Here is a 208219-nt window from a genome sequence, read left to right as displayed (position 1 = left end):
GTAGCAACAAGCTTAAGGGTATAGATGAGATCAAAACTTGGTAGACTGCAGTCCAGTGGTTCTCAAAAAGAATCCTGGGGCTCTCTGGAACCCTTTTGGAGGATCTACAAATTCAAAATTAGTTTTTATTTCTAATATGATAAATATAAGTATAACCTATTAAACAAAAACTCTTTGGACAGATCCTCAATAATTTTTTATAGTATAAAATAATACTGAGAACAAAAGTTTGAGAATTACTGGACTATGCTACCCATGGTGAGAGCTAAAATAGTCCACAACTGGTTTTTTTTTTTTTTCTGTCTGCTTACTCAATGCTATGTTAGAAAAATTCCCCCAAATGGTTCAAATTTCAGTCTCTTTCTCTTCCATTTTCCTCATATCAACTGGAACAAGTATAAGGAGGAAAGGAAAAATGCAACTCTTGGATATGACAAAATATTTTAAAACAATTTTAATTACTGTTCACATTTTTTGGCTGATTGATATTGTTAATAAATAATATGTCCATTAACAGTGAGTTGTTGAGTCCTGTGAGTTTGGGGGACATTTGTCATTGAGGGAGGAAGATAACCTATGGACTGGAGGTTTAATGAGCTAATTGAAAGTAGGATTGTTTCATTCTTTATATTTGTATCTTAAACCATAGCACCTGGCATAGTAGGTGCTGGAAAAAAAAACAAACCTATTGATTGATTGAGCCCTTATATTTTGGTAATTTTTTTGAGCATTTTATAGGTCCTTAACATTGAATTGGGAAGTAGCGTGGGGAGGGGCAGTGTAACTGGAACAACATCGGTAGTTCTTTCTCCTTGGCTGCTTGCTTTCTTGCTGGAAGAGCAGAACAAGGAAACAACAAAAAGTGCAGCAGTCACTAAGTATATGTTTTTGCATGGTATAGAGCATCTCTCTCTCTCTCTTTCTTTCTCTCTCTCTCTCTCTCTCTCTCTCTCTCTCTCTCTCTCTCTCTCTCTCTCTCAACAAACACACACACTCCAATTTCAATTCTCAGAACCTGGAGGTAGAAGACCATAAAGACTAGAACTAAGAGCTCCCGCTCCATCTTGGGCCAGAGCCTATTCCCAAAATGAATTGCTTTTCTTCTACTTGTCCATGCAACTGAGGGAAACATCTAAATATGAAAAACAGATATATGGAGAAGTCATGGGGTCCAGGAGAAAAAAGAAAATGAGGAGAATGTTCTCCATCCTTCAAATATGTTGGGCCCAAGGATCCTTGTAGATCTGCCATCACGTGAACATGTCCTGCTGTGTGAAACTCATCTAATTATTTGACAGTCATGGAAGAGTTGAAAAAAAAAATGTCTCCTCTATGCAGATATGGACCTCTACAGGTATGGAATATATCTCATATATGTATTAATGGGTTATCTAAATTGTTTTTCTATCTCTTTGGTAAAAGAAATTGCTCATTTGAGAGTAGAGGAAGGAGAGACAGAAATTAACCTGATATAAAATCAAAATATGTCAATAAAAGCCAGCTTTCACCAGGTTTCTGTCACCTTTTTCATGTGCCTAAACAGTTTGGCAAGTTCCGAGCAGAAAACATTTGAAAGCCTTTTTGATCAGTTCACACTGTTGTTACTAATAAGCCACTGAGACACACTTTGGAATAGCATTGGCAGATGCCTATGAAGCAAATTGGACTCAGGCCTTCCCTTGGCCTTGGTTCATAATTGAAATAACAAATGTTCAAATATTTCTTCCTTCCTCACAACCCCCTCCATCCTTTTTCACTTAGAAAGTTAATAGGAAAATTAAGAAGGTAAAAGGAAACCTTAAAATTAGACCACATTGGGCAGCTGGGTGGCACAGTGGATAGAGTGCTGGGCTTGGAGTAAGTAAGACTCATTCAGTGAGTTTAAATCTGACTTGAGACTAGCTGTACGCTCCTTGGCAAATCACTTAATCCTGTTTGCCTTCCTTTCCTTTATATATAAAAATGAGCTGGAGAAAGAAATGACAAACCACAGTATCTTTGCCAAGAAAATCCCAAATGGGGTCACAGAATGTCGAATGTGATTGAAATGACAACAACAAAATTCAAAATTAAGACATTTCCTCTGAATCATTTTTTTTTTCTTTTTCACAAAAGGAGAAGCCCTATGATTTGTACTGCTAATGGAGAACAGACCTGGTCTGGGAGTCAGAAAGACCTAAGTCTCACCTTTAGCACTCATTAACTTTGTAATCCTATGAAAATCATTTAAACCTAAGAAAGTCCCTAAGACTCTTAAATTACAAAGCTGGTACTGATGTATATTGGTAGAGGAGCTTCTTTATACCAATGAAATCATTGGTCTAATCTAAAGGTAGTGTGGACCAAGCCTAATTCAGGCCAGTCGTGGTTTAAGATCAGGATGGAGAAAAGAGACATACAGAGACCATCTAACGTTAGCAAAAAGGATGTAAAATAAAAAGGATATTTAGCAAAAAATATCGCATTGATCCAGTAGACACATTCCCCCTTATCTCCATGTAGAAGCCCATTTGATTGGAAGGGTGTATGTTGAGTTATATTGCATCTGTTGAAATCCCACTAATCTGGAATCAAGTCTTGGGGACAGCTTCCCTGACTTCTATGGGAAAATTAGTCCAGTAGGAATCTTATTAGAAATTACTCCACACTAGTAGTTGGGGAGAAGAAAAAAGGGGGAGACTCATGGGACGAGTGCCATTTAAATTTTAACAGCTAGTTGTTGTATCTGCAAAAACTGTGTCTATTTAATGTGGAAATATTTTTGGCTCAAAACTTTTAAGTTGATCCAGAAATCTGTTATCTTGGAGAGGGTTCTTATTCTCACTCATACTCGCCCTTGCAAGAGGGTAGCTATATCATCTCCTCAGTGTTGTAGTATTCCTAGAGAACTGTGTCTTTTTAATATTACCATCTCAAATATTTATTCTGATTTGTTTCCCTTCTCACCTCTTCACCTCCCCCTTCCCCCCTCAATAATTATCTCCATTAAACAGCAAGAAGTTTCGTTAGCCCAAGTGTATGTATTATAAGAAATAATTCATAATTAGGCTATAAAGATAGTCACATTGTGAATGGTTTTAAATGCAAAATGGAGGAATTGTTATTTGATCTTTGAGAGGAGTGAGATAAATTACTTGTAATGTTTCCAGGGATACTGAAAATTTTGAGGTTCATAATCAATGCTATAATTGACTAAAAGAGCTTAGGAAGAGGAAGCAGTGTTGCTCCAAATATTTCTTTTCAGACCTTGGCCACAGTCATGGATAGCAGCCACCTTCAGAAGTTGGAACAACTATGTCCTTTGTCACAAGCCCGTGAGTGTTAGGCCATTCTAGTTAGGGATCAAAAATGTCCCAAAACAGCCTGCAGTGGGATAAAGCAATAAACTTTAGTGTCTACTATCTCAGAAGTTTCTAAAGTTACACCGTGACAGTTGCCCATAATCAGAAAGAGGAAGCAGAGACTTTCAGCCGACATATAAGAGTCAGGAAGCTTATGAACATCCTGCAAGATGCTCCTTTAAAGATAAGATTAGTTCCTGGACATGTGATTTTGTTAGAGGAATCTAGAGGGAAAAAAATGTCCTCAAACAATTCAGGTCATCCTTTTTCTTAGTAGAGAGATTTCTAACACACTAAAAGATGAAATTCCAGAGCCAGCATATGTCAGGAGGCGTGACTTGATCACATCATTCTTACTCTTGAGAGAGAGGCTCTAGCCACTATTTGATGCAAAAAAGCACTTTTTTCATACCCACTAAGGTGGTAGTAAATTAAAGAATTGTTCTAGAGTTCCACCTGCACTCTGCTATTCCGTTTCAAACTTGCCTCCGTGGATCCTTACAAGAAGGCCCTTTTGGTACAGGGAAGAGGAGTAAGTGGTAAGGAATGCTAGGGAAAGTTTTAATTTGACTGTACTGGGGATAAAAATCTGGGTTTTAATAGATTTTGTTTTAGTAATTTTTTATTTAGAAATATGATCTAAGTCAAATTCATCTCTTACACTACACATGTAATTATCTACACTAAGACATTTTGTGACTTTGATGATGTGATCTTAATAGGGTCTGAATAAGTAGCCTTGTCCTAGATGGTTGTTAGTCTATTGACACCACATTGAGGAGTGTTGATTAATTGAATCATAACTGAAATAGAGCTGAGCCTCACCCTTGGATTTGACCTTTATATGGAAATAATCAAATAAGTAAAAGACAGAGTTCAAAGCTGAACTCATAGACTAGAATACACAGAGAATGGGCTTGAGAATGACCTCAAAGACAGGATGCAGAGAGGAAACCCAAGGATTATAGGTTTCCCAGAAGGACAGGACAAAAAAAATTTAATGTATGTAACAATTTAGGAAATAATAGAAGAAAACTGCTCAGAACTTCTGAATATAGAAAATGAAATACAGATGAAAGAACACACAAATCATCTCCAGAAAAGCAAACAAATAGACTACAAATTCTGAGACACATGATCATTAAATTCAATGACTCTGAAAAAAATTAGTTTTATAAGTAATCAGGAAAAAGAAATGCAAATATAAAAATTCAAAGAATACAAGACTATTCTGTACCCACCAGAAAATGTAGGAGGGAATAAAGTAATGTTTAGAGCAATGGAGCTGTCCAGAGTGATCTATTTTCAAATTTGAGTTTAGTCATTCAAAAATAAGGTACATTTTTGGAAACACTTTTAGAGGGAAAATCAGAACTGAAGAGATTGCTTCTTGAACACTCCAAATAACAGAAAATGGAAGGAATAAATGCAGTTACTAAAGAGAAGCAGTAGCAACAGAATGACAGGAGAGACCAGTAAGAGAATTCATTCTAAATATATACAAGGAGAAAGAGGTGAAGGTAGAAATCTGGTAAGAGGTAACAGTGAAGAGGTAGGAATGGACTACTGTGACCATAATTTGCTGACATCTTGCCTACAGGTTTTTACTTCACCTTATCTAGGATTCCAGTTGGATTTGTGCACAAGCTGTTTTCTCTGTTTTTGTCACTGTCTTCTCTTTGTCTCTAAAGAAATTTATTAATTTAAGCCTTTTCCCTTAAAATTTTGACTAAATATCTCTTGTCCTCCCACTCCTTCTTTAGCCACTGAGAAGGCAAGCAAATTGATATAATTAAACTTATTAAATTATGCAAAATATTTCCAAATTAACCATATCAAAAAAATGTCCTCAAAATTGTGAGAAAAGTATATTTTAATTTGCACTCACAGATCACTGGTTCTCTCTATGGAGGTAGATACCATTTTTTTTTTTCAATCATGAGTCCTTGGAATTGCCTTGGACCATTATATTGATCAGAATATCCGATGGTTGATCATCATTGACTTTGCTGTTACTTTGCATGATGATCTCCCAGTTTTTCTCATTTCATTTATTGTCAGTTCACATAGGTCTTCCCACATTTTTTCTGAAACTCCCACTTGCCATTTTTTTCTCATAGCACAATAATACTCCATCCCAATCATATGCCACAGCTTGTTCAGCCATTTCTCAAATGATGACTATTTTCCTAATTTTCAGTTCTTTCCTACCACAAAAGAGCTGCTATAAATATTTTTCTTTGCTCTCTTGGGAGTACAGGCCTAGTAGTGGATCCAAGTAGTTGGATCAAAGGTATGCCCTTTGGACCTAGTTCCAAAAATGGAGCTAATTCAAACTCCACCAATAGTTAATGTACCTATTTTCCCTCATCCCTGGAGCATTTGCCATTTTTTGTAGTTGTGAAAAAAAACCTTAGGGTTTTTTTTTTTTTTTTAAATAATGATTGAGCATTTTTCATATCACTATTGATAGCTTTTTTTTTCTTTTGCTTCCTGTCCATAGCCTTTGATTATCAATTAGGAAATGGCTCTAATTTTTATAAATTTGACTCAGTTCTCTATGTATTTGAAAATGAAGCCTTGATTTATCAAAGAAATTTCCTGTAAAATTTTTGATATTGCTTTGCTATATCATTTAATAAAATGTAATTTCCCTCAATGTCTTTTAATTAGATGTATTTTTACTTTTGTTTTGTCTACTAATTACTACCCCCCCTTTTTTTTTTTTTACTTCAGCTAAAGATAATAGTCTGCTCTAGCCTTTTATTTTAACCTTGTATGTCTTTCTGCTTCAAGTATGTCTTTTGTAAACAACATATTGTTGGATTCTAGCTTCTAATTTATTCTGCTATCTACTTTTATTTGTGCTCATCCCATTCACATGCATAGTTATGATGACTGTGTATTTTTCTCCATCCTATCTTATTTTTATCCTTTTTTAATTTTATCTGTCTTCAAAAATTTGTTTTGCTTTTTACAATTTCTTCCCTTAACTTGCCCTCCCTTTTAAATCATTCCCCCATTCTGGCCTGTTTCTCTTCTGTTTTCCTATTTCCTATTCCAATCATGTATTCCTATTTCCTTATCCTATTTTTTCCTATTATTCCTAGTGAAATATTCCTATTGTCTATAGAAATCCAAATAGATTTCTATACCAAATTGTATATATTTTAATATTCTTCCCTCTTTGAATCAATTCTGATGTGAGATTCAGTCATTGCCCAACTTTCCCCTTGTTGAGGTTGGGAAAGGAACCCCCAAACTTTGGGATTATAGACTGGTATTGTGAGGTGTCTCAAAAGAATTTGCAGGTTTGAACCCATTTCTTGGTCAAAGAGCAAAGTTTATTGTAGTTGTAATGCCATTACAAGCAAACTAAATTACAAGAGAATTTAGCAAAGAAATGGGAGCAAGGAGACACATTTATCTAGTTCATGTTATAGATATGCTAATTTTATCGCTCAGAGTTACTAAGACCAAGAATGGTTGGTCTCTGCAATTTGATTCTTACTGATCAACAGATTATCACTATTGTCTCAGGAGTTTGGTCCTTAGGACTATCCTGAGGCCAGAAGCAATCTGACAGTCAGCAAAGAACTGATTAGTATCTATTTAGAATCAGTCAGATTATTATTCTTAGATTGGGTGCGGGAATTCCTTGAGGCAGACTCCAAAGCCCAGAAGATTTAGAATCACTGACATTGTTAGAACAGAAGTCCCTTAATGTCAGGGGACCTCAGAATCATTGCTATCTCCCCTAGAAACTATAACACCCTCTGTTACAAAAATTCTTCCTTACATGTCACTTTTATGAGAGAAAAATTTAAATTTTTAAGTAAAACTTAACTTACTTTACTTATTGTCTCTTTTCTTCCAGCGTATCCAGCTTTCTACTTGTTTTTGGAGATTATTCCAACAAAATTGATTCACATTTATACCCTCTGTCTATTGTAGAACCTTCTAACTGCTCCAATAATGATATTGTTCTTAGAAGTTTCAATCACTTTCACTTTATTGAGAATCTTACATTTAATCTTTCATGTTTAACTTTTTATGCTTCTCGAGTCTTTATTTGAATGTCAAATTTTCTATTCAGCTCTGGTCTTTTCCTCAAGAATGCTTATAATTTTAAATGCTTGAAATTCTTCTATTTCATTAAATATCCACTTTTCCTCCTGAAGGATTATACTCTGTTTGGTTAGGTAGGTGATTCTTGGTTATAATTCTTGTTCTTTGCGCTGCAGTAAATCATATTCCTTTAATGTAGATGGGAATCTCTTTTCCTTTAATGTAGAAATTGCTAAATTTTGTGTTAATCTGTCTGTGGCTCCATGATATATGGATTGTTTTTCTCTTATTTTCTTTTTGATCTTGAAGTACTGGAATTTGACTAAAATATTCCTGGGAGTTTTTATTTTGGGATAGCTTTCAAAAGGAGATCAGTGCATTCAGTTTCTATTTTATCCTCTAGTTCTAAGATATTGGGCAGTTAGTTTTCTTTGGTGATTTCTTGAGATATGTTGAGGGTTTTTTCCTTGATCACAACTTTCAGGTAATCCACTTTTTCTTAAATGAACTCTTCTCAATCTATTTATTCTCCAGGTGACATGTTTTTTTCAATGAAATATTTCCTAGGGAGGATTCTGGGAAGATGGAGTAATGAATTCCAGTAAATTTCAATTTCCTTCACAAACAGAACAAATTTATCCCTCAGGATGGACACAGACTAGGGGGAAATCAAGAAGACTTGAGGCAGAACAGGGGTTCTCCTGGTACAAACCAAGAAAATCTGAAGAAAGACTCCAGGCTGGGATTAACCCATGTAAAGTGTCAGGCTAGCTCTGCAGAAACAACAAGGAGTTTCAGGTCAGAGGTGAAACTAGAGAAACCACCAGTTATTAGAGGTGCTAACATAAATACTTCTCATTAAAAAAAAATTAACCTTCAAAGAAGAACCCAACCATAGAAATTTACTATGGGAATAGAGAAGATTAGGTTCATCTTCAGAGGAGGACAATGAAGCAAAAAAGGCTTCTTCTACCCTAAGAGTAACATTAAATTACTCCCTTCCCAGAGAACTCAAAAAAAGAATTTAAAAAGCAAAGGATATAGAAAAAACCCTAAAAAACAAAAACCAAAACTGTCCAAGAAAAATGAGATTATGAAAAAAAAGTCATCTAACTAGAAAAGGATATAGAGTCATAAAAATGAAAATAACTCCTTGAAAATTAGCATTGGGCAAGGGGAAACCATGAGAGACCAAAAAATAACAAAACAGAATATAAAAAATGAAAAACTAGGACAGAATGTAAAGCATCATATAAGAAAAACAACTGATCTGGATTGCAGATCAAGAAAATAAAATGTAAGAATAATTGAATATTGTACTATTCCTGAAAGCTATGATGAAAAAAATAACCTTGACACAATAATGTGAAAAAAAAATAATCCAAGAAAACTGTCCTGGAGAAAGTAGAAATAGAAAAAAAAAAATCCACCAATTACCACTTCAAAGAGATCCTTTGTGGAAAACACATAGGAGTATTATTACTAAATTGTGAAACCCCCAGATCAAGGAGAAAATTTTGCAAGAAAAAAGAAAATGAATAATTCAAATATGCTGGAGCTACAGTTAGAATTGTACAGGACTTAGCAGCAGCCACAATTAAGATCATAGATGGTCCTGTAATCATTAAATACCAGTAATCAAAAGAACTAGGCCTGTAACCAAAAATATCATTTCCAGAAAAATTATCCATAATATTGAATGAAAAAAAGGACATTTAATAACCTTACAGATTTTCAGACTTTCAACTAAACCTGAAATCAATAGAAACTTTACCATATAAAAGCCAATATCAAGATTTGGTTGGACAAATTGTTTTTTACATGGAAATGTATACTATATATTTAAGACTGACATCAGTAATTGGGTAGCTCAAAAAAAAAAAGACATACAAATGAGGTGCAGAGGAATAATATATATAGAGGCATCAGAGGGCAGGGAGGGCTCATAGTTCTGAAAACCTACTCACATTGGGAATGGGTTAAATAGGTAACACTATATACATACACACACACACACACACACACATATATATATATATATATAATGAAGGGTATAGCACTCTCCAAAAGCTATAAAGAAATAAAGAGGAGAGGGATGGGCAGAGGAGGAAGCAAAGGGTGAAAGGAAAAGATAAGGGAGGGAGATCCATGGCTGGGAGTGGTTACGTAATAGCAAGGAGAAGAATTAAAACAGTTAGTAGGGATAGGAAAAAAGAGATATACACAAACACTACAGCAAAGAGCAAGAGTGAATATAGATTTTTGTATATATGTGTGGGCTTGTGGATAGTATGAATGTATATGTGTGTGTGTATATCTATGAAAAATATCTATGCTTAACTAACATGCTTGGGGTAAGTGGAGTGATGAAAAGGAAAAAAAAGAATAAAGTAAAAAAAGGGTGCAGCAGAAAACAAAAGAACAATCTACAAGAAGATGGACACCCATGAATATACTTTCTTCTACTTATATCCTTTTTTGAACTGGAAATTTATTGTTATATATTTTGAATCCTCCCCGATGTTCTGCTGGGCACATGGCAATGTTCTGTTTTGTATTGTTTTATTTTCCTTTTCTTCCTTTTTCCTTTTCTATTTTTTTAATAAACAGAAAATCAAAATAAAAAACAAAAAAAGAAATTAAATATCTTCTATTTTTAAAAATTGTTTTAACTTTGTTTTATTGTTTCTTGATGTCTCAGAGTCATTAGACTTCACTTGCCGAATTCTAATTTCTAAGCAATTTTTTTTCAATGAGTTTTTCAACAGTTCTTTTACATTTGAACTATTATTTTTTTTTAAATTTAATAGCCTTTTATTTACAGGATATATACATGGGTAACTTTACAGCATTAACAATTGCCAAACCTCTTGTTCCAATTTTTCACCTCTTACCCCCCCCTCCCCTAAATGGCAGGATGACCAGTAGATGTTAAATATATTAAAATATAACTTAGATACACAATAAGTATACATGACCAAAACATTATTTTGCTGTACAAAAAGAATCAGACTCTGAATTATTATACAATTAGCTTGTGAAGGAAATCAAAAATGCATGTGTGCATAAATATAGGGATTGGGAATTCAATGTAATGGTTTTTAGTCATCTCCCAGAGTTCTTTTTCTGGGTATAGCTAGTTCAGTTCATTACTGCTCCATTAGAAATGATTTGGTTGATCTCGTTGCTGAGGATGACCTGATCCATCAGAACTGGTCATCATCTAGTATTGTTGTTGAAGTATATAATGATCTCCTGGTCCTGCTCATTTCACTCAGCATCAGTTCGTGTAAGTCTCTCCAGGCCTTTCTGAAATCATCCTGTTGGTCATTTCTTACAGAACAGTAATATTCCATAATTTTCATATACCACAATTTATTCAGCCATTCTCCAACTGATGGACTGAACTATTATTTTTAAGGAGTTTTCTTCAGTGAATTTTTGTGCCTTTTTTTTTTTTTTTTTTTAACCATTGGGTCAATTCTGTATTTAAAGGTTATCCTCTTCAGAATTTTTGTATGTTTCTTTTACCAAGGTGTTAATTCCCTTTTCATAATTTTCTTGCATTACTCTCATTTGTTTTCCCAATGTTTCCTCTACCATTCTTATCTCTTTCTTGAACTCTTCTGGGCATTCTTATTAGATCCAGTTTTTTTTTTTTTTTTTTTGGTTTTGTTTTTGAGGTTTTGCTTTGTAGTAGTTTTGGTTTTCCTTCCTTCTGAGTTGTTTTTTAATGTTCAAATTTAATGTTCAAATTCTTTTTTTTTTCCTTTTTTGTTATTTGCTTATTTTCCCAATTTATTTCTTGACTCTGAATGTTATGTTAAAGTTAGGTTTTGCTGATCTGCGGGTGAGAAGACATTTTTTCATTGCTGCCATTTCCAGAGTTAGTTCTGGGGATCTTAAGTTTTTGGTGCTTACAAGGTTGTGTAATGCAAGGAGAAGTGTGGCTACTGTTCTCCTAGTCTGTGCTGTGGTCTTTATCCAGAATAAAGATCCTGATCCACTGCAGCTACAAACACTAATTCTCTCCTTGGCCCCGGAGCCATGATCAGGGTTTGTGTTCTGCCCTCACAGGTGTTACTGCCCCTTCTTACCTTGCAAATTTAACTAAGACCACTATTCCTTTGTGATTGATCACAAGTGCTACTCTCTGCCTGGGACCTGCTACCTAGAACTGCTTGTGGAGAACAAGGTTACCAATGGCTGTCAGCTGCACCCAGTGCCAGCAAAGAGTTACCTGTAATATCTTTCTGACCAGTTTTCTGATCTCTTTACCATCTCTGGGCCAAGATCCCCAAACTGTTGTTGCTGCTGCTGTTACCTCTAAGGTTTCCTGCCAGTGCTGCTGCCCTGTGCTTGTGCTCCAGACAGGCCTCTATGATCATGTCACAGACCTCTTCTGCCCACATCCTAAGTGGTCTTAGGCTAGAAAATTGTCTCACTCTGAACTTTTGTTGGCTCTGCCATTCTAGAATTTGATTGGAGGCTTTATTTTAAAGTTGTTTGGAGGGGAATGTTTAGGGGGTTCAATTGGGTTTCATGTCCTTTGTCATCTTGACTCCACCTTCCTATGTTTTTCTTTGAAGGTTTTCTTATAGATGTTTTTTTTCTTTTCAGTTTGTGTCTTGATTGTTCCTTGGTACCACAATAGTTCTTTATGAAGAAATATTTTTCTTTCTTTTTTTCTTTTTCTTTTTTTGGTGGGGAGAGGGATTGAGGTTTTTTTTTTTTTTTTTTTTTTTTTTTTAAACTTCAGCTGCTTTCTTGAGCATAGTGAGCATTGTACTATTCCAGAATTCTAGAGACAGTTCAGGTGGAGATCCTACAGGCCCTCAATGCTCCCTCTGCGCTATGATCTAGGACAAAGTTTCATGGTTAAACTCCTGATACGAGATTTACAATTTTCTGACCTGGATTTGGTGAGAGAATAGGATTAAGAGAAATAATAATAAAAGTGTTAATGTGAATGGGATGAACTCACTCATAAAATGGAAAAAAGATAGCATAATGGATTAGAAACCCAAATTCAGCATATGTTCTTTACAAGAAACAAACCTGAAACTGGAAGACAAAGAGTTAAAATAAGAGTCTAGAGCAGTCTCTATTATGCTTCAACGGAAGCAAAAAAGGGAAGGGTAGTGATCATAATTTCAGACAAAATAAAACATGAATGAACTTAATTAAAAGAAACAATTAGGTAAGTTGCATTTTGCTAAAGGCAACCACAGACAATGAGTATCAAAACTGAACAAATAGCATAGTATTCATATTGTTAAGGGAAAAATTAGATTAATTATGAAGGAATAATCAGTAAAACTGTAATAATGGAGATCTAAATTAGTGTTACCAAACATAGATAAATTTAACCATAAAATAGATAAGAAAGAAATTAAGGAAATGCACTGAATTTTAAAAAGTTAGGTATGATAGAATTCTGGAGAATACTGATTGAAAATAGAATCAGTAGACCTTTTCTTAGCTATATATAGTACCTTCACAAAAAAAGATCATGTCATAGTATAAAAACTTCAAAAACAAATGCAAAAGTGTACACTTTTCAGATCATAATGCAATAAAAATATAATCAGTAAAGGACCTTTGAATCATAGATTAAAAATTAACTGGATAGTAAATAATCTAATCCTAAAGAATGAGTAGGTCAAAGAACAAGTCATAGAAACAATAATTTCATTAAAGATAATGACAAAAATGAGGCAACATGCATGAAGAAAAACTGTACAAATTTACTATGTGGCCTGTACAGTATGAAAAATTTCCAAAAGTTCTCTATTTTTAAATCTGGGGAGAGAGAACGAGGGAGGAAGAAGAGGAGGAGGGAGGGACGAAGGGAAGGAGGGAAGAGAGAGAAAGGAAGAGGAGAAGGAGAAGGAGGAAGAGAAGGAGGAGGAGAAAGAAAAAGAAAGAGAGAAGAAAGAGGAAGAAAGGAGGAAGAAAGAAGGAGGAGAAGAAGGGAGAGGAGGGGAGGATAGAGAAGAGGAGAGGAAAGGAAAGGGAGAGAAAGAGTGGGAGGAAGAGAGGGGGATAAAGAGAGAGCAGGGGAGAGAGGGGGCAGGGGGGAGGAGAGAAAAAAAAGGAGAGAGGAGAGTGAGAGGAGGGTGAAAGAGAGGAAAAAAAAGAGGAGAGAGGAGAGTGAGAGAAAGAAAGAGGGAGGGAGGGAGGAATTATTTTATCCTGGAACTAGTAGCATTTGAGGTGACTCAGATCCATGGCATTAGCAAGGGCTTGAAGGAAATTTCTCTTTGCGTAAAAATTAAAATGTTTTTCACCATCACACAACCCAGTCTCTGATAATTTGGAGACTAACAGTCCTTCTTACCCACCCTTCTCTTGTCATCTACTCTTAAAAAGGGAAGGGGGGTTGGGTCCACAGATAAAGGAAACCTGGAATACAATCACTGTCCTTGAATAATACTGTTCCTCTATGTATTACTTAAAACCAAGTATAAAAAAGTCAATTGTCATTAGACTCTTCAGAGAACTATGACAATAAGTGGCAGCATTTAATACCTGTCCTAGGAGTTCCCAGAAATATGAATATAGCATAAAAATAGTTCTTGATTTTGATGGGCTTACCTTCTATTTGCAAACATTTTACATAGATCTCAGGTATAAGCCACAAGTTGTGGCTGCTAGGTATAAGGAAACAGCATCACTTCCTCAAATATCGTTGATACCATCCAATTTCCAGATGCTCACAGAGGTAAAAATATTCTCTTTAATTTTGTATAAAATACAATCATGTACAAAAATGCACATATCTTTCATTCAGTTTACATTTAAGAAGTACACATGGCAATTTCAAATTTCACGTCATACAAAACAGTGCTGTCCACATTTCCTAAAATTTTATCCTTTGTTCAGTTCATTATTTGCATGATCACATAGTTGTTTTCAGATAGAGAATGAAGTGTGTCAAACTGATTTTACAAATCGGTGCATCTAAAAGTAATTAACTGGCCTTTGAATTCTGGGGAGAAACATGAATATTTATATATACCAATAGCATCTCCACAGAAAATGGAGATCTCAATCTCTCTCTCTCTCTCCCTCTTTGTCTGTCTGTCTCTCTCTCTCTCTCTCTCTCTCTCTATATATATATATATATATATATATATATATGTGTGTGTGTGTGTGTATATACATACATATACATATATGTGTATATGTATTTTATACTCATGCTTATATAGATTAGCTTGTTCTCTATAAATTCTCATAGACCATACTTATAAAGTATGTCTTCTAAGTGCATACAGATGACCACAAAGAGGCACAATAAGTACTTTGGAAGTGAGGAAGTGTAGGGGGCTTTCCATAGGGGGCTATATAACATTACATAGCATTTATTATTCTACCAATGTCTTAAAAAGCTATCATTAGAAGAAATATGGGTATGCTGTGAATGATAAAGTTCTCTCTTTTAGGAAGCTTTTGTCCAAACCTTTGCTCTTAAAAACGTGTAGTCTGAGGTCTAAAGAAAAAAATAAGGGGCAACTAGGTGGCTCAGTGGATAGAGTACCAGCCCTGAAGTCAGAAGGACCTGAGTTCAAATCTGGTTTCTGACACTTAACACTTCCTAGCTGTGTGACCCCACTTAAGTCACTTAATCCCAATTGCCTCAGCAACAACAACAACAAAGAAAAATTGGACTTTAAAAAGCAAACTGGAGAAAGGATGCTCTGATAAATTCAAGATTTTACATAAAACTTTTGCAACAAGATAGAGTTGTTTCTTTTCCACTGAGCTTGATGGCTTGACAATTTTTTCTTTTTTAAAAGCATCTAGAAAATACTCTTCTTCTTTAGGCCAAACAACAAAACCAAGATGTGGTATATAAGGAAAAAGAACTTTTACTGACATTAATAAAATTATTTTTTGACTGTAAAACAGATTTTATCAGATTGACATTTCACTAAATAAACATTCTGAGGTACTTTTGGAAATAGTTCTGAAATAGTTAACTCCAGTTGATGAAATATTAAATAACCTAAACCTAGCTTCACCTCTCAATCAGCAAGTCAATACAATAAATAGTTTTTATGTAAGAAAAATGGCATCTCCAATATTAAAGGTATTCCATGTAATTACACTGTATTCTAAACTTAGAAGTGATGACAACATTCTCATTCTTTCTTCACACTCATATATTTGTTATAATCTATGGATACTTTTATTTATAAAATAGCCATTGGATAAGCAATCATACAGAAATCCCCTGAGACATGAATTTTAATTTTCTTTTTGTAACACAATTTAGCAAGGCACATCGGAAGCACTACAATTTCATCCTCATTAGAAAATTTTTAATTTCTCCAAGGTTCAAATATTATATGCTGCATAAGATGTTCAAATACCTAAGCAACATATGCAACTTGTACCTGTCATATATGGGCCCTTCTCTTAAGTGCTCATGTACTTACTATGTGGACAGCATTCTGAATCCCAGCAATTACCAACATTTTTCAAATGTTTAAAAAGCACTAGGACAAAAGAAAGAAATGCAGAGAGATTACAGACCAGGCCATTTCTAACCCATGAGAAACTACAACGACCTTTCTCCCTTGTCAAAGAAGCATCTAGAAGTAAACCAATTTCACACAATCTGTCCACAATCCAATGTTTCAAAGGCAAACCAACAAATCTTTTCATTTTGTTTTTCAAGTCTGGCCTGAGTTGGTGTACTTCTGTGTAAGCCTTCTTTGAACCTGAAGCTAACACGTGTACATAAAAATGGCAAGCTTTTCCTTTATAGACAGAAAAGTGTTTTCTTATATCTTCATGTATTTTCAAAAAGCCCTTATTAAAATCTTTCATACGTTTGTTTCTTGCAAAAATTATAAGCCTTTGCCATCTTGAATTCTCATAATCAATCATTTTTATTTTGTTTTTCTTTTATTTTTCATCTTGAAGATTTTTATTATGTTGGCATCTGTTAATAAACATGCACAATTTCAAAAAGAGCAAAAAAAAAATAACTCACCCCACATTGCTCTTGTCCATGCAAAGTCAAATAAAATAATTAATGCCGTGATATAATTCTTTGCAAACTTTGTTGCAATAGAAACAAGTTTGTGTCATAATTATTTTATTTACATACCAGTACAGCATGTAATATGTCTACAAATCAGTTTTGAGCTATTTTTTTTAAATTTAAAAGTTGGGTTCTACAGGCTTAAGTATTTGAATGACTAGAAATTAAAGAGGGGATCAGAACTGCAAATGAGGATTTATTTTACTAAATTGTTTTGGCCTAATGAAAATTTGTTAATTTATAATGTTATTAACTTAGATATGTTAATAACATTCGTTTTCTCAACTTTTGTTGGGAGTTTTATAATTTAGGTATATAAGGTTTTTTCCTATAATTTTTTTCATAAAATTTTTTTCAAAGATATTCTCATATATAAGTTAAACAGTAATATGCTCCACTTAATATTCCCTCATATTTAAAGATTTTTTAAAGAAAACTTTTTTCTTTAAAAATACATTTTTTGATAATGTAGAAGTCATTATTAATCACATTCAATTTCAAAAAATAGAAACTATCATTAAAATACATTACATCTCTTAATCTGTAGCTCTTTGGAGTTATAACAATCTGTTATATAAACAGTGAAGCAAAATATCCAAGACATACTTATGTTTAATCTCATTTTTGAATTTAGAAATTCACAACCTCTTGGCTATGTACTATCATTATGTAAAGAATTAAAATAGGAAAATTATTAGCATAGAGTCATGCTTACAGAATTTAAAAAGGGGAACTTCTTCTCTGCCTTAACATTCATTCTTCTCCATCTTTTAGCAATTCTTCAACTAACTAACAGAAATGGAGAAAAGCCACTTTGAAGTTATAGTGCCATTGATTGAAAGTAATTTGGCAAAGTTAACATCAGAAATCCACCTCTGATACTTTGAATCAATTAGCTTTAAAAACTATTGTGTCAATTCAAAGGCCAGACCTCCAAAAGAGAGGCATGTTTATCTATCAAGTACCCTCTTTAGAAGAAAAAACTGTAAGAAATCTGATCATGCACCAGAAATCTATTCTAGTTCTTCCAAAGCACATTTCCTAGATTTGGGAGAAGTATGAACCATAAAGTGATCTTTGTCACTTTGGAGAATAATAAGATAAGTTGATAAATCACAGGGTGAATTGCCATACTTAAAATTTCTACTTTTAAAATGAATGATTTGGAGTCTTCTAATTGTCTGGTGCTAACAAGTTATCCATTTGTAGATATTTTTATCAAATATTCTCCAATAAAGATAATAACCAGCTAATAAAAATGAATCAGCAAGAGATTTTTTTTCTACTTACATATTTTCACTGAAAATGATGTGAATAATATTCTGCCTTGAGATCATCTTTGAAGAAATAAGTTCTCCAGTTTCTGGCTTATTATTATGAGCCCACTTTTGCCATTAACTCAGGAAAACAGAAGTACATCTCATCATACCCAGTTACTGAAAATAAGAATCCAGCATGTTTGTCTAACTTATTTTTTTAATCAAAAGAAAATAGCAGACATAAACTGTAGTTGCTATAAGTATTTGAGTGGCCTGATTCAATGTTAAATGAGGACTTTTAACTTTTTTCACCCTAACATAGAAAAAGAAATCACTTTTCAGATAACATTCTAGTTACTTGAAGTCGGTACAACTACTGTCATTACCTCCATTGTCTTTCCATTATCCTGTGGAGCCGGATGCTGCCCAGTCACAGCCAACGTGTGAAATCTATTGCTCAGTTTAAGAAATATGAAAGAAAAATACTCTCAGAAGAGTATTGTGTTTTTCATTCTGCTCCGAGCTGCCATCTACCTGAGCTTAAGTAAAAGCTGAGCCATGCACAAAGATGGCAGATGGCACAGTGCCATTTAAAATGTCACTATGAAAGCCAAGGCAGCATATCGAGCTCACGGCATATCGAGCTCTCTAATTCACAGAAACATTTAACCACACTAGTTCCAAAGTCTACAGCATGCAGATTGTAAGTGAATTAAAGTCCTGAGCTCATTTTTATAGCAGTGAAATGGAATGGTTCTTTGTGTTTCTCAGAACACTGAATGACTGGAGGTCATGTGTAGGATTAGGCTATCTAAATTTAATGATGGAATAGCTAATATTAGTAAAGTTTGCACCACAGTGAAATGTATGTGTATGTGCATAAATGTCGACTTGGCCACAATATTCCTAACAAAGGTTTCCTTCTCAGTAGACAATAAGTAAGAGAATAATTGGCGCACAGTAAAATAGCCTGACTGGAGCTATCCTTAGTACTCTACACAGCTGGACTTCTTAGTTTCATAGAGGTGTTGATTGCCTTGTGAAGGGATTGTCCGTTCAATCCAAGTGAGTCTTTTCTGAAGGGATGGTTTGTTTCTTTTTTTTTTTTTTTTTTCTTACATGATCTTTAAATCAATGTCTCTCTTGCTGATAAGCACTTCCAAAAGCCTTATTTTTGCCTTCACATGTTTGTATTCATTGTACTCGTCGGCCATTGGAGTACGATCTTCCTTCTGGACATTTCTGGTGGAAATACAAAGAGATAATATTAGTCTTTCTTCCCCCTACAAAATAATTTATTACATAGGGATTGTATTTTATTTTATATGTCTTTCCAATAATTAATGAAAATCAGGAACATTTAATATTAACCCAAGTCTTTAAGAAGATTTTGGTGTTCTTTAAAAAGAACACTGTTTATATTTGTACTTAGATATTTGGTTTACATTTTCCTTAGATAAATTCTTCCCTTGAACATTAAATTATATGCAGAATATGAACTCTAAAAATGCATATCTTTAAAAATGATAAAAATAGAATATGAACTTTAAAATGTAGATTTAAAAAATGAAAAATATGTACTCCAAAATGTATATATATATTTAAAAATATAGCATGATTAATAAATTACAAACAAAAAATGAATGTACTTGTATACTTTTATTTTTATAACTTTTATTTTCTATGTACATGTAATTTCTTTAGACCTAAGGCTTCTCATCTATTAAAAAGGATATGAAAATGGATAATATTCAAGGTCTCTTCTATCTCAAAAATTCTATAGGAATTTTTTTTTGCAGTCCAACTTTTATTTTTTCAATAGTAAAAATAGTTTTCAATATTCATTTTTGTAACCTTTGCAATCTAAATTTTTCTCTCTCCATTCCTTAGCTCCCCCCTCCCTAAGAAAGCAAGCAATATGATATCGTCTAAATATGTGCAATCTATAGCAATATTTTCAAGAATGTCTTCCCAAACTTTTTATTATTTTGACAGGGTGAGTTTTTTAAATCCCTGAATTTAGGGTGATTATAATGTTTAGACTGATGAAGGGCTGAGTTTTGTTGGCCAAAACTTAACTGGAAAGAAAAAAAAAAAAAACAGGCACCTTACTGAATTTTGACTCTGACTAATTATGTGACCTTAAGCACATATGAATGCCAAGTGAAATCTATTTTTAAAATATCTCATAAAAATTGCACAAGAATGAAATGGAATAACACCTGTCAACAAAAGAGAATAAAGTTCTCTTTCCTTTTATTGTAGATAAGTACTTTGCTTAAACCACAAGTTACATGACTTGGGCCCAGCATGTGAACTCGTTAATATGTGTGTAGTCAGAGACAATACAATGGAATGGGAAGAGCACTGACAAGTTCAAATCCCACCTAATACTTACTACCTGTATGACTTGGGAAAATAATTGAACCTCCCCAAGGTTCAGTCCTATAAAAGGTGGGCCAGATGGCCTGTGAGATCCCTTTTTGCTTTAGATCTAAAGATAACTTTTCTTCAAAAGCCAACTTCAATTATTTTAAATCAATTAAATACAATTTTATGGAGCTACTTTCTATTTTTCACCATACTTTACCTTCCCCCAATCATAGTTTCTTGAAAATTAACTCAAATATAGTTATTCTGATACTTATAGATTAGCACTTAATATTTTGCTTCTTTCTTGGACCCTTATTCTTGAAAGATCATTTAGTGAAAGAGCAAAAGATGGGCTACTGAGAATGGGAAGTCTTGAAAGACAGACTCAGGGAAAGTAACACAGTGAAGCTTCAAGGTGTTTCTTTCTCCATAGACAAGAACAAAATGTCTTAGAAAGAAAAGGGGAGGGGGGAATGTAGTACCTTGAATTTTGTCTGAAAAAATTATCCTCAAAATCACGAAGTTTTTTTCGAATTCTTTTCTTCTCTTCTTTCACTTCTTGAAGTTGTTCTAAGAGCTCATGTCTAAGGAGGTTAAACAAATGAAAGAAAATCAAAATTAAACAAAAAACCAAACAAACCCTACCACAGTAATGCAGTAAAAATGAAAAGCAATGGGGACAGTTTTGGGGTTATTATGAAAATAAAACTTGGAGGTCAGCAGAAGTGGATGTTATAGGTCCCCTTGAGGGGGAAGATTTGTGTATGTATGTATGTATGTATGTGTGTGTGTGTATATATATATATATATATATATATATATATATATATATATATACACACACACACACACACACACACATACACACACACATATATTATATATTACTATTTTAAGTGTCCTTAGGGCTTATGAAGTCCCATATTGACCCTTGCCATATATTTCATTACAAAATAAGAGATGGAAAGTTTGTGCTTGGGAAGTATCAACTTGTGAAAGTCAGATTCATGTAGAACCATTTATAAACATATTACTCATTGAAGCAGGAATTAATAAGCAGGAAATTTTCTGAACTAATGAATTAAAAAACTCCTTTTATTCTGTACCAGTCAGAGGATCATACATGGAGATCTGTAAGGCCCCTCAGATACCATCTACTATAACTCCCTCATTAGGAAACTGAGGCCCATGGAAATCACACAATTAATAATCATCAAAGATGATATTTGAACCTAGATCTTTGACTGGAGGATCAGTATTCCATGCAAATATTTCCTGAATAAGTCATATCATTTTGGTCTATACATTTATCTTTATTTATTTATTTATTTATTTTTTGCAGAGACAATTGGGGTTAAGTGACTTGCCAAGGATCACATAGCTAGGAAGTGTTAAGTATCTGAGGTCAAATTTGAACTCAGGTCCTCATGATTTCAGGGCTATCTACTGCACCACCTGGCTGTCCCTATACATTTATCTTAATAAAAAAGTAGAATTTATGAAAGTAAAAAAGTATTTAAAGTGTGACATACACAGATGCAGCATGAAGATTAGAAAGTCTCATATCGTGACTGCCTTTTGGAGGTAACTTATCATCCAAAGGGGAAGCAAAATGATCAGTATGCACTTCAAACTGGTCCAGAAAGCAGAAGTCAGTTTCTATGGGCATTGTGAAGTCTGTCTTTGTGCTGCTATCAACTTCTGAACCATCGTCTTCTTCCTAGAGAGACACATATCACAACCCTTTTCTTAAACTGGTTACTCTCAGTATCATAAGCATATTGAATATCTATTCAATTATTGATAAGATACTTGAGAAAGTATTGTAAACATGTAGAAATAGAAATTCATACTGCTATATGCACAAGGATATAATACAGTGAAATATTACTTTATAGACCTCTATTTACACATCTACACACTCTCCTATACACAGAATCGAAGGAAGATATGCACCAATGCATTAAACAGTAAGGTAACTTAAGTTCTTAAAGATTTAAAGATGAATAAAGGCAGCAAGAAGACAACTCATAGCTAGTAAAACTTTCTATAAGCACACTGGAGAGTAGGAGGTTGGTTAAAAATTCCCAGGGGAATTTGCAAAAATACACTGATGAAAACCAGAACCACTATTATATGGACATCCATATCTTGGAGTGTTTTGTGGCTTTTGAATTTGAGGGAAATAATATTCCTAAATAAGTTATAAGCAATTTCAGAAAAAGAACTGTACTTTAGAAACCTGAGAATTGCAGTTTAATAAATAATAATAATAAATGAGGCTGTGAAACATTTCTTGGTTGCTTGAGGGCGGCAATAAAGATGGTTAGTTAGAAAACATTTGAGGAGACAACAAAAACATGGCAAAAAAAAAAAAAAATGGCAGTTTAAGAAGACATGAAAGTCCTGAGTATTCATGAACTTCAAAGAATTCTCAAAACTAAGACTACAAAGATGATTGCCCTCCATATTTCTCATTATAAAAACTAAATCTACAAGGAGGTAATAGGTTAAACAGCTAACCAAAAGATTTAGCAATCCATGCTAGGAATGCCAGACATTCTATCAAACAGAGGCAAGAGAAAAAATTTTATAGAAATTTCTTCAAAATGGTGCTTTCTTAGAATGACTTAACAATTATATGAACTCATGACACCAAAACAAACTGATCTATATGAAACCTATTGTACAAGGCTCATTGAGGGTATATTATAAGAGGATATGACTTCATAGGTCATAACAAAAGCAGAATTTAGTGAGAAAAGGGAATCTGGATTCTACACACACACACACACACACACACACACACACACACACGCACACAATTTCGTACTCATTTAAAAAAAGGAATTGTTTGAGGAAAATATGAATTTAGAAGATGCAAACTGCTTTTGTAAATCTATCTCTTAAAAAACAAACTACCCTACTATCTTATTTGCTTGTCAATAGACTAGGATATAGATTTTTTAAAAAGACAAAATCTATTTTTTATTTTTCTTTCCAAGATATTCAGAATGGGAAGAAAAGAGGGAAAGACAGAAAAATACAATCAAGTTCTCTATTTTTTTCAAATCTAAACCAAAGACCTCAAATAATTTATGGAGTCTTTGCTATAGGCAACTTACTGATATTTGGCAAAATAACTAGTTTTCCTGAGCTCTAATAAGTAGCTAGAATCAGAGTTTAAAATATAATTTTATGCTAAAATTTGTTCATTAAAATTTAAATACAGTTTTTAAATATTTATTAGATTTCATTAAATTAAACCTCATTTTTAAAAGGCCCTGAATTTAGATGTTTTTTCTTTTTCTGCAATTGAGTACATTTCATTTATCAATTAAAATGGGCCAATTACTACATTAGAAAACCTTAATCCAGTATAGTTAAGTGTATATATACTTAAAAAAAAAAAAAAAACCATTTAAAATAATGGGAGTTAAAGGTGAAAGGAACCACCTGATTTTAATCATCTGCTTTTACAAATTAGAAAAGTATTCATGACTTGACCATGATCCCTAAATGTCTCCTAATTGCCAAATCCAAAAGCACTTCTTTAGCATGAACCTCTTAGCAGTCTTTCATGTGGATCCCCCTCTTTTCGTTGCCATACTCTTCTCTTTGGGGAATTTTTTTTTTTTGATTATATGCTGGCTCTCTCACTCTTGCTTCTGCTCTCTTATCATATATCTGATCAGTCCTCCTCAGGCTTCTTTTCTGGATCTCCATCCTATAAACTGTGGCTTTTCCTAAAAGGCTCTGATGGGCCTTCTTCTCTTCTCCCTCTTTTCTATTTCACTTGGTGATCTCATTAGCTCCCTTAGATTTAATTTTTCTCTCTATGCAGATTCTCAGATCTATTGATCCAGTCCAAATCTCTCTCCCTGCTTTCAGTTTAGCATCTTACAGTGACACTAGCAACCTTGCTATTCCTTGAACATGACTCTCTTCTGGACATTATACATTTTCCCAAGCCTGAAAATTTTCCCTCTTCATCTTCACTTTCTGCCTTGCCCTTCAGCTAAAATCCTACCTTCTGCAAGAAGCCTTTCCCAATACCCTTTAAAGCTAATTAATTTCTTATCTACATTTTAACATATATGTATCTTGTTTGTACAAAGCTGTTTGCATGTTTTCTGTACTATTACACTGGCAACTTCTTGAGAGTTGGATGTATTTCCCCCCCCTCTTTTTTTACATCTCCAGTCATTAGCCCATAGTGTGGGTCACAGAACTCTGACAGTACAGTCATTGACTAAAAAAGGGAAAGCATTTGAAGAAATCAAAAAATGACAGGGATAAATATCTGATGAACTCATATTTATAAGAAACATGTAATAAGAGGGACTTCAGAAGCAAGTTCTTTCACATAGGCCAAGGATAACAGGTGTAGGAATAGCACTAAGTAAAAGTGTAGAATAAGCTCCAACTTGTTAACAGTTGCTAAAGAAGGAAAATAACAATGGCCTCTTAAAACTGGAGGACAGATGATGAAATGAAAAGGGAAAGATCTCTCATCAGATGAGGTGGGTTATATAATATTAACAAGTAAGAAAGAGAAAGCAGAGTTCACAAAAGCTTCTCTGTCAAGAATTATCGACCCTTTCCAGTTTGAAGAATATTTTTAAAAAGGAAAGAGACACTCAAGAAAGATAGGAGGATATAATGATACAGTATCATCTAGTCTTTAGAAATGAAGTCAAGTCTTCAGATTTGGACAAATTACTTCCCAAAGTGTTAAAAGCTTGTCATGACAAACAACCACTGTGATTATTAAACAAACAAAAGTCAGTAGCAGACTGGAAACAGGAAGCATCCCAATTTTCCAAGAGGGACTGGAAAATATAAACAAAATTCAAGAACTGCTTTAGGATCACTTTTATCAATCGGTAGTCAACAGAGTGGTGCCAATTACCCAACTAATTTCATTTGCCTTTTTTGATATTATTAATAGACAGACTAGGAGAATCTGCATTTCATCAAGGCCTCTGGCAATGTCTCTCAAAATATCCTTGTGATACAGAGCTAGTCTTCAAGTCAGTAAGACCTAAGTTCTGATAGTAGCACTGTGATCATGGGCAAATCATCTCTCTGAAACTCAGTTTGCTCATTTGTAAAATGAGAATATTATTTATAGTGTTGTTATGAAACTCAAATGAGTTAATGAATATAAAGCATTTTTGCAAACTTTAAAGTACCATATAAATGTCAGTTATTTTGATAAGCCAGAAAAATGTGGCCTAGATTCACTATGTGGAATTCACAGTGGATTGTATAACTAATAAATTAATACCATCCTACACTGGTATCATATGCTTCTGTCTTTATAGGTCTATTTTATCCACGTTTTTTGCCAATAATTTAGATCAAAGGTGTCAAACTCAAATAGAAATAGATCCCTGCTCTCTGTATATTGACTTATAAAACCACCAATTAACATTATTTATGTTATAATGTATTTTTGTTTATTCTGTCAAACATTTTTTAATTGCATTTTAATCTGGTAGATATTGCCAAATACATTGGGCCTTCAAATCTGACACTTGATTTAGAAGAAAGCATGCTTCTTAAACCTATGAACCCATGAATTTTGGTTGATAAAACATTTAATGTGATCTAAGACAATATTAACATATATATGATGTCCACATCAAGGAAGCCAATAGACTCACTATACGCTACACTTATTAAAAATGTCATGCTTCGAATGTCAAGTCAAATTACTTGTTCAGAGAGCTGCAATTAAAATAATGAAATGGGTATGAAATATATCATATAGAATGGTTAATAAAACTATAGATGTTTGACCTAGAGAATAGAAGACTTGGGGCTAAACTAGCTTTCTTTATGTATTTGAAGACTGCTAAGTGGAATAAAATTTGACTTTGTGGTGCTCTAGAAGGCAAAGCTAGGACCAATGCAAAACTAGGATCTATGGTTAGAAGAAGCAGCATATAGAAGAGAAATATGTAAAAATATAAACATATATATATATATATATATATATATGTGCATACAATTAGAAATCTCTAGAAATGGAATGGATTTCCTACCTATAACACTGACAAAGAGGCTAAGAAAATGATTGTAATTATAGGATAAGAATTTTTAAGGATTTCTTTTTAAGGACAAATTGGAAGCATGTCTATAATTCATGTAGTAGGACAAGCACTATTAAACTAAATGTTATCAAGAACAAGTTTTCTTATGTAGAAATAGCTCTATCACATGCATATATAAGAATAATGTTCTAATTTTCATGCACAAGTATCCAAATTCCTAAAAAAATCATGGTATATGAAATAGGCAACAACTTGATCAGAGTTAAAATACAATATCATCCAGCTCTGGATTATCTTTGCAAAAGATAAATGAAAATATCTGAGAATCTGAAATCTTACTAGTTTCTTGGTCAGCCATGTGCCTTTTTCAAGAGTTGCTGTGCAAATCACGTATTGTACTGAGGGTAGCTCAGAATTAAGATCTTCAAATATGAAAAGTATTGCAAAAATAGTGCTTTTTTCAAAAAATCTAGTTAGGATGACATAGAGCAGGAGAAAAATCCTAGCATAGGTAGAAAAGTATGATCTCATTTGCTAACTGAATTGTCACTATGTGGAAGTTAGATTTCAAATGAAGAAAATTCATTTCAGAAGCTTGTGTTATTTATGAAATCAAACACCAAGATACACCAAAGCTCTTTCTGGCAAAGTCGTTGTTGTTTTTTTAAGAAATGAAGCAATGGGAATAAGCTCATCTATGATAAAAAGATAAAAAACTAAAAGTTCACATAGTTAATGATTTTCTGGAGACAGTACAGAAAAATAATACTGGAGAAACACATATCGATACAGTTTTCATTAACTACTTAATAATTATTAGCTATTATAGTTTGATGTCTTCACCTTGAAGAAGGAAGCTGTTTCACCTTCGATAATTGGCTGTAGCAAAGGACTTCGCCGCTTGTTGGAGGGAGAACCCTGTGACAAGCATGAACAAATACATTATATTGTGAATCACTTTCTCTTCCTCCTCTCTCTCCCAGCCCTCTGCCTTTCTTTTATTTCAGCCAACAGTTATATTTTAACTTTTTTTTAGAGAAAAATAAGAATCAAAAATATGATCCACTTATTTATTTGTTTAATTTAATTTTTACAATATCCAGCTAGGAAAGAATCTTGCTGAGATGTATTTAAGATGGCTGGTTAGAGCTGATGTCTCCCCAACTAACTATTCTATTCTAATGAATAGCCTCTCTATTAAAAAAAGCCCCAAGGGAGAAAGGTAATCACAAGAATAGCATAGGAGTTTCGGGGTCAGAAAAAAAACAAGTTCAATTTAACACCATAAGTGAATTTCAGTGATCACATAAAGTGACAAGATGTATATCTAGAGATGTTTTCAAGGTGTGTCATGAATATATTAGTAGGATGATTGGTCTTAATAATAATAGCATTATTAACAATAGTAGCATTGAAACTGAGTTGTCATCAGGAATTCTCTAGCAGAAAAGAGACAATACCGTGTTAAGAAAAGGCAGCAAGTAGCTATATTAATGTATGTGTGTATGTATGCCCTTCTCAAAACCAATGTACCCCCTGTGAATGCAGAACAGAATGCTACCTTCTAAAACATTATCAACAAGAAGTAGAATGTATGATAGGAAATAGTCCAATAAATTGAAGCCATTCCCCATCACTGTGGGGAAAAGCACTAATTTTTAACATAAATCAACCCAAATACAGAGGGGTCAAAGAAGAGAGAGCTTACCAGAAATAATCAAGTATTGTGGACAATAGGATCATTTCACAACCCTTTTAAAATTACCTTCCTCCTTTTCCTTTCCATAATCCCTTTTAACCCCTTAAAGTCTCTTACCATAAACGGGAATTTGTCTTTCTGAAGCCAGGATCCCAAGATCTTTCTTTGGGTAAAAGTTTCAAGAGAGGCTAGGATAGGATTATAAACCCACTTCACAGGGAAGGGGAGGCCTGGGATTGCTACTGTTTTAACTTTGACTTTGCTTATAGGGGAGCACTGAGTGCTATTGGCGTTCTCACACAAGTCTGCATAGATAAAAAATTGAGAGCATGTTGTTTGAGGTTGCATGAGAGCAGGCTTAGAGGGATGTCAATAGATTATATGTATGGGCAAAATATATTGCCCAAAGGGGCAGGAAAAATCATAATTTAGAAGACAAAATGAATAACTAAAGCTGATGATTAAAAGATTGTATATTTTAAAGGGGGAATATGATAAGCTTTATTTGATCAATTTTGCCTATTTGTGGCAAGTATAGCCATAGATGTTTGTAATAAATTCTTCATTCTTTCAATTAGCTGGCTAAAATTTCTTAGGCTTCATATGAAGAGAGATTATATTTACATTCAAAGAAAGAAATGATAAATATTAATATGTAAGAATAATTTTATATGCAAATATATGCGTGTGTACTATATATATTTGTGGTGGTACACAAACATATACAAATCTATTTGTAGCTAACAATAGATCTCTCTCAGATAAGGGGAAGGAGACAAAAAAAGAAAAAAAAAGAAATTTATGTGACAACTGTTGTGTATTTAGAGGTAATAGCAAGTTGTATTTTGTAGATTTGCAGTCTCATGTGCAATCGTCTTTTTATTATACTGTTATGGAAATGCTTATTTTATTCCCTGAATTTTAAGTAAAATAAATAAAAAATAAATGTTAGGCTGTTAAAACATAATAATGAGAATTTGGAAAGTCACCTTTATAATGAAAGCAAGGAAAGTATTCTACTCACAATGCTGGGAATGGGGGTGGCCCGTGACAGAATCTGTTTGACCAGTCTATATCTGTCATATAATGGCTTCATAACCTGACGTTCATGCTTTGTTACCTGAAAATAAGAACAGTACAATTAGTTCACCTTTCTGCTGGGTTTGTGATGCCAATTATCTTAGTAAGCAGAGCTGCAAGGTTAAAGGATCACTGCTAAGGAGGAGAATTATTCAATCCAGGCCATAAATTTTTGAGTTAAGAACCATCTATGTAAATAATACCATTTAGTCAATAAATCGTATCAACATATTTAAGATAATATTAGTAAATTATGTCAGACTTTTAATAGCATCGTTTTCAAACATAGGTAATGATACATGTGACATATATATCATACATGTGACTTAAATATCTAATTCAAATATTTAACATGTCATAATCTAATGTTATAATCTTCATAATCTGGATCCAACTGATTCTTCTAATTGCTCTTCTCTTATTCCCCATCCCATACTGGTTCTTCTGGTCACTGTGACCTGCTTGATCCTCCCCTCACATTCCACTCCAGCTGCTGCCTTTGGGTCACTTCTATCCCTCCAGTAGATCCTTGTAGATCCAATAGAAAAACATTTCTAGCTGGGTCTGTCTGTACCAGAAATTCTTTTTATTTTATTCAGCAACAAGACTGTCAGAAAGGGTAAAGATTCCTATCTATAGCAACCTGCTGGCTGATTAGTTGTAGATTATGGAATAATGGGAAAAACTTGAAGATGATTGTGGCTAAGCATTGAACTAATCAATATCAATATCAATCAACCAGAGAAGCATTTATTGAATACCTATTATGTTCGAGCTACTAGGAATAAAGTATAGGGACTGTATTCATAATTTCAATGGTTTAGGGAACTCCTAGATGAGGAAATTTTCTTTTCCAATGCAGATCAATATGGATATAAATATAATTCATGCCAGAGGTGGAGTTTGACCCTAGGTTTTCTTAATTCTGAGGCCATCCCTCTATTTATTACTCCATCCTGGTTATCTGGGCATAAAGGCCAAAACTGAAACAGTCTGATTTCAAGAAGTTTACATTTTATTGAGAAAGAAACTTAAGTCTACACTTAAAAGTGCTTAAGTACACTTAAGGTCTAGTTCCTATACCTAGTTCTCTTAATAAAAGATACTTCAGGTAGCAGGGGAATTTAGGAAATGGTATTGAGCATTGGAGGAGACTATGAACTCTGTGAAGCAAAAGTGAAGAGGAAAAGGATGACATACATAAAGGACAGGCAAATTAAAGGCATGTTGAGAAAATGTGTGTAATCTACATGAAAAAGTCAGTCTAACTGGATCAAAAAATATATCCAGGGGATTGATGTGGATTGGAATGAAATGTAATAAGAGCATGTCCAAGTTTTTATATGTCAGAGATTGCATCATAGACAATGTGTTTTTCAGAATGCAATTCAAAAATATCATAGCTTTGAAATTTCTACTGTTATTCATGTCTCTTCTTCCATTCTAATGGGTGACTGTAATTGCTTGGCTCTCTTGTGCCAAAATGATTTTTTTTCTTAATTCATATTTGTAAGTTGACCATTGATACAAACAAATCACACTGAGATATTTATTTAGGATTTGGAGTAGTTGTTTCTTCTTAGATTAACTTCTTTAGTAATGATCTGTCCTCAAAGTCTATATACCTAACTGAACTGTTGATGAATTTGGTAATCCTGAAAGTTACTAAAGTACCTAATTCAAATGTTTGACTTTAGTCTGGATCCGATTGATTCTTCTAGTTGCTCTTATCCTACTCCCCATCCTACACTGGTTCTTCTGGTTACTGTGACCTTCTGAATCTTTCCCTCACATTCCACTCCAGCTGCTGCCTTTGGATCACTTCTATTCCTCTAGCCTTTCTCCTCACATTCATTTCTGGGAACCCATAGCTCTATTCAAAGATGGGCCAAATGTCACTGCTGATATAAGGCCTTTCTCTATTTTCATCCATAATTAAGGCTCTCTCTCCTCAAAATGACTGTGTCCACTGTATGCTTACTTAAAATCGGCTGTCTTTTAAACCTAATATCTACCACATAGTAAAGTTACAAATAGGAACTAGACCTGTGATTTCATTGGTACTGGGAAATCCTAAATGGAGAAACTCACTCTACCACTGTAGGTTTGCACCTTCACTGCACTGCACTGCAATTTTGCAGTCTAGATCAGAGATGTGACCTGAACCTGAGTTTTGCTGGGTTTGAAGTCAGCTGTCTAACCATTAAAAGTTTGTGGAGTTGAAGTACTGGTATTGTTTGATTTGCTTGGCAGAAAATTAGAACATACTTTTACTTAAGAATCAATGAAATATAGAAATAAAGTGCCAAGAAATCAAGCCTAAATCTTTAATTTTCTATTCTGAGCTTATATTCCTGTAATATACCCAATTAGATAAACATTACAAAGTTTAGGAAGGATGTCCTAATCAATTATCTACTATTTATTAATAGAAAAGATGTTACAAAGATAGAATTTGAAAGCTGTTCATCTTTTGTGATTGATTTATCTTTACCAAATATACTAAGTTCCTCCTAAATCCTGAAACAATACTTACTCTTTAAAGGATTTTGTGGTTTTTGTTCAGTCTTGTCTGATTCTTTGTGACCCCATTTAGGATTTTCTTGGCAAAGATACTAGAGTGGTTTGCCATTTCTGTCTCCAGCTCATTTTTACAGATGAAGAAACCGAGGCAAACAAAGTTAAGTGACTTGCCCAGGATCATACAGTTAGTGAGTGTTTGAGGTCACATTTAAACTTAAAAAGATGAGTCTTCTGACTCCAAACCTGGCACTCTATCAACTGTATGACCTAACTGCTCAATTTAAGTGAGATTAGTTTAAAATTTATGTTTATAAAGGAAATAAAGTACTGATATTTAAAATTATTAGTTTATATTATAGAATTATTATGTTATAGAACATAAAATACTGATTTTTTTCATTTTGCTTATAAGAGACCAAATCTTCCGTGTGGTGAATATAATAAAGACCTGACTTGTCATATAGACTTGCTGCACATTTACACTTGTGCTGGCCATCTTCTTTTGTTTTAAATAATAAAAGCACTCAATTAGTTTTAGAGATAGAAATGAAAATTGCCTATTAATGAATCTAACTTTTGCCATAATGCTGATAAGACAACCCACATCATCTAATATATATTAGAAAATAAAGTAGAAATCAGGTATTTCTGATACTAGGGATTTTCTGAGTCAAAGAAATGATCCATTAGAGTTTTTTTTTTTTTATGACTTACATACAATGCCATGGAAATGACTGAGTTTTGGAAGAAGTTAAAATCTTACACTAAGCAGAGTCCCAAATCTGGGAGGTCCTAACAAGCTGGGAAAGGCTCAAACACACTATATACCTGTTGTCTGAGAATATAGCAGCAGGGTGATGAATTTTTCAGCCATTATAATTCTTAAAGGTCAGAAGTTCCAGGTTATTGAACTACCAGATTATAAAGGGATTGCAAGGAATAAAATAGCCTCCTCAGCTCTCTAGAACTCTAAGGAAGTTCAGAAACTGATTAAGACCTGTAGTCTTTTTCTTCCATGAAAGATTTTAAAAATCAATTGACGGCCAGTTCTCCAGGTATATTCCCCAGGATGAATCAACTCTGGTCTCCATCCCAAGGCCTGAATTTCCTACTCCCTGGTGCAAATTGTCTAGTTTCACCCAGATAAGAAGTTTATAAATTCTATAAATAATCCTGTTTCACCTTTTTCTGGCACCTAATCTCTCCAGACTTGCTCCTTTACTTTAAGAACACTTCCTCACTCAATACAGCTTGCTTGCTTTACTTTTTCTCTGTCTATTTTCATCTTTTGTTGCCTTCATACAGTGGGGCTCCATCTCTCAGCCATACCAGTTCTCTCCTTAGAAACATGAGCCATAATTAAGGGCCGACAGTAATGACCACAATTGTCACACCTATATCCCAGACTTAGGGAAGGTGGACTGCAAAGGCTGGATTTGGAATTTTGTGCTCCAGTGCTGGGGTGCTCTCCCCAATCCCAGGGCTAGGACTAGGGCCACTACCCCACTCTCTGCGTCTCTCAGGCTTTTTCTCTGGGAAAACGTAGTTGCAGATAAGGCAAATTGTTTCCTTTTCTCGTACTCCACTTGAGATTCTTAACTTTTCTAAGTCTGTAATATGAAAGGAGTACCTTGCAATCTACTTTGTTTTGTGAAAGGAGAATCCCCTACATGGATCTGTTAAATACTTATGTACAGGCAGTTACATGATATAGAGGATAGAGTACTGTTCCTAATTTCAGAAAGACCTTTAAGTCTGCCTCGGACATTTACATTTAGTAGTCCTTTGATACTGGGAAAGCCACTTAATCTCTCTCAGCCTCAATCTTTCCTTATCTGTAAAGTAGGAATGGGCAGCCAACTAGTGCAGTGGTTAGACTCATCTTCCCGAGTTCAAATCTGACCTTAGACATTAACTATGGGATCCTGGGCAAATCATTTTGCCTATTTGCCTCAGTTTCTTTATCTGTAAAATAATCTAGAGAAGGAAATGGCAAACTATTCCAATATCTTTTCCAAGAAAACCCCAAATGAAGTCACAAAGAGTAAGGTACAACTGAACAACAAAAGTGGGAATAACTGAACCTATTTCACATGTTGTTGTGAGGGTTAAATAAGATAACATATGCCAAGTGTTACAATATGAAGGATTGGCCCAGATCATCAGAGTAGAAAATTCCTAGTCAGGAACTCCCTATACTAATGTAAATCATCAACTGTTTTGAAATTTATAGTCAAAGTAGAGATTCTTGATCTGGGAGTCTGGGAACCTGACATTTTTGGATAACTGAATTTGAATATAATTAACTATTTTGTAATCCTATGGATTTAATTTTATGCATTTAAAAAGTTATTCTGAAAAGGGATCCATAGGCTTCTGCAGGCTACCAAGAGTTTCCTGGAACATAGAAAGGTTTAGAGTTTTGCTTAGGGTCATACAGCTTTGTGTCAGAGATGGGACATTAATTCTATAGGCAGTTCTTTTTCCATAAGTAAAAATATTAACATAATCATTTTTAAGAAGTAGAGCTCATGACTTTTACATAATCTTTGTCACCCAGGCTTCAGATTTTTTTTTAAGAATATAGTCTTATAGAAAATTGAAAACCAATTGACTTAACTTCTTGAGCTTTTGTGCTAACATTCACTACATAACCATTTGGTCTTTTTAGAAGATGAAACTATAGGGGAAATTAGACAGTGGTATATATGAAGGAAATTAGATTTAGACTGACATCTCACATCTTATACAAGAGACAAACAGATTAGAGAAGTATTAGGGAAAATTTCTTATTAAATCTATGGAGAGAAGAAAAATTCATGACAAACAAGGAATGTAGATCCCAGGAATAAAATAGGTAATTCTGATTACATAAAATCTAAACATTTTTGCACAAAATATCTAATAAAGGCAGGATTAAAAATGAAACAATTAACTGAATGAAAAATCTTTGTAGTAAGTATGATTCAAATTTATTGATAAATGGTCTAAGAGTATGAGGAGACAGTTCTCAAGAGAAGCAGCCCAGGCTATCTATAGTTGTATGAAAAAAATACTCTAAATCACAACCAATTAGAGAAATTTAAAGTGATTTTGAGATTTAACCTCATACTCATTAGAACGATCAACATGACAAAGTAGAAAATGTCAAATGTTGGAGAGGTTGTGAGAAAATAGGCACACTAATACATTGTTGATGGACTCATAACTGGGTTTAATCATCTGGAAAGCAATTTGGAATTATGCCTATGGACTTACTGGATAAAGTATGTCCTTTGATCCAGTTATATTACTGTTAGGCCTAAATCCACAAGAGATCAAAGAAAAATGAAAAGATCCTTTATGTACAAAAATATTTACAGAAGCTCCTTTTGTAGTGGCATAAAACTGGAAACTAATGGAATGTACTTCATTTGAGGAATGGCTGAATAAATTGTGGCAAATGAATAGGATGGACTACTATTGGGCCTAACAAATAAGAAAATTTCAACTGATACAGGGTGAAGTACAAAGAACCAGAAGAACAATTTATACTTTAACACCATGTTGAAGAATGAAATGAACATGACTGGGATAAAAATTTATACAATAGCAACATTAAAAGCTGTAAGAACTATGATTAATTCAATAACCATTCATGATTCCAGAAGCCTAATAACGAAACATGCTAGAGAGATGACCGATTTATAGTGCAGAATGAGTCAAATCTTTATATCTATATCTGTATATAGTCCATTGAGGGAATTTGCTTTTGCTTGAGTATACATTTTTGTTATAAGAAAGTTGTGAGATTTTTTAATAGAAATAAGGTTAAGGTCAAGGGAGAGAAAATAAGTTTCTGCTAATTTTTTTTTCCATAAATTGAGAGGGGGCTGCTACAAAGGTGAAAAGTGTGCACTTTCAGATGAGGTCAATGTACTATTAGTTTTATTTAATTGTTTTACTTATTATAAGAAGAATCTTAATAAGCGGAAATAGTCTGTATATGCAATTTTTAAAAAAAGAATAAAAACAATGGATAGAAGTGATTGGGATTAGAAGACAAGTTTAATTTACTTCTATGGTGAAAGAAGTCTCTCTTTTCAAATTTAATTTTTATTTATTTTGTTAAATACAAAAAGACAAAAAACCCTGAAACATCTCCCTGTACACAACATAAAGAGATTCAATATAAAACTATGAAATTTCATTTTACAGTGCTTACTTTTTTAAAAAAACTAAGCAGTAGAAACACTACATAACATTTTCAATACTACCCTGCTTTTCTGTGCTTCCTTTAAAGTTTTCTTTTGTTCTCTGCTTTGGACTTTTAATGTTTTTTTCTAATTTCCTTCCCTACCTCAGGAGATGATCAGACACAAATATGTATGTATACATAGATACGTATGTATGCATGTATATGTATGTTTATATATGTAAAATCATACTATATATATACTTCTATTTATTAGTTCTTTTTCTGGAGATAGAATTTTCCTTCATAGGTTCTTTGTAATTGATTTGAGTATTTTCAATATTCAAATTGACAATCATTGAAAATGGTTTTTAGAACAATATTGTTGTTATGTGTATAACGTTCTCTTGTTTCTGCTAATTTAACTTTTTATTATTTCATGCAAGTCATTCCTTTTCTTATAGCACAGCAGTATTCCATCATAATTCTATATCACAACTTGTTTAGCTATTCCCCAATTTATGGGTATCACTGAAATCTAGTTTTTTGTCACAACAAGTGAGCTGCTATAATTTTTTTGGAATATGTAAGTCTTTTTTTTTCCCCCAAATCACCTTGGGAAACAGACCTAATAGTGGTATTGCTGGGTGTTAAAGGATACACACAGCTTTGTAACTCCTTGGGCTTAATTTCAGAATGCTCTCCAAAATGGCTGGGTCACTTCATAGTTCTATCAATAGTAAATTAATGTGCTAATTTGGGAAGTAAGTCCCAAATGTGGTGACAAAACCAATTTAAAATATATGTACTGATTTAATGGAAAGGAATAAAAAAAAACCTGTAGGGAAACACAAACCTAAAAAACATTACCTAAAATTTGGATGGATTAAACAATCTAATAAAACAAGAAATAAAATCTAAAAATAATGTCAAAAGAGATAAATCAGAGTACTACAATGAAATAATATCAGCATTATGGATTTTTCCCCCCTCTCTTTACTTCTCTGTAATATCTTTTAAAAATAATGGAGACTATTTTAATGACGACTTATTGAATGTTATGTGTTGAGGTCCTGAATGGTGTGTTGAACAGAGAAAAATTAAAAAACTGATCCCCAAGGCAGGCAGGGTTTTAGTTTCATGGTCCCACCCTCTCGGGAGGTTGCTCAGATTGAAATCCAAGTTATGGCAAACTCTTGAGACCACCTTCTATAGGGGTCTCGAGCAGTCTCACCTTGCCACATCTTGTTAGAAATCCCACTCATGTCCTTGAGCTAAATTTTTCCTATAAATAAAGCTATTCAAAGGCTGTTGCCTTCCTTTGGGTCAACCCCCCACACACTCTGCACACTCTGCCTTGTGTTGTCTTTCTCCTTCCCCTTCCCCCATGCCATGTGGTATTTCCCCTAAATCTCCTGCTTATAGCTAATTAACTCTTTTAGAGTGCTAAAGCCTTTTCGGGATTTAGCCTGCCAGATTAGGACATGTCCCAACCTCATGGAGTGCTTGCTCCCTTTAAATAACAATAACAACAATTGTGAGTTCCACTGAGAAACTTGTCTTTCATATACTCTCCCAATTCTATTTCATATTTATCACTTCTGGTATCTATGTATTCCTTCATTTTGTAACCTATTTCCCCAAATAAATCTATCTTTTGCCAAAGAGAACAGCCAATGCAAATTCTTACCATGAGTGAACCCCAACTTGTGGTGCCTACCACCATCTGGTGTCTACATTATCCACATGAGTATATATGGGTATGTATTAAAAAATATCTTAAACCAGATATTTTGGAGTTCAGGAACAAAAGTTTTTCTCCTGCTGTCTGCTTGTTAAAAGTCAGTTCTGTTTCATGAAGTTAGAGTCTTTATCCACATACATATTTGCCAGGAGGATTGTCAAATAATCTTTTGTTCAGAGCTCTGGAGAATTAGGGTTATTTTTTGTCCCATGCAGGTTGCAATACTTATGAGCATGTGCAGCCTGAACTAGATTAATTGGGAACTATTTTAACAAGATAATTATGCAATGGAATAAAGATGATGTTTATAAGTAGTATTCTAAGTCAATATACAGCCCACAGAGATACATATATATATATATATATATATATATATATATATATATATATATATAGTTTAGTGGCCCCTTCCATTTCTATTTGAGTTTGGCATTACTAGTGTACACTATCATCATTAATTGAATGTAGCAATTCTGTCAAAAGCAAATCAATTACTTTTCTGGGGAAAAAACACAGATAGTTCTTTTAAGAGGAAGTAATATTTAAATTTTCTGTTTAAAATTCAGGGTTCAACCTCACTTTATATATCTGAAATGTAAGATTTTCTTTGATTTCTAGACTGATTAGTTGTCAAAAAAAAAAAACAAAAACTAACTTGTGGGATGAATTTAGTGCTCAATGTTGTATACTCATCAGATCCAGGAGAACAAACTACTTATATCACCCATTTGTTTTTTTGATTATAAAAGGTTAAAATTTTGAGTTATATTCTCCCTTAACTGGTAGCATGATTCTTTTGATATAAGGCAAGGGAGAATGAGTAAAAAGTAAAAATAATAAAAAGGTTTTGATAAAAAACTGAAGGCAATCCAATTCATTCATGAAAAGGATATAAAAAAAAGGTTCTTGGTAGCCAAGAGGGATGAATAGGGTAGATGAATAGATTCTATTTCAATTTAGGCACATTATATATATATATATATATATATATATATATATATATATATATATATATATAAAATTTGAACACTAGTACTAAATTTTTTGCAAGCAAGGTTGATGTAATAATAATATTAATAGCTTTTATATTATTTATTTATATGTTATCTCATTTGATCAACACAAAAACTTTGTGGCTTATTATTATCCCCATTTTATACATATAGGTAGGAGTGGGTTGAATCTCTGTGATTGTTGGCTTTCCCTAGTGAGCTTCAGCTTATTTGAGTAGCCACAGGCCTATCATGCCAATAGCAGCCAATTCTGCCAAGTGCCTCTTTTCCCTCAATTTCTTCCAACTCTATTTCTAAGAACAGTTATCAAATCAATATTTCTATTGTCCTCTGACTCCAATCACCATTCTTTGTGTCTTCTCTGTTCAAAACACTCCTCTTGCAATCATTCTCCTATATATCTTGTCTCTTTCAATTAGAATAAACTCTTTAAGGATTGGAACTGTCTTGGGGATATTTGTACTCCGATCACTTAGCATAGTGCCTGGATTATAACAAGCACTTAATACATGCTTTTTTCCTTCATTTATTCATTTGGATATATCTATTAAATATGAAGTAAACATACTGGTAAGCAAATGACAATAAAATCAAGTAAGGAATTGGGTTGAAGGGCTCAAAAGATTAAAAGCAGAGTCCAGAAAAAAAATAAACATATATATCAATATAAAGCAATTTCATTTGCTACTATGGAGTTCTGAATTCTGAAGTTTGTAGACAGCATAGTTCATGATTGAAAATGTCATTATCTGTTAAAAATTTTAAATTTTTTTTAATGGTTCAAATAAGGAATCCCTTCCTACCTATGCAGATCTATGAAGGTTTTATAATTTACAGTCTTTTTTTAAAGAGAAATTTAACCTTTTTTATTTATTTTATTCTGAACTTAAGAAACAAAACAAGCATTTCTTTTCTTTCTTTCTTTTTCTTTCTTTCTTTCTTTTTTTGCTGAGGCAATTGGGATTAAGTGACTTGGCCAGGGTCACACAACTAATAAGTGTTAAGAAGTATCTGAGGCCAGATTTGAACTCAAATCCTCCTGACTTTAAGGCTGGTGCTCTATCTACTGCTGCCACCTGCCCCTAGGCCATCTAGCTGCCCCAAGCATTTCCATTACATACCAGAATAGGGAGAAAATGTGATGGTACATAAACTACAAATCTATTGTATATAGCTTGCTATTGCTTCTAAATACATAATTTACAGTCTTAAAGAGGCACCTGAGGCACTGAGGAGGTTAAATGACTTTTTTTTCTTTTTGCTGAGGCAATTGGAGTTAAGTGACTTGCCCAGGGTCACACAGCTAGGACATGTTAACTGTCTGAGGCCAAATTTGAACTCAGATCCTCCTGACTTCAGGGCTGGTGCTCTTTCTACTATGTTACCCAGCTGCCCCTGATTGTTTAAGGTCAAAGAACCACTAAGTATCAAAGGCAGAACTAGAACTCAGGTTTTCCTGATTCTAATGCCAACTTTCTATCTATGCTATCATACTGTCTTTTAATAAAATTAACTCCAGAGGAAAAAAATGAACTATTATTTAAATGCAGGACTATTTACTTTCAGTGGGGTGAAACCAAAAGCTTATTTCTTTTAAAACCATGTAACATTCTCAAACTCTCATTCATATCCATTCCTTACCCAAGTTATCTCAACTGAACTCATATTTTTAAAAGAATATTTATAATAAATTCTATGTTCAAAACAGAACCTGATTTGTCTTTGTTTTCTAGTTACATGACACTCAGTTGTAAAACTCGTTGTTATTTAATGAAGTTAGCCTTGGAAATTCTGGATTGTTTATCTGGCAACACTACAGATTATGGGAGTGTGGGACTGGGAACGGAGAAATCATGATTTCAGGCAAAGTAGGAAAAGCATTTTTTCTTTATGTCTTAGAATACCTAGGGAAATACTGAGAATAAAACTGACAGTTAATAAATGAAACAAATTAAACTTGTTACTTTGGAGAAAAAAATGTCTCCTGTTATAAAAATGAAAAAGGAAATCCCTGCTTAAAATCTTTCAGAAATTAATGAATTAAACTTTAGTTAAGAATTTTTAAAGTTCATACTATATGTAGAACAACACGTGTGGTAATGGGGAAGAGAGCATGTTGATAAGGTATGGCTCTTGCCCTGACACACCTGATAATAACCTAATAGGAGAATATGATTCATACAGAGTAACTAATAAAAAAATAATGATGTCTCAGTGCTTTGGAGAATGAAAGGTTCAAGTGGGGGAAAAGATCATTACTACCAAGAAGGATCAAGGAAGTCTTCCTAGAGATTATAGCACTTGAGTTGGGCTTTAAAGGATGGGTGGGATTTCAATAGACAGGTAAGAGGGAAAGGGCATCCTAGGTCTAAAGAACAATCTGAACAAAGGCAGAAGAAAGAAAAGTAAAGGATTTAATAAAGGTTATTTTCAGTTCTCCAGATTTAGCCAAAACTCAGCTTCAGGAAGCACATGGGAATGGGATAGAGGAAATAATGGTAATAAGAAATAAGACAGGAAAGATAGTAAGAATGATGTCAAATTGTATGAAGATCTTGAATGCCAAGAGTTTGATTTTCTCAATAGGCAAAAATAAGTTAGAAAGTGTTTTTGGCAGAGAATAATATGACCACGTATATGGAAGTTCAAACTAATAATGATGTGAAGAATGGATCATTATCTCAAAAAAGGCAATTGTAGCTACTGTATCAATTTAAAGCTTCATTAACTAGACCTCATTGGCAGGAACCATGGATCATCTGGCCTAATCCTTTTATTTTACAAGTAATAATAAAGAAAATGAGATAGTTGAATCGACCAAGCTAGTTTCAGACTGCCAGTGCCTAGAGTTTCCCAGCCGATCCCACTGCTTTTTGAGTTTCATTAAGGGAGAGCAAATCATCCTATTACCAAATTTTATTTGAAAAGTGATTTTTCTTTGGAATCTTTGGGATGACCTTTATTAGGCTGTGAAAATCCCTCCTAGATTAAAAGTTTGGTTAATTCCAATGAAGACACACCTTTTTTTAAAAATTTTCTGTTCTAGGGATTTATTTTTTGGAGGAGGAATCACCTTTTATCAATGCAAGTCAACAACTCCTTTACCAAGAGATGAACTGATTTCCCCAGAGTCATATAAGTGATATAAACCAGAAGTAGAATGAACCTTTCTTGAAATTAGGACAAAGCAATTTTATTTTTCAAACTAAGAAGTTTCTGCCAAGCCGAAAAGATAGAGCAGCTAACCTACCGGTCTTCCATGGATGCTCTCATAATACAACAAAGATTTCTGCAGAGCCACTTTCTCAATAGCAATCTGCTCTCTGGTCATATCCTATATAATGGAGAAAGAAAAGAAAAAATATTTTATTTAAATGACTTCCTCAAATAAAAACTTGAAATGCTTATTATGCCATTGGTTCCCTTACCCTACAGCTAATTCTGGAATTGGCTACTAGGGAATCTTTGAACAAATACTGTCAGAATACATTATCATTACATTATCACCATCAATAATAAATAGCTATTGAGCTCTGAGGGCAACTAGGTGGCAATTATATAGAGCACTGGAGTTGGAAGCAGGAAAAATGGAGTCATGAAGATTAGGACATGATTGAAGTAACTAATTGACCACTGAAAGTATCTCCACATTATATTGAAGAATGAAGTATCTGTGACAAGCCATTCTTGCCTTAAGGTAATATTTGATTTCTAAACAGGAATGATTCTGCTTAGGTCTAAGAGTTTTGATTGCACTTATTTTATCACAGAGAATCATCAGTTGAGTGGTAATACAAATACAAAATTGAATAAATTAACCTAGACTTGAAAGGGATGATCTAGATCAGCCTTCTCATTTTACAGATGAGGAAAATTAAATTTATGGAGTGACTTGCTCAAATTCAGACAGGTTGTTTCAGAGGTCGAATTCTGGTCTATGTACTCTAACTTCAAAAGGAGAAATCTTTTGACTACAACATGCTGCTTCACTTAACCCAATGAATTCCTTTGTATAAAATCTAGAACACAAATTACTGATTTTGCTTTTTCTCTAATAATCATTAAAATCAACTACTATCAATAATGATTATGCTAAGTATTAGGGATATAAAGAAAAATAAAAAGATAAGTCTGCTCTCAAATCACAGTCCATTTTGTGGAGAATTAGGCTATATAATAGCTTGTATAGAACACTTATATGATATATGAATAATCATTCTCTACTTAGTAGCATTTCTGTTATATCTACCACATTTTTAAGGGCCCAGAATTTAAGGCTCTGCTTCATAGGGTACTGCAGAACTCCAATGGTAAGGCTATATAATAGAGGCTCTATGCACATTTTTGAATAAAAGTATGATATTTTTTTTTTTTTTTACTCTGTCACTCCCATACCTTAATGTCCTCAGGATGGTTGGTCTCTCTCCGCTTCTCTTTTAGTTTCTTCTGAATAGATTCCAGGGTAGCTTCAATAGTAGGTGTCATTGCTTTTTCTATCTCTCGTTTCTTATCTTCCTTTTCCAACTGAGAACCAAAACTCTTGGGGAGTGTGTTGCTCCGCTGCCGCATCTGGGGAACTAGCTCTTCTTCAGATAACTTTAACTTTGACTCTACTTAGAAAAAAGCAGTGAGAAGCAGAGTGAAGATGTCAGAGTAATAGGAAGAAGTACAACAAGAAAGATCATATATCGTATTTCAAGAAATTATAAAAGAAAACTCTACAGATCTTTTAGAAGCAGTGAGTAAATAGAAAGAATTCAATGGGGAGTTCCTAAAGGAACTCCCCAAATGAAACTCCCAGCAATATTATATACAAAATCCAAAGTTTTCAATTCAAAGAAAAAATTCCGCTACCAACCAGAAAGAAAGAATTCAAGTACTCAAATAGTCATGATCAGAACCATACAAGCCACTACTATCAAAGGAGCAAAGAGCTCAGTGTAAAATTCTAGAAGGCAAAAGATCTAGGTTTAAAGACAAAAATGATTTACCCATAAAAAATAAATATAATCCTACAGGTGAAAAAAAATTTTTATGAGATTTTTAATGAGAAGATTTCCAAGCTTTCCTGACAAAAAGACAATAGCGGCATAGAAAATTTGAAATGCAAACACAGAAATTAAGAAAAGAATAAAAAGCTAAACATGAATGAGCCATCATAAAAGATCAAAGATAAGTTCTTTATATTTTTAATAGTATTTCTCCCAATAACATGTCAAGATAATTTTTAGCATTCATATTAACAAGATTTTGACTTTCAAATTTTTCTTTCTCCATCCTTTCCTCTCCTCTTCCTAAAATGGTGGGCAATGTGATATAGGTTACGCATGTGCCATATGTGAAACATATTTCTATATTAGTCACAGCTGTGAAAGAAGAAATAGACCAAAAGGAAAAAGCCACAAAAAGAATAAAGTGAAAAAAGTATGGTTTGATCTGCACTTAAAGAGCCCACCACTTCTTTCTCTGGATATGGATAGCATTTTCTTTTCTAAAGCCTTTGTATTTGTCATGGATCACTAGAAGAGTTGACTCATTCAGAGTTACAACACAAATGTTGCTGAAACCATCTACAATGTTTTCTTGGTTCGCTCATTTCACTTTGTATCAGTTCATAAAAGTCTTCCCAGGTTTTTCAGAAACCTGCCTATTTATCATTTCTTTTTGCACAATAGTATTATATTATATTCATATAGCCCGGCTTATTCAATCATTTCCCAACTGATGGGCAAATCCTCAACTTTCAATATTTTGCCATCATGAAAAGGGCTTCTGTAAATATTTTTACACATGTGAGAGTCCTTTTTCATTTTTTGTGATCCCTTTGGAATAAAGACCTAGTCGTAGTATTGTTGGATCAAAGGGTTGCCCTTTAGGCATAGTTCCAAATAGCTCTTCAGAATGGCTGGATCTGTTCACAATTCCACCAACAGTGTATCAGTATCCTAATTATCCCACATTCTTTCCCACCTTTATCTTTGCCTTTTTTTTTTTTTTTTTTTTGTCATATTAGCCAATGTGATAGGTGTGAAGTGGCATTTCTCCAGTCAAAAGTGATTTAGAGCACTTCTTCATATGCTTACAGATAATTTTGATTTCTTCATCTGAAAACTGCCTGTTCATATCCTTTGACCATTTATTTATCAATTGGGGAATGGCTTATAGTCTTATAAATTTGGCTCACTTCTCTATATATTTCAGAAATAAGTCTCTTATCAGAGATATTTGCTATAAAAATAGTTTCCCAGCTATCTGCTTTCTTTCTAATTTTAGTTGCACTAGCTTTGTTTGTGCAAAAGCCTTTACGCTAAATATAATCACAATTGTTTATTTTACATTTTCATAATCATTTCTGTCTCTTGTTTGGTTATGAATCTGTAACTCACTTAACTTCTTTAAGAATTTAGATGTTATTTAACGTGTATTGGTCAACCTGTCACTGGGGAGAAGAGAGGAGGGAAGGAGGGGAAAAACTGGAATAAAAGGTTTGGCAATTGTCAATGCTGTAAAATTATCCATGCATATAACTTGTAAATAAAAAGCTATAATAAAAAACAGAATTTAGATGTTATTGCACTTGGTATATATATTTAGTATTATATTAATTCATTTTATTATGTCTTTTAGCAAAATGTCATTTCCTTCCTTATCTTTTAAAATTAGGTTTGTTTTTGCTTTTCCTTTGTCTAAGATGCCCTGCCTTTTTTTTTTTTTTTTTAATTCAGCTGAAGCTCAATAGATTCTGCTCCAGCCCCTTTAATTCTGTGTGCATCTTTCTGCTTCAAGTGTGTTTCCTGTCAATAACATATGATAGGATTTTTTATGGGAGAATTCATCCCATCCACATTCAGAGTTATGATCACTGTGTTTCCCTCTATCCTATTTCCCCCCCCCACTTTCCTTTCAATATCTCCTTCCTTACCACTGATTTACTTCTGTCTAGTAACTTCCCTGGTCTGCCTCCTCTTTTGTCAGTTCTCTCTACCCCACCCTACTCCACCTTTACTTAATCTCTTCCTTTCCTATATTCCTGTCTGGTAAAATAGATTTCTGTATTCAACTGATTGTGTTTATCATTCTCTCTGAGCCAATACTAATGAGAGTAAGATTCAAGTCATGCCCATTGCCCATCCTATCTTGTCCTCTTCTATAATAGGTCTTTCATACCTCTTTATGTGAAATAATTCATCTCAGTCTACCTCTCTCTTCCTTCTGCACCCAATGGTACTCTTTTTTTCTAAGCCCTTTATTACTGTTTGTGTCATTTTCTCACATTTGCCTTGTACCCAATACCCTCTATGTATATTCATTCTAGAATTACAAGTATCATCTTCCCATGTAGAGATGCAAACAGTTCAGCTCTATTGAATTTCTAGTGGTTTCTTTTCCTTTTTAAGGCTGTCTTTGGGTCTTAATTTTTTTTTTCCCCCTATTCTGGTCTTCTTATGAAAGCTTGATATTCTATTTCAATGAATGAACATTTCCCTCCCCCACCACCTTAGAAAATATTCTAATATTTTAAGCATAATAATGCTTAATTTCATTGGGTAGATGATTCTTGGTTGTAGTCCTAGCTCCTTTACCTTCCAGAATATGTTCCATTATTATCTCAAATCTTTTAATATTGCAATTACTAAGTCCTGTGCAATCCTGATTGTAGTTCCCCAGTATTTCCAGCCACTTGTGATATTTTTTCCTTGTTCTGTAATTTGATTATAATGCTTCTTGGAGTTTGTCTTTTAGCATCTCTTCCCAGAAGTGATTGGTAGTATTTTCCTTTGTAATTTCTTGAAAGATGACATGCATAGCTTTCAGGTAGTCCAATGATTATGGCATTCTCTTATGAATCTTTTTTCTAGGTCAGTTGTTTTTCCATTGAAGTGTTTTACATTTTATTCTATTTTTGCTTTTTGAATTTTATTTTTAATGTCTTAAGTGACATTAGCTTCTGTTTGCCTAGTTTTATCTTTTAAAGAGTTTGTTCAGTGGATTTTTGAATCTCCTTTTCCATTTGGCCAATTCTAACTTTTTAAGCAGTTGTTTTCTTTTTCCAAGTTGTTAACTCTTTAACTTCATAAATTTTTTTGCATTACTCTTATTTTTTCCTCAGTTTTTCTTTTACCTCTCATGATTTTTAAAACCTTTTTTGAGTTCTTTCTGGGTTTGAGACCATTTACCATTTTTCTTTGCCATGGGAGTTTTGACATGGTTGTTCTTTTTTCTAAGATCTTCCTTGTTGTCTTAACTTTTCATGATCAGATTTTGTTGTTATTTTTTGCCTTTTTTTTTTTTTTTTTAATCTGAGTTCTGCTCTCAGAGTGGAAGGGGCATTGTTTCAGGCTTCTTGTGCCATTGGTTGCAGGCTCCATTTGTTTACTGATGTTGCCCTGAGGCCCATGTGGGACTCTAATATGTTGCTGTACAGAGAGGGTAGGGGGTTAGAACTGCTGGAGACCACAGGGGTTTGGCAGCTTACTCAGTGCTGAGCTGTGTGGGGGAAATCTTAGTAGTTGTGGCTGGCATGTGCTGAAGCTCGGGGGTGTTTCTGCATTTCTCCATGGCTACGCTGAAGCACATGGCAATCTTGCTTCTGGACATTTCCTGTTTGTCTGGAGTTATGTTGAAACACAGGGTGGTTTTTGGAGCTAGTCTGCCAGTTCTCTATGCTATGCTGAAGTATATGGGGGAGGGAGGGTCCTGGTTTTGGTATTTGTCTACTCCACAATACTGGGGGGCACAGAATCTCTGGCTGGTTTGCTGAAGTGGGGCTTGCTGATGGCTTGACAGAATACTTCCTGTCCTGGACTGCACTCCCTCTTTACTTGTGACAGACTTTCTTGCTGATCTTTCAAGTTTCTTAGGCTAACAGATTGTTTCATCTTGTCTTTTAACTAGTTTTTGCTGTTCCAGGATATATGGTTGTTTGGAGGTGAATATGGTAGAATTACAATGATTTACTATTTATTTCACCATCTTGGCTCCCAGAAGTCTTGTTTATATTTTTACATGGGGATACACATGTGTCCTCATTTTTACATGGGAATATACATGTGTTCAAGAGAATATTTTTTATATCCTATCAGAACTTAGTCATCAAGAAGAATTGCAGATGCAGTCTAACTAGACAGAAAGCCTGGGAATGGTTGTGTTGTGTTTTAATGATCTTAAAAGAAGAATGGAAAGGGAAGGAAAAAGGAATGAACCTCTTTTTTTTTTTAAAGGGGGAAATGAGGAAAAAAAAAATGAGCGGAAATGATTTCACATAGAGGGAGAGAGAAGCAAAAGTATGTGAAGCAAAGAGTGGGGAGGAGAAGCAAGAGATACTTGCACTTCACTCACTGGAATTGGCCAAAGGGGGGAAGAATACACAAACACATCCACATACAGAGTTGACTACAGAAACATATTTCACCAAACAGAATAATGGAAAAGGAGAAAACAAAAACAAGGGTAGATTAAGGAAGAGAATAGTTAGAAGTAAAGTAAACTTTTAAAGGAGACAGAAAATGAAAGAAGGTAAAGTATGAGAACAACAAGGTGGGAAATATGTAATTAACAATCAACTATCAATATGAAAGGGTTGGATTCATCTATGAAACAGAAGAGGATGTCAGGATGGATTATAAATCAGAATCCAACAATATTTATTTATAAGAAACACACTTGAAACAGAGATGCATGCAGAATTTTAATAAAGGCCTGGAGTAGAATCTATTATCCCTTCAGCTGAAGGATATTAATTATGATTTCAGAACAAAACAATAGCAAATAAGAGATTTAAATTAAAGAGACAAATAGGGAAATTACATTTGTTGAAAGGGTACCATATTCAATGAATTAATAGCAGTATTAAACATATATGCATTAAATGGCAGAGAATCTGAATTCTTAAAGGAAAATTTAAATGAGTTAGTTGTAAGGAGAACTAGGTAGTAAAACCTTAATAGTGGCAGCCTCAATTTACACCTCTCAAAAAAACTACATAAATCTAACCACAAATAAATTAAAAAAGCAAAGAAAAGACCTGAATAAAATCTTAGGAAAGTCAGATATGGCAGAAGTCTGGAGATTACAGATTGGGAACAGAAAGAAGTATGTAATCTCAGCTATGCTCAGCACTTTCACAAAAATAGATGACGTATTAAGGTATAAAAATGTCACAAATGCAGAAAAAGAGAAAAAAGATAGACAATGAAAAAACTAATTTTTATAGACATAAATTACTAATTTTGTCACGTAGCAGTTGTCTTCACTCTATTTCTCCTTCTCAGGCAAAAGCTAATTGTAGGATTGGGTTGAAAGGTTAGGTTGAATAACCCAGATATGTGAACTCTTGATAATGAGGGAAAAAAATCTCTTGGATTATTTAGGAATTTGCATTGACATGAATTTCTGAGGTAGCTTTGGTTAGCTCAACCTTTTTTTCTTTTTTTTTTTCCCCAATAGAACTTCATTTTATTTATTTATGAGGCAACTGGGATTAAATGACTTGTCCAGGGTCACACAGCTAAAAGTATTATGAATCTGAGGCTGAATTTGAACTCAGGTCCTTCTGATTTCAGGGTCAATGCTCTATCCACTGTACCATCTAGCTGCTCCTGAGTTAAATATCTTATTATTATTTCAATATTTTGTTGATTACTCCCTCTATTGACACAAAATGTCTTTGAATATAGCTGTAGCTTAAAAAAAAAAAAAAAAATCCCCCAGTGACCACCCCAGCAATGAGTGCTTTCAGACTAAACAATGCTTGTCTTTAGATATCAAATAGATAATATCCAAGACATCACTTAAATTTTTTCTAATTTGATGGGACCTTCTAGAGCTTTAATAACAGTAGCACAACCTTTGAGAAACCAGAATAATCAAGAAAAGACGTAGAAATAGGGTACCAAAAGAAGTGCCTAACAAAGATTTAAGTAAATGATATGCCATCTTTGGAATTTATCAATCTTAGCAGACTGACATTTTCCTGTGACTGAGCTTGCTTAGGAAAATGGGGGAGAAGAATGCATGTTAGAAACGTCAGCAATATCTCTCAGGTATTCTGATTCTCTGGTACATCTTTATTTTTTCCCCCTAAGATTGAGTGAAAGCATGATTTCACAGTAAGGGTAGCTACATGTTTTGAACTTTTACCTTTCAGTTGCTTCCGGAATTTTGCAAGGTCATTTGTCCATTTCAGTACCTCTGGATTGGCTGCTTTGTCACTATGGGAAGGCTAAAATAAGAAAGTCTAGATTTAATATTTCAAGATTGGGGAAAGAAAATTGTTTGTTTCATCCACTGCATTTTAAAAAGGAAAAGGAAGCTGAAGTACATTTATAATGTAGGAAATTATATGTGACTAAATCTAAGGCGACAAGAGATTCTTCTGGTATCTTAATGAGCTATGATTCACCTAGTTTCCCTTAACATAATTATTTTATGATCCTTTTTATCTACTCATTCTATATGACTATCTTCCCTTTGTAAATCATTTTTAGCCTTATGCTTCTAAGTGTTTTGGTCTATTTAAAGGAGTAGCAGAATATAGATCAAAATCCCATGACAGTCACATTCCCGTGTTTATCCTAATGATTACTAAAAAATCTATTTAAAATTTTTTTGAGAGTATACTCTATAAATCTCAAATTGTTTTAACCAAATATGATCTTTTATTCAGTTATATTTTCACTACTTTCTCCGTTTTGGCTTCTTATTAACAAGGAATAAAGCTTGTAGCTCATTACACCATTTGTGATACTTTCAGGAAAACTTCCTAGGAAATGCTGATGCATTATATATTGTGTAATATATTGTATATTGTGTAAATTGTATAAAAATATGAGAGTTGATTAACTCAATCAAGCAGATCATCCCATCCCATTTAAAGTAACTTACAAGAAAAAACACTTTGATATCCTTGTCAGATGACAGCACACATCAAACGAATTGAACTTATTTCAAATTTCTGATTAATCAAGGCATTTCAAATGGGTAAGTCAGAAGTCTACTAGGATTTGTTTAGGATGGGGTAAGAGGGACTTGCCTATACCCCATGGAGCTTATATAAAACCAAGAATCTGTTTTGAATTTAGAGATGTTAGTGTCTAGGACCTTAGTGGTGGAAATCTCTAGTAAAACCTTATTATTTATTGTTACTTATTTATTTCCCCCCCCGAGGCAATTGGGGTTAAAGGACTTGCCCAAGTCACACAGGTAGGAAGTGTTAAGCGTCTGAAACTAGATTTGAACTCAAGAACTCAGCCCTGACTTCAGGACTGGTGCTGTATCCACTATACCAATTAGCTGTTCCACAAAACCTTATTATTAAAGAAGGAATTTCTTAGTGGCAAAGAATAACCTTGGCCTCTACATCATTTTAGGTGGAAGAAGCCTTGGTGAACTCTGGATGATCAAAGAATTTGGACTTTCATTGGTCACTGTGAGACAGAAATGGTAAGGGACAATGTTTTTTAGCACCTCATTACAGATTGGATATGATCAGTAAAGGCATATTAAGGAGTAAAGAAGAAAATCTGCATCATTCCCAAGGAGAACATATTGAGCCATGTCTAAGTTTTAATCCATTTTCCCTTGTTTCTGTATTTATTAATGGATAAATATATCAGACATTTGGGTAGATGTTTTACATGACTTATTCTTACAATACTGCCTTAGTAGATACTGCTTTCTAAAAATTACTTAGTCTAACTGATGAGTTATGGAAGGGAAGTACATTAGGGAGGACTCATAAACTATGACTGATGAAAACTGATCCCTAATCTTTCAAGACTACCTCTAGAACTCTAAAGGGAAAAGTAGCAACTACCTTTTAGGGAGGGGCCAAACCAACCCAGTCTAAGTGGCAGTTGAAAGAACAGCTAGATACTATACATTTTAAAATCGATTTTCTATTATAGAATTCACTACAAATTTCCATTAATATTGTGATATTCTATCTTACCATTTTTGTTATTGCTATATCTTACTGATGTCAACAATGAATTGGAGGTAGAGAAAAGAGAGAATGTAGAATCTTACTTTGTATTTTCTTTCTTCTTCAAATCTGTCTTCGAACCGTCTGATTTTCTTCTTAAGGCTTTGAATCCGTCGAGTTAGCTGTGCAGGTGTTAAGTCTTCTTGGTCATCATCATAAGATCCCAAAGAAGAGCTCCTTCTCCTATTAGGAACATGAAAAAGGGTAACATTTGGGGTATCGTAATTTAGGGATAGTACATGCCATGTGCCACTCATTTCAAAGTTCTACTTTTCTCTGTTCCCTTGAAAGAAATGAAATTAATTATTAACTGTGCGGCCTTAGGTACCATATTTCCTACTATTAAATGGAGATGATTGCCATTTTCATGACTTTTTTCCCTGTCTCAGAGAGGACATGATGGTTATTTCTCATTTTGGCTTGGATGCCCTTTTCGGGAATAGAGTTTTTTAAATCAAGCTATGATGATTACTGTTGGCCACATTCCAAACTGGTTCTAAAGAATTATGACTCTAATAAAACCTATGTTCTCATGGGGGAAAGGAGGTCAATCTCATGGTGTGTGAGAGAGAGACCTTGTAATGGGATTCATTTAGGGAAAGGGAAACAATAGGAGAACACTTTTTCCATATAAGGAAATGAAGATTTCCATGTTTGATACTAACAAGTTACATTTGAAAAAACCTGCATCCCCATCCTAATACTGGGAAGATGATACATGTGATCATTGGTAAACCAAAGTATACCTCATGAAAGGATGTGAATTGGGAGGGGAAGGAGGCACTTCCGTGTCATCCAGGTACTGCTGGCTCTGCCCATAAGCATAGAATCGAGGGGACAGCATAGGATCACTGTCTTCATCTAGAAGCTGGCGAATCAGGCGCCCAGCCTGTGGGGAAAGGCGGGCTTCGTCTGAATCAATGCTGTCACACTGCCATGAGGACAAAGTAGGAATGGGCTCTGAAAATAAACAGGGGTACTGAGTTACATTTTATTTTAAGAGTATTTCATTTTCCAAGTTACGCCTACCTTGTCTGCCTAAAACAAGTGCCTATTCAAACAACTTATTCAATTTAGGAGATGGTATACAGTAAATACTAACCTGATTTACTGTTAAGATTTCACTCACCTTTCCTTGTTTTCAGAAAAAGATTTTAAAAATGTATTTCATAAACCAAACTAATTTATCCCACATTATCTCAAATCCAAAATTCTCATAGAAGCCCTTTTTATTATAGCAAAGAATTAGAAACAAAGTAGATGAGGGAATGATTAAATAAATTGTGTTTATATGAATGTAATGGGACAGTTTTATACTATGATGAGTAATTAATATGAACAATTCAAAGAAGCTTGTGATGACATATGAACTGATTCAGAATAAAGTAAGCAGAATCAAAAAATAATATATACAATGACTAACACTTTACAAGTATAAAAAAACAAAGCAAATTCATTCAATAGGTTCTGGTTTTGCAATGATATTGTCCCTTTGAATTAACTCATGCTATGCTTCCATTTAGAGAGCAGAACTCTTTTAAAAGACAAGATTAGTCCTTTTGAATAGAGGACAACTATAGTTCATGAGTGACAAGTTAAAAATGGCAAAAGTAAGCATAAGATGTGAGCAGCAGTGCAACTGTGGAAGCCAGTGATCAAGATAGCTACATTTCCCTCCCCACCCCAAACTCCTAGAGTTAATCTCTGCATGACCAAGCAGAGAGGAACATAACTGTGGAGGAATATTGAGGGAAAACAAGACAGGAGGAAAGGGTAGTCTCTATTCTGTGCCACCTTACTTTTACTTTATTGTGTGTGTTTTTACAATATTGTTGGAAGATGACATTTACCAGACTTTTAATATTAATTTCATAAACATCTGTGACTGATCTTGACTAAGTTGTTGGGTGTCCTTTGTTTATGACTTGAGAGTGTGGGGGAGTAATTAGAGCAGTGCAGGAGAGAGGGATCTTTCTTAGTAGAAGGGCTGGAAGCTAAAACTCATGATTAAAAAGTTCTGTTCTCTAAATGGGAGCATACATAGCATGAGAATTCATAGAGGCAAAATCACTACAAGTCTCATTTCAAATTTCTTACAAGGTTTCTCTGGTTTCTTATAAGGGATGGTTTTGCTATAAAGCAATGATTCAAAGAGGTTAATGAACAAAATATCAATAAAACATTACAAAAATAAATTATAATAATAAATGATAGATATCATGACTCCAGGTAAATCTTAATAAAAAAAAGTCTTAATAAAAACAGTTTTCATTAAAAGGTAATCAAATATATTTCCACTTGCTAGGATAACAGAATATGTATCAAAAAGGAAAAAAAAAATGTAGGAAAGAAAGATATGGTCCTAAGGGTCACACAAAACAAAAGTGTAATGATCTTAATCTTGTGAAAGTCAATTTTCTTTGAAGAGCCCTGATGATTTTCTAGCTCTAGGTTCTTAATTTATTGATTTTGTCTGTTTTTGCTTAGTCCTACCAGGACTACTGTTAGAATTATAAACTTTTAATTTGTAATTTTTAAGGAAGTTACAGTTAGGCTAAAGACAAAACAGAAATTACTTGTAAGGAGTTTGGAGATGCTCATTAAAAAGTCTTATTGTTTTGGTGAAATTACAGGGTATGATCTTTTATTTAAGGACATATGAGAAGTAATTTCAGTTTGTAAGTATGCCTATTGCAAAACTGCTGAGAGGACTCTGGCCTCCTGATTAGTTTCTACTGATTAGGGTTGTATCCAAGATGGGTCATTGGATCACAAGACCATAGAAAGAAGGGACTTTGTTTTAAAGATGAGGAAACTGCTTGCTCAAAATAAAACAGGCAGCAAATGTTAGAGGCAGAATTTGTGCCCAGGTCCCCTAAATCCAGAGCCACTCTATCATATGTTCATTTCATTAGTTATTTGATGGCCATGCAAATCCCATATGTCTCTGTTTGAAAAGAGACACTTTTAGTTCTTATTGGGTAAGGATTATGTAAGAATGTAGTCTTTCCTATCCCCAGGATTTAGAAAACTTTGACCAACATTTATGAACAAGGGAAGGAAAAAAGGAAGTCCAAAAGAGACAAAACTAGTCTTAAAGTTTGCCTTTGTAGATTACAAAATGGGGCAACTCTTTTGACAAGGATTCATCTTTCTCAATCCTAGATATTCAATTGTTTTGGAGACAGTCATAATCTCTGGGAGCCAATTAGGTGTTTTGTGTCTTTGAAGTAAGCTACCCTCCCCCTTCAGATGCTTCTAAAGAAAGGCTCATTCCCTATAATTTTATCAAGTTGATTGAAGACTTCCTGAAATTGAATAAGACTTCCCTAGATCTACCACTCCCTCCAGTTAAATAAAAAAGATCTCAAAGAGCCTCATTATGAGAAAGGACAATTTTGTATAATTTGTCTTGAGAATTTCAAACTTCCTTAACATAGATTCTTTTCTTTGACCCATATTTTAATTTTATATATACATATCTACATACTATAAAAGTGATCATCAAGGACCATCTTTTCAAAGAAACCATATGATGTCCTAGTTTTAATGACTGATAACCTATTAAAATATCTGAGACTAGGTTTTACAATAATTACTTCATAAATCTGTAATGTTTTATGTGCATCTATGAATGTGACCACAAAGACTATTTATTTTTTGACCTTAAATTTCAAATTGTTTTTTAATTCCCAGAAACACTTGCGTTTTGGGCTACTTTGACGCTAGCAGATTCTGCACAAAAGCTTTACCTAATGAGAATATGTTATTATAACTTGTTTGGAAAAAATAAGTGGTTTGATAAGTATAGACTCCTATCTGTTTCATAAGAAAAGACTAACATAGAATGTAGTATTATTGGATATAGTTTGTTTTCTATAATACTCACAAACCTGTGACTAATAAAGCATGGTGTATATAAGACTTAGTTCTGTTGTAGACTTTGGCCTACAATGTAATATAATGCTCAAAAGTATTACAGACCAAAGTGTAAACAGGTCAAAACTGGGCAAGCTGGTTTTTCATTCTTGATGAGTGAGGTATTTTTTAAGTTTCCTTCTTGAAAACAAGGATGACACAAAAATTTTAAATCACTAGTTTGTAAATTATGGATGAATTTGTATTCGTCTCCCCCTCCCACCCCAGAGCCTAGTATAATGATTTGCCATAAAAGCGTCCAATAAAATATTAGATCATTTGAAGAAAGTAGAAAAGAAGGAAGAAGAAAGGCTAGAAGGAAAAAAGCACTATCAAAATTGGTCAAGGTTATTCTATAGATGTATCTAAAAATCCTTGTATTCAATAATAAAGCACTTTGTTTTGAGAATGCAATACAGAGAATGTCTAATCAGGAGAAAGAAAAGATTAAATAGTAATATGGTAATTACTTAATTCCTGGGCAGTGCTGGAGCAAAACAACCTAGGGGGAAGGGAGGAAAGAAATTTATCAGGGACAGAGGGCACTGGCAGAGGAGAGCTGGGTGTTTGTATTGGCATGTGGACATGCCAGTTGGTTTAAAATTTCCACTTACATAGCCTAAGGATCTTAAATCCTTTAGTTTGCTGTTGAATCCAGCAAAAGAAAGAGGGAGATACATAAAGAGAGGAGTTAGAAGGAAAGGAGCAGATTCTATCATGTCAAATATGTGATTATCTTAAGCTATCAAGAAAACAGTTTCAGCAAAAGATCAGACTAGTTTATATGCTGTTTGTATAACTAAAAAAATTGCTAAGGCTAACTTGGGACTACTTATTTACCATTAATTAGATTTATTCACAAAAACTCATTCCATTTACTACAAACAAAAATTTGACTTTATGCTGCTTACTGTTGCTATAAATAGGTTTGAGATAAGATAAACCAGAAATCCATTCAGACACATGGATACATTGTTCATAAGGCATGTCATATTGGAAAGATATCATAAATGAAACTATCTTTTAAAAAATAACATTACTAAACTGTTATGTGTTTCAGTTATAAGAAACAAGAACAACTGTTTTATCATTAATCAGCTTTGTAGACCAAGCATGAAAAATCCATCTGCTATGCAGCACGTGATAACACTGAAAAACTGTAAATCAGGACACAAACACAAAAATGTGTAAGTATATTCCTTCTCTTTTAAATCTAGATATAATTTAATAAAGACCCAAATATTAGTTCTTATTTAAGGAGAATTTTCCATACCCCAACTTCAATAAATCAATTATGAGGACATGATGAAATTTTAAATGTGTAAACAAGAAAGGCTATACACAATGATCTCTTTACAAGGTTCAAACTTCTTTGATTAGATCAAGAAAAACATAGCTCATAAGGTAACATAATGGGCAGGCTACACCCCTTGGAGGCTTAATATAACTAGAGGTTTGTTGTTTATTCTTTTTAAAGAGGACTAATGGCATCATGGAATGCAATGGATTTCAATGAGACAGAGTTGCACAAAAGTTGTGGACCTCACTCTCCCAGAGTCATTCAAAACCAGTAGCAAGACAAAAGTCAAGAGGTTTGGCCATGATCCAGATTGCAGTGGATGACCCTGTTGTCTTCAATGTCTGACCAAGCTCTAAGAGTTCCGCAGAGCTATTTCAGCATCTGCCCGTGCCCCAGGAGAAGCCTTCTCAGGCTTTGGGATAGACATCCACCTCCCTCTCTAATGGGCAAAAGCCCTCACACCAGAGCTGCTAGTCCTTCCTGAACACCTTACACACCCTACAACTAGAAATGTTTTAGTAGTGAAATAGCTTTAGAAAACTCAATTTCAGAAGTAAAGATTCATAGTGGAGCTTAAAAGGGAGGAGAGAATTAAGTGTCATGTCAATGGAGAGACTCCATCAGTAAGAAAGTGAATCCGCCAGAGAGTGGAGAATAAATACGGACAGAGATAGATACCAAAAAATTAATTCACCTGAAAGAGATATAAGCTTTAGGAAATATGATCCCTCACATCATCAAAGAATGTCAGGACTAGTGAATTACTACTTTGCCACATGTATTCTATACAAGGGCATCACCACCACAGTACCCTAAATTTGAAGCCACTTTTCCTAATATCGGCATAACTGTGGAAGTTTATATCCTTGACTGTGGGAGAGGATGGCGAAGATGTTTTCTAACAATTGTTTTGACTATGCCACATTAATAAATATGCTTTATAAAAGTTACTTTAGTCTGGTCCACTAATTTTATTGTATTGGCTCAGGCTTATAAATCATAGTACTAGAAATCTAGTCCTTCAGGGTTATCCTTAGAAATCCAAGAAGAAGGATAGTTATACATCATTTGGGTACTGGTCTGCCAAATTGAGGGAGACTGTGACATCCAGTCTTATACACAGAATAAATGGAAGAATCAGAATCCAACTTTGATTGTAGGAATATAGATTTAGAACTAGAGGGAAGGAAAAAGAAAATTTGCATAATAATTTTATCATATACTTAAAAAGAATAGCAAATTGTATACAGCAGATTTGTGTATTGTGTAACCATCTTTTTTATTATATAATATTAAGGAATTGCTTGTCTTACCCCATAATTTAAAAAATAAATTTAAAAATAAAAATAAAGAACTAGAAGGGATTTGAGGTTATCTAATCCTCTCATAGTTTACATAATGAAGAAATTAAAGCCCATAAACTTACCCAAAGTTAGACAGGTAGTAAACTGTAGATTTAGGATCAAACTATAGCCTTCTGACTTCAAATTCAGTGTTCTTGGGTGCTACATTGCTTCTGTGAGCTTTTTGGGATTCATTCACCATTAAGTCTTTTAAGATTTCTGATAAGGGCAAGATCCTGTTTTATATCGGATATGCTTGTAATAATGAGCACAAGGGTATTCCAGGAAAGTTATTTCAAAGTAGAATAAAAAGATTTTTAGTATCAAAATGAGTTTTTGTCTTATTTCAGTAAAAACAAGAAGCTCAAATTTGTTTTACTATTTAGATCACAATTCCTAAGGACATAAACACCTCATATTAAGAATTTATGTTTTCCATTTAACCTGGATTACTTGCTCTCTAGAAGAGGAGGGAGGTGGGAAAGAAAGGAGAAAAATATGGAACACGGTTTTGAAAGAGTGAATGTTGAAAACTATCTTTGCATGTATTTTGAAAAAAAAAAAGCTGTCATAAAAAAAAGAATTTATGTTTTCGTTGGGCATCTGGTTACATCAAAATTAAGGTGTAGGCTATGTTTTTTTCCACACTTAAAATTTGTACCCCTGAATAATGTTTCTTCACACTTAAAATTCATTCCCCCGATAATATCAACAGTAGATCAAAAGGAACAGAGGAAAAAAACTGATGAGGGCAGCTGGGGGAGCTGCAATTTGTCCATCAACTACAAGAGTTCTAGATTTGGAATCAAAGGATTATAGTTCAAATCCTAGATACTTGTGTTATTATGACCCTTGGCTGGTCACAAAACCCTTGGGATTTGTAGTTCTTTGGGAATTTGGGAAGAGAGATCAAGAAGATAAGATGGGATAAAGGTCTGTTCTTGCAGAGAGATGGGAGACTCTAAAAAAAGGAGAAGGGATAAATGGTAATGATCCCAAGGCCGTGGCACAAGCAAAGCAACTGGTGTCAGCCATATCTGCAGTTCCTTTCTGTAAGATCATAAAATATGCTTTCTATCCAAATGGACAAATTGGTAAATATACATGACCATATGTTATATTAAGGGCATTCATTCCTGTAACAGGATCACTGAAAGAAATAAAGCTCAATGAGAAAAAATAGCAAACCTTACCCTGCCCCTGCCTTATGTTTATGATTTTCTTAAATATACATTGATAAGGAAAACACTTGCCAGAGTTAATATTATTTCTCATAAACACCTATGGTCATCTTTTCCTCATATAGCTAGGTATCCCTTTGTTTGCAGTATGAGGGCACAATAGGACCCATATTGAAGGTCTAGATCTGAGAGCTCCCCTTTTCAGTCAACTGTTAAAGAATGTTGCTCTCTAACTGGGGGCATGAGCACAAACTTTCACAAATATCCTTCTTGGTGCAAATTATGATGAATTCTCATTTATTTTATGAATCTATTCCATAGACAAGAGTCATGAACACAGCTGACTTTATATATAACTCTTCTAAGGTCTCATTTTACCCAAGTCAGAATAGAATAAAGGAAGTTGAAATCATTTGTGTTTTGAATAAATGGAATAAACAAAGGTTAACATTTACAATATTATAATATTTACTGGTGTATAAATTTTCACTTAGAATAATTGTTACATTAATCCTACTGAAGCAGGCCCTACAGTCAGTTAGTTAGTTAATGAATAAGTATTTTTAAGTCCCTATTATCTGTTAGGAACTAGGCTAAGCACTATAGATACAAAGAAAAACAACAAACAAAAAATCCCAGGTTTAAAGGAGCTCAGAATCTATTGGGGAAGGCAACCAGTAAATAACTAGGTACAAATAAGCTATATATAAGATAAATTAGAGATAATAAAATTTGGCTTTATCCACTTGATCTCTCAAGCATATCGTGTCAGTGTAGCTTATATCAGTGTACACAGAGCCAGTTCAGCACATCCAAGTATGCTCTGCCTCTCAATAACTCTGTCCAAAGCATCTCATTCCCTAACCTCATTGCCACTTCTAGCACTCCACATCCATCAAAGCCTTATGCCCCCCCCCCACCCATTATGAACTCAGCATGGTGGTTTGATACTGAATTTGGTAGGTTATACCCATTATGAGCTTCAAATAACCAATTCATTTGATAGGAACTCAGGGAAGGTCACATGTCAGTTTTATAACCCAAACTCCTCTGATATCATCCTGTTAAATAAGTTAGTGAGATGATTAAGGAAGATAAGGAAAGACGATTAAGAGAGATCATGTAGAAGGGATATTAGTTGAGACTTGAAGGAAACTAGAGTAGCTGGGAGATAGAGATGAAGAGGTCAAAATAATTCCAGGCATGGGAACAGCAACCAAGAATTTCTGGAGTCAGGAGACAGTCTTATATGATGTGGCAAAAAATTGTTGATGATATGATGTTCTATTTAGATTTTCTTAGGAAATCAGCAAAGATATTAAATGAGACAATAGCTCCAGACTTATAAAATATATGGAAATGTACAGCATTTCTATAGAGTAATAATAAAATCAAAGAGGCAATAATAAAAAAAAGCAAATCCAATTCCAACAATTACAAAATGCATGTATTTGGGGAGAGGAGTAATCTACTAAAGCAAATTTAATACTAGATTAGAATAACAATTTTTCTAAAAGAAATTAAAAAAATAAGTCTAATACTTGAAGGAATATTCAATACTTATAGATGGGCCAGGCCAATATAATCAAGATGGAAATACCACCAGAGTTGATTTACAGTTTTAATGTGTTATCAAACTACCAAAAGGATATTTTACAGGCCTTGAAAAAAATTCATTTGGAAAAACAAAAGATCTAGAATATTTTATGGGAAATAATGAAGAAAGGTAAGGATTAAAAGGGAATAGCACTCAAACTTTTATGAAACAGCTGTCATCAAAACTATTAGGTATTGGTTAAAAAATAGAAAAGAAGGCTAACAGAATCAGAAACAAGAACCACAATAATTCAATGTTTAATAAATCTGAAAACATAAGGAATTCTTTCCCAAGTATTTTAACAGGTACTTCTAGGAAAACTAAAAAGTAGTCTGGAAGATATTAGGCTTAGACTAAAATCTCATGTCATATGCCTCAAATTCAAAACAGATATATGACTGATTAGTAAAGATGATAAAAAAATTAGAAGAGAAATCATCTTTTTTTCCATAGATGCTGATGACATTAATTCTTAACCAAATAGAGGACAAAAACCAAAAACTCCAACAGGAATAATTAGTTACAACTGAAAAGCAATTGCACAAACAACAAAAAAAAAAGGCATCCAATATAAAAAGGGAACAAGTTGAAAGAGAAAAAAATCTTCATATTAAATTTCTCGGGTAGTTTAGTAACTAAGATATATAGACAACTTAAAGAAATATATAAGACCAAAAGACAATGATCTCAATAGATCAGTAGACAAAGAATATAAACAAAGAGTTGTCAAGAGTTGTAAACTATTAATAATCATATGAAGAATGCTTGAAATCACTAATAATAATGGAAATACAAATCAAAACAATCTTGAGATTTAAGTTCATACCTAGAAAAATATGTCAAATATGATAAAAAAAAATGGTACTAACCATTGTTGGAAGGATTGTAAAAAGGCAGGTAAACGTGCATTGTTTACAGAGCTGTGTGTAATCATTCTGTAAAACAATTTGGACTTATGCAAATAAAACAGCTAATATGTTCATAACCTTTGACTCAGAAATTACACAACTGGAAATATATCCCAAGGAGGTCATAGACAAAAAAAAGAAAAGAAAAAAAAAAAAAGGCTCCATATATACCTAAACAGGCAGTTAGCTGGTATAGTGCTGGACCTGGAAGAGGAAATCCAGAGTTCAAATGCAGCCTCTAGTACTTACTAATTGTATGAGCCTGGAAAATTACTTGACCTCCCTAAGCCTCAATTTCCTCAACTCTAAGGGTTGTTGTGAAGATGAAATGAAATAATATATGTAAAGAACCTTGTAAATATAAATGATAGCTATTATTATTTGGTAATAATAATGAATATTTAGAGTACTGGCATATTTTGTAGTAAAACATTTTTAGAAACAAACTAGATGCCAAGTGATTTAAGAATGGTTAAACAAACTGTGGCACATGAATATAATGGAATATTGCTGTACTTTATAAGATAAGGAATGTAATGAATACAGAGGACCAGGGAAAGAAAGATTTACATCAGCTTATGCAATGTAAACTATCATAGTCAAAAAAAAATGCACTTACTATTATAATGAAAATGGGAAGAACTACTAAATTTTTTAAAAGAATATTGCACCATTATGAAGAACAAATTTGTCCAAAAGCACAGGTATAAGAAGATACTTTCTCTAATTCCTTAACAAAATTGGGAGAAGAATATTTCTACAGGTGTGGAATACATACATTCAGATTTTTTTGATGTATTAATTGGTTTTGCTGAATTTTTTCCTTTTTTCTTTATTAAAAACTATTTACTATAAGAATGGTTTGGGGGGGGAGCAAAGAGGAGAAATAAATACAAGAAAAAATTTAGGTGATATAAAAAGTATTTTAAAAATGAAATAAAAGCAAAACTATATAAATAATTGGGATGCAAAAAAAGAGAGAATGGTTCTGGAGTCAGAGGAACTGGGTTCAAGAATCTTTGATTCTTACTACCCGTGTTGTGTTAATTTGGGAAAGTCAACCACTTTGAGCTTTAGTTTCCTCATCTGTCAAGTGACAAAATTATTCTAGGTAGAATCTGTGGTCTTTCTAGCTCTGGAGCTAGATTAGTGATCTTATGATCCCCTATGATGCAATCATCTTATACTCTTTGCATAAGGTGATAACCATAACTTATTGAATAAAATTTCATATTCTCCTCATGTTGGAAGATAGCACAAGTGTATGCTTAAGATAAGAGCAAGGTAAATTGCATCCAGTTTAGGAGGTGGGAAAAGAAAACACAACCTCCTCTCTTCAGAGTGAATTATTAAACCACTGGTTGATGTTTGGAACTCAGACAAAAAAAATCCCATGACACAGAAAAACTTTCCTTCCTTCCTCCCCCCCCCCCATTCTAATGAAACAGGTAGATTATCATATTTTGAAACTCCAAAACAAGACTTATTCAATATTTTTTTAAAGTTTTCATTTTTAGGGCATATTAGTACTTTTACAGAAGAAAGGTACAGCTGCTGGACTTTTTCTTTTTCCATTTCAGACAAATAAATGGCAAATAACATATCTGATTATTTCTAAACAAAATGCAATTTTACCTGGATTAGAGAATTCAGATACTGAGTTGACAAATGGGAAAAAAAAAAAAAAAGCCTGCAGTTTTTGTTTTATCTTCAAGGTATCAGAAGTTGACAAAATCATGCCTCAGATTTGAATACTGTTTAAGAGGGAATGCGTTACATTTCTGAAAAGGAGAGGTAGAGTAAGAAGTGTATTTTTGTTTTGTTTTTTTCCTTTCCCACTCCCAACTTCAGTGAAGTTATGGGTGTGTATGGTGCTGCTTTTCTGTCTGGCCTGGATCTTTCTTTCTTTTCTATTTTCTAGGATATACATGAAGAGTTGGATAAGGAAGAAGGAAATTGGGGAAATCACAAAACTGAAAAGTGCTGTTTTAAATAATTTTGATTTTTAACTTCTCTGTCATCCATATCATAACATATCACTATGTTAGATCATTCTTCTGAATGATACTAGAATAATCCTCCTTTCTTTTTCCTATTAAATATATAACTTTTAAGTAATTTTGATTTGTGACCTGTCATTCATGCCGTAACATATAGTGATATGCTAGGTCATTCTTCTGAATGACACTAGAATAAACCTCTTCTTCCTTCTTTTTCCTATTAAATATTAACTTATAAATACATAAATTAAATACATACCTGAATAATCTCATTCATTCTGTCTGTCTTACACATAAATGCACATGTACAGGAATACATATCAATGACACAATGAAATATGGTGATACACAAATTCCCCAACAGTTTATGCATAATTAAGGAGCTAACTGACCTCTAATCTCTTAATGTTATCATTAATAATCACTTGCAATCTAAGTTTAAAAATTGCACTAATAACGAAATGAAGAATTTCAAACTCAGAATTGTATTTGATGAGTAAAAGTCTGTTTATAAAATTCAAAGGAAAAATAAAATTCTGTGCATTAAACCTTGAAGCAAAGAAGATAAATACTTTTTTTGATTGAATTTTAGATTCCTACATTCTCAAATGATAGTCATGGGGGTAAAGAACTGGGATATGTTTTTTGAAAGAAGGAAGAAGTCCCTTCCTCAGGAAAGTCCCACATTAAATATACTTTTTACTCTATCTTGTAGTGTTGTTAAAATGTGGAATTCTCATGGATGCACAAGGCGGGTGATTGGGGAATTACAATATTGGGTTAGGATCTGCTTTTCTTCAGTTTGAGTTAGAATTTTATTTAAATTTGATTTGTCAAAAAAAAAAACCCAACTTTTTTTTGGTACTGGGAGTGAGGGGTCTAATGAGGATGAGGAAACAGTTTACTGGAATGTGGGGAGGAAAAAAAGACCTTACTATAAAAGGAATAAATAAATGCAGGCTGCCTCCTCGGTATCTTGAGCTGCAATACGGTACATGCAAAAGAACATTTTTCAGAAATAAAACAGAATATGCAGATGATTCTATACTGGGAAATATCATCAGTGACACATTTTTACATTCAGACCAAAATAGATTTTCTATCATTTTAGGTAATTTAACATAATTGCAGTTATTCTTATGCAGTCACATCTTTTCTCCCCAGTGGTATGCACAAGCTATTTCAAAAACAATCAAGAAAACATTGCACCACTGTACCTTCCCAGCTGTTCTCATTACACAAAGTGGTCAAGTCCAACTGAGGCATTTCAGTGACAAAGCTATCTTCCTGGACATCCGTGTCTTGGTTTCTCTGGAGTTTAGTTTCGGGGAGGCTTGGATGTTCCTGAATCTTCATGGTGAAGATCTGCAATAACACCCACGCAAAATTGTAATGCACAAGAAAAACCAAAAGATGCCTACAAGGTCTTTTCTCTTAGGTTGAAAGCTTTCAAATAGTAGTTGCATGGAGGACAAACACAAAAATCAGAATTCTTGCTTGACGAGCCCCTAGATGCTGCTTAGAGTCACTTCCCCTTGAATACCATATACCCATATTCTTTTCCTTGAACTTTTGCTTCCTCCTAATGCTACGTAAAGCTTCTAAAGCGAAAGGCAGCTCATATTGATAGCTGAACGCAGCTGACAGTCATGAATATTGATTGTGGGGAAGGGAGGAGGGAAGGGAGTTGCTAGTTTCTTAAAGGAGGATGCCTCCCCTAGATTGTAAACAAACAAAAAAAGAAACTGCTTTCACTGTTGCTAAGGCTGCAGTAGCAACACGGCTTCTTTTCAAAGACGTCTTGCTTGCCCCAAAGGTAAACAGTCCGGGACAGCTAAGATCTTAGGCTGTGAACAAGAAAGCTTTTACGCAGGCCAGGCTGGTTTAGCTCAATTAGTGCTGGCGAAACTGCAGGCTGCCCATTCTCTGATTTCCTTTGCTTGTTTTCTAGCTGGGCGTGGGGGAGAACAGGACTATTTATGGAGGAGCTCTGGGTTAAAGCAATGTTGCGCAAATTTAAATGGTAGTGGGGTTTGGCGTATCAGCTGGAAGCAGTGCACAATCTGGTCAAGAGCCAGATCTGCAGAGAGGCTGTCTTTCTCTTTTTCTCTCTCTCTCTTTAACCCCTTCTAATAAAAGTAAGGAGTTGTCAGACCGGTGATTAATGATTTATATTTTGCAACATGAAATTGCCATTTATTTCCTCTATCCATTGAATATTCCATCTACATTACTTTTATCGTAACGAAAAACATTTGTACACGAACTGAAATACATTAGGTTTCTTAAGGTAGTTTCTTTTTTTAAAAAAAAAATCATAACCAAATCAAATTCTAAAAAAACCAAAAAAATTGGAAAACAAAAACTCGTGATAATAAAACATGACTTCTCTTGACAAACTATATTAAATAATCTAATTCACGTTAACATTACTTGTGGAATAAAGGCTCTTATTACGTTTTTTAGGAAATGATTCCCGAGAAGTATTATTTTTCTTTAGTGAACTAGACTGTCACCAGTTCATATATGTGTGAGAGGAGAGAGATCTCTGAGGATGAGCTGGAGAAGGAAATACAGAGAGGAATAGTGATACAGAGTAGAGGGAGAGAGACACAGAATCAGGGACCGAGACCCAAATAATCAGATGGGACTGTCAAACAAAAAAAGTAGAAGACACTAACTACTTTGCAGCTTTAAGAGACCTCTTCCACTCAGTACAATGAAAAATAAACTCCCCCAAAATATTCTTATTCACAGTACAAATTATTTATTCTATGAGATGATTTCAAAATGATCACTAGACCAACTCAAAAATTAGCAGAAAACCAGAATTAATATCCTACCTTATAAAACTATTAATAATTAGTTTGAGGATGTATAAAACATATGAGGGTTTTCTCAATAAAGGAAAAATACCTTTTACATTAGGATACGTTCATTAAAATGAAAACAAGAAGTATATTTCAGTTGTGTTTTTTTTTCAAAGTACAGTATCTTGTTTATGTGAAAAATTTTTTGCAGTCAAAACACTATTATCCAAACTAATACTGAAGAATTTCAATTTGTTTTTGGAATATGCTGCATGCTGTGGGAGTCAGAGGGAGCAGACACTGTGAAGCCACAACAATTTAAAGAAAATAGTGAAGTTGAATGAGGAAAGGCTGTCTCTGTAATTCCTGGAGCTCTTTATTTGCCATTTCTTTCCTTTTTATCTACTTTTAACTGTACATAGAGAAGCAGTTGAGGCATGCTGGAAAGTGAACTGTCCTTCAAGTCAGAATCCTTGGTTCTAATGCCAATGATGAGCTGTTTGTAGCCAAACTACATCACTTTCCTGAGTTTTTGGCTCCTTATCTGTAAAATGGGCATAACAATACTTGATGTGCTCATAGTGTTATTGTTAGGCTTAAATGTGAGAATGTATGTTTTGTAACTAGAGGATCCCAACTTTATAGCTGGAAGGGATCTTAGAAACCATCTGGTGGAACCTCATCATTTTATAGATGAGCCTCGAGCAGGTTAGCAATTTAAAGTCACAATATAGCAAGTAGAATTTGAATCCAGGTCATTTCCTCCTAAGACAGTTTTCTTTCTCAAGTGCCACAAATCACTACATAAACTATGATTAGTCGTAATATATTGGAAACTGAACTAAATGAAGTCATGTCCACCTTCTCCCACAGCTCCAGCTTGACCTATATCTCTATTCTTATTGCTCCTCACTCTCGGTCCTCCATACTCCTTCTCTATGGCAGAACTTATCTCCAGGCCAGGAATGTACCTCTTTCTCCCTCTACCTCTTAAAATCTCTGGCTTCCTTTAAGACTCAGATCACAAACCACCTGTGTCTACAATGAGTTCTTTCCTATTTATCCTTCTCTACCTCTCATCATTTTTTATCTATTTTATACACTCATATATGTTTATGGCCTCTCTCTTTGAAAGACTGCAAATCAGGACTTTCATTTTTGTTTTTTGATAACATCAGCACTTGGCAAATACTGAATGCTTGTTAATTGATCCGACAACTTTGAAGTCCTTTATAGTTCCATGAGTCCAATTTGAAATTGGAACTTGGAGAGTTCCAATTGGAGGATGCCAATGAGATGGATAACTATATGAATTATAGATTATTTTAAGGGAAATTCAATTTTATTACTTTCAAGTATGGAACATAAAATAGGAAAACAGTATTAACAAACTGAAATAACTAAAACAATAGATCTTTTGAAAGAGAATAGTTTGACATAAACATAAAAGTTCTTTAAGATAACAAAGCATGATATTAACTCTCTCTTGGTCTTACTGTTATTTATCTGCTTCTCTCTCTCTCTCTCTCTCTCTCTCTCTCTCTCTCCACTTTTCCCCATGAGGCTAATTAGTATCTCTGAACCTTATAACCAACCTTCATTTTTTGTCTCCTGAGCACCTATCGTGCATTAGCAACTACTTGCTGGTTATCCCCACCTGAACAGCATCTCAAAGTCAGCATGTCTCAAATGAACTTCATTATCTTTCTCTCTAAATCTATCCCGTTTTCTTAACTTCCCTACTACTGTATAAAGTACCATCATTTTTCTAGTTACCCAGTTTTTCAAACTAAACTATTTCTACTTCATTTTATCCAATTACTCATCAAGACTTGTCGATTCTGTTTTCCCAACATCTTTCCTATTTGTCCTTTTCTTTCCACTCATTCGGCCAGCAACTGAGCTCAGGCCCTTATCGTCTCTCAATAGCTTTATTGTAATAGGTTCCTAATTGGCTTTCATGCCTCTAGATCTCTCTTCACCATAAACTATCCTCCAAATCCAATCCACTGACAAAGTGATATTCTAAAAGTACAGATTGAACTATGCTACATTCTTGTTCAAGATGTTCCAGTGGTTCTCTGTTGACTCTGAAATACAAACTTCTTGGTTTAACATTTAAAGACTTTGGAAAAGTGTTAAATTTGAAGTGAAAAGACCTGAATTCAGATCCTTAATGCTACTTATTAACTGGGCAACTCATTAATGCTCAAAACTTCTATAAAGAGTTCTTGCTCTGCCCTCCAGCTTTCCAATCAGAGGGAAGAGACAACTGAGGGAGGACCTCACAGAATGTGAGTGTTGGAGAGTATTTAAAGTACAATTCATCAAACAGGAAAATGCAATCAGATCTAACATTTAACATAATGCAACTTGCAAAGAAAATAACAATTCATCAAAAACAGAAGAGTCAAATATTACACTGGGGGAAGGAGAAACACTTAAGCTTGCAAAACATAAAACTTTGGAAAAAATGTGAAAGTTAAGGTTTCAGAATCCTTTTGAGATTGACTTGGAAATGGATCCAGATAAGGTAGTTTATCTTTTTCAAATGCAATTGCTTAATCATCTAGCATTTTTAGTATGAAAAACTAATAGGTTTTGAAATAATGGAGTCTTTCACTCAAATATTTGTTGATGAGTTTAATATACTATTGGGTATCAATTGTTTGACACATATGATGTCCTAATTGATATTTTTTCTTAATCTTAATTGAAAACTCCTGCCTTTCTTACTTAATATCTAGACCCTTCCCCCTTCAAGGAATAGTAAGGAAAAGAAAATAAGAAAGTATTTTTCTTATTATGAATGACTTAATTGTTATCAAAAGTATATTTATAAGCTCCTCTAAGCAATAGGCTTATAAAGGACAAGGAATGCAAAATTATTTTTTGAAGGAATTTAACATTTTCTTAACCTAGTCATTCCTATATAATCTGATCTCTTGGTTAAGGCAATAATTTTCTATGCGGTTCCTAATTTGTATTGAATTTATATTTTGTTATAAAAACTTAATTTAAAAAGAATTTTAAAAAACAAAGCCCAGCATCAACGAAGAAATTGTGATTCAGTCACATTCAACTCTTTGTGACCCCATTTTAGATTTTCTCCACTAAGATAATGGAGTAGTTTGCCATTTCCTTTTGCAGCACAAATGAGGAAACTGAGGCAAGCAGAATTAAGTAATTTGTCTAGATTCACAAAGCTAGCTGTCTGAATCCAGATTTGAACTCAGAGCCTCCTGACCTGAAGGCCATCCACTGTACTACATAGCTATCCCATTCGAAGAATCACTAGAAACAAAACTTCAAGAAGGATTAGAAATATAATCTTTCTATTTCCAGGTAGTATAACATTGTCTTTTGAATTATTGATTTTTTTTATAAATGCCTTTAAAAAGCATTTTTTTCTACTTTTCCTGTAGGATCACAGATTTAGAGCTTGAAGGTAGTTTAAAATCCACTGAATTCAATACCCTCATTTTTATAGAAGGTAGGTGGCTTAGGTAATTGTGAGGATCACTTATATTGAAAATGGGAAGCAGGATTTGAAAATCAGGCCTTTTGGAAGCACTCTAACCACTGAACTCCAAGATCAGGGATTCAGAGAAGGAAGGGACCATCTCATGTAACAGATGAGGAAACTAAGACAGAGAAGTTAAGTGACTTTCCGAGTCACATAGCTAGTAAGTAGAATATAACTTCAGTTCTCCAAGTCCACTGCTTTATTGACTGAGTATACCACCTAGGAGCATCTTTTTTTTTTTTTTTTTTTTTTTTTTTTTAAGTGATAGGAGTATAGAAAAGGGAGAATTGGAAAACTAAAATTGGAAAATTAGAAAAAAAAACTTCAAATGACATGTTTCAAAATATGAGCTTAAAAGAAAAAAATATGGTGGGATTTTTGCTTTTTATTTTTAAATCACAGATTGGAATTCCCTATTATTTTAGGATCACCTGTCAAATTATATTATGTTTATAGGGTCTAAGTGCCTTATAAAAACTATGACAAAATTAGACAGCTATCCTTAACCTGCTAGAGTGTGTACTTCTGAGTGTATCAGATTGTTCAACAGATCCTTTGTACTTGTGTTTATCTTCTTATTTAAATTGTTATGATGATGGTGATTACCAAATAATCTTTATACAAATCAACATTGTGCTTTGTGCTGCTGTTTAATATCTATATTAAAGGATAGTGAATTTATTTATTAAAGGGAACCACGTTAAATTCTATTTTTACTTATGTGTTACTTCACTGAAAGTTGTCCAAAGAATTCAGTCTCTGGTTGTCTTTAGAATTTGTGAGTTAACATGATAAAATAATCGCTAAAATTTCTTCTTTATAGCTTTGTATCTTACAAAGTATGACAAGAATAAAAGGAAAGAACTGAGATGAGCTCCATCCAGGTAAGAAAACCCAACAAATTTTTTCCCCAAGAAATTCTCAGTGACATGAGTATATGCTTTTGTGAGGGAAAAGGGACACATAAAGAAATGAAAACAGAAAATAAAATAATACCATGCCAAAGTGGAGATTTTGCCCTTTAAGAGGCAAAGAATAAATAAATATGCTAACTGGGCCCCAGGAGAGAAGGAGGAAGAAATAGATGGCAAAAACTTGGAATACAAGTTGAAAGTCCTTTCTTTCCATCTCAAAAATCTATTAACTTCTCATTCTTAGTTTTATGAAGCCAGTTTGGTACTCTCAGGCAGGGATAATGAAAAACAACTGCATCTCAAAACAACTGTACAAGGAGAATTTTCAATCTCACTCTTTCTATCTGGTCCCTTCTGTACTCCCTACAAATATACTTGAATTTAAAAACAAACAACAAAAAAAATCTCTCTTCATTTGATTCTACCATTTTCTGCAATTACTACTCTAGATCTCTTTTTCATAACCAAATACTTAAAAAAAACTGTTCAGATTTGTTGTCTTTCTACCTTCTCGCTTATTCACTTCTCAGTCCTTTGCAATCTGGTTTCTGATTTCATCACACAATTGAATAAATCTAACTAATTAACTAAACTAAATTAACTAAATAACCAATCTAATCCAACTAATCTCTCCAAGAATACCAATAATTTCCTAATTTCTTTCTATATACTATAATTATGTATTTAATATTTCATTTTCTCCAATTAAATGTGAAGATTTATTAATTTCCAACAGATTTTTCTCTCTGAAATACCAATAATTTGTTAATTTTCAATGGATTCCTCTCAATCCTTTTCCTTTTTGACTTTTTCATAGCATCTGACAATGTTCATTTCCTTGAAAATCCTCTGCTTGGAAAGGAGGGAAAGGGACCCACAAGTGCAAAAATGTTTGTGGCAGCCCTTTTCATAGTGGCTAGAAACTGTAGATGGCCATCAATTGGAGAATGGCTGAATAAATTATATTATATGAATGTTATGGAATATTATTGTTCTGTAAGAAATAACCAGCAGGATGATTTCAGAAAGGTCGGTAGAGACTTACATGAAGCAAAGTGAAAATGTGAAAGTGAAATGAACAGAACCAGGAGATCATTATACACAGCAACAAGAAGACTATGTGATGATCAATCCTGATGGACGTGGCTCTCTTCAACAATGAGCTGATTCAAACCAGTTCCAATTGTCCAGTAATGAAGAGAGCCATTCACACCCAGAGATAGGACTATGGGAACTGAGTGTGGACCACAATAGAGTATTTTCACTCTTTCTGTTATTATTTGCTTGCATTTTTGTTTTCTTTCTCAGGTTTTTTCTTTTTTTTTAGATCCGATTTTTCTTGTACAGCAAGATAACTGTATAGATATGTATACATGTATTGGATTTAACATATAATTTAACATATTTAACATGTATTGGACTACTTGCCATCTAGGGGAGGGGGTGGGGGAAGGATGGGAACATTTGGAACAGAAGGTTTTGCAAGGGTCAATGTTGAAAAAAAATTATCCATACATATGTTTTATAAATAAAAAGATATAATAATAATAAAAAAGATAGAGAGAGAAAAAAAAAAAAAGAAAATCCTCCTCTTCTCCGGAGCACCACTGTCCTGGTTACTCTGGTTCCCAGCTTTAGAATTTCTTTTTTCTTCCTTTTCTTACCTCCACATCAAAAGTACTTGTCAGTTCTACCTTACCCTCTGCTATTGTCTGTTGCCTGAATTAAATGATTGCCTAATCTCCACTCATTCTTCTTCTTAATCTATTTTCCACATAGTTTTTGACATTTTATCATTAAACAACAAGTTTGACATGATTCCTTTTCTTTCTTTTTTTTTTTTTTAACATTTTACTCTCCTCAATTACTTGTTTGTTTGGTTTTTTTTTTTAGGTTGATCCTCAATTGTAAAAATAGTTTTTAATATTCATTTTCCTATGCCAAAAGGACTACAAAACTGTGTATACCCTTGAATCCATAGTGTTACTACTGGGTCTCTATCCCAAAAAGATCATAAATGAGGGAAGAGGACCCAGAAATACAAAAATGTTTGTAGCAGCTCTTTGTAGTGGCAAGGAACTGGAAATTGAGTGGATGTCCATCAATTGGGAAATGGATGAATAAGATATGGTATATGCATTGGTGGTGGAGTTGTGAATACATCCAACCATTCTGGAGAGCTTGGAATTATGCTCAAAAAGCTATCAAACTGTACATACCCTTTGACCCAGCAGTGTTACTACTGGGCTTATATCCCAAAGAGATTTTAAAGAAGGGAAAGGAGCCTGTATGTGCAAGAATGTTTGTGGCAGCCCTCTTTGTAGTGGCCAGAAACTGGAAACTGAGTGGATGCCCATCAGTTGGAGAATTCTTTTTGTACAGCAAAATAACTGTTTGGACATGTATACTTATTTCGTATTTAATGTATCCTTTAACATATTTAACATGTATTGGTCAACCTGCCATCTGGGGGAGGGGATGGGGGAAGGAGGGGAAACATTGGAACAAAAGGTTTGGTGATTGTCAATGCTGAAAAATTACCCATGCATATATTTTGTAAATAAAAAGCTATAATAATAATAAGAAAAAAAGATATGGTATATGAATTTAATAGAATATTATTAATCTATAAGAAGTAATGAGCAGGTTGATTTCAGAAAAGTCTAGAAAGACTTACATGAACTGATGCTGAGTGAAGTGAACACAACCAAAATGACATAGTAAAAAGTTATAGCAACATTATGCTATGATCTTCTGTAATAGATTTAGCCCTTCTCAGCAATGTGGTTATTCATGACAATTCCAATAGACTTGGAATGGAAAATACTATCCACATCCAAATGCCACAAAACTATGGAGACTAAAATGCAGATCAAGGCCTACTATTTTCACTTTTTTTGTTTGCTTTTTTCTTTCTCATGTTTCTCTCCCTTTTGTTTTGAATTATTCACATCATGACAAATATGGAAATATCTTTTAAAGTATTATGTACATATCAGATAGCTTGTTGTTTTGGTGATGAGGGAGGTAAAAGAAGGAAGAAAAGTTTGGAATTCAAAATCTTACAGAAATTAATGTTGAACAATATCTTTACATGTAATTGGAAAAATAAAATTCTATTAAGTAAAAAAAAACTTTTGAGTTCCAAATTCTTTTCTTCCCTTTCCTCCCTCAAGCAATCTGATATAGGATGTACTCCATACTCTTTTCCAGGAAGCATCAGTGTTCTATTAATTCTAAGATAAAATGTAAAGCCCTGTGGCTGTGAATGATCTTCATGACCTATCTTCAATATGCTTTTATAGTCCTATCGTACATTTGTCCTTTATGCACTTGTCATTTCAGCCAAACCAACCTGCTTGTGGTCCCTATACATGATACTATACATACATTTTGGAGCCTTTGCACAAGCTATTCCTTATGCTTGGAAAGCATGCTTGTTCACCTTTTGCCTCTTAGAATCCCCAGCTTCCTTAAAATTTCAGTTAAAGGTCTATTTCCTTTAGAAAACCAACTCTGATTCCAAAGTTGCCACTGCTTTTTCCTCAAAAATTATTTTGGACACAATTTGTATTTAATTTTCTACTCAAACATTCCCCCAAGCAATAGAATGTAAGCTCTTTGAGGACTGTTTTTGTTTTTTTTTTAATTTTCACATTCTTTCTGTTTATGCTAGGAACATAGTAGGTACTTAATAAATGATTGTTGAATAAAGTGAAAAAATAGGAAATTTTTCTTTTCTAAGGGAAAAATTCTGAGTAATCAAGAGCTCAAGGTTTGAAATTGAAAGTATAAATACTAAAAATATATTATCGGTATATTCTATCACTGTGATCATCATTCTTTCTCTCACTCTCTGTCTCTCTCTTTGACTCTGTCTCCCTTTCTCTTCTGTGTCTCTCTGTGACCATCTGTCTATATAATTGTATCTTTCCATCCATTTATCCACCTGTCTGTCTGTCTGACTGTTTCACCTATGTCCACCTGTTTATCTCTCTATGTGACTACTTTCTTTCTTTCTTTTTATCTCTTTCTCTCTTTCTTTCTTCCTTTTTCTTTCTCTCTCTCTCTCTTTCTTTCTGTTTGTCTCTCTATATCTATTTATCTAGACCTATGATATTGATATAGAAAACTCCCTCACCAATTCAGATCAATGACTTTATGGTTTTAGATTATTGAATAGGCCCACTTTCACACATCCAGATTATATTAGAGAAAAGACTTTAAATTATATCTTTATGACTCTGAGACAGGCCTTCTATCCACTATGTATATGATTTCTTATTAATATATTGCCTTATAGTTTACAAAACACTTTATATATATCTTGCTTCATCTGAAATAATAGATTCTGTAAGATAAGTAGAGAAAATAGTATTGTTCTCATTTTTATATATAATGAATCTGAAGCTCATAAAGGGTGAATCTCTTACCTAATTTATGAAGTGGGAGGGCCAGGACTCAAAATTCACTACACAATACTCTTAAATCTTTTTCAATACAGAGAAATTGGGAGACTAGTGAATTTTGCTATCATCTTTGTTTTGAACCCAGAAGCCCGCTAATAAAAAAAATTTCTTGAAACTAGGGGATCTAAACTATTGATATTTTTTGAATTGGTGTTCCCCGCTTAATAGAACTTGTGTTTCAGGAAAATTTGCAATAAAATGAATTTTTTAAATGATTTGCTTTCAAATCAAAATTAAAAATGAAATTTTTGGAAAAAAATCTGGTTTCCCAGTATAAGTGAAAACATAATGAAAATGTAGCATATCTTTAAAAGTCACTTAATTAGAGAAAAACTAGTTATTTTTGATAAAATAAATAGAAGTTATCCAGTCTAGCTAGTATCAGTCTTCCTAAGCATTATCAATATGCCTCCTTTCCTATCAATTATTAGCTGTCTTTAAATCTTCTTTATTTCAGAAAAATTATTTTATTCCTCTGAGACCTAGTTTTCTCATTTGTAAAATAAGATGAGTACTTGCACACCCTTACTAATGCTGTTAAGGAGGAAAGCACTTTGAAAGACCTGCAGTGTTATGTAGATAAATGTTGCTATCATTGTATTGAGGATGCCTGTATTAATGTGGAGATCAGAAATGTGACTTCAAGAAAATATTTAAGGAATTGCATGTCTATTCTGTTTGCCCTGAAGATTAACATGTGTTCTACTAACTACCATTTTTGTGGACTTAGGAAAAATACCTTCAATTTTAAAAGTCAACTTTTCTTTCAAGAAACAGGTTGAAAAGAGGAATTAGAAAGATATAGGAAATATAACCCAGTTCAGTACGCAGTATGAAAGTCAATAAGAAATCTTCCTATTGCTCAAAAAAATTTCTACTAAAAACATTCATTAACTCATATTTGTAAAGTAGTATGGAACCTCCAAGATCCTCTAAAATAACCTTCTCATTTTCAGGGGAGGATACTGAAATCCAAACTCACATCAATGGTAAGTGGGATTTAAGGGAAAGTCCTATGACTCTCAAACTCAGTATTAAGTCCTTTGTACTTCATTCACTTACTTCTTCAATGAAAATTTATTATGTTTCTGCTAAATAAAAGTATTTTGAATGTTTCTTAAGGAGTATTCTTAAAGTAAACCTGTCTTAGCGCTGATCTTCTAGTCAACCATTGCCCAACTACTATCTTTCATACTGAAACATAATATATAAAATAATAGGATACTGACCTGAGAATGCTGAGTGTACTTCCCATCACTATTATTTTCTTTGCTAAAACAAATAAACAAACAAAATAACCAAATACACATTGCATAAAGCCAAAGCAATTTGTTTTAGTACAACACTTCTCATGTTTTTGTAACTATGATTTTTTTCCAAGACTTCTGGTACACTTACATTTCCATGTGGTGGTAAAAGTGAATAGATTGAAAAAGAGAAAAAAATATAATTTGAACTATTATTTCTGGGAAAGGGCAGTTTCTTCATCTGAACACAAACATTAGCCTGGCCACAAAAAATAACAATAAGAAACAAATGGAGTCCAAATCTATTTCTTTATTTAAAACAACCAATTAACTGTATTAAAAAAAAAAAAAAAGTTTTACCAAGTCTGTTGAAGATATCTGACAACATATGCAACATTATACTTAAGGTTTGTATCAGCTCTGTGTTTCATTATTTTGCTGTTGTATAGGACCATTATTGGTTTTTTAATTACTCAGGTTTTGATTTCTTTTTAGTGGTCTTTTCATTTAAATTGTTGTAGTCATTATTTACATTATTCTTCTGGTTTTGCTAAAACTATTTCTTAACCTCATTTGGATTCTTTTATGTCAGAAAATAAATAAATATTATATATTATAGTTTATTATATAAAATATGTAAATACATACTATATGTAGTGGAGGGGTTAAATTATTAAAGCCTTTAAAAACTTATTCACAGTCTCATGAACTTTTCAATTTACCTTTCATCAGACATCAGTTCTAGGATATCATCACATCCAAGTCTCTCTTGAGATCTTGTAGAATTAATACTTTCCATAGTCTGTAAAGCAATATGCCATTATTAAACAGAGTACTGCATGTAAGACATAGATGTTACATATTAACAGAAACAATCTAATATTAATTTTTGCCATATTTAAACTATTATATGAGAAACTCTTTACAACAAAATATATTTTTTGTACTTACATGCATAAGAATTCAGAAGTATTTTGGAAATAATATTAATTGTATCCTTATTAGGATCCTTATTAAGTGTTTTCTGAATTTGATATATGAATATAATGAAATACAAAATTTATAGACAATAAAAATAAGTAATAAATAAATAAATAAATAATAAAAAGGGTGATTTTTCAATATTTAGAAAGGGAAGCAGTGACTACTAAGAGATAGTACAGCTTCATCAAAAACAAGTCATTCCCAACAAACTTTTAATTTTTTTGACAAAGTTGACAAAAGATCAAGAGCATGCTGGAGACCTAGTTTATTTAGATTTTTAGATCTAAGTAAAACTCAGATTTGGGAGCAATATGGAGTAATGTTGGGTAGATGACATTAATACAATTAAATCAATTCATAACTGTTTGATTAACTCTAACCAAAGAGAAGTTATTAATAGATTAATGTAAACTCAGAGAGAAATGTCTACTGGAGTGCCCTGAGGATCTAGTCCTGTGTTATTTAACATTATCAATGACTTGGGAAATACAATTATCAGATTATCAGATAAAGAAAGCTTGAAGGGATCGCTAAGGCAGTAGATATAGGAATCAGAATCCAAAATAAACTTCAAAGTTTAGAAAAATATGCTGAAATATGAAATCTAATAGAGATAAATGTAAATGTAAATGTAAAGTCCCACAATTTGATTTACAAAAAATCAACTTCAAAAGTTTATATGAAAAAGATCTGAAGAATTTAGTAGAATATAAACTCAAAAAAAGTTTTTGAAGGATGGATCAGTTGTTCAACCTGAGAGAACCTTAAGGAGATAGATCAACTTGTGTCTATTGAAATAACTTACAATTCAGTAGGACCAGTATTACTGTTTATCAGCAATGCTAATTTTTATTATTGTTTTTTCCTGAGGGGGGAAAGTGTTTTACCTATGGTAAATGGTTTTGCCTATTGACTAGCTGACTTCAATTCCAAAGTCAAGTATAGGTGACTGTCTTATTAAATGCAAACCCAATGACTTTTGTGAAAGCACATGGTGTCCTTGCAGACCATTTTATGTAACCAAGTTATGAATATTCAACGTGCTAACATGGACCTGTAAGACAATGTCACCATTAGGACAATTTTAATGTTTAAATCAGGAATATCAAATGTATAAAGAAATCAAACTCTAAAAGCTAAGGTCATGCCCCACCTTCCCTTATTTTTTCAATCCAAAATCACAGAGATTTTTGAATTTTAATTTGGAAAAATAATCTCAAGTTTAATAAAGTTAAGGCTTTTTATGGTATTAACTCTTAGGTTTGGAAATTATTTCTAATTTTTTTCCCCTTTGTTCTCTGAGTCTTGTCATTGAAAGCTAAATATGAGATAATTTGACCACACTCAAGGCAAAAATCATTTAAAACAATGTCAAAGAATCTTTATTTTTTAGAGGTCATGGCAAAGTGGTTTTTCTTCTTACACAAAACAAGTCAACCCCAGCACTGCAAGAAACTTTGTTAGTCAGAACTGGTTTGCTATTCTAACCTCATATAACTAGAGGAAAATGAGCTTCATAGCCAATAAATTCTCATTAATACAAACCAAGAGCAGAGTTAGTCTTTTTACATATTTCATTCCATATGCTAATGCAGTACCTATGATACTGTTAGGCTGGGGAACTCCTGGAATAGAAACCCTTTCCAGCAAAGGAAGCACATATTCCATTACCTGTGTTGAATTGATCATTTGCCCAGATTCATGTAGGAGAGGTAGGGATCTCTTTGATCTTGAGTCTAACACTCATAGATAAAATGCTTCCTCTCTTTCATACCATAATTTTTGCAAATGTATTATTATTAAAGCAATCAAAAAAGGACCAGAATTACTCATCTCTGAGTTTTAATCTCAAAGCTTATTTTCTCTCAGTCTTTCCTTACCCTTATAAAGAATCCCCTTTGTTTATTTTCTCTCCTTGCATTTTTGTGTCATTTTATGTTATTTGAGGCTAAAAAAAAAAAAAAAAAAAAAGCAAAAAAAACCAAGTCCAGATATTAAAGAACTCACAGCCTAAAGCTGGAGAAAATATGAAAACAACTATATACAAACAAATTATATTCAGAAAAAAATAGGAAATAATTAACAAAGATTTGGTACCTGAATTAAGAGGGCTCAGGAAAGGAAAAGGGATTTTAACTGGGATTTTAAGGAAACTAGAAAAGCCAGAAGATCTGGCAGCCAAGTATTTTGTTTGAGGAACAGCAAGGTGGTCAGAGTCACCGTATCATTAAGAACACGGAGTGGTGTAGGATATAAGGAGATTGTAAATGTATGTGCTTAGAAAGTATGTATAATGTCAAACAAAAGATTTTATATTTTATTCTGGAAGTAATAGGGAGCCACTGAAGTTTACTGAGTAATTTTTTTATTTGTTTATTTTGTATTAGAGGACATGTTGGTAAACTTTAAAATTTTTTTTTAGTCTGTCTATCTATCTATCTATTTATCTATCTATCTATCTATCTATCTGGTTGGAGTTAAGTGACTTGCTCAGGTCACAAAACTAGCAAGTGTTTGAGGCTGTATTTGAACTCAAGCTTTCCTGACTCTAGAGCTTGTGTTCTAACTACTACACCACTCAGATGTCCCATTTGTTTAAAAAAATGGCACAGTTAGACCTATATTTTAGGAAGATCATCTTGACAGCTGAGTAGAGGATGGACTGAAGGGGGGAGAGGGTATTGCCAGGCATGAGGCACTGAAGGCCTACACCAGGGTTATTATGTTGGTGAAGAGGGAGTGTATATGAGAGAAGATAGAAAAGTAAAATTGAAAGGCTTTGCAATAGATTGGAAGTGGGGCGGTGGTGAGAGAAAGTAAGGGATGAAGGATGACACATAAGCTGTATATCTGAGTGACTGGAAGGATCATAGTGTCCTTGACATTAACAGGAACTTGGAAAGGGAGAGGGTTTTGAGGGAAACATAAGGAGTTCAATTTTGAGCACGTTGAGTTTAAGATGCTATAAGACATGTATTTAGACATGTCTCATAGGTAGGTAGAGAAGCCAGATGAGTATGTTTGAGAATCAACTCAAAGTAGAGTTTGAGATTTGAGAGATGATTTAAATCTAAGGGAGCTGATGAAATTACCAAGTGAAACAGAATAAAGGGAGAAGATAAAAGGACCCAGAATGGAATCCTGTGAGATATCTACAATTAGTTTGTTCTGGAAAGATGCAGGAAAGGAGTCCGGTAGGAATATATCAAGACTATCTTTCAAGATAAAATAACCAGATTACAATGCACATTTCTCCTCATTCAATTAATCTATACTCTAGCCATCGAGGTCTTCTTGCTAGAAATCAAAACACCCCATGTCCTGTCTTTATGCATCTACTTCTTAAAATCTCTAGTTTTCCTCAAAGCTCAATTCAAATGCTACCTTCTAGATGAGACTTTTCTTTCTAGCAATAGCAACAGGATCCTGCCCTGACCTGAAATTACCCTTTATTTACTTTGTATGTATTTTGTATAGACATATATGTGCATGTTGTTTCCTTAGAACATAAGCATCAGGAAGGCAGAGATTTTTGTCATTGTGGTCCTCCTGCTTAGAATGTTCCTGGAACAGGACAGACTAAATGCTTGATGACAATTCTAAAATGGCATAGAGTAAAAATGGTGGGCTTGTTGTTAAGCATAGTAATATGAATTTTTAAAATTGGAAAAGTGTTCAAATTTTTTTATTTTTTATTTTTTTTTAGATTTAAGATGTTTGCTCAAAAGAACCCAATGGTTTTTGTGGTATTTTAGTAAATGACTGGTTTCTTTATGTTGAAATTGCTTAAAAGAAATATCTACTTGTCAATTTAAATGTAAAATATCTACCAGCGGTACAACTTCATATGAACATTGTTTTCAACTTAATTCTGAGGACTGTGTTTTTCTCTAAAAGTCATTGGATTTTATTCTCTAAATAATGAACAATAAAGCAATTGAAAGGGTTATGAAATAATTCATGTAATGACATTTGCTATAGTATAGATGAATATAAAAGGTATGATCACATGGAAACTAAAAGATCTGTTTAAAACAATGGGATTAAGGATAAAACTGAAAAAACATAAAATAATATTTAAAAGATGCTGATATGACAAATATAGAAATGTTTAGAAGAATGGCACGTTTAACCTATACCTTTCTTCATTTTAAAAATAGTTTTAAGTATGATTTTATTTTGTTTTCATTGAGATGGATATTAAATTTGTAACAAATTATTTTAAAAATAATAATTTGACTGTATTAAAATGGTGTTCTATCAAGAGCTTTTCCAAAAAGGGAAGAATTTGGACAGCAGCCTGAGGGATGAACTCTAGAGGTCTGGAAGGTAGGAGGCTGTAAGAGGAGCTAAAACAGAGAGCAGGAAGTGTTCCCTCCCACCCCTCCTTTTTAGGACACTGTAGCTCATGGTCAGGTTGGACAGTCGTAAGAATGACCCATGTACTGGTCACTTCCTTGTCTTCATTTATTTTAAAAAATTTAAACTAGAAGACAGAACTCAAAGGATGGTGTAAAAATGAAAAAAAGATGTCAGCTTTTCTTGATTAAAATCTAGTCTTTTTTCAAAAACATTCCAAAGGTTAAAAACCCAGTGCTGATTTTAATTGCAATGATATCTTGGCAAAAATTTAATCTTTTTTCTATCTCTGATTCTCTAATAGTAAAAAAAAAAAAGTGTTAGGTTGCAAGATTTTAATGGACAGTTCCATCTCTGAAATTCTATGATTCTATGAAATTGCACCCAAAATGAGTTTTCATATTCTGCAATGTTTAGTAGAAAGAAATTATCTTCCTAAATATGCTGCATTTCACTATCTTATAGGGAGAATTCACTTACCACATGATTATCTTGGATGTCATTAATCTCAGAAAGTCTGGTACTGGACTTCTGTCGTTTAGGTTTACTGTTTTCTTCAATATATACACAGTTGTTTTCCTGGTATTTTTCTGCTTCCTGAGCAGTCAAAATACATTCCTCGAGGCTGCTGAACTCAGAAGGAATATTTTCTTTGTAGATAAGTATCCTTTAATTTAAAAAACAAGCATAATTTTTATGCCTAATTTTACAGATGAGAAAGGACCCATGATCATAATCACAGCTCACTGAAGAAAAATGTATTACCAGGGATTCCCAGGTTTCATCCTAAGATTAAAGGTAAAAGCACTACAACTTTCTGAAAAACAGCCTGTGCAAATCTGTATGCTAAATAAGTTACTTATTTTGTAAGGCAAATTATTCTTGGACAGAAATTTGCAAGAGCCACTATTCTATGAAGTACAACTTTTTAAACTGTAGTAAAAATAATTTATGTATTTTTTTAATAGGGAGAAGAATTGAAAATTCAAAAGAGGCTCTTGGAATATTGCTTTAGAGGAATTTATTTTGGTCATAAAGAGAATAGAATTCATTGGAAAGGAAATTAAATGCACTATTTAAAAAAATGATAGATTCATCACTCATATAGAAACCATTAAAAAAAATCAGACAATAACATTTTTCTCTTCTCCAAAGCATCCCCCAAATTTTCTAAATGTTATATTAATGCATTGTACAAAGTGAAACCTTAATAAAATCAGTTAATTAAAGGGCAAAGTTTCAATTAGGTAAAAGTCTAATATTTTAAAATATAATTGTTGTTGTTGTTTTTTAAATCACAGCTCCCATCCCTTCCCTTTTCTCTCTTAATGAACATGCCAGCATAATGGTCAAACAAAAACATTTGACAACTGATTGACTGATTACATGATTGAGAACATATGCTACATTCCACTGCAGTTTACCAAAAAAGGGAGAGATGCATTGCACCATCTGTTTTCAAATGGTCACTCAGAATATGGTGACTGCAGTGATATTATATACTGTTCTCATTTTATTCTATGTTAGTTCATACAGGTCTTCTCATATTTCTCTTATCATTTGACACAATAATATTTCATTACATTCATATACAACTATTTGTTTATTCATTCCCCCCCATCAAAGCACCCACTTGGTTTCCATTTTTGACATCTCTAAATAAAAGGCTATAAATACATTAGTGATTTTTCTCACATAAATTCAGATTATTTTCCAAAATAGTTGAACTATTTCAGTATTCCACCAAAAGTGTACTTTTAGGCAGGAGCTTCTAGTTAGCGCAGTGGATAGAACACCAGATTTGGCATCTTAAAGACCTGAATTCAAATGTGGCTCTGATCATTTACTTGCTGGGTGACCCTGTAAAGTCTCCTATTTGCCATTTGCCTTTATTTGCAAAACAGATACTAAGGGCACCTATTTCCAGGATTATTGTAAAGATCAAATAAGATAATGATAAAGTGCTTAGTATAGTTCTTGGAACAAAATACATGCTATATTAATTAGCTATTATGATATTCTTGAATGATCTTTAACAGAACAATCTTTGTTGATTTTCTGACTCTGAGATATAGCCTTAATGTTTTAATTTTTCCCTATCATTAGTAATTTATAGAAATCTTTAATATAGTTGCTGATAGTTTGAAATTCTGCCTTTGAAAATTACTCTTATCTTTTGACCACTTAGCTACTGAAAGGAACCTTATAGATCATCTAATTTTTGGATTCTAGTGCAATCCCTTTGTTTTACAAATGAGGAAATGCAGACCTAGAAATGGTCAGTGGGCAAGATCACCCTAGTTGCAAAAGGTAGAGCCAGGATTTGCAAATTTAGCATTCTTTTCACTATATCTTATTGTAGGTTTTGAAAATGTTGAAAACGTGTTTTTTTTTAATTATTTCACATTTTTTGTGCCTCTAAAGGAACCCAATAGAATAAAACCTATTAAAATGTCCCCATTAATCAATTCTGATGGACCTGGCCATCTTCAGCAATGAGATGAACCAAATCAGTTCCAATGGAGCAGTAATGAACTGAACCAGTTACACCCTGTGAAAGAACTCTGGGAGATGACTAAGAACCATTACATAGAATTTCCAATTCCTCTATTTTTGCTCTCCTGCATTTTTCATTTCCTTTGCAGGCTAATTTCACACTATTTCAGAGTCCGATTCTTTTTGTACAGCAAAATAACGGTTTGGACATGTATAGTTATTTAGTATTTAATTTATACTTTAATATATTTAACATATATTGGTCATCCTGCCATCTAGGGGAGGGGATGGGAGGAAGGAGGGGAAAAATTGGAACAAAAGGTTTGGCGATTGTCAATGCTGTAAAATTACCCATGCATATAACTTGTAAACAAAAAGCTATTTAAAAAAGAAAAGAAAAAAATGTCACCATTAAGCAGGAATTTTGTTTTTCTTTGCAGAAAATATATTTCTTGTGAAGAAGTTGCTAGTGTAAACAAATACTTTTTAGTCATGATGGCTTCAGTGCATATACAAATAGAGTAGCTTGTATGAATTGTCTTAAAGTTCTGTGATAGGTTTGGTGTGAATTATGGTTGGACAGATGAGCACTGATATATTTTTTTTCCTTCATTTTGTTTGGCTACAGGTCTCATCATCAGTTTTTTTTTTTTCAACATTCATCTTTGCAAAATCCTATATTCCAATTTTTTCCCTCCCTCCTTATCTCCCCTTCTCTCTCCCCTACACAGCAAGCAATCACTATAGGTGAAATATATGCATGAATTCAGGTCTCTTAATGCCAATATCAATACTCTTTCTACAACACCAAGATTACTTTTTTACATTTCCTCAAATATTTTGGAGGAACCCACTCATTCATGAACTAGTCCAAGAATCAAAGAGATTAGGTTTCACAACCAAAAACCACACTGTTGATAGAAATTTTATGAATACCATGTCACAAATCTGTTTTCTATCCAAATGGTTTTCCATTGCTCAAAATAAGTTGTTAATGGAGAAAACATGACTTCCAACTAAAGTCTGAACAAATTTCTACATGAACAGTGAAAATTTTTATCAAAAGATGTTCTAAATACATGAAATTTATTTATTTTTGGCTATACAAATATAACCAATAAACATAGCTGCAGCACAGTGCTATATTGGAAATACATATAGATTTGTAGATGTAATTCCGTATTTGCATAAACACAAAAGGTCCATTTCCTAGCTTACCTTTCTCTGTTATGTCTGATTTCATTCTGATCTTTGTTATGCCATCGTTTCTGCCTGGTAACTACTATGGAAGAAGGGGATGATGCTCCACACTCTGAATCTTCTGAGCTTTGACTGCCAGAATCTTGAACATCAAAAAGATGCTGTTCCACTGTTGATCGAATTGTTCTTTCTAAGAACCTAGTAAATAAAAAACCAAAAAAAGTATATGGCCAATTACAAGTTTTAACATTTACAAAATAACATGCTTTGTGGCTGGTATGATACATATACTAAGATCACAAGTTCATTATTACATAGTGGGAAAAAAATTAAGAATATGAAGAAATGTTTCAATGGCAATTATTTTAAAGTTATATATCTATAATTATATGTTTGTGTATATATACATAGAAACAGACAACACATAAGCACAAATATATACAATGTACATATGTTTACATGTGATATATATACATATATATTTATAGATATGCTTCTGTATTGTATCATCACATGTATTTATAGTGCAATAAATGTATTCATATATGTGGGTATATATAACATTTATATATGTAGGTATGTGTATGTGTGTGTATATATATGTATGTATGTATAGAAACTGGAACAGTTGTTTTATTCAGCTGGGAAACTCCTAATGGGGGAATTTCTTCTACCAAAGGAGGTGAGCAGCTCCTCATGTGTATTTTACAATGTTTGAGACTTGTCTCAGGGCAAGGAGAGGCTGAATCATTTATCCAGTTTCATATAGCATGTGTCAGAAGGGGACATTTGAACCCTGGCCTTGCTAAATTAAAATGAGTTTTTTATCCTTTACCCCATGTCACCTGATATAAATATAACAAATGTGCAAATGTACTTATTATATGGTGTAATTAAGCAAAAATAAAATCATTATAGGAAATATATCTTAGAATCAGGAGATCTCAATTTAAACTTTGTTGCCACACCGGCTATGGGCCAAGTTTCTTTACCTTTCAGTTTCATTTTCTTCATCTTTAAAAATAGGTTAATAATATTTACACTTATTTCACAATGTTTTATGAGGAAAATGCCTTGTAAACATTAAAGGTAGTACATAAATGTAAATTACTGCCATTATTTCAAGTTATATGTGTATATATCTGTATTATATCAATCACACACTTACATATATGCATTAGCTATTGGACTCTATGCAAGTCATTAATCTAATGCTTTAGGCATCCAAGTTTGTAAGAACAAAGCAGAAACGGAGGTGATTTGCATTGGAAGAGAAAGTTTCCAATCAAGTGACTGCACTATAGCTATAGAATTATGGCTCCAGTCCCTATCCATGAATTCAGATTTTTGTCTTTTAATGAGATTGCTTTTCTTGTTGGTTTTTCACAGTGAGAGAATTAGAATGAATAGATATGAATTACTTACTCTCCAGTTGTTGGAACATTATTTATTTGGTTCACAGGAGCACTGTATATATATAAAAAAAAACAGAACAAAAGAAAAATTGGTAATGAAATATCTAAATAAGAATCAAAGGGACATCAAGAAGTCTTCTCTATTCACTATATCCTTAGATCACTATATAATTTGTTTTCATTTATATTAAGGACAGCTTCATTCTGGATAGATGAATGATCTCTCTGACTTTTAAAGATCTCTATATCTATAGATATAACTATAGATTTAAAGAGGTCTATATAGTGCTAGTTACATCCAAAGCTGCTCCCAAATACTTATTAGCCATGTGATCCTAGGTAAGTCATTTCACCTGTTTTGCCTCAGTTTTTACTGAGGGATAATAATAGGGTTGTATGAAGATTAAATGAGATAATATTTCTTAAAAAACACTATACCACATTGGCACATAGTTGGTGGTTAAAATGCTTATTATATGTAATGTAACACACATATATGCCATATACACACATACAGAGTATAAATTCTTTAATAACATTTAAACTATTATGGCATAAATTTAGCCCCTAATGAGATGGTGTTTACTACAATGTTTAAACACTGTTATAACTACTACTTTTTTTATACCTAATAAAATATTTTCATGTTACAATGGTAAATGTTTCATCATGTTAATGTAGTAAAGGAAGATGATACAAGATCAGTATTCTTTTCAAAATCAGTTCATATCAAATTATATATTTGATTTATATATATCTGCATATATATATATATATTTCATTTTCCTGCTGTTCATTTCTGAAGATTTTCTCATTTCTATGTCTAAGAGCTTGAATAATCCAAGAAATGCACCAAACCTCAAATTTGGAAAATAAAATTATATCTATGGATTTTTACCCTTCAGACTTTTACCTTTATCATTGTACATTTTTATGTATTTGTTTTATTCTAAAGCAGTGTTGTCAAACTCAAATTGAAAAGGATCCTTGGGAATCATATACTGATTTTAAAACTGCAAATAAAAATTATATTGCATTGTATTTTTTATTTATACTGTAAGGTATTTTATAATTATATTTTAACAGTTCAGCACTGGAGAGTTTTGGGGGACATTTTGTGGCTTGTTGCAGCTTAATGGTCTCTTAATTTGACACCTTAGTAATTATTCTATTGTTTAGCATTCTTTTTGGTCTTTCACATGAGTGTGCTTTTTGAAAGTGTTTATATTTTAAGTTACATATTAAGTTTTGAAAGTTTTTACATTTTAAGTTACATATTAAGTTTATATATTTAAGAAAATATCAAGTTTTGCTTTTTGAACTTTTCAAGACATGACAAAACATGGTTCTTTTTGTAATATTTTTTTCTTGACTTTCAGATATTTGATTTATTTCTCTTTCCTTGAATGTCCATCTGTATCTTTTTACCTATCACTTTGACTCAAAGATCACTGCAGTGAAGGACTAAAGGGTCTAGTGTGCTTTGGTCCATGAGTGTCATAAAGAGTTGGACACAACTGAACAGCAATAATAATAACAACTGACTTAATACTTGAGAGCAAACTATTATAACCGGGATCTCCTTTTCTAGAATCCTTGTGAAACTACTTTGCTGGAATCCTTTAAGTATAAACATTTTAGCAGCTCAGGTTTCTCTTTCCCAACCCATTTGGACCGTATGTTGACTCTTAACAATGAAAAGATAATTGACTATTTGTAGCTATTATTCATATTTTTGGTAACGAAAGGCCCCAGCCTTTCATTTATTAAATTTTGTTTTGTTGCTGTAATCATATTGCCACCATGCTGACAGGTAACATCTGATGGATATGCTCCAAAGAGCTATAATTGCTCAACAGACATTAAAAGCATTATAATAGGACAACTAGGTAGTGCAGTGGATAGAGCCTAGCTCTCAAGTCAGGAAGAACTGAGTTGAAATCCAGCCTCGGACAGTTACTAGCTATGTGATGCTGGATAAGTCAATTAATTGCTTCAAAGCAAAAAAAGTGTAATGCAAAAAGAAAGCACTGGTAATCAGGATACAGGCTCTTGTCATAGGTTCTGTGATCTTGAGCAATACATTTGACCTTTCTGTACCTGTTACTTATACTAATGAAAATAGGAAGTTGGACAAGACTTCTAAAAGGAAAGAGAATCACAGAATCTTAGAATTAAAAGCGGTCTCAGAGACCAAGTCCAAGTCCTATTCCCTTTATATCATTGCCAGTAGGTAGACATTCAGCCTCCACTTGAAAACTTGACTTAGCAGTCAGAGGCCCTAGGTTCCAATCTTACCTCTGACATTATCTGTATGACCTTGGAAAAATCACTTAGCCACTCTCAAACTCAATATCCTCATTTGTAAAATGAGAGAATTAGATCAGATGTTTTCTAACCTTGTCAAAAAAATCATATGAAAATGATTATTTCTCTCTGGTATTAATAGCTAATTATTATATTAAGACCAAGAATTTTTTCCCCTTTTCTATTTATTTACTCATCCAGAAACCAACCTGTATGGGAAATTTCTCTCGAAGATATATCCATGCAAAGATCTAATCAAAGGGAGTAAAACAAATTCTAAGTTTGGGCTAATGAGTGCATTCCTGCTCATTATGTTTGCTCAGTCAGGTCTAGGAAAATGTGGATTCTTTCTTTTGTCAAACAGATGTTATAGAACTTGATAAGTCTCTTTGACAAAGATTTGGGTGATCCAAGGCATGTACCCCAAGACCCTCATTGTAATATAACCCACCCTCTCATTGTAATATTCATTCTCTCATTATTTGTTAACCAATCAGAATTGATTGCCACCTTCAGGAACAATTATTCTTTGAAAAGCATATAAACTAAGCCCACTTTCATGAAGGTCTTTGATCTAAAAGAGACAACCAAATAACCATTCCTTTATTAATAAACATGCTGGCCTCATTAATAAAATGATTAAATTACACAGAAACTGAGCTTTTAAAAGTGTCACACAAATTCTATTTTTAAAATATCAGTACTCAATAGTTTTGATTGACATTCTTTCATAATGTTATTTGAGATCTGGTACTGCTAAACCTGTTCCCTTCCAACTTTTAAACAAATGATTTATTTTCTTTGTGTGATAGAACAAAGCTACCCTTGTAACCCCATTAGTTTAAGCTTCCCAGATGCAGCTTCCCAGTCATTCAGAGGCAAAAAAAAAAAAAAAAAAAAAAAAAAATTCAGTGCCTCCAACTATGCAAGTTGCCGTGAGAAGCTAAGTAAGTATATTCTTGTATATTCTTCCTGTGTTTGGGCAAAGTAATCTCCCTTTATTAAAAGTGCAATGAATTTACAATTGCCTCACTTCTTCCCAAAGCCAAACTTGACCTAAGAGAGGGCAAGTGTAACAACCATATCACTGCTATTTATTGGATATTTATTGGATATAGGATGGGACAAGATGAGATGTTCTTATGGTTGAATGCAAATACAGATGAGAGTGAGGTGATGGGATAGTAGGACTGCATGGATCCTTGTTCTAAAACCTTCCTGATTCTGTTTGGGGACTCCTCTCTGTGGGATAGAGAGCAAGATCCATCATCAGTGGGTGCTGAAAGATTACTTCAGAGGGGAAAAAGCACCATTCTCTGGATGTTGTTCATTGTACTACAGAAGTTGGATTGTCAGCATGATAAGACTGAGAATAAATGGGACCAGAGCATTTAGAACTGGAGTCAAAGCTCTGGGCTTGTAGGAATCATGCAAAAAAAAAAAAAAAAAGTCAGAAAACTGGGTTGGTGACTGACCTCTTTGTTTAGAAGATGGGATTTTAGTTAGGAATCAAAGGAAACCAGGAAAGCCAGTAGGTAAGTAAGAGGTGAAAAAACATTGGGAGGCAGCCAGAGAAAAAGCCTGGAGCTGACAGAATTGGAGGATCCAGGTCCTGGAAGAGCCAAGTAGTCAAGTATCTCTGGATTAAAGAATATGTGGTAGAAATAAGGTGTAAGAAGACTGGAAAGGTAGGAGATATCTAGGTTATGACACCTTTCCTCCTTACCTCTAGCAGAATTCCTCTCTTAAGTAATGTCTTCTACATGAAACCTTCCCTGACTCCCCCTCATCAACTGCTAGTACCTTCCTTCCTTCCTTTCTTCCTTCTTTCTTTCTTTTTTTTCTTTTTTCTTTATACTCACATTTCTGTTTCTTTCTTTTTGTTCCTTCCTTCCTACCTGCCTATTTTCTTTCCTTCCTTCCTTCCATTTCACATATTACTTTTTATACATTTATATTTATTTATTTCATTTATGTTATGTTCCAGAGGTATCAAGCACCTGCAAAACTCCTGAGATGGAATCAGATTAAAATGTAACTGAGAAATATTTAACATATAACATAGATAATGTTAGTTTGTGATTTTCTAAATCAATCTGCTACTTTCAAGGATCTATGACTATTTTAGTTTGATACCACTACAATATATTTTTTATACTTCTTGCCTCATTCAATAGAATGTAATCTCTTTGTGAGATTTATGTGATTATTTGCACTTTTATCCCTGGCTCCTAGTGCCTGTATTTAACAAATATTTGTTGACTGATTGATTTATTAGATGATTATTTTGGGGAGTTTTTGCATCTATTTGTTTTCCATGTGTTTCTCTGCTTTTGATGCAAATACTTCTTTAGCAATGAACTATTAGCTACTCCAGGGACAACAATGTTGCAGGCTTCCCAGGATGTTTGGGTGTTCTTGAAATGACAAAGTTGCCTTCCTGAACTCTTCTGTCTTAGAATAAACCACTTGCCTGAGGTTAGGAAAGAACAAATACAAAAAAAACAGAGTTGCCAAGGAGAGCAGGTGTAAGGAAACCCAGATAATTCCTCCACTTCTTGGGACCAGTAATAGTTCTCACAACCTGAAAGCAAGAATATTCCAACTATAGCTTTTATTTTTTATATTCCAAGTCATCAGGTCTTCTAGATTAGAAGTCAACTAGGGACTTTTTCTTGTCATACAGTATAGACCCTGACATGGCCAGAGTAGATTTTCCTTAAGTTTCCACATGGTTGATGTAGTAATAGGCAGAGAACATCTATAAATGTTCATATTATATTTGAAAATGCTTATCTTGAGTATTAGAATATCAGATAATCAACTGTACTGTTAAAAATGTTTATTGTTTCCTTTGGATAGACAATTAAAACCAAGTACAGATGAATTTGACAAGTATTAATTAGCAAACAGACCAAGGAATAAATGAATCCCTTTTATATTCATTTCTGTAAAATGAGAAGAAAAACAGTTTGAATGTAAGAGTGTATGTAAAGAATGTAATAAGAATGTAATAAAAACCTAGACATTACCTGACCTGATCTAATGAAAATTAAAATTCAGCTTTACCTTTAAACCCTCAGTACTGGGACTTTGCCTGGGACTGTGCCATTGGGGAAAAAAGTAGAAGTCAGATTTTCTATTGGGGAATGAGTACAATTATGGCAGAAATCTCACATCAAGGGGGAATGCAAGAACAGTAGGATTCTGAAATTTAGAACAAGAACAAATGAGTATATCGTAGGAAAATATGCTTACTTGGTCATCGATATCAAATTTTTGACTGGTGGCCTGACATGTTTGCACTTTGGCTAGTTGAAGTAATAGGAACTAACATGTCCCCATTTCAGCTTAAACTAGACCAGTAATTCTCAGGAAAGTAGTTCCCAACAAGAGACATATGACTGGACTGAAGAGGTGGTTTTCTATTTAATAACAGTAGAACTTTATTGAAAATTGAAAAGGGATACTACTTTCACTGATTTTCAGATCCAACATTTTAAAAGAAATAAAGTTATTTAGGAGACAAGCTGAAGAACTGGGTCCTCTAATGAGTAACCTGACTAAAATTAGAAGGATAGACAGGACATAAAATGGAGAGATTCTTTGAAGATCACTTCTGATTGCTTTCTCTCCTTCAGGTTAGGCAGGAGGATAGACCCAGGAAGGCTCATGTTCATATCTTTACTAATAGACAATGGGACATAAAATTCCTTTTCTGATAGACAGAAAGAGATTTTTTTGTGTCACTTCAAGAAGTTGGGAAGTTCATTTCCCCTTATGATTAGATAGATCCAATCAAGTCCAGTAGAGCTAATACATTGCCATCTTCCTTTCAGAAAGTGATTCTTTGATAATTAGGGTTCATAGACATCATAAAGTTGGATGAAATTTCAGAGATCATATAGCTTGATTTTCTTAACAAATGAGTAAACAGGTTCAAACAAGGCAAGTGACCTCGTCCAAGGTCATGTAGGTAGTTGAGTATAAAGAAGGATTTTAACACAGGTCATTTGTCTCCAGAGCTATTATTCTACCCACTCTAATCCCCTGATTCTCTATTAAACAGTATAAACCTATCTGTGTAAAAATTTCCACTAATAGTTCTTGTGTTTGATGTATCTCAATAAATCTCTCTCTCTCTCTCTCTCCTCTTTCTTTCTTTCTCTTTTTCTCTCTCTCCCTCTTCCCTTCCCAAGCCCCCATCTCAAAATTGCATGTTTAGTTTTACAGTGGTTCAGTCTATTGGGAAATCTTTTGAGAACTTCTAAAAAAAAAAAAAAAAAAAGATCTCCAGCTCAAATGGTTATTAGTTTTTTTTTTTTTTTTTTTTTTAATAGCAGATTTGGATATTGTCTAACCATTTCTTGTAGGGAAAACTAGGCAATCTTATTAACAAATATTCCTTTATTAGAGGTCCAATTGGACAAGCTAAATTTGATTTCCCAGGTTATGTAAAATGTTTTGGTAACTTTCCTTTGTTTTTTGTACCTTCTCTCCCCCCCCCCCAGTATATTATTCTTTCCCTATTCTTTTCATAAGATCATCAAGATATAACAGAACCATTACCAGGCCTTATCTAAATGAATTCCTTTTGTGACCTCTGATTAATGATGAGTTCATTTTGTACCCTATTGAAATGTAAGCAAGTTATTTTTGTTTAGTTCCTTATGACAATTTATTGTTTTAACTGTTTTATGTTTCTCTTAACTCTTGTATTTGAACTTCAGTTTCTATGCAGCTCTGGTCTTTTCATTAAAAGGGCTTGGAAATCCTTTATTTCTTAAAAATTAATTTCCTCCCCCTCTCTCCTATGAATATAGGTTATATTTAGTTTCCTAGTTAAGTTATTCTTGCCTGTAAGCCTTGATTTTTTGTCTTCTGGAATATCATATTCTAAGCTCTTTATTCCCTGATACTGGTATCTGCTAAATCTTGTACAGTCTTGACTGTGTCTCCTTGGTTCTTGAATTCTTTGTTTCTGGTTACTTGCAGCTTTTGGCTTTTAGCTGTGCTATTCATAGGAGTTTTCATTTTGAGATTTCTTTCAGTATTCTTTTGCCTTCTGGTTCTCAGAAATCTAAGCAGTTTTTTTTTTTTTTTAAGATTTCTTGAAATGGGATGTCTAAGTTCTTTTTAAATTATTGCATTCAGGTATTTCAGTGATTCTTAATTGTTTTTCTTACTAATCAGTTTTCCAGATCAATTGTTCTTGCCCTAAGATGCCATGCATTTTCTTCTATTTTTTTCAGTCTTTTGACTGTCTCATGGGATTACTGATTTCTATTTGGTCTATTCTAATTTTCAGAAAATTTGTTGTTTGGGTAAGATTTTGTATCTCTTTTTAATTTACTTTCCAAAATTTTCTTCTATAACTTTCATTTCTATTTTATTCCTTAAATGCCTTCATTTGAACAAAAAACACTTTAAACTCTTAAAAAATGTCCTGCTTGTTCTATTCTACAAAATTTGATTTATTCCTAAACTGTGTTTTTTTCTTTGAAGCTTTGCTCATAGATGCTCAATAGTCATTCATTTCTGGGTTTATGTACTGAGCATTCTTCCTACCATAATAGCTCTTTGTGATGGAACATTTTTTTTGGTTCACCCATCTTTCCAGTCTACTTCTTGACTTCAAATTTGATGTTAGAGTCTAGCTTTGAGCTCTTTGAGAAAAGCTAGGTTTGGTCCTGCAGCTATTTTGTTTTGCTTTTGCTTTTTTTTTTTTTTTTTTTTAATGTTGAATATCCTATTGAATATCCTATTATTCTAGGATCTTGGGGTCAGACTGAAAACCTGAAAGATTTTAGTGTTCCCAAATGATCTGATTGATGGAAAAATCTAATCACTGCTTTCCTGGTCTGAACTCTGCAAATGCATAACTCAACCAATCAGCCAACTGGGAAGCTCTGCTAGTTCAGAGTGATGAAAATGCAGGTTTCCTTTGATTTGGGATTGCTGTTCTAGTTAGTTTTCTGTACTCTTCAGAGTGAACTATACATTGGAATTGAGATCCTACTCTTCTCCTGGAGTAAAAAACTATGCAGTTGTTTCTTGCTTCTGAACTCATTTCAAATGTCACCCCTAAGTTCAGGTCCCAAGATAGTGCACTATAGATCTATGGACTGGGTAGTACACCTAGGAGTGGGTAGTGGGTGAAGAAATTATGAATTGGAATTCTTCTTCTTTTTTTCTACATGAAGGATCCCAGTAGGATTTTGAAACTTTCTTGCACTGTTACACATTCTCTCCCTATGCTAAAATGGTACAAGTTGCTGGATAGACCTATCTCCACCGTTCAAAGTCCTCTCTGTCTTCCTGGGATGACAAAATGATTCATTGTAACCTTTTCTTGTATTTATCTCTCAGTTTGGTGCATTTAGGTGGGTAGGGGAATTTTGTTGCATTTTTTTGCTATTCCATCATCTTGGCTTTACCTTTCCCATTCTCTCTAATCTTTAATCTATCCATACCTATTGTTCTCTTCCTTATTGCCTACAAATTTAAGAATTTCCCAATCTTAAACAAAAACCAAAGCCTGCACATGTTTATCATTCCTGCTAGCTTTCATCTTTTATCTCTTAACCACTCCTTGGCCTTGAGAAAGCTTTCAAGATTTGGTATCTTTGAATATTCTCTACCAATTTTCTTCTACAATTTCTGCAAACTGGTTTCTGACTTTATTATTCAACTAACACTTTTTTTCTTCAAAGTTATCAATAATCTCTTAATTGTTAGGTCTACTAGCCTTTTATCAGTATTTCTTTATCAAATCCTTCTTGACTTTTCTGGAGTGTCTGACACTCTTATCCACATCCTTCTCAATATTCTCTTTTCTCTTAGTTTTTATGCTATTGATTTCTTTTGGTTCTCTCTCTACTTGCCTGATTCCAGCTTCACAGTCTCGATTGCTGGATAGAAATGTTTTATTCACTAATTCTGGGCTCTGTCTTGGGCCTTCTTCTAATCTTTATTCTCTCTACTGACTTATTAGTAATTTCGTTAGTTCTTATTAGATTAATTTATTACATCTATGTAGATGATTCAAGATTTATATCTGTAGCTCTATTTTCTCTCCATACTGAGCTCTATATTTACATTAACAATTACAAATTGGACATCTAGAACTGGTTGTCCTCTTGGCAACTCAAACATAGCATGTCCAAAACAGAGTTTATCTTCTTTATATTCTCCCTAATTTTTTTTTTTTATTTTCAAGAGAACAACCAACCTTCCAGTCATCAAGTTTGTCAAATTCTGTAATCTCTTTTATCTACAATATCTCTTGTGTAATCTTTTTTTCTCTAGTCCCATTCTCCACCCTAGTTCTTTCTCACTACTGCTTAGACAGTTTCAATAGCCTTCTAATTGAACTCTTTGACTCCCTCTCTAAGTCTCTCACTACTCCAATACATCCTCCACACCACTATCAAAGTGATTTTTCTAAAGTATAATTCTGACTATGTCATTCTTTACTCAATAACTCCAATGGCTCTCCATTACACTATAATACCTTTGCTCTGCATTTAAAGCCCTTAACAATTTGCCCCCTTCCTAACTTTCTAGACTTTCTAAATACAATTTTCTTTGTATACTTTTGTTCATCTGAACTGTTCCTCACATAATATCTGTACTTCAAGCACTGTACTTGTACTGCCTGAACCCTGCTTGGGGAGATACTCTTCCTGCTATCCTCAATTTCTTAGAATGCTTGGATTTCTTCAAGACAAGTTGAGACAAGTGCTCTAGGAGGCCCTTCCTAGTTTTTGGCTTCTAGTTCTTTTCTCTCTCTAAGGCTACCCTCCATTCACTCTTGATTTATTTTGTAAATATACAAATTTATGTGAATGTTCTTATCCATTAAAATGTAAGCTCCTTGAGGTGAGATTGTTTTTGCTTTTTCTTTGTAAATGCAGTGCTTATAATCAGCTAATAACCATATTTTTTTTCCTGCTTTATCACTATTTGCTGCAATCAGTAACCTAAGCAAAATGTCTCTCTCTAGTCATACAAATAAGTTACATTTGACATATATACACATTTTATCAATCCACTCTGCACCTATAGTTATAATGTTAGTAAAATAAATTGGACTAGCTTTCAAAATTTTTCCTGCTCATCCTTTGAATAAACAGGAGAGAGAATATTTTTGAGAGCCTTATATATCTGTTCAGAAATTTTTAAAAATTGTTTTAAAAAGTCATATTATTTAACAAATTATAGTTTAAAATGTTTTCATTTGAGATTAATTATTGTAGTTTTAAATTTTTGAAACAGAATAAAAAATAGTTATAGATCAGTAATGGCAAATGTCTAGAAAGAGAAGTGATTATAAGAATCAGAATGACTTAAAAAACAGATCATACCAGATTAACCTCATTTCTTTTTTTTTGATAGGAATACTAAAGTTTTAGATCTGGGGAATGCTATAGACTTTTCCTAAAGTGGAATTAGTGGATTAGAGAAGTAGTGGGTTCTCTTCTTTGGAGATCTTCAAGCCAGATATCTATTTTTCACAAATATTATAATGTAGATTCCTTTTGTATATGGGTGACCAAATGATCACTGAGATCTCTTCCACCTCTAAATTCACTGTTTCTGTTTGAAACTTTAAGGCTATATGTATAAAGGTTTTTTCTCCTTATGTTTACAGTACTTTCAATTATTCTTATTCTTATTCTACTTTCATTATTCCTCAAAGTTCTGCCTTCAGTCCTCTTTTCTTCTTTACTCTCTTCCCTAATAATCTCATTTACTTCCATAATTAATTAAATAATTCTTAGATCTCTAATTCAACTCTGGCCTTTTTTTCTGAAATCTATATTAATATTCCAGCTAACTTCAAAACATTTTCATTGACAATTTAAACTCAACTTGTCAAAATTAAGGCCATTATTTTTTCTCCATCCTTTTAACTTCATAATTTCTATCAGTAATACCACTATACCTTCCTTGTCTCTAATGCTCAGAATCTTGGGGTTCCATTTGATTCTTTTTCTAACTAATGAGTTAATCAAATTCTGTCCACTGGTAGTATAAAGTTATGGCTCTTTAAGAATTTGGTCATTTTGTTGATCAAAAGGGACAAAGACAAATACAAATATGATATGTATATGTTAAAAAAAAAACTTAAAAGAACACTCTACAGGAATAAGGCACTAATTTTAGGTAAAGATTACTTCAATGCTTTGTTTTCTAGCTATTCATTTACATAAGACTCACCAGACAGCTTTTAAAATGATCATTAGGCAATTGTCCATTGACTTATTATGACCTAATCTAAAAGTATGAGGATTTGGTAAATATACTCTAATAGAAGTTAGAGTAAGTTCTCTCATGAGGAGAGTCAAACATAAAATAGAAAATTCATTTAAAAAAGAGAAACTTTAGAATTTGTTAGAAATCAAGAGACATAATTCTATAAACTGCTTCCAGTTGGTTTTGAGAGCTGGTTGGTAAAAAACTATCTACTGCCTGGATGAATTGGTTGAGTTAATGAATTAGGCTATGCTTCTCTATAATGTCCTGTAATTTACTAAACTCTTCTAAAGCCCTGACCAGGGAACTGGAAAAACTTCTTCAAGTTTCTTTCTTTCTGAAAGAGCACTACCCAAGCAGGGAAGCAGTCCGGTTCAAGAGAAGAGAGCTCTCTATACCATCTGTGGAGCATCTTAGGCTCCACCCATCCAAAATAGATACCAGACTTATTCATGTACTTTGTGAGGACTGTCTCCAATAAAGAGAAGATAAAGAGAATAAAGAGAAAATAAAGAGAACAGACATTAAAGAGAAAATAAATCAAGACAATAAAGAGAAAAGACATTAAAGCAAGGTCTACAATTCTGTAAACTTGTATTGTTTTGAACACAAGTTCCTTATATATATATGCCCTCATACCAAGTTAATTTAGTTTAAAGCTCTCTATGAGCACTATGTACATTTAGGGTAAAATACACTCTGGTTTATGGAGAAGAATGTTATAAAATTATCCCTTTTTTTGAGTATATGCCTTTATTAAAAGCTAATTGAGTCAGTGGCTGATTTGTTGGTGGAAAATATACTGGTGGGGGCTCAGCAGTAAGAGTAGCTAATCATAAGTTTACCCTTAGTATCTGGAGAATTATATCAGCTACTCTTCTGAGGCTCAAATTTGCTAATGATGGTACAAAATGAGGGGATGAATCAGGTAGTAAGTTTATGATAATAGGATTATATAATCAAAAAGCAGGAGCTAGAAGGTCATCTAGTCTATCCACAAATATGAAATCATGCAGAGACATTAAATGACTTATCCTCCCACCTAACCTCTCTCTTTTCCTTTCCTTCCTTCTTTTCTCCCTCCCTCTCTCCCTATTTCCCTTTGTTTTCTATTGAAAAATGTTGCCTCAATATTAATCTATTCATTCCTTCTTATTCCCACTGTCACCAAAATAATACTATGAATTTGATCCACTTTTCTGGGTCTCATTTTGCTCTTTCATAAAATGAGAGAGTCTGAGCCAGATGATTTCTAAGATCCCTTCCATCTCTACTTATAATTCTACTGAGACCAAAAGTACTGGTTCCTATTAGCTACCAGTGCTAAAATATGCTGGAATCTTTACCAAATTTCTAATGGTCATCAGTATAAAATTACTATGCTGTATTGCAGAATAAATATCAATCTATATATACATATATATACCCAAATATACCCTTATATGTTCTCTAGTTATATGACTGCTAAAGTTAGACGTAGCTCCTGATGATGAGGAGGCTACGTGGCAGAAAATCAATCCTATATCAATTGGCCCACAAAAGTGTCTCAAAAAACAACCTCAAACATTATAAAGTGATCACCCTGCCACAAAATAATACAATTGGCTGCAAGTTGCTGAAGGGCAATTTACATCTAAAAATAAGGCATTGTACTCTCAGGTACTCTTTAACAGAATTCTGAATGGTCAATGGATGACCCAACTGAATGTTGAAACCGGCTTTTTGATAAGCTTAGATGATGAAAATATAACTGCATATCACATACAAAATGGAAACAAAAAACAAGTACTTCCCTGAGTATAGGGAAGCAAGGGGAGAAACTTTCAGCAAATACTTATATTACAGCTAATATATCGCCTTAAAATCATTTACATGGAAAAAATAAAATGAGAAAATTCAGTCATGTCTTTTATTTCCCTATATCATTCTCATGTATATTTTAAAACATTTTTAAGGTATGGCTCTAAAGAAAAAAAAATCTTGAGTTTAGTTAGTCTCTGTGATAAGCCTGTTGATACAAAATAAGGCAAAAACAGTCCCTGCTCTCAATGAGCTCATATTCTAATTGGTGTGTGTGTGTGTGTGGGGGGGGGTCATAGTTAAATATGCACAAAGCTAAAAGGCCATATTGGTAAGAGAAGTGAATCTAAAGGAAGACTGATATAAAATCAGACAATGTTGTCATTCTTTACTCAATTCAGGGAAAAGACCTGGAAAACATGATTTCCACTAGTTTGAGCTATGCAATACTGATAATGTAGGCTTCTGAAAATTTATTCTATGAGTGATTATTACGGTTTATTCAATTGTTGCATGTTTATTCATTTTCTAAGTTATTCTTCAAAGAAGAAGACTCTTCTATACACACACATGGGCCTGATAATGAAGTTAGAAGCTTGCTCCTGGCTATTCTGTATGTGACATTGGACAGGTAATAGTACCTCTCTCAGTTTCCTCCAATGCAAAATCTTCCAGCTATTAATCTAAGACTCTAAATATAGTTTATAATGTATATTTGCTATAAGCATGCAAATACAAGCTTATATAAAATATGTGCATATATTCTCTAATACTTTAAAAGATTATGACTTTGACAGTATGGGTTATCTACCACTGTAGATAATGGCAACATGCTCCATAGTAACCAATTTGCCTCTATGCTTTAGGGGAAATCTTTATGAGCTGCTATACTCACTTCCGCCCCCATTCATTCTCTGATGACCAATCTTTTGATGATCAGATATGCATATATTCATATAGTTGTAATACAAGGTTTTCTTGGGGAAAGGGGAAGAAGACAAACTTGTGATTTTATTAGTAAAGGGAATATGACATGAGAAAATTCCCTTCATCAATGCATATCTATAGCTGATTTGCATCTGTCACCTTGCCTGAGCCTGCTAGGTAAGAAGGGAAGCGGGGAGCTTCCTAGCATCCTAGTCTTTCTGGGTAAGCCATTCCATTGTACTCTTTCCCAGCATTTGCTGTGACTTCACCTCTACCTGGTCTGAGCCTGCTCTAATCCTTTCCCTGATTGAAATCTTGGGAGGATTCTACCCTGAGTTCAATCCCCTCGGGATGATAATAACCTCCCCATACACTTTTTACAATTCACAAATTTCTAATCCATTGTATTCTCCCCATCCCAGTGATTCTGAAGCCAGGTTCAAAAATTGTTCTCCAGCCCCCATTATCAATTCCTTTATTTCCATCCCCTCCAACCCAATGTGTCCCATAACCCCTTGACCAATTCACCACTTCCCTTATACTCTTTAGAATGCCTCTTAACATTTTTCTTTTTAAACCTTTTCCTTTCCCCTTCTATTTTCTAACACTCACTCGCTTAAATCTTGATCCCTCCTTATGTCACAACTTGGTTGCACTTTTCATTCATATTAATGGTTGAGATGTGGGTGGGATGGTATTTGAAATATTCTTGAGTCCTTTTGTCCCTTTATCCTATCACTGATCTTGATTATGCCAAGCCTCAGCTTGGAATACTTCTTACACTCTCTGCCTATTATATTTTATATTTGAGCTAGGTTCTCACGATAGTAGGGCAAGCCTTTCACACTTCTCTAATTGATTCATTATTCCATTCATCATAGTGACTTTTCCTAACTTTTTCATTTCTCTTCAAATCTCACATAGCTTCCCCTCTCCTATTTATCTGAGAACCTTGTCTCAAATTCCCTGAAAAAAATTGAGGTCATTCATTGAAAGCTCCCTCTTTCCCCTCCTTATCTCACATGACTCAGATGTCTTTCACCACCATCTCTTCCTGTACCACTGTCTCAAATGAAGAGGCAGTCTTCTTCTTTGTCAACACAAAGCCTTTTCCATGTACAAGTTATCGCATTCCATGCAGTGTTGTCCAGCAGATTGCCCCTATATCATTTTTCTTTCACTAATCTTTGATCTCTGCCTCTCCATTGCCTAAAAACATCCCCACAGCTTCCTGATTCTTAACAAATGTTCATTTTAGCCATCTATCTGTTCTAATCATTTTCATATATATCTCCTCCATTTTGTGGCTGAACCCCTCCTTATTCTTTGCTTAACTGTAGTCTGGCTTCTCACCTCATCACTCAGATAAAACTCTTCTCCAAAGTTACTAATAATCTTTTAATTGCTAAATCTAATGATGTTTTCTTAAGCTCCATTGTTCTTGGCCTTTTTTCAGACTTTGACGATAGAATTTACCTTCTTCTCCTTGATACTTCTAGGTAAATTTTTAATGCAGTATTTTTCCTCCTGGTTCTCTCCTCCTACCTATATGACTTCTTTTTCTTGCTCTACTTACCTTTATTTTCATCCATCTCATGCCCATTTATAGTGGGTATCCCTCAAAGTTCTGTCCTGATCTCTCTTTTCTTCTCCTTCTATACTAAACTCATTTGTTGATCTCATCAGCTCACCTGTATTAAATGATCATTTCCAACCCCTAACCTCTCTCCTAATTTCTAATCTTGCATCTCTAACTATCTACTGGATATCTTGAACTGAATGTGCCATAGATATCTTAAGCTCAACATGTCCAAAACCAAATTCAGTTATTTTTCTCCTAAACCTCCCTGTCTTCTAAACTTACCTATTATTCTGAAGATGAAATTTTCCTACTCACCCAGGCTCACAACCTAAGTACATCGTCAATTCTTCATTCTTTCCCATTCTTCTTATTTCATCACTTGCCAAGCCCACTAATTTTATGTTTACAACATCTTTTATATATTCTGTCTTCCTTCTGTAAGATTGCCCACACCCTGGTCCGGGCTCTCAAAGCCTCATGTTTGGATTACTGCAACAGTCTTCTGGCTGGTCTCTATCATCTCACTCCAAACTACCCTACACTCAGCTGTCAAAATTTTTTTCTGAAACATAGATCTAGCCATGGCACACCCCTATTCAATTAATAACTCTATTAAATCTCATGGATCAAATATACAATCCTCTGCTTAGCTTTTAAAGTGCTTCCCAAGTTGGCCTCTTCCTCCCCTTTCAGTTTCCTTACATCTTAATACTAATACTCTCCATGTATTCTCTAGTTTAGTGACATTGGCCTTTTTGCTTTCCTCATATAAGACAGTGCATTATCTTCTAACTCTGAGCATTTTCACTGGCTGTTCCCCATTCTTAGAATTCTTTTCTTTCTCATCTACAGCTTGGTTTCTCTGGCTCCCTTTAATCCCAGTTAAAATTCTACCTTTTGCAATAAGCCTTTTCTGACCCCTACCCTCCATCAACCCTATACTAGTCTTTTCCTCCTGAAATTATCTCCAATTTATCTTGTTTGTACATAGTTGTTTGCCAGCTGTTTCTGTCATTAGAATGTGAGGTCTTTGGGGATAGAAAATCCACATCCACATGGATAGAATATCCATATCCAAAGAGAGAATTATAGAGATTGAATGTGGATCAAAGCATAATTTTTTCACTTTTTGAGTTTGTTTACTTTTTTTCTTGTTTTTTTTTTCCCTTTTGGTGTGATTTTTCTTGCATAACATGACAAATATGGAAATATGCTTAAAAGGATTGCACATGTTTAACCTATATCAGATTGCTTGTCATCTTGGGAATGAGGGGAGGCAAAAGAGGGACGGAGGGAGAAAAATTTGGAATACAGAATCTTACAAAAATGAATGTTGAAAACTATTCTTACATGTATTTGGAAAAATAAAATACTATTGAGAAAAAAAATAATGTGAGGTCTTTGAGAGCAGAGATTGTTTGCCTTTCTTTGCATCCCCAGAGTTTAGCACAGTGCCTGTCCCTTAATAAATCCATACTGGCTGCAAGCTTAGTGTTATCCAATTGAGGTTACCACACATACTGATCAAAGTCTTTTAAAGACTTTAGACATTTCAAGTCTTGTCAACTTTACTGACTTAACTCTGGAACATATAGCATTATAGAATATAGACAAAATGTGACAAAAAAAATTAAGTGATTTGCCCAGCCACACAGCTAATATCTGTCACAAGTAAGAATTAAATTCAGGTTTTCCTCACTCAACTCACTATACCTTACTAATAGCTGAATGGACTAGAATAGAATGAGTTGAATACAGAAGAGTAGAATTATTAGGGAATTTTCAAGTTAAAATTGTCTGCAAACTGTATTTTAACTTGTAGCCTTTTCAATTTTTTGTTGGAAAATTTTCAAATTCCCTGTCAGAAAATAACAAGAGGCTTATGGTTATGTCTTAATGTAACCTGAGTTTCAGAATACATCATAAAGTACATGAGTAAATACATTAAAAGAACCGTTAAGTTCCTCTGCTCCCCAAATAAATAAAAAATACCTTAAATAAAAAGGTGACATGGGTCTTTCTTCTTCTTGAGAACTAGAAGGAAAATACATTTGACATTAGTATGTTTTTCAGTTATTTGCTTAAACAAGTTAATTTGTAGCAGACAATCTGCTTTTGTGAAACTAAAATTTAAGTATGGTATGAATAGAACAGGATTCATTTCAGTACACTGATGTTAACCTTAGTATAGATTATGCTAAATTTAATATATTTCCAATTGGAAATGATCAGTCAGATAAGGCATTACCTCTTTCAGAGCAACTGAGGCAGAACTTCACTTCAACCAAGATCATATTGTTAAAGGGAAGCATTTAACTATCTTATTCCAGTAAAAAACTATAATATTTTAATTTGTTAGAATTTTTACAGTGTTTACACTGAATTATTCAAATAAAATGAACTGTAACTCATTATCATGAAGACAAAACTGATTTTCAGCCAATAAACCATCAGTGTGCACACAGAACACTATGGGGACAATTCTTTTAGCAATTGCAAAACACACTGATAAATATGTAACTAGGCACTTTGCTTTTTTCTAAGTTTTTCTAATAAGTTTCAGCTTACATTTATGAAATTTAAAGGTTCTATCCAGGCATAATTAAGACAAATATTAAATTAAATTAAGATAGAATCACAATAAAATTCAGTTTTAGCAATATTTTAGTGATAAAGTATTAAAAGATCTTAAGCTAAAATCTTTTGTATTAAAATTGAGACTTCTTAGAAACAAAAGTATTTAATTTTCCTTCACTTATTAAAAATTGGTAATTTTAAAAAATATTTGAGTAGAAAGTACTAATTACTCCTTGTCCTAAAATACCACAGGACTTAATATTCAATACTGCTCATAATACATCAAGTTGTGTTTTAACGTATTTTTTCATCTTATTTCTGATTACATTGTAAATTCCTCAGCAAAAAGAATTATTATTGAATTCTTCTTGGTGCAATTAGTACATATTGCATCCTGCAGATACATATGTATTTGTTGATTGATCCTACCTAGAATATTAAATTCTCAAGCTATGACAAAAAAAAAAATCAACAGATAAGAGACATAGAGCTAAAAAGAACACTAAAAAGAACAATCTAGAACTGATCCACTCTCTTGTCTTCAGACTAGAAAGTCACTTTGCCTCCTCCCCCATTATACTGAGAGGACAAGAGATTTTTTTCTTAAATAAAAAATTAGTTACATTTATCATTAACTTGTTACTTTTGAAAAGTCTTAGCAACATATATCTCTATGTATAAGCACACACATACACACACATATATATCAAAAGAAATATGGGAAACATGATTGGTAGTAAAATCTGTAATTTTTATTTATCAAATACATCTCTTATTTACCCAATAAATCAAGTCAATTGGGTCAGCAATGAGACATGGTGGCCAAAAAACCAAATACAATCTTGTGATATATACTTATGCATAAATATTGTATTCACAACAAAGGAGAAAATAGTCTTATTCTAATATACACTAGTCATAATATCTTGAGTGCTATGATTATTTTAAAAGACACTTTGTCCCTTTTAACTTCTAGAGAAAGATATATATCTAGTGGAGGGTAACTAGAATGATGAGAAATCCAGAGCTATGTTATAAGTGTAGAATGACTACATTTTACATTTTACTTTACAATTTAAATTTTACATTTACAATTTAGTTGTCTGGGACCATAAGTCTATTTCTGAGAAAAAACAATTGCTGAGTTTTGGCTGCCTTGATAGTTCACTTATCTGAGTTATAATTTTGCCTTAGAGTTCTAAAAGAAGCAGTGATTGAATTAAGTTTGACTCAAAGTTTCATTGTAAAACAGGAATTGTTCATTTTGTATATGAGAAGCTCTAGGGCAGTGAATAAGAGAAAAGATGAATAATAGATTTTTGAACTGTGTCAGAGCTGATAACTTCCTTTCTGCATTGTGTTACATTACCAGGTAGATAGATTGATTGGTCAGTGAGAGGCTGTTCTCTACTGCCATCTCTTCCTAAGAACAAGAACGAGAATGAATAGAGCTTTATTTTGACTGGCTCCTGAAATGAACAAAAGGGAATAGAATAATGTATTCAATTCCAATTATGATTTATTTCTGAAAAGAGAAGATATATCTCTTCATTGTTCACAATATTGCTAAGAGGAAAGCAATCCTGCAATAAATCAGAAATGAAGATATTTCTTGCTAACTTACCCTATATGTTTCTCTTTTCCTAAAAGAGGCTAACATTACTTTAGCTGAAGACATGAACTTAGCCTGGAGCTTGACAAGTTATATACTACAGTTGTTAAGTAGAAATCCTAGCTGGACTAGGAAAAACTTAGAAGTCCAGATGATCTGAGGAAAAGCTTGGAAGCAGAAAAGCAAAGACACAACTACACAATGTCTAGTGTAGTTATAAAGCATGGTGTGGATTAGCTTAGGTTAGCAGTAGAAACATCTATTTAACATTCATCATGCTATGCTATGTTCATCAAGGAATTTTTATGGATATTTCCCAAAAGAGAAATAAGAAAATAAAGTTATGCTGTATCAGGGCTGTGAGTGGCTTTGGCCACATGTGTTCCCTACCTGAGAACTTTTAGAAGTGCATACCTGGGAGTAGCTAGGTGGTGCAGTGGATGGAGTACCAGCCCTGAAGTCAGGAGGACCAGAGTTCAAATCTATTCTCAGACACTTAACACTTCCTAGCTGTATGACCCTGGACAAGTCATTTAAAAGTACATGCCTATTTTCCCTAACAACACTGTCTCCATTGTAGGGAGAGTATAATTGAGAATGAGAGTTAAATATCATTTAACTACTGAGTGTTTGTGTTGTATTTTTAGTAAATGTTTTGATTAAGATTGGATTAACTGATATGAGTAGCTAATTTGTAAATGGATGATATACTGGTGGAAATCCATTAATTGTGGTTTTGGTAGGAATAGTCCTCCTAAAGGGTTACTTCTAGGAATTTGAAAATTACATTAGTAGCTTCTATTCTTGGCAAGTATCCCTACCTGCTAAAATGGTGTGAGGAGATATATTCAGCATACAAAAAACAAGAGTGAGAATCTGGTAAGAGCTGGGGGTCAATACCATGCTCGAGTGAAATAAAGGTAGGCTGACAGAATTAGAGTTGTTAGAAGACAACAAAAATAGTATTCTCTTCAAAAACTGGGAGAAATGAGAGCTGCCTTCTAATATGAGAATAACTTTTATTAGGAAGAAGAATGTGCAATCAACAATATTGTGTCTTAAGGAGCATCTTTCCCTATTTTATTCATGTATAGATGTAGTCATTTTATTTTTCCCCTAAAAAATGCTTTAACTGCATCTCAGAAATCATTGTATATTGTTTTAACACCATAATTTTCTTTCATATAATTACTATTTTTTTTAGAATTTGCTCTTTGAATCACCCATTATTTAATATTTGATGGTTAAGTTTAAATTTGGGTCTATACATCTTGTTTGGCCTTCCTGAACAGATTTAACATTTTTTATTGCACAATGGCATTTAAAGCATGAGTTTATTTTCTGCATTTTCAATTTTATTTGCAATATCTCTGTGCCCTAATACATGATAAATGTTGAAAAAGTTCCATGTGGTGATTAAAGTATACATATTCCTTACTATTGCTTACCAAAAAGGCAAGTCATAAATCTTTTCTAACAGAAAAACTAATTTTTCTAGTGATTTGTCCAATATTTTCCATTTTGTTTATTGTTCTTTTAGATTTACCTACAAGTGAGAGGGAAGTAAAATCTCTTCCCAACATGTCTTCTTGTAATAATTACTTCTTCCTTTATTGATTTAAATGTGAAAGCTTTTGGAGTATATAAATAAAATACTGATATTGGTTTAGCCATGATTCTTTTTGGCATAATGTAGTTTCCTTTATTCCTTTAAGTGCTGTGAATGTTTTTGCTTCTTCTAATAGTGTAATTATGGCTCCTGCTTTTTGAAATTACCTGATTATGTGATTTTTTTCCAGGACCTCATTCTTATTCTGTATGTCTTTCTTTTTAAATGTATGGGTTTTTTGTTTGTTTTTGGTAAACAACAATGTCAGGTTTTCTGTTCTTAGGAAATCTGTTAATCTTCTTATTTTATTGAATTTTAAATTCATTCACACAATATTATGAGAACGAGGTTTACATTTTCTCTCATTTATTTCTCTCTCTCTCTTTCTTGGTCCAGGTCATCATTTCCCCTCGCTTCCTCTGTAAACAAAATAACTTTTATCTCTTAGGTTGTTTTAGCTTAATCTACTTTATAGCAATCTTATTCCTCTCAGCTCTCTAACTCTTATGACCAAGTCCACCCCTTCTGTAATCTTTTCTGTAGTTTTGAAGTTTTGCTTAACTTTTTTTCTTTTTCTTCTTTTTAGCTATTTAATATTTTCCCCTCTTCATTTTCCTCTCAATTAAGTAGTTAAGCAAAATCTCTCTTCTTTTGTTTCTTTTAAATTTATTTCATTTGTTAGTTTTAATTTTCTCTACCTTTTCTAAGATGATTTTTTTCCCATCCCCTTCATTATTTATATTCCCTTTTGGTCTATCCTAGATTTTTATTCTTTGATTCATGTCTCTTATAGCTTGTCTTTTTCTATTCTTTCTAACCCTTATAGATCTAATATAATTATAATCTTATAATCTTCTAAGGAACCTACTATGGGTTCCCTCCTTTATACAGAGTTTATGTTATTTTCTTATAGATCGTGCTTTTGGAAAACTTTTTCTGTTTTGCCATTTCCTCTGAATGGATGCCGATCAGTTGGAGAATGGCTAAATGAATTATGGTATATGAATGTAGTAGAATATTGTTATATAAGAAATGATCAGTAGGATGATTTCAGAAAGGCTTGGAGAGACATGAACCGATGCTAAGCGAAATGACTAGAACCAAAAGAACATTGTACACAGCTACAACAAGATTACATGGTCAACTGTGATGGACTTGGTTCTTTTCATTAAAGAGGTGATTCAGGCCAATTCCCATAGACTTGTCATGGAGAGAACCATCCATCTAGAGAGAGGACTATGGGGACTGAATGTAAATCTAACAGTATTTTCACCTTGGCTTGCAAACAACATTTTTTTCCCTTTTTAATCTGATTTTTCTTGTGCAGCATGAAAAATGTAAAAATATGTTTAGAAGAATTGTACAATGCTTAACCTCTATTGGATTCCTTTCCATCTGGGGGAAAATTGAGCAGTGAGGAGGGAGAGGGAAAAATATAGACATAAAGTTTTACAAAAATGAATGTTGAAAACTATATGTGTATTTTGAAAAAGAAAAAGCTATTATATTTTTAAAAAGAAATTCCAGTTCCTGCAGGTGATAAGAGTATTGCCTCATGGTGAGATTTTTTCCTGTGTCCATGGTTCATCCTTCATTTTTGTCCTACCTATGGTTATTTCTCCCCATTTACCTTGAAATATTCTTCCCTGTGCTCTTCTGACTGTCTGTTGGTCATGGAAAAGTCTGACTTCTCTTTTCCTGAAGTGCCTTCTTTTAGCACCAAAATCCATTGTAAATTCCCCACTTCATTTGTAGAATACCTTTCTTCCCTCACAAGAGTATTCTTCAGTGGTATTCCCTCCCCACCACAGAAATAAGATTTCTTTCTTTCTTTCCTCTTAATTCCATTTCTTTTCCTCCTTATTCATCCTCCTCTAGGATTCCTTCTTCTTGAGAACTAGGAGTTATTTTTCCTTTGACTTGATTAGGGTACATCATATCTTTCATCTTCATCCTTCATCATCTCTATTTATTTTTCTATCCCATTTTGTAAAAAACACAACCCCATGCAAAATCACACATATTGATTCACCTATAGATGGAGTGTTATGAGTTTTAGTCCATGATATTTGGAACCTATTTCTCCACCATAACTTCTATTTGATTTGTTTTTTCACCCTTGTCTTTTTGTATATTTTAAGAAATATTTTAATGGCTTTTCTGTTCTTATTTTCTTGTTTTTGATTACTGAATTTGTTCATTTTCTTGAATATTTGTTGTCTAGGCTTTCTGAAAAATAATTTAATCATTTATGTTTTTCTTTCTAAGATTGCTTCATATGCCTCTTTTTATTGTATGCCCATCCTTTTAAAAAAAATTAAGTTAATTTCAAATGTGCAGGGTAGGTTGCCTTGGATTACAACTTGAGCTCCTTTGCTCTTTGAAACACATTCTATTTCATTCTTTGATTTCTGTTGAGTTCAGAACACTCAAGTTATTTTAATTTGCTTTCCTTTATTTCTGAAGATTTTTTTTGGTTGCTTGAAGAATTTCTTGTTCATAATGGGCTTGTTAAATTCAATCACTTTATGTCTTAAGACTTTGAAGTATAGTTTTTGTCTTTTTTCTATTTTGGGTTTTTTTGAGGAGATAATTGAATTCTTTAGGTTAGCACTTTATTTTCTTTGTTCAGAAGTTCTGGCTAGTTTTATATTTTTTCAAAATTATAGTGTTTAAGTTTTTTTCTTTTTTTACTTGTCACATTCTTTTGGGAGACCTATAATCCTGAAATTGTCTTTACATATATCCTATCATTGAAATCAATGTTTTGCTTTTATGGAGATCATGTTTTCTTTTAATGCTAGTGTTCTTTGCTTTGAACTTTCTCTTTTTCCTCCTCTTCTTCTTCTTTCTCAATCATTTATTCTTTTTGGGGGAGTGTTTCTTTGATGTCATGTCATCATGGGTTGAGTGGTTTCTATTCTGTCAATTATTTCTGCTATTCAGACCATAAGCTATGCTTTTGTAAATTTTATTTCTCTTTGAAACTATTCAGGAACATCCTACTGTTATTCTATGATCTCTTTGGAATTTTCATGGTACTCTGCTTCATCAAATGCTGATTAATTTTCCTTTGTCTGGCAAAATTTGTCTATAGATATCTATACTCTTTTAGTAGAATTGAAGGTGATAGTGCTTTCTGTTACTATTACATTCTGTTTGTTTTTAACTGAGTTTTAAACTCTTCTGAGATCTTTGGTAATTTCAGCCTTTTATCCCTCTCCTCTTGTTCTCTTTTTGACTCTTTCCCATTTAATTTTTTTTCCTTCCTGGAAGTTGCACTTCAAAACAATTCACATTTCACCTTCAGTGAATTCTGGGGGAAATGAATTGGCCATAATTGGAAAATAGGTTCTTTTGTTCAGGCTTGGAGAGTGCCATAATATGTTCTATCCCAGTTCCCTCTGTTCCTAAGTTCTCTGGTTAAGTTCTGTTGTAGCATAGAGCACTGTCATACTATTGTTCCAGTCTGAGCAAGCATCTACTTTTTAGTTTTTTTGTTGAGTTCTGTTTAATTTAGTTGAGTTCTGTTGCAAACCATTGGACTGACTTCTGTAGCCCTGTTGCTGTAGAAACATGATGAGAGGTGGGAAAAAATGGTGGGAAAATTCTTAGGAATTAGGGAATAGCTTTCTCTATTGTTAGTTCATTGGATTATTATTAAGTGTCTTAGACAAAACTTGAATAGAAATGGGTACAATCACTTAAACATATGTAAGCATACTTGCTAGTCATATACTGTTTTAGAAACCAACATACTGATATTCTGTTTTATTGTATTTCCTTTACTTTGTTAAATATTTCCCAATTATAATTTAATCTGGTCCAGGCTTCATTTAGGAGTGGGCTACACCTGTAGGCTACATGAGCCCACAAGTTATATGTGTGAAGACTATGGAAATAGTTAGAATTGCTTTATCTTTGGAGAGGTTTGAAAAGTGTCTGAATCACGCGACCTCAAATTTATCATGATCTTTTAATTGACAAATCTAATGGATTTTTCTTAATCCTTCTCCTTTTTCCGATTTCTATAACCTCTGAATACTTATCCCTTCCCCCCACTCCCTACCTTGATACTTTGTTCTCTTTAGGTTTTCTGGACACAGATTTATTCTGATTCTCTTCCTCTCTTTCTCATCTCTCAATCTCCTTTTCTAGATCTATGATCAATCATTTCCACTTACTATGAGTTTACCACAAGTCTCTGTCCTGGATCTTCTTGTGTTATCTCACTTGGGAAACTCATTAGTTCCCATGGATTCAATGACTCTCTCTCTGAGCAGATGATAACTTAGATCTACTAGTTTAGTGCTTAACTTTCTCCTCACATTAACAGTTAAGTCTCACATCTCCAATGCCTAAAAGGATATCTCCAACTGAAGATCCTACAAACATTTTAAACTCAATGAGTCTAAAACTGAGCTTATTAAAAAAAAAATAAAACTGAGCTTATTGTCTTTCCCTTCAAACCTTCCTTTCTATTTACCTTCCTTATTAGTGTTAGGTACCACCACCCTCCCAGTTATTTCAGGCTTGTTAGCCTGTGTGTAATCTTCAACACTTATGCAATCTGTTGTCAAATTCTGCTGATTTTACTTTATAACATTTCTCATATGTGTCTTCTCTTTCTGACACTGCAACCATCCTGATATAGAAATTCATCATTTAATGGCTGGATTAAACTCTGCCTCAAATTCCTCCCCACTTTATTCCATCTTCAATTTAGTTGCCACTAAAGCACAGGTCTGAGTATGTCATACCTTTATTCAATTAAATTCATTGGCTGTCAGGGTCAAATATAAAATGCCATATTATGTGTCAGATATGGAGGGCATCAGTGATACAGAAATGAAACAGTCTCTGATTTCAATGAACTTATATCTGGGAAAGATAATATGTGGGATCTCAAGGAACTTATATTATATCTGGGGAAAGATAAATGTACACAGAATATATAGTAAATAAACAAGGTACTTTTGCTTCCTTGTGTAAGTTTTCTTTGTGAGGTATAAAGAATTATGCAAAAGAGGATAACATGATATCCTTCTACAATTTTTCTTTACCACAAGATAAATATTGATTTTTTTTTAATTGCCTAGATAGGAAATCTAGAGAGGAAGGGTCCTCAGGAGTATAAGAGACAGTCTTTAGTTCTTCAGCATCATTTAAACTAAATATCCATCTTTTACTATTTTACCATGTTGCAAATTAGTTAATCAAGACCTCCTGAAAACCTGCCTATTCATTTTTTATTTTCTTTTCCTCAAGTGTTCTGAAAATTCACATATCTTCTGTTTCTTCCTATGTTCATTTGTATTTAATAAAAAGGACAGTTGAGCAATCCTATTTCCCAGTAATCCAATGAGAGGGTCAGAAATAAAATTAGTCACTGTGAATGTTTGGAGGAAAATAAAACCTTTTAAAAACAGACTAGCTCTTAACATATGACTTAAATATTAGCCATGTAACTGACAAAGTTATTTGGTTTGCATGTTAATCAGGTAAGACAAAATGAAACAAGATGAAAATGAATACCTTTGCAGAGGCATGATTTCACAAGCCATTGCAGTACCAAAGTTTACAAGGGGATCATGGAATTGCTTCTTCTGTAACAGATCTGGTGGTCTCTGAATTCAGGCAGTTTCTTCTAAAATGAGTCTTAAACCCAAGAACTGTGTTAGGACTGGCAGCTGGAAGCTGTATGCTGCAAACTCGTAGCCAAGGGAGTCGGCGAGTTCCTGAAAAAAATCGAGCCTACTACTTGTCGAGGTCCACAATTCGTCCAGCAGAGCTATTTCTCTTATAATCACTCTGCAGTCCTCTTTGACCTTTTGTTCCGAGGAAGCAGCTGCATTGGACAGCCAATCAGAAGGAGCAGTGGCCGCAGTTCTGCATACTTACCTCCCTCCTCCTACGTAGGGGCTTGCCATCCTGGTAACTTGAAACTTTCTCTCCAGGAGTCCCACAGCCAATCCTGTCAGTCTGGGGAAAGCAACCAATAAGTGCTTCGGATGAAACCTTCTAAACCTCCAAGCATGACAGTGATTGCCAGCAAGGAAAAAAAAACCATTTACCAAGAGAAGGCAATGCCTCTCCTGGGCTAGATGCTCAGAATCTAAAGGCAGAAGTGGGTAGCAGTCAGCTTGGAACACACCAAGCTTTTCTAAAAGATATTCCCTTCCACTTCTGATTGTACAGGCTTGTATTTCCTGCAGATGTTTATTTACACTGCAGTAGTTACTAAGTAGGAACATCCCATCTGGCCTGCATGCAGTGCTCCTTAAGGGAGCTAATGATGCAATATAATCTATTGGCCTCCTCTAGAGCAAAAACTACTATTACTTTCTGTCATGATGTTGATAAAATTTCTTTTCTTTCTTTTTAATAAATTCAATAAATTATATTGATTTATGCATCAATTCTCTTTAAAAGTATTCCCCACAGAATATATCAAATCGAACTTCACTACTCATAATTTTTTAAATGTATGTTCCTTATGAAATCTATAGTGTATCATTTGATCCTGAGATACCACTGATAGGACGATGTCTTCAGGATATTAAAAGGGAAAAAAACTAACTTATCAGCACAAGAGTCATTGTAGTTTTAATAGTTAAGAATAACTAAAGCAATCTCTATGTTAAAAACTTGTACAGAGGCTAAATCATTTAATTAAATATATTATGCCACAAGAAATGAAAAAGATGAAAGCTATATACAAATATGAGAAAAATTAAAGAATTTCAAAATCTTACAATTAGGAGGTTTCAGAAACCTTGTATTCTACTTGAAAAATAATATTTCCCATAAAGTGATACAAAAGGGAAAAAAGGAGAATTAAAATAATATAAATATTGTGATTTAACATTTTATAATTAAGAGGTCCCAGAGGCCTTATATTCTACTATCTACCTGAAAAGTAACTAGGTATGAAGAACATATATTAAAAACTTGTCAAGATGCTAAATAATTTAAAGGCTATATACAAATTGGGAAAAAAAATAAAAGAATTTTAGAATCTTACAATTAGGAGGTTTTGGAGGCCTTGTATTCTACTATCTACCTGAAAAATAATCTCTCCCATAAACTGATGCAAAATTTTTAAAATGCAGAATTAAAATAATATAAATATTATGATTTAACAATAACAATGGGTTTTTAAAGGAGCAGAGCAACATAGCAGGTAGCAGGAACTTCACCAGCTCTTTGACCCAAGACAGATAATAAACTTCTCTTTGCTATGAGGAGGGGAGGTTTCTTTAAGGATACTTTCTCAGACTAAGGAAATAACAAGCCTAGTACTGTACAGAGAGAAGAAGAGATTAAGATACACTGAAGTAAATAGCTTATTATTACATATACAAAGTGGTAACATGGCATCTTGAATAGAGTGCTGGATTTGGATTTAAGAAGACTGAAGCTTTGTGTGACTCTGGGCAAGTCACAACTTTAAATTCCTCATCTGCAAAATGGAGATAACAAAATAGCATCTAAATCACAAGGCTGTTGAGGGAACCAGCATGACATAGTGAATGGGATACTATACCTGGAGTCAGAAAAATCTTTGTTATAATCCTGACTCAGATATTAATTAACTATGTGGCCCTACATAAGTCATTTTTGCCTCAGTCAACTAGCATTCATTAAGCACCTCCTATGTGCCAAGCACTGTTAGTTTTACTATCTGCAAAATAAGGAGTTTAGACCTTTAAGGTTTCTTCTACCACTTCGTTTATTATCTTAGAATTAGAAGCACTTTGCAAATTTTAAAATATTATATAAATGTTCTCTCTTATTTTATTGTTTTTAAAAGTTCATATACAAATTGAACACAAAGGGCAAACAATTTAAAATTTATATTTTCTTTGATTTTATTTTTCATTCTTTTTTGATATTAAGTTTATAATAAAATTATTTTTAAATTCTTTGCTAAACAAAATTTCTTTATGCCTTTATATTAATTATTGATGTTCCCATTTTCCATTTTATTTTCATATCTCATTAAAATTAAATACAGGGAACACATGTGAAAATTTTAGTAAACTTTAAAATACTACAGAGTCATGAGTAATAACCCCTATGGGTCAACCTCATTGGTAATATGAAAGCATTAGAATTGGTAATAGTATTATACCAAATATTCTCCTAAAATGAAAATCCCATGATGCTGAGTTTTAAAAGCAATTTGTAATAAAGAAATTTTAATATAAATCATAATTATAAGTAATTAATGAATTTAGAATAATAGAAATCACAATTAGTGTTCCTTGAACTACATGTATATATAGCATTACTTCTTTCTTAGATATTTTGATATCCCTTTTTAAGGCCCAGATAATTGGCATGGGACATGTTTTATACAGATCCAAAACAATACACAAAATAAAAGAATTATCCTGTGTTTCCAGTTTCCCTTAAACCTCAATTAGATGCAAAAAAATTTTTAAATGATTATCATTAAGATAGATTAAAACTGATGTCTGGGCTAGCTTTTTATTTCTCTGAATAACCACTGATTTATACCAAAATGTTTGTACACATTTAGAGAGCAACTTACTGTGTGGAAAAAGTATATAGAAAGATTAGATTTCCTCTACTGCTCCCTCAAAAGGCCTCACAAACCCCTAAGCTGAAATTAATTTCACTCCACACTTTCTAAGTACAAACCTATTTATTATTCCACGTAGCCTACACATATAGCTTTGATTACTAAAAATCCTTTTCCCTAAATCACATATGTTCAATAAGCAAGTATGAATTCCCTTATTTAAGAAGATCTTATTCCCAGATGTTTACCTGGAATGTATTTTTTTTTAAAAGAATTGAAACTGTGCTAGTCTTTATTATGATGAGTCAAGAAGAGAAGACACAGGGTGGAAATCATACTCATCTTCAGATATGGAAGAAACAGTTTCTATGTGGAAAAGAATGTGACTTAAAACATATGAATGATGTAATCATCAACAAATATAAACTAATATATACAAAACATAGAAAAGAATTGTACATGAGAGTGATAACTGTTATTATATAAATTTATTTTAAAACAATATATTCAATTTAACAAATAATTGTCCTATTTGTATCCCCTATTTTTGTGTTTTAAAAGTTTTATTGATGTTCTTTTTTTTAGTTTTCAAGAATTCATTCCCCTTCCAATAGAAGCTCTCTCTTGCAATCAAAAAGTATACTAATACAAAACAAACCTTTCCTAAAACTATACTTCTCATTCTACACCTCTGATCCATCATCAATGAGATATTTTATTTGTCCACAGAAGGAAAAACTAAAAATGGATGGTGGATGCAAGTTTAAGGCAGAGAAATTTAGGGTTACTATAAGAAAGATATAGGAATGGGGGGGGGGAGAGGGAAGAAGGGAATAAGCTTCTATTAAGTATCTACTATATGCCAGGAGCTGTGCTAAGTGTTTTACGAATACTGTGTCATTTAATTCTCATAACTATCTGAGAAGTAGATGTTGTTATTATTATTCCCTATTTTAAGCCACTGAGGAAAAGGTAAAATGACTTGCCCTGGATTAAACAGCTACTAAGTGTCTAAGGATGAAGTAAGGTCCAGCATTCTATCTACTGTGCCATCCAACTTTTAAGAATTAGAGCTAGCCAAAAGTAGACTAGCTGTTTTGAGAAAAATGGTTCCCTTTCCTGAAAGAGATTTCCTCTTCCCATCCTGAATATTATGACTCTTTCTACGGGTCCCCCTCCCAATTGACCAAAAAACAAATATCACAAGTATGCATAACCCAGCAAAATAAATTCCTACAATCATCATTTCTAAACATACAAATTTCATTCTGATATTTCTTCTTCTGACAGGAAGTGGGTGGAATGATTCAACTTCAGTCTTTTGGACCCATGGCTTATCATTGCATTCATCTGAGTTCTGAAATCCTCCAAAGTTGTTTTTCTCTCTAATGTCATAGAATCTCCAGTTTTGTTCACTTCATTCAGCAACAGATTATAAAGATTTCTCCCCTCAACCAGAAATTGCATAGCAAAGGCTGAATAACCTGTTTCCAGGAAAATTGTAAAAGAGATGCTTTCAGGTCCCTTCTAACACTGAAACTATGATTGTGTAGTCTTGGAAATCTCTGGGGCCTTGTATGTTATTACTACATCTGTCCTAAACTGGTAATTTAGATTTTTTCTTCAATACACTTGGTTGACTTTTTTCTTATATAACTCTTCCAGAAGTTTCCATGTCTTTTGTAATAATTATGTTTGCCCTCCTAAGCGATAACGATTTCAAAAACATCAACTGTGTTTGTTTTTCAGCTTCAATATTACTTCAAACATTCTAAACCATAGAAGTTTCTTTGTGCAACTTCATTTATTTCGAGGGGCTTTTGTTTTTCTTTTGAACACTCTCTGAGTTGCCCCTAAAACAATTTGATATCTATAAAATATGACTAAGTGGTAATAATATATAGTTTTTAGTTTTGAACTAGTTTATTTTACTGTCAAGTTCTATGAACAGAACATAGGTAGGGGCAGTGTTTTATCTGTTATTCAAATTCCTTTAGTCTGTAGTATACTAAGGAATTACTTAATAACTGGTATTAAATGACTGTGCTTTATTAAGCCATTTTTCTTGATGGCCATGAAACTGTATTAAAATTAAAATATTCATATTACCTTTATCAAGCCTTTATTAATTCATTAAAGATTTTATTAATATCTTTTAAAATTATAAAAAATTTCAAATATATCTTCAGCAAGCCTCTCACAGAAAGAGAAGAGGAAGAGAAAATAAAATGCATTTCAGAAAACCACACATTAATGGAGTCTGACAGTATAACAGTATATTCTTCATACCTACTACTACAGAGAAGGGAGAGAGGCATATCTATTTTTTTTTTTGTCGTGGCCAAATTCATTATACCATTTTAATTACAAAGCGTTTAGTTTTAGATTTTTCCTTCTTTCCATTTGTATTATTATAGTCACTGTATATATTATTTTCCTTGTCTGCATACTTTACTTTGTATCAGTTCATATAAATCTTTCTATACTTCCTTAAGCTCTTTATATTTACTATTTTTATCCTGTAGTTATATTCCATTATATTCATGTATATATGCCAAAATTTGTTTAGTCATTATCCATTCAATGGGCATCCATTTTTCAGTTCCTTGTTATTATAGAAAGATATATCATGATTTAACTTCCTTTTTATCCAATTACAGTTATGTACTACTGAGTTTGGGAATAAAGCTTGGTTCCTTCCTTCAGAATAAATTTGTAGGTTACAAAATAGTAATCTTAGAGCTAGAAGGAAGTTGGAGGCCATGCAGTCCAACTCTCTCATTTTACAAATAACAATGGGTCTAAAGGTTAGAACTGATTCCCCCCTCTTTTCTTGGGCTCAGAATCACATAGCTAAGTTTTTGGAACTTGTTCCTTATTCCTTATACAGGTAACTTTCCCATGTCAGATTACCTTAATCTTCTATATAGTTAGCTATTTATAAGTTTATATATATTCCTAAGGTACATTCCTTGACTGAATTTATTGATATGTATCTATTGTCCCTGCTACAGGGGAAGCTGAAGCTAATGCATTGTTTAAGTACAGGACTTCTGAACTACTAAAGCTAAAGCTTTTAGGATGTCTGATCAGATTTGAGTTAAAGACCACTAGGCTACATAAGGAAGGATAAATGGATCTAGATCAGAAAAATACAGGCGAGAAAAAGTGAGACTTTGAGCCTGACATCAAGGATGTGAGCTTAGAGGAACTGAGAAAACGATGGTGGCTTTGACAGTAATAGGGAAGTTTTTCTGGGTAAAGATAATGAGTTCATTTTAGACATATTGAGTTCAAGATGTCAACAAGACATCCAGTTCAAGATATCTAATAGGCAGACAGAGATACGAGATTGGAGGTCAGTGGAAAAATTAGGGCTGGGTAAGTAAATATGAGAATTATCAATATAAAGTTGAAAATTGAATCTACGGGAGATGTTGATCTCATCAAGTGAAATTGTATAGAGGGAGAAGAGAAAAGGTCCACAGTTGATAGGAATGACTTGGATGAAAATCCAGCAAAGGAGATTAAAAAGGAGTGAAAACAAAGGCAAGAAAAGCAGAACAGTGTTACAAAAACCTAGAGACAAGATGTTATTAACAAGGAGAAAAAGATGATTTACAATGTCAAAGCTTGATGAGCGGGCAAGAAAGATGAGAATTAAGGAAAGGAAAGAAGGAAAGAACAATGGAAAGAAGGGAGGAAATATTTATTAAGTGCCTCCTATGCCAGGCACTGTGCCAAGGATTTAAAAAATGTTATTTTATTTGATCTTCACATCAACTCAGGAAGGTAGGTACTATTTTTACATTTTACAATTGAAGAAATGGGGGGCAAAGAGAGATTAAGTGATTTGCCCAGAATCACATAACAATAACTTTTTTTTTGAGTGCCTGAATTGGATTGGCAATTAAGAGATCATTGAAAGAGTTATTTCAGTTGAATAATGGGATGGGAAATTTGTGAATTAAGAAAAGAATGAGAGGAAAAGAAGTGAAAAAATTGATTATAGATGGTCTCTCAAGAATTTAGGCATAAAAAGGAAGAGTTAGGAAGGAAGATTAGATCAAATGAGGGCTTTCAGAAGATGGGGGAAATATAGGCATGTTTGTAGACAGTACAGAAGCAGCCAGTAGAAAATAGAGAATGAAGATAAATGAGATAATAGGGATTTTTAGATGGGAAGATTTTACAATAGATGATGGAAGAGAATATATATAAAGGGGTTTGTTTGGGAAGGCAAATGCCTACTAATTATTTAAGACAAGGGTGACGATAATGGTAGAGGTCATCCCAGACATGTGAGTTGAGAAGAGAGAATAGGAGGAAATTTTCAGCAAATGGACTAATTTTTTTGTGTGTGTGTGAAATATGAGGTAGTGTTCTCAGCAGAGGATGGGAGGTGAAGGAACCATGGAATTCCTATTTGATGAGGGATAAAAATGGTTTGGAAAAGCTGCTGTGATATTTGGGACAGTAAAGCTTTCATCACAGATTGCTGAAAACACAGTTTTTTTTGCATATAACATTATTTATGTTTTAATGTACTTTTCCTTACATGGTAACTGTGAAATAATGTGAAAATTGCAGTATACAAAATAACACTGTAACATGCAAAACATTTTTCATCAATAAAAATTTCCCTAGAATTCTGTGACCTTTTGTACTAACATCTCAAAAAAACCCACAACAAAATAAACACAAAACACTTATTTCAAACAATATTCACTTTTCATAGCAGCAGATAAAATTCTTGGAACTAAAACTTTTTAGCCTGAATTTTACTTTCCATTGTGTCAGATGTCAGTGTGAGAATGTGGTACTTATAAATACTATATACCGAATTACTCTAAACCTCTCTACCTTGCTATCCTCTGAAAATCAAGATAGAATTTCTGGGACTTTAGTTGTTGCTTTCAGGATATGCTCAAACTGGTAAGGTCTTGATATCACCTTACTGAACAAAGTTCTTGCCCTAGCATTTTGTAGGAAAGTAGGTAGTTCACAAATTTGTACACATAGGGTCTCTTTTTTTTCTTTACTGCACAAATCTGTGAATGTGCAAGTTACCAACCCAAAAGTGAAAATGTGCTTGTAGTCATGAAAATTAAATGCATGAATTATGAGGATTGATTGTAGTTTTTATTTGTGTAGACTTTGCATTTATTTATGTGTTTATTTGCAGGTAGACTTCCAAATACTTTATGCCATATATTAGATATGATAATAGATATTGTTGCTTCACCCTTTATCTCACTGGGCAGGTTTCTAGTTTAACCAAAGAAGAGTTAATGCTTACTTTTGGTTTTAGATAGAATAGAACTTAGGTTCCAAGTCCCATCTTTCCTCTTTATTTAATCCCTTTTAATCCCCATAGAAGACATGGCTCTGAAGAGACACTTGTTTCTTCTTCCCTATTAGCTTACTAACACTACATGATCATATAGCCATTTCTGATTGCACAAATAAATTTACCTTTCTAGGTTTTCTGGACTCTTATTTTAAAGTTCCTACTCGGCTCTGGTCTTTTCATCAGAAAAGCTTGAAAATCCTAATAGGTCCATTTCCCTACTGCTCCTTCAATCCCCACTGCCTTTTTAACATTGCAGGATAAGATATTTTTGGCTTTATGCCTATCTCTTTTGCCTTTTAGAATACCACATTCTAAGATCACCTATAGTTTTTTAGTAAAATTTCTAGATCTTATATGATACTAGCTATAGTTCCATGATAATTGATTCATTTCTTTCTCAATGCTGCAGTGATGGGTCATTGACATGGGAGCTCTGGATTTTGGTTATGACATTACCGGGACGTTTCCTTTTGGGAGTTATCCATGAATTCTTTCAGTCTTTTTTTTTTTTTTGTCCTCTGATTCTAATAGTTCTAGTCAGTTTTAATTAATGATTTCTTGAAATGTAGTATCCAAGCATTTAATTTTTTTTTCTTTCTACTAGCCTACAGGGAGTCCAAAGATTATTAAAATTACCTCTCCTTGAGCTGTTTTCCAGGTCAGTTATTTTTTATATCAAATATGCAACATTTTCTTCCATTTTTCAGTTTTTTTGATTTTGTTGTACTATTTCTTGCTATCTTATAAAGCCGTTGATTTCTGTTTATTTTAGTTCTAGTTTATAAGGAGTCTGTTTCTTTGTTTGCCACTTTGTTTTCTCCTTCTAATTCTTTCCTTTAAAGCTTTTATTACAGTTTTTGAGTTTCATTTCATTTCTCCTATTATATCCATGTAATCTTATAGGAAAATTTCTTTTCTTTGAGTTTCTATTTTGGTTTTATGGAGTTAGAATTGCAATAATTTATTTTATTCTGGTTGTGGTTTTCTTTGATTTACTCATCTTTCCAGGCTTAGTTCCTAAATTGATCGAGGCTTTATACTAAAGAAAACCTATACCTCTTACTTCACTTTTTGGTGGGATGCTCCCCTCTACTTTGCCTCATGCTGGGATCCTTGGATTGTTACATGTGCCTTCATCTCCTGGGATTAGGTCCTCCTTCCCTGGATCTTTGAGGTTTTCTTATTTGGTGAGTGCCTAGAGTGTTCCTATCTAAGTGTTTATGTGACTATTGCTCTCAAGACCTCTAAGGTTTCATCCAAGAGCTCTATGACTAGCTTGGGGCTTTCTGTGGGGGAGGGAAGAGGGCTCTCTGCTATCACTGCCTGCAGACAAAGAGCTAAGCAGACTGCACATTCTGGATGAACAAGGATGTTCAATTTATTTGCCTGTAAGTTAATGGCTTTGTTGACAGCCCTTTTACTTCTGAGTGACTATTTGTGTAACTTTGGGGTGGAAAAGTCACTCTTTGGATTTCTCATTGGAGTTTTTTGATCACTATTCAGTCTGTTAAAAATTTCAGGTTTTTGTTGTTTCAGGTCTGTGGGAACTGGACAGTCTGCCTGCAATTAGGCGACCACAGAACTATCTTGGTCTAAAGTCCCAATATTGAGCTATTTTAAAATAACAAAACCAAAGAGTTTATAGGCTAGTGGAATCATCCCAAGTTCTTTTAGGTCTGGAAAATTATTTCTCTTACACAAGAGAAAAAGCAACAACAACTATATTCATAAAAGATAATGTAAAACATTAATTCCAATGAGCAATACTAATTTATTATAAAAAACTTTTTCTTTAATGCTTGTGGAAATATCAAAAAGTTTATTTTACTTAAAACTTAGGTGGATATAAATACAAATACACTATTTATCATATTTTGCTTGTTGTCATTCATTCTTGAAGAAGACCAAATTGACAACACTATGTTGGAGTCAAGGAACACTGTGTCTGATTGTGTCCACATTATAATAATAATTTCAAATTATTTTAAATTTGGCCTCAGACACTTAACACATAAGCTGTGTGATCCTGGATAAATCACTTAACCTCAATTGCCTTGCAAAAAAAAATAATATTGAGGAATTGATCAAAGGATTCTCATATATATCATTAGATCCATTTATTTATGTTTAGATATGTAAAAAATGAAATCCTAAAGGAACAGAAGATCTATTTTTTTTCTGATTCTCATCTCTAGCCATGAACAAACCTATAATAAGATCTCTTCATTTTAAATTATTGTTCACAATTAAGACTGTCCAACTCTCCAGGTGCATTTTCTAAATGACAATACAGGACAATCTTTTGACTTCCCAAAATCACTTGTAACTACCCTTTAGGGGAAAACAGAGCTCTAAACTGGGGCAGTTAAGAGGGTCATAGATGAATTACAATGACAATCCCTGTTTAGTCAGTGAAGATAATTAAGATAAAACCATTTTTCCCAATATTGAAAATAAAATCTGAAACTTTTAATGGGAAAGTTGTGAAGTATTTTTACATTAAAAGCTGTGAAAAATATGGTAAATCTCATGTAAAGGAGGGAAAGGGCAATTAAGTGACTGCAGAGGATAGAGTGGTGATCCTGAAATCAGGAGGACTTGAGTTTAACTCAGACTCAGACACTTACTGTGTGATCCTGGGCAAGTCACTTAACTGTCAAAGTTCCTCATTTGTAAAATAAGCCAGAGAGGAAAATAGCAAACTACTCCAGAATCTTTGCCAAGAAAACCCCAAATGGGATCCTGAAGTGTTAGACACAACTAATCAAATAAACAGTAACAAAAAGGGAAATAATATCTTTCTTCTGTTTTTTTTTTTAACAAAGGCAGAAATTTCTTCATAAAGAATGGTTAAAAATAATTTTTTTCAGACAACTTACATAATTGTTCCCTAACTTTCTGAGACATGGAAAAAGCTCACATTGTAGCCAGATGGAATGTCAAAGTTTGTGATTAGTGCCAATAAATAAATGCCTAAGTACTTTTTCCTCCAACAGGATTCTTAGGGTAGACAATGATTTCTCCAATTCTTTCCAGAGAATCTGACAGTACAGAATTTCTTTTTCTCGTAAAAGAAGCCAAATCCCTCACAACCTCTGCCCTAAATTGTACCAGTGACCTATCATTTTGTGAAATGATACAAACTTGGCAGAAAAGTGAACAAATATCAGAAAGACTCTCTCAGACAGATGTGAAATAATCTCCTGATTCCCAGACATCAACTATTTAACACAGACACAAAATTTATCCTTGCTCAAAACAGTTCCTTTGAAGTGGTGCTCATCACTAAACTTCTGGGTAAATCCTATGCAATTTTATAGAGTATGTAGGATTTTCTTTTAAGCAAACACAATATAAGAAATTCTAGTATATACAAAAGATGAGTAAATAGGGACACAGCATGAAATTGTGGGAAAAACATTCATTGAGTATTTATAATTCAGACCTTAATTTTGGTCTTGGGGTTCTTTAATTCTTTGTGTGTGACCTTAAGCAAGTCACTTAATCATATACCCATACATATACATGTTTATAACTACATATCAATTATGTTGTACATATTTTGGTTCTATAAAGTTATTTCAGGTCTTTTTCTCCCATTGGATTGGGAATTCTATATTTTAGTCTTTTTTGTACTCGTGCATCTTACCCTGTGCCTGGCACATTAATAATGGCTTGTCAACTGGCTGATTTTTGATGATGTGGGCACAGTATTATAACCATCATTAAAATATGGAAGATACGGATCCATTTTCACAACTACATTTTAAACACATTTTTACAAAAGGATTCTTCCCACACAAAATCTAGAAACAAAGGGGAACAAGAGAAGAAATACTTTCTCATTCTATATATTCAAGTATAAGGCAAAATTTTTTTCTAATCCATCTGTAATGATAGGGAAAAAAACAACACTCCTTGCTGACTGTATCCCAATGTATGTGAATTAGAAAAGAGAACCAATATTGAGAACAAACATACATAAATTAGGGAATAATTTTAACTTGTTAGTTTAAAAATAAATATGGAATTTTAATTTGAATTCATAACATTTATTAAATATTAAGTTTCTATGAACCACAATGCTAAGCAATGTATTCATAAATATTTCATTTTGAACTTTCCAAAATATTTACCGCTTAAGTAATGAAATATTTATAAAATATCAAAGTAAGTCAACCAAGTTAGAAAATTATAAGCATATATAGTAAGTGATTTTTTTTTTACAAATACGAATGGAGTGATATGAAAGTATATAATCAAAATAGTAAATAAGGAGTGTATAAGTAAAAAGGGATTTAGCAACACAATGATATATAATAATGACTCTATTCCATCTTTTATTTAAGGTAAAAATTTTGATTCTTAGACTACTGTAATAACCTCTAACTCATGTTTATACTTTTCATTGCTTCCCATTTGTAATATGTCCAGCTGCCAGATTAATTTCTTTTATGTACAGATAGCTGTCCTAATGTCTCATTAAGTGATAGACTATATCAGATCAGCTATCCTAATGCCTTATTAGATGGTAAAGTTGACATGACCCACTAAAAGTGGATAGAGCACCAGATAGAGCACTGAAAATGTATAGAGACCTGAAGTCAGAAGGACCTGAGTTCAAATGTGACCTCAGATATTTAATACTACCTAGTTGTGTGACCCTAGGCAAGTCACTTAAACCCAATTACCTCAAGAAAAAAAAGATTATATCACATTAGCAAATGTTTTGGTAAGTCTTTCAAATTGAATATAGGCTTGTTGATGTTTATCATCCCAGGACAATCTCTCATTTATTGAGTATCTATTATATATCAGACACTTAAGTGCTGGAGATAAAAAGATAAGTATGAAACATTCCATGGCTTCAAAAACTTACATTCTATAGGGGCAGAAAGGACAAGTATGCAAATAAGTAAACAGAAAAAATACAGAATTAATTTGGAACAAGAAAAAATACACACATAAACCAGTGAAATGTAGGTAAAACAAGGCAAAAGGGAGGCTACAAAAAGTCATAGAGTAGTGTGTGAGTTACTTGGGACAAATTATAATTTTGATTTGATCAATTTGTGACAGCTGTGTCTGAACTGGATCAGATGAAGCCACAGGAAGTTCTCTCATCTTTAGTCAATTCTTTGTTGAGTACCGGATATTGGATGATAAACATGTGTCATTGCTCTTCATTGTTGTATTTTTAATTCTCTGGCTTTTTAGAATGTGTATTGCTCAGATGAATACAGAGAGGCTTGGAGAAACATACATGAACTGATGCTAAGTGAAATGAGCAGAACCAGGAGATCATTTTACACTTCAACAACAATACTATATGAGAAACAATTCTGATGGACATGGCTATCTTCAATAGTGAGAGGATCCAAATTAGCTCCAATTGATCTGTAATGAACAGAACTAGTTATACCCAGAGAAAGAACACTGGGAAATGAATATGGACCACAACATAACATTTCCACTCTTTCTGTTGTTTGCTTGCATTTTTGTTTTTTCTTCTCAGGTTATTTTTACCTCCTTTCTAAATCTAATCTTTCTTGTGCAATAAGATAATGGTATAAATATTTATACATATATTGTATTAACATATACTTTAACATATTTAACATGTAAGGGACTACCTGCCATCTAGGGGAGGAGGTGGAAGGAAGGAGGGGAAAAGTTGAAACAGAAGTTTTTGCAAGGGTCAGTGTTGAAAAATTACCCATACAAATGTTTTGTATGTAAAAAGTTATAATAATAATAATAATAATAATAATAAAGAATGTGCATGCTCTAAGAAAATGACAAAAGTTGTAGCTCTTAAAGAGAATAATTATGGGACAGCTAGATGGCACAATGCAGAGAGCACCAGCCCTGGAGTCAGAAGGACCTGAGTTCAAAAGTAACCTCAGATACTTAACACTTCTTAGCTGTGTGACTCTGTTGAAAGTCACCTACCCCAAATGCCTCACAAAAAAGAAAAAAAAAAGAGAATGATTGTTAAGATTGAGCAGTATTTCAGGGTGTGGCAAAGTGTATTCAAAGACCACAATGAAAAAGGATCAGTTACACCAAAGAGAAAAGGAAAGTTTAATTTAAAATGAAAAAAAAAAATCTAAGAACAAATAAACTATTACAGCAAAACAGCTTAATTAACACTTGAAAAACAAACAAACAAACAAAAAATTGGCCTCCAAAGGAAGCTAGATGCTGGAGAGGTTGATACTGAATGAAAGGTCCCTAGTATGGCACAAACTTCTTAAAATTGGAAGAACAATTGAAAAAAACAAAAACAAAAAGATCTGCTAAACATTGTTAGGTGAAAATAGTTGTGGACAAGACAAAAAAATAGAAGAGAATATTGAATATTGGGAAAAGGTAATTTTTAGTGACAAAACTCATTTTTTCATTCAAGGTAGTACCAAAATCTTCACCACAAGAAGTCTAAATTTGGGCATCTTCATCAAATTATAAAACCTCAATCCTCAAAAGAGTTTTAGGGATTTGTTAGGTTTATTTGTAGTCCTGTTCCCTTAGAATGATGAATTCTAATAAACATACTGACAAATATATATTGGATAAATATATTGAAAAACATTTTTCTGGCATTAGAAAAATCCTCAAATATATCATACAACATTGAAATATGCTTAATAAATGTTTATTAATTGATTAAATGCATTTTTTGCATCTATTACCCTGCCTCATTTCACTTTTACAGAACAATATGCCCCTAAGATGGATACTTCCTTGTGCTCCCAATCCCATCTGCTTTTCTGCCTACTTTAGGTGTTATCTCCCATTTTAGATTGTAAGCTCCTCAAGGTGGGGGAATTATCTTTCATTTGATTAATTACGCACCTAGCACTTAGCACAGTACCTGGCATATCCAGGGACATAATAAATGTTTTTTGCATTGGATTGAATTGATAGACTACATATTAGAAAGGTTAAGACACTTACCTAAGAGATGGAAATAAACATGCTTCAATGATCTTGGAATTAATTTGAATTAAACACTATTTACTATAGTAAGATCATAATGAAGAACTAGCAGATGAAATTCATGCTAGGAATACAGGGATGGTTCAATTAAAAAAGCTATATGCATAATTGACTATATCAAAAACAAAACAACAAAAAATCATATGATTATATCAATAGATGCAGAAAAAGCTTTTGACAAAATACAGCATCTATTCCTTCAAAAAATTAGAAAGCATAGGAGTAAATGAGTCTTTCTTAAAATGATAACCAGTATCTATCTAAAATCAAGAGCAAACTAGAAATTTTTCCAATAAGATCAGGTGCAAAGCAAGGATGTCCATTATCATTATTGTTATTCAATATTATATTAGAAATGCTCACCATAGCAATAAAATAAGAAAATTAAAGGGACAAAAATAGGCAATAAGGAAACAAAACTATGACTCTTTGCAGATAATATGATAGTTTAGAGAAACCTATAACTCAACTAAAAATTAGCTGAACCAATCATACAACTTTAGTGAGCTGTATGATATAAAATGAATTTACATAAATCATCAGTATTTCTATCTATTGATAATAAAATAAAGAGAAATTCTATTTAATTGCAGACCATGATAAATTTGGAAATATGTTTAGGAAAATTTCATGTGTTTAATCTACATTGGATTACTTGCTATCTAGGAGAGAGGGAAGGGGGAAAGGAAGGAGAAAAATTTGTAACACAAGGTTTTACAAAGTGAATGTTAAAAACTTTTTTGCATGTATTTTGAAAAATAAAAAGCTATTATAAAAATAATTAAAAGATCAAAAACAAAAAATAAATAAAATAACTACAGACATTATAAAATACTTGAGTTTATCTGCTAAGACAAGCCAAAGGACTATATGAACACAATTAGAAAACATTTTTCACACAAATAAAGACAGATCTCAGCAATTGGAGAAATATTAATTGCTCTTGATAAATCAATGTATTCATTTGCTAAACCAATAGAATACAAATGACAATTCTACATTATTAATTTACTTTTTTGTGCTACTCTATCAGACTCCCAAAGAATTATTTTATAGAACCACCAAAAAATGACAAAATCCATTTGGGAGAATAGAGGGTCGAAAATATCAAGGGAATTAAAACAAAAAAATCTGAAGCATGGTTCAGATAGTTTTAAGCTGTATTAGAAAGCAGTAATCATCAAAACAGTCTGGTACTGGCTGAGAAACAGAAAGGGTAGATTAGTGGAATAGATTAAGTATATAATACAGAGTAATAAATGAGCATAATAATCTAGTATTTGATAAACAAAGATGAAAGCTTTAGGAGCAAGAACTCACCATCTGACAAAAGTGCTGAGAAAATACTAAAATAGTAAAGAGGTGAAAGGCATTGAATCGATAAAGGGAGTAAGTTGTGAGTAGACTTGAAAGGTAGGGGCAGGTTATGATGTGCTTTGAAAGCCAAACAGGATTTTAAATTTTATCTCAGAGGCAATAGAGAGCCATTGACATTTACAGGAAAGGAGAGTAATATAAGTCAAATTAGCACTAGGTTTCTGACAGTTGAATAGAGGATGAACTGGTATGGAGAGAAATTTAAGGCAAGGAGGCTAATCAGAAAGAATTTTAGACCTAAAATGACAAAGGTCTATATCAGGGTGGTAGTAGTGACAAAAGAAGAGGATAAATATGACATAATATCTCACATAATCTGAAGGCAGATTAACTAATACATTTAAAATAAAGGGGGGGGGAGTGGACTATATTAATCTCATGTTCATAAAAACCAAAGGAAAATTAAATACCTCTCTCCCGCAAACCCACACACTAACTCACTCATAAAAGTTCTGACATAAAAACACATTAAACTGAACAGTGAGTCAAATAGAGATAGAGCAAGGGAGATTAAAAAGGAAGGTAAATTCAGGAAAGAATCAATAATAAGCAAAACAAATTGTATTTTTGGAGGGAGGATTATGAAGAAAGAAGGAAAAGACATGAGCAGGAACTAGTGAGTATAAGACAAGAGAAATAGTGGAACAGAAGTAAATTGCATCAAACATTGTTCCTTAGTGTTGAGAACACTCCTATCTCAACTTCCTTTTTATAAAATGGATAGGGATGGTGCAAAGAGCAGGAAATGCATTAAAATACAGGATAGAGGGAAATGCACTAAATTGATTGATAATTGAATTTATTAAGTGATTACTATACAAAAAACAAAAGCAAGACAAGAAAATTTAGTAATAATATAATAAATGACTTAATTTGAAAGTACTTGTAACAATCTACCCCTCTATTTTCTATTTTTTTAAATTAATAAAACTTTCTCACTACTATCTTATCCTACAGGAGAAAAAAAAGGTAAAGGAAAATAAATTCCTTTTTTGAGGTTCCAATAAGATAATGTATTTAAAATATGATACAAGATCTAATTTGGATCATATAGAATTCCATATTAGAAACATTACTTAGTTATCATTAGGCCTAACATATAAGGTGATGCAATAATCATTACTAGCTAAAATTGCACTAAAACTTTTTGAATAATCTCTACAGATCTGCAGGCTTAGAAAGGCTAAATGGTTAGACAGTTGGTTAGTTCCCAGGTCTCCTAACTTTTTTTTAAATAATAGTTTTTTTATTTTCAAAATATATGCAAAGATAGTTTTCAACATTCACCCTTGCAAAACCTTGTGTTCCAATTTTTTCTCCCTCTCTTCTTCCCACTCTCCCCAGATACCAAGAAATCCAATATATATAAACATGTACTGTTCTTCCATACATATTTCCACAATAATCATGCTGCAGAAGAAAAATCAGATCCAAATAAAAAAAAGAAAGAAAAAAAAATGAGGAAGAAAACAAAAACCAAGCAAACAACAACAAAAAGGTGAAAATACTAATGATCCACATTCTATTCCCACAATCCTCTCTCTGGATGCAGATAGCTCTCTCCATCACAAGTGTATTGGAATTGAATCATGTCATTGTTGAAAAGAGCCAAGCCCATAAGAATTAATCATCGCATAATCTTCTTGTTGCTGTGCATAATGGTCTATTGGTTCTACCACTTAGCACAGTTCATGTAACCTTCTCCAGGCTTTTCTAAAATCATCCTGCTGATCATTTCTTACAGAATAATATTCCATAACATACATATACCATAACTTACTCAGTCATTCTCCAACTGATGAGCGTCTACTCACTTTTCAGTTCGTTCCCACTACAAAAAGGGTTGTTACAAATATTTTTGTACAAGTGGGTCATTTTCTCTTTTTTATGATTTCTTTGGGATACAAGCCCAGTAGAGGCTCCTAGATCAAAGGTTATGCACAGTTTGATAGCCCTTTGGGCATAGTTCCATATTGCTTTCCAGAATGGCTGGTTCATTTCACAACTCCATCAACAATATATCAGTGTCCCAGTTTTCCCATATCCCCTCCAACATTTATCATTATCTTTTCCTGTCATCTTAGTCAATCTGAGAAGTATATAATAGTACCTCAGAGGTGTCTTAATTTGAATTTCTCTAATCAATGCATTAGAGCATTTTTTTCATATGATTAGAAAAGACTTTATTTTTGTCTGAAAATTATCTATTCATATCCTTTGACCATTTATCAGATGGAAAATGGCTTCTATTTTTATAGATTCAAGTCAGTTCTCTATATATTTTAGAAATGAGGCCTTTACAATTGTTAATGCTGTAAAGTTACCCATGCATATATCCTGTAAATAAAAGGCTATTAAATAAAAAAAAAAAAAAGAAATGAGGCCTTTATCAGAGCCCTTGAACATAAAATTTTTCCCCCAGCAATGTCTGCATTGGTTTTGTTTATACAAAAGCTTTTAAATTTAATTTAATCAAAATTATTTGTTTCTGTGCAAAAAACTTCTTTAATGTAATGGAAATTATCCATTTTGCATTTCATAATGTTCTGTCTTGTTTGATCATAAATTCTTCCTTTCTTCAAAGATCTGATCGCTATGATTTCCTAATTTGCTTATAATATCACCTTTTATGTCTAAATCATGAACCCATTTTGACCTTATCTTGGTATAGGGTGTTTGTTAGGTATTAGTTACTGCCTAGTTTCTGCCATACTATTTTCCAATTTTCCAAGCAGTTTTTGTCAAATAGTGAGTTCCTATCCCAGAAGCTGAAGTCATTGGGGTTATCAAATATTAGACTATTTATAGTCATTAACTATTGTGTCTTGTGTACTTACAAATTCCACTGATCCACCACTCTATTTCTTTGCTTCAATTGCTACCTCACTTTAATCACTGAATGGGTGCAACCTCAGTCAAACTGAGAACTGTTGAAGACCTTCATTTAAAAAGGCCATGGTCTCTCATTGCATCCAGTGCTATCTCTAGTCCTTCTGATCTGTATCTGGCCACTGGACCCAGATGGCTCTGGAGGGGAAAGTGAAGCAGGTGACTTTGCACAGCCCTTCCTCACTTAAATCCAATTCATTTGTATGTCATGGAATTACCTCCCTTATGTCACGGTCCTCTTTGAGAATGTAGGACAAACAAATATTAGCCAGTACCAAATGGTTTTGCTTCATAATACAGTTTTAGTTCTGGTATGACTAGGCCACAGGAAGGGACATTGTAAAGAGAAGATGAGAAAGTAGAATTGAAGTTCTGGGCCCTGGCAAGACATGACAAAACTCACATGTCCAAGACTAGAGGTACAGGAGTAGAATCCATAGTTATGGTATGGAAGAAGTCGAAATGGTAGTCTAATAGAGAAAGGATGGGAAGGAGATGGCCTGGAAGTGTCATGGAGATGCATGTCTCAGTAAGATAAAGTAAAAAAGGGACCTATTGGAAGAATCTATGATTTTAATGGAGAGGAAGTAGATATGATAAGCAAGCCCTGTGAATATGAATAGGATGAATGTATCCTATACTTTCATAGAGGTGGGTAGGACCTATGATTTAGCAAGCTGAATCATACAATACATTGTTTACAAGAAAGACACTTGAAACACAAAAATTCAAAGACAATTACAGAAAGGGCCTGGAAAAAATTCTACCAAATTTAAATGGAACTCAAAAAACCAAAATCCCAACAGGAATGGCAATCATGATTTCAGTAAGGCAATAGCAAAAATAAATTTGATAAAAAGAAAAAAAATGGCAAACTATATTCTGCTTAAAGGTATCTTACCAATGAATTAATATTGATATTTATTATGTACCAAATGCAATGCATCCAAATACTTAAAGCGAGAGTCAAGTAAATTATAGGAAGACAGTATAATAGTGAGTGAACTTAGTGTACCACTCAGGTTTAGAAATTAAAGTTAAAAGTCTGAATAAAATTTTAAATAGCCAGATATGATAGATTTATAGCAATTACAAAAGGGGAACAGAAAGGAGTCTATTTCTGAACCATGTATGACATGCATTAGGGCACAAAACTCACACAACAAATGCAGAAATATTAAGTACATCCTTTACCGACCATAACATATTGAAAATATATTCAATAAATTATCTTAGAAGAAAAGATGAAAAATAAATAAATTGTGGACTAAATAACTCAATCTCAAAACATTCCTAGATCAAAAAACCAAATGGAGAATATAGAAAATTGTATTAAAGAAAATGAAAACATACCAAAAACAACAAAAAGGAGAAAACATATTAATGAATAGGACATGCTACTAAAAACTAGGAAACCAATAAATTAAAAACCCCAACTAAATACTAAAATGTTGATCCTGTGTTATAATCAAGACTAGACTTCAAAAATGAAGTGTTCCTTTTTCATTTTTTTTTTTGGTATGCATGATGTTCAGTATAATAAAGGTGTTGTTAAAGTTTAAATTACTAGGTTGGGAGGCCCAGGTACAACACAGTTGGTGGTCTTGAAAAACAGTTAACTTCATTCTCTTCAAGGTATAGTTCTTAAGGAGCCAGAGTACATTCACATATTTCTCTTCTTGATGAATGGTCACAGAGTGTCTACTCTCTCATTTACTTTGTGCTACTGTGATCCTGTTTTCCTCATGGAGTACACTACCTTCTTTGATGTGGGTGTGCCATGCTGGGTGGTCCTATGCCAGTGTCTCCTATGCCTCACAAATGATACTAAAGTTCTTCAGAGAGACCTTGAGAGTATCTTTGTACCACTTCTTCTGACCACTATATGAGTACTTGCCTTGTGCAAATTCTCTGTAAAATAGTCTTTTTGGTAAGCATTTGTTTGGCATTCAGGCCAAATTCACAGCCAAATTCATTGCCAGGTAATCAGACCTGTAGTCTCTGCAAAAGAGTTTTGGCAGTTCAACTCTAGAGAACCTGAGTGTACAGGACTTAACTTACCAGGTAATTGTTAGAATCTTCTTAAGACAATTAAAATGGAAATAGCTCAGTTTCCTGCATCATGCTGGTAGATTGTCCAGTTTCATAGGCATACAATATAGTCAGCATAGCAGCTTTGTAGATCTTTCAGTATTATATGTAGTCGACTTTCTTTTCTTTTCTATGGGTTTTTTTGCATCCCCCAAATGCTGAGATAGCTCTGGTAATGCATGTAATCATCCTCATCATCTGTGTATATCCCTGGAAGGTATACTGCCAGGCTAAGTGAATTTATGTACAGCAATCAAAATTTCTCCAATTACTGTGACTGAGGTTCCACATGTAGATGGTGTGGTATTGGCAGGTGGAAAACTTCTGTTTTTTTGGAGAGACTAAGCAGGAGAGAATCGATCCATAACTGTTTCATCTCAGTCTCAGAGGCTGCATTAAGGGAACAATCATCAATGGTAAAAAAAAAAAAAAAAAAAAAAAAAAAAAAAAAAAAAAAAAAAGTTGGATGACTACTTTCTACTTTAGTCTGGTTCATAGCCTTTTCAAATTAAATAGTTTACCATCTGTATGATAAGTGACCTTAATGGTACTTTGAAATGTCTGATAATTTTGAAGAAATCATGCTAGAAAGGAAGATAGCAAGTATACAGCTTTGTTTTATTCCATTGGTGACTAAGAAAGCATGAGACCATTATCCTTTATTCAGAACCTGTGTGACCATGCTATCATGAAACTGGTGTACAACACTGCTGAACTTCTCTAGGTAACCAAATTTTACCATAATCTTTTACATGCTCTTACGACTAAAAGTATTAAAGGTATTGAGTTAGGTTGATGAATGTTGTATAGATCTTTGTATACTGCTTCTGGCATTTCTCCTGGAGTTGTCAAGTAGTAACTATAATGTTGGCCGTTTCTGGTACTTTCTAAAGCCATATTGGCCCTCAGATGGAGGACCATCTTCCAGGTGAATAGTAAAATAATAAAATAGTTAAATATTGAATGATTGGTATCTTGATTAGCACATGAATTTGATCTAAGTGAGGCAGAGTTGTGTAAAGTTGTTAACCTTGCTCTTTCTTCTAGAGTCACCATAGTCTAGTAGCAAGACAAAACTGTGATGACTGGGAATGCACACTCAGACTTAGAATTTTGAGTCATTATTTTTCTATAGTAAACCAATAAGAAAAAGGTAGTGTGTCTGAACAAAATGGGAAAGATGTGAATGGATAACCTACAGATCCTGCAGTCATGGAATTTACTATATGTCATTAGGGGAAAATGATACATACACAAATAAATACAATAAGAACAAAAATATAAGTGTAAATAAGTAGTTCAGGCAAAGTCCTAAAAATTTGAGGAGAAAGAGATCAATTTGAACTTGAGGGGAAATGGTGCTTCATGGAGAAGAGGGAATCAAAGCTTATCCTTGAAGAGATGGAGAAATTCACCTATTAAGATAGGGTTGAAATTGGTAGAGGGGAGGCAGCTGGGTGGCACAGTGGATAGTGCACCAACCCTGAAGTCAGGAGGACCTTAGTTCAAATCTGGCATCAGACACTTAATACTTCCTAGCTGTGTGACGCTGGGCAAGTCACTTAACCCCAAATGTCTCAGCAAAAAAAAAAAAAAAGAAGAAAGAAAGAAAGAAAGAAGTTGGTAGAGGGACATTTTAGACACAAATATTTTAGACAAACTATTTTGAGCACAATGATAGAGCTAGGAAAAGGCTAGCCAAGGAAAAAAGACAATAAGTAAAACAAAGCCTCATGTATGTTGTATCTTGTTCTCCGGGGGCCAAAATCACATCATTACTTTGGGATCAAGGTAGAGTGTGTCTGACTGTGACTGAGCAATAGTATACACATACTTTGCACAAAGTATGGAATAAGATACTATTCTATGTGCCCAGCAGCACATGAAAAATAAGAGGAGATCATGGAAAATTAACATATCATATATATATATATATATATATGTATATGTGTATATATATATACACACACACACATATATATATGTATATGTGTATAATACATTTATATATGTATATATAAACAAGTATATTTTGGATAGCAATTGCAAGGTGGATGTTCTCTCATAAATGACTATTAGAAAGTGGGTTAGCTGGGGAAAGGCGAAGTAGAGTAGAGCTCTGGGTAAACCAAAGCAGAGTTGGAATGGCAGGATCAGAATCTAGACCAGTAGTAAATGAGAACAGAACAGAGCAGAAGAGTGGAAGGTTTGTTGAATTGAATGATTGTTTAGAATATGTGCTTTGTAAAGAGGAGTAATATAAAAAAGGTTGGAAAGATTACTTGGAGATATAGGATAGGACTGAATGTCAGCATAAAGAATTTGTTGTTGTCAGACAATGAGGAGTGATTAAAGCTTTCAGAGTAAAGAAGTGATCAACCAAGAGAAGTGTGGTTGGTACCTTATACAGTGAGTAGCAATGTAAAGAAAGGATTGGGGGATGAAAGGAGACAGAAAGACTGCTCAGTTCCACAAACATTGATAAAGACAGTGATAACAAAAAATAGTCCAGGTTAGAAGAGATGAGGAGTTAAGCTAGGACAGTGTTAGTAGGAGTACAAAGGAGGAAGATACAGATATAAGAGTTATTTCAATTAGAATTGGTAGATTTAGCAACTGTTTGGGTGTCGAAGATAAAGATTTTTTTTGGCAAAAAGACAAAGATCATGGAGATGCCATCCACAAAAATAAGTTGTAAAACAGAGAGGTGGACAAGATTTGGAGGAAAAAGTGAGTTAGTTTTAGATTATTAGAGTTTGATAACCCAATAGAATTATCCATCTGCAGGTTAAGTATAGGCCAAAGATTTAGGAATCAGTCACATAATAATTGAAACCATTTTAGATGAGATCACAACTCAGAGACAGAACCTTGGAAGATGCATTCATTTTTAAGGAGAAAAAAGAAGTCAGTAAATAAGATCAAGAAACAAAGATCAAAGGTGTTAGAGAACTAGAGGACTGTCCATTTTATCCATCCTTGGATCATGTATGTGAATGAAAGGGATAAATGTGAGATGTGGAAGTAGAATTAACAAGATTTGGCAACTGTACAGAGTGGGGGGCATAGGATTAATAGTAATAACTATACTTTAATAATACTCATACTTTAAAGGAAAGAGAAATACAAGGAAGATCCTAAAGATATAAACCTCATGATATGCAATATGACATTGCAATCAATATAAACAAGGAAGTTTGAGCGAATGGTTGTAGCCATGAAATACATTGAATTTTAGATACCTGTTAGAGGTGTTTACCAGGTAGTCAATATGGAATTGGAATTTAAAAAGGAGATTTAGGCTGAATATATGGGTGAATAGATGCTGTACCCACATTCAGGAATATTCAAATTAAAATCTGTTGTCAGTGGGGCAGGTAGGTAGCACAGTGAATAGAGCCCCAGCCCTGAAGTCAGGAGGACCTCAGTTCAAATGTGGCCTCAGACACTTAACACTTCCTGGCTATGTGACCCTGGGCAAGTCACTTAACCCCAATTGCCTCAGGAAAAAAAATTTGTTGTCAGGCAGTTACTAGCTGTGTGACCCTGGACAAGTCACAACCTTTGTCTGGTTTGGTGCCCTCATCATCTGAAAAATGAGGATAATAACATCTCCCTTCTAGGACTGTTTAAGGATCAAATGAGATATATGTAAAACATTTCATAAACTTTAAGATGCTAAGACAATGCTGTTGTTATTAGAGGAATAGTAGGCTAGCTAGGCCTGACTTGACTTGACCACTGATTTACCCATGTGTATATATACTCAGAACTTCTTAATTTAGTCAATTAATCATAATCAGATCAGCAAACTTTATTAATCATATATTCAAAGTAAACAAATTGCTCTATTCAAAATGTCCTTGTGTTCTGTAGGAAGAGGATTTGTAGTCCAGACCATCCACTGATTGACAGCTCTTACTTTCCCTCTCACTGTTCAGCAACAACAATTATAAAGACAGAACCCAAAGATGTGGATTCTTGGAGGAAGAATTTCAATGTACACCCAAGCTACCATTCATGATCATTTATGGGACTGTAGGAATGATTGGAGAGCCACTTGCTTGCATGTCTGTGAAAAACAAACTGCCTGCCCTTTTTGTAGTGGCTAGAAACTGGGAAATGAATGGATGCCCATCAATTGGAGAATGGCTGGGTAAAAATGAATGTTATGGAATATTATTGTTCTGTAAGAAATGACCAACAGAAAGAATACAAAAAGGCTTGGAAAGACTTACATGAACTGATGCTGAGTGAAATGAGCAGAACCAGGAGATCATTATATACTTCAACAATAATACTGTTTGAGGATGTATTCTGATGGAAGTGGATTTCTTCAACAAAGAGAAGATTTAATTCAGTTCCAATTGATCAGTGATGGATAGAATCTGCTACACCCAGAGAAGGAACACTGGGAAATAAGTGTAAACTGTTTGCATTTTTGTTTTTCTTCTCGGATTATTTTTACCTTCTGAATCCAATTCTTCCTGTGCAACAAGGGAACTGTTCGGTTGTGCACACACATATTATATTTAGGATATACTATAACATATTTAATATGTACAAGTCTGCCTGCCATCTAAGGGAAGGGATGGAGAGAGGCAAAGGAAAAATCAGAACAGAAGTGCATGCAAGGGATAATATTGTAAAAAATTACCCATGCATTTGTACTGTCAATAAATGCCATCTAAGGGAGGGGATGGAGAGAGGCAAAGGAAAAATCAGAACAGAAGTGCATGTAAGGGATAATATTGTAAAAAATTACCCATGCATTTGTACTGTCAATAAAAAGTTATTTAAAAAAAAGAAAAACAAATTGCCCAATTCATGATATTTTGATTATATATATGTTCCTTTTTGGTACCTTACCCATGATCTCCCCATAATATTACCTTTATGTTGAGCAATGTATGGAGAAAAAAAGGAAGGATAAGAATAGCTTTTCCTTTCTTTATTCTTTTCTTTATATCAATTTTAAAATCAATTTTTCCATTTGACTAACTGCTTTTAGAATCAATCCTTATCAAATATCTTTTAAAATTATGTTTCTGGATAATTAATACATGTGATTAGCATAAGATAAAATTCTGGGGGAAACCTTTTATTTAAATTATAAGCACCATGGTATAAAAATGATATAACTTCTGAATTGGAGTCAGAATATTTGAGTTTAAAGTCCCACTCTGCCAATTTCTAATGGTGAAACTGGATAAGTTTTTCTCATCTGCAAGATAGAGATTCTAAGGCTTATCATATGCCTATTTTACAAGGTTTTTGACTTTTGAGAAAAATGCTTTGTAAATCATAAAAAGCTAAATAAATTTCAATTCATAGCTTTGAATTAGAAGGCTCTTAGAAAGTGCATTTCAATTCAGGACTCCCTTGGTTTATACAATCAGCCTTTGTTTGACCTTCTCGAGTGACAGGGAATTTGCTACTTCACAAGACAATCCATCTCATTTTCAGATGGTTCTGATTGTTAAAATAAATTCTACTTTATGCTGGACTGAAACCTGATTACTTTTAGCTTCTAAGCTCTTCTAATTCTAAGAAAGTGCCATCCAAATCCAGAGACAGAACTCTGAAGACTGAATGTGGATCAAAGCATAGTATTTTCATCTTTTTGTTGTTGTGTGCTTGCTTGCTTTTTTCTTGTGTTCCCCCCTTTTGATATGATTTTTCTTGCATAGCATGAAGAATATGGAAATATGTTTAGAAGAATTGCACATATTTAACTTATATCAGATTGCTTGCTTTCTTGGGTCAGGGAGAGAGGGAGAAAATTTTGCAATGCAAACTTTTGCAAAGCTGAATGCTGAAAACTATCTTTGCATGTATTTGGAAAAATAAAATTCCAGTTAGAGTTGGGAAAGTAAAAGCTAATGACTCCATGAGACATCAAGAAACAATGAAACAAAATCAAAGGAATGAAAAAATAGAAGATAATGTGAAACATTTCATTGGAAAAACAATTGATCTAGACAATAACCTGAAGAGATAATTCACCAATTATTGAAATACCTAAATATCACATTTTAAGAAATTCTGAAGGACAGTAACCCTACTATCCTAGAACCATGAGTAATATAAAATTGAAAGAATTTACCAGTCATCTCCTAAAAGGGATCTGAAAATGAAAACTCCCAGGGACTATTATACCCATATTCCAGAGCTCCTATGTCAAAATATTGCAAACATCCAGAAAGGAACAATTTAAGCATCATGGAGCCATAATCAGGTTAATACAAGATTTAGTAACTTTTACATTAAAAGGCTTGGAATATGATATTCTAGATGTCAAAGGAGCTAGGATTACAACTTTTGGTTGTAATCACTTAGCTTACCAAAACTGAGTATAATCCTTCAGGGAAATTGGATATTTAATGAAATGAGAACTTTCAAGTGTTTCTGATAAAACAAAACACAAAAAACAGGGCTGAATAGACTTTCAAATATAAGACAAAAAAAACAAAAAAAAACCATAAGTAGATAAACATAAAAGAGAAATACTAAGGAATTCAGTAAAGTTAAACTGTTTATATTCCTATGTGGTAAAATAGTACTTGCAATTCCTAAGAATGTTATCATTATTAAAGGTAGTTAGAAACAGTATACATAGAGAGAACACTGAGCTGAATTTAGAGGGATATCTTAAAAATTAAAGGGTAAGAAAGGGTGAGAAACAGGGATATAATAAGAGAAGGAAGACACAGACTAGGACAATTTATCTCACATAAAAGAGGCATGAAAGTTGAAGGGAAAATGGGGGGGGGTGGAGATTATGGATAATGCATGGAACTTATTTTGTTTTAACTGTTCAGGTAGAGTTTTTTTCTTTTTAAAAATATATAATAGCTTTTTATTTTTCAAAATACATGCAAAGATAGTTTTCAACATTCATTCTTGAAAAACCTTGTGTTCCAAATTTTTCTCCCTTCCTTCCCATCTTCCTCCTCCCCAAGACAGCAAGTTATCCAGTATAGCTTGAACGTGTACAATTCTTCTAAATATATTCCCATATTTATCATGATGCACAAGTAAAATCAGATCAAAAGGGAACAATGGGAAAGAAAAAACAAGCAAGCAAACAACAACAAAATAGGTGAAAATACTATGTTGTGATCCACATTCAATCCCCATAATCTTCTCTCTGTATCTGGATGACTCTCTTCATCATAAGACTATTGGAATTGCTCTGAATTGTTGAAAAGTGCCAAGTCCACCACAGTTGGTCATCACATAATCTTGCTGTTGCTGTGTGCAATGTTCTCCTAGTTCTACTCACTTGCCTTAGCATCATGTAAATCTCTCCAGGCCTTTCAGAAATCATCCTGCTGATCATTTTTTATGGAACAATAATATCCCGTAACATTCATATACCATAATTTATTCCGTCATTTTCCAGATGATGGGCATCCACTCAGTTTTCAGTTCCTTGCAACTACAAAAAGGGCTTGCACAAACATTTTTGCACATGTGGGTCCTTTTCCCTTTTTCATGATCTCTTTGATTTATAGACCCAGTAGTAGTACTGCTGGATCAAAGGGTATACACACAGTTTGATAGCCGTGTGGGCACAGTTCCCAAATTACTCTCTAGATTGATGAATCTTACTTTTCAAGGAATTAGCTCAAAGGCCTCATTCTCAAATAGATAGAAAACTGAGACATTTATAAGAATACAAGTCATTCCCCAATTGATAAATGGTCAGAAGATATGAACAGGCAATTTTCAGAAGAAGAAATCATAACTATCTGTAGTTTTTTAAATGTTCTAAGTCATTATTGATTAGAGAAATGCAAATTGAAATAGCTCTGTTATACCATCTCATACCTATAAGATTGGCTAATATGACAGAATAAGAAAAATAACAAATGTTGGAAGGGATGTGGGAAAATTGGGATACATTCATCATTGATTCATGAGGAGTTTGTCATTGATAGCAATTTGAAAACATGTCCAAAGGGTTATAAAACTAGGCCTATCCTTTAATCAAGCAATACCACTACTAGGACTGTGCCACAAAGAGATAAAAAAGCAGAAGGACATATACATACATATATATATATATATATATATATATATATATATATATATATGTATAGCAGCTCTTTTAGTGGTGGCAAAGAATTAGAAATTGAGATCATGTCCACAAATTGAAGAAAAACTAAACAAGTTGTAGTATATAACTGTAATAGAATACTATTGTATTATAAGAAAAGATGAGTTTCAGAATGGTTTCAGAAAAACCTGGAAAATTTTCATGAAATTTATGATGCTGCCTTCTAGTTTGTGGATACTCCTTCCTCTGTTCATAAAAATAATCTGTCAGCCCTCATTCAGCTCTTTTGGCTTACTGAGGAGCTAAAGACCCTTCTATAGGTGACAATAAATTGAATGTGCTTAAACTTTATGCCTCAGTTTACCTTAATTTCAATCATGACAGAAGAAAGGATTATACCTTGCTATGAGTGCCCATATGTTCTCCCCTTAGCTTCAGATTGGCATTAATAATTGCCTATGTGACATTTCAAACTGGATGTCTCAAAGAAATACTAAACACAAGATATTTAAAACTAAACTCCTTATCTCCCCCCAAACTCTCATTTCCAAATTTCTCTACTTTTGGTGAAGGCACTACCATTCTACCAGGTTTGCGGCTTATTATATCAGGGTTACTCTTGGCTCTTCACACTCTCTCACCCTCCATATCCAATCAACTGCCAATTCTTGCCATTTCTACATTCACAACATCTCTTTTATCAGGCATCTCTTCACTTAGTCAACTACCAACTAAATTCAGACTCTGGGATTATCTATTGCCCAGATTATTGTAGCAGCATCCTAACTGGTCTCTTTTACTTGTCTCTCACCACTCCAATCCATCCTATACATCATGGCCAAAATCATTTTCTGTAAAGATTTGATTCCTCTATTTAATCAATTGTAGTGCTTCCCTGTTGCGTCTTGGATAAAACATAAACTGTTTTACCTTTAAAGAGATATATAATATGGCCTCAAATTCTTTCTAGCTTCCTGAGCCTTACTTCCCTTCAAGTACTCATGCTGCTGTCAAATTGCCCTTCTCTCTGCTCCTCACAAAGTATCTTCCATCTCTTATTTCCATACCTTTGTAGTGTCCAACCCCTATGACTCAAACATATTCTACTTTCACTTCATAGAGTCCCTCTCTTCCTTTTAAGCTGTTGTTCAGGTACCATCTATATGAAACCTTTCTTGATTCACTTTGTTAGTGCCACTTCTTCCAAATTAACTTACATTTAATGTTAGTATTTGTTTATTTGTGTATTAAATGCTTCTATCTGTACTTGTTATCTCTTCCTCTAGAAGATTAATTCTTTATGAGTATGCATTGCTTTATTCTTTGTACTTGTATCCCAGCTGCCTAGCCCAATGCCTGGGAAATAGTTGTTGCTTTATATATAGTTGATGATTAAATTATAAGTACCACAACACAATTAAAATTACAAATAACTCAGGGAAATTTGAACAAATTATTCAGATCTAAATGGAGACTAATGTAGACCTAAAGTATGAGTAAGCAAAAGATCCAGAGAAACTAAGCATTACAACAAAGAAAATTATGTTTCAAAATTTGTTTAAATATCATAGCAAATAAAGCAACGTTACAAATTTTATGAGGTATAGTTGAAAGTCTGTATGGGAAAATTTGTATCCCTAAAGAGCAATTATATCAAAAAAAAGTGAAAAAGCAAAGGTGAATGAATTGAGCATGTAACTACCAAAATAATTTGTAAAATCTTCAAATTAATAACAAAAAAGACACTCTAAAATTCAGAGATAAAAAAGAAAAATGTAACTAAGAAGAGGAATTAAATAAAATGAATAAAAAGGTACTCATTAAGTCTCTTCACTAGCTAGTGCATTATTTTACTGCTGTGACCTAATCTTCATGTTTTAGAAGCTACTCATATTTATGATATACATTATGATTATGATATACATAATACCTGTAATAAAGGTAAGGTAGAGGAATAACACAATGTTCACGCAGGAAAGCCAGCAAAAGTAATATACAGGGTAAGATAGCTAAGGTTAATGTTAAAATATTAACAAATGCTACTGGTTGGTTTGGTACTGCAATCTATATATTTTAACTATTCTTATAAATACATAGATTTGTAGCTGGCATTGTTTAGAACCATTCTGATGATCTTCACATGGAAGACTGTAGTAAAGAGAGCTCATTCATATTTCTGTACCATTATGAATCTGAAGTATCTCAAACTCTAGACTAGGGCAGCTTCTGGTAGAAGACAAACATTTAAATCAGCTAAATAGGTGGAAGGTTACCTGGGATCTTCACTCTTCTCTTCTTTCATTACTTGGTTTATCTTTTTGATTAAGTTTTATAGAGAAGGAATTTTTTTTTACTAGGAAGCTAAACTTCGATTCAATACCTTTGTAAGTAAAATATTGAAACTGAAGAGGGATCCTGGCAACTCAATTATTTGGGAAAGAGGTTCCTCATGAGTGGTTTCTTTTTTAAATGACATGCCTTCTGTGACAATCCTTTCTGTAGGAATGAATCGAGGGGGACATACAGGTTAGATCTACTTAGCAGGAATGTTCTACTCACTGCAGAGGTCTCCCTCCCATATTTATTTTTACTGTATGAGTTCCACACAATTTGCCAATCTTGAAGATGGGTTGTCTGGTTTTTGGGAATTAGGGGAATTCTCTAAAGGACAGCCACTTCTGAGTTGGTTTCAGAAGGAGAATGAAAGACACTCTAGGCAGAATAAGGGTCCGTTCTTGCTAAAAAGCTAACCAATATAGATATATTACCATGTTGAGGGTTTGCCATGCCCAACTGATCAGTCATTTCTATGGCAATAACTACTTGGAAAGGACAACCTGGAGCCATTTCAGTAGAAAGCATAACTTTAATAACCTCTATGAGAATACTTGCAAACTAATTGAAATCTTTGTGTGGGAAGAGAAAAGAATCACAGGAGGGGAGGTGAAGAGATCTATTCATGAAGTTAAAAAGGATAGAGGAAATATCTAGTCCCTTCCAAAGTTGTGGAGTCGAGTGGCACCCTCTGAACTGAAACTCTAAGCCAAAGAAACAAGTGATACAGCCATCAAAGAGTAGCCACTGGAAATAGTGATAGATAAGAAACACTTCAAATTCTGGAGACATCTGATCAGTGGTACTCATAACAATACACAATTTTTGTACTGGATACCAATGTGACAGAAAACAGACAATTCTCCAATGTTCAGTGGGATTCAGAGTTTAGGAAGAAGTAGAGTGCATTAATAATCAAAATGAAAGAGAATAAGAGGGATATAAGTGCTTCTGAGATTTTTCACTTCATTTTCCTTATCCAAAGTACTGTTGTTATTATGTGTACTGATGGTACTGCATAGATCAGGAAAAACAATGTGATATTATTATTTTTATATGCTGTGTAATTTCCCAATATATCAGAAGATTTATCAGTCCCCACAAATTATTTGATGAGAATGATTGGCTATTTGCTGATGTAGTGATAATTCTTAAACTGTGTTTTCTTATAACTTTGTCAACTGGATGATCTTTAGTTGCATGCCAGATTCCTTAGGGAAGCTGCGTATATGGCCATCGTGAAAGTCAAGAAATGGAAATCAAAGTTAAAGACTACATCTCAACCAAAAGTTCTGATGCAGCCACTCAGATCCCAAGTTAAAAGAGTGAGGGCAAGTGTGATTCTTTTCACATTGAGTATATTTAAAAGAAATCACACTGGGAGGAGAAGCTGTTTCATACATGCTTTGGACCTTAAATTCCCTACAACAGAACAAGGAAAAACAAGCTATATTAAAATAGTTTTGATTTACTCACAAAGGTAAGGTAGCTTAATAAATAGAGTCTAATTCATCTGGCCCTATTCAGTGCTTTTGCTGTGTTTTATTGAATATTTGAGAAGAATGCATCTTCCTGGAAAACTGTTATATCCATGGACCAATAATTCTAAATTAAATGTTTTATTGAGATACTCTGGGACAGATTTCTTAGATTTCTGTAAGAATGAAAATACTTCCTTTTGTCCCATTTTAGCATTTTCCTCAGACTTGGATTTTACTTTGCTATAATAAATTCTGCAGTGACTTTGTGACTACTTTACTAAAGACTCCACCTAATAACACTGCTTGGGTGTTTTGTTACTTTATGGGGGAGGGGGGGGAAAGGTATTTTGAAATTGCTTGGCAGCAGTTCTTTCTGCATGTTGGCTAGAAATGAAATAATCCTGTGTGGCTGAAGTGTCTTCTTTTCGTCTTTTTTTTTTTTTTTTTAAATTTAGGAGCAACTTGAAATTTGTGAAAAAAATTCCCATTCCTCAACTAGAAAGTATCCTTTTGATATTATACTTTAAATCCACTCTAAACCTTTCTATCCCCTTTTAATTTGGACTATGTGTCTTTTAACTTCATCATTTCCTTCCTGTGCTCACCTACAGAGAGCAACAAGGAAGTCATTTTTAGAAAACACTTTATTAGCAGTAATTCAAGCAGGATCAGGCAAGATGATGGTAAAAACAACTTAAAATTTAAATATTTTAAACAGTAAAATATTGATTGTTAATTTTTGATCAAGTGGATGAATCATATAGTTCCTGTTAGCTTTGAGGATTCCTCCTTAGCCTTGCTACAAAAGATTCTCTTACCAATCCCATTTCTGGAGATTCATAAGGTTTGTATAGACCCTATTCCATGTTTAAGTGCAGATATCATCCAAAACTAGGGGTGGCATCATAAGCAAATTAGAAAAGAATGGAAGAAATTAACTGTCAAATTTATCAATAAGGAAACTTTGAACGAGTCTCCCCATTGTGAAAAGCAATTTGGAACTATGCCTAAAAATCTATTAAACTGTATAATTTATTAAATATATCCTTGTATGTACATATCCAATAGTATTGCTACCATGCTTTTACCTCTCCCCTCCAAAAAAAAAGAGGAAAAGGACCTTCATGTTTAAAAATATATATGAGCTCTTTTAATGGTAGTAAAAATTGAGTTAAAAATAAGAATTTAGATGCTATGCCATTTGGTATATATATGTTTAGTGTTGCTATTTATTCAATGAAACAAACTTTTTAGCAAAACATACTTTGCCTGTTTAATTTCTTTAAATAAGTCTAGTTTGCATTTTGCTTTGACTCAGATCATGATTTCTACCCCTGCTTTTTTTCTACTTTGTGGTGTTTTCTTCTTTTGTAAAATATAAGATGGTTCTCTGGGAGCAGGTTTCTCGGGGAGGTTTTCTGGAGGCAGCCTTAGTTTCAGTTCAGAGTAATAATCACTTCAAATGCAGCCAGCTGATAAAATCCAAACATTTATTTTCTCTTTCCAAATCTTATCTCTTTCTTTGGGCCTGGTAAGCTTTCTTAGAGGCCTCTCCTCCTCCCTGGTTCCAAGAGCTCTTGCAGCTTGTCTTTTAGCTCTTCCAGCTTCTGCCTCTAGCTCAACTCTGATTTGTGGCTTCTCAATCTCCAATGACACTCCCCTCTCAATCTTTTCAACTTCGACTCAATGTCCTCCACTGACTGACCGACTGACTGAAGCTCTAAGAGCTTCTTATATATGATCTCTTAAAGGTGTGAACCCAAAGGTTGACTCATCCTCTGAGAGTGGGATTATGGGAGGTGTGAATTCACAGTTACAAAGTTTTGTGTATCTCTTGTACTTGTGAACTCCAATGTGTGAGCTAATGTGTGAATTCTCAAAGATGTAAACTCAAACATTGTTTCTAACAATTCCAGTGAGTTATCACTAGGATTCTAACACTACTTCATCTAAAGTTTATTGGAATCCTTATTTTAATTCAATTTTTTTTGTTTCAGTTATGTATTGTTGGATCATGGTTTCTAATCATGTCATTCACGTCTTTTCCTTCTCTTTTTTATTGTATCCCTCAAAATTGGCTTTTATAATACCACTTCCCTTAATATACTCTCCGTCTTGTTCCTCCCATCTTCCCAGATCTCCCTCTTTCCCTTGGTGGGTAAGAATATTTCTGAATCTGTGTATTCTACTCTCCTTTAACCAGGTCAAATGAGAGTGAGGTTTAAATGCTACCTTTTCCCCTCCACTGGTCCCTTTATTGTATAAATTTCTCCTTGCACTCTATCTTTCTGCATTTCCCCCCATTTTCCTGTCCCTTTCCCAGTGCATTTCTCTGTCTGATCCTTTCACTTTTCTTTTGTGATCATTCCAACATAATGGAATCATACCTATGTCCTCTAAGATGAATTTGGATTGAGTAATGCAAAATCTTGTGAAGAGTTCAGAAGATTTAAACCTTGAAAATTTAAGAATTTATAATTTTATTGAGAAAAGTGAATATATAAACAGTTAGCTAAAGGAAACATATGTTTACAGTATTTAAACCTGGATGTTAATGATTTAGCTCCTTCATTCTACAGATTAGGAAGTAAATACCTCCAAAATGAAGCAATTTGCCTATACTTTAATAGACAATTAATAGGAGATCCAGCAGTAAAGTCTAATGCTTCTGATTCCAAAATAAATGTCCTTTCTATCATAGCATAATGCAATATCACAAAAAACAAAACAAAAACAAAAACACAGAAATGAGTTAAAAAAAGGAGTATAAATATAGAAAAAAAATTTCCTGTAAATTGTCCGTGATAAAATTAATGGGTAAATGCTTGAGAAGATCTTTTTTTCACTACATTAGACTAAATGCAATTAAGTTTTTTTTTTTTTTTAATGAGAATTGTATTCCCTTTGGTAATGTGCAATATGATTAGGTTCTCTTCTACTCCTGTTTCTCTCTAAGATCATTAAAAATATTTATCAATCTCTCATAAAAGATTTAAGGTAGCTCTATATATGGATGAAAAGGCAATCACAACTCAATACTGATATTACTTTTCTTTTCCTTATGGCAACTATACTAATAGCAATATTATTGAAAAATTCTGAAAATATTTTCTATTCCTAGATTCTATATATTACAAATAATCTTTAAATCAAATCAACTCTGTATCACATTAGTGATATAGTAGAAAGACAGTGGCTTTTGAATCAGAGAATCTTGAGTTCAAAATCTACCTGTCCATTTGTGTAACCTTGGATGTGCAACTATAAAATGAGAGATTGGACTAGATAACTTTTAAAATAATTTCCTTGTATAGCTATGTCTATGAGTCCATGTCCAAATAAAACTTTACTTTACAAATTATTAAAAAGGAAGTACAGAGAAATTAAACTAAGGTTACTTGAAAGGTTTTTATGTAGTTGAAGCTTACGTGCTAAGCACGTGATATAATAATATGGTGTCAATAATCTTTACAACTGCAACAACTGTCAACTATTGGAAGTTATTGGTAGTTATTACTATCAATCAACTTTGCATATCTTTAGGTTTTATTTATCAAATAAAATGGCAAGTTAAGGCTAAAAGATTTGGCCTTTAGCCAATAGATTGGCCTTTGGCCAATAGATTACCATGTGACTCAAGACCAACCTTAGAACAAATATCATATTATCATTCTTTTAAAAAAATAAATATAAAAAGCAATGTACCTACTAAGATGGCTTTATATTCATCCAAAAAGGCAACTATAGAAAAACTATAGTATTTTGATAGAATAAAACTATTATTTGGAATGTGGAGTTCTACAGAGGGGCAGCCTGATGTTGTGCATAGTGCTGGCTTGAAATCAGGATGTTTAAGCCTCAATTCTAGCACACAGCAGATGTGTTACATTTGAGTGAGTTATGTAACATCTCAGTATCTTCAGACAAATTTCTAACAGTATACAGAACAAGTAGTGATCTGAATAGGTAAAGGGGGTTTCCTTCCTTGAGATCTTCTTATATTAATTAAATTATTTTGGATTTTTTCATCCAATAAGACTGTCCCATAGACATTTCACTAACAAAATTTTCGGTCTAGAAGCAAATAGTGTATGTAAAGTGATAAAATGTATAAAAAGCCACAGAAAAGATATGTGTAGGATGAGAAAGGGATTGCAAGACATAATATCATTAACTGAGACACACACACACACACACACACACACACACACACAAAGGGTTTTGAAGCTATTAAAACTTGAAATTGACAGACTGTAATTAGAAAAAAACAAGATCATCCAAAACAGAGCCTTAGGGGACACCCTCTCGTTTTGTGCACAAGAAAAGACTAAGATTCCAAGAAAGGAGACTGAGGTCAGATAAGAAAGGAAACAGGAAGGAAGAATGTTATAGAAGCAAGGAGGAAAAAATATTTTAGATGGGATTGTGATCAACAGTATCAAAACTTGAACCAGGTCAGAAAGGAAAAGATCTGAGAAAAGGCCTTAAAAGGATTTAAAAGTTAAAAAAAAAAAAAAAAAAAAAATCATTGGCAACCTGAAGAGAGCAGTTTGAATTGCATGGAAAGGTTGTAAATAGACTGCAAATTTTTAAAGAAAACTTTGTGGAGGCAGGTCTTTTATGGATTGTACTCAACAAATTTCATGATTCAGTTAAATGTGACATCAGGAACTTTTAGTTAATTGTCAAGGGGTAGCAAACAAAGTATGGGTTTTGGATTGAAATTAATGAATTCCTTAGTTATTCAGTGTCTGAGCAATGACATTTTTTTTCAACAGTGCTGAAATCACAGTCCCAAAATGGAATGAAAACATGTCATAGAATAACAGAAGTTTAGAATTGGAGGGTAACTTGAGAGTATGCCAAGTAAAGCTCATGAGGGAAATTAGCTAAAAAGAAAATTGTGTAAAACGTAAGTGAAAAGGCTGGATTTCACTATTCCATAAATCTACACTGACATCTCCTGGAGAACCCAGAGCTCTACACTATAGAAAGCTGTGTGCTCTCATTTGAACCTCAGAATCTTCCATAGGTACTGTAGGTATAACGATCTCTGTTTTACAAATAAGAAAACTTAGGAAACAACCTCAGAGAAGTTAAATTATTTATCCATGATAAATGTTATCATTTTAGTTAATTAGTAAGTGTCAGTAAGTGTGGGAGGTCATTCAATCTGGGTCTTTGCTCAAGGTATAATCTGCATCAGATCACCTCAAAGAGAAACGTCAATATTTTAAAATGAAAGTAATAAAACGAATGTGTCATGCCAAATAGTACAAATGTAACAAATATTTATTAAGTTCCTCCTTTATGAGAAGTTAGGCCTTGAGTGAAAATATGATACTTGGATAAGAGTTATTTTTCCCCTTTGAAGGAAAAGTGAGTGATATTTTTTACTTAACAACAAAACATTTGTGGGCAGTGTTTTGTGCCTATAGGTTATTTATTTTTAAGAGGGTTTTTTGAGGGAAGAGTAGTATATTTCTTTAAAGTCCATTATATATAATGATCAGAATCAGTTCACTCAAATCAGATACCTGAAGCAGCAAAGCACTCCAAGAAAAAGATAAGAGAAAATATGTCAAGGTCAAATCATCTCCTTCCATCACATCCTGGTAGAAAGAGCCCAAGAGCCAGGGGAATAGCAATATCCCTTATTCCACCCACCTTACTGTTTCTGTCCCTGAAGCCATCATTGAGGAGAATCTGAAAAGGTGTCTGCCATCCCTGCACCTGAATTAATAACCAGTTGCCATAGATGTTCTATATGAGTAAAGCAGTATCAGCTATGCTTCAAATATTATATTTTTATTCAGATGCTTCAATATTACAAATATGATCTTATTAATAAAAATATATTAAAATAGATCCATTTCCATCTACCTTGCCACTAAGCACTAAATACCCTGAGTTTTTATATGTTTCTCCCCCACTAAAATGTGACTATGAGAATAAATATTGCTTTGCTTTTCAATTTGTATTCCATGTACTTAGCACTTAGCAAACATACAGATTTACTAAATATTTTTCATTCATAAATAGAATTATAGAATTTGAGATATTAAAGGGATGCTGAGATCTAAACCTTAGGACTCTTAGGAAGCTCAAAGTAAAAGAGTTTATTAGGTAGCAGAACATAGATCAAACTCCAGGTTTACTGACTAATAGTCCAGTCCTCTACTATATCATATTGGTTATTGGTATCAGGCCTTTTGTTGGAAAAAAAAAAAAAAGAAGAAAAATAACTACCTTGATAGAATTAGTTACTTTTTATGGGAAAGGAATCCCCAGGAAAAGAAGCAATGTGAAAGTCACCCTAGAAAATTTTAGAGAACAAAAATATCTCAGTAATTCCTTTTCCCTTTATAAAAGCTTTGTGTTTATGTCCTTTATTATGTTCTCTATCTTTGCATGGGTAACTCTTTTTGATTTGCCACACTTCACTACTTAATTTATTTTGAGGAAGTAATGATGAAGATCAAATACCCATGAACAAAATCAATACAGCTAGATAAGAAAGAAATTGATTTATTGGGGGAAAGTATTTGAACCAAATTATCTAAAAAGAGCTTGATGTCCAAGACAGATAGAGAGCTAATACAAATTCTTAAGACCAAAAGTCATTCTCCAATGGAAACCTACTGAAAGGATATGAACAACCAATTCCAAAAAAGACTAGCAAACTAAAACAACTCTATGAAAAAATTTTCCAAATCACCAATAATAAATTAGATTTCTATATGTTACTGAATAAATATATAATATCCTACCTCTTTGAACCAATTCTAATGATCTAAAGAGCATTGCTTATAAACCCTTCCTTTTATCTATTATCCCCTTCACTGTAAAAGCTCTCTCATTTGCTTTTTGTGAGAATTTTTCCTCCACTCTACTTCTCCTTTCCCTTCTCTTTTTCTCACTTTCTTTTTCTTCCTCCTCCTCCTTTTTTTCCCCTTCACTGTAAGTAAGCTCTTTTTAATTGCCCTAATAATAAGGTCTTAGGAGTTATATGTATCATCTCTCCATATAGGAATATAAACAATGTAACCATATTAAGTCACTTAGGATTTCTCTTTTATATTTACCTTATGCCTTGTTTGAGTATTGTGTTTGAAAGTTAAATTTTTTATTCAGTTCTTGAAAGTCCTCTATTTCAGCACTTACCTATTTTTTTTTTTCTCTTGAAGGAGTTTACTCAATTTTGCTTGGCAGGTGATTCTTAGTTATAACCTTAGCTTTTTTACCTTCTGGAATATCATTTTATAAGGCCTCTAGGGCTCCTTAATGCAGAAACTGCTAAATCTTGTGTGATCTTAATTGTGGCTCCACAATATTTGAATTATTTTTCTGGCTGCTTAATATATTTTTTTCTTTGATCTAGAAACTCTAGAATTTGGTTATGCTATTCCTGGGAGCCGTCATTTGGGGATCTCTTGGAGCAGTAAATTTTTTTCAATTTCTATTTTATCCTCTGGTTCAATTTGTTGAAATATGATACCCAGGCTCTTTATTTGATTATGGCTTTCAGGCTGTCTAATCATTCTTAAATTATTTCGTGATTCATTTTCCAGGTAAGTTGTTTTTCCAATGAGATATTTCACATTTTCTTTAATTTTTTCATTCTTTGACTTGTTTTATTGTTTTCTTGCTTTCTCATAGAGCCATTAGCTTCAACTTACTTATTCTAATTTTAAAGGAGTTATTTTTGTCTTTTTAATCCATCAGGCCAATTTTGTATTTTAAGGTTTTAAGTTTCTTCAATATTTTTTGTGGCTTTTTCACCAAGCTGTTAATTCTCTTTTCATAATTTTCTTACATCACTCATTTCTTTTCCCAAGTTTTCCTCTACCACTTGTGACTTTAATTCTTCCAGGAATTCTTGTTTAGATCCAATTAAAATTTTTCTTTGAGGCTTTGTTTGTAGTATTTTTACATTAATGCATCTTTTGAGTTTATGTCATGATCTTTCCTACCACTGTAGTACCTTTTGATGATAAAGGGTTTTTGTTGTTATTGTTGTTGTTTATCCTTTTCTAGTTTATATCTTGATTTTGAACTTGATGTTAAAATTGGGCTCTGCTCATCTGAGGGTGGAAAGGCATTGTTCCAAGCTTCAGGCTTTTTCATACAATTATTTTCAGTGCTAGTTCTGGGGACCTGCAAATCTTTCAAAGCTATTTGTTGCTACTATGTTGTTATTTAATGAACTTTTCTCCAGGCTCTGTTTATTTTACTCTGTATCAATAGAAAGAAGTCTTCTCACATACAATGGGAATTTTAGATTTTTTAATTTGTCTTAATTTTTATTATTTGGGATTCAAGACATGCTGTTTATAATTTTTTGGAAACTGAAAGCCTGTATTCTGTTAATGTTAAGCCTATCTGACTAAAATCTGTCCCATTGTATATGAAAATTAAATTAAATCCATAAAACATTCCTTAGATAAGAAACCAGAGAAAGTCTTTTTTTTTTTTTTTTTTTTTGGTAGCAACCCCTCGTTTTTATTTATTTATTTATCATAGCTTTTTATTTGCAAGATATATGCATGGGTAATGCATTGACAGTTGCAAAACCTTTTGTTCCAATTTTTCCCCTCCTTCTCCCCACTCCCTCCCCCAGATGGCAAGTAGACCAATACATGTTAAATATGTTAAAGTATATGTTAAATACAATATATGTATACATATCCATAGTTATTTTGCTGTACACGAAGAACTGGACTTTGAAATAATGTACAATTAACCTGTGAAGAAAATAAAAAAATGCAAGCAGACATAAATAGAGGGATTGGAAATGCTATGTAATGATTCACACTCAATTCCCAGAGTTCTTTCACTGGGTGTAGCTGGTTCTATTCATTATTGAACAAACGGAACTGATTTGGTTCATCTCATTGTTGAAGAGAGCCATGTCCATCAGAATTGATCATCATATAGTATTGTTATTGAAGTATATAATGATCTCTTGGTCCTGCTCATTTCACTCAGCATCAGTTCATGTAAGTCAGAGAAAGAATCTTAATCCCTGACTACTTGGTAACAAGTAAATTTTCCCCCTCAATCAGCCCATTTTTGAACAATCTAAATATAATTTAATCTACAATTTGACTTAGTTTACCTAGGAAGTCTGTTTAATGTCTTGTTCAGCTTTTGTGACATTGAGGGAAACATAGGAGTATGAATGTCTTTTCTTTAACTTGGTCTAAGAGGAATATAGAAGAAAAGAATAAGTTCTCGCTCACTCTGATGTAATTTTCTCTATAAGAGGCCATCCCAATGATGGTTCAGATTTAATAAAACTTTGGTTTTTCTTATCTCTATATTTCTGCATTGTTGTAAATGAATTTCTGCAGAGCTTACCTATCATAGGAACTCAAAAAAGATATTTCTCCCATAAAATAGATTTCCCTAAAATTATCCCTTTCATAATTTCTTATAGCACAACAGTATTCTATCACATCTACATAATATAACATGATCATTTTCCAGTTGATGGGTACCGTATTAGATTTGCACTCTTTACAAGCTTAAAAATAGTACTATTTTCATAAATTCTTAGTTACTTCCATCTCTAAATCCTCCTTTTCCTCTTTCCTCCATTTCCTTATTGAATGAAATATATTTCTGTACTTTATTATGTAGTAGGCAATAAAAATTTATTAAGCACCTACTATGTAGGTGACACTGTGTTAAAAATCTAATGGGACAAGACAGTACATAAAAGGAGGTATAAATGGGGAAAAGAAAGTACCCAGTGGGGATATAATGAAGTCCTTCAATATGGTGAAAAATAATGAGATGGCTGTCGTAGATACTTCCTTAAATGGAAAACCTGGGAGGAGCTTTCCTATGCCCCTTCTCTTTGAGTCCAATCAGAGGAATGGAGGAATCTACAGGACAGGGGCACTGAGGGGATATGAATTTCAGAATTTGGATGAGCTTTTGAAGATCATGAGGTCCATGAGAGCAGCTTAGTGGGAAATGAGTGACTGTGTGTGTGTGTCTGTGTGTATTATTCTCTCCTTTCAGCTTCCTTGTTTGTATAATTGTCTCCTTTCACACCCTATGTGAAATAATCTCTCTAAATCTTGCCCTCTTAGAAATTTTATTTCTGTTGAAAGCACTGTCCTTCCAATAGTTTATCTTTGTAATCTCATCATAATGACTTTTCACTTTTCCTCATTCTATTATCAGTTCCCGTATCTTACTGTTTCTATATTCACAGAATCTTTTATTTGACTCTTCTCTATTCTCAAAGCTACTTAGTTCATTCTTCATCACCTCTTGCCTAGATAACTACAATAACCTCCTAATTTGCTTCCATGACTAGGGGAATCTATCCTCCACAGTTGCTAAAGTAATTTTTCTTAAGTCACAGATTTGACCATGTGATTCCCTTAATTAATTCTAAAATCTTCCAATTTCTTCTAGGATAAAACATAAACCCCTCTGGTTAGTTTTTGAAGTTTATTTTACAAAATGTTTCAACCTATCTTTTCAATCTCATGGCTCTTATTTCTCTTCCTGTACTTCATAATTCAGCTAAATTCCTCACACATGGTGCTATATCATTCATTTTCATTTCTTTGTACTGGCCATTCCCCCTATTCTCAGAATTCACTCCCTCTTTACCTTCCAAATCTTCAAGTCCTTTTCTTCCCAGCAGTAGGCTATTGCAACAATCCAGGCATTAGGTGATATATATATATATATATATATATATATACATATACATACATAGAGAGAGAGAGAGAGAGAGAGAGAGAGAGAGAGGATAACATCTAGGCTGTGTGCCTGGGAACTGAGAGAAGGGTGGTATTCTTGATAACAGTAGGAAAATGTGGAAGGTGGGGAGTACTTAGGAGTAAAGACAATTTAGTTTTGGAGATGCTGAGTTTAAGATCTCTAATGTATTTCTACTTTGAGGTGTCTAATAGGCAGTTGATAAGTTCCAAATATTTCTGTCCTGCTGCAACTTCTTTGCTGACCTCGAATCTCATACTTCATTTTTTCAGACATCTCAAACTGGAAGTTTAGTAGACATCTTAATTTCAATATGCCCCAAACTGAAGTAATTATCTTTTCCCCAAACTGTTTTTCCTCATAACTTCCCTGTTATATAGAATGTTACATAGAATATATATGGATATATTCCCATCACTGTTGAAAGCGATACCATTCTCCCAGTCTGTAAAATTGGCAACTTAAGTGTTATTTTCAACTCCTCTTGCACCCCAGGTCTTTTACTAAGACCTGTTGATTCACTTTTGCAACATCTCCTGAATATGAGAGATGGAGATCTGATACTGCTGCCACTCTGAGACCTTCATCCACTTATGCTTGTAATATTTCATAGCCTGCTACTAAATTTGCCCGGCTTAAATCTTTCCACACTACATTCTATTCTCCACTTCGCTGTGAAAGTACTGATCCAACTACGTTACCTCTCTCCTCAATAAACTTCTATGGCTCCCTGTTGCTTCCAGGATCAAATACAGAATCCTCTGACTTTTCAAAGGCTTTTATATCCTCCCTCCCTCCCATTTCTCCAGTCTATTTACATCTTACTCCCTTCCAAGTTTCTCTGATAAAGGTTCTAATATATATATATATATATATATATATATATATATATATATATATATATATATATATATATATTTCTAAGACATATAATGAACTTATTCAAATTTATATGAATAAGAACTACTCCTCAACTGATGGTCAAAATATATGAACAGGCAATTTTCAGAGGATGAAACACATTATCAAGAAGCCATATGAACAAATTCTCTAATCATTAATTAGAGAAACTGATTAAAACAATTTTGAAATGCCATCTCATTTCATCAAATTGGCAAAGTTAACAAAAAAAAAAAAAAAAGAAAATGATAAATGCTAGAAAATAGGTACAACTGTTTTTTATGGAATTGTCAACTAGTCCAGTCACTCTGAAAAGCAATTTGAAACTATTTCCCCAAAACTACTTAACAGTGAATAAATACCTTTTGATCCAGCAATATCACTACTAGGTCTGGATTAAAAGAAGAACAATGAAAAAAAGAAAAGGACCCCTAAGCATAAAAGTATTTATAGTAGATCTTTTTTGTCATGGCAAAGAATTAGAAACCAAAGGGGTGCCTATAAGTTGGGGAATGGATGAAGAAGTTATCATATATTAATGTGATGAAATACTGTTGTGTTGTCAGAAATGATGAGATAAATGATTTCAAAGAAACTTAATAACATATAAACAGATGCAAAAAATGGTACAGAGGTGAGAAGTACTAGGAAAACAATTCATATAATAGCAACAATACTGTAAAGAAAAACAACTTTAGAATTCTTAAGATCTGATTAATACAGTAATCAACCACACTTACAGAGAACTCATGATGATACATGGATACTTCCACCATAGAAAGATCATTGATTTATTTGAGGCACATATGTGTACATATACAAACACATACTGACAGTTAATGTTAAGAATTTGGTTTGCTTGGGTTTGTAATAGGTTTTGTTTTTCAATACATACAAATGAGATGGGGGGGGGTGCAAGAAAAGAGAATTTGAACTGAAAATAAAATAAAAAACCTTTTAATTCTGAGGAGTAATTTTCTGCCCATACTATGATACTCACTTCACTGCATTTTATCAAACTACATTTGAAGTATTCAGTTGAAGTATACCACATTTTAGAACATTGTGTGAGCATGAAACCATTAAATAACCTAAATCAGCCTTAATATGTTCATGTATAAAGAGGAGATAATAGCTATATTATGGTTTGTTGTAAGGACTCAAATGTGGTAATTTATAAAAGGGTTCTGCAAAATTTAAAGCACTCTATGTGCCAGTAATAATGGTGGTGACAGTGATGACTGCGATGATAATGTTTTTGTGAACATCCTAGGGAAAAGGAAAAAAAAAACCTTAAGGATCATTATTGTTATTTAAATTTGTTATTTTATTGTTATATTATTGTTAAATTTAAATTTGTTATGTAAATTATAGGTACTATTTAATTTGCTTTGTCTTAGATGATAGTAATGGGGTAAATAGAAATTTCAAAGAACCATATTTCCGATCAATACCAAAAAATGTTTCTGAACAAAGGCAAAAAGAAAAGCAAAAAGCCCAACTGATTTGATGATGTTTAAGGCTCAGAATAAAAGCATAAGAAAAGAAAGAATGTTAAGCAAAAGTTCAAGTATGAGATACAAAAGTTTCTACAACTATGTCAAGATTTTTTAAAGTTTCTCTTTCATTTTATGACCTTTACTCCTATAAAAATATTTTTAAAAGTCTCTGGTACATGATTCTATGCCTTTAATTTCTTTTTTTTTTTTTTTTTTTTTTTTTTGTCTTTGCTGCTATTTCTAGTATTACAGAACTGCATCAAGTTAATAGATGGGAGAGTGCGCATTCTTGTTTTACTCCAGTATTTACTGGAAAAGTTCTGGTGAAGCTATATTACATTTGATGCTTGCTTTTAGTTTTAATTACTTTTGACCACATTAAAATATCATTGTTGATTTTATATGTAGGGTGTTTTTAATAGAATAAATGAGTATTGTGCTTCCCCAAAGGCTTTTTCCACATCTACTGAGATAATTTAGTTTGAGATATTTTTATTTTTAATATCATTAATTAGGTCGATTGTTTTCCTATTGTTGAACCATTCCAGCACATCAGGATTACTTGGTCATAATGAATGATTTAGGTATTTAGTGATTATAATTCTTCATATATAGTTATATATAATAAAATATAGGACAAAAAAGTAGAATGTTTTTTAAAATATAAAATATACATATTAACAGAATACCAAATAGATATCTTAAAGAAATCAGTCTCAAAAGAAGAAATAGAACTAGCTATAAAGCAATTGTTTCACAGTAGAATTCAATCAAACTTTCATGGATATAAACACATATACCACCAAAAAATTCTCAAACATTATGAAGGAAAACAACTTACCAGAATCCTTTTGTGAGACAAATATATCCCTAATAATTCTGACTCTGCTGTGATTTCAACTTACTCATTTATTATTTTACTAATTTAACTTTCCACCTATTAAATCAAATTGGCTAAAGATATACTAATAGTATTAGTCTTTTAAAAGAACCATATTTTAGCTTTATCATTTGAATACTTTTGGGTTTTTGTTTTTTTTTTAGGTGTGGATTTATGGGGGAAGGGTGTTCCATTTTATTTATTTTTGGTTTTATTATTCCTTTTTGTGCTTATTTTATGTTTGTATATGTGTTTGGCTAATTTTTTGAATGACAATTCAGTTCCTTCATCCTCTTTTTCTATTTTGTTATTGTGTTTTTGTAGGGATATGATTCCAACCCTTCCCCCCTCCCCCAATTATTGCTTTAGCTTCATTTCAAAAATTTTGGTATTTTTCATCATCATTTTCTTCTACATAATATTTCCATATTTTGTTCTCATTTTTTAAAAAAGGATTTTATTATTAAACATCCAACTGGGGATCTTTTATTTGTGATTCTTGAACAGATTAGTATTTTTACTGCATTATGGTCTAGAAATCTATTTCTGTCTTTAAAAAAATGTTTGCTGTATCTCTGTGCCATAATACATGGTCAAATTTCGTAACAATTTTATGTAGTGCTGAGAAATAGCTATATATTTTAATAAAACCATTTAGAAGATGATAAATGTCTTTTAGCTTTAGTTTCTTCAGCAATTTAATTTTATATTTTTCCTTTTGTTCACATTTGTTTAACCAACCCAAAATTGAGAGGAGGACACTGAAATCTCCTATTATTGTGACTGTATCTTTTTATACCTCTGTTACTTTTTCCTTTATGAATTTGGATCCTAAGGTATTTGGAGCATTTAAGTAATATTATCTAAAGTCTATTTCACCATAACATAGTTTCCTTGTTTATCCCTTTTTATATTGTCTGATAGCATAAAGGCAACTTTTTTTTTTTTTGATTCACAATACATGGTGAAATTTTTTCCCAGTCCCTCATTTTAATTTTGTGTCTAGCTTTGTTTTTAAAATGTTTTTTGTAAGCAACAAATTATGGGATTTGTTTTCTTATGCAAGCTATCATTCCCACCTCCCCCCCCCATTTTATTGGCTTATTTAATTCATTTACATTTAAAGTTATGAAAGTTCGGTTTATATCATCCTTCATTTCTATGTATTAGAAATGTTTTGTTACCAAATTATGATTTTTTTTTGTTCTTCTGGAAATGATATTATGCTTCTAGATATTTTACTTTATTTTAAAATCTGGCCTCAAACATTTATTAGCTTGTGACTCTAGGCAAGTTACTTGACCCTGTTTGCCTCCAGTTCCTCATCTGTCAAATGAGTTGGGGAAGGAAATGACAAACCACTCCAATGTCTTTGCTAAAACTCCAAAAGGATCATGAAGAATTTGACACGATTTAAAATAACTGAACAACAAGGCATTAAACAGTTTCAGAAATCACAGTTGGATTGATGGGTTTGCAGAACACTTGGAGAAAGGAATAAAAGATAAAATGGGAAAGGTAGCAAGGTTTTGGAAGACCTCAAGGGCCAGGGTTTGATACTGGTATGAATGAGTGACTGAAAAAGCACTTATTAGGTGCTTACTATTTTGTGCAAAGTGTGGAGGATTCAAATAGAAGCAAGTAAAATGGTCCCTGCACTTAAAGAGCTCATATTCTAATAGATTCATATTCTAATACATTTAGGTTGTGTAGCATATTTAGGGAGGACCTAGAGACTCCAACTAGTATGCCAGAGAACTTTTATTGTTTGGACATTATGGCAGGTGGCATGGCAGCCCTTCCACTCCCCAACCTAGTCAACACAATCTTAATCTGCGTGAAAAAAAGGCATGGAGGTGAAACTATGCCCTAGTCAGATACCATCTAAAGCATGGAGTTTGGTTCTGGGTGCTCTATTTTAGGCAGGACATTGACAAGCTGGAAAATATAATTGGAGGGAACTGGAAATGTTGGGGGGCATGGTTATCCTCAGATATTTAAAGAGCTACCACAGGAAGAAGAAGTAGATTGTTTTTTCCTAGTTGGTTCTGGAGAGGGAAGACAGGGATAAAGCTTTTGGTTTCATGTCAATAAAAACTTCCCACTGAGTAGAGCTATTAATCAAGTGACCAATCAATCAATAATAATTTAAGTACTAACTGTATGTCAAGCATTGTATGAAGTGATAGGGATACAAATACAAAAGTGAGGCAGTCCTTACCCTTGAGATTACCTTATACTTGGATATATCACATAAGAAAAGTATGTGGCTGTGTTTCTAGGTATTTTACTAATTATATTTTAGCTTACTCTATTTTAAAGCAACCTTAATCCTACCCACTTTCTTTCCCTTACTCTCAAAACCCTTTCCTATTTGTTCCTTTTTTCTTGCTGTTATCCAGGTATTTAATTCTTCCTCATTTCTTACTTATGCAGAATGCCCCTTTATCTTTCTCTTTAATCTGTTTTTTAATGTTTATTTTGTTTTTATTTCTAAAAAGGATTTCAATTCCTCATTCACTTCATCATTTATCCCTTATATTTTTATTTTCTGCATTATTCCTTTGTATTATCTGTATTCTTTATGCTCTGTATTCTCTTTATTCTAAATTAAAACTTTTGAGCCACTTATTTTGGGTACCCTCTTCAAAAAAAGTTTATATTATTGCCTTATAAATCTTATTCTTTTGTCTGTCATGCTTCATTCATAAAAACACTGATTTTTGTAGGTATTAGAGAATTTGTTGCCTTGTGGTCTTAATCTTCCCATGTCTCTTGATGTGGAGTTAATTATTAAACTTTGCCCTCTTTTTTTCTCATTTGCTTCAACATTTCTTCCCTAGTCTATATTCTCCCACTCTGGAGTTTCAGTAGTCTTTAAAAGGAGCTCTGGTTGCTTTTTACTCATGGCAAAAGGAGTTCTCTAAACACCACATTCCTGCCTGACCAACAGTAAAACCAGGTTTCTTCCTTTCTTTCCCCTTCTTTTAATCTTTCTCTTTGCCTCCTCACCCTTTATACTTATAGGGTTTCTTTTTCTCAAGAGTTGTCTTCCATTCATTGTTACAGTTTGAATTGATTACAGTACACTATACATTTCTCTTTAACTTCTCCCTGTCCTCTGCTCCTTTATGCATATTCCCAAGTAGTAATTTTGTCTCACAAAGAGCTCTAATTGATTTGTAAGTGGGGTGTTTATAAGGTTCAGTTCTTTGATGTTTCAGGACTCTTTCTCCACCATCACTTCCATTTGACATCTGTTTTTTATCTCTGTCTCCTAGTATATATTTAAAAGACAATCTAATAAATGTTTCTGTTATTTTGTTTTTGTCCTTGGTTGCTGCATTTATCTATCTTGTTGTCTGAGGTGTTTGAGAAGCAAAGTTTCTTCAGGCTCAATTTTTTCCAACTTGGAATATTTATAATGCTTAGTCCCTCTCTCCCACCACGTCATCTTCTTTCATTTGTGAGTAGCCTCAGGTTTGCAAAGTAGTCTATCCTGGACATCTTAAGCAACTTTGCTCTTTGGGGCATATTCTTTTCCTTTCCGTGCTTTTGGGGTAAGACAAAATAATCTTGTACTAGTCAAATTTCCTTTTCTTTATTTAAAAGTCATTCTCCTAGTCACTTGCAAAATTTGTCATATATTACTGTAGTCCCCTGTGTTATTTCTTTCTGGAAGAGTTTTGTATTTAAAAAAAAAAAAAACAAAAACTTTTGGGGTGACATTTTAAGTCTCTATTTTTTACCCTGCACTAGAGAAGGCCACAATTTCAATTCTTTGGATAGGTTCATTGATTTCTGCATCAAGTTCTAGACATTGTCTCTCTTTCTGGGCATTAATTCTTGAACTATGGTGTTCAGGTTTTTCTTATTTATGTTCTGGGAGGCCTTCATTTCGACATATTTGCATTTCCCATCAGTTGTACTCTCTTTTATTTTTTTGGTGAGACATCAAGTTTTGGTGAGAATCAAGTTTTCAGCTGTGAAGGCCATACATTCTTCTTTCACAATTTTTATTCCTTTGATTCAAGAACATTGTACTTTGGTTTCATGTTCTCTTAAAAATCCCTTGGGTTCTTGGTCTCAGCAAGTGCTGATTCATTTTCTTTTGTCTTGTAACACATATCATAGATACTTACTTGAACTCTTTCCCTCTAACCTGCAGATCATTTTCCCCATGGTGTCTTTAACACATTCCCTCTTGGTTTGTCTACTTATGCTCAAGGTCTTTAAATGAGTTTTTGTTCCCCTGAGATCTTTGGTAATTTTATCTTTTATAAAAAAAAATTTTCCTAGTTGCTCACTTTTTACCTCCTTTCCCTTTGATGACAGTTTTCCTGGAGACTGGATCTCAAACCTGTGTCAGCTTCTTTCCATGCTGCAGCAGTCTAGGCCTCTGAAATGTGGGTGGGCAAAAATGGCTCCAGCGGACATCTTTTCCTCAGGCTTAATGGAGTGACACATAGTTCTATACCACCTTTGCCCTCACTCACCCTTGTCCTGATTCAGTTCCCTCTATTCTTCAGTTTTCTGAAAGAGTTCTACCAGGGTACTCCTTAATACTGTTTTCTATTATTTGGCTCTTGGAGGAACTGGGAGGTGAGATGAGGTGCCAGAGAATACATTTGAATCCTATTGCAAGTCTGTGGGCTGGTTTGTACACCACTTTGTGGGAGAGCCTAATAGAGGGAGTAGAAATTAGCATTCTTCACTGTTAATTCATTGAAATTGAATGTTGTTTAGGTTCTTGGTATATTAGAGGATAGAGATAGCTGAAATTGCTTTATCTTTGGGTACATAATTTCTATTTTGGAGAAGTTTGAAGATTGTGAGGATCAGAGAAAATATCTAGTCCTCCATTTTGTTGGGTTACAAAACCTGGAAATTATTAAAATGTCTTTTCAGGACAATCAACAATCATGAAATATTCAGTGTTTTGTGTCAAGCACTGAGTTAAATGAGAGGGGTTTTTCACAAAAAAAACTCAATATTAGTCAACAAAACAAATATTTATCATAAGCCATCTATAACCACATGAATGTGTCCTAAATGAGTAGCTAGCAAATTATGGTTCATAGGCCAAATATACCAGCAGTTTTTGTATGGTCTAGGAACTAAAAAATATTTTTTCATTTTAAAATATTATTTTATTATATTTTAAAATGTAAAATTATTCTTAGCTTACAGGTCAAAAAAAAAAAAAAAAAAACAGGCTAGATTTGGTTCTAGTTTGCCAACCCTTTAAAAGAAAGAAAAATTCAAAATAGTTCTAGTGTCACATTTTATCTGACAAATTAGCAATGATAACAAAAATGTAAAGTCAATATTTGAGGAGTTCTGGGAAGATAGATACATTGATGCATTCTTGGTAGAACAGTGAAATGTTCTATTATTGTATATGTAATTTTTGTTATTTCATTTTGAAATTATGCAAGAAAATGACCAATTTGTCCATACCTTTTGATCCAGCAATCTTACTAGCAAAGTCAGAGACTGAAACAGAGATCCAAAAGATACCAAAATCTTTTGTGGTAATAAAGCACTGGAATCAAGGAGATGCCCAACATTTGGCAAATGCCTGGAAAAATAGAATATGAATGTAATGGAATAACTATGAAGAATGCAAATAAACTCATCAAATTACTCAAACTCTGAACAACTGAAAAAACAATAAAGTCCCATTAAAAACAGATAAAGAAGCATGCTTCCTTAGGTCAGAAGGAAAGGAAATACTAAGGCAGAATAGATGTGGTCAGCTTAGTAAGTGCTTTTGCTCATTTTTTTTTCCTTCAGTATGGAAGGACAGAATTGAAATGACAGTACTAGAAAGACTAAAGATAAATCGTCATTTCAAGTCAGTTTTAACCTTAATAAGATAACTAAATCAAAGAATTTCAGAACTCTCAGTACTGGACTTCCAAAGACTGAATTTGACCCCAGAAAATGATACCACCAAAAGATAATTTTATTGATCTCAAAGGGACTCCACTTAGAGTTCCCTCTGACAAATTTTAGAACATGCCAATCCTCTTAGTCTTCACATGTACGGTTAAAAGCCCCTCTTTACAGGTAATTCAAGGTAACAATGCATACAAGGCCACCTTCATTTTTCTCTACAGGAAATGTAAACTATGGAAGAACAGAGAAGTCTATAAACTATGTTGAAAACAAAATAGATTCGCATTAGCTTACAGATAATCAATATAATTCTGATCCCTCCAAGTAGGTCCTATTTTTCCTAGGAGTCTTAGAAATCCTATAAAATCAGAGTGAAGATTTTGATCTATTGATTCAACTCATATTGGAAGGAACAGATTTTGGCTTTGCCAGAAGACGAATTTTCCTACCACCTAATACATTTAGTTCATCTTTTCCTAGAACAACTTTTCACACAAAAATCTCGGGTAAAGAAATGGAACAATAAAAATATATAGCATTTTCATAGTTTTGAAAAAAGGGGATTTTAGCATATCTTTCTCAGTTCTTAGCATTCTACTTCTAAAAATGAAAGTCATTAGATTCCATAAATTTGTAGAAGAGAGCTTTGTAGAGGTTTAGAAGAAATAGGCCTATCAAAATCTAAAGCGGCAACTTAGTAAAATGGAAAGCAGGGGGAAATGGAATCAGACAACCTAAAATCATATCTTGACTTCTACCTATAAGGCATTAGGCAAATCATTTAAACTCTATGGGCCTCAGTTCTTCATCTGTAAAATAAAGGATTTGAAAGAACTGACCTCTTAGGTCCCTTTCCAGCTCTAAATCTAAAATACTGTTTTTTTTTTTCCTTTTAAATTACCATGAAATATGTCCCTCTTTAGATGATCTCAAAATCTTTACTCTGTAAACTATCATACAAACCAAAAGAAGGAAGCAAGTTGTGATTCCATCGTTAAAGGCTAGTTTTCCTTTGTAAATGAGATTAAGATGCCGTCATCTTTTCCCTCTCAAGCCAAGACCGAATGAATTCATCTCCAAATATTTGCTCTTTCAGTAATTTCAGGAAAATGCAAGTAATTCCACTTTAATGGGAAAATGCAGTGTATGAACCAAGAAAATAATGCTTTATTTTCTGTCAAACAGTAACTCATATTTATGACCAGCTCCTCCCAGGTTTCACGACTGTTCGTTTCTAATTCTAGGAATCCTGAAATCAATCCTTTGTCCGCCCTCACTCCCCGACCACTAGCAGCAATATTTCAACATTCTCAGTTTTGCCAATATTCCTTACCACTTCTCAGGAAGTAAATTTTAAAGAGAGAATTTAAGGAGCTCATCTAAAAACGCTCGATTTAATGGGACCATCCGGGTGCCTTCCAAAGCTCTGCTTGAAGAGCCCACTCCCACCTAGAGAAGGTTACACAGTTCTAGCGTGGAACCTTTTTCCTTGCCCGGTGCAAGCTCCCCAGACGGCAGCAGTTTCCTAAGGAGGGGGGCAGGGTGGGGGCCGCTTTGGGAGCCTCCAGGAAGGAGCCGGGCCTGCGCCAGAGCCACGCAGTAATCACGCTCCCTGATTGGCCGTCTCTTCCTCTAGAAGTTCGCCCTCCATTCTCGGCCAGTTTGGAGGCGGGCCCGGCCCTCCCTGGATGTGGAAAGGAAGGAGATTGTTTCCCGTCTCCTCTGAGGGGAAGAAGAAACCGCGGCTGGCAGTTAGGGAGTTTCTACAGTGCAGGAGAGAAGCTTCCGGCGCGGCGCCGGTTTGCGGTAGTGCCGGCCAGTCTCCCGAACCAACACCCACCAAGGGCTCGCCAAGGAGGGCCCGTGGAGAGTGCCAGAGTGGCTTTTGGCCACCCTCTCTGCCTTCCACTCTCCGATACTCCTCCTATCCCTCCGGTTAGAGAAGCTGAATCAGAACCTTACGTCCCTCTGCTTCTTTCCCCCTTCTTAGTGCTCCACTCAAGTTATTACCCGCCTGAACGTCCCCAAGCGCCTCAGTAACGCAAAGCGGGAGACGGAGGTGGGTGGGAGGGAGGCCTCATGCGCACGCGCACGCGCACGCGCACTCTCAGCCGCGGGGATGACGCCCGCTGGCTCCGCCCCTCGGTGACACTATGTTTTGCTCACCCCTCGGTTGGCGGGCGGTCGGGAAGCACGCTGGCACCCGTTGCTGCCCAGCCTAGTATTTGTCAGAGGACACCTATTTTGCTTCTCTCCACCTCGTTGACTCAAAGTTCCTAAGGGATGCGCGTTGCCTCCTTCTCGCCCCGCCCCTTCGATGACAGAAGGATCTGGGCGGGGCCCCGCACTTCCACCTCGGCCAGTAGCCCGCACTGAGAGGCGAGATAGCCCCGCCCCCTCGTCCTCATAGGCGCGCGCCCCCAATCCAGCGCCTTCCGGCTCCGGCGGCCACGTTGAGTTTGCGTCTCTCGCCGCTCTTCCAGAAGCTGGGTCTCCGTTACCCCAGCGGCGCAGCGCCTAGCGCACGGGGGAGGCGGAAGTCCTCCAGCCGCAGACTGGTTTCCGAGGCCACTCGTTGCAGGCGTCCTCGAATTCTCTCCGGGTCTCCGGCGTCCACGGAAGAGGCGTCTGTCCGTTCCCCCACCCCCACCCTTCTTCCCCAGCTTGGCGGGGAGGCGGGGCCCCGAAGAGCCGTTACTGCGGGCCGGGGGCGCCGGGCCTTCCTAACCCTGCTCCTGCCTCTGACCTCTGCTTTGCTGCAGGAGGTAGGCACCCGAGGGCCCTCCGCTCCCCCCGCAGCGCCCGTGGCCGCGATCTCAGTCTGATCTAGGCATCAGGCTGGTGAGTGTTGTGATTTGTGGTAGCATTAGTACGTTAGTCGTTGCGCACAATGATGATAATTACAGTGAATGCTGCTGACGCTGACTTTGAAAAATGTTTTTGGTGTTTTTCTTTAGGTCTTGGAGGCTCAGACTTTGTATTCAGCCCTTCCCTCAATTGGCCCACGGAGGATCACCTTTCTCCTGGATCTTTGTAACACCTTCCTCATTGGTCTTTTCTACCTTTATACCCTCTCCCTACAGGTCCTGTTTGTGCTACCAAACTTGCCTCTGATGCTTGCACATTTTGCCAGGTGATACCATCTTTTCCCTATTTCTTATCCCAATTGCAATCTACACTTATATTAAGTAGGAGTCCCTAGGTCTTCTCAACTTTTATTTTTTTTAATTCATTTCTTACCCTTCAGAGAACAAAAATCCTTCAAATAACCTTTAAAAAACATGCTCTGCTTCCTTTATAATCTTATGCCAAGCTATAGCACCCCCACAGGAATCCTGTCCTCTCTAGGAAGTTTTTCTTGACTAGAACCTGACATACTTTTAGAAATATAAAAAAATTCTCAGGACATTTTGAGTGATATTCCAAGTCATTGTTCCAGCTCCTCCAGAATTTTCTAACAGAAATTAGGGTTCAATTAGAGAAGGAAAATTCAGCATTAAATCTTTGTAGCAGAAAAAAATAAAGCATTATTACTCTCAATTCCCTTCTTCCTCTCCCTCAAGCCCTAGTCCAAGAAGATAGCACATGTTGAAATGAGAAGCAGCAAGGTAGAAGGTTCTGGAGAGGTCAAAGCTATAATCATAAACTTGGGAAATTGTTAAAAAAAAAAAAAAAAGCTTCTTTTGGCAAGAAATAGCATTTCCTCTCAGGTTCCTTGGCTTTGAGATTAATTTTCCAGCCTCACAAAACCTTTTCTTCAAAATCTTATACATTTATTGAAAAGCTTATACATTTTGCATTGCCCCACTGCATCTCTGGAGTCAAGAGGAGAAAAACAAGGACTTTAAAATTCTACTATCTACTTTCTGCAGCCTTAGAAATTCTGAATTGCCAAGAACTTAGGAAATAAATAATATCAGGATCACATCTCTTGGTTCTATAAAATATACAGTTAAAATGTCTGGAAAGCGTAAACGTGTGGTGTTGACCATTAAAGATAAACTTGACATTATAAAGAAACTTGAAGAAGGTAGCTCTTTCAAACGACTTTCAGTTGTTTATGGGATTGGTGAATCAACTGTTCGAGATATAAAAAAGAACAAAGAGAGAATTATAACTTATGCAAATAGTTCAGATCCAACAAGTGGTGTATCCAAACGCAAGTCTATGAAGTCATCAACATATGAGGAACTTGATAGGGTTATGATAGAATGGTTCAACCAGCAAAGAAATGAGGGAATTCCGGTATCTGGAACAATTTGTGCAAAGCAAGCAAAATTCTTCTTTGATGCTTTGGGAATGGAAGGCGATTTTAATGCATCATCTGGTTGGCTAACCCGTTTTAAACAGAGGCATGGGATTCCAAAGGTTGCTGGTCAAGGCACGAAGTTAAGTGGGGATGAAACAGCTGCCAGTGAATTTTGCTGCAGCTTCAGGGAATTTATTGAAAAAGAGAATCTTCAACCAGAGCAGATATATTGTGCTGATCAGACTGGATTATTTTGGAAGTGTCTGCCATCAAGGACATTAGCTTTTGAAACAGAGCATAGTACTTCTGGGTACAGATCAAGCAGAGAAAGAATCATTATCATGTGTTGTGCTAATGCCACTGGTTTACACAAACTTAACCTTTGTGTAGTAGGGAAAGCAAAGAAACCCCGTTCATTTAAAGGAACTGAACCTTCCAACCTCCCTGTCTCTTACTTCAGTCAAAAAGGTGCATGGATAGAACATCCCGTTTTCAGGCAATGGTTTGACAAAAATTTTGTGCCACAGGTACGAAAGAATTTAAAATCCAAAGGGTTGCTGGAAAAAGCAGTATTGCTTTTGGATTTTCCACCAGCTCATCCAGATGAAGAAATCTTAAGTTCAGATGATGGCAAAATATTTGTGAAATATTTGCCCCCTAATGTGACAGCTTTAATTCAACCTATGAGCCAAGGAATTTTAGCCACCTTGAAGAGGTATTACCGAGCAGGACTTCTTCAGAAGTACATGGATGAAGGTATTGATCTTAAAATGTTTTGGAAGAACTTAACTGTGTTAGATGCTATTTATGAAGTGTCAAGGGCATGGAATATGATAAAATCAGTAACCATTACAAGAGCATGGAATAAACTTTTCCCTGGTAGTGAGGAAAACATAGGTTTGAACTTTGATGAGGGAGCTATTTTAGCAGCTAACTTAGCCACCGTTTTACAGCATACAGAAGGCTGTGAAAATGTTGAAATTGAAAACATTGAAGACTGGTTTGAAGCTGAAAATACTGAACCAAGTTATGATGTATTAACAGATAGTGAAGGAACACAAGGCCAGGTAGACCAAGCTGATCACTCAAGTAAAAATGAGGAAGTAGAGGAAACCGAACTTATTTCACAAAGGCATATTAGCCATAAATCTGCTCTTGAATGGACTGAGAATTTATTGGATTATCTGGAACAGCAGGATGATATGCTTCTGTCTGACAAACTGGTCTTAAGAAGACTTCGAACTACAATAAGAAAGAAACAGAAGACCCAGAATAATAACAAAAGTCAGTAACAAATGTTTTTAAGTGTTTGTGACTGTGACTTTTAACTCTCACTGAAGCTTCATTATTTTATTTAAGTGTTGTTAATTCCAAAGCCAAGTACATTTTATAAATGAATTTAGGATTAGCAATGCCACTGCTTTCTCAACAGTAAAACTGATATTTGAAAGTTAACCTGTAGCCTTCCTGTTGTTTCTAATCTTTATTGTATTAATTAGATCATGAGTCTTATGAGGCCAGTGATCTTGTGTCTTGTTTTGTACCCAAATAACATAGTGTTTAATACAGAGCCATCTACTTTTGGCTTCTCAATAAATACTAACTGAATTGTATATTCACTGACTTCAACGAATTTCAGTTTCCAATTTTAACATATAGGGTAAATTGTTTGTTCCTCTGACTTTTCTTTTTTAGGAAGCTTCAAACTTCACCAAGATTTTGCTTTAAAATATATTTGCCATTATAACAATTGCATCAAAATGCGGGAAGACTGAAAAAGTGGTATTTAAAAAATCAGTAATCCAGCTGTGGTGATGGTGAATTGAGAAACAAGATCAAAATGTCCCTTTATTGAAATTGTTTTTATCTTTATCTCTGAGGGGGGAGAGGGAGCTATTACATTACCCTAGGAATCTTCCTTTATAGAGTTAGTTCTGGAAAAGTGGAATTGGCAATAACACATTATGGGTATGAGACTGGTAGGAAAGGAAAATTTTGTGACATTTCTTATCAGTCAGCATAAGGATAAATACATCATTCATAAACTGATCATGCTAGCACAACTTTTCTTGTTATTTCCAGACCTCTAATTCTTAACATATAAGGCAATTGCTAATCAAGAGGTTAGGGTAACTTGTGTAGGAAAAACTCAGGAGAAAATGATTAACAATTGACAAATTTTAAGTCAAGAGAGTTTATACTTTAACTAGTAAAGATTATTATCATTCAATACAAAATTATTTTTGAGTTCTAACTGAAAATGATTTTGTTATTAACTTTCTTGTCAAGAAAGTCAACATGATTTTACTTGAAAATTTATTTCCTGTATTAGGAAATTTTAATATGTTTAGTGATACTCACAGTTCATTAAGCTGCCTAGTTGGTTTTAGTTATTAATTTTAAATTCCCCCAGAATTCTGGGAATGTTTGTTGAAACTAGTTTAAATCAAATGTATTGACATCTTGTTGAGAAGTTAGTAGGGCAGGAGATTTAGGATGGGAAAGGATGCATTATAAAGTATCAGAAAACAGCTTGGAAGCTAGTGGATATGATAATCAGGGTGGCAAATTGCACAATTCAAGTAGGAAGCCATTTCATTTTGCAAGTATCACTGGGCTCCACTTGTACAAAAAAAAAAAAATATCAGCTTGCTCTTGTGACTAAAATTTGCACTTATTTTATTGCATGATGAAAGCACCAGTGGTACTTAAGTGTTGGGACCAAAAAAAAATTGCAACTGCTTTGAGTTACAAGCCATTTCTATGTAGTCTTTGTTAAAATACATGGTAATTGAGGACAGACATCAGCTGAATAATTAGGCAACAGAAATCTGAAAGGAATGAAAGTAAACCTTACAGGAAAGGTACGGTTTAGGAGGAAAGCAATTTCGAAAAGGTTTAGGATATAGATATTAATGTGAAAAGTCCAAAGGGACTAGGTCTCTGTTGTAAGGATTCTCAAAAATCAGGCATGCCTACCTCATGATTTTTTCTCTGATAGTAGTGACAGTATCTGACAACCTTATGACTTTATGCAGAATTGAAGGACTTTAATATAAAATGTTGCTAAAGTATTTTCATTTTGCAATTTAGTTCAACTGATTAGTAATATTAAATGAAAATAGATATTTGCAAAAGAAGGAAAGTGTTCTCTTGATAGAACTTGTTCATCTCTAAGTTGTTCCCCTCCTTCCCCAAGTTGGGTTGTAAGAAGATTTATCTATTTTCTAATCTTATTTTATTTGTATACACAACTTCAAACATAAATATTGATTATATTAGTTGAACATTAATAGGCTAAAAACAAGAAATAAACAAACAAAAAAACCCAAGCTATATTTGTTTGAAATTGGCCCTATAGTATCATAGAACCTTAAGTGATCTCAAAGACCATGTAGTTCAACTGTTCATTTATAGATGAGAAAACCAAGTACCATGGAGATTTAAGTGACTTTTGTAAGGTCACACAAAAAATTTCAGATAGTATTTGATCTCAACCCTTCTTATTGTAATGCCTATGATTTTTCCTTTATAGTCCTGCTCTGTAAAGAATTCTCAGGATATTTGGAAAAAATTACTTTGATATAGTTATTATAAAAGTAGCTAAGTGTAGAGGAATGAGATCTAGGCGTGGAATCAGGAAGATCTGAATTCTAATATTGCCTTTGATTCTTATTAGCTGTATGACTCTGGACTAATTACATAACTTGACCTCGGTTTCCCCATCAGTAAAGTGGGAATACTATATCATAAAAGCATCAATCAAGATAATATTTGTAGGTCATTTTGCCATCCTTAAAGTTCTTAAAGTGTTTGCTTTTATTATTACTATTTTAGCTCTAAATCGGAACTAAATTAAATGTTTTGAAAATAACCATTATTTAGCATATTTTAAATAATCCAAAAATGTGAAAATCAGCTGATTGATGTAGCCTTTTATTAAATTAAAAAAATGTGACAATATTTTGAGTTGGTGTTGCTTGAATAGTTTATAGCAGGGCTTCTTAAACTTTTTCAACTCACTATCACTTGTTGCCTGAGAAATTTTTACGTGACCCCAGTATATAAGTATATAAAATAGGTATACAGATTAAACATTTATTGATAACAAATCATAAAGATTTATTTTAAAACAATTCTTTGGCATACATGTAATTTTACCATTTATTGAAGATAAAAGCAAATTTGCTTACTGATGAGATGGCTTTTTTATTTTTACATAAAGAATTAAATCTTGGAGGAATATTTGATAGCTTTTACTGTTGCTTAATTTTTTGAGATCCCCATATTCAGTTATGCAATCTCACATGGGATCACAACCCACATTTTAAGAATCTTTAGTTTGGAGGACAGAGCAGAGCTGGAACAGAGTTTGTTTTTTTTTTTTCTAAGTTAAAGATTACAAATTATAATAGCATTTATATAGTGCTTTAAAGTTTGCTAAGCACTTTACATGTGTTGTCATGATGCTCTCCATAATCCTGGAAGGTTATTGCTGTTATTATCCACATTTTACATGTAAAGGACAGATTGAGAGAGGTTAAATGACTTAACCACAGTTACACAACTAACAAGTTTAAGGTGGGATTTGAATTAAAGCCTTACTCCAACTTCTAACTATTCTGGACCACTTAGCTGCCTCAAACTGAAGCATGACTATTTAGCTAACCTAAGTGACCTAAAGACTCCTTTAAACAAAAATTGACCACATAACCCTTTGCTACATTTCAGGTCTGTGACATCTCAGACCATGAGATGAGACAACAAATGGCACAAAGAATAGAAATTGGGCCTGAAATCAGTAAGAACAATTCAAATTTGATCCCAAATAGTTAATTGTCACTCTCTGACAGCTTCAGTTTCCTCTTCTATAAAATGGGGGAGATAATTACACCTCACAGGGTCATTCTGAGGATAAAAAGAGAAGAATTATGAAGTGCTTTATAAGCCTTAAAGTACTTTTGTGTTTGATTAAAAACAAAAAGATAAGTCAGACACTAGCATAGCAGTTGAACTTTTTAAAATAGTAAGACACTTTTTTTCTTGGCTGACACTATGTCTGTCAGGATAAGCAACCAAACTTTAGATATTAGTATAAAGTGCTAATGATGAAAGATATTTTTCTGATTCTTAAAAAATCCTTTTTGGTTTAAATGCATTTGTGGAAATTCAAAGCTTATAATCTAATAATCTAATTTAAATTGCAGCATGGAGGCCTCAGTAAGGTCAGGAAGACCAGTCTCTGCCATATGTTAGATGTATGCAATTGTGGACAAATTTAATTTCTCAGTGTCCCAGACTACCCGGCACTAGGTTGCATATAAGTTGATGATTAGGCATTAGTGAAGAGAAATTTCCCCACATTGATAAAATCTCAGATCTGAACATTGTCCCCCATCCTTACCTTGCCCTATTAAAAATATAAGTATATAGATAGTGTAGTCCAATAATACAGATACTATACAATGATTTTGATGCATTTATGTTTAATTATGAAATTGGAGACACTATGGAACAGTCTAAGAATTCCTGGAGCCACAGGAATTGTGTTCTTTTTCAAGATGCTACCTATATAATTTGGGGAAATCATTAACATCTGGGGGGCCTCAATTTCTTTACCTATGAAATGAAGGTGTTGGATTAGGTGATCCTTGGGATCCAACTTTGGGTACATCTTATAAAAATACCCTGATCCAATTTTATTTTCAGCCTAATAAAGATAAACCACCTTAGGACAGAGGACACCTAAGTTGCATTATGTTACAGTATAATAGGATAGTCATTTTACTATGAAGTAGGATTCCCACCAACATTCCACTTAAACACAAATTTCTACTAAAATTACTTAGAGTAGTGTAATAGTATTTCTGTACCAGGAAAAGCAACTAGATAGTACAGTGATAAGAGTGCCAGGTCTGGGGTCAGAAAAACCCGAGTTCAAATTTGACCTTAAGTCTTAATAGCTTTGTTACTCTGGTCAAATCACAACTTCCTTTGCTTTAGTTTCCTCCTCTGTAAAGTGAGCTGGAGAAGGAAATGGCAAACTATTTGAGTGTCTAGACCAAGAAAACTCCAAGTGGGGTCGGTCACAAGGAATTGAACACAGCTGAAATGAGTGACAAAAAAGCAAAACAAGTTATTTAGGTATTTAAAAAATATAATTTCGGGGAAAAGTCAAGATGGCAGAGAAGGCACACACGACTTTCTAAGCTCCTCTCATTCCTCTCATAACCAACTATTTAATTCAGTTTCAAAAATAACTCACTGCTTAAATTCATGAAGATTAGAAGCACTACCAGCTGAAGTCAATCTGGAAGATTGCCAGGAAAGGTTTGTCCTGAGGGGCTGGGAATAGACTAGCCAGGCAGCGAGAGACTAGTGTCCTGAGCAGACCAGGGGCGGGGGTGATCTCTGTGGCTAGAGAAATTATAGAGGCCACTCTGCTATAGGCTAACTGCTCTGCCTTGATTACAAAGCAGTAAACTGGCAGAGAAATTAAAGCCTAAAACAGAGAGTACTCTAAAAAATGCCAGAACCTACCAAGATCTGGCTATAACCACTCAAATCTGGAAGTGACTCAGGCAGACTGTAACAAAGCCCTGCAGCCACATTCTGCATTTTGGGGCTTTTGCAGGGGCAGTTATAAAAATGCATGGCAGGGGGGCACAGCCTGGGCAGCCTCTAATAGGCACAGTAGGGGGCTGGGCCTGGGGCAATAGAACTTTCCAAGTAGACTCTGCTTCCCAGGACAGAGACACTTCCAGTCCTTGCAAGTCCATTCACTGCTCAGCTGCTAATACCCACAGCCTCAGGGTGGGCTTTGGCTTGGAGTAGTGAAACTCTCACTGCTTAGTGTCTAGCCCCAGGGCAGTCGTTATCTCACACAGCCGGGGTTCTTTGCAGGGCACTTTCCCGGCTCAGCCCTCAGGCCTGAGTTACTTCTGGGTGGGGAACTCTTTCCCAGAGCACTCCAGTACCTCGCTGCTTTTTGCAGCGGGTTAGCAGGACAGCTACCGGCCCATACACTTTTCACTACTCTGCAGAGGAAGCTGGTAACCTCCTGGCCCTGAAGGCAGACCCTACAGGCTTTAACAAAATGAGTAAAAAAATCAAAAGGCCGATTGATAGTTTCTATACAGAAAGAGAACAGCTTTTCAACCTTGAAGAGACTAATAGCAGACGGTCTCCAGACAACTGTTGGTCCCAATACAAAAGCCTCTCCTAGAAGAGACTATTAAAAACCTTAAAAGAGAACTAGAAGAAAAATGGGAAAAGGAAAGAGAAGCTATGCAAGAGAGTACAGAAAAGGCATATAATTCACTAAAAGAAAAATTTGATAAAGTGGAAAAAGAAAACAACTTCCTGAAATGTGAATTGGAAAAGATAAAAAACTCCCAAGAAGTGCAGGGAAACAGAATTTGTGAACTGGAAAAAGAAAATAATTAAAAAAAAAAAATTAGTGGAATGGAAAAAAATTCCAACTCATTTAAAAACTCAATTGGACATATGCAAAAAGAGGTAAAAAAAAAAGCTAATGAAGAAAATAACTCACTAAAAATCAGAACTGAACAAATAGAAATGACTGATTCATTGAGACATCAAGAATCAGTCAAACAAAACCAAAATAATGAAAGATTGGAAAAAATGTCAAATATTTACTTGGAAAAACAACAGACCTGGAAAATAGATCTAGGAGAGATAACCTGAGGATCATTGGACTATCCGAAAATTATGATGAAAAAAAGAACCTAGATACTATTTTCAGGAAATCATCAAAGAGAACTGCCCAGAAGTAATAGAACCAGAAGGTAAAATAGGCGTTGAAAAAGTTCATTCAAACACCTTCTGAAAAAAGACCGTAAAATAAAGACTCCAAGGAATATTGTGGCCAAATTTCAGAATTTTCAGACTTAAAAAAAAAAAAAAAATTAAAAGCAGCCAGGAAAAAACAGTTCAAATACTGAGGTGCCACAATAAGGGTCACACAAGATCTGGCTGCCTCAACATTAAAGGATCGAAGGTCCTGGAATCTGATATTCCGAAAGGCAAAAGAACTTGGAATGCAGCCAAGAATAAACTACCCAGCTAAGCTGAGCATTTTTTTCCATGAAAGAAGATGGACATTTAATGAAACAGAGGAATTCCATTTGTTTCTAAGAAAAAAGCCAGACTTAAACAAAAAATGTGATCTCCAACAACAGGAAGTAGAAAAAAGTAAAAGGAACTCTTGAGAACTGTATTTCTGTTGTGGATATACATAAAAACCACATGTATAATTTGATTTTACTGATATAGCATAAAAAAGGGAAGTAGAAATGGAAAGGGGATAGTGTCAGAAAAAGGGAAAAGGGGAGATTAAAAAAAAAGGGAAACTACATGTGATGATGAGGCAAAGGAAACCTATCATATCTGAGGGAACTTAGAGAGGGGGAGGAACATTGTGTGAATCTTACTCTCATCAGAGTTGGCTCAAAGAGAAAATAATTGACATATTTATTTTACAGAGAATCTTCTCACCTCGTTAAAAAGTGGGAGAGGAAAAATGAAAAGGAAAAAGAGTAATAAGGGGAAGTAAGAAAGGGTAAGGGATTCAAAGGGAGGAGGAAGGGATACTAAAGAGGAAGAGCTGTGCGACACAAGTGGGACCAATAAGTTTAATACTAGGGAAGGTGGGAAGGAGGGCAAGAAAAAGAAAAGCATAATCTGGGGATATTAGGATGGCAGGAAATACAGAATTAGTCATTTTAACCGTAAATGTGAATGGGATGAACTTTCCCATAAAGAGGAGGCAGATAGCAGACTGGATCAAAAGTCAGAACCCCACAATATGTTGTTTACAGGAAACACATTTAAAACAGAGAGATACATACAGAGTAAAGGTAAAAGGCTGGAGCAGAATCTGTTATGATTCAGGTGAAGTCAAAAAAGCAGGGGTAGCCATCCTTATCTCAGATCAAGCAAAAGCAAAAATTTATCTAATTGAAAGAGATAAGGAAGGAAACTATATCTTGCTAAAGGGTACTATAGACAATGAAGCAATTTCAGTATTAAACATATATGTACCAAGTGGTATAGCATCTAACTTCCTAAAGGAGAAGTTAAGAGAGTTGGGAGAAGTAGCAAAACTATAATAGCGGGAGATCTCAATCTTGCACTCTCAGATTTAGATAAATCAAATCACAAAACAAATAAGAAAGAAATTAAAGAGGTAAATAGAATATTAGAAAAATTAGGTATGATAGATCTTTGGAGAAAACTAAATGGTGACAGAAAGGAGTATACTTTCTTCTCAGCAGTTCATGGAACCTACACAAAAATTGACCATATATTAGGACATAAAGACCTCAAAATTAAATGCAGGAAGGCAGAAATAGTAAATGCTTTCTTTTCAGATCACAATGCAATAAAAAACTACATTCAACAAAAAGTTAGGTGTAAATAGACCAAAAAGTAATTGGAAACTAAATAATCTCATCTTAAAGAATGATTGGGTGAAACAGCAAATTATAGACACAATAATTTCACTCAAGATAATGACAATGGTGAAACATCATACCAAAATTTGTGGGATGCAGCAAAGCAGTAATAAAGGGAAATTTTATATCCTTAGAGGCTTATTTGAATAAAATAGAGAAAGAGAAGATCAATGAATTGGGCTTGCAACCTTAAAAGTTAGAAAAAGAACAAATTAAAAACCCCCAATCAATTACTAAACTTGAAATTCTAAAATTAAAAGGAGAAATTAATAATATTGAAAGTAAAAAAAAAAACTATTGAACTCATAAATAAAACTGAGAGTTGGTTTTATGAAAAAACCAATAAAATTGATAAACCTTTGGTAAATCTGATTAGAAAAAGGAGAGAGGAAAATCAAATTAGTAGTTTTAAAAATGAAAAGGGAGAACTTTCCACCAATAAAGAGGAAAAAAATAATAACGGGTTATTTTGCCCAACTTTATGCCAATAAATTTGATAACCTAAGCAAAATGGATGACTACCTCCAAAAATATAGGCTTCCTAGATTTTTAGAGGAGGAAGTAAATTGCTTAAATAGTCCCATTTCAGAAAAAGAAATAAAACAAGCTATTAATCAACTCCCTAAAAAAAAAATTCCCAGGATCAGATGGATTTACATGTGAATTCTACCAAACATTCAAAGAAGAATTAGCCCCAATGCTTTATAAACGATTTGAAAAAATAGGGAATGAAGGAGTCCTACCAAATTCCTTTTATGACACAGACATGGTGCTGATACCTAAACCAAGTAGGTTGAAAATAGAGAAAGAAAATTATAGCCCAATCTCCCTAATGAATATTGATGCTAAAATCTTAAATAAGATATTAGCAAAAAGACTACAGAAAATCATCCCCAGGATAATACACCATGATCAAGTAAGATTTATACCAGGAATGCAGGGCTGGTTCAATATTAGGAAAACTTATCAGTATAATTGGCCATATTAATAACCAACTTAACAAAAACCATATGATCATCTCAATAGATGCAGAAAAAGCATTTGATAAAATCCAACATCCATTCCTATTAAAAACACTTGAGAGTATAGGAATAAATGGACTTTTCCTTAAAATAATCAGCAGCATCTATTTAAAACCATCAGTAAGCATCATATGTAATGGAGACAAACTGCAACCATTCCCAATAAGATCTGGAGTGAAACAAGGTTGCCCACTATCACCGTTACTATTTAATATTGTATTAGAAACGCTAGCTATAGCAATAAGAGCTGAGAAAGAGATTAAAGGAATAAGAATAGGCAATGAGGAAGCCAAATTATCACTCTTTGCCGATGACATGATGGTATACTTAGAGAACCCCAGAGATTCTGCTAAAAAGTTATTAGAAATAATCCACAACTTTAGCAAAGTTGCTGGTTATAAAATAAACCCACATAAGTCATCAGCATTCTTATATATCACTAACAAAATCCAACAGTCAGTTACAAAAAGAAATTCCATTTAAAGTAACTACTGATTGTATAAAATATTTAGGAATCTATCTGCCAAGGGAAAATCAGAAACTTTATGAGCAAAACTACAAAACACTTTCCACACAAATTAAGTCTGATCTAACCAACTGGATAAATATTAAATGCTCTTGGATTGGGCAAGCAAATGTAATAAAGATGACAATACTACCTAAACTAATCTATTTATTTAGCGCTATACCAATCAGACTCCCCCAAAACTATTTTGATGACCTAGAAAAAATAACAACAAAGTTCATATGGAAAAACAAAAGGTCAAGAATTTCAAGGGAATTAGTGAAAAATAAATCAAATGAAGGTGGCCTAGCTGTACCAGATCTAAAATTATATTATAAAGCTGCAGTTACTAAAACCATCTGGTATTGGCTAAGAAATAGACTAGTTGATCAATGGAATAGGTTAGGTTCAAAGGACAAAACAGCCAATAACTTTAATAATCTAGTGTTTGACAAACCCAAAGACTCTAGTTTTTGGGATAAGAATGCATTATTTGACAAAAATTGTTAGGAAAATTGGAAATTAGTATGGCAGAAACTAGGCATTGACCCATACTTAACACCATACACCAAGATAAGGACAAAATGGGTTCATGATTTAGGCATAAAGAATGAGATTATAAATAAATTGGAAGAGCATAGGATAGTTTCCCTCTCAGACGTGTGGAAGAAGAAGGAATTTATGACCAAAGAAGAACTAGAGATCACTATTGACTACAAAATAGAAAATTTTGATTATATCAAATTGAAAAGTTTTTGTACAAACAAAACTAATGCAGACAAGATTAGAAGGGAAACAATAAACTGGGAAAACATTTTTACAGTCAAAGGTTCTGATAAAGGCCTCGTTTCCAAAATATATAGAGAATTGACTAATTTATAAGAAATCAAGCCATTCTCCAATTGATAAATGGTCAAAGGATATGAACAGACAGTTCTCAGATGAAAAATTGAAACTATTTCTAGCCATATGAAAATATGCTCCAAATCATTATTAATCAGAGAAATGCAAATTAAGACAACTCTGAGATACCACTATACACCCATCAGATTGGCTAAAGTGACAGGAAAAGATAATGCGGAATGTTGGAGGGGATGTGGGAAAACAGGGACACTGATACATTGTTGGTAGAATTGTGAACACATCCAGCCATTCTGGAGAGCAATCTGGCACTATGCTCAAAAAGTTATCAAACTGTGCATACCCTTTGATCCAGCAGTGTTTCTACTGGGCTTATACCTCAAAGAGATACTAAAGAAGGGAAAGGGACTTGTATGTGCCAAAATGTTTGTGGCAGCCCTGTTTGTAGTGGCTAGAAGCTGGAAAATGAATGGATGCCCATTAATTGGAGAATGGTTGAGTAAATTGTGGTATATGAATGTTATGGAATATTATTGTTCTGTAAGAAATAACCAGCAGGATGAATACAGAGAGGATTGGCGAGACTTACATGAACTGATACTAAGTGAAATGAGCAGAACCAGGAGATCATTACATATCTCAATAACGATACTGTATGAGGATGTATTCTGATGGAACCAAAATATCTAAAAAAACCCAAAATCTAGTAGAGTTATGCCACAATACTGATCAGATACATAGTGATGGATATTGGAGAATTCCCATATTTTTCATTACTTAAAGATGGCATGAAATTTCCCATGTGCCTACACTTGAGGTGAAGTCAACTCAGAAACCCTTCCCCAGCTTCTTTTTATATGTTTCCCATTTTAGATTGAGCTGGGACTATCTTCTGTCTTAGTATTCCCAGTGCTTAAAAGACATGCATGTGCACACATGAATATATACATGTATGTGTTGCAACATAATATTTGGAACATGAGCAATTGCTTTAGTCCTATTTTTTTTGTTCTGTATGCAAAATGATAGCTGTATTTCAAGCTAAGACTGAAATCCTATATAACCTGTGAGAACTTAGATATTCAATGAGAAATCTGGCACATTCCCTGGTATAGGAACTAGTTTTCCATTTGACTTGTATGTTCGGAAAGTCTGAGAGAACTATAAATTGAGTAGTGAAAACTTGCAAAGGACCAAAATAAATCCAATTCAATCTAATCCAAAAACATTGATCCAATGAAGAATTTCATTTCATGTTGGTTTCCTATCAATTAACTAAAATCCTGAAATCCCTGCCAAAGAAATCCACAACTTTTTAGAAGCCACTCCTCACCCACCTCCCTCCCCACCCCACCCCCACACATTCCCTGGGAATAATATAAGTTTAAACAATTGCCATTTGGCTTGTTTGAAACTAAAACAATGACATTTTGTTACTAGAAATCAAGATGCTAAAATTCAATGCCAATACAGAAAGACTTTGAATCACTATCCAATGAAGAGTTACAATTCTTGTTAAATTGCTGCCAGTTGTAATTATCCTGGAATACTTGAAGAAACCAAAAATAACTGAAATGTAAATATATAACTAGACATACATGTCTTGAATTGACTATATAAAAATCAATTTGTTTGTTCCCATTTGGTTTATGTAGTTTTGAATGAGAAGCATAGTTCAGTTTCAAATGAAGGAAATGAAGACTTAATTCTGGGAACCAAAATATCTAAAAAAAACCCCAAAAAACCCTAAATCTAGTACAGTTATGCCACAATACTGATCAGATACATAGTTCCAATCCATGTTAAATTGCTGAAAATTTCTAGAATCCTGCTGACCAGTCAGTAGAAAGAAATACAGCCTTTATCAACTTAAATTTTTATGTAACTAGAGTAAAAGTGTATGGTTTACTCCAATTTAGCATGAGTTATTTTGAATCAAAAGGATTGCATTATTTCAAGCTAAGATATTCAACTTCTGAGAACCAAAATACTTAAGTCCAACACAATCATCCCAGATTCAAGATGTTGTAACAATTCAGTTCATTTTAGAATGATGCCAAAATCTGAAATGCTAAAAATATTGAAGACCCAATAGTTATAAAATTTTAAGAACCTAGATATATAATAAATTCTTTGAGAAGAAAACATGGTCTGGAGATTAATATACTCCATTTGACTTGTGTTTCTGAGAAGCTGTGGCACTATTTAAAGCAAATATAAAGGAAAAAGGTAGTTAAATTTAATCCTATTATATGTGGACATTGATCCAGTATCCACTGAAGAGTGTCATTTCAAATTATATTGCTGTCAATAAGAATCTTGAATGTAAAGGAAAAGCCAATATCTTTTATAACATTTGTTACTAAAAATCTGGTCCATTCCTTGAGAATAGCATAAAGATAATTAACTTGTTTCTCTTTCCTTTATATTGCTCTAATAGGATAATCCTATTTTAAGTTGAGGTGATGAAAGCTTACTACCATGACTCAAGATATTGAAATTCAACATGGATATTGATCCAGTATCCAATGGATTATTTTAAATCATGTTAGATTGCTGCCAATAGTTGGAATCCTGAAAATATTTCAGGAGAAACCAAATATGTGACATTTGAAATGTTATGGAGCAGCTAGATGATGCAGTAGATAGAGCACCAGATCAAGAGAATTTGAATTCAAATTTAGCCTCATATACTTTTATCACTTCTTAGCTGTGTAACTCTGGGCAAGTCACTTAATCCCAATTGTGTATGTAACTCAAAATATACTGGAGTCCTTCTGTATGATAAATGGTCTAGTTTCCTTTTATTTCATTTATTTTGCTTTGATTATAACTGTAGGATAATTATTTTAGAATAAGGCAATGAAAACAATATAGGAAAGTAGGTTACTGAAGTCCAATTCATTTCTACAAGGTCCATCAATAATCTTTAATTTGAAATATACAAGATATCCCTGTACAATGATGAGAGTGCATATATTGTTGAGTTCAGTCTAGAAGCATTTAATAAGCATTGTGCCATGAACTATGCTAAGCTCTAGAGATATAAAGATTCTTCTTTCAAGAACATCGTATTCTAATAGTAGAGCATCATTACCAACTTTGCACAAATAAATACACAATGTAATTTTTTATTGGGGATGGGGGTGCCTCAGAGACAAAGCACTAGATTTAAGGAGAGTGTTAAATACATCTTTCACAGGTTTTAACTGAGTGTGCAAAGGAAGCCACAGCAGCTGGGAGGTTGAGACAAGAAAAATTCCAACCATGGGGAAAAGATAGTGAAAATGCATGGAATCAGGAGATGGAACATTATGTGAGAGGTACTATTAAGAGACCAGTGTCACTAGATCATAGAGTATATAGAATACACACACACACACACACACACACACACACACACATATATATATATATATATATATATATATATAGTGAATAAAATATATAAATACTGGAAATGTAGAAAGGAGAAGTTATGAAAATCTATATTAATTTGCTCTTTTTCTAGCTTTTTTTTTAGTTGCAAGCCCAATTCATTTATCTTCTCTTTCTCTATTTTATGTAATTAAGCATCTAGAGATATACAATTTCTCCTTATTACTGCTTTGGCTACATCTCACAAATTTTGGTATGTTGTCTCATTATTGTCATTCTCTTTAATGAAATTATTAATTGTGTCTATGATTTGCTGTTTCACCCATTCATTCTTTAGGATGAGATTATTTAGTTTCCAATTACTTTTTGATCTATTTTTCCCTGGTTTTTTATTGAATGTAATTTTTATTGCATCATAATCTGAAAAAATGCATTTACTATTTCTTACTTTCTGCATTTGATTTTGAGGTCTTTATTGTCCTAATATATGGTCATTTTTTTGTATAGGTTCCATGAACTGCCGAGAAGAAAGTATACTCCTTTCTGTCTCCATTCAATTTTCTCCAAATATCTATCATATCTTACTTTTCTAGTATTTTATTTACTTCTTTAACTTCTTTCTTATTTATTTTGTAGTTTGATTTATCTAGTTCTGAGAGAGCAAGGTTGAGATCTCCCACTATTATAGTTTTGCTGTCTATTTCTTCTTGCCACTCTCTTAACTTCTAATTTAGGAATTTCCATGCTATACCACTTGGTGCATATATGTTTAGTATTGATATTGCTTCATTATCTATGGTACCCTTTAGCAAGATATAGTTTCCTTCCTTATCCCTTTTAATTAGGTCAATTTTTACTTTTGCTTACTCTGAGATCAAGATGACTACCCCTGCTTTTTTTTACTTATCTGAAGCATAATAGATTCTGTTCCATCTTTTTACTTTTACTCTGTATGTATCACTCTGCTTTAAATGTGTTTCTTGTAAACAACATATTGTAGGATTTTGGCTTTTAATCCAGTCTGCTATTCACTTATTCTTTATGGGAGAGTTCACCCCATTCACATTTATGGTTAGAACTACTAATTCTGTATTTCCTGCCATTTTATTATCCTCGGATTATATTTTTCTCTTTCCTTTTGCTCTTTCCCTCCTCCCCAGTATTTAACTTATCAGCACTACTTGCCTCAAGCAGCCCTTCCTCTTTAGAGTCTCTCCCCCTGTCTTATACCTTTCCCCTCCTATTTCTATTTTCCCTTTTATTTAGCCTACTCCTTCCCTTTTTATCTTTCCTCTCCCACTTTTTCAATAAGGTGAGAGAAGTTTCTCTGTAAATCAAATATGTCTAATATTTTCTCTTTGAGCCAAATTTGATGAGAGTAAGATTCACACAATATTTATTCCCCTCCCCTTTTCCCCTCAAATATAATAGGTTTCCTTTGCTGCTTTGTGAGCTGTAATTTCCCTCATTTTACCTCCACTTTTCTCTTTTTCTGGTACAATCCCCTTTCTGCTTCTAGTTCCTTTTTTATATTATTATAGTAAAATCAAATTATACATGCACTCTTTATGTATACCCAAAACAGAAATACAATTCTCAAGAGTTCTTTTTACCTTTTTATGCTTCTCTTGAATCCTGTTTTTGGAGGCCAAATTTTTTGTTTAACTTTGGTCTTTTCATCAGAAATAAATGAAATTCACCTGTTTCACTGAATGTCTACCTTCTTCCCTGGAAGGAAATGCTCAGTTTATAGCAAGGTAGTTTTTTTCTTGGCTGCATCCAAGTTCCTTTGCCTTTCAGAATATCAGATTCCAGGCCCTTTAATCCTTTAAGGTGGAAGCTGCTAGATCCTGGGTGATCCTTTTGTGGCTCCTCAGTATTTAAATTGGTTTTTTTTTTCCCCCCTGGCTGCTTGTGATATTTTTTCCTTGGTCTGATTGTTCTGAAATTAGTCACTATATTCCTTGGAGTTTTAATTTTGGGGTCTCTTTCAGGAAATGTAAATCTTTCAATGACTATTTTATCTTCTGATTCTATGACATCAGGGAATTTCTCTTTGATGATTTCCTGAAAAATAGTGTCTAGGCTCTTTTTTTAGTCATGATTTTCAGGGAGTCCAATAATCCTTAAATTATCTCTCCCAGATGTATTTTCCAGGTCAGTTGTTTTCCCAAGTAGGTATTTTACTTTTTTTTTCTATTTTTCTATTTTTTTTTTTTTTTGGTTTTGCTTGATTGATTCTTAATATCTCATTGAGTTATTCATTTCCATTTGTTCCGTTCTGATTTTTAGTGAATTTTCTTTATTTTGCCTTTCAGAATATCAGATTCCAGGCCCTTTAATCCTTTAAGGTAAAAGCTGCTAGATCCTGGGTGATCATTATTGTGGCTCCTCAGTATTTGAATTGTTTCCCCCCCCCCCCCCCCGGCTGCTTGTGATATGTTTTCCTTGGTCTGATTGTTCTGAAATTAGTCACTATATTCCTTGGAGTTTTAATTTTGGGGTCTCTTTCAGGAAATGTAAATCTTTCAATGACTATTTTATCTTCTGATTCTATGACATCAGGGAAGTTCTCTTTGATGATTTCCTGAAAAATAGTGTCTAGGCTCTTTTTTTAGTCATGATTTTCAGGGAGTCCAATAATCCTTAAATTATGTCTCCCAGATGTATTTTCCAGGTCAGTTGTTTTCCCAAGTAGGTATTTTACTTTTTTTCTATTTTTCTATTTTTTTTTTTTTGTTTTGCTTGATTGATTCTTAATATCTCATTTCCATTTGTTCAGTTCTGATTTTTAGTGAATTTTCTTTATTTTTTACTTCTTTTTGTATTTGTACAATTGAGTTTTTAAATGAGTTGTTTTGTTCTATGGAATTTTTTTTCCATTTCATAAATTCTCTTTTCCTGGGAGTTATTTACTTTTTCAATTTCACAAATTCTGTTTTTCAGGGAATTATTTTCTTTTTGTCAAATCTTATCTTTTAACGAGTTATATATCTTTTCCAAACCCTCTTGAAAAGTTTTCTTTTACTTTCCTCATTTTTCTTCTAGCTCTCTTTTAAGATCCTTTATAATTTTTTCTAAGAGAGCCTTTTGTGGGGACCAATTTATACCACCCTTTGGGGCTTCATCTGGTGACAATCTGCTTTTAGTCTTCTCAGGGTTTGAAATCTGTTCTTCCCTTTCAACACAAAAACCATTTATGGTCAGAGTTCTCTTTGCCCTTTTACTCATTAAAAAAAAAATAGTTGGAATCTGCTTTTAGGGCAAGGGTGCTTTTCCAAGCTTCCTCTATAGGCACATGCAAAGTGGCAGCAGCTGTGGTGAGCCTGTGTTGACTCATTTCCAGGGCTGGGTGGGTGCGGCCTGGTCCTATGAGACTCGGGTATTTTGGGGGGTCACTCTACCTTCTGTGTTTGTGTTGGATATTTTATAACTTCTCTGCTGATCTACTGGCTTGAAACCAGGACATAGTATCCTACACTGCTTTAGAATCTTCTCCCTATATTCTCTGACACCCAGCCCTGGGGCTGCAAAGCATGTGCTGGTGTCTGTGCTCCAGCTGCTTGTCATCTTCTGTGCCCAATCAAAACAAACCTTTTCTAGGAATCTTCGAAATTATCTTCTGCTATTAATTTGCTGCACTCCCAATATTTGTGGATTCTGCCAGTCCAGAATTAATTCAGAGGCTGAATTTGGTAATTAGCTGAGGGTCATGGGAAAAGATTAGAAAAAAGTGTGTGTCCTCTCTGCCATCTTGGCTCCGCCCCCATGAAAGGCTGTTAAAGCCAGAATTTTATATTTAATCTTGGAGGTAATAGGGAGTCACTAGAATTTATCAAATTTGGTTTAGCATGGTTACACTTGTGTTTTAGGAAGATCACTTTGATAGCTGAGTAGAGGATAGACTTGAAGAGTAGGAAGGCATTTCAGAAGGCTATTGCAATATTTCATGTGAATTAATGAAAGCCTATACCAAGAAAAAGCAATATTAGGGGAGAGAGACCATATACAAGAAATGTTTCAAAGGTAGAACTGATAGGACTTGTCAATAGATTAGATATGATGGAAAGGAGTGAGAGAATGAGGAATAAAGGGTAACTGAGGTTATGAGCCAGGTTATATGACTATAGTGTGTATAGTTTTAAGATTTGATTTGATAGATTTGATAGACAGATTTGAGACTGAAGGTCAGAAGATTACGGTTAGAAACATAGATCTAAGAATCATTTGCTTATTCATCATAATTAAATCTATAGAAGCTGATAAGATCATTAAATGAAATAATATAGAGTAACAATTCTCAAACTTTTTGGTCATGGGAGAGGGGTGGCTACACCTCTCTGCAGATCACAGCATCTTGGAAACAACCAAAAAAAGCTCACCATACAGCTCCAGAACTAGTTGTGAAAAAGCCTGAAGCTTATGACAATCTTTACTCCTACTTCTCCTTCCCCAGAACTTCCCCATAAAGTTCAAATAGACTGTAAAAGGAGAAAGCAATAAAAAAGGAAATAAAAAAAAATCCTATGGCGATGAGGATGATAAAGACACAAACTCAGAAGAAAACAGTTTTTAAAAGGTTATAAGCAAAACCTAAAAAAACCCCAAAACCCAACCCATGCAAACTGTACACAAGCCCAACAGAAATTCCTAAAGCGCAAAGAAAGAACAAAAAGAAAAGTGATCTTAAAAATCAAATAAGAATAGTAGTGAAAAATTGGGAAAATAAATGAGAGGGAAACAAGAAAATTATTAAAATGGAATTAACTGGTAAGAGAGGCACAAAAAATACTGAAGGGAATGTCACCTTAAAAAACTATTAGCTTCATGATAAAAGAGGGGCAACAATTCAGTGAGAAAAAAAAAATTTAAAGGCATAATTGAACAAGGGATAAAAGAGGTACAAGATAGAAAAGAAAAAAACCTTAAAGTTATAATTGCCCAAGTAGAAACAGAACAATTTCAAAAGGATGACAAAGAAGAAAATGTAATATATCTCATTAAAAAACAAAACAAAAACAAAAACAAAAGACCTGGAAAATACAGTGAGTATAAATCATTTAAGAATTATTGGACTATCTGAAAGCCATGATTTTAAAAAGTAGCCTAAACATATTTTAAGAAGTTGCTATTTTAGAACCAGAGGGTAAAATAGAAATTAAAAGAATCCACTGAAAATCTACTGAAAGAAACCCCAAAATTAAAACTCCTAGGAATATTATGCTCAAATTCCAAAGCTCCCAATCCAGGAAAAAATATTTAAAGCAGCCAAAAACAAATCAGATATCATGGAGATAGATACAGTAAGGATCACGCAAGATTTAGTGGTTTCCACATTAAAGGAACAGGGGATTTCGAGGATATTTTGGAAGAGTCAAGGAGTAAGAATTATAACCAAGAATCACTATAAGTAAAACTAAGCTTAAATCACTCAGGTGTGAAAGGAAGGAATTGACATTTAGTGAGAACTTACAAGCATTACTGATGAAAAGAACTGAGTCAAATAGAAAATTGGACATTGACACGCAATACTCAAGGGAAACATAAAAAAAATAGTATGACTGAGGTCATAAGGACCTAAGGTTAAACTGTTTCCTATGTTTCCTAAGATGATACATGTAATTCATATGAATTTTATTGTTAGAAATAGTCTACTTAGAGGGCCCAGCTGTGAGTTGATTATGTTGGAATAATCTCCCCAAAAAAGGGGGTGTGTGAAAAAAGGAATGCCTTGGGAGACTAGGAAAGGGAAGAATGGGGAAATTTTTTTTTATGTAAGTGTGCAAGGAAAGGCTTTTACAATTAAGGGGAAGATGAGAAAGGATCCATTCTCATTTTAATTGGTTAAAAGAGGGGAGAATACACACACACACACACACACACACACACACACACACAGACTCTCAGCTATCAAAATCTATCTTGCCCAGCTGGGAAATAGGAGGGGAGAGAGATAAAGAGAAAGGGGATGGGTGGTAAGAAAAAGGATAGATTAAAGAGACAGTGACCAGAAGCAAAAGAGGGACAAGATAAAAAAGAGGGAGAGGATAGAAGGGGAAAAAAGAGGGAAATATATGGTAATCATAATTGTGAATGTGAATGTTGTAAACTAATTCACAAAATGTAAAACAGCAGAATGTATTAGAAACCAGAATCCAACAATATGTTGTTTATGAGAGACATGAAATAATTCAAATAAAGGCCTGGAGGAGAATCTACTATGTTTCAGTCAAAGTAAAAAATGTAGGGGATAGCAATAGACTTGTGATGGAAATTGCCATCTACATCCAGAGAGAGAACTGTGGAGACTGAATGCAGACTGAAACATACTGTTTTTACCTTTTTTGTGGACTTTTTCCCTTTGCTATGGTTTTTCTTTCATGACGTGAAAGAAATTTGGAATATTGTTTATGGAAATATGTTTAGAATGATTGTACGTGTACAATCTATACCATATTGCTTGGCATCTTGGGGAGGGGAGAGATAGAGGAGAAAGGGAGGAAAGGAAGGAGAAAAATATGGAATCCCAAATCTTACAAAAATGAATGTTGGAAACTATTTGTATGTGTAATTGGAAAAATAAAATACTATTGAGAAAAAAACTGAAAAAATGATTAGGTCAATGAAAATAAAAGTGCGAATTTAAGATAAATTTTATTATTTATTTTCAGCATTCATTTTTAAATATTTGAGTTCCAAATTCCCTCTCTCCTTTCTGCCCATGATATACTCAGTATAAAGTCAACAGTATGTTATCAATTATACATATTAAGTCATGCAAAAATTTCCATATTATGAAAAGAAAATGAAAGTGAAAAAATTATGCTTTAATTGGCACTCAAGAGTTCATCTGTTCTCTGAGTATAGTTAGCATTTTATAGTCTTTATGAACTGTTCTGTTGATAAGAGAAGTTATGTTTTGCACAGTTCATCATAATTAAAATATTGCTATTACTGTATATGATGTTTTTCTGGTTCTCCTTATTTCGTTTTGTGCCAATTCATATAGGTCTTTTTAGTTTTTTTCTGAAACTATTTTGTTTGTCATTTCTCATATCATGGTATTATTCCATCACAATCCTATGCTACAACTTATTCAACCATTTTCCAATTGATGAGCATCCCTTTGATTTCTAACTCTTTACAAACATGAAATGAATTGCAATATATATTTTAGAACATACAATCCATTTCCTTTTTCTTTGATCTCTTTGGGATACAGACCTAGTTGCTAGATCAAAGGGTATGTAAATTTTAATCCCCTTTGAGAATAGTTCTAAATTGTTCTCCAGAATGGTTGGATCAGTTCACTACATTACGAATAATATATTAATATCCCTTTTTTTCCCCCACAAACCTTCCATCACTTACCATTTTCATTTTCTGTCATGTTGACCAAATCTGATAAGTTTGAGATGGTACATTAGAACTCTTTTAATTTGCATTTCCCTGATTATTAGTTATTTACATCAATTTTTCATATGGCTACAAATAGCTTTGATTTTTTTTCTTCTGAAAACTGCCTGTTCCCATTCTCTGACTAATTTGATCAATTGGGGAATCATTCTTATTTTTATAAATCTGTCTCAGTTCCCCATATATTTGAGAAATGAGGACTTTATTTTAAAAAATGATTTAAACTTTGCCCCAGTTTGTCACTTTCCTTCTATTTTTGGCTACATTGGCTTTGTTTTTGCAAAACCTTTTTAATTTCATGTAATCAAAATGATCCATTATACTTCCTGTAATCTTGTCTATTTCATCTTTGGTCATAAACTCTTCCCTTGTCCATAAATCTGCTAGGTAAAATTTTCCATGTTCCTCTAATTTGCTCATATTATAATCCATTATGTCTAAGTCATGCACCCATCAAGACTTTTTCTTGGTATATAATTTATCTTTGTATAGTGTGTGAAATATGGGTCTGTAACTACTTTTTAATGGATTTTTCCCCAGTTTTTCTAGCAATTTTTGTCAAGTTCAGTTCTTACTCCAAAAATTTGGATCTTTGGGCTGATCACTATGATTACTATGGTCATTTACTGTTGTACCTGACCTATTCCACTGATCTATCACTACTTCTTAGCCAGTACCAGATTGTTTTTGATGATTTATCATTTTGTAATATAGTTTAAAATCTGGCTCTCCTTAGTTGCCTTTATTCCCTTGGTATCCTAGAACTTTTGTTCTTCCAGATGTGTTACTATTTTTTCTAGATGTATAAAATAATTCTTTTGATTAGTATGGCACCAAGTAAATTAACTTAGGTAGAAATGTGATTTTTATTTTATTGGCTCAGCCTCCTAGGAACAATTAATATTTCTCCATTTGTTTAGATCTGTCTTTATTTGTGTAGAAAGTGTTTTGTAGTTAGGATAAAATGAGTTAAGTTGGAAAGTTTTACAAACCTTGAAGTTGGTTGTTGTCCTTCTTGAAGAGGACCCAAATGGCATTGCTACGTTATAGTCAAGTTATAGTGTATCTAACTGTGGCTGATCAGACCAATATGATCCTGGAGTGGTCTACCACAGGTCAGGCACAAAAAAGCTTGGCAATTTAATTTGAGAAAGGACCTCAGTGTCTGGTATCTTATCCTTCAGAATCTTCCTGAGACAATTCAAATGGAAGCCTTTCAATTTCCTGTCTTGGCACTAGTAGTCTGTCCAGGTTTCAGAGCCTCCCACATCATGAGCTAGCTCTGGCAATGTGTGTACCAACCTTATTATCAATGTGGAAATTATACTGGAAAGTATACTGCCAAGATGAGTGAACTTACCCACAGAATGCAGAATTTCCCCATTTGCTGTAACTGATGGTTCCACATATGGGTGATGTGGTATTGGCTACTGGAGCACCTATGGTTTTTTTTGGTATTGTTAGGCCAAAATTAGCGCAAGCAGCAGAGAACCGATCCATACTTTGTTGCATCTCAGCTTCAAAGGCTGCACTGAGTGCAGGATCATGCAAGCAAAAAGTCATGCACCAACAGGATTGAGTAGTAATTAATATGACCTAATAGTTATGTTTAATCTAAATTAATGAAAAGGCATTAGAGTTGACATGTGTATATGCACATATATGTATATATGGATATATTTAAAATAAGTTTTTACATAACTATCTTAATTATTCTACCCCCTTTCCCTCCCAGAGAGTAATCCAATATTTGTATATATCCTACTGATATCAGGAAGACATATATTTAGTGTTTGAAAGGAATTTTGAATTAAGGTGCTCTAATTCATTTTACAGAGGAGAAGTTGAAGAAAAGAGAATATGATTGATTGTCACAAAATCACAAGGCATTAAGTAGCAAAACCTTACTTAAAAATAGATCTCTCATTGCCAATCATGAATCTCTATGGTAAATCTCAGAAGGTAAACTAAGGTACATGACTTTGAGCAAAATCAACTTATTAACAGTGATACATATAATTTTTTAACAAAACAGATCAGACTATGAACATCAGTGAAGCCAGGGGTGCCAATAAGAAGAAGGGAACCTTCGATTGACATACAATAAAAAAGGGTTTTAGTAGGCATGGTGTATTATAATTAATTATACTAAGAAAGGTAGGCTGGCATTCAGATAAAACTAATAGGGGTCCTTGCTAAAAAATATGAAAATTAATTGTTTTGTAGGTGCCATCTGCGTCTTATAATTTTTGCTAGGGATAAAAATAACTAGACTTGCTTTCTCTTTGGAAGATATAACTACTCTGATGCACAAGGATAGCAAGAACAGACTATATATCTTTTGGGGATGGTACCAAGTTAACCTTTGGATTTTAAAAATAACAAGATGTCCTGAAATTATCCTGAGGGCTACTGTCATTAGAGATAATAACTTTTCTTTTAATTATAACTTTTAACTATCTAGGGGAAAACTAAATTCCTGACTTCAACTAAAGGATATAGAAAGGTAGTTTTATGCAAATGCAGTCTCGATTTTAAAAATCAATACAGTATAAAATCAATCTCAATGTAGAACCAATACAGTAAAAGTCAAATCAGTAGAAACTTGAGGTAATATTAATTTGATCTTCTTCCCTCTTTGCAAGATAATCAAGCCTATTAATAGATTCTGTCATCATCATGATTCCAAAATTAACTTACTTTTAAGATATTTAAATAAATTTCATTTAATCAGTAACAATTAGGCAGAAATCTCTTAATTTTCCACTTGGAAAATCATTAAATGACAAATGACATTTTTCAGAGGAAAATCAAAGCAAACAGCTATATGAAAAATGCACTAAATTACTATTAGAGAAATGCAAATTAAAACAAAGTTTTATTATTATTATTAAAATTATAATAAAGTTATAGTTTCATACCTTTAGATTGTCTAATATAACAAAAAAAGTTGGAAGGGACGTGCACAGTAAGTATATTAATACACTGATAGTGGAACTGTGAACCTAGTCCAACCATTTTGGAAAGCAATTTGTCACTATGTCCCCCAAAACTGTTAAAAAAAACCTTTCACTATATCTTTTCACTTTAGCTATTTGATCTATGCCTCAAAGGAGGGAGAGAGGGAGTTAGAAAGAAAGAGAGACAGAGACAGAGAGACAGAGCAGACAGAGACAGAGACAGACAGAGATAGAGACAGAGACAGAGACAGAAAAGCAGGCTATATGTACAAAAGTATTTATAGCTTTTCAGATTAGCAAAGAATTAGAAAATGAAGAGATGTCTATCAATTGAGGAGTGGCTGAACAAGTTAATAAAGGATTAATGGGATGCTTTCAGAAAATCTTGGGAAGACTTGTATGATCTGATACAAAAAAGTGAGCAAAACCAGTACAGCAATTTACATATTAATAAAAATATTGTAAAAATGATTAACTTTGGAAGATTTAGTAACTCTGACCAACCATTCAACAACATTGGAACAACTGTTCCAAAGAATTCATGATGAAACATGTTATCCATATTCAGAAAGTGAATCGATAAGAGGAAATTGGAGTATATTTTCTGTTCTTTCGTTTTCTTAAAATATGGCAGAAATTAGTTCCATGTGTTTACATATTTATAATGGATTTTATTTTTCTTGCTTTCTTAATGTGTGAAGGAGGAGGAGAAAAGAATTGAAAATAAAATTGAATTTAAAAAAAAGAAAATCACAACTATTCTCACTGGGTCCACTACAAATTACTCTTACACAATCTTACTATCTTACTTTCTTCATTGATTTCAAAATTTTTTCATCCCTCCTCAAATCTTCTACACTCCCTAACCCTGACAGCTGAGAACTCTGCTTAATAATTTACAGAAAAATTGAGATTATTTTTCTGAGCTCCCTCTTCTACTCTCTTTCTCATCTCATATTGCACAGATGCCTTCTCCCACAATTTCTTTTTTTTTTTAACCTCATCTGAAGATGTGACTTTACTCCTTAGCAAGATAAACTCTTCAATCCATTGTGTGGTTGATTGTTGCCTTCATTCCTGAAGAGGACCAAAATGACATCACTGTGTTGGAATCAAGGTACAATGTGTCTGACCAATATGAGCTTGGAAAACTCTACCATAGGTCAGGCACAAAAAAATCCATATGGATATTTGCAGTGAGGATGTCTAAATTTGCTCATCTCACATTTCTTCTGAGCTACTATAATTCTGCTTTGTTTATAGAGCACAGTGCCTTGTGGACACAGCATTCTATGGGGTTGTTTGCCAGTATCCCTATGTCATAAATTGATCCCAGAGTTCTTCACAGAGACTTTGAGAGTGTCCTTTCATCACTTCTTCTGACTTTCATGTGATCACTTGCTTCACGTGAGTTTTCCACAGAATAGTTTTTTAGGAAAATAATGTGTTTGGAATTTGAACAATATGCCAACATGGCATTTATGTTTGAGAAAGGACCTGAGTGTATATGGTACCTTATCTTGAGAGGTTATCTCTCAAATTTTCCTAAGACAATTTAGATGGAAGCAATTCGATTTTCTACATGTCATTGGTATACTGCCCAGGTTTTACAGATATACAGCAGAACAGCAGCTGTGTAGACCTTCATTTTAGTAGACAGTCTAATACCACTCTTCTCCCACACTGTCTTTAAGGGACTCATACACTGAGTGTAAAGAATCTTTCTGATTCCAAGCCCAACATTATATTTACTACTCTATTAACTAGTTGCCTAGAAAATCTTTAATTGTATCCCAAAGCACAAATGCTGGATTAGAGATGTGTGAGAGAACTGTGTGCTGGTGAGAGAAGGGTTCTGAATTAATACCCTATGTTTTAGAATTCTCCATTATTAATACATAAAGGTATTATCTTGTTGGACTTTTTTGCTATGCTATCCTTTGGAAACAACTCTGTTTTTTTCTACCACTGGTGCATGATTCTTGTTTTTGTTTGTTGACAGTTATTAGGGAATGGATAACATTTCTAATTCTCTATCTTGTTGGTTTTGTAATACAGAAACATTTCATTGCATTTTAAATCTTGAATTTGTTTTAGGCTTAGCTAATGAGAAAAGATAATGATATAAGAGAAGAATATTAATTTTTCTTCTTGTCAGTCAACTAGAATTTCATCTGATTCATAGCCTCCCAAAGACATTCTATTTTGACTTTGCATTTATTTTGGGAATATAAATAGCATGGATATTTTGCAAAGATAAAATATCTTCCTTCCTAAACATGCTTTTATTTTTTTGTGTTATGATACTTAAAGAAATTATAGTATTCATAATTATGCTACACAAGGTGGCAGTACATAACAATTTTATCACTTAATATCAAATTCAACCTAGCACTATGAATTTTATGTGTAAGATATAAACTATCTTAGTAAGAACACTGTTTACATAAAATTATTTTTATTCTTTTCATTGTTCAATTTCATTGTTGAATTGTTTTCATGTTTCTTCCAACAAAACTAAGTCTTTGCTAAGATTTTTTTTTTTTATTTAATAGCCTTTTATTTACTGGATATATACATGGGTAACTTTACAGCATTAACAATTGCCAAACCTCTTGTTCCAATTTTTCACCTCTTACCCCCCCCACCCCCTCCCCTAGATGGCAGGATGACCAGTAGATGTTAAATATATTAAAATATAACTTAGATACACAATAAGTATACATGACCAAAACATTATTTTGCTGTACAAAAAGAATCAGACTCTGAATTATTGTACAATTAGCTTGTGAAGGAAATCAGAAATGCATGTGTGCATAAATATAGGGATTGGGAATTTAATGTAATGGTTTTTAGTCATCTCCCAGAGTTATTTTTCTGGGCATAGCTAGTTCAGTTCTTTACTGCTCCATTAGAAATGATTTGGTTGATCTCGTTGCTGAGGATGGCCTGATCCATCAGAACTGGTCATCATCTAGTATTGTTGTTGAAGTATATAATGATCTCCTGGTCCTGCTCATTTCACTCAGCATCAGTTCGTGTAAGTCTCTCCAGGCCTTTCTGAAATCATCCTGTTGGTCATTTCTTACAGAACAGTAATATTCCATAATTTTCATATACCACAATTTATTCAGCCATTCTCCAACTGATGGACATCCATTCAGTTTCCAGTTTCTAGCCACTACAAAAAGGGCTGCCACAAACATTCGTGCACATACAGGTCCCTTTCCCTTCTTTATAATCTCTTTGGGATATAATCCCAGTAGTAACACTGCTGGATCAAAGGGTATGCACAGTTTGATAACTTTTTGAGCATAGTTCCAAACTACTCTCCAAAATGGTTGGATTCGTTCACAACTCCACCAACAATGCATCAATGTCCCAGTTTTCCCGCATCCCCTCCAACAATCATCATTATTTTTTCCTGTCATCTTAGCCAATCTGACAGGTGTGTAGTGGTATCTTAGAGTTGTCTTAATTTGCATTTCTCTGATTAATAATGACTTGGAGCATCTTTTCATATGACTAGAAATAGTTTCAATTTCTTCATCTGAGAATTGTCTGTTCATATCCTTTGACCATTTTTCAATTGGAGAATGGCTTGATTTTTTATAAATTAGAGTTAATTCTCTATATATTTTGGAAATGAGGCCTTTATCAGAACCTTTGACTGTAAAAATATTTTCCCAGTTTATTGCTTCCCTTCTAATCTTGTCTGCATTAGTTTTGTTTGTACAAAAACTTTTCAGTTTGGTATAATCGAAATTTTCTATTTTGTGATCAGTAATGATCTCTAGTTCTGCTTTGGTCATAAAGACCTTCCCCTTCCACAGGTCTGAGAGGTATACTATCCTATGTTCCTCTAATTTATTAATAATTTCATTCTTTATGCCTAGGTCATGAACCCATTTTGACCTTATCTTGGTGTACGGCGTTAAGTATGGATCAATGCCTAGTTTCTGCCATATTAGTTTCCAATTTTCCCAGCAATTTTTATCAAACAGTAAGTTCTTATCCCAAAAGCTGGGATCTTTGGGTTTGTCAAAGACTAGGTTGCTATATTTGTTGACTGTTTTGTCCCTTGAACCTAATCTATTCCACTGATCAACTAATCTATTCCTTAGCCAATACCAAATAGTTTTGGTAACTGCTGCTCTATAATATAATTTTAGATCTGGTACAGAAGATTTTTTTTTTAAAGTAGTGTCATAATCCTTGGTTTCTTATCTCAGCTAATTTTTGTATGTATTTAATAAGTAAAAACTATTTAGGTCACATTCAGGATTTTCTTTTTTAATTAAGCAGCATAGTTCAAAGGAAAAGTCATCATGGAATCAAAGGTACTAAAAGTTGAATCTAAGTTTTGTTTTGATCTTTATACAAGTAGTTTCATCTCTCTTGGTCTTAATTTCCTAATCTATAAAATGAGAGAGTTGAAATCCTTTTTCTCTTATTAATATTTCATATATTATAGCCTGAAATTCAAGCCCTAACACAGTCTTGTCATCCTCCCTTTTTAGCCTTATTCTATACTACTTCCTTCCACATAGTCTATAATCTCATCGAGTCATCCTCTCTTTATTTTGCATTGGACATATTGTTCCTAATTCCTGGAATGGCCTATTCTCTATCCTAATAAAATCCTAGCCATTCCTTATAATTCCCACCCTATCCTTCCTTGATATTTTTAATTCCTTGATATCCTTAGTAATGACCTTCCCTTTCCTTGTGCCTTACATTATATTTTACTTTTAAATCTGTTATGGGTACAATTCTGAAGTCAGTGACTTTTTATTTCAAGTTTGATGTTGGAATGAAATGAAGCATTTGTAAAGCAAATTACAAATTAATAAAGAAGAAAGTTTACTTTGTCCTAACAGCAATAAGCCACAAGGATATAAGCTTTGCTGGACACTTCCTAATTATCTAGAAAAATACCCTGAATAGTCAGTTATAATGATATAATGACTCATGTGGTATAGGGCACTGACCAAATCTGAAAGAAAGCAACTACATATGGCATATTCCTTTCTTGCATTCTTTCAGTTTCCAAGACCAGGAGGCTTCATCAGTAGATTTAGGGTCAATCAGATTGCCAAGGGAGAGGAATCTACAGCAGGGTAAGGGAGGTTTTGTTATGAAATCACTGACCTAACACAGTATCTCTTACATATGTTTGTTTATTCTGAATTGTATATAATTTAAATATGTTACATTTTCCCCTCTACAAAAATTGACTTCCAATGCCTTAGTGGCAAACTGGAATATGCTGGTGAATAGCAAATTCTTTCAAGCTGGAAAGGTTTCAAGTTTCAACCTAGGGAGGGATAAATAGTCTATTGCTTGAAAACAATCCTAGATAAAATGGGAGAAACTCAATAGGTTTGTTACTGATGGATGTTTTGGGCTGTGTTTTTCTCTCTAAACCCTGACAAATTGTAGAAGGATAGTGAGCACTAGTTCCTGAAGTACTCCAAGTGAAATATAAGTCATATTGCTAGATTGTATATCCCATGACAGCCCAACAATGCCTTATATAAAAAATATGCTGTTTCCATGTGATCCCTCAAAACATTCCTTTGGAGCAGAAATAAAGATCTTATTTAAAAATGCAGCTGAAGTAATGTCTGTAAGCCTTTCTCTTTAATTAGGAACAATGATCCCTTGCAACAGTAGGATAGCACTGCTAGAAAATTATATACCCCAATAAATACTTCTCCTAAGGTCATCTCACAAGGAAAGGATGCAGAAATGCTCCCATATTCCCGTAGGAATCAACAAGCATTTATTACATATATTAGAATGTATTTATATAACAGAGAGAATGGATGATTGCATTGAAAAGGATGAGAACAGTGGAGAAAAGTGACCATTACACCTTAGAATTTGTAATGGTCACTTTTCTCCAGTGTTCTCATTATTTAATCTCATCACTTTAGAATTTGTGATACTGAAGAAAGTTGCGTGCAAATTCATGTGAACATAAGATTTTGGGAAAATGGATTTCAGTGTTCAGGGGAAGAATAAAGAGGGTCTTATGGACTAAGATTCTATAGGAAAGTACATCCAGAAAGGAAGAAAAGTTGGAAGGAAGGAAGGAAGGAAGGAAGGAAGGAAGGAAGGAAGGAAGGAAGGAAGGAAGGAAGGAAAGAAGAAAAAAGAGGAAAGAAGGAAAGGATAGAAAGATATTCAGAAGACAAAAAGGAAAATTATTCAGTTGAGGAAAAGAATGAGAACTGTCTGAAGAGACTTATGTGGATATATTGAGGAAAAACCAATCAGCAAAGATTTTTAAAAATCTAAGTAACAAAGATGAAAGGAAGGAAAGATAGCAGAGGATGATACCATGAATTGCCTTATAAATATACTATTAAAACTTGGGATGCACTGAGGGTGCTAAGAAAAATCAAGGAGAATCTAAAGGAATTTTATGATAGACTTTTGGAGAAATTTGAATGGGGACAGAAAGGAATATACCTTTTTCTCAGGAGTACATGGCACTTACACAAAAATTAACCATGCAAAAAGGCAGTAAATGCATCCTTTTAAGATCATTATGTAACAAAAATTACAAGTAATAAAGGAACATAGAAAAATTAACCAAAACTTAATTGGAAACTAAATAGTCTAATCCTAAACAACAAATCATATAAACAGTTGATAATCTCATCCAAGAGAAAGACATTAGTGAGACAACATACCAAAATTTACGGGACACGGCCAAAGCATTTCTTAGGAGAAATTTTATATCTCTGGGTGCTTACATGAATAAAATAGAGAAAGAGAAGATCAATAACATGCAACTTAAAAAGCTAGAAAAAGAACAAATTAATCCTTCCCCAGTTAAATACCAAATTAGAAATTCTGAAAATCAAAAAAGACTAAATTGAAAGTAAGAAAACCATTGAACTAATAAACAAAACTAAGAGTTGATTTTTATGAAAAAACCAACAAAATAGATACACCTTTCGTTAATATAATTAGAAAAAAAGAAAGAAGAAAACCAGATTATCAGTATCAAAAATGAAAAGGTTGAACTTACCACCAGTGAAGAACTTTCCTCAGTAAAGAGGAAATTAAATCAATACTTAGAAACTATTTTGTCTAATTGCATGCCAATAAATCTGATAATCTTAATGAAATAAATGAATACATAAAAATATAGATTGCCCAGATTAACAGATGTGGAAATAAATTACTTAAATAGTCCCATGTTAGAAAAAGAAATTGAACAAGCCATTATCCCAAAGAAAAAATCTCCAGGGCCAGATGAATTTACAAGTGAATTCTAAAAAACTATAAAAGAACAATTAATTCCTATTTTATAAACTCTTGGGGGAAATAATATTTGGTATAAATATTTGGTATCAAATAAATCCATATAAATCATTAGTGTTTCTGCATGTCACCAACAAAGTCCAGCAGCAAGAGATAGAGAAATTCCATTTAAAATAATTGTAGATAATATAAAATATTTGAGAGGCTATCTGCCAAGACAAAGTCAGGAACTATATGAACACAATTACAAAACATTTTTCACACAAATAAAATTAGCCCTAAACAACTGGAAGAATATCAAGTGCTCATAGGTAGGATGAACTAACATAATAAAGATGACAATTCTATCTAAATTAATCTACTTATTCAATGCCATACCCATGAAATTGCCAAGAAATTATTTTATAGAACTAGAAAAAAATAACAAAAGTCATCTGGAAGAACAAAAGGTCAAAAATTTCAAGGGAGTTAATTAAAAAAAATATGCAAACAAAGGTGGCTTAGCTGTCCAGACCTAAAACTATATTCTAAGCCAGTGATCATCAAACATTTGGTACTGCCTAAGAAATACATTATTGATTAGTGAAATAGGTTAGGTTCACAAGGTGTCAATGACTATAATAATCTAGTATTTGATAAATCCAAAGACTCCAGCTTCTGAGATAAGGACTCACTATTTGACAAAAGTTTTTGGGAAAACTAGAAAATAGTATGACAGAAACTAGGCACTAACCAACATCATATAACACCCTATACCAAGATAATGTCAAAATGGGTTTGTGATTTAAACATAAAGAGTGATACAAATTAGGAGAACAAAGGATAGTCTACCTTTCAGATCTGTGGAGAAGGTAGGAATTTATGTCCAAGCAAAAGTGGAGAAAATTATGAGATACAAAATGGATAATTTTGATTATATTGAGTTAAAAAGTTTGTTTTTTTTCATACACATACCAAAAAAAAACAAAAAACAAAAACAAAAACAATGCAACTAACATTAGAAGGGAAATAGAAACCTGGGGGAAATTTTTACATACAATGTTTCTGTAAAGGTTTCATTTTATAAATACAGAGAATTTACTAAAATTTATAAGAATACAAGCCATTTCCCAACGGATAAAAGGTCAAGGGATATGAACAGACTATTTTCAAATGAAGAAATCCTCTGAATCACTATTGATTAGAGAAATGCAAAATAAGACTCCTCTGAAGTATTACTTCATACCTTTCAGATTGGCTAAGATGATAGGAAAAAATAATGATGAATGTTGGAGGGGATGTGGGAAAACTGGGACACCAATGTGTTGTTGTTAGAATTGTGAAATGATTCAACCATTTTGTAAAGCAAGTTGGAAGTATGCCCAAAAGGGTTATCAAACTACATGCCCTTTAATCCAGCAGGGCTTCTACTGGGTCTGTATCCCAAAGAGATCCTAAAAGAGGGAAAAGGATCCACATGTGCAAAAATGTTAGTAGCAACCCTTTTTGTAGTGGCAAGGAACTGGGAGTTAAGAGGATTCCTATCATTTGGGGAATGGTTGAATAAGTTATGATATATGAATATAGGGGAATATTATTGTTCTATAAGAGATGATGAACAGGCTGATTTCAGAAAAGCCTGGAAAGATTTACATGAATTGGTGCTAAGTGAAGTGAGCAGAACCAAGAGAACATTGTACATTGTACACAGTAATAAGATTATGCAATGATCAGTTGTGATGAACTTGGCTCTTTTCAACTATGGTGTGATTCAAGGCAATTCCAACAGACTTGTGATGGAAAGTGTCATCCCTATCCAAAAAAAGAATTATAAAGACAATGTGAAGCAAAGCATTGTATTTTCACCATTTATTGTTTGTTTGCTTGTTTCCCCCCTTTTCTCATGGTTTTTTCCCTTTTGATATGATTTTTTTTTTTTTGGTACAACATGACGAATATGGAAATATGTTTAGAAGAATTGCACCTGTTTAACTTTTATCACATCACTTGCTGTCTTGGGGAGAAAGGAGAGGGAGAAAAATGTGGAACACAAGGCTTTGCGAAAATGAATGTTGAAAACTATCTTTTCATGTGTTTGGAAAAAAATAAAGTGCTATTAAAAATAAAAAAAAATGAAAAAAAAAGAAGTCATGAACCAAGTTTATTAATTGATTGATAGGTTTTATCCACTTATGTTTATTAAGCAATTTAATAATTATATATGACCCAAAAAACTAAGTAAGATGTGTTATAATATTATAATAAATATTATTTTAAATCTAAAAAAAAGATCAAAAATTACTCAATTGTATGCATCCTTGAGGGTTCAAAACAGAAAGAATTTACAAGATATTTACAAAATACAAGATCAGTGATTGTATACTTCAACATGCACATGAGGGAACTGAGGGTCTGAAAGGTATACTAATTCATTCAAGGTCAGACAGTGTTTCTGGGACAAGTTTAGTTTTCAGAAAGTGAGTGATGAGTAAAGAGTTATATGTGATTATCAGGGGGGAAGGTGTAGATTGGTTTACACACCTTTCAGAAATTGTTGAGAAAAAGAATTGGAGGACTTCATTAATGTGCTTAGGAAAATCACTGCTTGCAAATGTTTTTCACAGTTTCAAAATTTGAAATTCCTTAGGAACATGCAAGATGTGGGAGAGAAATAACCTGAAATTATAAAAGAAGATATTCTCAAAAGATCTGTCATATGTGAGAAAATTCCCCTGTAGGTTATTTAAGTTCACATGTACTAAATGGGGACATCTTTTGTGAAGGAATACAACACTAATTTTGATAGGTATTTTGCTGTTAAATTGTGACACTGACAGATGTGAATTGATGTATTACCGTGTGACCTATTTTGAACTCAGAAGTAAATAGAAGACAAGAAAGAACATTATTAGAATCTGAAATTCTTCATATGACCTTCTAAAGGAACCAAAACTTCTTATATCCTTCCTGCTGTTTCTAAATATTTTGAAGAAATCATAGTTTAAAACATTCAACATTAAAATCAGTTTTGTTTTCTTATTTCCCCTATTCCATAAATAATGAACAAAAATCACAAATCTAACATTTATTAACTCACTTAATATTTGCAAACAGTAACCAGTTGGGTCTTGCCAGATATTTTGGAGATTTTCTACAAATTCCATTAAGGCAGAAAGCCTAAGCATGTTAAAATATATATTTTCAGAATTTCCATTGCTGTGAATTGGAAACAAGTCAATGAACATTTTCCCCAGAGATTAAAATGAAATCAAGGAGAGTGTGACTTCAGCACTGAGGGGAAATTTTTAAATTGCCAAATATTGCCTGGG

At 33.6% G+C, this 208219-nt stretch overlaps 2 protein-coding genes across 10 annotated transcripts; one reads left to right on the top strand and one right to left on the bottom strand.

The window, feature by feature from the left end:
- Positions 1 to 17395: 17395 nt before the first annotated feature.
- FAM13A (family with sequence similarity 13 member A) lies at positions 17396 to 170026 on the bottom strand. Of its 8 annotated transcripts, none has more exons than XM_031942265.1 (19): positions 169100 to 169853; positions 167326 to 167446; positions 104904 to 104945; positions 87048 to 87089; positions 85641 to 85820; positions 82407 to 82593; positions 77306 to 77385; positions 76566 to 76608; positions 64835 to 64982; positions 52117 to 52330; positions 51415 to 51553; positions 49528 to 49609; positions 42784 to 43001; positions 41639 to 41722; positions 28879 to 28974; positions 26999 to 27073; positions 21629 to 21816; positions 20579 to 20680; positions 17396 to 18965 (listed from the first exon to the last, which is right to left on the bottom strand). In XM_031942265.1, the coding sequence occupies exons 3-19, from the start codon at positions 104921 to 104923 to the stop codon at positions 18839 to 18841; spliced, it is 2025 nt and encodes a 674-aa protein (XP_031798125.1). In that variant the 5' UTR covers positions 104924 to 104945; positions 167326 to 167446; positions 169100 to 169853; the 3' UTR covers positions 17396 to 18838. The 8 variants fall into 8 exon arrangements, with proteins under 8 accessions (XP_031798125.1, XP_031798119.1, XP_031798120.1 ...); XM_031942266.1 differs by lacking the exon at positions 169100 to 169853 and adding an exon at positions 169933 to 170026 and having other exon boundaries at positions 18191 to 18965; XM_031942259.1 differs by lacking the exons at positions 167326 to 167446; positions 169100 to 169853 and adding an exon at positions 114611 to 114978.
- Positions 170027 to 170175: 149 nt separating this feature from the next.
- Positions 170176 to 175270, top strand: TIGD2 (tigger transposable element derived 2). 2 transcript variants are annotated; one of them, XM_023505752.2, is made up of 2 exons: positions 170176 to 170531; positions 170724 to 175270. In XM_023505752.2, the coding sequence occupies exon 2, from the start codon at positions 171724 to 171726 to the stop codon at positions 173305 to 173307; it is 1584 nt and encodes a 527-aa protein (XP_023361520.1). In that variant the 5' UTR covers positions 170176 to 170531; positions 170724 to 171723; the 3' UTR covers positions 173308 to 175270. The 2 variants fall into 2 exon arrangements, with proteins under 2 accessions (XP_023361520.1, XP_003772981.1); XM_003772933.4 differs by having other exon boundaries at positions 170176 to 170607.
- The last annotated feature ends 32949 nt before the right edge of the window (positions 175271 to 208219 follow it).

This window comes from Sarcophilus harrisii, chromosome 6 (assembly GCF_902635505.1).
Source record: "Sarcophilus harrisii chromosome 6, mSarHar1.11, whole genome shotgun sequence".
Taxonomy (NCBI): domain Eukaryota; kingdom Metazoa; phylum Chordata; class Mammalia; order Dasyuromorphia; family Dasyuridae; genus Sarcophilus; species Sarcophilus harrisii.
Note: the sequence above shows the minus strand (reverse complement) of the source record. Positions and strands in the feature narration are given on the sequence as shown.

Excerpts from the sequence above, each read along its gene's own strand:
- TIGD2 (XM_023505752.2), top strand. The coding sequence starts at position 171,724 with ATGTCTGGAAAGCGTAAACGTGTGGTGTTGACCATTAAAGATAAACTT.
- FAM13A (XM_031942259.1), bottom strand. The coding sequence starts at position 114,963 with ATGTTCCTACTTAGTAACTACTGCAGTGTAAATAAACATCTGCAGGAA. Across the intron at positions 87,090-104,903 it reads ATGTCACCTTTTTATTTAAG|TGCTCCTGTGAACCAAATAA; the intron begins GTATTTTTTATT and ends ATATATATACAG. Across the intron at positions 20,681-21,628 it reads AATCTTCATGCTGCATCTGT|ACATGAGCTCTTAGAACAAC; the intron begins GTATGTCACACT and ends TAACCTCCTTAG.